Source organism: Phlebotomus papatasi, chromosome 2 (assembly GCF_024763615.1).
Source record: "Phlebotomus papatasi isolate M1 chromosome 2, Ppap_2.1, whole genome shotgun sequence".
In the NCBI taxonomy this organism is placed as follows: Eukaryota; Metazoa; Arthropoda; class Insecta; order Diptera; family Psychodidae; genus Phlebotomus; species Phlebotomus papatasi.
The window spans coordinates 28,944,365-29,169,033 of record NC_077223.1 but is presented as its reverse complement, the minus strand read 5'-3'; the positions used below and the strand labels follow the sequence as shown (position 1 = coordinate 29,169,033).

At 33.3% G+C, this 224,669-nt stretch overlaps 14 protein-coding genes across 16 annotated transcripts in view; 9 read left to right on the top strand and 5 right to left on the bottom strand.

Annotated features, from left to right (window-relative positions):
• Positions 1 to 2,186, top strand: part of LOC129800304 (uncharacterized) — a 2,720-nt gene extending 534 nt beyond the window's left edge. Inside the window, exon 2 of the mRNA XM_055844591.1 lies at positions 82 to 2,186. Within this exon, the coding sequence (XP_055700566.1) occupies positions 82 to 2,186 (2,105 nt within the window). The remainder of the gene's footprint in view (positions 1 to 81) is intronic.
• Positions 2,187 to 16,308: 14,122 nt separating this feature from the next.
• LOC129803383 (STING ER exit protein) lies at positions 16,309 to 21,255 on the top strand. The gene is made up of 3 exons (XM_055849871.1): positions 16,309 to 16,515; positions 20,580 to 20,983; positions 21,049 to 21,255. Exons 1-3 carry the CDS (start codon positions 16,395 to 16,397, stop codon positions 21,202 to 21,204), a joined length of 681 nt encoding a protein of 226 aa, XP_055705846.1. The 5' UTR covers positions 16,309 to 16,394; the 3' UTR covers positions 21,205 to 21,255.
• On the bottom strand, positions 21,228 to 26,438 carry LOC129803382 (iodotyrosine deiodinase). The gene is made up of 3 exons (XM_055849869.1): positions 26,209 to 26,438; positions 25,955 to 26,140; positions 21,228 to 21,817 (listed from the first exon to the last, which is right to left on the bottom strand). The coding sequence occupies exons 1-3, from the start codon at positions 26,408 to 26,410 to the stop codon at positions 21,318 to 21,320; spliced, it is 888 nt and encodes a 295-aa protein (XP_055705844.1). The 5' UTR covers positions 26,411 to 26,438; the 3' UTR covers positions 21,228 to 21,317.
• Positions 26,439 to 26,551: 113 nt separating this feature from the next.
• LOC129803381 (lipid scramblase CLPTM1L) lies at positions 26,552 to 33,103 on the top strand. The gene is made up of 2 exons (XM_055849868.1): positions 26,552 to 26,955; positions 31,635 to 33,103. The coding sequence occupies exons 1-2, from the start codon at positions 26,696 to 26,698 to the stop codon at positions 32,992 to 32,994; spliced, it is 1,620 nt and encodes a 539-aa protein (XP_055705843.1). The 5' UTR covers positions 26,552 to 26,695; the 3' UTR covers positions 32,995 to 33,103.
• A 28,686-nt stretch (positions 33,104 to 61,789) lies between these two features.
• LOC129803378 (homeobox protein unc-4-like) lies at positions 61,790 to 118,305 on the top strand. The gene is made up of 5 exons (XM_055849865.1): positions 61,790 to 62,335; positions 78,135 to 78,698; positions 111,155 to 111,333; positions 117,181 to 117,320; positions 117,377 to 118,305. The coding sequence occupies exons 2-5, from the start codon at positions 78,317 to 78,319 to the stop codon at positions 117,729 to 117,731; spliced, it is 1,056 nt and encodes a 351-aa protein (XP_055705840.1). The 5' UTR covers positions 61,790 to 62,335; positions 78,135 to 78,316; the 3' UTR covers positions 117,732 to 118,305.
• LOC129803379 (protein ABHD11-like) lies at positions 90,024 to 170,585 on the bottom strand. 2 transcript variants are annotated; one of them, XM_055849866.1, is made up of 4 exons: positions 169,658 to 170,134; positions 169,362 to 169,600; positions 90,753 to 90,958; positions 90,024 to 90,625 (listed from the first exon to the last, which is right to left on the bottom strand). In XM_055849866.1, exons 1-4 carry the CDS (start codon positions 170,060 to 170,062, stop codon positions 90,447 to 90,449), a joined length of 1,029 nt encoding a protein of 342 aa, XP_055705841.1. In that variant the 5' UTR covers positions 170,063 to 170,134; the 3' UTR covers positions 90,024 to 90,446. The 2 variants fall into 2 exon arrangements, with proteins under 2 accessions (XP_055705841.1, XP_055705842.1); XM_055849867.1 differs by lacking the exons at positions 90,024 to 90,625; positions 90,753 to 90,958 and adding an exon at positions 165,420 to 165,786 and having other exon boundaries at positions 169,658 to 170,585.
• A 182-nt stretch (positions 170,586 to 170,767) lies between these two features.
• LOC129803377 (G-protein coupled receptor moody) lies at positions 170,768 to 178,074 on the top strand. The gene is made up of 5 exons (XM_055849864.1): positions 170,768 to 171,131; positions 171,259 to 171,416; positions 171,589 to 171,776; positions 171,872 to 172,014; positions 176,851 to 178,074. The coding sequence occupies exons 3-5, from the start codon at positions 171,698 to 171,700 to the stop codon at positions 177,958 to 177,960; spliced, it is 1,332 nt and encodes a 443-aa protein (XP_055705839.1). The 5' UTR covers positions 170,768 to 171,131; positions 171,259 to 171,416; positions 171,589 to 171,697; the 3' UTR covers positions 177,961 to 178,074.
• Positions 178,075 to 181,949: 3,875 nt separating this feature from the next.
• On the bottom strand, positions 181,950 to 187,887 carry LOC129803375 (activator of 90 kDa heat shock protein ATPase homolog 1). Its single transcript, XM_055849861.1, has 2 exons — positions 187,001 to 187,887; positions 181,950 to 182,670 (listed from the first exon to the last, which is right to left on the bottom strand). The coding sequence occupies exons 1-2, from the start codon at positions 187,765 to 187,767 to the stop codon at positions 182,400 to 182,402; spliced, it is 1,038 nt and encodes a 345-aa protein (XP_055705836.1). The 5' UTR covers positions 187,768 to 187,887; the 3' UTR covers positions 181,950 to 182,399.
• Positions 187,888 to 187,912: 25 nt separating this feature from the next.
• Positions 187,913 to 191,936, top strand: LOC129803376 (uncharacterized). Of its 2 annotated transcripts, none has more exons than XM_055849863.1 (7): positions 187,913 to 188,264; positions 190,697 to 190,807; positions 190,889 to 190,942; positions 191,006 to 191,047; positions 191,136 to 191,287; positions 191,359 to 191,506; positions 191,586 to 191,936. In XM_055849863.1, exons 2-7 carry the CDS (start codon positions 190,738 to 190,740, stop codon positions 191,885 to 191,887), a joined length of 768 nt encoding a protein of 255 aa, XP_055705838.1. In that variant the 5' UTR covers positions 187,913 to 188,264; positions 190,697 to 190,737; the 3' UTR covers positions 191,888 to 191,936. The 2 variants fall into 2 exon arrangements, with proteins under 2 accessions (XP_055705838.1, XP_055705837.1); XM_055849862.1 differs by having other exon boundaries at positions 188,139 to 188,264; positions 191,109 to 191,287.
• A 2,776-nt stretch (positions 191,937 to 194,712) lies between these two features.
• LOC129803374 (60S ribosomal protein L18a) lies at positions 194,713 to 195,831 on the top strand. Its single transcript, XM_055849860.1, has 3 exons — positions 194,713 to 194,856; positions 195,193 to 195,549; positions 195,614 to 195,831. The coding sequence occupies exons 1-3, from the start codon at positions 194,839 to 194,841 to the stop codon at positions 195,770 to 195,772; spliced, it is 534 nt and encodes a 177-aa protein (XP_055705835.1). The 5' UTR covers positions 194,713 to 194,838; the 3' UTR covers positions 195,773 to 195,831.
• A 3,013-nt stretch (positions 195,832 to 198,844) lies between these two features.
• LOC129803372 (putative lipoyltransferase 2, mitochondrial) lies at positions 198,845 to 199,749 on the top strand. Its single transcript, XM_055849857.1, has one exon. It carries the CDS (start codon positions 198,945 to 198,947, stop codon positions 199,689 to 199,691), a length of 747 nt encoding a protein of 248 aa, XP_055705832.1. The 5' UTR covers positions 198,845 to 198,944; the 3' UTR covers positions 199,692 to 199,749.
• LOC129803373 (uncharacterized) lies at positions 199,699 to 221,580 on the bottom strand. Its single transcript, XM_055849859.1, has 6 exons — positions 221,279 to 221,580; positions 220,943 to 221,211; positions 217,814 to 217,872; positions 215,669 to 215,905; positions 211,307 to 212,728; positions 199,699 to 200,293 (listed from the first exon to the last, which is right to left on the bottom strand). Exons 1-6 carry the CDS (start codon positions 221,497 to 221,499, stop codon positions 199,724 to 199,726), a joined length of 2,778 nt encoding a protein of 925 aa, XP_055705834.1. The 5' UTR covers positions 221,500 to 221,580; the 3' UTR covers positions 199,699 to 199,723.
• Positions 203,489 to 204,778, bottom strand: LOC129803370 (trypsin alpha-3-like). The gene is made up of 2 exons (XM_055849855.1): positions 204,389 to 204,778; positions 203,489 to 204,329 (listed from the first exon to the last, which is right to left on the bottom strand). The coding sequence occupies exons 1-2, from the start codon at positions 204,483 to 204,485 to the stop codon at positions 203,578 to 203,580; spliced, it is 849 nt and encodes a 282-aa protein (XP_055705830.1). The 5' UTR covers positions 204,486 to 204,778; the 3' UTR covers positions 203,489 to 203,577.
• LOC129803371 (trypsin alpha-3-like) lies at positions 207,774 to 208,797 on the top strand. Its single transcript, XM_055849856.1, has 2 exons — positions 207,774 to 207,900; positions 207,960 to 208,797. The coding sequence occupies exons 1-2, from the start codon at positions 207,804 to 207,806 to the stop codon at positions 208,709 to 208,711; spliced, it is 849 nt and encodes a 282-aa protein (XP_055705831.1). The 5' UTR covers positions 207,774 to 207,803; the 3' UTR covers positions 208,712 to 208,797.
• Positions 221,581 to 224,669: the final 3,089 nt, after the last annotated feature.

Below are 224,669 nucleotides of genomic sequence, written 5' to 3'. Positions count from 1 at the left end.
GATGGAAGGACTTTGTTCTTCGTCTCCAAACTATCAAAGATGTCAGCATTCCGCGCTGGATTTCTTGCTTCCAATCTCCAGATCGTGTTGAGCTTCACACTTTCTGCGATGCCAGTACACGGGTCTATGGAGTTGCAGTGTACATTGTGACTGGCTCCGGAGATGAATCCTGTGCGAGATTGTTGCTTGCCAAGTCCCGAGTAGCTCCATTGAGCCAACTCACTATACCGAAGTTAGAGTTGTGTGGTGCTACCTTAGCAGCTGAAACCATTGCCAAGTTCACTGATGCTGTTGGACCAGATGCAATCCATTTCTGGACTGACTCCACGATTGTCCTGCACTGGATCCACAGCCCTCCACAATCCTACAAGGTATTTGTAGCCCATCGTGTTCAGCGTATCCGGAAACATTCTTCACCTGATCAGTGGCGCCACGTAGTGTCTGAAGAAAATCCTGCAGACATAATTTCTCGTGGTGTCTCTCCTTCACAGCTCATGGACAATAGTTTATGGTTTGAGGGTCCTGAATGGATTAGATGTCCAGAGAGATCATGGCCACCACCCTTCAATCCCACTGCCTGTCCTGAGGCCAATTGTTTTCTGATCAAGGCGAAGGAGTTTGTCTTTGGAGATCTACTTCGAATGTTCTCATCTATTCTCAAAGTCCAACGGATCGTTGCATACTGCCTGAGATTTACCTATAAAGGTCCTCGTCCGCTTCCCAAGACCAATTTAGCCATTACAGCTGACGAGATGGAGAGAGCACTCCTTTTCCTCATTAAGATGGACCAACAAAGCTCTCTTCCGGAGGTTTGTGCTCAGCTGGAAAGGAGTGAGGCGCTCTCACGTGAGTGGAAGTCGCTTCAGAGTCTTGCTCTATTCTTGGATAGAGATGGCATTATCAGAGTTGGTGGAAGACTCAAGAATGCGGATGAGCCCTTCTCGACCAGACACCCAGTATTGCTCCCAAGATCCCTACTCACTTATAGAATCGTGCGTCATGAGCATTCCAAACAGTTGCACGCTCCTCCTACACTCTTATTGGCTTCCGTTCGCCAGAAGTTCTGGCCAATAGCTGGTCGAAATCTTGCCAAGAGAGTTGTGCACGATTGCCTGAAGTGCTACCTGAAGAAGCCCAAACCTTTGGACCAATTAATGGGTGATCTACCCGACCATAGGGTAAATTTGTATCGGCCCTTCCAAGCAACTGGTGTAGACTTCGCCGGCCCGCTCAACATGATCTCTTCCGCGACCCGGGGAGCACGGTCCCGGAAATCTGGAACCCAGAAAGTCTACATTGCCATCTTCGTTTGCATGGCAACGAAGGCAGCACACCTCGAGTTAGTGTCTTCGCTTTCAACGGAAGCATTTCTAGCCGCCTTCAGACGGTTCGCAGCCAGAAGAAGTACTCCTCGACATATCTATTCTGACTGCGGGAAAAATTTCGAGGGTGCTGCAAACGAGCTTATCCGACTCTTCAATCAGGAAGCGGCACAACAGGAGATTGTGAACCGCACTCAGGATGATGGTATCACGTGGCATTTCAATCCTCCTGCCTCTCCCCACCATGGAGGTTTGTGGGAGGCCTGCGTGAAGAGCACCAAGTACCACTTGGTTCGTGCCACGACATCTTCTGCTCTCTCCTATGAAGAGTTCCACACTATTCTATGTCAAATAGAATCCGTCCTAAACAGCCGACCTCTGTGTCTGCTGTCCGATGATCCCAACGAGAGGGACTATCTCACACCTGGCCATTTCTTGGTGGGAGCCCCTGGAAACGCTCCACCGGACCCGGACCTGTCACACATTCCAGAAAATCGTCTCTCATACTGGCAACATTGTCAAAGACGGGTGCAGGAGTTTGGGAGAAAATGGAGACTTCACTACCTCAACACCCTCCAACAAAGACCGCGATGGAAGATCGCTCGAGAGAATTTAAAGGTAGATGAAGTGATCTTACTCCTGGATGAGACGAGAGAGGGTTCGAAGTGGGTGCTCGGACAAGTGAAAACCATCCATCCTGGCACTGACGGCAGGGTGAGAGTGGTCTCAGTGAGGACTTCAAGAGGAGTGTACAAACGTCCAATAACGAAAATCGCCAGACTTCCCCAATCTACAGAAGACTCTTCTGGACTGCACCAGGAGGCGCACGTCCAGACCGGGGAGGATGTTGGGGTTTTAGTGTAAAATAAGAAGAAGTGACCGTTAATAAGAGAAGCAGATTCAAAATATCGATCAAAAGAGAGATGGAGGATGATATCGATATTAGTGGGATTTTCTCCTTCTATCATCTCTTCACTCTTGGACTTTCTCCCATGTTACTGTTAGTTCTTTCTTCATGTTCTCTGTGCAAATTTGGTGATTGGTGTGAAAAATTAAAATTTGAGGAAAAATTTATAATTAATTAAGTGGAAATAAAATTTGTAAATTGTTAAAAAGTTGTTTTGTGGAGTGGAAACATCAGCTGATCGGGGGACAGTGAAAATCCAGGAGGAAAAGCTTGAGTTTCGAGTGATTTCGAGAAAAAGGGGCCAAGATCCACCACGAGGTGACCCACCACAAAGGGAAGAGATTGCTTCTTGGCGGAAAAAGGAAAATTTTTTAATCCTTCTCGCCAAATACATTCCTTAACCAATCTCTCTTCCCTCCTAAAGGTATTGTACGCCTTCCCGGCCCTATAGATAGTGAGAATCTCTGTGCTAATGCTCTGCCACTGTTTTATTTGAAGGTAACTGCACCAGGGAAATATATTCTTATTGGGAGTTTGCTGATTCTAATAGAGCTTTCACATATTTTTCCCAAAGGTTTGCAACATTGTGCAGTGAAATCATGTTCACAAGGGAAACAAAGATCCTTAAGTATCCGGAGAAATAGTTGCAACAGCAGTTAGCAGCTGATAAGGAGAAAATCTCCTGGAAAAGGCTGCAAGGATTTCCAGATTCCGAAGACCACTTTTTCTGACAGAATGTATAGTAAATATCGCAAAAACTCCTGGAGAAAGACAAATAGGAGCCTCTACAGAACTCCCAAAGCAAGTGGAAAAGGACTTGGGCGGATGGGAAATTGAAATGTGCTAAAAATTGCATCCGCTTTAAAGTTATAACTGCTGGACAGCGCGAGGCGTCTGTGAAATTTACAGAACCTCTTTTTGGTTGGACGTCCGGGTAGTTCTTGGTAATTAGCGTTCCTCAACTGTTACCCGGACATAAAGGAGGGATTAGCATAACCATCAAATGTGCAAGTATACAGAGAAAACCCTCAAGATTTGATTATCTACATATTTTGTATGATATTTTGTCATTAATATCACTATGTCCAACTTTCCAAAAGTTTTTGTCCAACTTTCCAAAATTTTGTCCATCTTTTCAAAATGTGTTATTTTTTAATTTTCGTGAATTTTCCGATTATTCGGTTGCAATATTTAATAACAACTGTTAAGATTCTGTTAAAATATTTGTCAAAGAATCCCATGATACAAAAAAATGGTAAAAAATAATTATTTATTCAGTCTAAAAATGGATTTGAAATTGGATTTTTTCTTAAGTGTCTCGCTTTCCACGATTTACCCTATATATTTACACCTAAAACGTGTTAATGAGGAAAAAAAGTTCATCGCATCACCTCCCTGAAGCTGGCCGAAGGCCAGCCGAATGCGGGTTTGTGACTTGGCTAAGAAAAACCGTTGCAAATTCAAATATTTTTTTGTGTCTTGACTAAAAAACACTGAGAAAAATTAAAATAAATGCAGGAAAATGAAATGAAAATTCAGGAAAAACTTCATTTAAATGAAAATTAAGGTGCGTGTCTTGGCTAAAATAAAATATTTTCTCTCATATTTTCCAATATTTTCTTTCAAAACATAATTCATAAAGATACAAATTTCAAACAAAATATCCTGATCCACTTAATTGATACCACTAGGTAGGAGTTGAAAAAACTCAGTAATAATCACATTTACATGTATTTTCCTAAATCCAATGAAGAAAATTAGCAAACATATCAAAGAATCAATTTTCTCCTACGGGGTTGCTGCAGATGTGACATCCCAAAATAAGTAGCCCACTTCATCCTGAACATGATCTACCATGCGTCATATGCGAAGGAATTCTGACTTCCGGTTTATAAGCCCATGACTCTGACCCATGTAAGAAAAACTCAATGAGAATCCATTTCTACTAAATAGTTAATTCTTCCAATTTTCTCCTACGGGGTTGATGCAGATGTGACATCCCAAAATAAATAGCCCACTTCATCCTGAACATGATCTACAATGCGTCATGTGCGAAGGAATTCTGACTTCCGGTTTATAAGCCCATGACTCTGACCCATGTAAGAAAAACTCAATGAGAATCCATTTCTACTAAATAGTTAATTCTTCCAATTTTCTCCTACGGGGTTGCTGCAGATGTGACATCCCAAAATAAGTAGCCCACTTCATCCTGAACATGATCTACCATGCGTCATATGCGAAGGAATTCTGACTTCCGGTTTATAAGCCCATGACTCTGACCCATGTAAGAAAAACTCAATGAGAATCCATTTCTACTAAATAGTTAATTCTTCCAATTTTCTCCTACGGGGTTGCTGCAGATGTGACATCCTAAAATAAATAGCCCACTTCATCCTGAACATGATCTACCATGCGTCATATGCGAAGGAATTCTGACTTCCGGTTTATAAGCCCATGACTCTGACCCATGTAAGAAAAACTCAATGAGAATCCATTTCTACTAAATAGTTAATTCTTCCAATTTTCTCCTACGGGGTTGATGCAGATGTGACATCCCAAAATAAATAGCCCACTTCATCCTGAACATGATCTACCATGCGTCATATGCGAAGGAATTCTGACTTCCGGTTTATAAGCCCATGACTCTGACCCATGTAAGAAAAACTCAATGAGAATCCATTTCTACTAAATAGTTAATTCTTCCAATTTTCTCCTACGGGGTTGATGCAGATGTGACATCCTAAAATAAATAGCCCACTTCATCCTGAACATGATCTACCATGCGTCATATGCGAAGGAATTCTGACTTCCGGTTTATAAGCCCATGACTCTGACCCATGTAAGAAAAACTCAATGAGAATCCATTTCTACTAAATAGTTAATTCTTCCAATTTTCTCCTACGGGGTTGCTGCAGATGTGACATCCTAAAATAAATAGCCCACTTCATCCTGAACATGATCTACCATGCGTCATGTGCGAAGGAATTCTGACTTCCGGTTTATAAGCCCATGACTCTGACCCATGTAAGAAAAACTCAATGAGAATCCATTTCTACTAAATAGTTAATTCTTCCAATTTTCTCCTACGGGGTTGATGCAGATGTGACATCCTAAAATAAATAGCCCACTTCATCCTGAACATGATCTACCATGCGTCATATGCGAAGGAATTCTGACTTCCGGTTTATAAGCCCATGACTCTGACCCATGTAAGAAAAACTCAATGTGAATCCATTTCTACTAAATAGTTAATTCTTCCAATTTTCTCCTACGGGGTTGCTGCAGATGTGACATCCTAAAATAAATAGCCCACTTCATCCTGAACATGATCTACCATGCGTCATATGCGAAGGAATTCTGACTTCCGGTTTATAAGCCCATGACTCTGACCCATGTAAGAAAAACTCAATGAGAATCCATTTCTACTAAATAGTTAATTCTTCCAATTTTCTCCTACGGGGTTGATGCAGATGTGACATCCTAAAATAAATAGCCCACTTCATCCTGAACATGATCTACCATGCGTCATATGCGAAGGAATTCTGACTTCCGGTTTATAAGCCCATGACTCTGACCCATGTAAGAAAAACTCAATGAGAATCCATTTCTACTAAATAGTTAATTCTTCCAATTTTCTCCTACGGGGTTGCTGCAGATGTGACATCCTAAAATAAATAGCCCACTTCATCCTGAACATGATCTACCATGCGTCATGTGCGAAGGAATTCTGACTTCCGGTTTATAAGCCCATGACTCTGACCCATGTAAGAAAAACTCAATGAGAATCCATTTCTACTAAATAGTTAATTCTTCCAATTTTCTCCTACGGGGTTGATGCAGATGTGACATCCCAAAATAAATAGCCCACTTCATCCTGAACATGATCTACCATGCGTCATATGCGAAGGAATTCTGACTTCCGGTTTATAAGCCCATGACTCTGACCCATGTAAGAAAAACTCAATGAGAATCCATTTCTACTAAATAGTTAATTCTTCCAATTTTCTCCTACGGGGTTGATGCAGATGTGACATCCTAAAATAAATAGCCCACTTCATCCTGAACATGATCTACCATGCGTCATATGCGAAGGAATTCTGACTTCCGGTTTATAAGCCCATGACTCTGACCCATGTAAGAAAAACTCAATGAGAATCCATTTCTACTAAATAGTTAATTCTTCCAATTTTCTCCTACGGGGTTGCTGCAGATGTGACATCCTAAAATAAATAGCCCACTTCATCCTGAACATGATCTACCATGCGTCATGTGCGAAGGAATTCTGACTTCCGGTTTATAAGCCCATGACTCTGACCCATGTAAGAAAAACTCAATGAGAATCCATTTCTACTAAATAGTTAATTCTTCCAATTTTCTCCTACGGGGTTGATGCAGATGTGACATCCTAAAATAAATAGCCCACTTCATCCTGAACATGATCTACCATGCGTCATATGCGAAGGAATTCTGACTTCCGGTTTATAAGCCCATGACTCTGACCCATGTAAGAAAAACTCAATGTGAATCCATTTCTACTAAATAGTTAATTCTTCCAATTTTCTCCTACGGGGTTGCTGCAGATGTGACATCCTAAAATAAATAGCCCACTTCATCCTGAACATGATCTACCATGCGTCATATGCGAAGGAATTCTGACTTCCGGTTTATAAGCCCATGACTCTGACCCATGTAAGAAAAACTCAATGAGAATCCATTTCTACTAAATAGTTAATTCTTCCAATTTTCTCCTACGGGGTTGATGCAGATGTGACATCCTAAAATAAATAGCCCACTTCATCCTGAACATGATCTACCATGCGTCATATGCGAAGGAATTCTGACTTCCGGTTTATAAGCCCATGACTCTGACCCATGTAAGAAAAACTCAATGAGAATCCATTTCTACTAAATAGTTAATTCTTCCAATTTTCTCCTACGGGGTTGATGCAGATGTGACATCCTAAAATAAATAGCCCACTTCATCCTGAACATGATCTACCATGCGTCATATGCGAAGGAATTCTGACTTCCGGTTTATAAGCCCATGACTCTGACCCATGTAAGAAAAACTCAATGAGAATCCATTTCTACTAAATAGTTAATTCTTCCAATTTTCTCCTACGGGGTTGCTGCAGATGTGACATCCCAAAATAAGTAGCCCACTTCATCCTGAACATGATCTACCATGCGTCATGTGCGAAGGAATTCTTACTTCCGGTTTATGAGCCCATGAGTCATATGAGAGATCGACGCCGAGAAATTTTCGGCGGCTGCGGCTAAAATTTTAAAAATGTCTACGGCTCGCTGCGCGCCGGCGCGCCAGCCGAGGATATCGGCTGCGGCTCAACCAGGCGCGCCGGATTTTTTTCATATTTTTCGATTACAATCACTATTATACACCGATTGTCCTCAAAATTAGAATATTTTTTGCTAGAATTACAAAATTATAAATAGAAAACGTTTAGTAGCAATCAAAGCTTTTAAAGGAAAACCTATCAATTTTAGAATTGAGCATGACATTTGCCTATTACTAACGCACAATAAAGTAAAAGGTGAATTTCATTGGCATGTGATAAGGAAAATAATTTTATCTGAATGGCAAAATGTCCGAAAATTTCCCAAAATGGGGCAAATTGAAACAAAACTGAAATTATTTCAGAAGAGAACAAAAAATGCATTTTTACTTACTCCAAAATATTTGTAATCAGGAAACATTGGACAAAACTTATCAAAACTGACATTTAACTTTTTAGATGAGCTCTTCGAAAACATGAGATATATTCACTTAGCATAGAAAATTTACTACTTTACAACTTCCGAAAATATGATTTTCGAATCATTTTATATCGATTCTCAAATGTACTGCGGAAAATATTGTTGTGATGTGTAACTTATTACATTTTTCTCTTGACAAAATGTTCAATTGATATAATTTTACAAAAAATATATATTCTACAATTTCGAGATGTTCTTCTACTTTACACTTCTACTTTAGAATTTTAATGCGATTCACATTGATGATCGCTAATAAACATACTAAGGGGTAATTTGCAAATTTGAATCACTAAATATTTAGGATTTGATCTACCCAAAATCTTTTCTAAATAGGATTGAATTAATTTCAATAGAATATGGTGGTAGATTTATTGAAAATCTGAAGAAAGAAATTCTTAGTGATTTTTAGTAATTAATTTTTGATTTTATCTCCTCATAATGTAAATTATTTATTAGAGCAGTAGCATTAATATTTTATATATATAGGACTTACTTCAGAACTTTTGTAAGATAAATACTAGAAACCATCTGAGTTGATTGTAGAAGCACTTCACCTAATTTTGGAAATTCCATGATTGATTTTAAAGGTTCTCTTAAGTCAATTAGAAAACACTGGAATATGACCACTCATCACAAATACACTTGATTTTAGAAGTTTTCAGTTTAATTTTTATAAGTTTCTCAGAGTCAATCCAAAAACAAGTTTATTTATTTATTTATTAGTTTTGAGCATGAGCTCTGAGGATGTTTTTACAACATCATACTACCTTGAGCTGTGCGACTTTTTTAAACATATTATTGACCCTATTATAGTGAAGCTGTGGCTCTTTTGTGCAAAATCTTAACCTTTTAATATTTAAGAAATGTGGGCTTATTAATTTGACAACCAAAAAGTGACATTTAAAATTCCCGTAATGCATGGTTTTTACGACATGTTATTTGCCAATACTTTTTTTTGTAAAATTATTCCACTATTCTTTTACTAAATTTAATCCTTTTTAGTATAGATTTAAGGTTTTAGAATTAGAAATTTCTTAGATGAGTAAAAACAGATAAATTGGCTCATCCGCAAAAGGATTGCTTTTAAAAATCCTTTTTTGAATTAAAGTTTCTCTTTATGTAGTAGGGTAAAATAACGTAATTTGGAACATGATCCAAATGGAAATTCTTCACAACTGCATATAAAAATATAGAATTTTTCATTAATAAACACAGTACTAAATTTCCATTTACAATAATTTCTCTGTTGCAATCTTATTATCGGATTCTTCGTGTTCCAGATAAATCTAAATTCCATTCACATTAATAAGTTTTAGTTCAGGGGCATCTCGACATTAATTTTTCCATACGTTTTTGTATAAAGGCACTGTAACCTAAAGGTAAGTTTTTTCTTACGGAGAATTGACTTATCACTTTGATATATTTTGAAATTGTGCGTTTAAAGCTATATAAATATACATATTTCATAATATTCGCCGAAAATACAAGAATTACGAGCAAATTTGTTTAAGATGCGATGCAATATATGTGCAAAATTTTTACAAAGAAAAGTGAAAAATAGTTTTACTAAATATTAGGTTTGATGGTCCGCTGTTCTAATTAAAAATGTTCCTATTTTTGGGTCAGGCTCTGAATTGATTTATTTTACCCTGTCATGATTCTTTTGCTTAATAAGTTTGCTTTTACTATTAAAATCGGATATTCCGACCAACTGTTTCTACAAAAAAAATATCAACAAATTATGAGGTGTTTTAAAAATAAATAAACTTGTTTTTAGATTGACTCTGGGAAACTTATAAAAATCAAACTGAAAACTTCTAAAATCAAGTGTATTTGTGATGAGTGGTCATATTCCAGTGTTTTCTAATTGACTTAAGAGAACCTTTAAAATCAATCATGGAATTTCCAAAATTAGGTGAAGTGCTTCTACAATCAACTCAGATGGTTTCTAGTATTTATCTTACAAAAGTTCTGAAGTAAGTCCTAAATATATAAAATATTAAGGCTACTGCTCTAATAAATAATTTACATTATGAGGAGATAAAATCAAATATTAATTACAAAAAATCACTAAGAATTTCTATCTTCAGATTTTCAATAAATCTACCACCATATTCTATTGAAATTAATTCAATCCTATTTAGAAAAGATTTTGGGTTGATCAAATCCTAAATATTTAGTGATTCAAATTTGCAAATTACCCCTTAGTATGTTTATTAGCGATCATCAATGTGAATCGCATTAAAATTCTAAAGTAGAAGTGTAAAGTAGAAGAACATCTCGAAATTGTAGAATATATATTTTTTGTAAAATTATATCAATTGAACATTTTGTCAAGAGAAAAATGTAATAAGTTACACATCACAACAATATTTTCCGCAGTACATTTGAGAATCGATATAAAATGACTCGAAAATCATATTTTCGGAAGTTGTAAAGCAGTAAATTTTCTATGCTAAGTGAATATATCTCATGTTTTCGAAGAGCTCATCTAAAAAGTTAAATGTCAGTTTTGATAAGTTTTGTCCAATGTTTCCTGATTACAAATATTTTGGAGTAAGTAAAAATGCATTTTTTGTTCTCTTCTGAAATAATTTCAGTTTTGTTTCAATTTGCCCCATTTTGGGAAATTTTCGGACATTTTGCCATTCAGATAAAATTATTTTCCTTATCACATGCCAATGAAATTCACCTTTTACTTTATTGTGCGTTAGTAATAGGCAAATGTCATGCTCAATTCTAAAATTGATAGGTTTTCCTTTAAAAGCTTTGATTGCTACTAAACGTTTTCTATTTATAATTTTGTAATTCTAGCAAAAAATATTCTAATTTTGAGGACAATCGGTGTATAATAGTGATTGTAATCGAAAAATATGAAAAAAATCCGGCGCGCCTGGTTGAGCCGCAGCCGATATCCTCGGCTGGCGCGCCGGCGCGCAGCGAGCCGTAGACATTTTTAAAATTTTAGCCGCAGCCGCCGAAAATTTCTCGGCGTCGATCTCTCATATGACTCATGGGCTCATAAACCGGAAGTAAGAATTCCTTCGCACATGACGCATGGTAGATCATGTTCAGGATGAAGTGGGCTACTTATTTTGGGATGTCACATCTGCAGCAACCCCGTAGGAGAAAATTGGAAGAATTAACTATTTAGTAGAAATGGATTCTCATTGAGTTTTTCTTACATGGGTCAGAGTCATGGGCTCATAAACCGGAAGTAAGAATTCCTTCGCACATGACGCATGGTAGATCATGTTCAGGATGAAGTGGGCTATTTATTTTGGGATGTCACATCTGCATCAACCCCGTAGGAGAAAATTGGAAGAATTAACTATTTAGTAGAAATGGATTCTCATTGAGTTTTTCTTACATGGGTCAGAGTCATGGGCTTATAAACCGGAAGTCAGAATTCCTTCGCACATGACGCATGGTAGATCATGTTCAGGATGAAGTGGGCTATTTATTTTGGGATGTCACATCTGCATCAACCCCGTAGGAGAAAATTGGAAGAATTAACTATTTAGTAGAAATGGATTCTCATTGAGTTTTTCTTACATGGGTCAGAGTCATGGGCTTATAAACCGGAAGTCAGAATTCCTTCGCACATGACGCATGGTAGATCATGTTCAGGATGAAGTGGGCTATTTATTTTAGGATGTCACATCTGCAGCAACCCCGTAGGAGAAAATTGGAAGAATTAACTATTTAGTAGAAATGGATTCTCATTGAGTTTTTCTTACATGGGTCAGAGTCATGGGCTTATAAACCGGAAGTCAGAATTCCTTCGCACATGACGCATGGTAGATCATGTTCAGGATGAAGTGGGCTATTTATTTTAGGATGTCACATCTGCAGCAACCCCGTAGGAGAAAATTGGAAGAATTAACTATTTAGTAGAAATGGATTCTCATTGAGTTTTTCTTACATGGGTCAGAGTCATGGGCTTATAAACCGGAAGTCAGAATTCCTTCGCACATGACGCATGGTAGATCATGTTCAGGATGAAGTGGGCTATTTATTTTGGGATGTCACATCTGCATCAACCCCGTAGGAGAAAATTGGAAGAATTAACTATTTAGTAGAAATGGATTCTCATTGAGTTTTTCTTACATGGGTCAGAGTCATGGGCTTATAAACCGGAAGTCAGAATTCCTTCGCACATGACGCATGGTAGATCATGTTCAGGATGAAGTGGGCTATTTATTTTAGGATGTCACATCTGCAGCAACCCCGTAGGAGAAAATTGGAAGAATTAACTATTTAGTAGAAATGGATTCTCATTGAGTTTTTCTTACATGGGTCAGAGTCATGGGCTTATAAACCGGAAGTCAGAATTCCTTCGCACATGACGCATGGTAGATCATGTTCAGGATGAAGTGGGCTATTTATTTTAGGATGTCACATCTGCAGCAACCCCGTAGGAGAAAATTGGAAGAATTAACTATTTAGTAGAAATGGATTCTCATTGAGTTTTTCTTACATGGGTCAGAGTCATGGGCTTATAAACCGGAAGTCAGAATTCCTTCGCACATGACGCATGGTAGATCATGTTCAGGATGAAGTGGGCTATTTATTTTAGGATGTCACATCTGCAGCAACCCCGTAGGAGAAAATTGGAAGAATTAACTATTTAGTAGAAATGGATTCTCATTGAGTTTTTCTTACATGGGTCAGAGTCATGGGCTTATAAACCGGAAGTCAGAATTCCTTCGCACATGACGCATGGTAGATCATGTTCAGGATGAAGTGGGCTATTTATTTTGGGATGTCACATCTGCATCAACCCCGTAGGAGAAAATTGGAAGAATTAACTATTTAGTAGAAATGGATTCTCATTGAGTTTTTCTTACATGGGTCAGAGTCATGGGCTTATAAACCGGAAGTCAGAATTCCTTCGCACATGACGCATGGTAGATCATGTTCAGGATGAAGTGGGCTATTTATTTTAGGATGTCACATCTGCAGCAACCCCGTAGGAGAAAATTGGAAGAATTAACTATTTAGTAGAAATGGATTCTCATTGAGTTTTTCTTACATGGGTCAGAGTCATGGGCTTATAAACCGGAAGTCAGAATTCCTTCGCACATGACGCATGGTAGATCATGTTCAGGATGAAGTGGGCTATTTATTTTAGGATGTCACATCTGCAGCAACCCCGTAGGAGAAAATTGGAAGAATTAACTATTTAGTAGAAATGGATTCTCATTGAGTTTTTCTTACATGGGTCAGAGTCATGGGCTTATAAACCGGAAGTCAGAATTCCTTCGCACATGACGCATAGTAGATCATGTTCAGGATGAAGTGGGCTATTTATTTTAGGATGTCACATCTGCATCAACCCCGTAGGAGAAAATTGGAAGAATTAACTATTTAGTAGAAATGGATTCTCATTGAGTTTTTCTTACATGGGTCAGAGTCATGGGCTCATAAACCGGAAGTAAGAATTCCTTCGCACATGACGCATGGTAGATCATGTTCAGGATGAAGTGGGCTATTTATTTTAGGATGTCACATCTGCAGCAACCCCGTAGGAGAAAATTGGAAGAATTAACTATTTAGTAGAAATGGATTCTCATTGAGTTTTTCTTACATGGGTCAGAGTCATGGGCTTATAAACCGGAAGTCAGAATTCCTTCGCACATGACGCATGGTAGATCATGTTCAGGATGAAGTGGGCTATTTATTTTAGGATGTCACATCTGCATCAACCCCGTAGGAGAAAATTGGAAGAATTAACTATTTAGTAGAAATGGATTCTCATTGAGTTTTTCTTACATGGGTCAGAGTCATGGGCTTATAAACCGGAAGTCAGAATTCCTTCGCACATGACGCATGGTAGATCATGTTCAGGATGAAGTGGGCTATTTATTTTAGGATGTCACATCTGCATCAACCCCGTAGGAGAAAATTGGAAGAATTAACTATTTAGTAGAAATGGATTCTCATTGAGTTTTTCTTACATGGGTCAGAGTCATGGGCTTATAAACCGGAAGTCAGAATTCCTTCGCACATGACGCATGGTAGATCATGTTCAGGATGAAGTGGGCTATTTATTTTAGGATGTCACATCTGCATCAACCCCGTAGGAGAAAATTGGAAGAATTAACTATTTAGTAGAAATGGATTCTCATTGAGTTTTTCTTACATGGGTCAGAGTCATGGGCTTATAAACCGGAAGTCAGAATTCCTTCGCACATGACGCATGGTAGATCATGTTCAGGATGAAGTGGGCTATTTATTTTAGGATGTCACATCTGCAGCAACCCCGTAGGAGAAAATTGGAAGAATTAACTATTTAGTAGAAATGGATTCTCATTGAGTTTTTCTTACATGGGTCAGAGTCATGGGCTTATAAACCGGAAGTCAGAATTCCTTCGCACATGACGCATGGTAGATCATGTTCAGGATGAAGTGGGCTATTTATTTTAGGATGTCACATCTGCAGCAACCCCGTAGGAGAAAATTGGAAGAATTAACTATTTAGTAGAAATGGATTCTCATTGAGTTTTTCTTACATGGGTCAGAGTCATGGGCTTATAAACCGGAAGTCAGAATTCCTTCGCACATGACGCATGGTAGATCATGTTCAGGATGAAGTGGGCTATTTATTTTAGGATGTCACATCTGCAGCAACCCCGTAGGAGAAAATTGGAAGAATTAACTATTTAGTAGAAATGGATTCTCATTGAGTTTTTCTTACATGGGTCAGAGTCATGGGCTTATAAACCGGAAGTCAGAATTCCTTCGCACATGACGCATGGTAGATCATGTTCAGGATGAAGTGGGCTATTTATTTTAGGATGTCACATCTGCATCAACCCCGTAGGAGAAAATTGGAAGAATTAACTATTTAGTAGAAATGGATTCTCATTGAGTTTTTCTTACATGGGTCAGAGTCATGGGCTTATAAACCGGAAGTCAGAATTCCTTCGCACATGACGCATGGTAGATCATGTTCAGGATGAAGTGGGCTATTTATTTTAGGATGTCACATCTGCATCAACCCCGTAGGAGAAAATTGGAAGAATTAACTATTTAGTAGAAATGGATTCTCATTGAGTTTTTCTTACATGGGTCAGAGTCATGGGCTCATAAACCGGAAGTAAGAATTCCTTCGCACATGACGCATGGTAGATCATGTTCAGGATGAAGTGGGCTATTTATTTTAGGATGTCACATCTGCAGCAACCCCGTAGGAGAAAATTGGAAGAATTAACTATTTAGTAGAAATGGATTCTCATTGAGTTTTTCTTACATGGGTCAGAGTCATGGGCTTATAAACCGGAAGTCAGAATTCCTTCGCACATGACGCATGGTAGATCATGTTCAGGATGAAGTGGGCTATTTATTTTAGGATGTCACATCTGCATCAACCCCGTAGGAGAAAATTGGAAGAATTAACTATTTAGTAGAAATGGATTCTCATTGAGTTTTTCTTACATGGGTCAGAGTCATGGGCTTATAAACCGGAAGTCAGAATTCCTTCGCACATGACGCATGGTAGATCATGTTCAGGATGAAGTGGGCTATTTATTTTAGGATGTCACATCTGCATCAACCCCGTAGGAGAAAATTGGAAGAATTAACTATTTAGTAGAAATGGATTCTCATTGAGTTTTTCTTACATGGGTCAGAGTCATGGGCTTATAAACCGGAAGTCAGAATTCCTTCGCATATGACGCATGGTAGATCATGTTCAGGATGAAGTGGGCTACTTATTTTGGGATGTCACATCTGCAGCAACCCCGTAGGAGAAAATTGAGGAAATTGATTCTTTGATATGTTTGCTAATTTTCTTCATTGGATTTAGGAAAATACATGTAAATGTGATTATTACTGAGTTTTTTCAACTCCTACCTAGTGGTATCAATTAAGTGGATCAGGATATTTTGTTTGAAATTTGTATCTTTATGAATTATGTTTTGAAAGAAAATATTGGAAAATATGAGAGAAAATATTTTATTTTAGCCAAGACACGCACCTTAATTTTCATTTAAATGAAGTTTTTCCTGAATTTTCATTTCATTTTCCTGCATTTATTTTAATTTTTCTCAGTGTTTTTTAGTCAAGACACAAAAAAATATTTGAATTTGCAACGGTTTTTCTTAGCCAAGTCACAAACCCGCATTCGGCTGGCCTTCGGCCAGCTTCAGGGAGGTCATCGCATCCCCTTTTTTTCAGTGCATGATCGTTGCGGGAATTTAAATCGAATTTTTCGATGTTCTTCCGGTTATTCCAATCCCCAATGGATTTTTTTACAGTGTATATTCCGAACATTCCAATCTTCCAATCGGTTTTCCATCTGTCAAACAAACGTAAACAAAACATTCAAGTAATCGCGATTTTTGTGGATTTAATTTGTGAGAATTAGTGAATTATTTAATTAGAAGATGCCAAAAGTAGTCTCAAGGAGTATTGTTTGCTCTGACTCCAAGGATCAAGAAGAATACAATGAGACAAAGCCACTGAATATCTACTATTGCTTGTGTGGAATGATGTCCTTGATTTTAGGTTTGTTCATTTTCAAAACATCAATTGATAAAAGATAGTTTTCTCATTGCATTCATGAATATAATTTTACCTTAGAGTACAATATTCAGTTAAAGATATCAGATTACATTAAAAGTTAACATAAAAGTCTCAACATTTAATAAGGACACTTACTATTTTATATTATGATCACTCTGTGCAATGGCTGTTAAAATCACCTGTATATATACAGGGATGTGGAAATCTTGGAATGGGTGGCGAGGGCCAACTCTCATTTGGAGGTTTATAAACATTCACAACATTGACACCGGATACATTCAGAACAATTATTTCAATATTGTTAGAAGTTGTAGCGAGAAGAACTTTAATATCGTTGAGATCATTTTGTGCATAGGTGGCTACACCATGTATACTACTATTTACCGCCGCTACTAATTTGTATCCGGGGATTTGTCCTCTCCTATTAAGATCATCATTATCCTTGGTGTGTGTTTCTTGAAGGGCTATGATATTGATGTCTTTGCATTGCAGAATCCTGGAAAGGTACTCGCATTTTGATTGCGATATGCCCTCAATGTTCAAATGGCATACTTTTAGTGTTCTTCCTAGGTTACGCGATGCAGTCTAACCATACGAATATATATATATTATGATCACTTGAACTAGACCTCTCGGCACTATCAAAGATAAGATGAAACCGAGGAAGTGAATAAAATATGCAAGGCCTTGTTTGATTTTCTGCGAAATTTAAAAATTATCCTTGAGCTCCTTGAGGCAATGGGGATCATACCGGAAGAAATATGAGACATTTTCTTTACAAGTAACATAAAATGGTATCAATCTGTAACGACCAGTAGGGGAATTCTGTAACAGTATAACAATGTCGTATGACTAATTTATTTTTTTTTATGTAGTTAATTCAGAAGACCTAATCAAAAATCCAATTCGTATCAGTTACAAAGAACTTGATAGAAGTCCTTACAATGGCCATTAAATGGTTCCAATTCCCAAAGTTTCTAATCCAAAAACTCCTTCGAACTTTAGGCCTGTTAGCCTTCTTCCTGTCCTCTCAAAAGCTTCTAAACTTATTCTACCTACATGAACAAGTCTCACAAACATCGAACCGCAAATTCACTCCTTTGTGACTCAGGGCTCCGTTCAGTAATAACCTTTCGAAGAGAGACACGTCAAACTTATTCGAAAATCTACCGGAAGCATAAAGTGCAAGTTTACGTACTCTTCGCTTTAGCGCTGATTGTTCTGCCATCTCGAATTTCGGTATTCGAGACACACTTCAATCGTCAATGTCAACAACAGTGTGGTTCAAGATGTTTTCATTCTCACTTCCCCTTCCTATAAGGTGAATCACTAAAACCAGCGACGTCACAGAGAAACTATCTACGTCACTATGGCTACTCGGGTTTGGCGGAATTCAAAACTTCGGATGGCGCCGAATAAAAATTAATAAAGACCGATTTTAGCTGAGATTCTTTACAATCTCAGCTTTTGTGGTCACAGGTAAAATCCGACCTTGTCAGATCAGGCCCAAATTTTGGATGTACACGTTTTGACACACATAGATCACGAAAATCATGTGCGCCAAAAAATCTATTTTCATGGACGTCCCGTCCCGTCCCGTCCTGTCGAAAATCGATTTTGGCGCACATGATTTTCGTGATCTATGAGTGTCAAAACGTGTACATCCAAAATTTGGGCCCGATCTGACGAGGTCGGATTTCACCTATGACCACAAAAGCTAAGATTGTAAAAATTCTCAGCTAAAATAATAATAAAAATATATTTTATTTTTTTCACGGACGCATGGAAATATTGAGAAATTCTCAATTTGCATATTCTTATCAAAAATATTTCCCTCATGAATTTTGTCAAAAATTATTTTTCTATATCTTGAGTGAAAATGTTTCTTTTTATGTTGGTAAATTTATTTTCCCAACAAAAAACGTTTTTTGATATTTTGAGTTGTTTTTTATGGGAGTCCTAATACTAAAAGAAATATTAAAAAGATTTTCCAGATTTTCATAATATCTTGAGGATTTTGCGTTAAATTTCCTCAAGAAAATGCCAATTTTTATAAAATTTTCTGTTTTCCACCACTTGAGCCAGGAGCCTAACGGCGTTATCACACTTGCATATTAAAATTTTAATGTGATTCACATTAATTGTTGCTTGTGAGCATCCAAATATGTTATTTGTGTCTTTGAGTCACTTAATATTTGGGGTTTTTCTATTTATTGATAAAGAAGTGGACTTGGCCTGCAAAAATAAGTTTAAATTTACCTAAAGCATAAATATTTTTCACATTAAAAAATTAAAGAGAAAATCGCATTAATTTTTCGCATTAATGCTATAAATCAATTTATATCAAATTTTGCGGGCCAAGTCTACCTTTTTTTTATCAACAAATAGATCAAATTTTGAATATAAAATGATTCAAACACACAAATTACACATTTAGACTATCACCAACGACAATTAATGTGAATCATATTAAAATTTTAATGCGCAAGTGTGATAATACAGTAATACTCATAACCAAAAACTTCATGAAAAAAATAACATTTTTATGCATAATTTCGATTTGTTTTGTAAAATATCTTGATAATGCTAATAGATTATACAATGCAGAACCATTTAAAACAATTTACAATCAAAATTTTCATTCGCTTAAATGTATTTTAAGTATACTTTTGAGGTAATTTATAAAGCCCTAAAACCTATACTTCAATGTCTCATAACGCGTGGCATTTTAAAATGTTAAAAATATTTTGGATTCAGCTAAAGACCCGCAAATATTCATCAAGAAAACTATTTGAAATGGGGTGTAAAACCCTATCACTTTCAGCATAAAATGGTTAAAATTTTGTACAAAACTCGCATAGCGTAAACAAAAAATCGTTAAATTTGTGAATAAAACTCAAATTACTTCAGCATAAGGCAGTAAAAATTTAGAGGAGAACCCGCTAAGGTCTAGTATAAAACGATTGGGATTGTGCATAGAAATCGCGCAATTGAAACATAAAATGGCAAAATTATGCTTAAAACCCTCATAGGGCCAGGATAAACCTCGGGCAAATTGGATACGAAAATTTATGTTCTGATAATTTTGCACAACCACAAAATATTTTTGGACCATCCGGGAAAGGCTTATCAGAGATGATCTTATTATACTCAGTGATTGAGTTTGACACACTGTCCAGGAAGTTGATGGAGAGATTTCTCATGGATTCGTTCTCGTGAGATTTAATTTCACAGAGTAGGAAATGGTCACATCGGTCACATATACGTGTGCTTCCTTCAGATCTTTTGCTCCTCTTTGACAAATTTAAAACACTACAAGACACCAGAAATCACCACGACTGATAAGATGAAAAATAATTCCTTAAATTTCTGGAGTCATTTGTTCAGTGACTGACTTGCAGCAAGTCTTTGAGTGTCAATTACTGTGTGAGAATGTAAAAGACAAAGTGAAAAGATCTGCGTAAGGCAGACATTATTATGTATAGATGATTTTTTTACTTGCATTTCTTCCGGAAGCTCCAGAGTTGTTTTTATACCGCAATTTTCTCATCCTCGCTCCAAATGAAAGTTGAGCTTCCGGGGCTTCCTCAATAGCCCAATTTCCATAAAAATATAATTAATGGGTTGACTATTTTAACTTAAAATTAATAAAATCACTTAAATAACTCCGATTCCAAAATCAAAACAAGCGAGAGTGAGGTTATGTTTCATTGTCCCAAAGTGTCACAATAACGAGCCGACAATGCGTGAAGAGCCGACACTCAATTCATCTCATCATTTGGATTTAACAATACTAGAGATTCGATAGTATCGAATCGATACTAGCGAGAGTCAAAGTTATCATTTCACCCCAGATTTTTGATCAGGAGACTCGACTCTACCAAACGTACCATGTGAGATCCGTGTGCCAAAAATCGTGTTGCACAGTGTAATTGAAATTTTTAACTGCTGGAACTTTACCGTGGAACCATTACACGTCTTATATGAATGCAATGAATACAATATAGTGAGAAATGTTCAATTTAATATTTGTTATTGATTTTTAGACTGCAATATCGAAAAGCTTCCCCTACGTCAGGAAGATGGGGCAAGAGTTATTGATGGAGCTCATCATGCCCATAAAATTACAAGTATCCCAGATGAAACAACTTATATTCGGAGGCCGAAGGGAATTGAACGGCAGTTCCGAATGAAATGCAAACGTTGCTCCCTGCCACTCTACTATCGTCACAGCACCAGCAGCAATGTGACATTCATTTTCCGGGGAGCTCTTGTGTCTTCTCGGGTAGCATCGGAAAATACAACAATTGGAAATTCCTTCGATGTTTACCAGCAAGTAGCTCAGACAGCTCCACGTAAAATCATGGTTACGAAACACACGAAGAACATGGGCAAGTTTAGCTCAGTAACAGTGTCGACAATTGATGAGGAAGAGGATGAAATTGAAGCAGTATGTTTTAAGTTAAAAATTTAGAAAAAAATTTTCAATTTTTAACTCAAATTTAACATTTTCAGCGTGAAATTGCCGACAGTTATGCGAATAATGCGAGAATAATTGAGAAGCAATTGCAGAGAAAATCTGGCAAAGGAGCAGAATGCCCGCAGAAAGTTGATAATGAAGCTGGGCCAAGTCAGAGCAAAAAACCCCGTGGAACTCTTATCGATAAATAAATTGTGACTAAATAAAGAAATTATTTAAACACCAAATCGAGATATTTTTTTATTTTAAAACATTTGCCTGACACATTTGCCTTGATCTCAAAATTAAGAAAATGATAGGTTTGTTAGTACTTCACGAGAATGTCTTCTACGGGTTTCCTGTGAATGTCTGGAATCTCACAGTCGTCAGCAGCATAGCCAACTGGCAGAAGTACAAGAAGTTTTTCTTGTGCAGGCCGTTGTAGAAGAGTCCTTAGAGCGGGACCACAATTGAGGGGAGTGGTCACCAGAGAATTAAGTCCAGCACTTTGAAAGGCACACAGAAGGATTCCTACCGAAATAGCCACGGAGATCTCATTGTAGTAGTGCTGTTTCTTCTTGCCATCAGCACGATAGCTGTAGGCTTGCTTGAAAACCAGGACGAGATATGGCGCATCCGTGAGATATTCCTTTACGTAATTTGTCTTCAGGGGCGTAAGATCCGTTGTCCATTGACGTGACATACGTTGAGCATAGTTTGTGTACTCTTCCTGCTCAATTATCTCACGGATTTGTTGCTTTATCTCACTGTCTGATATAATGCAGAATGTCCAGGGCTCTGTGTGAGCGCCACTTGGTCCAGTGCCTTATGAAAAAAAAATAAAGAAGTTGTAATCTCTCTGGGTCAAATGTTACAATGGTGTTGCTCTAACTGTAAAAAGAGAGCTATACTTATACAAAACTTTGATTGCTTATTACCCACGATACCCGAATATTCATTAGACATTAGAGGAAAAAAGGGAAACCTTTTCCCCCTCCTCTTCCCCTTCAAAAACATGTTTTTTGGAATTGTTCGAAAACGCGACATTCGAAAGTACCGTTGAATAATTTCTAACAACAATTTTTCGTGGTCAAAGGTTTAAAAGGCTCTAGAAGCGCAGTTTTTAAGCGAATGTGGTCGTATTTGAGCTCGTTAGAAAGGTCTTGGAATTTCTCACAAGACTGAACCGATTCCAAACTAAATTTAAAATCCAAAACCTAATTATATTACTTCTAAGGCCTTTTTATATGGAGCTATTTGAAACCAATTATTAAATTGATCTCGGACTCAGCTCACAGTGCTCCGAGGAAAAAAATATTTAAACAAAAATTTAGTATATTTATCCCTCCATGCGGAAAGGTATCTTATAATACGGAAAACTTCTCACATTTTAAATATTTAGCACATTTAGCATAACCGTACTGAGTGCAAAAAAATTCCCATATAAATTTAAATCGAAGTATGAGAAAGTGACTTCAAATTTCAGGCAAATTGCCAGGGGGTTCTAGATATTCTTACACCTTGATAATTCGCCAAAGTGGTTGAAGTACAGTAGAGTCTCTTAAATTCGAACGCTCGGGGGGTATTTTTGACATTTCTCACCTCCCAAATTCGAACGATTGTTTCAAAATTAACGAAATTTGTGTGAGATTAAATTGTACTTTGAATCAAATTCCCGTACTTTCTTCGTAACATACTTCCTTTTCATTTTACACGACCATAATGTATGTAAACATTCAGGAAGAAGCACATAAATATGATTTTCATTCATCAAGAATACGAACTTTCTAACATAACCTCACAATTGACATTTTGAATCCAAACGTCGTTCGAATTTGAGAGATTCAGATTTGAGAGACTCTACTGTACATCCTGTTCGAATTTCGAAATGTTCAAAGTGTCAAAATGTATTGGTCTTCACTTTGTTATGAGGAAAAATACAAAGCAACAATGTTTACTGCTTCTGTCCCATTACTTAATCACTCCATAATCACTGAGTAAGTATACTTTTGCGAGCTTTTTACTGTGATATTTTATAAATTTTCCATACCTTTATGAGAAAATTTCGTATGGAAATTCGAAATTGAATTCGAATTACTCAAACAGCAACGACATGTCGTACAAATAGAGTTCCATTTACCTTTTATCCAAGGTAGAGTAAATTTAAGCTAATTCAAAACCTCTTCCAAATGGAAATTTTTCGCTACTCCAAATGGAAACATAATTTTTTTCCATGATAAATACCTACAGTATTAAATTCTTATTTATATATTTTCTATACCTCAGGTTCATTATTACGTTCTACCATGTTTTCTAATGAAAAACACAATAGGGTGATTGTTTTTTATTCGTTTTACTTAACATTAATGTAACATTCTAGCAAAATTATGTGAAATTAAATATTAATCTTTATTGTTAATGATACCTGAAGTTTTCAAATGAAATAATTACCTATTTCGTGAACAAAAAGGGGTTTCTGAAGTGTCTGCAAATGCTTCAATAGGAAACACCGGAAATATAATTTTTTGGGAGAGATTTTATTATTGTTTTAGATGAGAAAGGAGAAAAGACCAGGAACAAGAACAAATCCTGCACTCAAGAGCAACTCAACTAAGTTTTGGAAGCTTTTCGTCGCGGTTTCACTTATATACTGTTTGTCTCCAATTAGAAACTTTCCCATGTCTCCATTTGCATTAATTTGTTTCCAATAGAAGCATATTACACTCGCGTATTTTTCTTGTATTTAAGAAGTTTTCAAATTATATCTAAAGAATTTTCACTAAAACAGTAACATGCTAGAAGAGTCAAGGAGCAAATTTATGTAATTCTCTTCAGAAAAAATATGAACTTAATGTGTTGAATATTCTGTCAAAGATTTTCTTATTGTCTCAGATAGGAAAGGAGAAAAGACCAAGAATAAGGGCAGAATCACATTGACAGTAAAATGCTCAACGTATTTCGTTAATTTACGCATTTTCATTGCAATTCTCACACAAATTCTCGATTACCGTATTACCTTATCGCATACTCGGTAGCACTAGGTTTAAATAATATAAGAAAATTGAAAAAAATAAAACGAAAATTCGATAAACGGTGAGCAAAAAAAAACTATGCTTAATTTCTCGTACAGTTGTTTTTGCTTACCGTTTATCGAATTTTCGTTTTATTTCTTCAATTTTCTGATACTGTTTTCACCTAGTGCCTCCGAGTATGAGATAAAGTAATACGGTAATGGAAAATTTACGTAAGAATTGCAATAAAAATGCGTAAATTAACGAAATACGATGAGGCTACGGCGAACATTTTATTGTCAATGTGATTCTGCCCTAAGAATAACTTCTACACTCAAGAGCAACTCAACAAGGTTTTGGAAGCCTTTATTTGTGATTTAATTTACACTGTTTGTTTCCAATTAGAAAATTTTCCTTGTCTCCATTTGGATTAATTTGTTACCAATTGCAGCATTTTACGCTCGCGTATTTTTCTCGTATTTAAAGAAGTTTTCAAATTATATCTAAAGAATTTTCACTAAACAGTAACATTCTAGAAGAGTCAAGGAGCAAATTTATGTAATTTACTTTAGAAAAAATGAACTTATGTGTTGAATCTTCTGTCAAAGTTAAAGCGTCTGGATCTGGAAATGGTTCTGAATTAGGATATTTACCCTACTAGTGGAAAGTGCCCATGCTTGATACCATTGTAAGCTCTGGAATGACTAAATTTTGTATGTTTCACAATAGAGGCGCTCAGAGCAAAAAAACTCTAAGTCGTATGCATGTCCCTATTAAAATAGCTTTTTTTTGCTCTGAGCTCCTCAATATATATGTGACTCATCGCAACCATATTTTAAATAATGGGAAAGTGGCCAGTTTTTAAAATATATTGCGGAGTCACACACATTTATTGAGAAACATAGGAAAAATTTAGTCATTACGAAGCTTCCAATGGTATCAAGCATGGGCACTTTCTAACGAATAACTCGCAGTAGGCAAATTTTACAGGAGAGCGATTTGAAGCTGAGATTTTACATTTAGAGTAATAGGATTTTTAAGATTTTTTAAAATCTATAATTTTGAAAATAATTATCTTTCAAGTATAATATTCTCAGGGAAGGTAGAGGGTATAAAACTATATTCTGAGTCGTCGATTTGTAAAAATAATTTCGTATAATTAAATTTGTTCTATTTAATGTTTAACTCTTTCGTCTCTTTTGGGATTCTGAGTACCCAAAGCAGCATATGAATATTCGGTGAAAAACAATGAATTTTAATTATTCAGAACTGATAAAAATCCTATTCTTGTAGATGATTACAAACTATAAGAATGTCCAAATGTAAGATATTTTTTGTAGGACCTCAATTAATTCCTGAGCTTAAATATTTTTGATTAAAAAATGGTGAAATTGGCTTGCAGCATATGCTGCGGTCCGGAAAGAGTTAAGCAGCTTTTTAGGTTTTGCACAAAACCTCACATTGCCGACGACGGACATAACATATGCAGCCAATTAAAAGGTTTAATTAGAAGTTCGAATACTCCGCGAAGTCTTTCCCACTTCTTTTAATCATGTCAATTATATAAATAATATAAAGTTATTCAACACTAATTCTACCAGCAGATTGATTATTTTTTTTGCTCATTTTTTGTTTGTTACATTTACAGAGCCACTTTATAATCGTCTCAGAATGGGTTTGGGTTGCACAGGGGTTAGCCCTCTAGTAAAGAGATAAAATTCTCCCGCGAGTTCTAGAAAACACGTTGGTAGCTCGGACACGATAAATCAATCATCTAGTTTAGATTAATTTTATGATTTTCATGTTGTACGAGATAATATTCTCAATGGTTAAATTTTTGCCTATTTGTAAAAGATCTTACGAAGGGAAATTTACCAAATTGAAGCAAAGTATGATTATTGGATTGGATTAGATTAGAACATCTTGGTAACAAAACTTTGATTGCACCAACCTGCTGCATGAATGCATTTTTCAATAGTTTTCCAATCAACAGGTCTTGTACTATACTTTCTCACACTCCTCCGATCATTGACCATCTCGTAGAACTTTTCAATGCCTCCAGGAAAAGTATTCTTAATACCTTCGTATGGTCGATGGAGAATTCCTTCAAGAGCCGGTGTTAGAGCATCAGAATCATCTGACAAAAGACGATTTTGTAACTTTTTCATACATCATTTCACATTCACTAGACAAAATAATAATTACAATCGAGATCTTCATCGGAAACCCTCGGTTGAGATTCCGTCTCGGATGGATCCAGATCCTTTTCCACACTCTTCTGAGGGGCCACGACTTTATTGGGTTTCCGGGAAAAATTCAAAAGCAAAATACTTAGCCCGAGAGTAAAAAGAGGCAATAGATATTGCCAGTACTCAATGATAAGATTTTTCTGCGAAAGCAGGTCCATTTTCACTTGTGTCCCATTCAAAACTGATGAATTCTCTTTTGCAGTTATGGCTCTTAAAATGTTCAATTTTTAGCGCCTTCCAGCCCGATTCCAATATAGATTTCCACATCCAAGATTCTAACCGCTTGGAAATTCCAGGGCGGAAACGTCAGCATTTGTTATCCGGCTGCCTTCCAGGCATCTGCAAGTGCTTTGGAATAAAACTCCACATCAAATCTGTTTTTTCCGTCCACAAAATGCGATGTAGTGTTTGAAAACAGTGTTTATCAAAGAACAAACATCAAAATGCCGAGATTACCATCATTAACAACAGTTTTAGGTGTAGCATTTATGTGCTACATTGCACATTCCATTTGGGTGTTAGCCCAAATATTCTCTGCGCCTGTTTGTACTCGAGAACCATGCTTCACATCCTTTCTGGCCAAGGAGAAGCTGCCCCGGCTACAGATGGCTCTTTTTACATCAACCACACAAAATCCCCTTGCAGCAGAGGCTACTGAAGTGGCTTCTGTAAAACCGTTCAACTTCAGGGAATCATACACCCGGTAAGTTCTCATGACTGTTCTGTGACAAAAATAACGAAGCACAGTTTTTCAATTGATTTTTTTTTTCTGATTTTTCATTTTATTCCTTTATTATAACTTAAAAATACTTTATTATAACTTTAAAAAAAATACCCAGAATATTTACCTAAATTATTAAAATAATGTTAAAGCACGGCAGAAACTAGGACAAATTTGGAACATAGGAGAGCAGCAATTCAAGGATAATTTCTGTAAAAGGAAGGAAATGTTTAACAGTTTGATAAGAAGCGCAATGTTCTACGGATGTGAAATTTGGGGTTACGAAAATTGCGGGGAGCTGGAAGTATAACTCAGAGAAAATACTTTATATGGGTACTAGGGCTTAAAGAGCGCACAAAAAGCGCAATTTTAGAGTCTGAAACTAAAATAGAAAGGATAGCAACAGTAGCAGCTAGAAGAGAAATCAAGTTCAAGAAAAATACTATAAAGAGTCCGAATAAGATCTCGAAAGAGTCTGTAAAAGAGATGAGAAGGCATGATCAACGGGAATCAACATGGAAGTAAAGTTGAAGAAAGTTCCTATTGGTTACATCGAAATGATAGTAAATACAAGATTAAAGAGTTACAAAAAAGAGATCGAGTGGCTCTGTCAAGGGCTCCGTTTAGTACCCAGGAACGAAAGTTCGCAGTTTGTACAATACACGCCATTCGCGAACCTGTTGGTGTATGCCTTATGGGAATTTTACATTGGGTGACCCTCAAAGCTCGCTAACTATGTTCGCGATTTGTAACGTTGGTGAATAATTTCAGGTGGTTAAATTGGGGTGGGGAATTATTCAACCGTCATGAATTTCAAATATTTTCAACGATTTTAATAGAAACTATTAAAATTGGTTAAATTTATATTTATTTGCAATTTTTACAAAATAATTACAATGTAATAGTATCTCACCAACTGGAGCACCACATAGGCTGTCTGCTAAGGCCTTCTCAGCTGCATTATTTCTATAAAACGATACAAAATAGAAATAAAACTTCTAATTCAAAGACAAATAATTTATAATTGTTTTTCAACTCAACATATACAGTGCCGGACAAAATTGTACCAATGTTTCAAAATTCTTATAAAGGATTTAATATCTCAAGATCTAATCTATATTTTAACTGAAACTTTTTTTTCTTAGAGAGCTTTATTATAAGGCTACAAATTGTGCCTTATTAGAATTTTTTAGGAGAAGGACTAATATTAGAATAATATTAGCAGCGAAATTACTTATAAAGCTTTTACGAACTGATGTAGTATCATAAAATTTAATACCAAAATCGGACGATAGGGCTGTAAGACCATGGAAATATTTAATATAGTGCAAAATACGTAAAATAACCACCTGAGATTGAAAAGATATTGAAAAATCTTAAGAAACGTCGGTTTAATTGACGAATTATAAAAGTAGTTGAAAACTGTTTTAGTTTCTTTTACATTTCGTTCTCTTTCTCTGCGTTACCGGTCATTCAGCCAAGTATTTTATGATTCAATTATCATGTTCTGAAGCTGATGTTGCTTAGGATATCGATTTTGATTAGTTTGAAAGGCTAGCCAACAGTTTAGACCTCGCGGAACGGATTTTTTTGCAAGCATACAGCAATAAATGGTAATAAACTGTGATTGGAGTCCGGATTTTATAGTCTTACCACTGGATCACGTCTGGATACGTAGTCTGATCTCTGTGATATGGCCTACATCATGTTTTGCAGCCATTTTGTTGGACAAAAATCCGTTATTGATACACTTTTTCATATAAGAGCGTATTTTACTCAAATCTACCATTACTTAGGTTGTAAGTGAAAAAATTCCGGAAGTGTTCATGCAAATTGCATTAATAACAGCCAGAAGTCATTATATTAAATTCATTTTTACGTAAATAGTTCATAAAATAAAATTTTAAAACAAAAAGTATCGTTTAGGTACAAGTGACAAAATTGTACCAATGCATTCTTTTTTTAAAAGGCTCTACAAAAATATTAGTCCTTCTCCTAAAAAATTCTAATAAGGCACAATTTGTAGCTTTATAATAAAGCTTTCCAAGAAAAAAAAGTTTCAGTTAAAATATAGATTAGATCTTGAGATATTAAATCCTTTATAGAGAATTTTGAAACATTGGTACAATTTTGTCCGGCACTGTTCTTGTATTATAATAGGGGACATTTATTTACCCCAAACTGTAGTCTGGGGCTCAAAAAAGACTCTTCCGGAAGTGGTACAATATTTGCAAACACTTTTTACCTCTCAATGTGATGAATTATAATATTTTTTACGCGAACTTCAATCATTACTTTAATTTGAAGCATCTCAAGATAATTCCGGACAGAAATACTTCTTGGGAGACCCAAAAACAGAGACGACGCCACCCCAGCGTCTGTTTTTTTTTTTGACAATTTTATTTCACTTTATTTCTTGAAAATACTTTGGAAAATATCAATTTTTCACTACTTTAATATATTATTTAGACTTTCCTTAATAAATTCCTTGTAAAATCTAACTAAACGTGCTAATAAAATCGCTGGAAAATCACTTTTCATGCGCACTACACTCGCGCGTCATAAAAAATCCGCCATAACTGCTCAACTATGTGACAAACCACGAACATAGTTAGCGAATTTTGAGGATCACCCAATGTAAAATTCCCATAAGGCATACACCAACAGATTCGCGAATGGCGTGTATTGTACAAACCGCGAACATTTGTGGTGGAGTTCAGTAGCGCCACAGCAATTTGGTGGCCACCGCTCAGAATTAAAAACAGTTTTCATGGTGACCACCAGGCTCTGAATAAATTGGGATGCCGCCACCGTCGCGGCTTTCCCCAAAATCTTTCGTTGCTGGGTAATAACTTGATTCCAAATAACCGGGTTTTTAGGATTGACGGTTAACCGGTTTTGGATGGCTCTGAAACCGGTTAACCGGTTTTATACCGGTTTTAAATTTAGGATTAGATTATAGAATTTTGAGAAATTTTTCAGAATTCTACTTTGATGTAATATTTAACACATAAATATATTCTTTTTCTCAATTAGTTTAGAACTTATTTATTTTTTTGCTTTATTTTGTATTTAAAATAATTCAGAAAATTTCAGACTGCAGAAAAATTACTGGGGGTTTTTCCAATAATATTGTACCGTAGAAAAATTAATGCAATGTAGATTTCCGTAAAAATAACTATCTTTTCACACAATTTATTTTTCTAAACTCTTTCCGGACCACAACATATCCAGCGAACGAATTTCAGTATAACTCACTTTATTGTAAGTCTTAGTGGTCAAATATGATACTTTTGTAGAGAAAGATTTTTTTCGCCTCTGGGAAATTGGAAAACTCATGGGTACTCTCGTCCCCAAAAGAACGAAAAGGAGACAAACTTCAATTTTCCAAGGGCCAATAATATCGATTTTGTGAATTATCAGTTATAACATATTGAAAAATTAGTATAAATATAGACATTGCTTTGTGTAATATTCCGGACACTTTGAGTGGAATTTCGGCCACCTTTTTTCTGACCACCTTTTGTGAAATAACGGATAGCACATTTTAAAAAGTTATACAGAACGAGTTTAATATTTAATTTAGTATATTTATATGACCCACAGAGAAAATGGGATAATTTAAATATATATATAGTTTTGCTACTTCTTCGATAGCTGTTTAGCTTTCAATTTTATTGGAGAATTCCATTAACATAAACGGAAACAATCTTTAATGAAGACTAATCAATTTTCATGAAAAACACAGAAGGATAACCTTGTGCACTTCACTACAAATTACAAGACTGCTAGAAACATAATCGATCTGTCACATTTTTTGTAAGACTGTTTCCACACTGAGTTTTTACAACGCAATTTTAATTCAAAGTATACCTAAAATTTAACAATATTTGTGTTAATACATCCTAAAATGAATAAATATTTAAAAGAAAAATGAATTCATTGACTATTCGAAGATTACATACATAATTTTACAAAAGAGTCTCTCAAATCTGAATCTCTCAAATTCGAACGACGTTTGGATTCAAAATGTCAATTGTGGGGTTATGTTGAAAAGTTCGTATTCTGGATGAATGAAAATGATATTTATGTGCTTCTTTCTGAATGTTTACATACATTATGATCGTATAAAATGAAAAGGAAGTATGTTATTACGAAAAATTTTCAGAAAGTACGGGAATTTGATTCAAAGTACAATTTAATCTCACATAAATTTCGTTAATTTTGAAAAAATCGTTCGAATTTGGGAGGTAAGAAATGTCAAAAATACCCCCCGAGCGTTCGAATTTAGAAGACTCTACTGTAATTAATTTATTTCCATGGCCGAAATTACACTCAAAGTAGCCGAAATTAGAAGCTGGCCGAAATTTGGCACACTTACCCTAACCTATAGTTCTTATTGATAGAGTAAGTAGATTTCGAAATATACCAAAAATTTAACGATTTTTATGTAAATATTTTAAAAAGAATAAATATTTAAAGAAAGGACAAAAATGACAAAAATCATTGTCTATTCAAAGATTTAAATTAAAACATAATTTAACTAATTTAGTTGTGTGGCCGAAGTTACACTCAAAGTGGCTGAAATTAAGCACAGTTCCATTTTGCCCTTTTTGCTGCCTGAAAATTGGACATTTTTTGCATTTTATTTTATTTTACAGGAATATAGACATTTCAATTCCGGCCAGGACAAGAAGAAATGGGACTCTCTACATGCACGTGGTGCTTGCAGTTGACGATGGTGAGCCAATTCTGTGGAATCGTCGACGGGATGACTTGGCTGTGATACACAGAATCCCACTGACTGAGCATGTCATACCCAGGCATACGACATTCAATCTTATCACGGATGATGGACAGGATGTTGGGCCAAAGCCCAAGCAACAGCATCGTCCTGTGAGTCATCTAAAGCAGAAGGTGCACTTTGGGATACTGGCAGACAATATCACACTGTCGCAGTATGATATTCCGGCTGAGATGTCGGGCCTGGTGCGTGTAACCAGGCACAATGAGTACTTGCCAGTATTCCAAAGTGACATTCTGCGGGATCGTTTTGAGGATTTGCTGGAAATTAAGCGTGGCATGGAGACATATTCGCTCGAGATCACGTACAGTCCATTGGGTATTGGGAAATTTCGTCTGATAGCTCATGTGAATCACGCAATGCGTTCCCTCGAGACACTTGGCTTCTCCAAGAAGGACATTGACGAAGTTAAGGGGATATTTTCCGATACGAATGTCTACATTTTATGTGGAACGGTCTTTGTGGGTAGTATTCATTTGCTATTTGATTTTCTTGCCTTCAAAAATGACGTGAATTTCTGGAGGAAGAAGCGCAATTATGCAGGATTGTCCGTGAGGACAGTTCTGTGGCGGGGTTTCAGTCAAGTGATAATCCTATTGCATCTTTTGGATGAGAAAACATCCATGATTGTACTGATTCCCGTGGCAGTTGGGACGCTAATTGAATTGTGGAAGTGCAAGAAAATCCTGAGGATTGACTTTAGTCTGAGGCATGGCTTCAAAATTCGCCAGCAGAATGAGATGAAGGTGGAAAAATTGACAAAAGACTTCGATAAGTTGGCCATGAAGTATTTAAGCTACCTGCTGTATCCACTTTGTGCAGCTGGTGCAGTGTATTCACTACTCTATCAATCGCACAAGAGTTGGTATTCTTGGGCGATAAACTCCATGGTGAATGGAGTTTATGCCTTTGGGTTCCTCTTCATGCTGCCACAACTCTTCATCAACTACAAGTTGAAATCCGTGGCGACGCTCCCATGGCGTTCATTCATGTACAAAGCCTTCAACACCTTTATCAACGATATCTTTGCCTTTATTATCACAATGCCAACAGCACATCGTCTAGCATGCTTCAGGGATGATGTCATCTTTGTAATCTACCTCTACCAGAGATGGCTGTATCCAGTAGACAAGAATAGAGTGGATACATCTGAGCACATGGATGAATATGAAGAAGTGCAGAAGGACGCTAAAGCAACTGATAAGAAGAATGACTAAAAGATTTCTAGTGAATTGAATTCATCGATTTGTTGGTCGGAAATTAAGTAATTTCCGGATTATTAGCTTCACTTTGAATAAATTATAACCAATATTGGCACATTCTCAATTCTATCATCATTTTATTCCTAATTTTTATTTATCTATTTCTCCCTTTTCGCTCACACACATACGCAATTTTTTTTTTGAAGGATAAAATTGATGATGACAAGACAAACTCTTATAATATGAGTGAATATAAAAAGGCCACTCCAGACAATGGAGAGAAACTAATCAATCAATCATTTTAATCGCTTTTTTTCTCGAGGGTGCTGAAAACTATTACATTTCCTAACACCATTTGACTTTGTAGCTTGTCGCCGAGGGCGGGGTGTTACGATGTGAGAAGGAGAAAAATCAAAATGTTCCAGAATTGATGAAATATTAATTCGAATTGGGACTTACCCTTCTACTTAATTATATCTTTTTCCTGAAAATCCAAGCACTATTTGCATAATTAAAAATAATTAGTTTGTTCTGCTCGTATTTCCAATCAATCTAACAAGGTACAGCACCTAAAATACCTACAATAGTCAATTACTGATGGCAAATATCAGAAAAACTTGTGGTAACTGAGATTCATTACAAATTAAAAAATTGTAGCCCAACGAAGCGAATGATGCGACTGGTTGTGCAAGACTAAATTTTTATTCAATTGTCAATATATTAATTAGCGAATGAGGGAAATTGGAGTAATGGCCTCTACACACTGCACTGGAGAAATTTTTATGTCCATATTGAAGAGTTTTCTCTACACAGGCGTATGGAATTAATATCTCCCCCTTGGATGGAATACAATACAAAAGTTGGTTAGTCTTACAAATTTTACAATACATTGGCTTTATAAATTGAAGTTAAATTTACCCAAATCGATATTAATAATTCCTGTTTATAGTAATTCATAATTAACCCTCATTTACCAAAAATTCAAAAATAATAATTGAATGTATTATAGATTCCTTTGACATTGTTCAGTGATATCTACTTATTATTTTATTTTAATTTAGTATTTTTTAAAATTTTTTTTTCTTAATACTTTTTCTTTCCCCTTTTTTGAACTAGATTATTCCATAACTTTTTTTTATTTTTATATATATTTTTTATTTATTTTTTTATTTTTACCCATAAAATGAATAAAAAACCTTTTTTTTAAATCATATAAAAATAATTAGTTTACCAAAAGTAACTTTTCTATGCAAATATGTAATTTTCTATAGTGTGAGATGGATCAACGACTACGTTAGATGAATCATTTACAGGTGTATCAGGTGGTTGCGAAATCGATATGGCTCAGTTATTATACTACACTTTGGTTCGGTAATAGCGCAATCTGTGGCGTTACTTGCACATAAGAAGACTGAAACTGTAATACCGTATTAGACTCGGTTTTCTGAACTGATTTTTTAAAAAATTTATATAAAAAATAAACAATTAAAATTATCACAAGTACAGATGGTACTGTGAGGGATGAAATTAATATGTGATTGTTATCTTCAAGCCCATCAAAATCCAAAAATGTTTCCTGAACTTCTTCAATTTTATTTTTAAATTCGTTAGTTCGTTTTATTAAAATTTGCAAGTGTTCCGAATTTGTATTCGAGGTTAAAATTAAAGGGTTTTATTCATAAAATATTCTTTAAAAGAAATTTGCCTAAATTTTAAATTTTTGTGAAAGACATATGGCTTTGAAGAAAGAGTACAATAGACTGTCACTCAATCGGCTCTTTTTCAATCGAGCGAAAAATTTTGTTGACAATTTTCACGTTTAATTATGAAACTAATTCGCTCAAATTCGCTGTAGTTCTTCCTATTTTATCGTGATTTTTTATAATTGAGTGCTTTTTGTGGAATTTACAAAGGCTTTGACGCCCAAATCTATCGATAAACCAGATGACATTTTGCCTCAAATGCCCAATTGAGAGAGAGTCTACTGTAATTTTCAGAGCTGCATGAAGCTCAATGCCTTTATCATTTAAATAACAGCCTGATCTTAGTTCAACTACACCTTTTCTCTCTATTGTACGATATACAGGAAAATAACTATCTTCGAAATGAAAATCTAATGCACTGGACACACTTACAACTTAAGCCGAAAGCCGGCTTAACGTAATTATAATCAAAATTCCATCAGTTTCTGGCTTAGACGCCTCTTGGCTTGAGCCAAGAAACGGATTAAATCACTTTTTTGATAGAATACTTACAGTAGTAGTAGTAGATCATCAGGTAAATTAAGGAGATGAACTCAAACTTGACATCAAATTAATCTTCAAGAAGGTTCAGTCGCGACGAATTCCCAAGTTTGTCTATGAATCTGCAATTGAAATAGTTCAAACAGACAAAATTAATTTCAGACCTTTCAGACAAATCACAAATTTGATCGTTGAGGAAGACGCTTTAACGTTGTGAAAGCTTTGGAACTTTTTAAATGGTCCTATACAGGTCCTACAGTAAATTGCAGGAATAATTGGTTTGTTGTACAGGGGTTCCCGGGATTATGCATATCGGAATTATGCACATGATGAGATTATGCAAATATACTTATACATCTTTGCCTACCATTAGGAGCTAATTTTGACAATTTCTATGACAATGAATTTTATTAAACAAATTAACCAAAACGGACTGTATTTGCATAATATTATTAAGTAAAGATATTTCTTTAGAGAATCAATTATCTGCAGTGCTGTAGGTAGAAACGTCAAAATTTTGTCAAAAATTTAATTTTTGACGAAAGTTGCTTTCAATGTGTAGAGGCCTTTAAATGCATCCGAACTCTTGTGATAATGAGAAAAAAGCTCGATTGGCATAGTCACAAATCGAACTCACGTGTAACATTACCACAAAAATTACAGAATTCCCCTACTGGACTGGTTATATATCACATATTCGAAAATGAATGAAATTGTGATGGTCAATTTTGATATAAACAAAAAAGTGTGATTTTGGAGGATCAACGAATACTAGAAGTTAATATTTTTACCGCTTAATCTCCAAAAAGGAGATTAGTTGAAAAAAGCTGATTGCATATCGACGGTTGCATTCTATACTACTCTAAGTCGACTTAGAATTAGAATTATATTACTCCGAGAAATATGTCGTTCCCGTGACCGAGATATACAACTGGTGAAAATTTAGTGACCATCCGATGTTCGGATAACGAGATATTCAACTTTTTCAAAAAAAAAAAAAAATTACTCGGGCAGCATAAGATGGCTCCCAAATGGCTCTCCTGAAAAGTTGTCATTCTGAAATAGAATAGTATGGACTGGACCAGTCTATATATTGCTCTATCTTTAAGTTCGAGTAGTAAAATTGGAAGAGCGTTTCAAAGGTTCGGCGCTTTCTTGCTTTCATCTCTGAAAATTCGAAAATATGTTTTGAATTAGCTTCTGAAATTTTCCTGATCTTAGAGGTATACTGAGGGCATAGGGCTCAATATTGAGTACTGAATCAATCTTGATTTTTTTGGTGACCTTAAAATATGCGTAATTTATGAGTGGAAGTCTAGGGCCGTTTCAATACCTTAAGATTCTTATATAAGTCACCGGTAACCCAAAAACAAAAACAATTTTTGTTATTTGAAAGTAATTTTCTCTTCTAAAGTCAGAAAAAAATGTTTCGGCTCATCGGTATCCCATTGATCTTTATTTGATTAAGGTCGTAAGATCAACGTGAAAAACGCTTCTGTAGCTTCTGTAGCATGCCACAAAATCATGGAAAAATGGAAAATGAATGAATAAAATTCGATATAAAATATTTAAAATGCTCAACATGTGTTAAAAGAATAGAAAATACACTTTTTTCATTAAACGGCTGAAATATTTCCCATGTCAACCAATAATTGCATATTGTGCATGTCCTGATGTCCCGATAGCGACTGCAATATTTCACGAGAAGTTATTGGTTTTTTTTGGTAAAAATAGGTATTTAATGTTCAATATAATTCAATAAATACTTCGTATTTCTTGTGGAAAATACAATGCCAGAGAGGAAATTCAAGAACTGCTCGAAAATTACGAGTTCGAGCGTTATGCGAATTTCCTTTATCCTAATTTTTTGGTTAACACCTAGCCTAGTTTCCAGGTATTCAAAAATAGTTCCAAAATTGGATAAATACACCACGATTAAAATCTTTGGAAAAAAACAATTACAGTGGGACCTCGATAGAGTCAACTAATTATTTCCAGGCCTGTTGACTCCATTGGATTCGGTGACTCTATTCCGAAAAAATCAATTAAAATGTGAAATTTTGATATAAAGGGGTATTATTTTATGTTTGTACAAGAAAATTGATAAATTTAACACGATAGTACAATATTTTATTTAATTAACCCATAAATTTTGCACCCTCTGATCCAAAAAAAAGTCGTATGTTTGGGCAAAAGTTGGAGATTAAGGAATGATTTAACAGAATGTTTTCATTATTAGTAAGAATCTGAAGTGAAAATTACTATCCATGTGATAATATTGAGGTCCAACCACGATGTTAAGATAAGGAAATGGTATCTTAAAGATTTCTTTTTTCCCTTTTTTTTTAGAAGAGCTCCGGTAGATATCTCATTGTTGAAAATTCTGATGCAATTAACGTTATTAATTAGAATTTTATTTTAAACTTTTATTCAATGAAAGAAGAGATTGATAGTTGTTCTTTTCGTTATGACATAACTATGGCTCTAAACTTCATAGAAAGAGCAATAAAACCAATTTTTCTCATTTTCTTCTTATTCTGAAAAATGGGCGCTAAATTGTTAGAGATATCTACTTGGAGTCTTCAGATGACCCCCTAATAAGTCAACCTGGGGATTATTATTATGACCCTCAGTTCCTCCCTACCCCCCCTTTAACCACCAAAATCGTTCTTTTTTGTGATTACAGGAAAACTCGACATATGGGATCATAGGGCTTAATAAAAAAATCTTAAGACAAGAGAGAAAGACCAGAGAACTTTCAATCGGTCAAAACGTTTAAAATCACGAAAAGAAAATTATTTTGTCGAAAATTGATTACACGGTTAACCCTTTAACAACAAGACACTTTTTGCGGTCTGAAAATCAACAATAAAAATTAAACTGGGAAACATAATCAATGATAAGTCTTACATCTAACCTTGGAAAGTCCAACAGAGTCTGATTCGGTGTATTTTGTGCTTCTATGAACGATAGGGACAAAAATAGCCCAAAAATTTAAGTAATTTTTCTGACAATACTAATGAATAATATTTTTCGCTTTAATGAAAAATATTACGTATGAGTATTGTAGTTTTTATTGCCAAAAGGGTTTTTCTTAAAAAAAATTGGAAGTATAAAAAATAAATAAAATCAATTTTGAATTTGAGCATTTAAAAATTCGCCATTTTTGAGCTTAAATATTTACTAGGGGAGACCGGGGAGGTTTGGGACACTTTTTCATGTTTTGACTTTGAGACACTATTCCAAAAAACCACGATAGAGTGTTACAATTTTATGCGGTCTATAGGATACTTATGGGTATTGACTTTATAAAAAGTACTCGATAGAACTTGGAAAACAACTGACTTTTCTTGGAGAAGATAAAACATTTTACTTGACGCTTTGTCCCAAACCTCCCCGATGTGGGGCAGTATGGGACGCAAAAGGTGATGTTTGGGACGCGTTTTTTCTCGCATAATTTGTATTACTGGAACACGTTAATTAATTTTAAATACCAGATTAAAAATTTTTCTGATAGAAATAAAAATGTTTCATCTTTTATTTACACTTAGAAATTAATATCAATTTTATTTGTACAGTAGAGTCATTTATTGTCAATCAATTATTTAAAGTATTTTCTTCTTGTTTTCCATCTACCTTTCTTTGCTTTTTTTATTCTAAATATTGCAATCATGATCATCAAATTCGTCAGGCGAGTAGATTATCTTAACACTTTTAGTTTTGAACTAATTGGCGGATTCCTGTTTGATTTTACGGCAATTGCATGGTACCTGTTTTTTCCTTATTTCTTTGAATTAGCTCGCGCCTTGCCTCTTCTGGAGGACTTGTTCGAGAAATTTTCGAAAGAAAAATAGTTTTTAACTAGATTGGGCAAAGATCGAATATCCTCTGAGAAGGAATTATTGATTCCCAAGACAATGATGGTTTAATTGTCCCTGTAGTTAGAAAAATCTGCTGCACTGATAAACTTTGCACAAAAGGGAGATTTCCAGTAGAAACTGGGCATTACTCTCTATTTTGACAATAAAAACTTTCACGTCATCTACAATCTTGTCGAAAATCAACGTCCCATTCATCCCCTTTCAGGTGTCCCAAACATCCCCACGTGTAGTTTTAGTATTTAAAATCTTTATGTAAAAAATAAGAGCGTATAATCTCTGAAACTTTTATAAAAATATGTTCCCAGATTACACTGCTACCTAATGAGATAAAAAAGTTTTGATTATATATCGCTGACATAAAATACAAAGAGGAAAACTGAGACGTCAAAATATACGATTTTTATCAATTTTTAAAAAAATGTTCATAGAATTAAAACAATAAAACTGAGGATATCCATTCTTTTAGTCAAGATACATCTTAATATTGCCTACGATACAGTAATGGTTAAATCCCATTTATTTCAAAAATTAATTGAAAAAATCGCCTTGTCCCACACTACCCCTGTCCCAAACCTCCCCGGTCTCCCCTACATAGCAAATAACTGGAGACTTGCAAAAAAATATTCTAGATTCCTTCAACCTTCTACTTTGCAATTGTGTACAGACATAAGGGAAAAATAACTTTAGGTAGTCAGGAAAAATTATTTTCTTTATGGGACACCGGTGTTCCAATCGTCCTTAAAGGGTTAATATACGAATTTTATTATAATATTGTTTTTCTTGTGTTAAAAACGATACATTGATACACCAAACAACTGATTTTAATTTCGAAAAAATCACACAGTATTATTAGTTCAATAATAATGGAAAAGTTGACTCTATCGAAGTCAATTTGGGCCAAGTTGACTCTATCGGAGTCTGTAGAGTAAAAAAGTATCTGTTGAGTCTATTGGAGATTGACTCTATCGAGGTCCTACTGTATAATAATTTTATGATAATAAATCGAAATTGGCGATTTATGTTTATCAGGTCTCTTACTAGGAAATCTAAATTGATAAATACAGTATTTGTTAAAGTTTTACCCCAAAAGTTTACCTTCGAAATACTGAAACACATTTTCTAAAGTTATGTGCTATTATAATATAATTTATTTTTCCACCCTTTGGAGGTAATATTCCAAGATTGACCTATTGAGGATATTAAAATAAGTTCTATTGCAACATTTTACGTCACATTTCAATCCTTCCTTTTGGAAGTAAAAGATAAAAGGGTTTGGGGATACGAGTCCTCTGGGAATCATGTGAACTTGGGGTAATTTCTCAGTTGAATGAAAAGGAGAAACGGAGGTTACATTTGGAGTGATAGGAAAGTATCAAAGATCAAAAAATATGCAATCAATTCCCACAGCTCGTACTTTCCCATCCATCAACCATATTCAGCATATAATTTTCTCGTATCCAAATCACGATTTTGAGGGGGTTAGAATATGAGATAAAAAATTTCAAGAATATGATATTTTAGCAAAAATTTTTGCTACGATACCAAAGAACAGATATTTATGGGTTTGGTTGGGAGAAAAATAAGCTATTTTGAGGGTTTGATTCCTTCCTAACATTGCACCATTGGGGAATACAATATAATTTCCAATTTATAGCAATTTGTTATTGTTATATTATTGCGCCGTAATCAATGGTACAGCCACCCCCCTAAACCCTGCCACAAACCTTATCTTTCTGGTGGACGTGTAGAATGTTGGTGTGTCTGCTCTTTTTCTCTTTTCTTTTTTTTTTTAAATGGGGTTTCTTTTCCAGCCACCCCACAAACACCCCCGCAACTCAGGGCAAATATATATGAAATAAATCTAATGGAAGCATCGTTCAACATTGAGGTACCCCCATACTGTTCATTGTCACCCCAAAATTGAATATTCTCCAATAAAATGCCTTATCTCTGGTGGTTGCCATGGCACCCTAAATGGTTCATACACACGCGCCCCTCGTCCAACATTCAAGTTAGATGGAGTTCTTTAGAGGCCCCGAATAGTGCCAAACGACCCAAATGACGGTGCAAGGGAGACGGTCAGCAAGAAGGTGGTAGGATAGAGGAAACAGATAGAATTTTATATTTTCCAAATCTTTCTCTGTCACTCTAAGTTGTTAGAGTGGTATCGGAATTTTAGGGGCACAAAAAATTCTGTAAGAATATCTGGAAGTTGGAACATTTATCTCTGTCACACTCTCTAAGGTCCCATGGCATTAAGGATCCCCGCCAAATAAACCACACAGAGTTGCACTCTTCCTTCACCAAAAGCACAATCTTCCTTATGAGTCTGGAGTATCGAGAGATACATAGCATCGTTCCTTTCCTCGTCATTCAATAATCCCCATAGCAGCATACACTGGGAGGAATGATCAGTGTTAGCAACAATACCAAATGAGTGTTATTATTACACTTTTGTGTTAATCCAAGTCTTATTAAGCATTGATGTGAGTACTTGGTGAACACTAACATCCTTCCAAGAAGCCATTCTTTCTTAATACAGTCTTGTAGAATTCCTTAAGTAAGGCACTATAGAACCAAAAATCTTTTCATTTACTTATAAGTTATAACGCTTTTGATTCCATCACTGGGATTACTATAAGTAAAGTGGCGCACTCTGAAGGATCTTAAGAGCTTCTATAGGAATTTCAACAGAAAATTCTCATTTTAAGTCTTTTAAAAGTGCATTAAAAGACTTGTTTAATACTTGGTTCAATAAGGCAGCTATTTTGCTCATTTTGCTTCTTGGGCTCCTTTCTATTTGATTTCGGTCTATTGGACTCTCATGCCGGAATATGAAATTTACCCTTTAGTCAGCACATCGACCAAGTCTAAAATCACAAGGATGATGAAGATAACGAGAAATAAGGACAAACTATGCTTTCGAGTCAAATTTGATATCTACAGTAGACTCTCTCTCAATCGGGCATTTGGGGCAAAATGTGATCCAAATTATCGAGAGATTTGGGCGTCAAAGCCTTTGTAAATTCCATAAAAAGCGCTCAATTATAAAGAATCACGATAAAATAAGGGAAACTAGGGTAACGTGTTGTATTTCGGGACACTTTTTGGCTAGTCTCCGGCGAGTGGCCTTCAAAGTTGAAGCCAATTTCTTACTTTCACATACAAATGCGTGTGGGAATTTTTCTGCATTCGTGATCGTTGTGCTAAATATTTAAAAAGTGAGAAGTTTTTCCGTATTATAAGATACCTTTCCGTATGGAGGGATAAATATACTAAATTTTTGTTTAAATAATTTTCTTCCTTGGAGCACTGTGAGCTGAGTCCGAGATCAATTTAGGAATTGGCTTCAAATAGCTCCATATAAAAAGACCAACTTGCAAAAATAGCACAAAATAGCAAAAAATGTAAAAAAAAAAGTAAGAGTACATTTCACTGAGCCTGATTATTTACCTTCGAGTAGAAGTTCTAAACTTAACTCTTTCATAAAAATTTTGTTTAAATTTCACTTTTAAAGTGACTTAAATCGAAAAAAAAACTAAGCACTGTTTGTGTTGACATCTGCAAAATTGACCACACTGAAGGTCTTGTAAAAAGTGAAATGTGACACTCACAATTCACGCGTATTTCACGCTTTAAATTAAATAAAATTTCAGAAGTTGTATGTTTATCTGACACGCAATGAGCTTAATATATCATATAGAACTTAAAAATAATTAGAAAACAAATATTTATAGGATTTTTGATGTGTCCCAAAATACCCATATTATGTTCCGAAAAGCACCTTGTCCAGAAATACCACACGTTACCCTACAGCGAATTTGAGTAAATTTGCATCAAAATCAAATGTGAAAATTGCCAACATTTTTCGCTCGATTGAAAAAGAGCCGATTGAGCGAGAGTCTACTGCATAAAAATGAAACGGGTAGCCTGGGACAAAATGTAACAAATCGAAATCGAAAATTCTAAAATTCAATATGATTCCAAAATAAAGTCTTCCAAAGCTGGAAACTTTTACTTGATCGCCATAACCGTCCTAAAGTTCGTTTTGCCACTTTCTTTCAATTTGTGGTTGATTTAGGTAACTTTTGAAGCTTGTGTTTTTTGGTAACTAACTGACTCTGCATTTTTGGAGCGGAGATCATGGGGTCACTATTAGAGATTCTTATAATGTGGTTATCATCCCTGACTGGTTTTTGACATAATATTCAAAAAAAAATCCCAGAAGATCTGGGATTTCCTAGAGGAAGCTCCAGGAAACCTCTGACCACCGAACGTATCTGACTAGTTTTTGACATAATATTCAAAAAAATCCCAGACGATCTGAGATTTCTTGGAGGAAGCTCCAGAAATCCTCTGACCACAGAATTGAAGTGCTTTGGCTATAATGAACAAGAAAATCCAAGAAGATCTGAAATTTCCTGGAGGAAGCTCCAGAAATCCTCTGACCACAGAATGTATCTGAAGTGTTTTTGACATAATATACAAGAAAATTCCAGAAGATCTGGGATTTCCTGGAAGAATCTCCAGGAATCCTCTGACCACCGAATGTATCTGACTGGTTTTTAACATAATATAGAAGAAAATCCCAGAAGATCTGGGATTTCCTGGAGAAAACTGGAGAAATCTTCTAACCAACATGAGTATTTTTCGGTGTTCTTGATAAAATACGGAAAAAAACCCATAAGATCTGTGAATCCCTGACTAGACTGGTGTTTTTAATATTGAAATTTTAATATTGAAGTCAATTTGTTCAGTGTGTAGGCAATTATTGAAATATTGGTTTCAACATTCGCTTCAATATTGAAGTTTCCTTTCAATGTCACTTTGAAATGCTATTATTTCAATAATTTGTCTAATGTGTAGAGAGCTTTAGTATTAAAATCTTCCAAATAGAACGAATATTTCATAATTTTAAGAAAATTCCATAATTTTAATCAATTTATTTTTAGTGTCCAATTTAACCCACAAAGTGTCCAAAATTAAGCACTGTCCCAAATTATGAACACTTTCCCTACAACTGCAAACTTTATAAATTTAGAGTAGAACCTATTATGTGGCTCTTACTTGGCATAAACCTCACAATGTTCCAATTAGATTAAGTTTCTTGTGTGCTTTTGATCATTTTGAATTATCTTTTGAAATGAGGTAACAAACTTTTGACGCATCAATTATCAACTTTTGGAAAACAATTATTTTTTATATAAAATAAAACGTTATATTTTGTGAAATACATAAATAAGATCAAGGAATTATAGATAATTAATTTGCAAAAAGAAAAATTTTAAAAAGTATTTTTTTTTCTATAGTTTTTACCACTTGGTTTCTCGAACACACATTAAGCAACAAACTTTTGACACCTACTATACAATTAGTACGACATTTCGGTCTCAAGTGCATAAACCAATGAGAGTCTACTAAAAAGAATTTGTTATACTAATAACCGCTTTTACTTGACGCTGATTAATTAAGATAATGTTTAAAAGACAGATCACATAAAATGCAACAAGTCTTTCAAATATTTGAAAATAGTTGTATTAACACTCATGTCAAAATTTTCACAATAAAAGTGGTGTATATCAAAATTCATAAAATTTTTCAAAATCGTCTAAATATTTGGTTAATGTATCTCTTCAACATTCACTAAAAATATGAATTTTTATAGCGTACTCATAAGCTTTGGCCCAAATCTAAACAAATAAAGTTGAGTGTTAAAACTAGACATTAGAGTGTAATATTAAGCCTGTTTCAGGAGTTGCTTATTACACATTTTATAACAATCTTTTCTGGGTGTTTTGGTGTAACATGAATGTGCATGTGAACCAAGTGGCAGTGTGTTATACTGACATTTTTAAACGAAAGAAAGAGTCAATGTAATTACGGGAGATGTTTGTGGGGATCCGCACTGATATTTAAGGAAGAGAGCACGAAGATAAATTGTTTTTTTCTTGGTATGAGATGCCAAGTAATAGAGAAGCCAAAAGGAGCGAAAGAGAGCTTTTGCTATATTTTGTATCTTACACCCACAAGTCTAAGCAAGATACATTGCTGACAGAATAGGGGAAGAAATTGCAGGATCTAGAAAGCGCAAAAGATGTGCTCAGGATGTTTCATTGATGGGGTGCTCCATCCCATTTTGGACAAAATAGGAATCACTATGTGGAAATTTTCATTATACCCGCAAACGAGAGGATTAGGGTTGCTAAACGAATTTTATATATACCTATACATTGTCTCTGGAGATAATTAAAAAAAAAATCTATATAACACTAATTGGCGTCAAATGTTTCAAAAGTTTTTCTTCTCAAATATCTTATATTTGTCTGATGCTGAATTCATGTGAAAATTTTAATTAGCATACGATGCTAGACTGTATCATATAAGAGAAACAATAAATAATTATGATGCATAAATTGCACATTATGCAAAATACCAAGAGGCTAGTGCATTATTACCCTATCCTATAGCATCTTGTTTCATGTCAAAAAAACATTCTTCTACGCTTACACCTCATTTTCATTTAACACATCATAAAATTCATGAAGACTTCTGCAACAAGCGATTAGTACCATACATTGCCCTATAATTTAATTTAACTGTCATATGAAAAAGAGTTGTTGATTAATTAAGAGCATTAAGGATAAAAACAAATTTTGCTATACGAAAAAAAAACACTTGAATGATTCTGTCTAGCCTGGTTCTGCCAATTACTGGTACATTACGATGTGAACAAATACAATAAATATCTGATACAAGAGTCCTAGCACAGTAAAAAATTATTGGCTATTTTACCATGATTTTCATTGTATATTTGATATAAATTTATAATAATTGCATTTTGTTATATATTTATTGTAATGTGTACATATTTTATCTAAAATTTGTGTAATTTTACACAAAATGTGCATAAATTGTGTAAATAATATACACAACCTACACAGCTGTAGTCGTAATAGTCGTATTGAAAAATGGAACTATATATTTTGTACTCTGGAGTCGTAAAAAATGCTTATAAAGATAGGATGATCAATTGTGGTCCCGACGATTTCTGAGGATTTATCGAGCTTCCGATGATTTTTCGAGTTCTCTGATATTTCCGATTGTTCTGGAAAGTGGCCCGGATTATAGAGATTCAAATTCTCGAAAGTTTCTGAAAATTTTCGAGAATTTCCAGGATTATCAAAGGTTACCGAAAATATTATCCGAAACTTTACCGAATTTTTGATGGCTCTTACAAATTTATCGATTTTAGGAGAATTTCCCGGGATCCTGAGAGTTTCCCAAATCAGTACGGAGACGTAATCCAATCTTCGCCGTGTACGCTTGCATTCCAAATTACACAGTTTAACCTTGCTTGGTTATCATACTTCCTAATAACATTTACGAACAATTTTACGAAATATTTTTACCTATGTAGTGTCACACTTTTGTATTGGGAGGTTTTATAAGTTATTCAGACAAAAGAAAAAACAAAAGAACGGTTTGAATTGAACTAATATAATAGGGTAAGTGTGCCTAATTCCGGCCATCTTTTTTTGTTCCTCGAATTTCCATCAACTTTTAGATTTTACGTACTCTAGAGATTATCCAATGCAAAAGAACAACAAAAAAATATAGCTTCGACAAACGAGATGACGTGAAAAAGAAATTGGAAGAATTCCCGAAGGGCAAGGAACCATGAGAATAAAGGTGGCCGAAATAGGGCACCAAAGCTATGTCTATATTTTTATTCATTTTAAAATGTATTAAGAATGATTTTAGAGGAAATAAAGACGGTAAACTCTTTACAAGGTTCCAAGCAACACTCTTTCAGAAGGAAGAATAAAAAAAATCAATTTGCATTTAAAATATTACATTTAAAACTTGAGACTTTGACGCTTGCATGCAACTATGCCGAAATCTTTCACACTTACCCTATAAAAGTTTATATTTGTATACCAAGATTTATCTGGGGATCTGGCCGACAAGAAATTGTTTGGAGATCTGGTCGACAAGAAATTGTTTGGAGATCTGGCCGACAAGAAATAGTTTGCAGATCTGACTGACAAAAAATGGTTTGGAGATCTGACCGACAAGAAATTGTTTTCAGATCTGGCCGACAAGAAATTGTTTGCAGATCTGGCCGACAACAAAATTGTTTGAAGATCTGACCGACAAGAAATTGTTTGGAGATCTGACCGACAAGAAATTGTTTGCAGATCTGACTGACAAAAAATAGTTTGGAGATCTGACCGACAAGAAATTGTTTGCAGATCTGACTGACAAAAAATAGTTTGAAGATCTGGCCGGCAAGAAATTGTTTTCAGATCTGGCCGACAAGAAATTGTTTGCAGATCTGGCCGACAACAAAATTGTTTGAAGATCTGGCCAACAAGAAATTGTTTGGAGATCTAGCCGACAAGAAATTGTTTGGAGATCTGGCCGACAAGAAATTGTTTGGAGATCTTGCTGACAAGAAATTGTTTGGAGATCTGTCCGACAAGAAATTGTTTGGAGATCTAGCCGACAAGAAATTGTTTGGAGATCTGACCGACAAAAAATGGTTTGGAGATCTGGCCGACAAGAAATTGTTTGTAGATCTGACCGACAAGAAATTGTTTGGAGATCTGGCCGACAAGAAAATGTTTGGAGACCTGACCGACAAAAAATGGTTTAGAGATCTGACCGACAAGAAATTGTTTGGAGATCTGGCCGACATGATTGGTGATCTGGCCAATAAGAAATTATTTGAAGATCTTGCCGACATAATTGTTGAGAGATTTGGCGGATAAAGCTCCTGCCCAAATGGATATTACCAACGACATTTATCAGTTGATGTGCCAAAATCACCTTCTGCTGCATACTCTGAGCAGACAGGTAGACAACAAAGATCATGTGCTGTTAACACTGTCAAATCAACGACAATCAGCTTCACTAAGCCACTATATCGACTATTCAGACATGTCATCCATTGAGAACGGTAAGAGATATCGGCTTCTGGTCTTCGGTGACCTCCCCCATAAGTCAAAATTGCCTAGAAGTATATTTCCTTTTCCTTTCATTCTCTTCTATCTCCTTAAAATAATGTTTTCTTCTTTATATTATTTCGAAAATGTTCCAACGATTTTTTTTATTTTTGGATATGATTTAAAGAGGCGAATAGGGAAGGAGTGGAAGAAGGAACTACATTGAGTTAAGGATGCATTAAAAACGTAAACTGTGGATCTCAATTAAATTATGGCTAGGTCCGACATCCTTTAGAAATATGCAAAAAAAAACATTTTTAAGATCCAGATCAATGTAGCCCCACCTTCCCTTATTATGTTAATATTATATCGATTTTTTTTAATTTTTAACATTTTATAGCTTAAAAATTTTTATTCATCCAATATGAATTTAAGTATCAATTTGAAAGATCAATGTATTCGAAAGTACCCATCTCTTAACTAGTTTTCGATTTCGAAATAGTTTTTCTGATAATTTATGAAAGTCTCAAAGCTTTATCGATTCTGTATACACTCAAAAACCATGTCAAAAATAATACACAAAAGAGTCTTATCTCGTTATTTTGAGCATTCTTCAAAGCTGTGACGATTTTCCATCTCATTTTTAATTCCCAAAGACTTTTTAGGGTAAATTTCATTATTTGGGAATTATCTATGAGCCATTTTTCGTAAATAGATCATGAAATAGCATATCGTAAGAATGTCCATAAAAAATTCTTGGTTTCTGACTTGCTTCCCTTCGAATTTTCCCAATTTATGTGGGTGCTTTGCCAACACACAAAATGACTCGCAGCACCCTCCTGAAGGGAAAATTAAAAGAGAATTGTGACTATGGCGGAGGGAGAGCCCTGTTAATAGCCAAACCATCCAAAAAAGCTATATTATATTATATATATACAATAGAGGTAGCTTTTCTGGGGCTGGAAATGGTTGAATACAATTTTTGGGTGATTTCTCTTAATACCTTTCTATTGTGGCTCATGGGCGCTTTTTCATGTCTATTGATTTTTGAAGATGATGGAAAAGTTCTTCAATTTGCGCAAAACACAGAGAGGAAAAATTTTAGCTCATATTTTTTCCATCTCACTCCAACATCGCCCCCATCATGAGACTGTTTCTCCCTCCTTTTTTCTCCCATTTTCATTTTTGTGCGGGATATATTCCCTTTTGTTTGAATGTGTAAGTGGAGAGAAAAGTGGAAAATCCCTCGCGCAAGTTTTATTGTGAGATACTTAAAGAAATATTTTGCTGAATCGTCTGTGACACCTCCCTCATGGAAAATGTTGTGGTATCAGCCCGGATGGAAAATACAGGGACAGTTCGTATCATGAATACAAATGAATTGTAAATGTATTTATTTATGGAAAGCCATGTAAGTGCGATTTGCAAGCTCAGCACAAAGTATTTCGCCCAGCATCAATGGTTTGAAGGAGGGAAACGAGGGCTCTCAATTGGGGTTTTGAAACAAGGATCATTTTTGATGTGGTGAAAAGTTAGCAATTACATGTGAGTGAAACTTCAAATCGGGACGTAAAAGAAATGGAAATCTTACTTAATATCCGACTCTATATAAGTTTCTCACGTACTTGGGAAAATTTACTATATATAGAGAGAGTGTATCTATATGGATGTACAAGTACACAGTGAAAATGCTATTTGAAAGTTTATTTGATAGGAAGTTCAGAATATTAAACTAAAGGGATTTTATGTTCTATCAACTCTGGTGTATACTGATTAAGGGGCACTGTTTATTACAAATGTTATAATTTTTGCTACATAGCTGAGCTATGTATCCAAAAAATATCAAAATCAAAAGATATTACAGAGCTGCACATGAAAGAGGAAATATTATTTTTAGTTGATCAAACTTTAAATATTTGCCGAACAAAAAATTATATTTTATTTTATCTCTTTCTTTTAAACCACCCCCCGTGCGGCCATCGCCGTCTTAGCGTCGAGTCGAGATAATCATATGCAATAACGTTCGAGAAAAAAGCATTAGATGTTACGATTTATTAAAATTTTCCTGATATAAAAGCTGTTGGGGGAAGTGGGGCAGCTTTGAATTGGGGTAACTTTAAAATAAAGCTTTTTACTCCTATTTTAAAATGGACCTAAGCCTTGTCGTGATGTAATTTAGCTTGATAAGTTGATTTGTAGAGCTAAATTGTATAACTATATTTTAAAAGTGTCCCAATTCAAATGTGCATGAAAACTAAACTAGAAACAATATCCTAATAATAATATTTTAATAACTTCCAGGTGGCCATTTTAAAACCCTTTTTTCTGAGTAGAGGTGTGTGATTTAATTTCGGGCATGAATTTAGAATGCAACTTTGAAACGGTTTTACAAAAAGACCATAGACTTAATACTCCCTCCGTTCCGAAATACAGTCGAGTTCCTCAAATTTGAACTCTTCAAATTTGAACGACAGTTGAGTTCAAAATGTAAAATTTGAGGTTATGTGAAGAAAGTTTTGCGTGGAGTGCCATTTTTCTCTGGTATATCCTCAATATTATCGTTTTATATTAACTTCCGCAACAAATTTAATTTATTTCACAATAAATTACATTGATATATTCTCTAAAGTTGTTTATCTTAATTGACGGAAAGTGCATTTCACATGAATTCCGTTACGTTTTTGAAAATATCGTTCAAATTTGAGGAATGAGAAATGTCATCTATATCCCCAAATTTTCAAATTTGAGGAACTCTACTGTAAGTCACGTTTGGGAAAAATTGGGAAGGGAAAGTTTGTTGGTAAGTGTTTTGTGTATCAACCATGGGCGTACCCAGCTAGGGGCAGGGGGGGGGCAGCTGCCCCCCCCTAGAAGCGTCAAAAAAATTCAAAAACAAATGAAAAGTAAAAAAATATATTTATACAGCAAAAAATTTTGTTTGACCAGTAAAAAATCCAAATCCTTCCAAAAATGGGCCTAATTTTTCAATTCATAAAGATCGAAACTTTCATGAAAATTCTATTGCTTTTAAAGTTGGTAATTTAGTTACTTCTCAAATTTGATGTTTTACTGCTCATTTGTAGAGGGTTAATACAAAAATGAGCTTATAAAAACTCAAAAACTATTAAAAGCCAAATTGGGGGTGGGGGGGGGAAGGACAAGGCTCTTATCCGTACTGTACTATACATTCAAGAATTAAAAAAAGTGTAAAAATAGGCAAATATTTCGTAACTATTTTTGCATTTTTTTCTAACGTAATTTCGGTAACAAATTTATTCAGTAAATATATTTTTCGAAAAGAAGGAAGTTGTCACGTAATCTTTTTCACATATTTAAAGGATATTTAAGAATTTATAACGAACGCCTAAAAATCCACAGAGAAAGTAAAAATATAGTGTTAGGTTAGAATATGTTTTAGAAAAGTCGTATATTTTGGCAGTAACGGTTCACCATATAAGAAGAAAGCAAGTTTCTTAAAATGATTCTAGGGTGGAATCACCAGTTCTCGCCAGTGCCCCACTTCTCGCCACTTACATTGAAATCGCTATTTTTCGCAATTTATGAAATAAATGAGTCGCAATTTCTTTGTATTGTTTCTGCTTCTACGCATAGAATCGAAAAATAATAATTATTCGTTTTGGATTCACGATTTTGATCACTTTTTAGAGCAATATTTTAAGCAAGTGCATCGAATCCAACATCTCTTACCAAATGTACTAAGTGTCGTCAAATTTTCATCAGGCCAAAAATACCTATTTGGGTAAATAATTTGTCTATTGAATATTTAATTGCACTTGTGGAATACATAAAATTTGTATTTAGTCAATTAATATTTCATTTTATATTATTTTTGTATAAAAATGAGGCATGGCGAGAAGTGGTAATATTCTGGAATTGATTTTACCACCTGTCGCCATATCTTTTCAATAGGCGACGCTAACTTCACTTCGTACATTCTCAGTTGTCAAATCTGCATTGTTTACTTTCTGCAAAAGCCCCATAATTTGATTTCTCAAATAAAAGTGAAGAAAAATCAATTAAAGAGAGTAATAATAAAGTGATCACAAGGAAAGAGAAATGGTGAATGTATTCTTTTCATAGCATTGCCTAAAATCACCGAGTGTGGTTCTTTTCAAGTGGGTGGCGAGAAGTGGTTACAAATTTTACAAAACTGGCGAAAAGTGGTAAAAAGTGGCGACGAAATGGTTATTTTTGCATTATTAATAAAAATCAGTTTTTGAAGTAGTCCAGCCTTATGTTCTAGGATTATTGTTTTCACGTATCTAGAGCCAATACATCTAAGTAACTTTGTGTCAAATTTGACTTATCTTGTAACAAGGATTCAAAAGTTATGATTAAATGAATTTAATTTTTTCCTAAACATGGCGATAGCCGGTTATTCCACCCTACCGATTATTTTTAATAATCTTCTTCTTAATGGCCTATACACATTGGGAACTGTTTTCGTTAAAATTGTATTTTTGACAGAATTTTGACGTTTCCACCTAGAGAAATGCAGAAAATTTCCTTCTAAAAAGCATTTGTTTTTTTTTTTGAAAATTACTCCCAATGTGTAGAGGCCTTAAGACATCTTAAAAACTCGAAGTGATGGACCTCTAATTTCCTCGGGGGATATGTTTAAAAAAATCACCAAGGACTCCGAAAGTTTATTTAAAGCCATAAAGGAGCAGTCGGACGTGAAATTTAAGAATATGTAATTAAAGCTGAGGTCGTATATTGACTTTGAACTTTGATCTGTTGAGGGTCTATATGCAGGTCAAAAAGACTGAAAATAGCATATTTTCTAACTTTTTTTCTCAACATAATAAAAAATTTATTTAATTCAAGCTCCTCTATAGGCGTATAAAATCATAACATGTAAACTATTTTTTTACAAAAAAAAATAAAAATAAAAATTCGACCGTTAGGATCTGATTGTCGGAAACGTTTATTGAAAAAACATACTTTTCGTTAGTAACGATTACATAGAGTAGAGTCATTTGACCTTAAAAACCATTTTTTTCCTGTTAGCAGATGAGTTAAACCCGTTCTTGAACTTGAGGACTTTTGAAAGAAAGATTAAATTGGGTTTTTGGGAAAATTTAATACATAAATATTATTTTCGGCGTATTTTTGTTTCGTCTTGCCAAATAAATTGTTATCAAAGCAACAAAAAATCCATGGTTCAAGTTAGTTTAACTCATAGTCTAATAAGAAATGTTTTTTTTTGACGTTAGATTAATCCACTCTGAGTTACCGTGACTTCCGAAAAGTTTTTCTCAAAAAGACGTTTCAAAAAATTAGGTTCCAAGTTCCAAGGAGAAAAGGTTAAATCGGTTAAATAAAAATTAAAAAAAAAAATGCAGTTCAATTGTTGTATTTATACATACTTAAGGGCTTTAATTAAAATACTTTTATTATACGTTGACAAAAATGAAAGAAAACATGCTGTTATTAGGCTGCATGATCCATGTAACCCATTAAGGGGTTACGTAGGTCAAACTGACTAAAAAAAGCATATTTTTCTCTAATATTTTTACAACATAATAGAAAGTTTATTTAATTCAAGCCCTTAGGCATATAAAACCACAACATTTAAAGTATATTTTCTGAAATTTTCCTTTAAAAATTCTGCTGTAGGGATCTGATTTTCGGAATTCGTAGACCATTTTGAAAAAAATTACTTTTCGATGGACAAGATTTCTTGAAATAAGTTCATCTGAAATCCAAAAACCAAATATTTGCTGTTAGCTAATGAGTCGTCGAGAAATGAATAAAGATAGGTGTAATAGTAAAAATGCACTGTGTTATACGGATCGGAAGGTGCTTTATCAGATGTTTCTCGGGTAGTTGAACTAATGGAATGCATCCTTGCTGTAGTTATTTGGTAAAAAGTTGCGAATTATTTCTAAAAATTAATTTTCTGTTTGGCCAATAACATGGGAGACAATGCACTAGTCCGAGGAACACTGATGATCGTTCCTTAACCAATACCTACAAATTGGGCATAGGCTAATCTCTCGTGAAAAGTAAAACCAGTTATATATATAGATACTTTTTATCTCATTTTATTTTTTATGTTTTTTTTTTTTCAAAATAAAAATTATGTACCCCCCCCCCCCCCCCCGCCAACAAAATTTGAGACTTAGCCCCCCCCTAACTGAAATCCTGGGTACGCCCTTGGTATCAACGATTATCTCTTGTAAAGAACTATTACTATTGTCCAGTACTAAAATTGGGGTCCAGTCTTGATGGCATGTTGAGGAACGAATGTCTTAAAAGTGTCTTATTTTATGCGTTTTATTTTCAATCTAAAATAAGTGCAGAATGGTGAGAGATACAGACTTGGGACCTTCGGGGAACCCCCCCATAAGTTGACCCTGGGACCATTAATATGTCCTTTATTTTGCTCCCACCCCTCCCCTTCCCCTCCAAAATCATGTTTTTTTTTGGGATTGCTCGAAAACACGTCGTGCGATTTCTTTTTTTCAATTCGGGATATGTTTTAGAGAAAGATATAAATGGTCCCACGGTCAACTTATGGGGGGTCCGCTGAAGGTCCCAAGTCCCTATCTTCAACCATTTAGCACCCAGATATTCGTACACATAAAAAATGATGTTCTTTTTATTGCTTATTCTTCAAAATTTGAGCAATAAAAAATGTCATATCGGTAATAACTGTTGAATTCTACTTGTGCATACTAAAAATTTAGAACAAATTCTAGCCTGTAATGTTAATCACAGTTGATCTTGTAGTAATTAACTATCTACCGGAGCTCTTTGAAAAAAAAAAAAACGCGAAAAATGGGCAAGTTCAACACATCGATTCCTCAACTTACCATCGTGTCAGGATCCTCATATTATCCCCGGACATGGAGGATAGTTCATACATAAGATATTTGCAATTAACAAAAACATTCTCTGAAACCATTCCTTAATCCCTAATTTTTCGCCAAACGTACGACTTATTTCGGAACGGAGGGAGTATATCATTATAGACTTACTTTGAGATTAGGTTTAATAAAACTACTATCGTTTGTCTTAATAAAAACATTTTAAGTTCTATAATTCCTAAAATACTGAAAAAATATTCATATTTACGGTTACGGGCTTAATCATTTTAAAATATTATCATTAGGGTATCGTGTGGTATTTTTCAAAGTTAAAGTGTCAAAGTTAAAGTGTCTGGAAATGGTTCTGACTTTGGTCATTTACCCTAAATGATCCGTTAAATTCTAAAAAAAAATCAATAAAATTCCTTGATATTTAATATTTTGAGAACTTCGGAAACTGGGCTAAACCTCTGGTTTGAAGATCGTTTTAACAAGAAGCCGTAATCTGCTCTCAGAAATAGCATGATTTGTTTCGATCGTATTTTTAACACCATTCTCGCAATATTTTACTTGCAAAAATGTTCTTTTAATTAAGGACTATAATACTCTATTGGCCAAATATTGAAAATAATTTACCTGTTCCATTTCTTCACATACTGTTGCTTAAACTTATCCCACACTGTTCTTTTTTTGGTCAATTATTTCACTTAATCCCACTCATTGTAATTCTTGATCTATAAAACCAAACACAAAATCGACATGAATCCCATTTTGATTGAGTTAATTCAAAAAGTTAATGATAATCTTCATAAATTTCTATTCTCCCCTTTCTGAATGTTATGTTATTTTTGTGCCTCTTGTATTTATCAATGCCGCAACCCTCTTAATATTAATAAATCTCCCGTCCAACAACACGCAATCTTCGCACCAAAATCAGCGAAACAAATTAGGGCAAAACACAATTGTCACGGCACATTGAGATTTAATAGAAAAATCTGTCACAATTTATACAATCTATTCACGGAGAGGCACAGCAATGAAATTTCAACCCCCTCGAAAATTATTCTCTGAGTCAAATATTCACAATCGTGATATCTGTAGATTCTAACTCATATGTCTATATTTGTGTGCTGAACTCATAAAGCAATATATTGAAGAGATTTATCTATTATTATTAATGGATTATCTGATTTTGAAGAAATTGGAATATGTTGCCAACACGAGGGTGTTTCAAATTTATGCTCCTACAGCCTTATCTTCATGTCAAAAGAGCAGCAAAATATTTCAATAGAAAATATGAAAAATTTAACGTTTGGAAGATTTGAATTTGCAACAAAAGGATTTCTTCAAGTTTCAGTGAAAAGAATATTACTACAGAGTCAATACAAGAGATAAAAATATGAACAGATTGCTGGAATTATCCTCATGGACCATTTTGGTGGTCATACATAATTGAGTTAACACCAAAGCTGCGGAAAAATTAGGGTGAAATTCTATACCGATTTGAGTGGTAAATTGAAAAATAACTGTAAATAATTTATTAGTTTCGCCGAAAATTTATGCAATATTGCATATTCTTTTATTATTATTACAAAAATCTGTTAGCTCACATAGTTTCATTGTATCGATTTGTACTCATAATTAGATGCGCAGAAATTGAAACAATATAATAAAATGTTAAAAGTGGTCATAACTATTTATTCAGAATTCCTACACAGAAAAAATATTTCGTAAAATTGTACTTAAATAAATGCCTGAATTTACGAAATTTACGAATTTACGAAATGATCGTAAATCGTATAACCCACAAAAAATGAATCATAAAATAGATGACAAATTACTTGAAAATTTTAGAAACAGTCTTATGAAAAAATATTATTAAAAAAATGTAATTTAAAAATTGTAATTGAAAACATTTGAAATTGAAATTTTGCAATTGAAACTTTGCAATTGCGATTTTTTTCTTCTATTTTTAAAAGGAACTAGACCGTATTATGATTTAATTTAGCTTCATAAACCTAAAGTGAGTTAAATTATAATACAATAATGTTAAGTTTCAAGAAAAAGCACTATTGAAAATTTTTGATTTTTTCTGAATAAATATTCTAAAGTTTAATTTTAAAATTACACAAAATATTTAATTTTTTTCTTATAACCAAGAAGGTTTGTGAATTCATATTAGAGACTTATGAAATGCTCGTAAATCGTATAACCCACGAACAAGTTTGTAAAAGTTCGTACTTTTTTCACAAACATTGTTCGTAAGATGATCATCTGACAAGCATTTTTTATACTTTTACAAATATTTGTTCGTATATTTTTGTTTGTCTGACAAACGTTTACGAACAAATGACAAAATTTTACAAACATTTCTTGTTTGTTCACGAACATCTACGAACTAATGTTCATGTAATGTGACAAAGTGATTATGTTACGAATAATGTTTGTGAAAAAAGTACGAACTTTTACAAACTTGTTCGTGGGTTATACGATTTACGAGCATTTCATAAGTCTCTAATATGAATTCACAAACCTTCTTGGTTATAAAAAAAAAATTAAATATTTTGTGTAATTTTAAAACTAAACTTAAGAATATTTATTCAAGAAAAAACCAAATATTTCAATAGTGCTTTTTCTTGGAACTTAACCTTGTTGTATTACATAATTTAACTCACTTTAAGTTTATGAAGCTAAATTAAATCATAATACGGTCTAGTTCCTTTTAAAAATAGAAGAAAAACTCGCAATTTCAAAGTTTCAATTCCAAATTTTTTCAATTACAATTTTAAAATAACAATTTTTTAATAATATTTTTTCATAAGACTGTTTCTAAAATTTTCAAGTAATTTGTCATTTATTTTAAGATTCATTGTGGATTTTTGTATTAATTTTGTAACTGATTAATTGATTAAAGAAAATAATTTAAAATGATTACAAATATAAAATATTACAACGTATAATTTTAGTTTAGGTTAAGTTTTGATTTATTTTTCATTACAAAAATCATATATTTTTTAATAAAACTTTAAAGTCAATAGAAGAGTTATAACAAGTGCAGAAATACTTATAGAAAATTAAATTTTCTTGCAGATTTGTTAGAGAAAATTATTCATCAAAAGTACTTTGAGAGCACGGTACAATATTTTAAAGTAGGGTAAAGTGATACAAGTTGGACATAGCGTTACAAATTGGACAATTCGCCGGTACAAGTTGCACGGCTTTTTTTTGATAAATACAGTACAAAATTTGTTTTTAAGCACAAGGAACTAAATTATAAAACTAAAGCATTAAAAATATACAAATAAAAATGAAGTATTAAATTTATCCACAAAAAAGCCCTGTCCAACTTGTACCATTGTTCAACTTGTACCACTTAACCCCAGTCAAAGATTTGTGGTTTACCGTTCACCGCTTTTTACATCTCCAAATAGATTCAAGTTGATTTTTAAGAATATTTAGCCTGAAAAATCTCATGATTAAATGGTCTTTGCATAAAGTTCCTTTACCTGACCTTTTGTCAATCATCCAGATTCATAGTTTCAAAAAATATTCAGGATCGGGGCTGTGACAGTGTTTCCCCGATTAATCAAACTTTCTAATTAAATTTATTTGGAGGATGTGGTTGGAGTTCCAAAATTGTTTTTTTTCTATTATACAACGTGTCATACTTTGACTGCAACAAAGATAAAGAGCCGTCAAATGAATCCGAAATTATTCAAACCGATTTTACAAGACGCTTCCTATAGAACTGATTAGCTTTTGAAAATGTAAAATATTACTAGTATAAAAGGAGCAACAATGCATCTGAAGCTTTGCTAAATGCTCGAACTTATGTTTTATGCTACATCTTAGAAGGGTTTTCGCATCATTTACCGTTTATCAGTTCACAACCGATTTGAACGGATTCATAAATTAGTCAAAAGATTCCGTAAAAAAGCTGAAAAGTAATAGAATTGATTTTTGCATAAGAATCGCTTATCAGTTCATAATCGGTTCATTACCCAAAAAAAAAAATTCCCCAGAAAATCTATGCAAGCCATTGTGAGAAGGCGTCGACCTCTAGGCAGACCTGACAAGGTGGCTGAATCAAATTCAGAATCTTGCCTTGGAACGCCTTGGGATCGAACCCGAACATCCCGAACATCTTCCTGAAGTGGCGGAGGGTCGACAAGCATTGGAATTTGGATGTCATGGGCCCGCGACCCCAATAGGGATGAGCGGTTGAAAATGAATGAATGAATGAATCGGTTCATTATCGATTCAGAGACAATTGGAACCAGTTCTGTCTTATCGGAAATTCCAAGACCTTTCCAACGACCTCAAACATGATTCAATTCGGTTGAGAAATATGTTCTATAGAGCATTTTTGAGCCTTGACCTTGAAGAAACCGTATTAGAAATGATTCGTTATTAGGAATGGATTTTTGTCGAATTTACAATAATTGTGATTGTTTATATTTAATATGAGTATTAAATTAAATTAAATTTATAATTAATTTAAATCAGTTTTCCTAATATTTTCCTTTTTTTATCTATGAATTCGTTTATTGTTCAAACTATCAGAATACCACTATTTTCAAATAATTTTTTTGTAAGAAGTTGTCTAAACTTCATTAAGGAACAATTGTCAAATAGTTTAGTTTTATGGCCATCAGGCCCACGTACAATAAAGAATTAATTAATTATTAATATTTAATATGGTGTCACATATAAGATTAATACTAAAAGTAAAAAAAGATGGAAAGAGAGGTGTATAGCATGCAATATTTCAAATGGAAAAATGCATGTGTTAGAAAGAGTGCACTCTAGTTAAGTAATATGATGAGTAAGATTTTACTGTTTGTATTAACCCATTCCTTACCATGGTATTATACATCATACGCAAATTGAGTGATTTTAGATGAATTATCCCAAGGCAATTTATATTCGAATTTCTGTCGGGAATGGATTTTTAGTTACTTTAGTCCTTCAATTACTTGGAAAAAATATCCCGACAGAGATGGGATAACATTTTGTTGTTCTTTTCTCGCTTCGCGTCAAGTCATGTAAAAATTTTGCTCAAAATGGCGGACGGAAAATTCGACATCCCGGCGAATTTGTTAAAATTGGCCTTCATTCTCTTTCCTAATTTGAATTCTAGTTGCCAATATGTTTTCTTGGATAGTTACTTATCTAAATCAATAGAGTTTGTAATGAATTAATGTACAGAATTTAAATTCAGTGACCGTTAAGACGCGTGTTTGAGGGCGGCTCCCCGCGCCCCAATATTGGATAAAAATATTTTCTTTAAAAAAAAATCATCTATTAATCTGTATGAAACTAATCCTAAAATACGAACATTCTATCTCAAGCATCTCAAGTATTTCTGGTACATTGACTGAATGGGTTAGTTGTTTTCCGAATGGGTTAGTTGTTTTCCATGCGTGCCAACTGTGATTCGGTCAATTTTCGAGCGATTGCATTGATGCCAACTTTGTACGCAGTGGGGAAATATGAGAAAAAGGTAAGATAAAACAATTGCTATCTTTTTTTGGCATTTTCGCAGGTCAGAAAATATTAATCTTAATATTAATCTTATATGTGACACCATGATCAAACTATTTCACGGAAATCTTCATAATTCGGTTGCTATTTCATTTTAAAATAACCAAATTTGAGAGAGTCTACTGTATCCCGAAAGCTACGGTTTTGTACAAAAATGAGACGGTTAAGGAAAAATTAGAGTCATGTTAATGATGTAAACAAAGATCAACTTATAGAGACTCCGAAAACCCCAATTCACTGTCTTTAACCGTTTGGCATGAAAGATGAACGAATAAAGTGAAAATTTCGAAAATCGAATGAATCGCAAAGAAGTTAGTGAAATTTGTGGAATAAATTGATACCTATCAAGCCTTCTTCTGTGAGCTTTTCTAAATATACCCAAGTAGCAACACAAGTATCATTAAGGCTTATATTTTATCTCATCTCTAAATTACTATTCCAAAAACACCGATCGCTTAAATTATGCACCACCTGTCCTAGCTCTACTTAGTTATTAATGCATCGTTATACTTTTTTTTGAAGCAATCAAAATGCTAAAATGGATTTAAATATTTATGGCCGTAAAAAATTTAACTAAATTCGAGATTGTCTATATTGATTCATATCAGCGAAGGGCTAAAAAAAATTAGGTGGATTAGAAAAGTGAAAAGAGGTTAAGAAGTGTCGGTATGCGGTGTAAAATTTAGCATCGTTAGTGAATTGAATTGGAAGTATATAAGTGGATAATTTCTATTCATCTGTTCCATCTCTTTTGTCTATTTCTTCCAATCTGAAATAAATCAATATAAAAGTCACAATATGAGAAGAAATTAATTCGAAATCATCATCAGAAATTGGATATAAATGTCGATTTCGATGGAATTGCTATACATCCGTAGTCAGTTATAATGCTGAAAGTCATTCCATGGGCTAGCGTGTTATCCTTATCACACCAATCCACAAACTGATGTAGCGTGAGTGAAAGAGAATGAGTGGAAAACGAACAACGCATTAGAGGTTTCTTCTTAACCATGTAATATTATAACTATTGCAAACAGCTTTAATTCAATCGCAGGTCTGGGGAGATTGATTTTTAATCAAATTTAATCAATGGTCGTGTTGCCGGCAAGTGAGAAACGAGTCACCACCAATAGCAACTCTTGAGAGGCGGCACCAGACCCAATCTGCGCCGATGCCGTACTAACACAACGCAGCCATTTCGTACTGGCGTTCAGTGGTTTTGGACTTTGCAGAGGGCACGCCTCTATTTTATTGATAATTGCACCCCGCACTATGCCCCAGCCCCCTTTTGCTATACCAAACGATTAACAGCCGGCAAGCGATATTTTCAGGCAGATTGAATATAACAGTTCGTTTCAGTTCTCTGTGAATATTCAATGTGATTCTCATAACCGTCGCCGCGATCTTTTCACCATCAAGCATATAGATATGGAAATATCTATATAGTCGCGCATATTTACGCTATTTGCAGTACATAACACACCGTAATTTCCCATAATGAGTTAAATCAATAATTAAAGTTTAGTGAAAATTATAATTAATTAACTCTAAAAAAAAAATCAATTGACACTCGACTAATCTTCACCTATCAAATGACTTTTTTGCCAATTGAACCAGTGTGTACTAATCCGCTCTAGAGTGTAGATTAACGTGATATTTTAATTTATTTTTTGCCAGAAAGCCCTCACTGTCATTTCAGCACTGCAATTAGTGAGGTTAATTTCAATTAGAGAAAGTTTCATGGTGAAATCCGAAATTTAACTTTTTTTGTTGTTGTCACTGTGTCAAAAGTGAAAAAGTAAGATCTCAACAATGGATACAAAATATCTGCAGAATTTCCTCTTGTTATTGTGTGAAAATCCCTGTGACTGAATGAGAGGATACAAGATAATTTAGATCAGAATAGAAATGTAAGTGGATGGCAAAGAAGTGCGTAAAAGGCTATTAATCATTTTCACAGAAAAATTATTAATTAATAAAATATGCCATTGTGAATTATAAATTTCTGGAGGATGTAGGAATACTAATGTGATGTGTATCAAAAAAGGGGCAAAGACCACTTTCCGCCGGCTCAGGGCATCAACCACCCACGGAAATGCTTTGGCTTCTAAAACTATAGTGAAATATGTGACCTGTTTGAATAATTCATTACAGGGGTTTTGGAATAAATTTCCTATCCAGAAATTTATTCCGTTAATCATTTAAATTGATTTCAATAAAATAATAGGTTTATAATTAATACGTTTCTTTTGAAAACGCGATTGATTCATGAGAAAAACTAATTTTTGGATATTATACATTTTGTATACATTAATACGATAATCAGTCACAGTTGTGACTTAAATGTGACCGTCTTACGACTTCGTATGCTACTTGGGTATTTTAACAATTTTGTTTTTGAATCCAGAAAAATCGTGTACATTGAAAATAAAAAAAATAGACTTATTTTTCATAATTAAATTTAAAAATTTATTTATTGCTCTTTGTCTTTTTCAATTTATATAATATTTAGCAGAATATTATTTCATGTGATTTTGTGCATTTTGATTTTTATAATAAAGATGTATGTATTTATTTCACCTTAATGTGCCTTAATGGCTTGGAAAATGCTCTTGCAGAGTAGACACATGGCTTATGGCCATATTTAGAACAAGTGATTTTTTAAAGTGGTTTAAAAAAGTGTCCTAAAATTTTCATACACTGAGAAAAACATACATAATTATATCAAGAATATCTAAATTGTATTAAAAAATTTAATTACATTAAAAAATGAATTAGGGAGAAGTGGGGCACCTTTGAAATTGGGATTTTTCACTTTTGTTTAAGTGGAACTGAGCCATATCATAATGCAATTTAGTTTCTCAATCTGTTTGTGCAGCTTAAATTATATCACGATAAAGCTCAATTTTATTTAAAAAAAAATAGGTGAAAAATTCCAATTTCAAAGGTGCCCCACTTCCTCCTATGGTTGTAAGACTTCTGAATTGTCAATTAAATTGTGTTGTGTGTAATACAATTTTTGACTGTATTATTTTGTGTTTGATTTGAAAAAATCTTTCTTGAATCTTACGAAAAATCTTACGACAGCACCTAGAATTATTTGCAGAATCTTTGTGTTGACGATTAAAAATTTTCCGATTGCGAGACGAATTCGTAAAATCGCACGCTTTTTATTGAAGTGTCGTATGTTAAATTGAAGCATTTTTCAGGAGAAGTTTCCAAAAATTAAATTTCGTTACATTTTTTTTTTTGGAAACGTCTGCGGAAAAATACTCCGGAAATAAAGGGAAAAATTATCCCTTTCACGTTTCTAAAAAATATTAAAGGAGTATAGCATGGCCTTAATCTATTTATTTCATCATACCAAGGATAATTCTCTTTACAAGTGAAATAAATTTCTGTCCGAAATTAGGGTAAATTAAAGAAAAATGGTAAAATTTATACACAGTTTGATGTAGAGAAGTTTTTTTCTTACATATTTCCCTTGTTGCCCTATTAGAAATTTGGTTAAGTTTAAAAGTACCCTTAATCACCAAAATAAGCTTGAAAAGCTGCACAAGGGATGATTTTTGACTAAGTGGCCATAAGTGACTTGACAAATGTTATTTTAGGGTGTACGCATAGCTTGCAACCATTTTAAGTATTATATGACATATGTACATAAATATATCACAAAACAAATATAATTATGTATCTCTTGCAATATACATGTCTAATTTTGATAATCTACATAGTAAAAAATAGAAAAGTCGCGTAATAGTACAAGTGTTATAGTTGTGAGATTTTTTTCTTTTTTTATTTTTTTATATATTTTTTTTATATATAAAACAATATATATATTTCTATATATTGCTTTTTTTATCTTCGAAAGATTATGATAAATACTAAATATTTCTTGTGAAATTTTAGGCAATGTGAGTTAATTTCTAAATTATTTTAATGTTTTTCAATAGTCGTTCTTGTAAGAAAAATATTTTATTAAAAAGCGTTAGGAAAAGGTAGGGATACATTGATGTAGGACTACATTGAAAACGCCATTTTTTGCATATTCCTAAAGAAAAGCTGGGTTTTAAAACAATGTAATTTAGATAGACAAAATAAGTGTGGATTCTAAATTAAATTATAGATAACTCCAGCTTCCTTTATAAATATGCGAAGAAATAGGGTTTTCTATGTAGCCTAACCTCCCCTATTTATTAAACAAGGTTTTAGATTTCATATAATGATTGGTACATAAAATATTCCTATTTTGTGATTTCACAGTGACATTTTTCGATATTTTTCGTGTCTAGTAAAATACTGGTCATAGTCACAGAATTGTGTTTAAAAATGTCAGAACCAATCTAAGTTGACTTTACTAAACTGAGAGAAATGTGAAGATGTTAATATAACAAAAAAAAAATCTTAGTTTTACTCTGACAGCAAAGATTTAAAATCGGTGTAAATATTAGTACTTATTTCGGTTTAAAAGGGGTTACATTTACGCTTGTAAAGAAATTATCCCTACACAATTGCAAAATTAACATAAAAAATATTGATATAGGGTGGAAGGAAGACCTATTGTCACTTTAAAAACTCGTGTCATGATCTATTGGCATTTTATTCTGAATCACTTGAGATAAGAATTTGAAGACCTATCCTTGCAGGAAAAGGTTTATGAAAAAAACGTCAAATTGCTTGCATTTTATTAGATACATTAAATAAATTTCAATATTTTTACGAAATTGCTAGCAAATGTTCCCAGCTGAACTAGTGTTCCTTCGACCCTACATTTTTACACCTAAAAAGTGTAACTGTTATAACGAAAAAAATTCCAACATTTTTCTCAGTGTAAAAGATTGCTTTAACCTCATTGAACTGTTAGAAAATCCTGAATTGTTGTTGCTTTCTTAATACAATTGGCCAGTGGAACCGATAGCAACCAAAATTCCAAGTTTTACGTTCACGTAAGCACTATATTGCGTCATGGATTATTGATTTTCGCAATTTGCTGTGGTCAGCTATGACTTTTACGATCATTTTTCATGCTTTCGTAGCCTCAAAAATCTAATAGAGCCTCTAATAAAAAAATTATCCATTTTCTCTAATTTTCCATAGTTTCCTTTATCCAAACTTGGAAAATTAATTGTCAAGATACTAAATAAATACTAACATTACACTAAAATTTTGTTATTATTGAAATATTTGAAATGAAATTTCAGTTTATGACTATAAATAAAAGTGATTCTATTTTTTTGTCCCAGCAGGACATTACTATTGACGCATTCAGAGTAAAACTACAGACCTTTTGCGGCCAGTACTGCACTTTTTCGACGTAAGGCAATTACGCTAACATTTCTAAATTAAAATTTTTTAAACATACTACACTGAGAAAAATCAGAAAAAGTTAAATAATATTCCGGAAATGTTAATTTTACCCTGCAGTATTGATCCGAAATCGGTGTAAATATTACCCTTTTTAGGTGTATTAGGGATAAAAGTTACCCTTTTTCATGTTAATTTTACCCTTAAAAAGGTGTAAAATTAACATTAAAAAATGTTGATATCTTTTTACACCTAAAAAATGTTAAAATTATGAGGAAAAAAAGTTAATCGCACCCCCACTTTTTTCTTAGTGTAGAAAAAACTTAACAAGAGTTAAAAAAAACTCAAGTTTTCAGGAGTGATTCTATTTTTATGGCCGCCACTGTATGTTTTGGTGTGATTCTTATGCCCTAGACACACTTACAAATTAAGCCGAGAGACAACATAGTGGAAAATGATGGAAATAAAGTCTAACCATTATTTCGAATATAATTACGCTAAACCGTCTCTCGAGTAATCGTCAGATCTGTCAAAACCCTAACATAATCATACCTCTTTTAAATTCATAAGAGTTGTTTCATTTTTCTGTTTTAATGATTTATTTAATTTTATATCACTAAATATTGTTGTAAGCGTTTATTATCATATAAATGGTTCTATCTCTTTACTTCATTATTTTATTGAACGTTCAAAAGTGTGACTTTATTTATCTACTTTCGTACGGACTTTATAATTTATTTTCACTTTATTCGCATATTAAAACTTTTTGAGGTTTCGAAGATTTTTCTAATAATTCAAGATTACTTTAATCGATAAAAACATAGACTTTTTAGAGCTGTTTAATTTTTGATATTGAAAAACTGTTAAGAGGAATGAATCGAGACTAGTATGGTCATTATAATTGACGAAAAGTCGATCTAAATTTTATCCAAAACATATTCTATAGATATAATTTAAGACTTAATAATTGCGAATTTATATATCACGATAAAATTGCGTAAATTAAAAAGAAAACGGGGAGAAGTTTTGTCGGTCAGTGTGATTCTGCCTTTATGCGAAAAAAGTTTAACGGAAAAACAAAATTATACTCAATGCGGACGCATTTTGAAAGTTTTTTTGCCCTATTGTACTTTATTATCGTTTTTATTCCGAAAAATTTTCTTTATTAGGTACTGGTTGAAGCAAAATATTTCTAAAATATCTAAAAGTTTAAGTGTATAAAAACATTTTATTTCTAATAACAAGAAAAAAGAAAAAAAAACATTTTAGCTGGTATAAATAGAAATTTATACTAACTACAAAATAAACGTAATTAGATTTAAATTAATTCACAAAATTTAATTACTAAAACAAATACGATCAAATGTGAAGTTATTGAAAATCCAGTTGATTATAAACAAGAGATGAATTAGTTAGATAACAAACTTAATTATTAATAAATATGCAAGCGGTTTTAATAAAAGGTACAACCTCATAGTTTGTGCTTTGAATAAATTAGAAAATTTATAACGAGATTGTTAAGAATCTCAGCTAAAAATCACAAATATGGCTTTATTATTTTAATATAAATTGATAAATTTTTATTTCATTTGATCAAATTACGATATGTCATGTGTATACGATGCTCATTAATGATTCTCATCTCAAACGTGCTTAATATTGGTAATTTTTGGTTTTGATATAAGAAAGTGCATTAAAAAAACAAATTGTCCCTTGTAGAGGAAATAACTCGAAACCAATAATTGGGAAAAAAAACTGAGATTCGTTTTGAAAACAGTAATTGGCAGTGATAAAATTATTTCCTTCTTTGGGAACCTTCAATTATCGATTTTATATGGTTCGTACATTAGTTCAGATTTCGATAGAACTCTCCCAACATCTTCCTCACTTTAGATGATGCCGAATGGTATAACTATCCCATTTGTAAAAAGTCAAACCAATTATTTTGAAATATAATATTATTTTTGCTTATTTGATGTGTTTTAGAAGACCGCTAAGACAAATTGGCAATACTTTAGAAGAGTAAGTTTTTTTTTTATTTCTATTATGTAAGAGGTTCTATTTGACTTCCATAGTTCCGCCCATAAATAATTGTCGATCACTCGTCATGAAATTTTAAAATTTTTAATATTAAAAATAAAATAAGTATTACAGATAATAAAAGACTGCACAAATTCCCCAGCAAACCCAACCCGTTCCGTTGTGTTCTGAATTGAAGTTAAATTTAAGTTCTGAATTGGACTTAAATACCTTCGACAACGAAAAATTGGTCACGCCCAATAAAACTTCTTATTTTTTCTTATTTTTTTCAACTAAAAAAACATTTTCATTTTGCGTAACTATTCTAACAATTATAAGGTAAAGTGATATAAGTTGGACATAGTGTTACAAGTTGGACAATTCGGCGGTACAAGTTGGACATGGGTTTTTTCTTGATAAATACAGTATAAAATTTGTTTTTAAGCACAAGGAACCAAATTATAAAACTAAAGCATTAGAAATATACAAATAAGAATGAAGTATACTAAATTTATCAAGAAAAAAAGCCTTGTCCAACTTGTACCACTTTGCTCTAATTGATCTCTTTTTGGATTATTTGCAATCAATAAGTATTTAGAGGGAGTGGCCTATTTTAGTTAACATGCTACCTTAACTCTTCCGAAAACAACAATTTATCTGGATTAATTGGTAGTTGATCTGAAAGTATTATAATACAATTTAGACCTATTAAAAATTCAAAATATTAAATTGTGTTTGGGGTATAGATTCTGAGGAGATCATGGTCAATTACAGGGGGCGGGGCTTATTTAAGAGGTTGAAAATTTCCTCCTTGAAAAGCAATAAAATAAATTATAACAAAGAAAAGGGGTATGAAAAAAACTGTTAGAACACATTGTTCTATAAAGGATCCTTTATAAAAAAAAATCCTTTTTATGATATTTTAGCAGGAAAATTACCTTAAAAAACTTATTTAATATCCTGCAAAGGTTTAGGAAATAAAAGAAAAATGATCAGCTTATTTTGTGTCAATTTTATGATTTAATAGTCTTATTTTTATGTGCATTTCACTAAATGCTGTATATGTCTTGTCCATTAGAGACACAAATATGACTTCTGACAAATCCAATCATAATTCAGGCGCTGAACAACAAGTTGTGTAAAAAATAACAAGCAATAAAATGTCTTGAAAGAGCAGAAGGAGCTTTACTTCTAACTACAAAATGCTATGTAAAAAAATAAATACAAAATAAATTACAATAAATTTATTAATACCTAAAAACAGTAAAATTATTATATACCCAACATTTTCTTTATTAATTGTATTTTTAATGTCTTTTGGTGTTGATATTATATAGGTTCTAAATTAGCAAATGAGGAGTGCTTTAACCTTACGCAATTTCACATATTCATGCTTGTACATTTATTACCCATAACCTGACATCGAAAACGAATGGCATTAAAAAACCAACAAATTTTTGTTTTAATTTAATTACGGCCTAAAACCGAAAGAAAATATACTTCATTAAATTCAGTCTAAATTAGTTAGTGAAAGACATTGCATGATGTTGCTTTTTCTAGTAATTAATTACCATGCAGAGACACTGAAACACTTTGCTTAAACCATTTTTAAAATTCAACTTTATATCTCGACATCTCTGCCTGTTTACTAAAACTACCAATATTTAAATTAATTACTAAAACGGAATATTAAATTAAATTTCATAAACATAATCACTCTTTTTGGTGCCCGATGATCCCATTTCTCGAATAAAAAATCATAAGCTATATACAGTGAGTGTCAATAGTTTGTTGCCTAATGGATGTTTGAGAAATCAAGTGAAAAAAATGATAGAAAAAAATACTTTTCCAAATTTTTCTTTTTGCAGATGAGTTCCTTGTAATCCGTAGATATTATTTATAGTTTTCAAAAAAAAAAATTAATTTTATTTCATATCAAAAATAATTGTTTTCCAAAAGTTGGTCATTTTTGAAAAATCAAAAGTTTGTTGCCTCATTAAAAAAACTAATTCAAAATGGTGAAAACGTGCAACCAACTTTATGTAAACCGGTTACATTTTGAGCTTATGTCATTTGATAGGCAAATGGTGCATTTGTACATTTTTAAGGCTGTCAATGTTAAATATATAGGTGTAAGAGTGATGATAAATAACAAGAAATAATCAGTTTTTTGATAATTCATAATTTAGATTATAATGGCAAATTACAAAAAGTTGAAAGGTGGGATATTGTCCAGAGATACTGCTGGAAGGAATCGGCGTCGCTTAATTGCCAAATTTTATGGAAATTCATGAAAAGTTATACATAAAATGGTCAAATATTATAGTTATGAGGCACGAGTACATCTGAAAAACGCTACTGGTAGACCCAGGGTTTCGACTCAGAAAGTCGATAACCGCATTCTAGGTATTTCTGATAGTAACCCCATGATGTTGGCTTCAAAAATTCAAAGTCGGCTGGTTACAGAAGGCATACAGGCTTTAAATGTTTCGAAAATCAAACTCAAAATGAAAGAAAATATAAGAATAGGTACTTGGCTCGCAAGATTCCATTGGTAAGCAAAACCAAACTGCGTAACAGGTTGTATTTTTACGTTTTTAGCATGCTCCAAGTGAATTTACAACCTTTTAACCAGATTGGTTTTGTTTACCAATGGAAACCTGCAAACCAAGTAATTATTCTTACCACTTTCATTAAATTGCGGTTGGTTTTGAAGCCTGGATGCCGTCTGTAACCAGCCGACTCTGAATTTTTGAAGCAAACATCATGGGGTTACTATCAGAGATACCTAGAATGCGGTTATCGACTTTCTGAGTCGAAACCCTGGGTCTACCAGTAGCGTTTTTCAGATGTACTCGTGCCTCATAACTATAATATTTGACCATTTTATGTATAACTTTTCATGAATTTCCATAAAATTTGGCAATTAAGCGACGCCGATTCCTTCCAGCAGTATCTCTGGACAATATCCCACCTTCCAACTTTTTGTAATTTGCCATTATAATCTAAATTATGAATTATCAAAAAACTGATTATTTCTTGTTATTTATCATCACTCTTACACCTATATATTTAACATTGACAGCCTTAAAAATGTACAAATGCACCATTTGCCTATCAAATGACATAAGCTCAAAATGTAACCGGTTTACATAAAGTTGGTTGCACGTTTTCACCATTTTGAATTAGTTTTTTTTAATGAGGCAACAAACTTTTGATTTTTCAAAAATGACCAACTTTTGGAAAACAATTATTTTTGATATGAAATAAAATTAATTATTTTTTTTGAAAACTATAAACAATATCTGCGGATTACAAGGAACTCATCTGCAAAAAGAAAAATTTGGAAAAGTATTTTTTTCTATCATTTTTTTCACTTGATTTCTCAAACATCCATTAGGCAACAAACTATTGACACTCACTGTATATCAAACATTTTCTCCGCCTATTTACTGCCTGTCTGTTTTTATAAGAGACAAATAATTTCCCAAGAATGATAAGGAATTGCCACAGAATATATTCCCTGGACAGAGATTACGCGCCACTTTTTGACCTAAAGCCTAGATTACACTGGCAGGATTATCGACTTTTGTCGACAGCAAAGAAAGACATTCAGTTTCATAAAATGTCTTATAAAAAAAACAGAAATATATATAGTCTAACATATATAAATGTTTATACGTGTTTTTATGTGTAGGGGCTACTCGCCAAAACAATTGCTGATAGTGCATTTCCGCTATTCTTTCTTACTGCATACGTTTAATGCAAGTCAACAGGAGTCACAAATATCCTATGATAATAAAGCAATAAATAGATATTCCGGGAAACAACAACGATTATCACATAAATAATTTTAGAATAATTAATAAAAAAAGCTAAAATATAGCTTTATTGACTTTGAAAACCGCAGAGGGTATTGTTTGAGAGCCTGAAGGGTCATCTACTGTAATTGCCCTATTTAGGGGAAGACTTTCAGGCTTCACATACATTATGGCTTCAGACACCTAATATTTTTCCTAGCTAATAAAAAAAATATTGTCATAGATAGGTCAAATTCATTAATGAAATATGGGAATAATATGTGCGAAGATAAAAGCCTTCCCCTACAAGTCGTGTATTTAATTTATAGGCTGTTAGAATCACATTCAAGTAAATGGTTCCTATTTGATAATTCTCATCTAGAGTAACTGTATTAATTTTCGGTTTAGTTGCACGTAAGCGCTAAAGCCTTAAGTTTAAAATGTAATATTTTTAATATAAATTTATCTTTTTGTTACTTCTTTTAAGGAGTGTTGTTTGGAACCTTGTAGATGGGTTATCGTCTTTATTCTCTCTAAAATCATTCTTAGGGGAAACTGGGGCACCACCAAACACGGGGTACCACCAAACACTAATTTTTATTTTTAAACTACTTGGACTATCTCGACCATTTATAATGCCTATAAATTTCTGTAAGTCTTGTCCTCTGAAGTCGAATATCTGATTAAAAAATCGCAGTGTTTGGTGGTACCCCGCGTTTGCCCCAGTTTCCCCTAATTACATTTTAAAATGAATAGCTTTGGATAATATTTCAACCAACTTGAATCTCATAGTTTCTTGTCCCTCCAGAATTCTTCTTGAGCGATTTTTTTTTTGTTATTTTTTTTTATTGTATAATCTCTAGCTAGAGTATGAGAAAAACAAAAATTTATGGACATTTCAAGAACAAAAGAAGTGGCCGAAATTTGCTATAGTTACCCTATAAAACACAATACTTTTATGGTATCACTTATACGGTTTTAAGATCTCTTTTCAGAGATTACTCATATAGATTTTCTAAATAAAATCAACAACCGATATCCTTTTCTTTTAACCGTTTTTAAGTTCAATTTAAAAAGCTCATGGAATGCGTGTTTTTATTTAGGTCGACTTTGAATTTACTTATAAGTTTTCTGAATTCTGAAGGTCTTAAAATGACTGACAGATATGAGCCAGTTTCAAACGATTACACTGTGCAACAATTTTGAACTTTTTTTTTGTCCCTGGGTTCTCATGCTATTTTTTCTATTGCTAGGGTCAAATGATTTACGAAAATACTTATCATTTTGATTTCATTTGGATTTTGCGCCTGGAATCTAGGCAAAACCGTTTTTGCCGTTTTTTGATACTTGGGGGCCTATATCTCCGATTCTGATGAACTGATTAATTTCTTACTTTGAAACAATTTGTTGTCCATTACATGCCCGATAAATCCTCTGAACAGATGAAGTTCGTACAACTGACACCAGGGGCGCTGTAGTCTCATAAATGTCAGAAAACATGGGAAAATCGAACTTTTTAGCAACTTTGATCAAAAATATCTCGAAAACTAGGACTGTCCCTAACAATCTGTTTTGTGGGTTTGATAGAGAATTTAATCAGCTACATTTTCGTCCATGTACAACTTTTCTCTCAGATTATTTTTTAACCTCGATATTGAGGTTCAAACGAAAAACGAGCACTCAGCCAGCTAAAGAAAAACTTAACTATTTCGCACATTTTGACTTTTTCTTTTCCAGTTTAGATAACCTAGAGTATTATTTTCACTTTTCTTACAATTGTAGGACTTTATTAATACTTATTGCATTATAAAATGTGTTTAGATATAATACAAGGTAATAACTCAAACAATATATCTTCAGTAAGATTTTAGTGTTATTTCAATCTCAAAAGACTATTACAAAAAAGACATATTAACCGCATATTGCAAAATTTTAAATATTTCAAAGAATATTTGTTGTTAAATTTACGTTTTAGAATCAATAAGTATCTATTTTACCTTTTACATACCAGTTACATATGTAAAACTTTGCAAAAAATCCTTTTTCTAAATTCATTTCTTTTTATTATTCTTTAAAAAATTTTCCTACATTTATCTACAATCCTACAATCTTAACCTCATAATTACGTGATTTTCGTCGAAATAAATCTAAAACTAGTTTTTGAACTTGTAATTGTTACTTTATGTATATCACATACGTTAAAGTTTTGTACAAGTTTCCAAGTAATAAAATAATATTTAAAAATTTAAAATGTCATATAAAAATCACCATAATATCGATATTTAAGTATTAAATAATATAATAAAAGCTTGTTACTGCCTAATTGCGAGGAAAAAAACAATAACACTCGAAATTGTTAAGGTTTTATTTAGTTGGCTGAATGCTCATTTTTCGTTTGAACCTCAATATCGAGGTTAAAAAATAATCTGAGAGAAAAGTTGTACATGGATGAAAATGTAGCTGATTAAATTCTCTATCAAACCCACAAAACAGATTGTTAGGGACAGTCCTAGTTTTCGAGATATTTTTGATCAAAGTTGCTAAAAAGTTCGATATTCCCATGTTTTCTGACATTTATGAGACTACAGCGCCCCTGGTGTCAGTTGTACGAACTTCATCTGTTCAGAGGATTTATCGGGCATGTAATGGACAACAAATTGTTTTAAATTAAGAAATTAATCAGTTCATCAGAATCGGAGATATAGGCCCCCAAGTATCAAAAAACGGCAAAAACGGTTTTGCCTAGATTCCAGGCGCAAAATCCAAATGAAATCAAAATGATAAGTATTTTCGTAAATCATTTGACCTTAGCAATAGAAAAAATAGCATGAGAACCCAGGGACAAAATCATCGTTGCACAGTGTTATGAACCGGTAATCGGTTTATCCTTCGAATAGTATCAATCGACTGTAGTCGATTTTGAATCGGTAAATAGTAAATAATGCAAAGGTACTTTTGTGGTATGGCATCTAAGTCAAAAGTTCGAACATTTCACTAAGCATGGGACGCTTTGGCACCTCTTATTAAAGAGTCTCCAAAAAAAACTTTTAAAAACATCGAGCGCAGAAATTGTAGTATTTTTTACGCCTAGGTGATAGGACCATTATTTCGGACAGCTTGCAATATCGGTCGATTTCGATCAATAAATTGAATTGAATTGATTTAACTAAAACTTCGAGCACTGTAACTAAATTGATTAAAAATGGAATTATCTTCGAATATTTAATTAATAGTGATTTTATTCAAAATATTTATTCTTTTTAGCATATATTAAAACTAAATCTGTTCAATTTTGATTATAAATTAATAAATTATATCAAAATCTTTTATTGAAACTTCACTGTGAAAAGGGTTTTACAAGAAATGTTACACAATAGTTCGTGTTAATTTCAATCTTGTTTGTCTGAAGTGATGCACAAAATAATTTTTCTACGATGTCTTTTTTCATAAAAGTGTTAAATGTTCATTAAAGATTGTTTTAATTTCTTTTAACAGCGATTAGTTGTTTAAATCGAAGTCTAGGTAGATTATGTTACTGCTCGAACTCAAAGAGAGAGCAGTTATATAATCGACTTTTGTTAACTTGTCACCGTCCTAGATCTTAAACCGTAAGAGGTGTCAACTTTCGATCTTCGGTGACCACCAATAAAAAAAACGATATCTCTAGACGTTTTTTTTATTTACCCCCCCCCCTATTCCCTCCAAACCATGTTTTTTTGGTTTTTCTAGAAAACGGCTCGCGTACGATTTCTTTTATTTTTGGATATGTTTTGGAGGTGGTCCAGGCGAACGTTTCGTCCAAACATACCTATGACCTAAACAAATCGCCATCTTGGATTCTGAAGGTCAAAGGTCAAACCACTTTGGAACAAATTTGGATTTTTTGGGAAGTTCTTGAAATTTCCAACCCGATTACATCTGTCGCAATCGGTAATCAATCGGTTAAGTACTCGTAAATGACCAATATTTTTTAAATATTGTTATTTCTGTCCGTAAAATTGTTACCTGGAGGCGAAACGGTAAGGAATACGAACTTCGGATCTTCGGAGGACCCCCCCCCCGCATAAGTCGACCCAAGGAACATTATTATGAGTTTTAGTATATGGTTTTAGCCCCATCCCCCTCTTAAAGTGTTGAATTAAGGATAGCAGAATTCAGCTGAAAATACATATATTTTCAACGGAAATGAAATCATTTAGCATTTGGTGCTCGTTGGCCAGTTAGTGTTTCTCAAATTTTAAAATTAGATACCGTTGAAAATCACCCATTATGCCCTAAAATCCATAGAATAAATTATTTGTTAACGGTGCTCGCAGTTCTTTTCAATTTAGTGAATTTCAATTTTAACTTATAGTGAAATTAGTTTGTCAGAAGATGACAAACGATATGTCAATTTCAATCGGGTATATTAGCCTTTAGAACAAGAATTTATAGAAAAAAATGCTTTTATCTTTGCTATTTTACAATTTCTAGATTTTTTTTTGTTTCTCGGCCGTAAAAGCGAGATTTACCGATTAAGGTTGTCATAGAATATCCCATGTTTTTTTAAATATATATCAGTGCTATTCGATCATGTTTTTCACAAATTATGGGCAAAGAAAATTTAATCTGTTGACTAATTCTGCCGCGGTCTCCCCTATTTGCAACTTGTCCAAAATATGGTACTACTTCCCTATAGAATGCTCTATGTTCATTGAGTTTAGCATTACCTGTTGAAACACATCAACATGTAATTTGTTTTGTTTAATATTAAAATTATTTGGTATTGCATTCTAGATGTATATGGAAGAATTACAGTAGGGGAGACCCGGGCAAAATTATACAGCATATGAAATTTTCCTTTCTGTAAAATTTATGAAAAAAAATTAAATAAGATTGATATATAATATTTCAATGAATAGGAAGAGAGGTATTAACTTTGAATAAATACCAATTTGCTCAATATTCTTTTAAGTACAAACTGTAACACTACACTGTCTAATTCCATTGCTGGTTAATTCTGTACTGGTTTCCCTATTCAGAACTACCCCTGTATGGGTAGATCTGGAAATCGACTAAATTATTTTTTTTTTAATTTTATTTACGTTTTGTAATTAATAACATATCGTCCAACCAATAATTTTGTTATCTTTATAATTTGATAAAATGTATTAAATAAAAAAAAGACGAGAAAATATGATACTGAAAAATGTTTTAAATCTGTTGAGTTCACCGAGAAAAATTTGGATGGTATTTTCTACAAATCGTGTCTTTAAATTCTACTATCTCAAAAGATAGTAGAAAATACCATCCTCCATAGAAACTTTCCTTTAGAATCTACCATCTTGACATTTTAAAATTTACTATCCTATAGATAGTAAATTCTAACAGCTGGATGGTAAAATTTACTATCCTCATTTAGATTTTACCTTGACCTCTCTTAGATTCTAATATCCGGGAAGTAAATTTTACTGGCCGCATATTTGATGTTAAAATTTAACTGGAAGACAGTAAATTTTAACGGAGGATAGTAATTTGGATTGAAATTACTATCCAATCCAGTAAAATTTGCCATCCTACTGTTAGAATATCATTTTGGAATATCGTGGGTGCCGATGCAACGGTTCCCGATATGCTTTGAATACATTATAGCAATTCGTGGCGCAGCTGGAAGATGCTGGACTGTCATCACAAAGGTCGCGTGTTCAAATCTCGGCTGAGTCGTCAATGTTGGAAAAAGATTTTCACGCATCAAAATGGCTTGAAATACAGAGAATGTCATCCAGGAAGGGCCCCAAGCCCTCAAACAATGGCCAAAAAGCAATGAAAATAAGGAAAAATAAATTTTTCCGACATTTTTCATTCTAATATCCGGCTAGTAAAATTTACTATCCTGCCAGTAAAATTTACCATCCGGCTAGTAAAATCTAACATCCGGGGATATTAGAATTTACCATCCGGCTATTAGAATTTACTATCCATGCAATAGATTCTACAATTTTTGACAGTCCAATTTAATATCGCGTTTGCTGGGTGACTTTTTTACTATCCGGCCATTAGAATTTTGTATGGAGGATGGTAAATTTTACCATCCACATTTTTCTCGGTGTTACTAAAAACTTCATTAGATTGAAGATAATTTTATAAATTTCGTGAGAAATTGCATATTATGCATTTTATCTAGAAAAATATATAATTAGTATTTCCTTTTGTATTGAAATTTCAATTTATGATAAAATTTAATTGAACTGAAAAAATCGACTACTGATAATTAATCAAAATACAATAAACATGAAAAATTTCATATGGCCCAATTCCAAAAAATTAAAAAAAAAAATAAAGTTCCGGAGAATTGTACTTTTTACACTTGAGATATTAAAGACACTAGTGAGTAGCCTCTATTTTGAAGTCCTTCGTATATCTCCCCCATTTTCTTTTAACCCAAGCTTTTACGCTTCTTTTATATTTTCGCATTAGGAGACAATTTGAAGGATTTACGTTCTAAAAAGGAAAAATTTTCGTGTTATTCGCCCTGAGAAAGTATACTTACATCTCTCCAGAATTATAATTCACATCTCTTTCTTAAAAAATAAATTAAATTCTTTAGTTTGGTGATAATTTTTAGAACGATGCCAGAAGAGTACAAGGAATAATGTGAAATTAAAAAATAGCCATCCCGGACTTTGATAGTCACAATTGAGGACAAATATTGGATGATTGTTTTTAATGAGCCATTGAATGCCTAACTGGACTGTGCCGGTGAAATTGAGGGTGTGAGACTCTCCTAAGATGGTGTTGGAGCATCAAAATTTGCTTCCGAGTTTGCAAGGTGGTGCAGGTGGTCTGCAACCGTCGGCACTGCAACTCTATGCGGCTGCTGCGGCTCAATTGGCACCGCGAGCGCGAGTCCCTCCATGGGCACCATTTCTGCAATTTGGTGTCCCGAGCATGTTTGGCGGGCCCTTCCTCAACCGACCACGGTTTGGGCCCGGGTCAGGCAATGGCGGAGGATCGGCAAGCGGAGGCCCATCGGCGGCGGGTTTGGCTGCCACTCTCAGCGGAAATGGTGGTAGCGGATTGCCTGGAATCAATGGAATCAACCATCCAGGTGGTTTGACGCTGACGAGAACAATGCCTGGACCGCCAAGTGAGGATTCCAATGAAGACAAAGGTCAGTACCAAAATTCAATTGGTCATACTTTTCCCTTGTTGCAAAATACACTCAAAACGTTTTTTTTTTCAAGACTGCTTTTTGATCTTTAGAATTTTGTTTATCAATTTAGACCAAATGGAGGGATGTTATGATTACAAGTAGTGTGCAGAAAGCTTTTCATAGAAATTATGGAAGTTCCAAGGAGATGTTTTATAAAAGTAGTGTTTAGTGTGTATATTTTTCTCACTCGTATTATCTCCCTTTTAATTAATTTTCTTAATACGAAAAAGTACTAAAGAGGGACTTGAATAATAAATACGAATGTAGACGTTACATCCTATTAACACTAAACCTACCGACCGTTTTTGGTCGTTTTTCGGTCAAATGACAAACCACGGTAGGGTAAGATACTTAACAAATTTGTCTTGGAAAAGAGCACAAAAATAAAATTTAAACACTGAAAAATATATTATACATGCATATTTTAAGAAATTCAGAAAGTTTGATAGTGACATTGTACCCTTTAAATTTGTGTTAATTTTAAACCGGTCAATTTGATCGAGCCTGGGTAGGTTTAGTGTTAAGGAACTAAGTTCCGGAACAGCTAGTAAATATTTTAAAGTTTGAAACTGTCTCAATTCATTATTTTTATCATCTCATCATCATCGTCGTCATCTTTTTTGCTCTCATAATTATTTTTAATACACACAACCTTGTCGATTTCGTAATCAATTCTTTCTATTTTACTGTTTGAACTCAAAGAGACAGCAGTTATATAATCGTGTTTTTTTTTCAACTTGTCACCGTCCTGAAACTTAAACGGTAAGAGATATCAAGTTGCGGTCTTCGGTGACCCAAAAAAAAAAATAACTACTTCTTTCCCTTTTTCCCCTATCCATCCCCTAAAAACCATGTTTTTTGTGTTTTCGCAAAACTGGCCCAAGCTTTTTTCAATGATTTGCGGATATGTTTTAGAGCTAGTCCTGGTGAACATTTCGCCCAACATATCTATGACCGAAAAATTCGCCATTTTAAATTATTGAAGGTCAAAGGTCAACCACTTTGGAAGGCTCATTTTTCAACCGATTTGGTTAAATTTGGATTTTTTGGACAGGTATTGAATATCTGAGCCCGGTTGCATCGGTCTTCATCGGTAATGAATCGGTTAAGTACCGATTCTTTTTCATTTTTAAATGCTTTTATGATTTACGAATCAATTTGATCTCTAATAGATCATAATACTAAAAGATCATGCGAAAAGCTCATTCACGGAGAGCTCTATCTTGTGAGTTCGAGCATTCTGCAAAGCTGGTACGCTTTACCATGTCTTTCGATCAACAATAAATCTTATCTTGTCAATAGTTGACTAAAACAAGTTTCAGATTAGAGGGTTATCCCAGTTCCCCGGGTTCCCTGAAAAAATATATGAGTTTCCCAGGTTCCCTGAAAAAGTGTATAGGTTCCCCGGTTCCCATAAAAAATGTATGGGTTCCCCGAGTTTCCCGAGTTCCGCTGGGTTCCTAGGGTTCCCAGTGTGTTCCCTGGTCAGATTGGCTCGAGTTCCCCGAAAATGAGTTACCCCTTGAATTCAGCCGTTAAGAACTGATTTTCGGAGACATATTTAAAAAAAAAAAATACTGTGCGGTAAGTCAGGATTACTGATGAATTAAACTCATACTTGAGGCTCCTTGTGGCTCTTTTGTTTCCCTGATTAAAACATTTTTTACATGACAAAAACGTGATGTAATATACGACAAAAATGGAATATTTTTGACTAAAATTCTCGCAAAAATACAAATTTCTTTTTTTTAAATCGTTCGTTTAAGTTTGAGTTTAAATTAGCTGCTATAAGAGGAAATATTTTGTTTTTGCCTCCGAATTATTGTCTTCTGTGTAATTGTATGACTACCTGACAAGTTTTTTTTAAGATCTCCGAACATCAGATTCTAACGGCTTATATTTTTTTTTAATCAAAATTATCAAAATTTCAGAAAATATAGATCAAATGTTATATGTGCCTAAGAGATTAATTTAATTTTTTTTTATTGTTTTGAAAAAAAAAATATAGAATAGGAAAAGGCTTTTAGGCTTCAGACATTAATCTTCTTTTAAGCACTGTATTTTTTCCAAGTGTATCTTAAGAATGACTATTATATTATAATGCCATAGATAGGCCAAATTCATTAATGGAATATGGAAATAACATGAAGTGTTCGAAGCCAAAGTACATGCGAAATCTGAAAGCCTTCCTTTATATGCTGATTCACGTAACCCTTAATGAACAACAAATTGACTTTAAAATCATAAAAGACAAATGAATACCTTTGGTCAGTAAATAACTATAAACACTTAAAAAATGTCAAACATTAAAAAGATTTAGCTTCGAACTGGCTCTACCCTTTGTTTTGGTGAGGTATCAGTTGCTGAAGAAGTAGATTTCCTGAAGATTTTTGTTTGTAATCCAGGCTAATTTAATGTAACTAAATGAGAGTGAGCTTAAAATTGAATCTCCTTTGCCAAAACTTGTATGATAATATCCCTATTTATCACTTTTAAATTTAGTAACGCTCCAATTTGATTCTTTATGGCTCCGGCACACCTTTTAGATCGGTCAAATTTCATGAAATCAAAATTCACTTCTCTTTCATTCTCAAAAGGCTTGCATAAGTCTATCCCACTCATTCGGTCTTAAAATTGGACTGAACCAAATTTAATTTGGTGTGATGTTTAAAGGAAGAAGAAGAGTGCGAAAGAGTAGAATAGACATATGCTAAACTTTTAAGAAAGAAAGGGATGTAAATTTTGATTTTATGAAATTTGACCAATATAAATGATGTGCCAGAGTCATTAATGACCAAATTCAATTTTTTACTGGTCATTTGTAATAGTGCCCTGAATAATTTGCTAAATCTAATTTTATTTAATTTTTTCTTGATATTTTAGGGATAATACCGAGAAATTTATTGTCCATTGGCTAGATCCTTGGCAAGAACCAAGACCTACCTTTTTCCACAATTCTAGTATTATTAATAAATTGTGTTAGACGAATTATACGGAAAATATGTTTAGTGAAAAAGATTCACTTTGTGGCAACATAAATGGACCATTCTCATTGGAGTTATCATGAAATTTCCCGGGGGGGAACCTAGTAGTTAGAACTTGTGGAAAAATTATTCCTTATGCTTTACCATAGTATCTGGGGCGGAAAATTGCTTAAGGTGGTGCTATGCAATACAAAAAAAAAAAGAAAGTGAGCAACGAAAAAAAAAATTGATTACTAGCTCTACCCCTCGGGATAGCCTCCCTCATCTGGTAGACTCAAGTCAATGAGGAGGGTATTGAACCTCATCATTTTCATTTTATTATACACATTATTATTTCATTTTAAATCAGATTTGTAACATTTGTGGTAAATAACTATGTTATACGGATTTTCCCCTCGTTTTATTTCATTCCTTTTGTTTCCTCACCAATGTTGAAAGATGTTAGGGGAATATATTCCTCAATGTTGCTGATTTTTTTCATCACCTCCCTGCTTAAGTGGTTTCTGGGTGTGACTCCGGATGAGGGATACTGGAGGGATTCACTCTTATTTGCCGTTCAAGGGACCGACAATGAATTGGGAAGTGATGGCATCTTCTTTGGCATTCCCGTGGGTGTAATAACTTTCGATGAGTGTATCTTTTAACAAAGTTTTGTGTTTACTTGGCACTTTGGGGCTGCCAAGACATGAATTCTTTATATAATTTTTTTTTTGTTCAGAATTCGTTGAATATATTAGCAATTTGGTCCTTTTTCTTTCGTTGCTTTTTTTGTGGGGGGAAATAAAAAAAGAGCAGAAATGAGAATTAAAGAAAGAAAAAAAACCACACAATGCACGCAGTTTGAAGTCCAAAAGGCGTCATTGTCGATTAGACTCCGAAAAAGAAAATAATTAAGCACCTCCCTGTTTTCATGTTGTGATCTAATTGTATTTAATAAAATGCCTGAGCTGACGACTCCAACACCTACAGGTAAATGATCTCCCGCTTCCCATTCTCCACCAAAACTGGCTGACTGACCCAGGCAAAGACTGGAAGAAATCTCTGTGTTGGTGGATGGAAAGGGAAAATCGCGTGATACCAATGCTCCGCCTCAGTGTAAATATGTTTAACTCCATTTCTTATAGCATTCAGCGGCCTTAGTTTGTTGCCTGATTGAAGAATAACGAGCCTCTTTTATTAGTCATTTTGGTACGAAAATCTACCATCGCTAACGCAACAATAGGCACAATTGATAATGGGAAGAGTTGGATCTCAAATCCATTTAGTCACATATTATAAAATTTTTGTATGGGAAAATTAGAAAATTATTATGAAACTTTTCAATTAGTTAATGTCATTCGCCTATTAAATTATATTAAAATATTCCTTGAGAAAATTTTGAAGAATTTTGAAATCACAATAGGTCAAATCAGTGCTCGTTAGCAAACTTATGCCATAGACAGACACGGTTTAAGTCGAGAGGCGGCTTAGTGGGAAATTTATAAGAATGTAGTCTAATCATTATTTTGACTATAATTACGTTTAGCCATCTCTCGGCTTAAGGCACAGGGAGAACTGACGCACCTTTGAATTGGGGCAGCTTTGAAATTGAGTTTTTCCTCCTATTTTTAAATGAAACTAGACCTTTTTGTAAAATAATTTAGCTCAACAAACCAATTGCTAAATTGTAATTGCTAAATTATATCGTGATAAGGCTCAATTGGTTTAAAAATAGGAGAAAAAGCTCAATTTCAAAGCTTCCCCAAACCAAAAGTGCCCCATTTCCCTCTAAAAGTGTGTCCACAACATTAGACTCTCTTTAGATTAGAGGAGGTTTAGATAGTTTAGGATAATAAGGTAAGTGAAGCATGTAGGAGTCATGAAGATTCGATCGTTGTCCTTCCAAAAAAAATTTTTTTTTGAAAATTATTTTTTACTTTTAACCTTTCTTTAAGGACGATTGGAACACGGGTGTCCCATAAAGAAAATAATTTTTCCTGACTACCTAAAGTTACCTTTTCCTTATGTGGGTTCGTAATTATATAGTAGAAGGTTGAAGGAATCTATAGGATATTTCTTGGAAGTCTCCAGCTATTTGCTGTATAGTAAATTTTTAAGCTAAAAAATTACGAATTTTCAAATTCTTATAATGAAAAATAATTTTAAATATTTTTTATACTTTCAATTTTTTTTAAGCAAAACCGTTTTGGGAAAATAAACTATAATACTCAAACATATTATTTTTCATTAGATTGAAAATTATCATTCATTAGTATTGTTAGAAAAATTACTTAAATTTTTAGGCTATTTTTGTCCCTATCGTTCATAGAGACAAAAAATAGACCCAATCAGACTCTGTGTTGGCTTTTCGAAAGCCAGATATAAGACTTTTTACTGATTTTGTTCATTGCTTTCATTTTTATTGCTGATTTTCGGTCTGCGAAAACTGTCTCGTCGTTAAAGGGTTAACTATAGTCAAGTGTGCTAATCCGGGCGCTTCGCTATCTGGATCGTTTATTAATAATCCACTTAAAATAATATTTTTATTTTTATTTCCGTGATATAGTCACTAGAGGAGACTGGGGCAAAAAGTCACAAAACGAATATTTTATTTTTTTACAAACTACTCGAACGCCCCAGAAATTTGTAATTAGTGCAGTTTTCTAGGAAATTTATCGGTCTACAACTTTGTGAAAGTAATTTTCCTCTATTTTGTAAGGAAATACGTTTATCGAGCCGTTTTCTAAAAGGTAATTTTATCACCATTCTCAAAAATGCTGGGGCAAATCAGGCATGAAATATTATCATATTTTGATTCGCTTTTTTACGCGATTCCGCAATTTCAGAAAAATACCTAGATAACATATTTTCATAGGGAATTTATTCCTCTACACCTTTGTAAAACACCATTTTTTCTAACAGAATGATAGAAACGCTTTTCAAGCTATTTTAGAAAAAAACACACACACAAAAGACTGTAAATCGTTTGACCAATGCAAACAACAAGCGGCGACACATGGACTTGACGTCTTTTTAAGACTTCATAAATTGTTTCGGTTTTTATTACTTTTTGCTCCATACCTCTTGTTACTTTTTACCCCAAGTGGTCGTTTTTAATAAAAAAAATTCTTGAGAGAAGAATCTTTGTAAAATTCTAAAATAGATAGCGGATTCGTATTCAAAAAATCCAAGTCATTTAGGAAATAATCATCAGTGCATAAAATTTGAATAATAAGTAGGTAATAATTGATATTTTCTTCAAGGAAAATATTTCAAAAATAGTGCTAAAAATTTTGATATTTTTTATTTTCTAAATTCCTTGTTCGAATTCGAAGAAACATACAAAATCGAAGAAGGTTTATGGAAGCTATCTGTGGTAAAAATTTTATCCGCTATCTTATTTATCTTGGAAGATATTGAATTTTGAAATTTTCGATTTGTGACTTATTGCCCCAGTCTCTCCTACAGTAATATAATATAACTATTCAAGATTGAGAAAAAGCAAAAATAATATTTTAATCCATTAAATAAGTGAGTGTAATCGATTCATTTAAATCTTGTGCCAGCTGGGTTCTTCACTTAAAATTTTCTAGCAGTGATATTTTCGATGATAGCTGGTTGATTGAAAACATTTATTGTTTTTTTTCCTTGTGAAAAAAGTATTTTAAATCCAAAGGTTTAATTAAAAGTGAATTAGTGAAAAGGTGACCCAGTTAGTACATTCTGACTTAATTCAGTATTATCATTATTTTATAAATTTTCTTTAATATTTTTGATAATTTTTTTTTATATTATATTTCTGAATGAAACAGTGAATATATGGATTTAGAAGAAGTAAAAAAGGATTTCATCAGTCCAAAAACAAGCGTTTAAGTAGCACACTTCGGAAAACGATCCAGTTACCCCACCTTACTATAATTGTTTTTTTTTGCAAAATGTTTTGCACTAATTACTAGGAACGCATGTCGCAAAAAATAATTCGGTAAAAGTGATGAACAATTTTTAAAAATCATTTTACTTTGGGGTGATAATCAAATATTCGAGACCGATGAAAGCTTCACTTTAATTGAATAATATCCAGAACTCTTGCTATATTTGTCATTTTTGTTATATTGTTTTCATTTTTACTAAAACAAGAAAGAAAACAAAAATAAAATGTTTTCTTTTGTCACTCAGCTGATACTCAGCTGCTAATAAAAATTTAAAAACTACTTTTATTATTAATTTGATAACCTGTAAAAAACAAAATTATGAAGTCCTCTCACTTTAAATTCATAATCATATGGTCAAGTGTCCTGAAAAAATATAGATCTGTAAGAAGGTGCCCTAGTATCACCTAAATAAATTCAGATTTTTTCAAAAGGACGGTTTTCATACAAATTTCTTACACTTTTTCACATGGATGGTGATATAATGAATACTTAATTAGGTATTCAAACAAATTTTCTCTTTAATATTAACTTGTTTTGTAAATTATAGAGAAAATTATGATAGTAATTTAATAATATAATATAATAAGGACTTTCCGATAATAGTAATTAATTTACCAAACCTGTTGAAAATTTTGATACCTTCAGGCACAATCACATTGACCGTCAAAGGCTTTCCTATGTTCTTAAATTACTGCATTTTATCGAAATTCTCAGACAAATTAGCAATTATTATGCTTGCTCATTATAATATTCATAGACGTTAGATGTAAAGAAATATATAAATAATAAAAGCGAAAACTGTCTCAAAATCATGCAGCTTAGTCGAATGTACTTTATTCATGATTCGTTATAATTTTGACTCATTACTTTTATTTGTATTATTTTTATGTAAAACCCAAGCATACTCATTAACCCTTTAAGGACAAGTGGGACACCGGTGTTTCAAAAACGAAAAAAAATTTACTATCAAAATCCAACTCACTATTAAATTTTCACGCATTTCGAGTCGCAAGCACCCCGAGTTGCACGCATTCCGAGGTCACATGTAAAGAATCTAAGCTAGTGGTTATTTTATAAATGATCCAGTCCAGATGAACATTTTCATCCAATTGATTTGGTTAAATTAGGTTTTTTTCGGAAAGAGATTAAAATCAGTTATGAATCGATAAAATATCTGTAATAATTCACAGAGAGCTCTATCCTGAGTTCGAGGATTCCGCAAAGATAGGAAACTTTCCCATCTGTTTTTTGTACTTAAAATTGAATTTAGTTTTACATTTTCTTTAAGTATCCATTCGTTTGCTTAATAATGAAACAAAATAATAGCTATAATATAAAAAAAAGATGACAAGGCGTCCCAGCTTTGCGAAATGCTAATGCTCGAACTCACGAGATATAGCTCTCTGTGAATTAGTGTTTCGCATGATCTTTTGGTACTTAATGGTCTACTACAGATCAAATTGATTCTTCATAAAGAACAAAAGTATTTCAAAATCAAAAATTGGTAAAGAAATTATCATTTTAGAATTTCCTGGCATGAGTTAAAAGCATACGACAAACAAAAAATGTAAACACGGAAGAGATAAGTCATTCTTGGATATTTAATCGATTTATTAAGGGAAACTGGGGCAAAAAGTCACAAATCGAAAATTTCGAAATTCAATATCTGCCAAGATAAATAAGATAGCTTAAATTTTTTTCCATAGAGAGCCTCCATAGGTCTTCTTCAATGTCGTAAGTTTCTTAGAATTCGAACAAGGAATTTAAAAAATAAAAAAAAAATATCGAAATTTTTAGCCCTATTTTTGATATATTTTCCGTGCAGGAGATATCAATTATTAGCTTCATATTTTAAATTTGATGCACAGATGAATATTTCCCAAGTTATCTGGATATACTTTAAATACGAATCCGCTATCTATTTTAGAATTTTACAAAGATTCTTTTCTCCAGAAATCCTTTTATTAAAAACGACCCCTTGGGGTAAAAAGTAACAAAAACCGAAACAATTTCTTATGTCCCACGGTGAAAAGAAACGTCAATGCTATGTGTCGTCGCTTGTTGATTGCATTGGTCAAACGATTTGCAGTCTTTTGTGTGTTTTTTGTAAAATAGCTTAAAATGCGCTTTTCTCGCTCAGATAGAGAAAACGATGTTTTACAAAGGTGTAGAATTTCCTATGAAAATATGTAATCTAGGTATTTTACTTAAATTTACGGAATCCTGTAATAAAGCGAAAGAAAATGGGATAGTATCTCATGCCTGATACTATTTGCCCCAGCATTTTTGAGAATGGTCACAAAATTACCTTCTTGAAAATAGCTCGATAAATATATTTCCTTACAAGATGAAAGAAAATTACTTTCACAGAGTTGTAGAGCGGTAAATTTCTTATAAAACTGTGCTAATTAGAAATTTCGGAGGTGCTCGGGTAGTTTGTAAAAAAATAAAATATCCGTTTGTGACTTTTTGCCCCAGTCTCCCCTACTGATTTCAAAACCAGTTAAACTTTGACTTTCCAAAAATTGAAGATGGCGATTGTTTTTAGGTTTAATAGGTATGTTTAAATGAAATGTTAGCCTGAACCTCCTCTAAAACATATCCAAAAATAAAACAAATCGTAGAAGGGGTTTTCGAAAAACGAAACCAAGAAAAAACTCGATTTTGGAAGAGTCGGACATTATGAGGGGAAATAAAAATCATAATAATGTTTTTTGGGTCGACTTATGGGGGTTCATCCGAAGATCGGAAGCTCGTATCTATTACCGTTTCGCCTCTAGGTGGAAACCAAGAGGTCCCTAGGTGAACCTCTAGGTTGTTTATGGACAGAAAAAGGAGCATTTTAAAAAGACTAGTCATTTACGGATACTTAACCGATTCATTACCGATTGCAACCGATGCAATTGAATTGGAAATTTCAATACCCTTTCCAAAAATTCTAAATTTTTCCAAAGTGATTGAAAAATAGACCGTCTAAAGTAGTAAAAACTTTTTCCTCCAAAAAATCAAGATGATGATGTTTTAGGTCATAGGTATGTTTGGACGAAATGTTCGCCTGGACGGACCACCTTCAATTCAAAACATATAAACCAAAAAACTTGATTTTGGATGGCATGGAAAGGGAATGGAGGGAAAAATTGAAAAAAAAACCTCTAAATATCGTTTTTTTATTCGGGGTCACCGGGTTGATATATCTTACCGTTTAAGCTCTAAGACGTTGACATGTTGACAAAAAAAGTCGATTACATTATTACATACCTTCTCTCTCTTTGAGTTCAAGCAGTAAAAACAAAACATTGGAACAGACCAGTATTTAGAACTTCTTCTAATTTTTAGTTATAGCTTTAAAGTGCTTATTAAGTACTTAATAAATCTGTATGGAAATGAGACAACTCTATAGTAACACCGTAACTTTTCTTCTGTTAATTGAGAAATATTACAATTGTGAATTTTTTAAGCTCCCAAAACTTAAAATTTTAAACAAAGAAAAATTCTAATTCCAAAATTTTGACAAAATAAAAAAAGAAACTAAAATTATAAGTACACAAAATTAATACGTGCAGACCGTGTAAATATATTTTATCTTGGGCAATAAAATGTTAAGAATAGACCTATAAAAAAATCTGAGAACTTGTCAGAATTGAATTATTCGTAATTAGGGAACTATTCTTCTGCTAAGTTAACCAGCCTCTATGAAATTAAAAACAAAAATAAAATTAATTAACAGATAATATTTGTTTTTCTTTCATTTGTTATAAATCAAAAAACAAATGTTATGAGAGCTGAGAATATTCTCTTTTCTTTATTATTATGCTAACGCAATTCAAAATAATATCTCCATTGCAGAAATTAATTTAGTTTTAAAGTACTTTAGGTATTTCATTATTTCTTGTATTTTTTTAATAGATTCATATATCAAATTGCTTTTATATTCCATAAAATATCTCTCTTTTTTTATTGCATAGGCGTTGAAAAAAAGAATAAATTTAATCACTCCAGTAATGCTTTCCAATTGGCTCGTAGAGGGGTACCAAAAACTTGTATACACTGACCCAATGTTCAACGAATAAAACGCCATGTATAAATTTTTTTAAAGAGAGCATATAGCATATATTGCTTTTTAGAATGCACGTCACTTATTTATATGAATTCCGTGGATGTATACCAAATAGAAGCTAGGTATATTAATAAAAAAGAAATAACACAATACTGGAAAAACGTTCAAAGAAAACTAATTGGGTTTTTTCATAGTGATTTTTTTTTCATTCTCCAGTAAGTTGAACATATTTTTTCGCAATAAATCAAAAAAATAACCACTGACTAATATTATAGTTGATCGAGTAGACAGAAACGTTGATTGATTCCGCTTGTAAAACATTTTCACTGGATTGGGTTCAATAAAAAAAAACATTTATTATTTATTCTTGATCTCTGGAGAAATCATCTGTCATTTATTTTTTTACTCTTATGCCTCTAATTAGCATAACAAATGATCTCAAGAGGCGGCTCCATGTCTCCAAGTGGATTTTCCTATTGTCGGCAATTATATTAAATGAAAATTTTATCTCATTAACAAATTAAATTAGCAATATTATAGCGTAACAAAATTGCTGTCAAGCTATAATAAAGAAAATGTGTAATCACGAATTATTTTAATTAACTCATTCTCTCTCATGTTCTTATTTCTGCTTTTTTCGGTTTAGCCTCATTTAAAACAATTTATTTTAATTCTAGACAAAATGATGGGACTTGCATTTGTTCCATTTTAAAATTAAATAATTGAAATTCTGCTATTTCCACATTTTACTTGTCTACAATAAATGACGATTGAATTGATAAGATAAGTTGTTCATAATGGCATTGCGCTGAAATTGCACCTCGGCACGGCAGAATCTACCTAAGAATGGCGGACACTGATAGTGTACGGTTTCCACCACATGAGTTCCACCGCTTTTGCTTGGCGTAAATAGAAAACTTCCCTCTGCCCTCACTACGATTTTATAATTGTTGGTGCGAGAGTCGGAGAGAAAGCACGAAAACGTCGTATACACAAATTAGATTAATAATTAATTGTTGCAACACATTCTACCTCTAAATTGACTTGTGATTTCACTTACGGCAGTAGAATCCGTAGAAGAAGCATGTTTTGTGGGTAGAATCCACCGATAGATTGCCACCATCAGCTGCTGACAACTTTCGAACACTTATTTCAGCCTCACCACGATTTAGCCAGTGTGGCCAGTAAGCCAATTTTTCCGTATAGCTCACTGAATACTTCCAGTGATCTGCATTTCCGGTGTCTGATGTGATATAAAAATCCAATCTGTAACATAATATGATAAATAGACACAGGCTGATCAACCAGCGTTAGGTGGGTCAATCATGAGTAGCTTCCAAATGAATCCTTTGGCATTGTGTAAAATTTCTAAATTTTTGTTTTATTTATCAAGAGAGCACGGATAAAATTAAATAGGGGAAGGTTTTGCACCTTCGTAATGTTGCAGTTTCGTAAAAGTTGATTTTCTTCCAAGTTACTAAATTAATTTCATCCATGGACATTGGACATATAATCTAAAAGCTAGTCCTACATCTCACATTTCCTGACAAACTTGGAATCCTAGGCCTTTTTTCCTGGGTCCAAAAGGCAAAAATTAAAAATGGGCCTAAAATCGTAATTCAGATGTGTAATATTTTATGTATTTTTGCACACTGCAAGTGTCTTTTCGAAAAAGCAACTATTCCAAGTTATAGAGGGTTTATTAGGGTTAATATTTACCGTGAAAATCTTTTGCTTGAAGGGGGTCGCTTTTGTGCGTGGAGGAAAATTCATAAAGTTTACCACCATTGCAGCTCAGGAAAATTGAATTTTGCAGTTTCGTAAGAACATCTGTCAAAATTACTGACCACCGAATTTGAGAATTCCTCACTATTTTGGGTCACACTGTGCACGCCGCTCGGGATATTTGATTCATCAGAGATTCCACTGAATAAATTCACAAGAAAATTGGGATATTAAACAATTTTCACTAAAATCTCGAAGGAAAACACGCACTTCCCCATCAAAATGAGACTTCATCAGATGTTTTTATTTCACTTCTGTCAAATTAAACATTAAGCCTGAATCTTCTTATGGTAAGTGTGATTCTTTAATTGCCCATGCGGTGCGTTTTGAGAATTTTTCATCCAATTTGCTTTGTTTTCAAACGGAATTTTTTTACATTTAACTTTAAATTAATCACTGGTAATTTTAAGAATCACTGATGTTCAAAAAATGTTCTGTAAGACAGATTCGAGGCATTAGAGAAAAAACAAGGATTACAGGTGTTATTACTACTTTATGATTTGTGCAGTGATGAAACTAGACTTCTCATGGTAGATGTGATTCTTTAATTGCCACTTCGATGTATTTTGAGTATTTCTCATTAAATTTTCCTTGTTTTAAAGTGGAACTTCTCACATTTCACTTTAAATTGGTGGCTGGTCATTTTTGAAATCAGTTACGTCTGACATATGTTGTGTAAGACCCATTGGAGGTGTTAGAGAAAATCTGAGGATTACATTAGGTGTGATTATGAGAGAATCATACCTAACCAAGCTCTCAATTGACTGTCAGAATGCAGGGAAAAAATGGTTTTCCGAGTGTCAAAAAATATGTGTTAAAGAAATAGCTTAAAATTGATTTTTAATGAATGATGCCTCCTAGAAATGGTGAAAACGAGTAGATGAAAGTTCCATCTAAGTAATGATGCCCAAATTTTTGTGTCCGGTGTACTGTTTCCGGGGAAAATGTGGCTTACAAAGGTGGGAAAGAGTGGTACGAAGCTGAGTTAACCAGGGCACCAGGGCACCAGGGCAAAACTGCTGCTACATTTTCATTTTCCTGTAGAGGAAAATCCAAGGACTTCCAGAAATTTTGTGAGGCAGAATTATGAACCCAATAAGTAAGAGATTATTTTGATATAGTGATATAATTGATTCGGTTTGTGTGGCATTCAGTAAAAAATCTTAAATCTTGGATTCCTTTTTTAATACGAACTTTCAAAACCTTCCCCTATAGCATTTTTTGAGATTATTCAACTTTTTATTTTTTAAGGATTTTTTCGAAAACTCTTCAAAATAAGGTTCAAGTTCAGATATTAGATCGTGCTTTTAGAAAAATTGCTACTCGGTTAGCCATTTCTTCTGTTAAAACTCCCTTGAGTCCTAGTCCTCCGAATATGGTGGCTGAAAGACCAGTTCAAACTCAGCGACAAATACGATTGCCATTACGATTCTTTATATCCAACATATTATGTAGTGTATGATTATGGCATATATGGATTATATATATAATCATATGGCATCCTTGTGATTTTAGCTACCTCCCTTAATTTCACATTGAGGGCACTCAAAACAATATCATTGATTATTCGACGTTTTCTAAAATATTGACTTGGGGCACTCAGATCTCTTTTAGTGCCATTTTTGCTTCCAGTGTGACAAAAACAAAGTCCGAACATCACATCTGATTATTCTAACTAACGGTGAAGAGTCCGGTTAATATCTATTTTCAGTAGAGTTCCTCAAATTTGAACATTTGGGGGGTATAGATGACATTTTACACTCCTCAAATTTGAACAATATTTTCAAAAACGTAACGAAATTGATTTGAAATGCACTTTCCCTAATTGAGAAAAATAACTTTAGAGAAAATATCAATGTAATTTATTGTGAAATAAATTGAATTTGATGCGGAAGTTAATATAATACGATAATATTGAGGAAGCAGCAGAGAAAAATTGTTCTAATTCAGACTTCACGCAGAACTTTCTTCACGTAACCTCAAATTTTACATTTTGAATTCAACCATCATTTAAATTTGAGGAACTCTACTATACTTTGCACTTGGTAGGGGAAAGTACTCTCCCTTCGAACGTCCATGCCTTCGAATAATGTGAATTTTCATTTGGTTTTCCTAAGAGACTTATACATAATTATCACATAATTATAATTAATTGATGATAAGCTAACTAATAATTAATAGAAATGTGTCAGTCTCTTAGGAAAAAATTAAAAAAAATAGGTGTGATTAGAAGGAATCACACCTAATTCATATTATTCGAAGGCATGAACGTTCGAAGGTAGTGTAATTTCCCCTATATGTTATCGTTTTCTTATGTAAATGATAGTTTTTAATTAAAACTCGAATTGCAGAATTTTTCATTTTGAAAAAAAAAAAACTTAGGTTATTTTTAACATGTGTAACATGAGAACTCCAATAAGAGTTCCTCACTTTAGAAATTATATTAATCCAATTTATTGTTAAATAAATGAGATTTGTTTAGCAAGTCAATTTAATACGATAATATTGAGGAAATAACAGATAAAAGTAGTTCTAAAACTTTCCTCACATAACATCAAATTTTACATTTTGAATTCAACCGTGCATCATTCACATTTGAGGAGATCATACTTGAGGAACTCGACTGTTTATAATCTAATTGCTGTCAAATTCTACCACATATCATTTGAAAGATGGTTAACGCAATACAATCGAGATTTTTTGATAGTGGCACGATCTATGTGTCATTATACGGATTTATTGAGTGATCTGTTAAAACAAAGAAAAAATTTCAGAATTAATTTCACAATTTTAAATGCACCTAACCATGTTAAGATGCATCTTAAAATTGTTGAAATTTATTTGAGTTAACTTTAATAAATGTTGTAAGTTCTTTCAGTAATTCATTAATTATCATTTAGATAGGGGAACTGAATTTTTCATAATAGGACATGTTCATTTGTTCTATCTTTTGCAAAAGATCAAATTTGGATCAATTTGGTCCTTTTATTTTTATTTGTGTTGTAATTTGGGACATGGCTCATATAAACACCAATGTTCTATGTTTGAAAAGTGCAGTGTTTCCAATGATTTTAGTATTATGTACAACGCACAAAAGCCTTTATTTTGTAAATATGTTTTTGGCATTTCACTGAGAGTGAGTGAGATCTAGATATAGTCATCTTGCTCACACTTATAGAAAAATTTGAAAACATGTTTACAAACAAAAGTTATTGTGCGCTGGGCATTATGTACAACGCACAATAACTTTTGTTTTGTAAACATGTTTTTGACATTTGAGTGAGAGTGAATGAAAGAGAGATCTAATCATCTCGCTTTCTCTCATATGAAATTTTGAAAACGTATTTACACACAAATTTTATCGTGCGTTGAGCGTTATGCCCAACGCACAATAACTTTTGTTTTGTAAACATATTTTTGACATTTCAGTGAGAGTGAATGAAATGAATTTAAAGCGTCTCACACTGTTTTTCGTTTCTGTTACAATTTTTCCCATTAATAACGAAAATATGTTACTTAAGAATTATTGAATGAAATTTGCATAATTAATGTATGAATATCGTTCGAGTTTGCAACAATCAAAATTCGCATTGAAGAATCGCATTTTTATGAGGTAGGTGACCTCATCACGAGATCTTTATTGTATGCCCCTAATCCTAATGTCTAATTTAATTTTTATTCTCAAGAATAACAGAATTACTCAAATATTCTGAGGAATTTAATTTAAAGCATATTTTTATTATGATATAAAAGTCTCATAGTATAAATTCAACACCTAGTCAGTGAATCAGAATATTCCTCTATAGCTTTTTAAACTACAAAGTAATATGACTCTGTTTTAATTAATAAAATCAATTATTATAGTTTTTTAACGTGTTATTTCAATGCCTCTATGAAATGTATTTGCAAACATTATAATTAGCATATGAATTGATTAAATACATAACTCACATCACCTTAAGCTGGAATGTATTATCGCATAATAAGTATGCAAATAAATGCTGAAGGCTAAAAATTAAAACTTTAATAAAAAAGAATGAAATGTAGGAATTAAATGATATTAAATGGTTTTCAATACGGATTTTGTAAAGGATTCGCAGCATAAGGATGTCCAAAAAGAACACCAAGAATCAATCTGGATACTTTGTTGCAAAAATTACTGTGCAAAGAATTCTTATTGGTAATCCATATTATTACACATCTAAAATACAACTAAAATTTGTTTTGCAAATTAGTTTGCTCAGAAGCAAAAGTTTTACAAAATAAATAATAATTCACAAATATTAGCAAAAGTTTTACAAGTTTAGTGTGCAAAACTTAATGAATACTTTCACTTTGAAGAGACGAGCTAAATTTAAAACAACTCAGAATTATCTTTAGAGAAGTCTTGACAAGTTTCTATATTTAAAAAAAATATATAAAAAAATTGTTTGGAATTAATTTTCAGTCTAATCCATACTCTAAGCGTCGTGAAGAATTAAAGAAAGAGAGATCAAGAAAGATCCATTTTCCTGTTCACTATCTGTTAAATAATAACTTCGCAAAAACAATCAAAATTAAAAAAAATAAAATTACTGCTTTCTTATACCTTTCGTAATAGGAAAGTTTAATACAATCAAAATTTCGCACCCAGATCTGAATTGATGATTACAAGAAGAAAAAAGAGTGCAATAGATTCGAGATATATACGTACAATATTTCTGAAAAATAAAGCGATAGAAATTTTTGATTTTATGAAACTTTCTTGACCTGGAAGGAACTTGGCAACATTTTTATTTTTAATATTTCCAAATGCATTAAAAATAAATAATAATATGGTTTCAAAGTATTTTAAAACCAAAGAAAAAGTTTTTAAAGTAATTTTATTGTATTTAAAGATTAAGAAGACTTTTAGCACTTCTAAAGTTCTTTTATATGTATTGAAATATTTAAATTAATATGATTACATTATAAGGAAATTTCATATAGAGATACAAAGTGTTCAAAACTGAATTTTCTAATAAAAGAAACATTCTGAATTTTACATTAAATTGTATCAGATTAGGGAACTGCCTCGAGAAGTTGAAATCGTTTTCTTTATCACAAGCTAGTGTTGAAGCACAGTTTGTTATTTGATTTTTGAACTTTGTGCTAATGTATTTCACAAAAAACATAAAGTTATGATTCAGTTTGTTTTTATGATATTAATTAAATCATTTGGAAAGTTTTATATTAAATTAATGCACGAAACTGCCCCATACTCTCTTTATTAACGGTCAAAACTTAAAATCAGTAATTCCAGAATAATACACGTTATAAATAGTTTTGCACATTCCAATTTAAAACGTCATTTACTTAATATGCTATTATACATTCGGGCATTAGAATGCCGGTCCGTAGTGATCTGTTCATACTTATACAGGGATCAAAATCACATTTCATGTGTATTAGTTGCTTTTGCTCTTCTTTCTCTATTCATGCATAAACAATTACACGGCTTTGCGCGTTCTATAAGCTATACATTTAATCATAGTTATTGGCCAGTTTCCTTTAGCATAAGATCACTTTATATTGTTTTAGATAATAATGTACGCCTAACCGCATAGTAATTGAAGAAAAGTTTCCGTTTTATTGGTTTTATTTGACGCTACTAAATGGGAACTAAAATTAAAGGAAAAATTATGAAATTAAATACTCACATTGTTGGATTAAGTAACTTCATTTTGCTGAAATCAGCCACAAATTCCCAAACTTTCTCAGGTTTTGCATTGACGATGGTAGTTTCAGTGCGATGTTTATTGTAGCCGGATGAAAAGATCGCATAAACTACAAGCAAAGCAATTCCGTAGACTATCAATTTACGTTTGGTATATCGTGTGAAGTGAATCATTCTGCACAGCTTTGGTTATGCACACCGTGGTAAAAGTCTCCTCCTGCAAATTGGATTTAATGTACTGTGTAGCAATTTGTGAATTGATAATTCAATTGGAAGTTATATGGTAATACAAAAAGAAAGATCAACACTTTTATTGAAGCTCTCGTGGCAAAATATACTCCCAACAAAAATCACAGACTTACAACTATATAACTCAAGTATTGCTGAATGAATTACCAGATTCAAACTGCTCGAGGAAGAGGAATCTGTTCTTTTCAGACGCTTTGATAAACATTTGCTTATCCATTTACAAAATAAGTCCCCAAGTATTGGTTAAAATTGAGGATGTATGTGTAATTTTCTTTAAGACTGTGGCTCATAAATGTGCCAAATGGTACATTTCAATAGTCTGCATGTTCATATCTTTCTTCCAATTCATGTGTAACTTGGAAATAAAATTACCATGTGTTAAAGACAACTTTTCACGGATGAAAAGAAACACAAAATACACTGAAAATCCCTCTGGTATTTGTAGTCTCTGGAGAGAATTTTGTGTAAACATATCTTACTTTTTTTATCTTGTGATACTTTTCCCCTTATGCTCCTTCATACAACTGACCAGAGTCATTCGGGAACATTCATTGACACTTCAAACATTTCAATTATATTCGTTATTACAAAAACTCACAGAAAAACTATGTAGCATAAGGGCTAACATAGCGTACTAACCTAGCGGAATGTTCGAACTCGTGACTTAGGTGGTGTAGCATTACTTGTCTATTTTCAGTGATTACCAATCCAATCCATGGGGAAAAGCATCATGATCACGAGTTTGAATATTTCGCAAAGTTTTTCCCACCGCACTCCTTCTTATATTGATACCCGATTCACGACCGGTCTGAACCGTTTTTAGTAATCTAAATATTTTTCGGACAAAAAAGTAATTATCGGTTATTCAAACCTACTCTAACCTGTTGAAAACGGGGGCAGCCAAAATCCCGAATGTTCAAAATCCTGAAAGGGATGAAATTATATAGTGGATAATGCGTGGAATAATTTTCCGAGACACAAAAAAATTCCTTTGCCTCCAGCGAGCGCGGGTGCAATCGTGGGAGAAGCTATGATATTTACGAATTCAGGATCTTGGCCCATTAGGGATTTTGGCTTTCGGGATTTTGACCGGGACCCGTTGAAAAATAGGCTTTCCAAAGTTATTTTACTTGGAGAAGGTCCTTCATGAAATGGATATTAAAACAGCTCAATAAGAAGTGAGAATTATTACTAATTTTTTGGTGTTTTCCGACGATTGAATTAAGTATTATCAATTCCGGTAAGCGTCAGGGAATGGGGTAGCTGAGAAAAAATTGATTTTTCCCAAATCTTTCGGCTCAGACTCCAAGCCTTCCTCAGTGGTCAAATCTGTTCTCTTCTTGTTTTGTCATAGGTCTCCTTAGTTCACAGGGCATAAGATCTGGGACACTACACTTGTCTCTTTCAGCTATTTTACAATTTTCTTATTGATATTTATTCTGTATGTCTTTCTTTGTAGTCTCACAAAAAAACCCCAAGAAAGACATACAGAACAAATATCAATAAGAAAATTGTGAAAATAGCTGAAAGAGACAAGTGCAGTGCCTCAGATCCTATGCCCTGTGAACTAAGAAGATCTATCACAAAACAAGAAGAGATCAGATTTGACCACTGAGGAAGGCTTGGAGTCTGAGCCGAAAGCTTTGGGAAAAATCATTTTTTTCTTAGCTGTCCCATCGCCCGATGCTTAACGGAATTGATAATACTTATTACTAAGCCCAAACCTTTATTTTGGGTTGAAACAAAACTCATTATTTTTAATGAGTGTTGTGACAAGTCTTAATAAGGCTGGATTGAAAGATTATCAGATAATGTGAGTTTATTGTCTCTACAAACTGGAGGAATTTGTACCCATATTGAAGCAAGTTTCATAATTCCACGATTGAAAGGGTTTTCGTGCCTACTGGTGAAAAACTTGACTAGCTCAATTTTACCGATCTCTTTTGGGGATAGTTTTGTACCTTCAAAAAAAATTTGGTAATTCTTGAAAACGTAATAATCACTTGATACAAGGTGTGGACTCTACGGCGGATTCGGTAGAATCTCCCGTCCAAGCTCTCGAAGCTTTTGATTTGTTATTAAAGAAGTGAATGGCTTGACATTGTCTTGATGGAACACAACACCCTTCCTATTGGCCAATTCTGGGCACTTCGTCCTTCGCTTTCTTTAATCTGGTGAGTTGTTGATAATAGATCTCGAAATTGAACGTTTGACCTTTGAGAAGCAGCTCATAGTGGATAATTCCCTTCCAATCCCACCAAAACATACAGAAAAACTTTTTTGGCCGTTAATCCGGACTTAACTAACGTTTGGGCTGGCTTTTCACACGTGGACCACGATTTTTTCTGACTGTTGTTCTCGTATGGAGTCCAATTTTCATTGCCAGTCTCCATCCGTTTCAAAAATGAGTAAATTTTGTTGCGTTTCAGTAAAGAATCGCTCACATCAATTCGGTCCAAAAGGTTTTTTTTTTGCGACAATTCGTATGTCACCCATAGACATACCTTCTTCCTGAATCTAGCCTTGTGCAAATAGTTCCAAACTATTTTCTGGCTAATCATCAATTCTTAGGCAGTAGTATCAGTGATCATGTGCTTCATGTGCTAGTACAACTCAATGACTTTAATTATTTTATCGACATTTTCGAAAATTGGCCTACCAGAGCATTTCGTATCTTTGTTATCTATTTTCCCAGAACGGAATCGTTTTGCTATTGCGTCAGATACTCTATTGAGTTTAAAAACATTACAAGAAAGGTCTTTTCACTTTTTCGTAATAATACTGAAGAACATATCGGATTTTCTCTTCATTTTGGAAATCTACAACTGGCTTTATCAAGCGCTAAACTGTCAAATAACTTTTTTTGAAGTTTGTTGTCACCTTGAAAACATCGAAAACACCGTTTAGATAACGGTGCCTATGTGATTTATATATCGTGAGACCTTTCTCACGATCGAAAGACATCTAGTGAAAAGCACTCAGGACTTTCTACTTCACCTAATATAAACCGGTAGTATATTCTATTCAATATCCGAAATTGAATTGCATTACCTCCCCCTTTATTTTGGAAAAGTTTTGATGTCATTATATGAATCGGTTCAAAATGGTTGTAAAGCGGTAAATACAAAAAGAATAATGACGCAGGGGAACAACAAACTTTGCAAAATTCTAGTATTACGTTATAATTATTGATCGCATAGTCATATTATATTTTAAATTTTGGATGAAATACTATAAATTTTAAATACAAAAGAACATTATTTTCCACATGTGTTTAATTTCATACAACTTTGCATAAATTTACTGACCACAAATCATATGACAGCAATGTGGAAAATTAAGGGCAGTGCGCCTCAAGCCAATTTTTTCATGCAATTGAATTTCCGAGCTGGGGATGGTAAAGAAAAGGGTTTGATTGGGGACAATACGGGTCAACTTGCAAATCATATGTTCAAGACATGCAATTTGGCCTTTCTTATAAGTGAAAAGCCTCTGGAGTATAGCCATATAGAAAAAAAAATCAATATCTTTCGCCTCATATACTTTAAAAGTTAATTTAGCTCACAATATCTTAATTGAGTTGTAGCACACAAAATACCTTATAGGAAAAAATGCTCATCTTCATTTCTTTTCACACCCATATCCCTGTTCAACGGACACAATTTTTCCGGATACCTAACTCGTAAATAGCTCCACTAACTACATCATTTTAATATTAGAATATGTGTTAAGGACTATCATGTTAGACATTTCGTACTTTGACATTGATAATGAAAAAAAAATCAGTGTTAACTTCACGATAAGTTAAAATACAAGATTACCAAAATCCATATTTCTAAACCGATTTGAAGAAATCGGTTGAAAGCATGTAAACGTAAATCGTCTGAAAAGACTACGAATTATTCATAGACTAATCATCAAAATTCAGATAATTGATTTGATCACACTAATACGGGAATCTCGTCGATCGGTCAGTAATAGTGTCCTATGATGAAGAAATATCTGATTCAATAAGTTGTGAAATCGAGACATCTGCGGTGCAATAAAAATCCGGGTGTCTGAATGGACAGAGATTTATATGTCATGAATAGTAATTAACAAATGCACTGTCGTTGTTCTTCAAACTAGTGAATGGAGAAAAGCCCTGAAAAGCTCTCATCACTGCCTACACTAATGCCATCATAACTATCCCTCTTCATCTCCTATTCCGGATTCCTGTCGGCAGGCTCTATTTCACAATCATCGAAATTTACTGCTCTGTTCAAGAAAGGTTGTTGATCACGCAATAAAAGTCGATTTTGTTAAATAAAACATTGAAATTGCTAATTTTGTTGAGTTAAACTTTTAAAGACAAGTGAGTTATCGTCGCCCATTCGTTCTTAAGTCTAGCCGCCAATTCGCAGATAGACTTAAATACTGTCACCGTCAAAGACCTTGTTGTATTTCTTAAATTTTCCAAAACATCTTTATAAAAACAAGTTTCCTTTTATTTATTTACAAAATCATTTACGTACTTGAGTTTTAAAAAAGCTTCACAGGATGCAAGGTCAAATATTTCATCCAATTTTGTTGATTTCGTTTTCAAAATCGAAACTAAAGAATTCTAGAGAGCGTATTTCTTGAAATGTATGAGACAAAGATCAAAGAGGGTCCAATGTACCATCCATTGGAGAAGACCCACAATAAGATGGCAAAGTCCATTAGGACTATGAAGTAGCGGTCCTCTAAATAGGATCATAAATGTATAAAAACCAAAGATTGAATAAATCATCAGTTCAGTTCACCCTCATCCAACCATCTATTTATTTCCACTCGGATGCCACATTTCTTAACGGGTTTACTTTTACTTAAAATTCGAATCTTAGGTGAGCTTTTTCGAAAATGCGATTCAGTTGCCGTGACATTGTCATTTCAGCTCACGTGGCATTGTCAGAAGTCACATATTTGAGATTTCTGGCAATTCAAATAACAATGAATTTTGTTAAATAAATCAACGAAGATGTACTGTATATTCATAAAATCATCAAGTAAAGGGATTTCATTAAAAATTCAATGAAGTGCTTTTTCGAACTCATATGATATGACAAAAAAAGCTCGAATGGCATTGTCAGATTTCGAACTCACGCGTGACAATGGCACGAAAATTACAGAATTCCCCTACAGGTCCCCCGCACTAAACACCTCCAATCCTGGTAACTATCCGTCAGCTCGCTCCAGGACCGTTCCAGTTGTTAGCTTCTCACCCAACCCTTTCTAGAAGAACAAGATCCCTTGTTCGTTAAATTCCGGTTCATTACTTCCCATTGAAGTTGGTTACCCAATCTTCCATCACTCACCTAAATGTACTGGGGCCTACCAGACATCTAGACCGCTAGGCCATCTAGACCGGAGGTGAACATAGGAAATGAGAGGAAGAGTCTATGTGTCGCATTACTCCCCTATTTAGACCACGGTTTAATCAAGATTAAATTTTATGAAAGGCTTTAATTTTTAATCTGACTTCTTATTAGTCCCAATTAGTAGTGATGACTTGATGAAATACCAATAATTTATGTTTCTCAACCTACACTGTTTTTTTTAATTATTTATATGTTTGTTTCTTACGCTCCTAGTGGCGAAATAGGAACACATACCGCCTTCCGGTCTTCAATGACTTCTCATAATTATTTAATTTAAATACAAGTTATTTTCCTTTAATGAAAAGGAACTGGAGTTCGTCGAAAAGTGGAGTCACTCCTAGAAAAACGGCAAATCTTCCCAAAGCTTTCGGCTCGGTCTCCAAGCCTTCATCAGTGGCTGGAGCATAAAGAGAGCCTTCTCTATTTCCTTTTTCAATTAACAAATTTTTTCTTTCATCAATTTTTTCTTTGTTATACAGAAGAAAGAAAAAAGTGTTAAATGAAAAAGGAAATAAAGAAGGCTCTCTTTATGCTCCAGCCACTGATAAAGGCTTGGAGACCGAGCCGAAAGCTTTCTAAGAGTGACTCCACTTTCCGACGAACTCCGGCTCCTTTCTACTAAATTTCCTTAACGTCGATTTTCTCACAATTATTTTCTTTTATTTGTCACTCTCTTATTCTCCTCCAAAATTATCTCTTATAAAGTGCTTAAACTTTTACTGCTCGAACTCAAAGAGAGAGAAGTTGTATAATCGTCTTTTTTTCAACTTTTCACTGTTCTGGAGCTTAAACGGTAAGAGATATCGACTTCCAGTCTTAGATGACCCACAATAAAAAAAATAATATCTCTTGACGTTTTTTTTCCTCCCCACGCTCCCCCCACTATCCCCGCCAAAACATGATTTTTCGGTTTTTCTCAAAATTGGCCCAAGCTTTTTCAATAATTTTCGGATATATTTTAGAGGTAGTCCAGGCGCATATATCGCCCAAATATACCTATGACCGGAAAATTCGCCATTTTGAATTATTGAAGGTCAAAAGTCAACCACTTTGGAAGGCTTATTTTTCAACCAATTTGGTTTACTTTAGATTTTTTGGAAAGGTATTGAAATTCCGAACCCGGCTGCATCGGTCTTTATCGATAATGAGTCGATTAAGTACCGATTTTTTTGATTTTCAAATGCTTTTGTGATTTATGAATCAATTTGATCTCTAGTAGATCAGTAATACCAAAAAATCATGCAAAAAAACTAATTCACGGTGAGCTCAATCTCGTGAATTCGAGCATTCCGCAAAGCTGGGACGATTTGCCATCTCTTTTTCTGATTTTCAGAAATATTAGGTGAAGTAAAAAGTTCTGAGTCCTTTTAAGGTTTATTTTGAAGATGAAAATAACATAGTTCGGAGTATCTGAATTAAATGATATATGAGTCATTTTATTCGGTAACTTTCGTTCACTTTGATAATAATTTCACACTTCTACGATTGAAGAAGTCATTGTCCCTGCTGATGAAAAACTTGACTAGCTCATTTTTACACTGGTGACACTTTTGTACCATCAAAACAATTTTCCAAATGAAAAAAATAATTTGAGAAGTCGTTAAGCTGTTTGAAACTTGAAAGTGCTACAAAAGTGTCCCGAAATACCACACGTTACCCTATGCAGATATTTTAGTGAAGGATATTATATCCGGCTTGAAGCACCCGGACGAATACCTTCTTTGATAATCTTTGGATACCTTCTTGCTTTCCAAAATTCTCTTATCAGTTTGAAATACCTTGTTTATTAGTGACTTATCTTTTCTAATTTTCCCTATACAGTAGACTCTCGCAAATTCGGCTCCTTTTAAGATCGGGCTACTTTTTAATTCGGGCAGCGGTTACATTTGAAAAAGGTTTGTTGTCATTTTTCAAGTATTGATTATATGATTATCAATTGAATCAAATATGCTCAAATTTGGCATGGTTTGTCTTAGTTTTGGTGTGATTTTACATTATTGAGGGATTTTCATGCAATTTACGTTATATCAGTGTGTAAACTCAATATCTATATGCACATGTATAAAAAATCGTTGCATTTCAAAAACTTTGTCGGCCGCATTTCTGTCTAATTCGGCTGACATTTCGGTCCCATATGCCCGAATTTGAGAGAGTCTACTGTATAGTATATTTCACAATAATTCTAATTGTCTTTATCCTATTGAAATCCGAAACATTTTTCTGAAATAAGTATAAAGCTTCAAAAATTGTGCTTCCCTTTTATTATAAGTTATGCCTTTTTCTTTGATTTATTAAAGATATTGACAAGTGTAATTCTATTATGTTGGCCAATTATGAAAAGACAATCACTTCAATCGCTAACAAGCCTGTCTTTCTGCGTGCACCAGGCTTCGGTGAACTACTAGAATTTTTCAAGTGTGAGGAGAGAATGATGAATCCTCCGTGAGCATTTCTATCACAAATAAACATATGGGTAGGCATAAATTCATATTGTGACAGAGTGGATGGCCATTTATTCGGGAGTCAGTTGAATGCAAGCGAATCAAACCCCAGTTTGCTTCTTTGTGGAGATTTATGGGTCCCTGGAGGACGAGAGAGTTGCCGCCGCCGTCGAGGATGACGGGAATTGGTGTTGTAACCAGTGTTTGGTACAAAACCACCACTAAACTCGAGTATATGGGGGAGGCATTTCAACTTTGATTTCCTACCCTATCGCTCAAGTATGTGGTATCTCCCTTGCGTAAACCCTCACACCATACTTTGTTTCAATAGAAAACAGAAGTTATAATCACATGTCACACAATGGTGTAAGGATCGCCCTGAATCTGCCTCTCTTTCTCTCTCTCTCTCTCTTGTATGCTAAAATTAATTATTCAAATTCGGGTAAATTAAGATTGTGCAGAGACACCCCAAAAAAGGGTGGACTATTTCCATCTCCCACGTGAATCGACAGACAACACACAATACATTTGCTCATATATATCACAATTAATTTACTTGATTTCATGGTCCATATTCCTTCATGTTGGAGCACAAAATCTCCCGAAAACGAGGCTTGTTAACATAGGAGAAAGTTTCCCAAAATTTACCATCCAAAATATTCCTTGTTTTGTGGCCCAGGGGCAAGTTAAAAATGAGATGGAAGAGTAATTCAGATATTAACAATAATATAATCAATTTTCATCTGTCATCCATTCACTCTTTTGCAAAAATATGCCAATGAGAAAGTGTAAAAGAGGAAAATGAACACTTAATTATTTGTGATTAGAATGAAGGAATTTCTTCTCACCCAGTGCAATTAACAACACTGCACACCTCATACTTTTTGCTCCTTCTCTTCGACTTTATTTAGTATTTAATGACTATTTAATTTCTTTATAGCGCGAAATTTACCAACACCTGCCTTATACCATTAATTTTTTTTTCATCATCATTTGCACACGTTTCCTTATGAAATGGATCTCCTGGTTCTTTTTGCGGGTGGATGAGACGAAATGCACAAAAAAAAATTAGTCTGTTTCTATCGCTTCAAGAAAAGACTAACAAAACACGTGAAGAAAGCATTAACAGCATATAATTTAAATGGGAATAATAATTCTTAAAGTGGCATTATCTGGTATACAATACACGAATTAGGAATTATTTTAAATACCTCCAACACCTAAAAGTTATTCTAAGTCAGGAGTACACCGACGGCTCCAGGCACAATTTTCATTATACATGATATTTGTACAAGAAACCATGAGACTTTCTTTTGCTTTAACACTATTTCCGGGAAGCGCGTTATAAAGTAGCACCAAAGGAGATAAATCTCTTGTTAATTTTCCTGAAAAAAAAACTAATTTTATAATTTAACCAATTAGCAAAGAACAACAGAGAAATTTAGAGAATTTTGCAAAGTAATTTCTTGTTAAATTAATGAAGTTAAATGTTTTTTTTAATTATTTTGAATTGGAAACTTTTATAAGGTTCATTATCTTGTTTAACTTTTTGCACTATAGAAACTGAATTGTTATTGATTAATAATTACATGTTTAGTACATCAGTGTCATACAAAATCTTTTTTAATGTAGGGGAAGTTGCAGGAGTATCACGAAGGGGCAGTTTCAATTTTCATGTTTTTCCTAACTCTCTTAAAGGTGCAAGCTTAAACCTTAATATTAGTAAAGCAGCAACTAAGCCCTATGTTTACGAAAATCTTTAACTACATACTCTGCATTTAAATTCTGAAAATGAATTTACAAATCCAAATTAATATTAAACTTCCCAGAATTTCTTATTATTCATTTCAGTGTTTGAACGGTCTGAACTATTGCACCTATCAGAGTAGTAGAATGATTTTCTAGTGCATTCATGTTAATAATTGGGTATCTAAACTCAAATTAGATTCTGACAAGTAATTGGCGCTTCTAATTCTCAAAGTTACGTAAAGGACAGTTTCAGGCATGATTAATTAATTTTAATACAAAATGTTTTATAATTTTCAGTCGAATTGCAAATGTAATAGCCGTGATAACATTTTAGCTCAAATTCTACACAATCTCAGATTTTTGTATCAAAAACCGATTTTGTCATTCCACTGTTTCTACATAGTACAGATCAGGGGGGTGACATTACCTCTCAAAAGTGCCACCAGTTTTAATGTAATTTTTTTCCTGTTTTCGTACACATTTCACGAGATATCTTCAAAACTACGTAGGTTGCCCATTTGGGGTTTTCGGTTGCCAATTCTATATTAAATTGGCTTTTATTTTGTATTTGTATTATTTGCTAATTCATTCTACAAGGACAGAAAACACCTAATAAACTCAAAAGTTTTTTCGGCACGCTAGAAACATATGGGAAACATAGGAAAAGTCATGCCTCTGGTACAGATAATGCTTCTGACGAGAAAACGGAAAAAGATATTGACAAGCGACTTCCAGCAAAGGTTATATCGGATGTACGACTAAGCTTTCTCTGTGAAAATTCGTCAAAAATATTTTAAACAGACTCTAATGAATTCTGCCTTGAAAATTGATGAAATTCCTTAAAAGATTTCCAAAATACATAGAGAAGAAGAGAAGAGCTTTAGAAAAATTTTTGCAAAAAAATTATAAAAAAACATTTATTTTAATAGAATTATCATGACTATGAGTTTATTTACAATGTTCTTAAAATTGATAAAACTCCTTTAAATGATTTTTAGATATCTTTAGAGAAAATAATTTCAAATTTGTAAAAAAAAAAAATTAAAACAATTTTGTAAAATTTTTAACACAAAAAACAATATTGAGCTGATTGTTCCGATTGTTCTAAGATATCAGGAATGATTCTTAGATAAAATTGTTTGAAAATCATTAAAATTTATGAGTAACCTGAAATTTTTTTGGAAGCCTTTCCTATTTTAATTATATAAAAACATGTTAAGAGTGATGTTGGCCATGAAGTGTTGGTAAAAATAATTTATAAGTTTTCAAAAATGACGAATTTTTTGTAAGAATTCTGAATGGAAATACATGTGTTTTATATTGCTAAACTCTAAATGCATTTTTTTTTCTCGAAAATACATTTTCAAACGGGGGTAGTAGCAGTAATCGAATACTTTATTATCCGATTGAGTTGAAATTTTTCAATGTTACTGCTTATATTTAGATATAATGGATTCTCCCAAGAATTATAAACAATTTCATTTGTTAGGTCAATTTTTAAGTCAAAAATTGTATTTTTTAAACTCCATGCTAAAATTGCAAAAATCTATATTTGTAAATAATCGTGCATAATTTATAGTGAATGCATCTCAGCAGGTAGCTTAATAATTTCAATTCAATCGAATAAAAATGACTCGAGTTCTACTGATATACGCAAAGCATCTCAAAAAATGAGTCCTCAGTCCGTAATATGGGCTTCAGACCTAAGGCTTAGCCATCTTCCTTAACTCCTCTAAGTCCTTATCAGGCATGATTTTTTAGAGATTTGTTGTTTAGGATCAAATATTAAGGGCAAAACATACATTAGATTTTGAAAAATCAATAAAATTGCTTGTTATTTAGATTTTTGAGACCTTCGAGAACTGGGCTAAACCTCCAGTCTGAAGCCGGCATAAACTACTGCTTCGCCATTTTGTACTCAAAATTTAAATTTAAAAAAAAAATTATATTCCTCCACAACATATGTCATATCATCTCGAAAAGTGCAAAAAAAACGTCGATTTTGGAAGTTCAGATAGATATAACCCCCTGAGCTCAAATAGGCTTATACGGGCTTCAGACCTAAGGCTTAGGTATATGGCTTAACTTCTCTAATTCCTTATCAGTCAAGATTTGTTGGGAAAATACGATTTAGGATTGAACTTTATGGGCAAATGATCCGGTTAATTCTGAAAAATCAGTAAAATCGGTTGCTATTTTGAAATTTGAGACTTTCGGGAACTGGGCTAAACCTGCCGCCGGGAGCCTGGGCTAAATCTGAAGCCGGCATTAGGCTGATATTCAAGAAAATTTAGCCTGTAAAATTTGGTAGTAAAAGATTTGTTCCAAATTGTCATACACTTAGGTCTTAGGATAATCGATTTAGAGGTCCTTTGCATAAATTTCTTTTATCTAATCCTTTAATGCCAAATTTAACTGGCTAAAAATTCTCAAGGATCAGCCTGAGTTTATTTAGGCTCTAAGATTTGATTCCGAAGAGAGCCCCACATGCATTTTTGCAAAAACTTATTTAATATTCAATAAATACATTGTTTTAATCATTTTAATAATTATGGTTTTAATGGAAAGCTTAGAAAGGTATATTCTGAAAGTCTTCTAAGACACTGAGATTTTTTTTAAATTAAGTAATTAAGAAAAGTTAGACCATAACGTTCTTACTTTTATAGCAGAATGCATTATTAATATGTATTGTACAAAAATATTAATAAATTCAATTCCAGGAATATTACATATCAATATGTCTACGTCTAATCGGAATCGATTTAAAAGAATAAATTTTTACGCATTGTAAATGACAAAGAGAATTTTCACACAACTACGAAGCACCGTATCTTCGGGATTATGCTAATTTTACACTAATTCCTCATCCACCCTAGTTTGTAGCATTGATGTGCTCAAGTGAAAGAACGAAGTTCCAAATGCAAACGTCACGCCTCTTTTTATCTGATTTTATTATCTGCAAATTAGACCTTTTTATTTTCCAGTTAATGCCAAACTAATCTCTGCTTCATTTTTCACATGTACTGAGCATTCGAGAGGGGTAGTGTGGGACCTCTTTCAGCCCAGTAAGTGGAAAAAAAAGGTGCAAGAAAGGAGGCAACAAAGTGATGTAGGGTGAAGATGCCACTTGCCAGTCACGTGACAATTGGGGTATTTACCAGTTCGATTAAAGACACGTGCCTAGTGTTTGGTTCTTAATACGATATTTGCGCATTTCTGGTGGATTAACTCACCACCGCGATGGATGGGTAAATTTAAGTTAGACAGACTGAGTGGGATTTAGTGTCACATTAAGGGCTGGCAAAACAATCTCTGAAAAAAGAGAGGAACCCACAGAGCATTTCTGATATGAGTGGTTCAAATATCGTTAAATAAGCAAATATTACAATTGAGATTACATGCCACTGAGAAGGGTAAATTTCTCCCCATCATCGTGAGCCTTTCAGTATAGAAAGGGCTCCAGGGCCAATTGCCCTTTTTGTGTATAAACAGCACTTGACATCCCGCAGAGTTATTTTCATACCCATAATCAGTGACAAACAAATTGGTAAAAATTGAAACATCGGGTTTTCCTAATGGACTCATAAATTAAATAACAGACACTCTTTGATATGGGAAACAAAAGTATTTCAACCGAGGACATAGGGCCTTTCCGGGTTTGAAGTATACAATAAATACAAAAAAAAGTCAAGAATATTTCATCCAATAATCGATTGGCACATTATCACAAATTGTCTACCCAATCAATTTTATCGTTAATTAACAGGAATTTATCAAATATTCATTGAAACGAGATGCTAGCATACATAATATACGCGTGCTTTTAAAACAATTTGTATGTAAGCAGATAATTGGTGAGTGCCTCAATAAACACCCAGTCACAAATCATTATTACATTATACATGGGTGTACTTTTATGTTTAAAAAAAAATACCAATGACAAAAAATATGGGGAAAATGTTATCACAAAACATTCACTACAATTATCTCTTTTATTTCCATATGCTTGGAGGATAGTTGATTAGTCTGACAGCACCCCATTAGTTTTACAATGGTCAAAAGAATTAATTAGATTATCTAAAAATCCCATCCACAGTAAATAAATTATAATCTATTTTGTCGTCTTTTCTTTTCACTTTTTCAGGGTCCGCCGTTGACGGTGATGACGAGAGTAGTGCTTCTAAAAGACGGAGATCGAGAACGAATTTCAATTCTTGGCAATTGGAAGAGTTAGAACGCGCCTTCTCTGCCAGCCACTATCCCGATGTCTTTATGCGCGAAGCACTAGCAATGAGATTGGACCTCAAAGAAAGTCGAGTAGCTGTGAGTATTTTATGCCATGCTAAATGTTAACTTCTCACTCTTACTAAATCAATCATTCACATTTATCATTTCTCACCTTCTCTCTTACCGTCAAAGTGCCCATGTTGAATTCTTTTGCCTCACAAATAACAATTTTTCATGTGACACTGCAGGCTATACCCGACAATAAATAACTTCTTTTATCGCCCCTTTATTGACCTCTGGCATGAATTAATTTGCGGAAGTCTATATTGTTAACAAGAGCAATAAACATAGACGAATGAATTTTTATAATTTATATATAGTTTCCCAATCATATCCCTTGCAATAAACTCCAAAACAAGTGATCAGAATAGCATAATACTCCCCCATATTCCGAAATAAATCTTTAAGCTTTAAAATTTTTAATTGAAAATACTGCAAGCATTTTTTTTATTATTTAGAGTCAAAATAAATTATGTAAAGGGCCAGGGGAATGACGTTCCCTATGTTTCCCGTATGTTTCTAGCGTGCCGAAAAAACTTTGGAGTTTATTCGGTGTTTTCTGTCATTGTGGAATGAATTAGCAAAAAATATAAATAAAAAATAACAGGCAATTTAATATGGAATGGGCATCCGAAAACCCCAAATTGGCAACCTACGTAGTTTCGGAGATATCTCGTGAAATGTGTACGAAAACAGGGAAAATTTTATACTAAAACTGGTCGCATTTTTCAGAGCTAATGTCACTCTTCTGTAAAGGACAATGGACAAAAGTGGTCTGTGGTGCGTCCACCAATGAGACCTATATCATTGGATACGCATTTGTAAAAGTAACAACTTTTGTTCCGGAGCAAAGTTCTAAACCAGACCTGTGCTCGTTAAAAGTCGTGTAATATCGGAAATTTTGTGTTGATAATTTTAATGGAAATTACAGATAGCCATACTGGTAACACTAATTCTGCTCATTCATGGTGCCATGACAAATATTTTTGCGCCAAAAAGGCATAACAGAAATAAAAACTCATATAGAAAGAAATTGTCTATAATAAAATACAAAGAAATTAAATGCAAATATCACTTTAAATGGAAAGTCCTTAAATCGCGCGCAATTCAACTGTGAGAGAGAAATAAAGACACAAATAACTCACTTGAAAAACGTCTGTAGGCGCTGCGGTTGCAAAAAATCTCTAAAATGCCACAAAATATTTTCTTCCCTATTTTATGCTTCTTAGCAGGTCGTGTCCCATCTTGTAATATGTACTTTTGCATTCCTTATTAACCAAAATAATGTTGTACCAAAGGATTTTTCTTAAACCTATCCTGAATTTTGAGACAGTTCAAAAGAATATGAGTCTTCCAGCTCAAAATTTCATCCCAATGTTTTTATTGTAATATCGACAATAATTTACAATTACCTCAATTAAGTGCATTCAACTAAATTATTAAAAGCATTTTCTTGTGAAAATTACTTAACTCTAAGGAATTAAACAATTTTCACATTAAAAAACCTTTCATTTTCGCTATGTGAATTTTCGCGACATTTCGAAGAATGCCAACAGGCACCACCAAATTCTCTTCGACTTTTCTTTTAGCTCAGGCCTGTCTAAACCATGGGGGAAAAGTTCTAGAGCATAAAAACTATTTTCGTAGAAGACAAACAATGTCTTAGGGTAAATAACCCAAGTGGCAAAAATATGTCAGTATGACGTTAAAGTTATCGTATGGTAATAGTAATTATTTGGTGCACCCGCACGTCATACTTTCGAAGTGGGGAATAACCTCCACGTTATAAAGAGGTAAGCGAAGCGACACAACTTACCATTTTGGTAAGTTCACTAACGATAGTGACACGTTAGTTGAACGTCGCTTCTTACCTCTTTTCTATTTGTCTCTTTCTACTCCGCATTCTTTTTCTTCGTTCTCTTTTTATTTCCATGACGCATAATTCTATCATGAAATCTCTCACTGAAAATATTTCAATAATCAGCGCGCAAATATCGCGGGATTTCATTGATTTTATTTATTATATTGAACATGCCGATGCCGTTTACCGATAGAGATATTATCAAGTATCGATTTAAAATATCTCCCGACCAGAAAAAACTGATATTTGACAATTTTTCAATGGAATAATTCCAAAAATTTTCTGAATTTTTTTTTAAACTATTCCCTATAATTTCTGACATATTGTTACAACTTCTTGGTCATAAAAATAAATTTCATAAGGAATTAGATTTCATGAAAAACGGAATTTAAAGTCAGTGTGAAAATTTTGAATTCGGGCGCAACAAAATCTTATGGCGCACTCATCCCAATAAAAGTGTGTCCGCGTCCGCGGATAGTCATACGACATCTATTGAATTCCAAAGATGGATTCTTTTAACGCTCATAGTATAATAAGATAGATTTTTATAAAATAATTTTAGACACTTGCAGATAACAATAATTTCTGGAAATTACGTTATGATTATAAAAATTTTTAATGAAAACGGGAAAATTTATATACATAAATTTATATTTTATTTTGAAGGGATTATCTTGAATCGGGTCCCGGTCAAAATCGTGAAAGCCAAAATCCCGAATTTTTAAAAGTGTCATGGCTACTCCCATTATTGCACTCGCGCATGGTGGAGACAAAGGAAAATTTTCTGTGTCTTGGGAAATTATTCTACACATTATCTTCCATATAATTCCATCCCATTTCAGGATTTTGGTGTTCGGGATTTTGATTTTCGGGATTTTGGCTTTCGATATTTTGGCTGCCTCCGCTTGAATCATGTGGCGTACATTTAGTCCTCAAATCCAACATAACAATCATAAATGTTTTCTTTCTAAATAAATTAAAATAAGAATAAAATTTCACAATTTTGTGTTAAATTATTAAAACCACTATACAAAATAAATATGATCGATTTTTTAAAATGTTAAAAATATTTTTTTTGTTGTATCAATTTAATTTTACTTGATTTTTAAGAAAACAATTGCTATCTTTTAAATTTATTTTAAATTTTTCTTCGTTAGTGAAAGGCTAAGAACACGCTTTCGTCCAGGAACGTAATGGAATGCCATTTCCGAAAACTAAAAAGCGTTGTTTTGAGAGCAATTTGTCCACAAACTCTAAAAATAAAACTTGCAAAAGAAACTACTTATATTTTTGTGAGAAAAAAATCTCTTAGTTTTCTACAAAAAATGTACTTTAAATTAAACTTCTGGAATATTTTGTAATATCTACAATGCTTGAATCGACTTTATGAGGGTCCTCCTAGAACCCCAGGTCACTATCTCTAACTTCTTAGGTTAAAACATACCGCTGGCCGAATAATCAACGTAGTGTCATTATTAAAAATTGTTAGATTATATTATACTTCGAATAATTATTTTATTACTGAATTTTAAAATCTCCTATTATTATGTTATGTTTAAGTAAAATCATCTATTTAAATTTAATTTAAATGCAAACAATAATTTTTAATAAAATTTTAATTTTTAATATGAAAGTAGAAATACTCTGAATAATTCGTTAGCAAATTATTTCCAAGAACGAAAAATTTTATCACACATTTATTAAATTCAAGACAATCAAATATTACATTTCATTTTTTTTAAGCTATTCCATAACCTAATATTTTTATATTGTCATTTCTAAACGTTTAAAAAGCTGCAGATATTCTATTTATAGGGCTGAGAGTATTGAAAGAGCAAGGTGACAAAATTACGTTATCTGTACGTAAATTTTCTTAAAAACAGTTACGTCATATTTTGAGAAAAAAACGACGAAAAAATTACGTTATTGTAACACAGCAAGTCTGACGTTAATATTTTAAGTAGCCAAAACGTTATATTTAGGTCATAAGGTTTCCTCGGCTCTTTGCAACTTGAAGTAACTTGAGTGACGTGCAACAAACGTTTCTTTTACCTCATTTTTGCACTATAGTAAATTTTTGCCACTTGGGAAAGCTAATTCAAAACCTGCTCTAAATGGAAATTTTTCGCTACTCCAAATGGAAACATCATTTTTTTCCATGATAACAGTACTAAATTATTATATTTTTATATTTTCTATACCTCAGTTTTATTATATAGCTAATTTTGCTCTAAATAAAGCGAAAATCCATTCATATTCACAAATTTTAATTTATAAATTGCTCAGAAAAATGAAAAGTGTACCTTTTCACTATCGATTTTTTTATCGATCAACCATATTTTCTAATGAAAAATACAATAGGGTGATTATTCTTTATCCGTTTTCCCTTTACATTTATGTAATATTTCTGGCAAAATTATGTGAAATTAAATGTTGATCTGTATTGTTAACAGTACGTGAAGTTTTCAAATGAAATAATTACCTATTTCGTGAACAAAAAGAGTTTTTCTGAAGTGTCTGCAAATGATTCAATTAGAAACACCGCAAATATGATTTTTTTTTTAATCAACGAATATCGTCCCCTGAGTCTAGGTAGTTTTTTATCCTTTATCATTACGTACAAAATAAGCCTGGTTCCATATGTGGACGCCACACAGATCAACATTTGCGTACATATATTTTTGCCCATTGTTCTTTATAGAATTTCAACCCTTGAGAAAAAAACTACGATTCATGTACAGGAGCAAAAAAATATTTACCTATTCCACTCGTTCTGTAATAACCTTCCCGATTTGAAAGCTCTCTCCGGTTAAGGTTTTTCCTTTACCGATTCGAAGGTATATCAGAGAGAACTTACCTAAAAAGCCATTGGAAGTTCGAACTTTTAAATTTAAACCGACGAGTTACACAAAAGTGAGCAAATTCATGAAAAGGACATTTATCTTAATAAAATTGCAATTCAAACATTCTGCCATCCTGAAATTCCACAAAACTACACAAAAATTCACTAATTGCAGCGAAAGTTTACACAATGTTGTTGACTTTGTTGATGATTGAAGTGTCAAGAATACAGAAATCCGAAATGGCGGAACAGTCAGCGCTAAAGCGACGAATACGTGAACTTGAACTTTATGCTTCCGATAGATGTCCAAATAGGTCTAGCGTGGCTTGGAGTGGATTTGTCTTTTTAAACGAAGCCGGAACAGTTGGGCTACATTTTTTGCCTCTAAAATTTTACGCACTTTATAAATCTCACCTAAAAAATCCTCTATTAGCAATTCCAAAAGAAGTCATTTTATCATTTCGCTAGCAGTTTAAAAAAGCTTTAGGTTATATTAAACCTACATTCTCAAAAATTCAATTTTATATAGAAGAGTGTTTTAATCTGTAATGTAGAGAAATTTTTGCTTAATAAATTTAGTCAAGACGTGAAAATAGTTTTAAAAGAGTCTTTATATTTTAAATGTTAAAATTTTGACCTCGAAAATATAAAGCATCCTAACCATTTGAAATATTTCTAGAGTGTTTGGTATAATCTTTAACCTTTAAATTCATTAATCGTCATACACTGAGAGAAATCCGAAAAAGTTAAAATAACATTCCGGAAATTTTTATTTTGCCCTGCAGTATTGATCCGAAATCGATGTTAATATTATTCTTTTTAGGTGTATTAGGGGTTAAAGTTACCCTTTTTCATGTTGATTTTACCCTTAAAAAGGTATAAAATTGACATTAAAAATGTTGATATATTTTTACACCTAAAGATTGTTAAAATTATCAGGAAAAAAAGTTAATCGTAAACCCTTTTTTTCTTAGTGTATAGATCAGATGCAAATTCATACTTCGCAAACATCTTGTTTTTTTTATTTGTTTAATTGCTTAAGGTTTTTGCAACAAAATTCTGCCAACTGGACATTATCCTTGTCGATAAAAAATCAAAATTTCATTCGGTTTTTCTAATTTCAAAGCCCTTTTTAAAAACTATAAATTTTAAAAAGTTATTTGTTTTTTTTCTTTTGTAGGTATGGTTCCAAAACAGACGAGCCAAATGGAGGAAAAAGGAACATACGAAGAAGGGCCCTGGACGACCTGCGCACAATGCCCACCCGCAATCCTGTTCCGGCGAACCTATCCCACCGAGTGAGCTGCGCGCCAAAGAGAAGTACGTATATTTGAAAATTTGTAGATGATGAATCTTCACCCCTTCCAACTGACCAGATCCCTCAAATCTGCCCCCGAAAATAGAGCGCGACGGAGAAAGAAGTTGGCCAAAGCGCTGGAGCGCCAGGCGCGCAAATTGCGCTCCAAAGGCATCACGGTGGACCTCGAGACCCTAAAGGCTGAGTATTTGTCGCAACATCGAGTAAACTCAGATTCTGAGATCGATGATGATGACGCACCAATTGACGTTGTTGGCGGCGGTGATTCCAGCGATGAACCTGAAGATTGTTCCATCACACGACGCCCAAGTGATGAGGAATGCCTTGGTGATGATGGTGACGAGTCCACGCCTAAGATGACCATCCGGCCCAATCCCTTTAGTATAGAGTCCCTACTATACAACAACACATGAGACCCGTAAGTCTGCTCTAACACACAACATTCCACCATAGTCGTTTTCCATTTATTATCTCTCCATCAATTGACTGCAAAAGTTCATATACCAAGAACTTCTTATTTTGTGTGCTAGTGAGGAACGTTTATTATATATTTTATAATTAATATATTACTATTATTATTGAATGATAATAAAATATAATAGTACAGAATATGATTGCCATGGACGATGGGAGGAAATCAAAATTGCATTACGACGTCTAATGATCGATGCTTAACTTGATAGGAGAGGCGATTAGTAGAATTCATATAGTTTTGTTTTTTTTTCGATTAGAAAACGCGCGAGAGAAGTAGGAGGCAGGTGAGATAATAGTGATCACGATTGAATCATAAGATTTGTGCAGAAACTGAATTTCAAGCAAAAATCACAAAAGTCCGACTGAAAAGAGACGTTAGAAAAGCCAAATAGCCATAGAGACCACTTAAAATTTTACTAAGAAAAAATGAATTACACACGACGAAAATTTAAAACATCTTTAGAGCAATAGGCTTAAATTGCTAAATTCAGAGGAATTCACAAAAAAAATTCCTTTTTTCAATTTTCTGAGATCTAACAGACTAGATTCAAAAACTGAAGCATCGTCATAAACTACGAAAAGCCTTAAGCGTTTTTTAAGTCTGATTTTGCATAGAGGCAATGTTGGATTTCCCGTACAAGCACCTCCCCAAAATAATTTTAGGTCATGCCCTCTCCTTTCAAGAATATGTTTAAATAATATTGACCTTCTTGAATTTTTAATATGTAACAAGGAGAAGGTCTTATGGGATACAATGAGTAAAGGCCTAAATAGACTCAGGCTGATCCTCGAGAATATTTAGCGTATAAAACTTTGTAGTAAAGGATTAGGTAAAGGAAGCAAAGGATCTCTAATCGATGATCGTAAGCCTTCAGTGTATGACAGTTTGGGATAAATCTTTACTACAAATTTTTACAAGCTAAATATTCTGGAGGATCAGCCTGAGTCTATTTGGGCCCTAACGCCTATAAAAAAAAGAAAGCACACCCCCCAGAAAAAAGCGCTAATTGAAATTTTAACCACAACTTTGTGATATTTTTTCGCCACATAACCAAAAAAACGACTTGTAACTTGTTTATAATTTTTAAAACTATTATATTGTGAAACTTTGTGTATTTCAACCAAAAGTTATTGAACTTTCAACAGAAATTGTTAAATTTTAAAAAGAAAATTATTTGTTTCATTCACAACTGAAGTTTAAAAAATTCGAAAATCAGTTTCGAAAATCAAAGAAAGATATTTTTACTTATCGTTTTGTCCACATGGTGGCAGAAGTACTTCCTGTTCGAATTTTGAAAAGTTTCAAGTATCAAAATACAGTGCCCGCTTCGTTATTCGGATAATTGGGAGACAATATGACAGATGTACGCTTCGTTATCCGGATGGATTTTTTGAATTTGTTCAACGTCTCGAAAATATAATACAAATTTTGTTTGTAGAATTAGAATAAAATTTTTAAAGAAGACATAATTACAGAATTCTATTCCATTATATACTTCATTTATTAAACAAAAACATCACAGGATAATTCATTTTCATTGCTGAACACATACACTGAGAGAAATACGAAAAACTTAAAATAACATTCCGCAAATGTTAATTTTACCCTGCATTACTGATTCGAAATCGGTGTAAATATTATGCTTTTTAGGTGTGTTATGTTTTAAAGTCACCCTTTTTCATGTTAGTTTTACACTTAAAAAGGTGTAAAATTAACATTAAAAAATGTTGATATATTTTTAGACGTAAAAAGTGTTAAAATTATCAGAAAAAAAGTTAATCGCACCCTCTTTTTTTCTCAGTGTATGCAATGCATATATAATCGCAAAATTATTTTAAATGTAACCGTCTCGTAGGGAAAATCCGAATTATCCCGATTTAGTGCCGCAATTTTTCACAAGGCAAGTTAATTTTTACAATTACCACCTTCACTTTAGCATTTTTTTTCACTAAATTAGAGAAACACGGGCAACAGAAAACATTAAATGCTCGAGAAGGGAATTCTCAACTAGAGACAACAATATCAAAGTTCTCAGACTCGCCGCTATTTTTTCGTCTTGTCTTAAAAAAACGTGAAGTCAGACAATCAATTAATTTTGTACGACATGGCAGAGGGATGGAAAAGGCAGACAGTAACGCTCATTTCATTTATAAATCCTCTAAAAAAAAACTGAAAAATTCTTTTAAGTGCTTCTAAGTTTGATATTTCATAAATTCTCCCACTTTGTGCGAACAATTATTTTGAAAATTCGAAATTCAGTTTGAATTCTTAAATCATCAACGACATTTTGTGCAAATCGAGTTTCATTTTACTTTTTTATCCAATACACTATTGGAGAATCAATCTTCAGCTGTGAGTTGGAAGATTGAATTTTCAACTAACATTGTTGAATTTTTAAACAAAAGTTGTGTAAAAAGCGTTAAATTTCCATTTAAGATGTATACTTCAGTCGAGATGCTTTTCATTGGGCAAAATTTATATGAAACATCAAAATTGAAGATAATTTTCAGTGAAGATTAATAAAATGGATGTAAATCGGTATGTAAATTGTCTTCGATAAGGGGAGGGGCATGTGTCTATAGCTACACCCTGGCCAACTGTTTTTTTTTTTTAATATGGAGCTGTTTGAAGTCAACTCAAAAATTGATCTCAAACTCAGCTTATTTCTCAGAGTGAGAAGGTATTTAGATAGAAATCTAGTATGTTTATCCCTCTTTAAGGAACAGAGTCCGGAATGTAAGAAAATGACTTCAATTTTGAAGGCCACTCACCGGGAACTAGGTCTCTGGTAAAGATAAAATTTTTCAGCACAAATGTCGCTGATGCTCGAAAAATTCAAATTCAGTTTCGAATATTTGTATTAAATTTTCGCACAAGGTATGGAAAATTTATGAAATAGCACACTACAAATCTGGCGAAAGCTGTACTCAGTGAAAATGGAGTGATTTAATAATTGAACCAGACAGTAGTAAACGTAAGTTACTTTGTGTTTTTCCTCATAACAAACTAAAGACCAACACATTTTGGCACTTACGCACTTCGAAGTGCGAACAAGATGTACTTCAGCCACCTTACGGGATTATCAAGAAGTAGGATTGTCTCTTATTTAACTTTTGAAATAGATCTTAGAATTTTTGAAATTCTACTCTGTGAATAGTAAGAATAGGCTCTATATGTTCTTAACCCTTTAAGGACGAGATTTTATAAATGAAACAGGATTATTATGAGCCACATTAATTGTCCTACAACGAAGTGAAAACTGACACCGTTTTGGGTACTCGAAAGACTTCGAAGTTCAAAAAAATTGCCACCACCACGCGGACAAAACGATAAGTAAAAATGTCTACGCTCGCTTTCGAAACCGATCTTCGAATGTCTTTTCTCTTTGAGAAATTCCTGTTGCAAGAAGTACGTAAGAAGTACGTCTTTCAAGAGTTTTCGAGGTCAAGAAAAAAACTTTGAAAACAAAATATGAGAAATTTACAAATATCTAAAGTTACACAACAAACAATAATTTCTGAATTAAATCAATATTCAACATATCAATATTACCCAAATAAAAAATTCAACAATTTTTGAGCTTACTCAAAAAACAAGAATTTCAAATTAAACATTTTAACACTATAATAATAGTGTGAAAGATTAGATATTTTAAAAGCATTAATTCATTTTTACTATGCAGAATTTCTGGAAATTTTGCATAATTAATTTTTCAATACAAGTCTTGCAAGGGGCGCGACTTGTTTATGAAGTTGAAAAACTCTTAAGGTTGTCTCCACTATTAAATAATGTGCATGAGTTGTTTATCCGTAGTGTCCTTATGTATTCTCTTTTTTTTTTTAAATCTGAATGTATTACCAGTTCAGTTGGTTAATAACTTCTGAAAAAAGCATTTCCTTAAATTGGCTTTGGGTGGAGCCAAATTACCTTTATGCAATACAGGATTTAAAAAACTAGCCAAGGCTTTCCGTAGGAGTTCCATAATATGCCTAAATGTCTCTATAAGGTTGCATTTTAGTTTCTTTTCGTCAATTTTGTGAAAAAGTAATATTTATTTAATTTTTAACTAAAAAATATAAGATATATTTTAAAACAAAAAAGTGACTCTCAGTTAAAGAATTCCGTGCCATAGAATATCCTTCAAAAAAATAAACTACTATGGTTTTAGAATAAACGTACAATTCTTGCCATCAGAAGGTGATCCCAAGAAGAAAACCACTGAACTGTTTGCTCAAATTACGGCAACACAATAAATAGTCAAATAGTACCATGAGAACTGAAGACAACGACTTCATTATTAAAAAAAAAAGAAAACTAATATACCGAACGAATGATTCTTCCAATCACATCAACGCTAAAATTGTATGTGTTATTAAATAATGCATCATAGACTATTTTAGTGAAATATCAGAATATCATTACCATGCAACGTGAATAATAAGAATCATAAATTAGTGAGATATAAAATGGAATATTCTTAGAGGGCTAATGTATAAAATTACTGTATAGCAATATAAGATTTTAGAAAGAAAAATTTGAATTTATTTTATTTGCAATATTTTATTAAAATGCATTGCATTTATTTTCAATTTTGTTCCGCCGGTAAATAAAATCTTCCATGAGAAAATATACTGACATGTAGACAACATAGAGAGATACCCATGACTTATTTTCAGTGTAAGCTGATCAATAATTTTGAAAGGAAATTTTTGAAGAAAAGGCGGAAATGTGCAATATATTGAAAAAGAACATATTTTGTGAAAACTGCATATTGCTAAATTTATTTATATTTTTGTTCTTTTTTTCTGACAAACAAAATTTGTTATTTTTAGTGCAAAACAGCCGATACTATTCAAAAGTGTGTATAAAAGGGTATAGTATAGTATCTATAGATGACAAAAAAAAGAAACACTTAGGTGTAAAAGTATTAAGAGAATATTGGCAAAGTAGATAATAATTTGAAAGAGACATGTGTAAATAATGAAAGGAAAAAGTATATCAAAGAATATAATGTAAATAGAATATTTTTTCCAAATTATCAAAAACGGCAGTTTGTATTCGGAATATAAAAAGCAACAGCACAAATGAATGATTACCATCTACTTCTGTAGCAAGAAAATACGCCAAGAGATATTTTTTGGGGTTAAAAGAAATATTTCATCCCATTCACTATGTGTATATTGGCGATAGATATGCAAATATCAGAATGCATGTGAAAATACTACACTGAGAAAAATTACATTGAAAAATTAGATATAATTATGATAAAATACATATGTACCACAATTTTACATGACTGTTCTTACCATGCGAACCTATGCAAAATATTCGTTGGAAAAAATTAAATAAAATTATCCCGAAAGAATTTAGCTCCTCATATTCCTATATTTTGGAACTATTTTAAATTTATTTTGGAGAAACATTTTAGATTTTGTAGTGACATTTTTGTAGAAAGACTATTTGCCTCAGGGGCCTCTCGACATTCCATTTTTCCACACGTTTCTGCATAAAGGCACTGAAGGCTAATGGCAAGTGTTGTCCTATTAGTCTGGACTTATCAGTCTGATATATTTCGAAATTGTGCATTAAAAACAATTTATAAATACATATTTCATAATGCTCGCCGAAATAATAAAAGAACTACGGGCAAATTTGTTTAAGTCGCGATGCAATATCTGACAAAATTTTTAACAAGAAAAAGTGAAAAATAGCTTCAGTTTTTATAAGGCTCGATAGGCCCCTGATTTGCCTGTAAGATAATTTGTAACAGGTAAACTTAATCCAGGAGTTCAGTTTACTAAATGAAATTGGATTGGATGCAATCTGTACCACTTGTTCCAAATTTTTTCAAAATGTGTGATAAGGAATTCAGAGTATAGGCTGTGTGAATGTTGACGGAACATCCGGCCTAAAAACTTAAAGCAAAAAGGAAGAAGAAGAATTTAAAGTAGTTTTTGAGATTAGTCTAAGCTCATTTTGCTTCTTTTATAAAAGCATGCATTCACTTTGTAGACTTTTCTTTATTTTTTCTGTGTTTTTCAAGTCAATGGCATATGAAATAAAAATAAAATAGATATTCTAAAATCCATCTCTTTTTCAAACCCTGTTGAAAAATAAATGCCTTTTAGATGATTCTAACAGATTACGCGGACTCCTAGCATTTTTCCGTAGTCTTGAGAACAATATCCATTGTGAATCAGATTTTATATCAAAGAAAATTTCAATTAAAATTTGTCAATAAAATTTATAATCTCACAACAACCATTCTGATTAACCTTTTAAGGCTCATTCACGTAATGAAAAGTGCATAAAAATTCGTAAATCGAAATAGAGCCCTTTGATTGGCTGAGGCTTCTGTATCTTTGCATAGAACTTTTTCATAAAGATGATTGTAGTTCCTAATTTAGTTCCCAACTGTTCTCAATTGCGTTTGAATAAAGTGCGCGTTATGGCCTCTACACATTGGGAGCAATTTTTGTCAAAAATTGCTTTTTTGAAGGAAATTCCCTGCAGCGTTGTAGGGGGAAACGTCAAATTTCTGTCAAAAACGCAATTTTTGACGAAAATTGTTCCCAATGTGTAGACACCTTTAGGGTGGTTCAAAAAAAATCTTTTTGGCCCGGTCGGAAAATTAATCTATATGATGAAACAATTAAATGCTTCTTAGACATGAAAAATATCGGACGTTGTTTAGAGGTGCTCCAAGGCCAGTTTATATAAAGTGAAAAATCTCGAAAATTCATAAATTCGCCCGGAATAAATTTCTCTACGAAAAACTACTGAGAATTTTATCTCAATATTTTAGTGGAATATTGCTAATTTAGTAGACAATGTTTTTGCAATATTTTATTGAGATCGGATAAGAAATAGATTTAAAAAAAAATAATTGGCAAGTTTAAAATGTTCAGAAACAAAAATGTGCCAACTCATTAATTCGCTAATAATTCATCTTTTAGTGATCAGAATTTAATTAATGAGAGCTCATTGGAAAGGTAATAAGTTATACTCCTAAGACCTATACTTGAAAAAAATTTTTTAGCCCCCAATAGACTTTCACGACGCTTTTTTCATTTACCCAAGTAACAAAATCTTTCTTTTTTATTTTTTTTTACCCTGTTTTTACATCGACCTAAAACACAAAATCCTTTCCTTCTTTCCTTGCAGAAGAAGAAAAAAATCGTTGCATTTCAAACAATTTTATGCCCGAATTTCTCTCTAATTCGGGTGACATTTCGGTCCCAAATGCCCGAATTTGAGAGAGTCTACTGTATAGGGGAAAGTGGTCTGCCTTTGAACGCGGCAGCCTTTGAATGCCTCCATTTTTCTCTTGTTTCCCAAAGCTAAAATTCCATTTTGTTAATCGAAATAATCAAAAATAGTTAATAGTATTAACTTTAATTCACAAAATAGAATTTTTGCTTTGATAAATAAGAGAAAAATTGAAAAATTCAAAGGCTGCCACATTCAAAGTCAGATCACTTTCCCTTATCAGGCAACTCTACCAATAATATATCCATTCTGACTAAAATTAAGATAAAGAAAAGTGAAAATTAAAAACAAAAAAAACCAAAAAAAAAACTATTTTCCTCTCAGATATTTTAAAATCTTGGCACATGTTTCATCATAATTATATCTAATCATTTTATGTAGTTTTTCTCAGTGTAGCAAAATTGGATTTTTTAACAAAAAAAGCTCTGTGCGTAATCTAAAAATAAAATTTCTCCCAAAATTTTCTTAAGCTCAAAAGGTTGAGTAATGTTTAATATTAAAATGTATTTCTGCCTGGATATTTGAATGAATTTGTAAAAGAAACTTATTAAGTTATTATCAACAATAATGTTTGGTTTTACAAGAATTCTGAAAAATAAATTTAAAGTCTTGATATCCTATTAATTTTAGAAAGAATAATAATTTCCGGGAAACTTTCAGAAGTTGTTTAAAATTGCCGCTTACAAAATGTGACTCTAATGGTGAAGAAAACCACCAATTGATTTCATTCTAATAAATTTAGAGCCTTGAATAAAATTTCTGACTTCATTAATGAATAATTTGCATTATTTAGTAATTTCAACAGCAACACAGAAAAAAAGACACTAAATAGAAAAGTGGATGGAGAAAAATGTGAAAAATGTCATATCATAAAGTCAATAAGATAATTTTCTGAAGAAGAACAGAGAAGAAGAAGCTAAAAGGAAGGCACCACAGAAGGTATAAGCAGATAAAGATGATGAAGATTGTGTTAAGAACATCATTTTGTGACACAATAAAAGAACACATATTCATATGTAAATTGCCAAAAAAAAGTTGATGAAGAAAAAAAAACTGAAAGAGAAGATGAATATTATAAATAATATACATATTTATTCAGAAATTAATTGCCACACTAAATTCGTTTTATTGAGTCAAAATTGTGGAATTCCACACGATTAAGGGAATCTTTATGGGGCTACTAACCCATGGACAGTCGTTGAGTCATTGATTTTGAAATTTTGGGCGGATGATGCTGAGAAATGATTGAGGAGGGTGTTTGGAAAATCAAATGAAAGAAAATTTTTATCTTATTCCTTCACAAAAAAAAAACATCTTGATTGAAGATGATCACCGGTGAGCCCCTGCTTGTGAGATAATAGAAAAATTTCTCTCCAGCAGTTTTTGGAAGAGGTGTTAAATTCTCATAAATGCCTCATCACCCTACTTATTGTGTCCTTTTTTTTCTCTTCTTCAACCACACTCTTTCACCATCACACCTCATTGATATATATTTTCTTCACACATTTTTCGATAGCACATTGAGAAGTCAAAGGAGATCAATTCAGAACACAAAAATACAGTGGTGATTGCCTACAAAAGACACCGCAGTGTTAAATGGTATAAGAAGGAGGCAAAAGAGCAGAAAAAAAAGTGCTGTAAGTTCAAGCAGAACTAAATCGCTGTGATTAATTCTAAACTGGTGCTGCACGCATAAATTGAAAATGTGCAGCAAACAACCACGCCACATATCGTTAATTCATGCTGTAAATTTATTAATACGAAATAATTGAAATCCACATTTTCTAAATTGAGTCCTCACTTTTCAATCTTGTTCTTTCACGCGCGCCTTTTTCCATCATCAAAAGCCCCCATGTTCTAATATACTTTTCTCCCTTACTCCACATCTATATATATGGAAGCCTACACGGTATTTTCGATTTTTCCTCCCTGCAGACACATTCAAATATAATTAACCATCGTACAGAAAGCGAAAGAGAGGCATAAAATATCCCATCCCAGGTAAGGAAGGTGCAAAAAAAAAAAGGTGAGATGGTATATGAGTTAAAAAATGGAAAATGTGTAAATGAAAGAAGCAGAGAAGCAAATAAATAAACGATGAATAATTAATTTCTACATAGTGTTAATTTCAATGCATAATCCAATTTAATATCCAATTTACTAACACCTTTTCAAACATCTCCCAGCCACTCAGTTGCACTCACTCTCTCACGCAAACATATCTCTGGGTGCTTTTATGTGAAAAATAAATTTATAATGTATAAACATCAGTAAGGGTGTGAGGAGAAAGAGATTGAATTCACAAATACCGCCAAATATAGGGTGATTCCGTGATTAATAATCTCCGGGCATTTTAACAAAATAATACTCTCATTTCCATTGTATATGGTTATATTTACGTCAATATGACCAATCGACAGATCCTTCATAAAAAGACAAGTTCGAATTAAATTTAATTTATTTCTATTTAATTTAATTTTGAATATAAACAACTTAATATTACTTGTATTGTTTGCAATTATGATTACGTCGTCATATCGTCAACATGACTTTCAGTAGCTAAATAAACTAATGCCGTAGACACACTTACAACTTAGGGGAAACTGGGGCACCACCAAACATTATTATTTTTTATTTCTAAACTACTTGGAATATCTCGACCATTTCTTCAGTTGACAAGCGTCCCTAGGGGAATGTAGGCATGGTTCGCACAGCGTGAACCTTCAAACGATGCGAACTTTCTCTTTGTTTGCAAAGTGCTGCTTTACTATTTGTCATCTCGTCTAATGGGGTTAATAAATTATCTATCTTATGGCTAAGAAATGACGAACTAACTCTTTGCAAACAAAGAGAAAATTTGCATTGTTTGAAGGTTCACTCTGTTCGAACCATGCCAACATTCCCCTATAGGGTACTTTGTCTAAAGCGAGACAGTTTGGAAAGTGGGACAAAACAGTGTGGAATGTGAGACACCTCCCTTAAAACTTGATAATAAATCAATTAAATATTTCGATTTTCGATAAAAAGATTATTAAGCCTAATATTGTGATTATTTGAGAAGCTAAAAATGCAAAAGTCGTTATTAAACACTGAAAGGGTGACTTGCAAGAAGAATTTAACCTTCTAACAGTGTTTTCCCTAATATGCAAAAAAAAAGTTAAATAATTTTGTCTAAGGTAATTAATGCTCCACTGAACTCAAAAAAAACATCCATTCTTCATTATCTCTTTCCGTTTGGACGCCAGGTTAGAAAAGATAAAGACCGCCTCCAGGCGGTCATATCGGTTTAAGGCATAAAAAGACTGAAATATTTTTATAGAAAGATAGTGAACAAATAGTAAAATAAATGAATTTTAAACATTTTTTATGGATGAATGTTGTATGATTATCTAAGAAATGATAATTTTTAGGAAAAACGTTTATAATTTTTATAATTAGACGTTGATGAAGCTGAAGGTGTTTCAATAAGACTGATTTTTACCGAATAGGTCACAGATCAGCTATGAAAACGTCATCTTCTTGTATAATTTGAAGGTCCTTTGAGATACATTGCTCATCTTCTGGTTTTATTTCACGATCTGGGGCATTAAAGGACGAATTAGGGAATTCATCATCACTGTTAAAGTCTGTTCGTTATCAATATTGCTTAATTCGCAGAAATTGACCATTTTACTCATTCTGGACAGTCTTCATGTAATATCAATTGTTTTCCATGATTAATATATTGCAAAATAATAATATAGGGTGGAGTAACCACTTTTCGCCACTTTTAGGAAAAACTTAAATTATTTTAATTATAATTTTTAAACCTTTATTATAAAGTAACTCAAATTTGACTCAAAGTTTCTTAGATATGTTGTCTATAGATATATCAGACTAATAGTCCCTCAATTTAACGGTGGATCACCTAAAATATATATTTTTATTAAAAATTCAAAAACAACCACTTCTCGCCACCTACTTGAAAAGGCCCAAACTCAATTATTTTGGACAATATTATTAAAAAATATATTCAGCGTTGCTCTTTCTTCCTTATATCCTTTTTATTACTCGTATTATATGATTTTTCTTCGATTTAACTATAGGTGGCGAGAAGTGGGTCACTGGCGAGAAGTGGTGACACCACCCTATTTTACCAGAGCAAGCAAAACAATTAAATAAAAAGTTCGGTAATTCTTGAAAATTTTACGTCTGAACCGATAACACCGCCCACAGGCGGTCGTCCTTTTTTTTTCTAAAACTCATACTTTTAGTTTTTTTCACACTTATCAATTGAAATATACAAACTAGAAGAACGTGTCTTTCAGGAAATAAGATTCCTACTACAGTTAGATTACTTTAAAACAATCTTTTTTGCACTTGAAAACGAAAAATGTCGCAAACGACATTTTGTTGTTTTTTCTCTGACCTGTCACACAAAACTGAAGATGGTAAGCAAACGAAAGGTCAAAATGAGTTCAGCTTCAGAAAATAAGTTAGTAAAACTATAACTGAGGACACTGTAGGTATTTTAACTTTGAATAAGTAATATTATCGCAGTAAATGTGTTTTATTGAATGACCGCCTTGAGGCAGTCTTACTTGTTAGAGGGTTAAAATTCATCTTTAGGAAAATTTAATGGTATTTTATTTCTCGAGGACTTACGTCCTCTTTTTAGAGGTCGCCCGTCAAATAATATCTGCAGATATCTTTAAGATTTCTGTAGAGAAAATCTACACCTCTACAGAATATCTGCAGATAAATTCTGTAGATATTCTTACGAATTTTATTTGGGCTTGGGACAAAATTCGTCAGAATATTTCGGCAGATTTTCTGACGAATCTCTAGACGAATTTCTGTAGATATTCTGTAGATTTTTTCTACATTCCAGACTTTCCAGACAAGATGTGTCAGAAGAGATGGAAAAATTTTTCACTGAAGTTTGCAAAATTCTATAGAGTTATTCTTAGTGATATCACGGTGTTTATATAAAATAAAGAATTCTGCGACGCCGTGTTACAAGTAGAGAAAAGTGAAGTGAAAACTTTAAACAGAGTGTCGACCAAAATTTCGTGTTTTTGTATCATTCGATTGGCGATTTTTAAGAAATTAGTATTTTTGCTCGCAGTTTTTTTACTTATCTAAAATGTGTACTCGGTAATGCTTGTTAAGCAGAGCATACAATTTTCTTTATAACTTCTACAGTTTCTTCATAAATCAACAATATTTTTGTGAAGTAATGGAGGTTATGCAGATTTTCTAGGGAGAAATTCTGCCGAGAATCTGCAGATTTTCTCTGAATGTACTAGAATATACCGTTAAAATTCAAAAAAACCTCCGAGTAAAATCGGCAGGTAGAGCAATGATTTGACGGGCGCTATAGCAGCCATTTTGGCTTCTTCTAAAAATAGCACTCTACCTTATGCCCTTGCATAAGTCTTTTACTGGACGGGCCACGCATGTAATGTAATGAAAAAAAATCGTTATAACGGCAAAAAACTATAGAGGAAAGCTTCCAGGCTTGACACACACTACGCAAGTTTGATGAAAAAATAAAGCCATTGAATCATTGAAGCATAATATAGCAACGTCGTTGACAATTTTTCTTTGTAAATTTAATGAATGAGTAGAAATAAGTATGACATTACATAATACTACAATGAATTTCAGTACAGTAGAAAAATTGTATATTATTATGATTTTTGATATTACGATGAATTGGCTAATTCTCCCATAAAAAATATCTTAACAAACGTACTTTTGATAGATTAGCCCTTTAAAGATGATTAAAAAATTATTAATGTTAAATTAAAAATCAAACTTTATCTTGTTATTGATATGTTATTTATTTTAGTTATTGAGATGTTATTTATTAACTTGTTTTTTCGCTTTTGAAAAACCAGGGAGCTGATTCTAAACTTTACTTGCTATCTAGCTAAACTAGATTGGTTTCGTTGATATGCCTTTGTATATAGGTATATGTGAACCTAATGATACAGAACGATTCCCATTTCCAAAAAGATTAACACTGTCGCACTTTAGAGTAGGAATAATGCTTTATTAAAATGTTTTTTTTCTATTTTTAAACAGAATAACAGGTTTCTCTTTTATTAAATTACTTAAGTCAGACTAGATTCATGTAGTCTCATTCGAAAGTATTAAGCCCAGAATTCATAGTATATATTCGCCAAAAATCCTGCATTACAAAACTTTAACTTTGGAATATTAAAATGTATAATTTATTTAGTGTATTTATTTGTACTGGATGAAAAGAGCTTTATATCCAAAATTTTCACAGAGACCTTTTGTACATCTTGGACATTCTTCTTTGATGCCCGTCCACGACAGATTATCAATAAAGTGTTCTTACACAGAAGGGAGATGATTATCCTGCTTTTTAATGACTCTCACAGAAATGGACATCAATTTTAATAAGCAGTTATCAAAGATAAAATGTGTTAGGTCATTGAGTGTAAGTGCTATATTTTACGTGTGTGCACAATAATATCCAAGTAATCAGCAGCATATACTTACACATTACATTAAATCTATTCTAAAAAAAATAAAAAATTATTTTATTTGAAATGTAGCTTCTGATTTTTTTACACGAACGTCCTTTCCAGAAGTTCTTTCAAGATTTTAATACAAAACCATTTTTTGACCGGAACACTTTCTTATTCAGATCTGAGTCAGATTTATAATAGTTTATTAGCATTTTTACGATCGTTATACTTTATATGACTATTTTAAGAAAAAACAAAAAAAAAGAACAGCTATAATTTTAAATTATTAATTGTTTTAGCTGAGATTTTATAAGGGAACCATCTGTAAGATGATTGCCGAATGGCATGAACTTTCTTTATTTACGAGGTTTAATATTCTGCAGTGTTTGAAATTTGTTCAAAAATATTTATGTCTTTCAAAAATTTTAACAATGCTTGTCTCTTCATATTTATGGTAGTTAAAAAGTAAATGAATCATTGTTTCAATTTTTCGATTGATTTCTCGTATTATTTTTATTTATTTCATAACATTTCATCTTTATAGCCTTCATAGACCTGAGGATATTGCATAGGTCGTATAATTATTATAGAAATTTATAAGAAGCTGTATGCTTGTTGTTAAGTGACTCTAAAATTTAGAGAATTGGTATTAACATCTAGTATGAAGACCGCTTTATGGATTATGGTTTAAGTTTGAATCTTAATTTATAAATCTGGAAAAGCTTTTGTATTGATACTTAATTTTATCTTAGATAAAACTTTGATAATAGTTTTAAATGAACATATGTAAGTAGAGTCCAAAGCTATAATTTCTAATATGGTCTCTAATTTAAAATTTATGACAAATGACTCAATTTTTAATGTAAAAATAGCCTCTAAATCATTAAAAAAAAAGTTGCTCAGAAAAAACCCAATAACTCTATGAAAGTTGGTATAATTTACATAATTAATATTTAAAATCATTGCAGGTGAAATAAAAAACTTCTTTATTTTCCTTTTATATGATCATTTTTCTACTTTAAATTCCTTTATTACAGCGTAATTTTAATGTTTTGCTCCTCATTTGTACAGTGCCAAGTTCTAGATTTATTTTAGATACTTTAGCTAACTCAGGGCCTCGACAGATTTGAGAATTAGCCGAGAGACGGCTTAGCGTAATTGTAATCGAAATAATGATTAAACTACATTTCCATAATTTTCCACTAAGTCGTCTCTTGGCTTAAGTCGTAAGTGTGTCTAGGGCATAATTCTTAGAATATCTTTAGTTACAATGAATTCTTTGTTTCAATTAATGTCAATAAATGAAATGTTTGAAGAGGTAACTTTAACGTTTGCAATCAAGGTTATTTTTTTTTAAATAAATTTTCAATTCAATTTATTAGACAATCTCTTGGAAAGTTAATTAATTAACTTGACTGAAAGTTCAAATTACTTCCAGAATTAAGTCCTACTTTTGAATCATCCTGTCGACAAATTTACTTCAATGTGAACGCGCCTCGAGTAAATTAAGTTGTTCAATTTCGTTCGATTTTCAAATGATTTATGACTTTATGTCCAACAAATTGTTTCGACATTCATTTATCTTGTGAAGATATGAAGTTGAGAATATAATCGTCTTCTTGTACATATATAACTTCTTTGTGGCTTTCGGGTCTCTTTCATCTCTCCACTCTATAAGAGAACAGTTAAGAGATTATTCTTTGCATCGAATAACACTTGGCTGCCATAATTTGGACTTTTGTGTGTACAAATATTCAGGCTGTTTGTTGATGCTTTTTTCAAATCTCTTCTCTATATCTTTCTCTTTTCATCCTCAACAATCCCAATGTTTATGTTCGTGACGCGAGAAAATAACAATAACGCACTATTATTGTTAAGTATCAATGATAGTGGTAATAATAAAAAGTAATATAGTCAAATACGAAATGTGTTGAGAAAATCACAAAATGTTTTCCACAAATATTATTATATTCACATTATTCTTCCAATCATGACTTTTTTTATTCTCTTCACACACGATCTTGATCCATCCTTTTCAATATTCATTTATTTTTCCTTTTTTTCAAACACATCACTACATTATGGTAACAATTATGGTGCTACATATCCAATCCATCCTACCCTATTGTCTTGTTCTTTCTCTCTTCTCGCTTCACATCAACAATCAATATGCACAATAATGAAACAGATTATTTTACACAAAAAAAAGAACTCCATTACTTAAATGAATAACATAATAATGAATAAGAGGAGATAATGAAAACAAGAATTTCATTATTCAATTTTTGCATTAACAACAATTACTGATGGGGTGAAGAAAACTAATTAAAGACGATTAGAATTGAAGATATGAGTGAGTGAGCATTTGCAGAAGGGAAGAGTGATGAAGTAATCTAAAATTGAAATTATACTCATATAGAATCAGAACCAATTTCCTGGTGACTTCTTGATCTCTGACCTGAGAAATTAATGATTTCACTGACAGTTATTCAGAAAAATGACTAATCTCTCTTATAACATTAAAAATAACAACACAATCTCTAAAAGTTTATTAAACTTCCATATTAACGAGAGAGTGAAAGATCTTTTGATGTTTCATTTTATGGCGTTAACTGACATTTAGAGAATTAAATTGAGTGAACTCGGTATCAATTTTCAATAGAGAAAATAAATCATTAGGATTTAATATCCTATCAGTTAGTGGTTATTTCTCATTTTATTTATTAATATTTTTTTACCTTCTTCTAAATGAACACCATTATTATTTTTTTAGCCACCACATATTTCATAATAAAAATCTGCGGTTTCTTTCACACCGAAGCTATTAGATCTTCCCGAAATTCCCATTACATGAAAATGACAGAGCTTTCGAATAGCCACAAAAGTGAATTATTTTTTATAAATTTCCAATGAAGAATTATTGAGATTTCAAAATCATACATGGACGTCATTATTAGTTACATATAAATTCCAAATGAACTGAACAGGACATTAAAACCTCGCTAAAAAGTAATAATTCTTTTAATAGGACTCGTAAAAAAACTAAAACTGCCCCGGATTCCCCTATACGAATTGTCCAATTATTTACAACTTTACAAAGCGTGTAATTCACGATAAATTTACATATATATTGTATTGTATTTATTTATCTTGATCGAGATAAATATCACTCTCATTGCGCCCACCGCCATCTTACTGTTGCTAACGAGCCTCCAGAGCGAAACGATGAAGAACTTCTACACAAGTCGTATATATAAACTATAGAAATAAACATTGTTCAGAGGTCTTAATAAACATATTTAGAACCTGCAAAGTTATGGGAACTGTACACTAAATGAAGAGACAAAGTCCAGGATGTGATAACCGTTTAGCATAAAGCGTAAAAAATATCCATAAGGAATTACTCTGTCAGCTAATCTTCAATAAATTAAAATTTAATTATTTTTTATTAAAGTAAACATTTTTAGTTTGTCTGAATCACCAGTCAAAATTTCGAAAACCAAAATCCCGAAAGCCAAACTCCCAAAAGCTATTATCCTGAAAGGGCTAAAATCCCGTAGGGTGGGGCAACCACTTATCGCCACTTTTAGAAAAAAATAACTTTCGACCCCTTATTATCAGATAACTCAAATTTGACAAAAAGTTACTTAGATGTATTGGCTCTAGATTCGTCAAAACAAAAGTCTTACAATTTAACGCGGGAGTACATAAAAAACTTATTTTTATTAACAATGTAAAAATAACCACTTCGTCGCCAGTTTTTACCATTTATCGCCAGTTCTGTAACCACTTCTCGCCACCCACTTGGAAAGGTTCTAACTCGATTATTTTGGGCATTATTATGCAAAGATACATTCAGCATTTATTTTTCCTCATATTCACATTATTATTATTCACATTAAATGATTTTTGAAAACTTTTATTTGAGAAATCAAATTATTAGACTATTGCAGAAAGTAAGAAAAGATTTGACAACTGAGAATCTATAAAGTGAAGTTAGCGTCGCCTATTGAAAAGCAATGGCGACAGGTGGAGAATCAAATTTAGAATATTACCACTTTCCGCCATGGCTCATTTTTTACATAAAAATAATATAAAATGAAACACTAAATAACTAAATACAAATTTTATGTATTAGCCCAATTTAATTAATTGTTCAATAGACAAATTATTTATTCAAAATCGAAAATTTTGTTCGATAAAAATTTCATGACACTTACTAAATTTTATATGAAATATTGGATTCGATGCACTTGCTTAAAATATTCCTTTAAAAAATGCTTAAACATTTAAATTCAAAACAAAAAAATAGTGTTTTTCGACTCTAAGTAACACCAGTAGAAATACAAATGATTTTATGGTCATTTTATTTCACAAATAATGGAAAAATTGCGAATTCAATATAAGTGGCGAAAAGTGGGGCACTTTCGAGAAGTGGTAATTCCACCCTAAATAAAAAAATCTCCACAGAAAAGAACTATTTCTTAAAATTGTTCGTAAATGTTTGTAAAATTCTACTGGAAACTTGAAAAACACTCATAAAAACATTAAAAAGTTCTTAAAAGTTTGTACTTTTCTACAAACATTGTTCGTAACATTCAGTTAACGAGTATATTTTGTTCTTTTAAAAACATTTGTCCGTACTTTTTTGTTTTTCTGGCAAAAAATTACGAACAAATTTTAAAAATTTGACGAAATGTATTTAGTAACATTTACGAATAAATGTTTTTTAAAAGAACAAAAAATGCTCGTTAAGCGATCATGTTACGCACAATGTTTGTGAAAAAGTAGAAACTTTTACAAGATTTTAAATGGGTTATACCGGTTATACGTTTCATGAACATTTCGTAAGTTTTTAGTAGGAATTCACAAATATTTACGAACATTTTTACGAAATATTTTTTCTGAGTATATACTTAAAATTGTCATAGTATTCCCACAATCGCACCCACGCATGTTAGAGGCGAAGGAAACTTTCTGTATTTAGGGAAATTATTCTACACATCATCCGTATTAATTTCAACTCTTTCAGGATTTTGACCATTCGGGATTTTGGCTGTCACACTGATATTAAATGACAATTTAGTCACTCTATCAGTATAATATTTAAAAATGATTAATAAAATTTTCCATCTCGCTCAAGTAACACTTTAAGGGGATTCCCCTAATTACAAGGACAAAACAGATCTATATTTTTATCACTTAAATAGATATATAGATAGATCGTAAAGGAAAGCGCGCTACTTTCGAACGATTTATGCTTCGCACAAATCATTTCTTTTTTCAATGTGTTATAAATGAATTTGGCCCATTATAATATTATATTTTAAAAGTTAGTCCAATGCCTCAAATTTTCAGAAAAGCGCAATGGGTGAAATCCATAAGGAACATAGAGAAAAAATTGAATTGTGCGAAGCTTGAGTCGTCCGAAGTTAGTGCGCTTTCCCCTAGTATTTTTAAGGATGCAGAACAGAAAGCAAAGGACCTCCGAGCAGAACATTCAAAAGTTTGAAATGTGTTACCTCCACTTTTTATTTTCCACAATTTCTTTGAATTGGCGGGAAGGATTAAGAAAAAACTCATTTACCGAATAAAGCGAATTAGGACTTATTTTCTTCAAAATTGAATTCCCTTCTATTTGAACCAAAAGAATTATTATAGGGGAGAACGGGGTACAATTAGCCAGGGGTAGAAGTAGACAGTAGATTTTTTTCGTTTCAAGAAATTTCAAGTACTTTAAATATGTATAAACCTGTGCGGAAATTTCATAATTTGGTCGTAAGTAATAATTTACCCGTAGCTGCCCCAAGAAGCAAAATAGCTGCCTTATAGAACCAAGTATTAAAAAAGTCTTTTAGTACACTTTTAAAAGACTTAAAATGCGAATTTTCTGTTGAAATTCCTCAAGAAGCTCTTAAGATCCTTAACTTTACTTATAGTAACCTCAGTGATGAATCAAGAGCGTTATCAGTAAATAAAAAGATTTTTTGTTCTATAGTGCCTTATTTAAGGAATTCTACAAGACTATATTAAGAAAAAATTGTTTCCGATGGTAGCGCGCATTTCCCTATTGGATTTTTACTAAACTTTTGAACCATTTCAATCTAAATTTGGAAGAAAATTTTCCCAATGTATACGCGCCTTTAAATTTCCCATTTGTTAGACGACGTGCTTTTGCTGGTAATGCTGCTATACTCATTCTGAGAAACTTTTGTCAAAATGAAGTATTTAGAAGCGGTCGAATAAACTTACTTCAAAATTATACCGTTTTGATGAAATTTTCTCACAATGTGTAATTGCCATAATATTACATTTCAAAATAAAATTATAACTCCGAAAGCATATGAACGGATACGTCTCCAACATTTTCCTTTTTAAAAGTAAAGATACATTTCCAAAAAAATGAGGAAGATCAATTATCATGTAATATAATATGCTTCAAAAATCACTTTTTTATCATCAACAAAGGCTCACTCGGCCCATAAACTTAATGCAAATAATAATTTTCATCTTCGTCCCTTGTTAAAACATAAACACTCAATTGTAACATGAAAAGACGGAGTAATTTAATGTTTAAAAAATATTCAACTGACGCTGTTTGCGCATAATTTGTAATGGGATTTTAAATGAATACTTGTAACAAGACTTGTAAAGTCTGTTACGCACGGAATCTTCAGTAAAATATATTTTGCCTCTGAAATAAAATAAAAAAAATGGACTTCTGTTTCACTCAAAATGCTTTAAATTATTTGGTTGTTGTTGCAAATATATTCCAAAAAGATGTTATGCAAACGAAATGTTGTAAAATTAATTCGATTACGAAACATGGAAATATTCCTGAAATATACTAACTTCGCTTCTATTCATTTAGCGGGAAAAAGTATCTGCGAGATAATTGAGTGTTCCACCTTTTTAAAAATTCGCCAAAAGAGATAAATTGTTTCGGCTAAAATTGATTTAGGTATCTGATTTTACGCCGAAAGGAATGGAGATTGAAAAAAACATGAGATTGAGATAAAAAAAATTAATAATCAAATTCGATGCGCTAGTTTAAACAGATACAAAAACTTTTCGTCTTTCATTTGTTCAATCCATCTTCTCATAATGTGTCTTCCGAAATCTATCTACCCAAATGTATTCACCTCCACCTCATTCGCTGACTATTGATTTCCGGCAGAGAAGATTGCTATAGTAGACTAAACTGAGAAGAATATACCCTACCCTTGTATGATTGAGGAATTTAATTTAGACATCAAACATCTAATTTGGTCTTTCGGGCTAATTTTGATGACTTTGTTCGCCGTTTGCATTGAATCCACCAGGTATAGTATGGTTCTAAATTTCTTGTTTCATTTTCAACATTTTTATTTTCATTCTTTCATCTTCCTAATTTTAGGTATATAATTGATAATAATAGCAGGTTGTTTTCCCTCACCCATCTCTTTTTTCATTCCTTCTTCCAACGTTGAACCATTCAAAAATCTCTAGCCATTTTTCAAGGCAATTTTTAATCTTCTCACTCATTTCTTTTTCACAAAACAGAAACCCCAAGTTCAAAAAAAAATTCAATTCTCCCCGCTCACCCAAAAATCATCATCATTTACTTCAACGCGGTACTTAAAACCATTTTTATTCACCCAAAATGATGTTGTGAAGGAAACGTGTGAGAGAAAAATCACCTGAATTTCTTCATCATTTATTGTTTCTACACTCTTCATCATTTTATTACTACCCATACAAGAGTGAAATCCTTCACGTATTTTTATGTAATATAAAGACTCTATAATGACTTAATTTTATGCACTTTTTGAGCCTTTTTGCCTTCCACTTTGACTTAAAACTTCTTCGGCATGTTTCACGTTTGCTAAAGTACCCTCCACCCAAGTATTGTAATTTAGGAATATAAAATGAGAAAACGATCTGCAAAGTGTGATGAATAAACATTTACCTGTCTCCCCCATCCTCCCCTATATATAAATACCATTTCGACAATTTGCCGAACTGATACACTCAATTAAATGAGAAAAGGAAAACCACATCATTGATTATAAATGATCGTGACGATATAGTAGAGGATTATTAAATAAAATGTAAAACAATTATGTGAAAATCAATTTCGATATTGATATTCTCATTCTTTAGTGGCAACTTATACCCCAGCAACATCTCTATGGATACACGAAAAAGCCTTTTAAACATGTTTTGCACGGCCAAAGCACGCGGAAAACGATGGCAAAAAGAAAAAGACCACGAGACTGAATTTGCTGCAGAGATTCATCATGCATTTTCTTCACCATGGATTGCAATTAACATCGTTTGGTGTGAAAATAATTGCTGCCAAAGGGTTTAAAGATCACACATGGACATTACCAACACGAAGTACGCATTTGTTCGCATATACAAAAAAATTGCCTTGAATAAAAATGCAACATTTTATTCTTCGAACTCGCTCCGGTGCCACGTGTGAAGGGCTGTATTGCAATTGTTTGGTATGCACTAAATTATATATAACTCCCTGACAATTGCGACAATTGAAATGAAGTTGTAATAAGAGCTGTTCATTAAATGTCATTGAAAATGATTAAATGGACAAGAATATTGATTTCTGAAATACCTAATTGGGAATGGTATTTAAGCAAATATGATTGATAGCTGTTAAGTATGTATTACATTTGCATTTTCATTTCAATCTTAGAATTTATCTAATAAAAACATTTATTATTTACTTAATGATCCGCCATTAGGCACCTATGAAACTTTGTTGGAATGAAAAATTTAAAAGTACTAGGGGAGACTGGGGCAAAACTTGTCAAAACTCACATTTAATTCTTTCACGAGCTCAGAGAAAACTTAAATGTTTTATTATATTGAAAACCGACGTTAGGGAAATTTATTAGAAGGGAACCGGAATTCGTCGGGGGAATGGAGTCACTCTTGAAAAACGACAATCCTTTCCAAAGCTTTCGGCTCGGTCTCCAAGCCTTCATCAGTTGCTGGAGCATAAAGAGAGCATAAAGAGAGGAAGTTACTAATTGATTCGAGTAAGTGTGATATTGTTGTACAAAAATTTATTGTAAAAAGAAAATAAAGAAGGCTCTCTTCATGCCCCAGCCACTGATGAAGGCTTGGAGACCGAGCCGAAAGCTTTGGAAAGGATTGTCGTTTTTCTAAGAGTGACTCCATTCCCCCAACGAATTCCGGTTCCCTTCTATTAAATGTTTTATAATGTGCATATTCTTATAGGAAATTTACTACTCTACAACTTTGTCGAAGATAATTTTTCTCTATCTTAACGAGAAATGTGCCTAAATTGAGCGAATTGAGCTAATCAGTATTGATATTTTCTGTAAGCCAAATATTCCAAAAATAGGCCTCAAAATTTCATTATTTTTTATTTTACATAATCCTTCCTCGAATCCCTTGAAACTTTGTAAGTTTAAGAAGGTTTATGAAGGCTAAGGGATGGTGGAGCAGTTTAACGACAGGGCAGTTTCAATTTTTGCATATTCTTCTTATCCCTTTGAAAGGAATGGGATAAAACCTTTATGTTATTGAAGAGATAACTGAGACCCATGTTCATAAAAATAATTAATTTCGTGACGCTTCTCATTTCAATTCTATAATTGATTTTATAAAACTGCATCAAAATGAAACTTTTTGTAATGTTTTATTTTCAACAATTTCTGAGCTATTGAACTTATCTATCGAAGTAGCATAATTGTATTAAATTACCAGTGGTTTTATGATTATTATAAGACATTTAGCGTTGAATGAATTCTAAGACGGTTCTGACAATTTTAATTTGAGCTCCGAAAGTGCGTGAGGGGCAGTTTCATACAAGCACACGGAGAAGTTTCCAGTGTCTAATAATTTACTTTTAATTTTAACTGTTTAATTAATTAATTTTTTACTGTTAATTTTGATTATTAACTTAAAATGATCATTGAAAACGTTTTGTAGCTGTTTTTGTCCATAAAGTTCGAAATTATGGGAAGTAGTATTTCCTAAAAGTTCATAAAAAATAATTTAAAAAAATAATATCTCAGTGTTTTTTAAGTGCTTAAAAATTAAGAATTTAATTGTTATAATACCTTTTTAGATTGTTTTCAGCAAGATTTTCTATTTTTTTTTTAGTATTATAAAAATTCAAGACTTTAAAATACTATTATAAAACTGTTATAATAAAAGGAACATGTTCTAAGGCGATATAATCATCCAATAATGTACAGAATTAGCTTAGCACTACAAAAGACATTTCTTTCGTATAAACATTTAAAGAAAATTGTTCAATTAATGAGAAATAGGCTTGCAATTCTTTGGCGATATTTTATTTTCTCTGTATGATTAATTACTGTAAAAATTCTGTTATAAAGTTATTGTTCGATTATATTTTTATGTTTTAGAGTCTTCGAAGACTTCAAACTAGTAATTTTAATCAATTCTGGTATCGCAAGTTTCCTATAAACATTCTACCTTTCAAGTGAAATGAATTTCTTCACAATAGATTAATGAGATTAAAGGATTATTGTTATTATTTTTATTAACCCTAAACCTAACTGTAATTCACAAAATATACAAAGTTTTACTTCTGTTTATCATCTTTTTACAAAATGGTCTCAAAATCCATTTTGCAATTTAAGGGTGAAACTGCCCCACCCTCCCCTATCTATAATAAGAATTTCAAGTGAAAAAACCGGTGAGCGTCGGAGATATAGGGCAGCTCAGAAAAACAACGATTCTTCCCAAAGCTTTCGGCTCAGTCTCCAAGCCTTCCTCAGTGGTCAAATCTAACAATTCCTTGCTTTGTCATATGGTCTAGGGATGCACAGGGCATGGGATTTTGAGGGAACTGTACTTTAATTTCTAATATTTTGCTAATTTTGTGGCAGTTTATAATATTTTAGCTTCACTCTTTTGGTTTTCTTTGTGAGAACTTTGTGGTTTTCTTCTTTCAGTTCTCACAAAGAAAACCAAAAGAGTGAAGCTAAAATATTATAAACTGCCACAAAATTAGCAAAATATTAGAAATTAAAGTACAGTTCCCTCAAAATCCCATGCCCTGTGCATCCCTAGACCATATGACAAAGCAAGGAATTGTTAGATTTGACCACTGAGGAAGGCTTGGAGACTGAGCCGAAAGCTTTGGGAAGAATCGTTGTTTTTCTGAGCTGCCCTATATCTCCGACGCTCACCGGTTTTTTCACAATACAAATATTCCGTCGGTAACCACATAAGTAAGAATTTCAAGCCTCAGTCTCTTTTATTTTAGAAAATAGTGAATATTGAAATTTTCGTTTTGACAAATTTTGCCCCAGTCTCCCCTACTTACGGTCATTTTTAAAATATATTTTTGGGTCCTTTTTTATTGCTCAAAATACAACGAAATTTAAAGAAAAAAAATTAACATAAAAAATTAAAAAAATATATTTTTGAAGCCTAGTACGGAAAATACTCAACACTTATTAAAAGAGTTTTAAAATTTTAGTGAGATTGTTCGTTTTAAAAAGTTATTGCTTCCATCATCTCGTATCGCAACTTCATTTCAGAGATTTTCTGAAAATGAATTCTTTTATCAAAAAAAATTTTTTTTTCAAAAACTCTTTAATTTTCAAAGTGAATTTAAAAAATAATACATTAAACATTTCATTTGATATGATTTGAAATAGAGAAGAGTTAGGTAGTTCACGTACTTATTCGTTTTAAAACTAGACATTTTTGGAAGAATAAATAATTATTTAGAAAGTGTTCTAACCCAAATTAGAAAGTTAAATTAATTCTAATTATTTAGAAACTGTAAAAACCCAATACCAAACAAAAATTAGCTGGATTTAGTTTGAACGGTTTGAACACATTTTTTATTTGTTTGGCAAATAAATCCTAAAAAGAGATTCAACTGCCTGAACTTTCCCACACTCCCCTAACCGTTAAACAATAAGCTACCTACAAAATCATATTGAGATTCGTTACATAAAAATGGCAATATTTTTTCAGATAAATAACATTATTTTAATTTTTTTCAAAAATATAGAGATTAGTGCAATATTTGGTTTTCAATCTTAAAAGAGGGGGGCAAAACTTCCCAGGATTTGCAAAGTACTCAAACTCGTGTCTTAAGTACATGCTAGGTTAAGAGCAGAATCACATTGACAGTTAAATGTTCACCGTATTTTGTTAATTTACGCATTTTCATTGCAATTCTAACGCAAATTCTCGATTACCGTATTACCTTATCTCATATTCGGTGGCACTTTGTGAAAATAATATAAGAAAATTGAAGAAATAAAACGAAAAAAATAAAAATAAAAATAAAAAAAGGTTGGTCACCAACGCTAAGACGGCGATGGCCACAGGGAAGATTGGAAATGTGACAATCAAGATGAAGAATAAATACAATACAATACAAATAAAATGCGATATACGGTGAGCAAAAACAATTGTACGATTAATTTCTCTTACAGTTTTTTGCTCATCGTTTATCGAATTTTCGTTTTATTTCTTGAATTCTCTTATATTATTTTCACCTAGTGCCACAGAGTATGAGATAAGATAAGGTAATACGGTAATGGAAAATTTGCATAAGAATTGCAATGAAAATGCGTAAATTAACAAAATACGGTAAGGCTACGACGAGCATTTTATTGTCAATGTGTTTCTGCCCTAAAAATACTTTTGCATCATTTACCGTTTACCGAGTTTCAACCGATTTATACTTATTCATAAATAAATCACTCAAAGCATTGCCCAAAATACCTTACTAATAATAATGCTAGCACAACATTCCATGAAGGAACAAGGCCTTCCCGCAGTGGGATTTCTAGACATGCATTATTATTTTTCTTATACGGGATGAGGTTGTCAGTCCCATGCCCATGGACTCAAGTGCAGTGAAGCTCACTGGATGCAATCTGAACACCTTTAACGCCAGAAAAATTCCTGGTAATCTAAAGGGGATTCGAACCCGGGACACTTACATCAGAGAGCGAGTGCTCTACCACTTGATTCATTGATTACCCTTAAGAAGTATACTCACACTTTAAAAATCTCATAAATATAATTATGAAAAACCATTAAAAAAAGTTAAGAATTACTTTCAAAATTGAAAAAACTGGATGCTCAAATCTACCTCATAAAGTGTGCGCATCTACCCTGGATATTTTGTGACAAAGTGGTTTTTCCAAAAATCTTGATTAATACCGATGTAGAAGAAAGTGCCCATGCTTGATACCATTGGAAGCTTCGTAATGACTAAATTGTTCCTATATAATAAATAATAATAATAATAATATTTCTCAAAAAACGTGACTCCGCAATATATTTTAAAATCTGGCCACTATCCCATAGTTTTTAAAATATGGTTGCTATGAGTCACATATATATTGTGAAACATAGAAAATTTAGTCATTACGAAGCTTCCAATGGTATCAAACATGGGCACTTTCCCCTACGCGGGATTCTCCCAAGGATAAAACATAAGCTATGAACAATATTCTCCAAAGAATTCATTGTATTTTTTTTGAAAATTAAGGCAAGTTCACACCTTAACTACTATACTCCTCGTTCTCCCAACATTTGATACTTTTTCAGTTATATACTCAATTTCATTTTATCAAATGTCTTAAAACTGAAGTAGAATTATCCTGAATTGAAAAAGGGTTTATTGCAGTCTTCCACAACAATTTGATTGAGAGTAACATCAATCAAATTTTTTATTGCCGTACGAAGATTGACTTAATTCAGCATTTCCAATAAATAAATTACCTTATTCGTAAATAGAATTAGTGACAAAATGCAATTGTGTAAAGTAATAAAGCAGGGCTAATTTACTTGAATGCATGATACAGAAGACAGACGCTGGCTATAATAATAATTTGAAAAAAAAAGAGGAAGTGTGTTTTTTATGGTCATCACCACAAGGAGATGTTCAAGTTCTTTTCTGCTAATTTTGCTTATTGGAGCTAATAAATACATATAATATATATAGCAAACCATCCAAACTCACCGTCTCTCTCAGGAATATGAAAATATTGGTGTAGTTTTTTAAATATCCACACGGCAAAATTAATTTTTCTTCACAACTTGATGTCTTAATAAGTTGAACTGACATCTAAATTATATTAAATTGCGCTTAACATCGAAATATGCCCACGGCAGAGAGTCGAGCAGGTTTTGTGAATTCATAAAAAATTACCTTTGCGTCTCCCGCTTGGTTCCTCTCTTTCTTCTTCCACGCCAATAAGCGGCTACATCTTTTAATATTTTTGCTGTTTAACATGATGTTTGCCTTCTGCTTTTCGGAACTACCAAAATATTAATTTCCAAGAGGCCTCACCTTCTAGCACATATGATTAATTTTAAATCATTTTAATTACATTTTCGATTTGGATATACTATACATGTAATTTTAATTGATATTTTAGATAATCAGCAGACAAACGATTTTACACATCGCCAAGAGTTGAGTTCATATTAAACTTGCACACATAGTAATAATATAATTCGAACTTAAAGACATATCTTCATTGGATCGTTAAGTAATAAATCAATTATAATACGACATTGTTGAGGATTGGGGATGAAAAATTTCGTCACATTAAAATGAACTACCGTAAAAAAAACCTTTATAATTCAATGGACAAACGACAAAAGCTAAAAAGATCATCCAATTCTCTACTTTATTTTCTTCTTTTACATATTAACAATGTTATTATGCATTTTCGAAACAGAAAGAGGAAAACAACCGTAAATAAATATAATGGTACCTTGTTTTGTAAATTTCACAAAAAAATATTATTTACTTTTTGGAAGAGAATTTAGTAACGTTTTTTTTTATTTGCTCAGTTCAGTAAAGTTAACATTATTTAACATTTTTTATGTTATAACGTAAGTGGCTTATAAGATTAGTGGTTCAGAAGTTTTCTACCGTTTTGGCTGATGGGCCTGATGAGATCGGTTGTGAAATCTGTTGGCAGTAGCACGCAATATTGAAGATAGAATAAAATAATTGATTTGAATTGAAAATTATGAAATTTCAGCTATTTAAGCCTTTTTCTTTTACCTAGAAATTAAAAAACCTGGCACTCTATCAGTTCTTACTGTGTATATGTTTCAAGAAAATACCTATAAATGTACTTAGAGAAATTGTGATTCATAATGAATAGGGGAAAGTACTCTCCCTTCGAACGTTCATGCCTTGAAATAATGTGAGTTTCTTTTACTTTTCCTAAGAGATTTACACAAAATTATCAAGTAATTATCAACAATTGATAATAAGCTACCTAATATTTAATAAAAATGGGTAAGTCGCTTAGGAAAAATAGAAGAAAATTCACATTATTCGAAGGCACGAATATTCGAAGGGAGAGTACTTTCCCCTATTAGGTAAAATTTGGAAAGGCAGACATTTAATGAGGGAGTGTCAAGGTCAAAAGTGGTCTCTATTTTTTTATTATTTAAATCGATAGACAAACTATCTAAGAATATTACATATATATTTGAGTAACTTATTAGATGTATTTTCGAAGATACAAAGTCGAAAGCAAATGAACGCCGAGCAGATTTGCATACGCTCAAGCCCATATCCAAAACTTTTGAGGCGTGTTTTCTCCACTTCTCATTTTCTAAATTTTGTCGAATTTGCGGGAAAGAGTAAAAAAAACTTATGAACCGAATGAAATGAATAAAGGCTTATTCTCTTCGCCACTAAATTCTCTTCTAGTTGAACTAAAGGAATTGTTGAAAACCTTATTTTCCATTTTTTGCAGCATGTTAAAGTCAAAATTTTGTCCGAAAAATGCATTTTTTTTGAAAACCTTGAAAAAAAGTTCCGATTTCACGATTTTCTTTGGATTTTCTAAGTTTAACTATGAATAAATAAACGCTTTAGGGGATGTTGTTATGTCATATATCAAGAATTGTTAACTATATATCCTATGAATGATTGATATATACAACCTATGAAGGAGTTTCCAACGGTTTTCACTCCGGAGGTTGGTCATCAACACTAAGACGGCGGTGACCGCATAAACGCAAAACATATAATTACTTGAAAAGGACTCGAGTGTAAGCACAATAAATAAATAAAATAAATAAATAAATAAACTCATGATAATTGATTTTTTTAGATACTTTTTTTTCAGACAAAAATCCCGAGCTGTAGATTTCCGGAAAATAAGGGAGTACTGCGACGAGGCGCTCCATTACACTACGCATTAGTCCGCCATTTTGTAATACTTTTTTCTCGAAAAAAATTATTTAAGTACTCTAAATATGTATAAACATATACCAAAAATTTCAATAATCTCGGTCGTTTGCCTTCCCTTCCTAAAAAAAAATCGCGAAAAACAGCTAAGTTTTGGTTTTCTAATTGACACTCCCCCTTAATAGTGTTTACTTAGATGCAACTTTCGTCAAAAATAGCCTTTTCTAAAAAAAAATCTGACGTTTTTGCCTACAAGGATAGGGGAAATTGTCTTTAAAAAGGTATTTTTTAAAGAAATTTCTCATAGTGTGTAGAGGCCATAAGAAACAACTGATCAGAAAACAGGAATTAGGGTAAATTAAGCTAAAAAAGAGATCTTCTTAGTGTTTTAGATAGGAAAGGAGAAAAGACCAGGAATAGGTACAAAGCCCTGCACTCAAGAGCAACTCAACAAGGTTTTGGAAGCCTTTCGTCGCGGTTTCACTTACACTGTTTGTCTCCAATTAGAAAATTTTTCTTGTCTCCATTTGGATTAATTTGTTTCCAATAGAAACATTTTGCAATTGTGTATTTTTCTTGTATTTAAGAAGTTAGCAAATTATATTTAAAGAATTTTCACTAAACAGTAACATTCTAGAAGAGTCAAGGAGAAAATTAATGTAATTCTCTTCAGAAAAAATATCAACTTAATGTGTTGAATCTTCTGTCAAATTTAAAGCGTTTGGAAATGGTTTTGAATTACGACATTTACCCTACCGTAACATATTGGCGAAGTAGTCATCATACAGAAAATTCTAAAATGGTTTACCGGAGAATATATTAGCATATTTGTCACAGAACGATTGAATGCGAATCCGGTTGGTTTTTGGTTACCCGAAGAATTTCAATTTACACTGAGTGAGTGAGAGACATGTACTCAGTACTCAGTCTACTACTTTGTCTCCAGTTGACTTCTTACTATACTTTTTGTAAATCAATGCAGAAGCTTTCCTTGCCCTAACCGAATAAACATTGCTCCGGAACATGTATGTGTTCCAAAATGACGCAACCCAGCAAGCACTAAATGCTAATTGATTTCATTTAAGCTGAAAACTTATGTGTCAGGTGAATTCTTCTAACTTTAAAACGACACTCGCGAGGCAATGCTGTTTCCATATATTTGCTTAGCAATTCTGTTCGAGAACTGCTGACCGGTCAGCATATTTTTGCTGATCGGTTCAGAAAAAATACGCAGAAAACACTGCTTTTTTCAATGATATTCACTTAACAAAAGTAATGAAAAAATGTTAAGTTTTATAAATCTTCTCAGCCTTGATGTGAAGTATCCACTGTAGCTTTCCTCTTTAAGATTATTTTTAATTATTTTCTTTGATAGTATAATATTTTATTGATTTTATCCTTTTATTCTTAAACTCTGAAAATCAATTTTACAGAGGTCAACTTCAACAGTACAACTTCATTGGTGTCTCAGATAAAAAGCAATGGTATGTTGTACAAAATATTTGGTCCATGGTGACATTTCTAGTTATAGCTATAGATAAATCGTCGTTTATATTGGCAATTGTTGTAACTTCTTCAACACATTATAACAGCAAGATGAATAAAAACAAATAACACATCTTGTTATAATAGTAATTTTTAGAACAATTTGGAAATATACAAACTGTACAAGAATTGTTGATTTAAGTGATGAATAAGTTACGACAATAGCTGATGCAAGCGACGAAGTGCTAAATGGAATAGCTGTAAGTAGTTTTGTTTATTTTTACTCGTGAATTCTGTCTTAGAAGTGCAATAGTCAGAAACATTTAAACGACTGCATGTAATTCCATGACGACTCGACTGTTAGATAATTCAATTAAGTTGAAGGAAAACCCATCAACAACATTCGCATATATTGTAATTGATCACAAATAACACCAATCTTGTCATTAAATTATATATTGCACATTTAACCTGCAAGTTAGCACATTTAATAACCGAAGATAGAGATATCAATTAAAATGAGAAAATGTTTTCAATAGTTTGTTTTACATGACTATACAGAAATTATGAAAGGACATTTTATTCCAATATATCATTTAGTGAGACAGACTATTATACTTCACCAAATTAAAGAATGAACAAATTGCGTGCGGTTGAGTAGGGAATATTGAAAAAGAAAATCATCGATAAATTACAGTGTGAAATCGCGTAATAAATAATTATCGAAAAGCAAGTCAATATTATTTAAATAATGCTGATATTTTTTTGGGGTGCTGATAATATTATATGGAAAAATTATCTCTTTTGCACCAGCGAACAAATTATGTTACAAAGAGGTAATGGGTTAAAAATGAACTTATGCATATGGTGAACAATATGTAGAAGAGGGTAGGAAAAAAAAACTTAAATTATAATCCACTTAAACGATGTGAATATAACAATTAGTAAGTGTTATGTTTAAAGTGAAAAAAACAGCAACAAACAGCAAAAACATGATAAAAGAATAAATAATTTGAGAATGTGCGATGAAGAAGAGATTAAACATGGAGGAAAAGAAAAGAATAAAAGTGTCTTGGAAATTATTAATAAATGCTGTAATCTCTTCTCACCGCACACTCCAAGAAATACCCATGAAATCCACAAATCCAGATGAAAAAGAAGGTGGAGGAAAAAGAACATCTACACTTACAGTCAATTTTACGTTAAAAAATAATACTATCTGATCACGAATGATTTATTACATTTAATAATAGAGCGCTAAACATAATTCTTACTGACCGTAATGGCCGAAATACAATAAGAAAATTAAATTAGTGTGGCGCGGTGAGGAATTGAGAGATTATAAAATTAACTCTTCTTAGTGTGAGAGGTGGGTATTTGTATTTTTTTTACAAGTGCATCCCTCTCTAACACTATTCTTCTCACATTTTATCTCCTCGTTTTATTTTCTCTACAGAATCATTCCTTCATCTCCTCGCTCTTGGACATATGTGTGCATCAGAGAGCTACTAAAGCTCCTTTTGCTAATGTGAATATACAGTGGCACCCTTATAAGTAGGAACAGTTGGTGAGTAGTCTCACGAAAGCTTTAGATAGGCGTAAAAGTAAGGACACATAATTCGAATCGGACACATCCGAACTTTTCCCAGGAGAAAATACATTCGAAGATTAATTTCGAAAGCCAAAAAAAGCATTTTTTCATCGAAGCAACATAATAAAGGAGCACTGTCCTATGTCCCTGCATATCCGTCAAATAATTTCGTCAGATATCTTTAAGTTTTCTGCAGAAAATATCTACGCCTCTGCCGAAAATCTGCCGACAAATCTGTAGATATTCCTACAAATTTTATTTGGGCTTGGGACAAAATTCGTCAGAAATTTTTCCAGATTTTCTAACGAATCCTGGTGCACAGTCTGACGAATTTCTGTAGATATTTTGCCGATTTTCTGTAGATTTTTCTCTACATTCAAGACTTTCCAGACAGCTGTGCCAGAAAAGATGGAATATTTTTCACTGAAGTTTGCAAAAATCAATGAAGTGATTCTTGATGATTTCACAGTGTTTATATAAAATACAGAACACTGCGACGTCGTGTTATAAGTAGAGAATAGTGAAGTGGTATCTTTAAACACAGTGTCGAACAAAATTTCGTGTTTTTTTGTATCATTCGATTGGCGATTTTTAAGAAATTTGTGTTTTTGCTCGCAACTTTTTAGTTATCTAAAATGTTTAATCGGTAATGCATGTTAAGTAGAGCATACAATTTTCTTTGAAACTTCTACAGTTTCTTGATAAATCAACAATATTTTTGTTGAGAAAATGGAGAGTATGCAGATTTTCTATGCGGAAATTCTGCCGAGTATCTGCAGATCTTCGGAAGAATTTCTGCCGAAAATCTACAGATTTTCAGGCAGAAATCCTGCAGAAAATCTACAGATTTCCTCTGAATGTACTAGAATATACCGTTACAATTCAAAAAACCTCAGAGTAAAATCGGCAGGTAGAGCAATGAGTTGACGGGTAATCACTGAGTATATAACATCTTTTCCAGTTTCTTATTTGTTTCAGAAAATTTCAAAACATTGCACGAATTTTTAGTATGAAAATTCGGAATACTGTTTGAATTTTTCGAACATCAACGGAATTTTGTCAAAATACAGAGCTATCTCGAAACAATTTTGAATGATCAACATTATTTTGTGGTGACGAAGAGCTAGACGTTATTGTAATTTGTAATCAGACAAAATGCCGTCTAAATAGATTCCTACATTTCAACTTCCTTTCGAGATGGAATCTCATTTCTTATCTTGTCATATTCAAATATTTTTAATCAAACCACATACCATTAGATCCCAAATAGATTCAGGTTAACCCACGAGAATATTTAGCCTGAAAAATTTGGCAATAAAGATTTATCTCGCAATCTTGGGATCATCAATTAGAGGCCGCTTGCATAAATTCCCTTTACCTAATCCTTTACTGCCAAATTATACAGACTAAATATTCTTGAAGATCAGCTTAAGTCTATTTGGGTCCTGAGTCAATTTCGGTTACTGCCAGTGAAAGTGTCATCCCAAAAAGAAAAAAACACTTAAGGTCTTACCCAGTGTTTTCGATCTTGATGTTTGCATTGAGACCGAAAGCTCTGGAAAAGACTGAAAAAGTGGTTTTCCTTTTAGGGTGACACCTTTTTACTGGCAACCACTGAAAAAGCCTTAGTAAAATAATTGCGCTAGTATCATCAACGAGAATATGTATTCGAAACTTTCGAAATAAAAATGTCTCAATAATGTAAAATTGAGCTCTGCTCAAATTTGCCTATCTTTCCCACTTTCATTTTCGGATCACCGATCGGTGACCCAATCACTGATCGTGATTGGGTCACCGATCGGTCGTGATTGGGTCATGAAAGATCATGAAATTTTATAGTGAAATTTATTAGTATCTACTTATGTCAATAACATTGAATTACTCAGAGATAGAAAATGCATATGTTACGATAAAAACAACTCATGATAAATTCTAAAATAATGACAATACAGTGCTGTCTCTATATGCACACTCTCTATATGCACAGCTTTTGTGTCGGTTGCATTCAAAATCAATTTGTTTACATTTTGACAAAGTAATAAAGAAAATTATTTTTATTGATAACTAATTTTTCTTGTTTTTAATTTTCTTAATATTATTTTTTCTGTCTCATATTATATTTAAAAATAACACGGGAAATTCTAGAACAATAAAAAATGATAATTTATTAAAAGAAAGAAAAAAACCGTTGAGAATTTCAAAAAAAGTTGTGCATATTCATAGAGAGAACTGTCAAAAAACTGTGCATATAGAGAGACAGCATTGTATTAGTAGAAAATCTGGAAGTTACACCAGATCACACCAGTTCATAGTAAAATGAAACGTATTTCGAAATACTCTCTTTTAAAAGATACTTTAACCCTTTAATGACAAATGAGACACCGGTGTCCTAAAAGCGACATTTGAGTATAGAAAGTTGTTTTGTTCTCTAAATAGTCCAAAAATTCGTTTTTTATTTTTTTTTTTTGATACACCGGTGTCCCATTCGTCCTTAAAGGGTTAAGAATAAGAGGGTCAAAAATTTTTGGGTTAGGAAAAATCACTTTTTCTGATTTCTACTTTTTTGGGACACCGGTGTCTATCGTCCTTAAAAACTTGACCCTCTAAAGTACAACTTTACAGGGATAATATTTTCTAAGCTAATTATGGTTCAATAAACTAAAAAATACCATCCGTTCTCCATTATCTCTTTCAGTTTAGGCGCCAAGTGAGAAAATATAAAACTTTTTTGAAACTCTTTTGGTTTCTAAAATTCACATTTTTATTTTTCTCAATTTGTTTAAATAAAATATACAGAATAGAATGACATACCTTTCAGTAAAAAATAAATTTATTTCAATCAGATTATTTCAAATTTGTATTTTTCTTGAATTTGGAAATGTGTTTTTCGCACAAAATATCTTTTTTCTATATTTTTTCTCTGACATCTCACACAAAAGTCGTGATATCAGTGAAACGGATAGTTAAAATGAGTTCAAACCTTCAGAAGAATGTCAGTAAGACTATAACAGTTTTACATTTTAAATAAATAAAACCTTTGTTGTCGCAGTAAATGCTATTTTAGAGATGCTTATTCTGGAGTGACTCTTGAACGTTAGAGGGTTAACATTTTAAGGACGATTGGAGCACCGGTGTCCCATAAAGAAAATAATTTTTCCTGACTACTTAAAGTTATTTTTTCTTATGTCTGTACATAATTGTAAAGTAGAAGGTCGGAGGAATGTAGAATATTTTTTGCAAGTCTCTAGCTATTTGCTATGTAGTAAATATTTAAGCTCAAAAATGACGAATTTTCAAATTCTCAAATTCATAAATGATTTTATTTATTTTTTATACTTCCAATTCTTTTTAAGCAATATTTTTCATTAAAGCAAAAAATATTATTCATTAGTATTGTCAGGAAAATTGATTAAATTTTTGGGCTATTTTTGTCCCTATCGTTCATAGAAGCACAAAATACACTCTGTTGAACTTTCCAAGGTTAGACGTAAGACTTATCATTGATTATGTTTCTCAGTTTAATTTTTATTGTTGATTTTCAGTCCGTAAAGTGCCTCATCGTTAAAGGGTTAAGAGTAGGGAAGCTCACTAGTTATGATCGTAAGATCTTGAAATCATGTAAAAACCAATAAATCCATTGTTAAACAACCTAATGTGATTGTTAGTAAGCAATAATGCGACATTGAAAAATGCAATGATGCTAGTTCAAAGACGAACTCCTTGGCATTTATGTTTACTACCCCTAATTGTTCCTATTTAGATGGTAGTCACTGTATGCATAGTGAGATTTAACTACTTTTCTTGCACAACAATCGTATGCTAACTCGCCCATATTCGCGCCACGTTTGCTTATTGGATTGGGGCGGGAGTCAACGAGACAGTATACCCAATGTTGTGTATAATGCGAAAATACGTATACATGCTAAGTGTGGAGCAATTTATGTACCTGGTGGGATTGGGATGAGGAGGAAATCACTCTTCTGAATGCGCAAATGTGTTATGTCCAACAGCATAATTGAATGACTAATATACACATATATGCACCACCAGGGTCGTTAAAGGAGATATTTAATTTATTTTTCCCATTATACCACAAATATTCCCCTAATTCATGATTAACTCACACGAATATACAACAATTAAATTACTCAAAATTAATTGGATAACCCCAAATAGTTATATTACATGCCGTACTATATATCCTATATATCTGATGCAACACTGCTAACTGGCAAAAAAGGGTAAAATGCGAAAAAGAACTCCGAACACAGATGAAGCCAAAGGAAGATGAAGAAGAAGCTTGTAACATTACTGGAAAAGGATCACTTTGCCTTGAGGCACAAAATCAATTAATAAAAGTGGAATATACCTGATGGTGTTAGACTTCTATACAGGTTCCATATACACAATAGGGCAGAACCAACTCAATATTAGCTGATGCCTCAGCATTGTAAATTTTCTTTTGCATTATCGCAACACATCTTATTAGTTATGCTCAAATTTTAAATGAAATACGTTAGGAACATATGAAGATTAGGCCAAAGGCTGACATGTAAATTTTCTCTATAAAGTTTATTTTTTGACGTACTTTGATAATCTTGGTTGTGTCCTATCGAATGTATGACCTAAAGGGGCACGTGTTCGAATAGTAATCAAATCTCTTGAACAGCAGACCTATTTTGGGATACTCTGTGAAAACGATTAAGTTATCGTTTAAAGTGGAAAAATATTGTTATGAAGATTAAGGAATGTTTGTGTCTCAGCATTTCTAAAAGTTCTCCATTTTGCTGTAAGGTAATTCTAAACTTCTTAACTAAGTTCTGCACAAAAAAATTAGTGAAAAGCTTTTCGGAAATAATTAGCAGATAAAGTTCAAATTTGAGAATTTTCAATATTTTATTATGTATACTACAAAAATGTGTGTAAGCTATATGTAACCTGCATAACCAGCAATTTTTCGGAACCCATCCACTTAAATAAAAATAGACCACGCCCCAAAGAAAGTTCCTATAGTAAAGGCCTAATGTTGCGACTTACTTAATAGTATATATTGATCAGTTCGGGCTTTTAGCTGCTAAATTCTGATTTAAAAACATTTTTTAGTGAATTCACAGTTTTAAAGATTTATCTAAAAGAAGACGATAATGGGTAGGGGGAGGTGGGGCTAGATTTAGTTAGGATTACATATTGAAAAAGCTACTTTTTACATACTTTTAAGGCATAATGCCCAACGCACAATAACTTTTGTTTTGTAAACATGTTTTTGACATTTTAATGAGAGTGAGTGAGATCTAGATCTAGTCATCTCGCTCTCTCTCATAGGAAATTTTGAAAACATGTTTAAAAACAAAAGTTATTGTGCGCTGGTCATAATGAAAAATATAACAATAAACCATTTTCATATTTTACTTACCAAAATGGATTTTTTACTTACCAAAATTGACTTTTTTTACTTAACGAACTTACTAAGAACCGTTTTTCCCTATTTCTCAAGAAAGCTACACTTAGTCATAATTTCATTTATATCCACAATTGTTTTATATATCTAAATACAGTACGATAAATCCCCGCCTCCTTTAGAAATATGCGAAGAAGTAACGTTTTCAATGTAGCCCCAGTTCGATGTAGCCTCACATCCCCCTACTGAGTATTATAAGTGGTAAGAAGTGAAAATTTTGCTGAGTGATTTCAAAATCCTTCACATCGCAGTTTATGATTTTGTGAAATTTATGGATAATTTATGATAGTGTGATTTTTTTATATTCATTCTGTCCACAAAAGTAACATAAAATGTAGGGTTGTATAATCAGTGCTTTTGTTGTCAATTCAATGTTTGATGTTCGATCTTTAAGGCTTTAAAAAAATCATTAAAGTTTTAAAAGTTTATTCATAATTTTTATCAAGATTGTTATGATTGATCTTTCTTACGTGACATACACAATAAAGCACAGAATAAAATTATTGAATACTTATATCGTAAAAAAAAGCTAGTGATAATTCTTAAGTAGCTAGGTGTAATTCTTAAGTACATTGCAAATTCGGTGTATGGACAAACTTCAAGGGTTTTTTTATTTGGAATTTATGCTAATTTGTTTCAATTTTTGTATAAAAGTGTCTGAAAAACTTTGAAGTCGATTATCTCGGAAACTATGAGAGGTAGAGGCCTCAAACTTTACATCCGTTTAAAAGGTTTAAAGCCTCCTTTAGACTTGAGATGTGCGAAATTTCCAAAATTTCACTTTAAAATGAAAAGATTAGATGAGAAATGCACAGAAAATGCAGTTCGCGAAAACCTGCGAAAAATTCCTTGGAAAATTCCACGGTTTGCAAAAATCCGCGAAAAATTCCACGGAACTCTAAAATTCGCGAAAATTGCCGCGGTTCACGGAAATCCATGAAATAATTGTACCGTAAATTCATCTACTTAAAAGAGATCTACAAATAAATATAAAAATTATCGAAAAAGCACAGTAAAATTTCAAGATGATCTAAAAAAAACCGCGCTTTTACACATACAGTGGCGGCCAAAATAATAGAATCACTTTGCAAAGCTTAAATTTTTTAACTTTTATATTTTTTCCCAATTTGTTGATACAATCCTGAAGTAGAAATCTTCAAATTATTAGAATCGTAGAATAAGGGGCGCTTTGGCCACTAGAGGTCTGTCTATTTTACGTATATAAATACGATAAGCTGTCTATTTTACACAGAATACGTCAATAGTGAAATTCAGTTCGGCCAAAAAAAAATGCAAAACTGTCATTTATGGTTTCTAAATATGGCTTTATTTAAACTTTTTCCATTTATAGACCACATTCTTTAATTTAAATGAAAGTGGTCCTATCGTGTTGTTCAAACCAAATTTCACAATTGATGTATTCTGTCAAAAATAGAGACCTCTAACGGCCAAAAAAAATATTTATTTGACGTAAGGTAACTATTAAACATTTCTATATCAAAATTATTTCAACGGATTGGAATAAACAAAAATACTAAAGGTAAAATAGTGGTCTTTGTAGAGCTGATTCTTTTATTTTGGCCGCCACTGTATATCCGTATATCTTGAAACGCGAAAATTTGCGAAACAAGCACCTCTCATTTTCGTCATCAGGGATGCTCCAAACATCTACCCCTTTCAGACTTATCAGAGTAAGTCGACAAAATTGCTGATTACAATAGGTGTGATAATGTAAGAATCCAGGGACCTATCAACATTTCATTTTTCCATACGTTTTTGCATAGAGGCACTGAAGACTGTTGGCAAGTTTTTTCCTAAAGAGAATTGACTTATCAGTCTGATATATTTCGAAAACGTGCATTAAAAGCTATCTAAAAATACATATTTCATAATGTTCGCCGAAATAATACAAGAACTACGAGCAAATTTGTTTAAGTCGCGGTGCAATATTTGCAAAATTTTTACAAGGAAATGTGAAAAATATCTTCATTTTTATTAGGCTTGATGGGCCCCTGTAAGAATCACACCTAATAGTTAGAGGGGTGATCTAAAAGTATTCCGAAAAGGCCAATAAGTGGATTTTTTTCCAAATACTTAGGGTGAAGTGGGCCATCTTTGAAATTGGGATTTTTCAGCTATTTTTAAATAAAACTGAGCCTTATCGTGATATAATTTAGCTGCACAAACAAGATTGAAAAGCTATTATATTATGGTATGGCTCAATTCCACTTAATTATAGGAGGAAAATAACAATTTCAAAGGTGCCCCACTTCCCCCTACATTTTTTTTTTAAAAGGTGAACGAAATTTTCTGAAAAAATAATACGATAATTTAATACTAAAATTTTAAGATACTCGAAATTATTTGTGAATATTAAGCTGAAAATAGTAGAAGATTTTGAGGAAGAAAATTAAATCGCTTGCAACAACGATCAATGAAGTATTTATATATTATTAAATTATAAGGAATATAATGATAATTTCTACAACATTTATATTTAATGTGTTTATAATTTTCTAGTTAAGCAAACGAGTGTTACATAAAAGACTATTTCTTCAAAGTATCAGGGAACACAGGGAACATTGTGTACTTACGGGTAAAGTGTAGTGGAAAATTCGCATAATGAGCTATTACAATAAACATTCAATTTCCTGCTGGTAAAGTATTGCTTACAGCTTACACTGTTGCTCTTAATAATATTGTATTTTCCAAAGGCCAATTTATGCCTTCACTCTTTCTCGACAGAAATGTTTTTTTGGAAAGAATGACCCCAATTAGAGGACGTGCTACTTTACCCATGGAATTTTGCGACGCCTCTTGTGAATACAAAAGGCGGAGTCCTCCGTGTGGTTTCAGACACAAAATATGGAGATTGAAATACAGGGTGAATCAATTATTAAAAAAAAGCAACAATATAAAAAGGTACGAAATAATAATCACTTTAAAATGTCAGAGGATGTATGAATACCTTGCATCATTTAAATATATGTATTAAACTTATGATATCTGCTCTTAAAATACACTTATGATGTGTATAAGGTGTTATTGTTACTTGGTCAGAATGACCAGACACCATACAATTATGTTTTCATATTTTAAAGATTTCCCTTTTTATCACAAAAAATATCAAGGCAAAAATCTTAAGAATATTTAATTATCTAACAACTTAATAAAACTTTACTATCAATTCATGTAAAATTATGAGAATTAGATTCAATTATTCTTAGTTCTATGCGTTATAGCTTACATCATATCATATGATTAATGACAACTCCTGAAGAAATAACTCTTATTAATAAGCAATTAGGTCCAGAAATCCTATGGTAATTACAAATGATTGCTCTCAATATTACTTGAAATTTTTACCTACACATTGTTTGGCTTCGGGATAATGATGTGCATCCATAAAGAGTAAATCGAGTGATATTAAAACTGAAATGTGTTTATAGTCTACATTCTAATGACTTCTCTTGGATGATGCGAGTGAAGATGTAAGCTATTTGTCATCAGTTCAAGTTTGTACATTTTTTGTTCTCAAGACTCTCTATAGAGAACTATTAGAACAAAAAATAAAGATCTGAAGCTTTATTAGAACTAATTCATATTGAACTTTAAAGATTTTTCGTATAACGTGAAGAAGTTTTCATAGATAAATTTCCAAACTAGAGCTTCATGTCAATATCCACATAATCTTGGTAAACTTCTATGCAACACAGAGCACTTCACAAAAAAAGTAATTTTCAAATATGATGTTTTACGTGTTTTCCACTATATAGGGGATAGTGCGACAGTTTACTAATTTTGGATAAGACTGTTTAACAGAAAGATCATAAAAAGAAACAAATATTAGTATACTTTGTGTTATAGAATTGATAAAAATTATTATTAATTCTTGTTTTTCTTAATTCTCTGATACAGTAGACTTTAACCTACACTGAAAAAAAATATTTTGTAAAATTGTTCGAAAATGCTTGTGAATTTCTACTGAATGCTTATGAAATTCTCGTAAATCGTAAAATCCACAAATAAGTTCGTAAAACTTTGTATTTTTTCACAAACATCATTCATAAAATCAGGGGCATGACGTTTCCTATGTTTCCCATATGTTTCTAGCGTGCCGAAAAAACTTTTGAGTTTATTAGCTATTTTCTGTCATTGTAGAATGAATTAGCAAATAAAACAAATACAAAATAAAAGCCAATTTAATATAGAATAGGCAACTGAAAACCCCAATTTGGCAACCTACGTAGTTTTGGAGATATCTCGTGAAATGTGCACGAAAACAGGAAAAAATTTGCACTACAACCGGTCGCTTTTTTTCAAAGCTAATGTCACCCCCCTGCATAAAATGATCATTTAACAAGCATTTTTTATTCTTTTACATCCAATTGTTTATAAATTTTTGTTTATCTGGCAAAAATTTACGAACAAATTACAAAATTTTGCAAACATTTTGTTTATGTGTTTACGAACATTTACGAACAAATTTTTGTAAAAGTAGAAAAATGGCTTGCCAAATCATCATTTTACCCAAAAATGTTTGTGAAAAAAGTACAAACATTTCGTAAGTCCCCAATAGAAATTTACAGCCATTTACGAAAAATTTTACGAAATATTTTTTTCTGTGTAGTGAAGAATTTGTGAAGTTCTTCCGAAATGAGGAGAAATTTCACGCAAGAATGAGGCATTTTCTAAAAATAAATAAAGCTTTTATTGGATACTTGGAATAGCAGAATAGAATTAAATTATAGAATTTAGACCAACTAAAGGTGTAATTATAAACACTTTATGTGCTGCAGTGTTATAAATAAGTGTGTAGTTATTGTATAATTACTAGTTTTATAATTACCACAGTAATTACTAATTTAAAAATCATTGTAAAGTCCTGCATTGACTCTGCAGGAATTTTCATGAATTTATTCTATGGAGTCATACAAAACTGAAAACACAAAAATGTAATTTGACAAGGATTTCATCATGTCAAATGTAATTTGACAAGGACATTGACAAGGATTCAGTCTAGCAGATGAGTTAAACTAGCTCTTGACCGAAGAATTTTTTAAGGCTGCAGCAAAATGGTGAGTATTTTGGTAAAATGGTAAGTAAAAAAATCAAAAATGGTAAGTAAAAAATGCATATTTGGTAAGTAAAAAATCAAAATTAGTAAGTAAAACATCAAAATTGGTAAGTAAAATTTCAAAATTGGTAAGTAAAAAATCAAAATTGGTAAGTAAAACATAAAAACTGGCAAGTAAAATAATTAAAAATGTTAAGTAAATAAAACAAATTTGTTAAGTGAAAAAATCGAAAATTGGTAAGAAAAAAATCAAAACTGGTAAGTAAAAACCAAAATGGTAAGTAAAAATATCTAAAATAATAAAAAAATCTAAAATGGAAAGTAAAAAAAGCAAAATTGGTAAGTAAAAAAATCAAAAATGTTAAAATGTTTCACTGTTAGGACAATGGAACATTTTCTGTTTAGGAATTTATCAGTAACGCCTGTTGGGGCAAAGGGAAATTTTCTGTGTTTTCGGAATTTATGAATTTCACTCTTTGGGCAAAAAAACATTTTCTATGTTTTGGGAAGTTATCGGTGTCGCTTGTTGAGGCAAAGGAAAATATTCCATGTTTTCGGAAATTATTCGGGAAATTTTCTGTGTTTTGAGAAATTATTAGTTTCATCCTGGGGCAAAAGCAAATTTCCTGGGCAAACGGAAATTTTTGGAAAGTTATAAAATATACTTGTACCATTTGTATCATTTTTGGTTTTCTTACTTACTATTTTTGATTGTTTTACTTACTATTTTTGATTTTTTTACTTGCCAATTTGATTTTTTACTTACTTATTTTGGTTTTTTACTTACTATTTTTGATTTTTTTACTTACCAAATTTTTTTTAATTACCAAAATTTTTGTTTACTTACTAATTTTGATATTTTACTTACCAAGTAAATTTTTCATTTACCGTTTTTACCAAAAATGTTTTAGCCGTTTTTTAACACTAAACTAACCGACCATTTTTAGTCGTTTTTCCTAGCGCGCTCGGTCAAATGAAAGACCGCGGTAGGGAAGAATACTCAACAAATCCTTCTTTAAAAAGAATAAAAGATTAAAATTTAAACACTGAAAAATATACATATTACATGCATATTTTGAGAAATTCATAACATTTGTTGACATTATAGTGTTTAATTATGTGTTAATTTTAAAAAGTTTTTAAACCGGTAAATTTAACCGGGTAGGTCAAATTTTAAATTAGACCGGGTAGGTTTAGTGTTAAAAAATGGAATTTGAATTATTGGGAAAATTTCATTAAAAAAAACATTTTCGACGTATTTCGCACAACCTTTCGTCTCGTAGAATAAGTTGTAAGCAAGAAAACATAAAATCCTTCATTCAAAAACTAGTTTAACTTATTAGCTAACAGGAAATACTTGCGATTTTGATTTCAGATGAACCTACTCTGAAAAATCTTGTCCACCGAAAAGTAAGTTTTCCGGAAAAAAAAACAAAAGAAATCTGGTCACAATGGATTAATTTTTAAAATTTGTAAGTGAAAATTTAAGAAAATATAGTTTAAATGTTGTACTTTAATATGCTCAAGAGCTTAAATTAGATTGTCTAAATATGCTGAAAAAATAGAGAAAATAATGTGTTTTTTTTTAGTCTTCTGGATCTACGTAATCCCCTAAGCGTTAGACATTCAAAACTAATAAAGACAAAGGACATATGATTATTTAGGTTTACGGAATCTTTGTTTTTTCCATTTTGTTTTTTACACTTTTGTTTTTCTCAATTTGTTTTTGGAATCTTTGTCTTCGGTAATCTTTGTTTTTTGGAAATCTTGTCTTTCATATATTTAAAAACAAGTATATTTTATTAAATAATGAAATTACAACAGTGTTTTGGGAAGTTTTTGGTTTCGTTCTTTGGGGCAAAGGGAAATTTTTGTGTTTTGAAAAGTTTTCAGGTTCATCCTTTGGGGCAAAAGAAAATTCTCTTTTAGGAAATTTTTAGTTTCGTCCTTTGGGGAAAAGGGAAATTTTCTGTGTTTTGGGAAGTTTTTAGGTTCATCCTTTGGGGCAAAAGGAAATTCTCTTTTGGGAAATTTTTAGTTACGTCCTTTGGGGCAAAGAGAAATTTTCTGTGTTTTGGGAAGATTTTGTTTTCATCCTTTGGGGCAAAGGGAAATACCCTTTTGGGAAGTTTTTAGTTACGTCCTTTGGGGTAAAGAGAAATTCTCTTTTAGGAAGTTTTTAGTTACGTCCTTTGGGGCAAAGGGAAATTTTCTGTGCTTTGGGAAGGTTTTGTTTTCGTCCTTTGGGGTAAAGGGAAATTTTCTGTGTTTTGGGAAGTTTTTGTTTTCGTTCTTTGGGGCAAAAGGAAATTTTCTGTGTTTTGGGAAGTTTTTGTTTTCGTCCTTTGGGGCAAAGGGAAATTTTCTGTGTTTTGGGAAGTTTTTAGGTTCATCCTTTGGGGCAAAAGGAAATTCTCTTTTGGGAAGTTTTTAGTTACGTCATTTGGCGCAAAGAGAAATTTTCTGTGTTTTAGGAAGTTTTTAGTTACGTCCTTTGGGGCAAAGGAAAATTTTCTGTATGACAGACAAAATTTCCAATAGTTCTTACAAAATGTATGAAAGACAAGATTTCCAAAGACAAAGTTTCCAAAAAACAAAAATTTCTGAAGACAAAGATTCCAAAGACAAACTGGGAAAAACAAAAGTGTAAAAAACAAAATGGAAAAAATAAAGATTTCCGATCCCGATTATTTAATATGATGAATTTGAAACTTTAAGCCTCTGTTTCTAAATAATTACCTAATCTAGACCAGACATAGTTTATGTTCTGAAAAGGTCTTGACATCAGCTACAACATACTAAAATTTCAACCCAATCGTCAAGTCAAAATGGCGAGTTGATAAGGTGAATAATGGATATTTGTGCGTAACTATACCAAAATGTCTTTCTATGGTTTGTCAATTGAATGAAAAATGAAACGTTCAATCGATCTTAAAGTTTATGAATAATAGATCTATTTGTTTAATTCCAAAAAGTCATAACAAGATTATATCGCAAAAGACGTATACAAAATCTATTGATTACAGTATTGCTTTTCCGCTTGGAAAGAGCAATAAAAGTGATTCTCTGAGCATTTTGCAGGGTTTCATGGAACTTCTTATCCAAGATTTTTGATAGATTTCTATGATACATATAATATTAACTCTGGGTGAACGTGTTTCAGTAACAAATTACCCAAGCCCTTTGCTATTATCCTCAATCAATGGATGACATGGTTATTACAAAGGAACTTGATTGCGTCCTCATGTTTTGCAAATGAAGATTCACCGAGGAATGTTTCGGGGTGAAGGAAACTCTCTTCCTAACCATATCGAAAAGAGTCCCAAGGGATGCGATGGGTGAGAAAAAGGCAAACGAGGAGAAATAATGCAGAATTGAATTCTTGCGTTCTCCATTTATCCTCTGGACATTCTGGAAGAGGTGCAAAAGAGGATATTATAAGAACAACCGGAGAGAGAGGAAGAGAGAAAGATAGAGAGTGAATGGTGTCGGTTGATAATCAAAGGTTATATTTTCGGGCTTATTAACTTCGGCGCAGCAGGGCTTCACACCTTCCATCTCCCGCTGGGCGTGGCGGCGCGTTTACCTGATTTGACATCATCATTGATCATTATTATTACTTTATTTATTTGACGTCCGAATCCACAATTTCCACACTATAGTCTTTCCCTCGCAAGTACTCCCCTCATCGCACGAATGCTTATATTCCTCTCAAAGCATAATTGTACACACTCTCTTGGAAAGATATTTACCATCTCCTTCACTCCCTCATCCCAAATCCAAATGCACATTGAATAACTGACAACGTGTTTCTCTATATGGGAATAATTTCACGTAAGTTATTCTCTGCGGGCAGCAGGTTTCTTTTTGTTGAATTAACTACACGGTATTCAACATTATTATTATACATATTTCATCGCTGAGAGACAATTTTATTGATTTTTTGTCCATTTCATTTCCCCTCCGTTCCGATATCTTTATTCAATTTGAAAAATCTCAATAAATTAAATTCTCTCTACACAAAACCCAATCACATTGGCATACCACACAATAAAAACCATCTTAATTCCCTCTCTGACTAACATAATATATTCTCCTTGTACAACTTTACACACTAATCCTCTGGACTGGACCAAGGGATGATGCCAATCTGCAAAATTTACCTGTTTAGGAAATTCACTACTAAATCCAGAAATTCCATGGGTTTTTGCACATGAACAAGATGTCCAGCATTTGCAACAAATTCCAGACGAGCTTGCGGGAAGCTTTCCTGAATTCTAGGCAGATCTTTTGGATTAATATACTGAGAATCGGCGCCACCGATAAAGAGAATTGGCTTGGAGTATTTTCTCTCAAGAATTTCTGCAGGAAATTTCGCTATGGACGTCTCAACGTTATCCAACAATCCCTGCACATTGAATCTCCACCGAAAGCTGTTAAGAGATTATCAGGAGTAAATATACCTATTGATTTTATATATTACTCTAAAGCCTATACCTCTATAATTATTTATTATTATTACTTAGTATGGAATTTACACGTATTACTTTACTTAGCCCTAAAATAGGCAGTTATTGAACGTATATGCATCGTAATTATCACTACAACATAATTTAACAGGTTAGAATTTGAATTTGCAAAGCAAATTTTCTCAATATAATACAAATGTATTGAGAAAGACCGATTTTGGCAAGGGACAAATTAAGTTCGATAAAGGATCGCAATAAATCTCCAAAGAAATAGGGTATCTGAGCCTTGTACAATGGTCAAAGGAGTAAAAAAGCGTTCCAGCTTTCTAAATTACTCGAATGTAAGATGCAGTTGCTATATACCTTGCAAGTATCTTCGTATCATTTACCTGAAAATAAAATTCGAAACCCAGTCTCTTAAGGCGTCTACACATTGGGAGCAATTTTCGTCAAAAATTGCGTTTTTGACAGAAATTTGACGTTTCCCCCTGCTGCAGGGAATTTCCTTCAAAAAAGCAATTTTTGACAAAAATTGCTCCCAATGTGTAGAGGCCATTAGGGAAAAGCTTAGTATGCATGAGTTCGAAGATTTCGCAAAGTAATTTGCATTTAAATTCGCCGGTTCTCATCCGATTTGACCAGATAAATCACCCAAAATGACTTATGGCCTCTACACATTGGGAGCAATTTTTGTCAAAAATTGCTGTTTTGAAAGAAAAACTCCCTGCAGCGTTGTAGGTGGAAACGTCAAATTTCTGTCAAAAACGCAATTTTTGACGAAAATTGCTCCCAATGTGTAGACGCCTTTAGGTGTAATAATGCTACTGAAATTCGGACAAAAATTACTTATCGATGCATAACCGCGTTATTACCTATTCATAATCAATTGAAAGATTTGAAAACCTTTCCAAAAAGTTCAATAACGACCCTATTCGCTTGAGAAACATGTGATTTAGAGCCTTTTTCACCTTTGACCTTAAAAAATCGTTATTACAAATGAATCGACGGAGTTTTCGTATATGGAAAAATCCACCGCCTGAGCAACCTCCAAAATATACGCAAAAATACAAAATATAAAAATCCTTTGAATAATATACAGATTTTACATTAAAAATTCATATTCTTGATTAAATTTAATACTTAAAAAACTTAACTAAACTTCACTTAAAAAAGATATAAAACATTTTCAATAACATTGAAAACTTAACCCTTTAAGAACGATTGGAACACCGGTGTCCCATAAAGAAAATAATTTTTCATGACTACCTAAACTAAAGTTATTTTTTTCTTATGTTTGTACGTAATTTCAAAGTAGAAGGTTCAAGGAATCTAGGATATTTTTTGCAAGCCTCTAGCTATTCGATACATCATAAATTTTGAAGTTCAAAAATGACGAATTTTTAAATTCTCATAATAAAAATTGATTTTAATTATTTTTTATACTTCCAATTTTCTTTAGCAAAGCCGTTTTAGAAAAAGAAACTACAATACTGAAACATAATATTTTTCATTAAAATGAAAATTTTATCATTCATTGGTATTATCAGGAAAATTAGTTAATTTTTTTTGCTATTTTTGTTCCTATCGCTCATAGAGGTAAAAAATACACCGAATCAGACTCCGTTGGATTTTCTAAGGTTAAATGTAAAACCTTTTACTGATTTTGTTAATAGGTTTCATTTTTATTGCTGATTTTCGGCCAGCAAAAACCGTCTCGTCGTTAAAGGGTTAATCAAAAAAACAACATTTTAAATTGTGATATCGTGAGTCTTATGCTCTAGACACACTTACGACTTAAGCCGAGAGACGACTTAGCTGAAAATGATGGAAATGTATTTTAACCTTTATTTCTAATATAATTACGCTAAGCCGTCTCTCAATTCAAGAAATCGTATCCCTAGTTCTATACGACCGATTTTGATGAGTGAGGGCTTAAACGAAAGATCTCACCAAATGCTACAACTTTATAGAACATCTGAACTTCGTGGGACCAACACCGGGGGCACCACAGTCGAAAAACCAATTTCAATATCACATAACATCAATTATCTCGACTGTCGCTGAACCAATTTTGATGATTACTTCGACATAATAGTAGAGGACATTTGTGTCTACATTTCGTCCATACATAATTTTCTGCTCAGACTACGCTATCTGTCCGATTTTGTCGTTTAAGTGTGAAAAAACTGATTTTTCCCATAATAACGCTTTGAAACCACTCATATGCCAATTTGACTGGTTCTACTCGACCAAGACACTTAAAATTGGGTTTTAAATGGAAAGTCTCACAAAATACAACAATTCTTTGATATAGTTGAAGTTCATCAAATGAACACTTGGGGCGCTCTGGTCGAAAAAACGAGTTCAGAATTCAGAAACAAACAACCTCGATTGTCTCGGCTTCTGATTAATCAATGAAATCGGGAAACCATCCAATGGATGACGTCCCGTCAATTTGTGAAATAAATAAATCAATGTAATCAAGTTCTATGGGAAAATTATAGAGAACATTCTGGTCTACATTTCACCCATATATCACTTTTCTGTCAGTTCATCCAAATCCTTGATATTTTGGTTTAAATACAAAATTTGTATAATTTCACGAATTTGATTCAAAATAACTGAATGGCGTTCCCCAACTTCAGCTCTAAATCGAATTTGCATACATTCCGAGTTAGCTTATGTTAAGAATCTCACCTACATAAGCCGGTTAGGATTATCTGTCCCTTTTCTTAATCCATTCGCATCTATCGCATATTGTTTATCACAAAGTAGGCGAAAGTACTCTCCCTTAGAATGTTCATGCCTTTGAATTGAATAATCTGAATATCTTTTATTTTTCCTAAGAGACTTTCACATGATTATCAAATAATTATTATCAATAATTGATAATTAGCTAACTAATATTTAATAGAAATGTGTAAGTCTCTTAGGAAAAATAAAAGAAAATTCACATTATTCGAAGGTAAGGACGTTCGAAGGGAGAGTGCTTTCCCCTATAGTTGATTTCTGCGCAATTAATATACGAATTGCTGCCAAGAAAAGATTGTCACTGTATTTAGTTTTTCAATGAAATGGGAAAAATAATCCGGCGGAAGGGGATTTCTCACTTTTCGGAGTCAGAAAATGGCGCACAACATGTTCAACATCGTGTCGGTTTTCATTATATTTTCCTTATTTCTCTTTCCTAATTTGAATTCTTATTGAAAAATTTTTTTCTTACATAATTACTCAATATAAATAAATGGAGTTTCTAATGTTTAATAAAAAAAAATCAGTTCTTTCTAAAATGCGTATTCAATAGCATTATCCGCGATTTCTCAATAATTTTTTTATTCGTAATAATCTATTTATTTCTTAATTATTAATATTATTATTCATATTTAATACCCGAAAATATTTTTAATCGAAGCAACAAAACCTTTCTATATTTAATAAAAAAAAAATTCTTGAGATTTTTTTCGACAAATCTGTGATTAGTAATGGCTACTACTGGCAAGACGGGTTGTGAGATTTTTTAAAAAATAACGAGAACTTACCCAGAATTTTCGTCCTTGTACAAATTTAGAAGGATAAAATCCCTTGTAGCCTTATCGGTCATGATTGAGCTAATCTCCTCATCCACCAGTTTGCGTGCTGCTGATGGTGAAAGGCTTGGATCAATGGTGATTCCCTGGAGAGTTCTCAGTAAATCCGACATTGCTTCCGTGCTGCCGGCAAAGTGGATATTGGAGAAGGGTGAGATGTCCACAATAACAGCAGATTCCACGAGCTCTGGCTGAAAATCAGATTGTTTCAGAGCCTACTGAGTTTCATAATTTATGCTAAAACTTACATATTCCAGAGCGAAGTACATCATGCAACGTCCTCCCATACTGTGACCAAGAACGACAACTTTCTCAGCACCAATATCACGGATCAGCTCCTTGACATCCTCAGCCATGTGTTGATACGTGTGCTCCGATGCATGAGGACTCAAACCGTGATTGCGGCCGTCAATTGAAAGGATCCTTCTGCTGGGATTCAAAACTTGGGTGAGTCTCTTTGAAATTCCTCGCCAGTTCTGTCGGGAGCCGAAAAGACCGTGCATTATCAAAAGCGGGGCTCCGGAGGCACTTTGGGGATCTTTGGGCAAGTACTCATCATAAGAGAGTTTCACTGGTTGTATATTGTGGGACAAATGTCTTGAATTAACCACGGAATTGGAGAATCCGGGAAGGAATCTCATCAACCGGGCCATGATTGAAAGAGGTTATGTTGACTAGTTGCAGGTTACCAAATACAGAGGCGCTGTAGCATGAAAATTCAAAAAATCTCGTCTAAATTTTAGACGATATTTTTGAATTCATATTTTTGAGCAATCGCGGGGCGATTCAACTGAACTCCGATTCCCGCCAATTTTTTATCTATGGCTTGAAGATGATTTCCTTCTTTGTTCAGTGGAAAAATTGTGATGATAATATTTCACGATACTAAGATAGGAAGAAATAGAATGAAACAAACTTTCAATTGTCCTTCCGCAGAGATCTTGTCTTTTTGTTCACATGATTTCCCGGCTAAAGCCAATCATCTCATGTGTCAGCACATCATGAGTTATCAGTAACGCGCTTTTTTTGGGATTTGAGGAGCAATCAGAAGCGATACTTGACTGAATGTTGAGGTCGGGGAGAAAACATGTGTTAAGGAGCAATATAGTGATAAATTTACATGACTTCATTCATTGATGCAGAAAGCACAATTGGTGGAAAGGGCATGAATTTATCCATAAAATGATGAGCCAGAGGAGTTAATGTCACTGAATCACTTTTGTGTACCATCGCAGAGTGGTTATTGTGTATATGTATCGTTATCAAATTCTGTTGAACGCCATGAAATTTATGACTCTGTTCGTTTGTTTATGATGGAAAAATCGAATCAATGCTCGCGATCGTGCTCCCGGCGTCGGCGGTCGCGTCTGGGAAATTTTCTGTGATTGAGGAGAGAATTCGTCTGGCCAGTTCTTCGAGAGACTTTCGCTAAGTGAGATGATTGTTTTTTTTACGCCAAAAAAAATCACAAGTGCTGCACTTTTAAATCAATTGGAATTCTATAATCAGCCTTGGGATTACGAAAGTGCGCATTTTTCTTTTTTGGATGAGTGAAGGCGGTGAAGGTGTTACACAAGTATTTCTTGAAAAATTCCCTTATCACAGATTGAACACTCTGCGATAAGATTATGAGGCACTGAATCGGATGTAATTTCTTGTACACAAATTTTAATTGTGCAATAGTGAGTGAAGCAATTTATAATTCACTTTTATTGGAGCAAAGTGAGTGCAAATGTTTGGATCCCTTTGAGGGTGTGTTAAGAGCTCAATTTCCCGTTGAGAAATTGTTTAAAATAATTTAGTGTAAATTTCCTGCTAATTTGAGGCATATTATTTCATAATTCTTCAGTCGAGATCGTGTTTTTCCAAACGGATCACTTAGAATCCGGAGGGGGTGGAGGATGTGAAGAAGTTCTTCTTCTGGCCCATCTCACAGATCAAATTAGAGACGTGGAAAAACTCTTCAACGGTCAACTAGTGTGAAAAGTGTATTGGAACACGTTTGATGTAAATATTTACATAAATATTGAGGATTGGATTCTATTTTCATCGTACTTCTCATTAGCTAGCATCTTTTATTCCTTTTTTTCTCATTTCTTAATTTCATCCACCATCCCTCTCCCACTCACCAATCGGCCTTCTTCTGTACATCTCGGGGGGGATACACGCATAATTAAAGGCCAGAGTGCGATTTAATTGCTCAATTTACGGACAATCACAATGACCAGACAAATCAGATGACTCCCCTTACCATGCCAGATTGAGATGTCTGTGTAATAGATGAAAGAATGGATTTACTACCAGATCCCATCACAAAATATCCCGACATCTTCATCCGTATTGCTCCTGCCACCGACAATGTTACGAGTGAGAAAAGTCTTTTGCATGAGCTTTTACACATTTTCGCGCTAATTTTATTTACACAAATATTAAATCCTCCTCCTACTCTTCTTTTTTTTCAGTCAATACCGACGATACCATCCCACTCTTTGCCAACTATTCAGATTCACTCCTGAAATTTGCCTCAATCATGTGCATAATATTCGCATTGGTTGGAATTCCTGGCAACCTCATAACCATCATTGCATTAGCACGATGCAAAAAGGTAATAAATTGATTGATACATTAATAAATTCTCCACTGAAATAAGAAAAAAAAATCCATCACATTGACTCTTCGGGCATTGTAGCAACTATTCTCAGCTCAAATATAAACAAGAAGTGAATGAGAATTAAACATACAGAGTATAAACATTATTATTGGTAATCCAAAATAAAATCTCCCAATGAGAACCTATTCCTGTACCCCTCTCCTTTCTTAATTATAGAGAGAGTATAGTCTGAAAGTGAAAACTCTATCCCCAGAGCGAGAAAATTTCTATTGTATCATGTTAAATCTTATGCATGGTAAAGTTCATTGAAAAGTAATTCACTCTTTGTGCCAAATCAATTAAATTTATGACTTTTTCCAAAAGCACCCAAGTTCAATTACATTGAAAAATGTATGAGATCATTAGATATTTCAAGACTCCGCGGCTATTGATATAAAACAGAATCTTAGGAATGTTATTAAAGTTATTATTGTAACATATTTTCTTAGAAAAAAATGTCGTCAAAATATCATATACACTTTTTTTCTAATTAAAGCCTAATTTTGTAAGTTTTCAGAATCATTCTGACTTCCTTCCATTTCGATCATTATGTAAATGAACAATTGTGGTTTATTTATGTAGATCTAGAGTTGGTTTAGTGATTGAGAACACATGGGTACACTTTCGCAGCAATTAAAATGACCACGCGACCATAATTTATGATTCTTCTCACATCTTTTTTAACCAAAGGTTTGCTTTGGGTTTTTTTTTAAATAAACCTAACGCTGCTATCACACTAAGATATTCACAATTTAAATTTAAATTCAATTGAGCCAATTGAGCATTATAAGATTTCTTGAATTTATTTGAAAATTCTCACTGCCAGGAGACATTTTGCAAGAAATTTGCTCAATTTTAAATATTGCCGCGAGATTTTTAATTGTGAATGACTCCGGAAAATGTGTGATAGTACTTAAAATAACTTATAAGTCATTTCCCAAGAAGCAATTTTTTCTTAAAATAGTCTTGTAGAATTCCCTAGGAAAGGCACTGTAGAACCAAAAATCTATTTATTTACTTATAACGCTCTTGTTTCCATAACTGAGATTACTATGAGTAAAGTGGTGCGCTGTTAAGGATCTTAAGAGCTGCTATGGGAATTTCAACAGAAAATTTTCACTTTAAGTCTTTTAAAAGTGCACTAAAAGACTTGTCTAATACTTGGTTCTATAAGGCAGCTATTTTGCTGCTTGGGTTATCTATTATTCAGAAGGATACCCAAAGCCAGAAGAAAGATTTGTAGGGAAAAATCCTGGAAGGGACTCTCATACATTTTGTTGAAAATCTTGAAAATCTCTGTGAAGTCATATAAACAGGAGATTTCTTGGCACAATAATGGCTTTGGAGGAACTTAGCAAATTACTCCCGATACTAATATTTCACTCGCGTACAAGTTTATCACTAAATTACTGTATTTATCTTATTTTTTGGCCACAAATAATAATTAATTACGAGTAAATAAATTTAATAAGAACAATTTGGTTCAAAAGGATACTTGTTTAATTGCAATAAAATTGAAATTAAAGACCAATTTAGCATTTTAATTTGCTGAATTCAAATTTAATTGAGCAACCACATTTATGCTATTTTAGCATGTTTAAAGATGTTTTGGTGGGCCAAGTATTGGTTTATATCAATAAATAAGCGAAAATCTATCAATTCAAATTGTTTATAATGCAAAATAACGCATAGGAACAATTCATCTGAAAATTAAATTGAATTTACAAATTAAAAAAATCTTAGTGTGATAGAACGGTAAGGGTAATATCACATTTTACAATAAAATTTTAGGATTATATTCACACTACACTTTAATCTTTCAAGTTTATTTTTTTACTTAATAAAATATTATTGTTATTTGTTGGATTTTGATTTACAGTGATAAGAAACAATACATGGTCCACAAAAATTAGTTAAGAAATATACTGGTAAAAATAAAAGGATCAAATTGATCCCTTTGCAAAGGATGGATCAAATTAACATGTTCTATTATGAAAAGTGTGCATTCAGAGTTTGAAATTTGACCCATCCTTTCCAAAAGGATCAAATTTTAATCAGTTTGATCCTTTTACTTTAACCAGTGTAAGCTTAGGGGGAAGTGGGGCACCTTTGAATGTAAGGCAGCTTTATAATTGGGATTTTTCATCTATTTTAAATTAAATTGAGCCTTATCATGATATAATTTAGCAGCACAAACAGATTGAAAAGCTAAATTACATTATGATATGGCTCAGTTCTATATACATAGGAGAAAATCCTAATTTCCTTAGAAAACCAAATGCTGGGCCAAAAACTGTAACATCAAAACTACAATTTGATATCCATTTTATAAAAATGCTTCTAAATTGTAGGATAGCAGGATCAGACTTACAAATATTTCTGGGAATATGGGGATGTGTTCCTGCTTTCATTAAAAAATACTTTGCTTAATGTACATTTTCAGGGAAACGAGAAAAATCTACTGTCACCCCTGGCTAATTGTACCCCTGGTCTCCCCTTTGGGATTGGGAACATGAGGACTAACGGCGTAATCACACTTGCACATTAAAATTTCAATGTGATTCACATTAATTGTAGCTTGTGAGAGTCCAAATATGTTATTTCTTAGTGTCTAATATGTTATTTCTTAGTGTCTTAAGTGTCACTTAATATTTGGGGTTTTTATATTTATTGATAAAGAAGTGGACTTGGCCTGCAAAAATAAGTTTAAATTTAACTAAAGCATAAATATTTTTCACATTAAAAAATTAAAGAGAAAATCGCATTAATTTTTCGCATTAATGCTATAAATCAATTTATATCAAATTTTGCGGGCCAAGTCTACCTTTTATCAACAAATAGATCAAATTTTGAATATAAAATGATTCAAACACACAAATTACACAATTGGACTCTCACCAGCGACAATTAATGTGAATCATATTAAAATTTTAATGTGCAAGTGTGATAACACAGTAACAGCATAAAAGAAAAATCTAGAATCGAACGTATGTAGCCCTCAACATTTGAATATTCACCTTAATTTTGAACATACCTCGTACTCTGGCTGGGCACGAAAGTATTGAAATCAATTCAACTCAATAGCACTTGGATATTTTAGCAGTCCGTTTGAGAAATTCGTAGAGTTTTACATAAAATTGATAGGAAATTTTGTGTACTTTTCTAATCCACTTTTACCAAATGCTTAAATGTACGATTGAATCTTTTAACGTACGGGGAGGCCTGTTCAAAATTTTCTTGAAAAATTTAGTAGAAGAAGCACATTTTTGTATAGTCTATAAACAATTCAAGTAGTTTAAATCTAATGATAAGCAATTTTTTTTTGTAAAAATTTGATTAAAAAAAAATCTTTAAATGGCCTACGAGATTTTTCCACCTTGTGAGGTCGTCGGTTGCATCGACCGTTGTCGTATCCACGTTAATTTAACATTAATTTCTTTTTAAAATAGGGAAAAGGTCAATTGTTTTAATGGTACCCCATTTTATCTGTGCCCCACTTCCCCTTATCACATCTAGACAGAAATTTACGGAAATCTTTACATTTAGAGCACTCTTCGTAACTTTAAGTATTTAGTTAGGAACTTGGCTGATATTCTGTATTAGGCGCCTAAAAGCCCTACTAGAAACATTTGGTTTTTGAACTAATTCGAACGGTATAAAACTTCTTGAAAAGTCGCATTGACTTTCTAAATATGGCTTCCTGGTTAGGGGATTGTTGAGATTGTGAAATTCAACCAGAATTTCTTTAAGAAGTGTATTAAGATTATAAAACACAATTCTTAAGAATTGCTGGTAAAGAATGTTTTCTTTTCTAGGAACTTTTACTTATTAAAAAAAAAAGATATATTACATAGAAATGATTATTATCTTATTAAAGCTTTGGAATTCGTTAACATCAGTTATTTCTTGCTTATTTGTTATTATTCTTAAGAGTACCTGAGTGGAATAAAATAATAATAATTGTTATTATTCGACATACAGAGGAAATTTTATTAAAAGCTTATTGAAAGCTAATTGAAAACACTATCGATATATACAACTGCTCGTATTATTATTTCAAAACAAGTTGATATGCGATATTGACACAATAATTTGAATACATTTATAAGAAAGATATTTTCATTAAACAGTAAAATTTATACACTATGGCAATTCTACGATGAAATTGAATTTATTATCGGGTTATTCCTAAAACTAATTTCTAAGTTACATTCATAAGTCTTCTATAAGGGATGGCGTAGTGGGGCAGTTTAGGAAGCTGAAGTATTTTCCACTAAACACTCATTTACAATGCATTTAAGAATTATATTCAACCTAACTTAAAGTTGTCGATTTTTATCCGATATTGGTAATAATTTGCAGATCTGTTTTTTTGGAAATTTACATTAGGGAACAATGGGATAGAATTAATCAGAAAATGACATTTGAGTTCCTACGAGCAAAAATATTCTTTAAATAATTTTTGAATTATAAATAATTATTACAAAATTATTAAAAAAAAAAAAATGTTTAAAGTGGTTTACTCAATATTTCTTTTACTGACTGTCTCGTTCTACTTCTGTCTAATTCTGCCCCAGTTTTCCTTTTAAGCTGCCCTAAAGTTATGCATATCAGATTTTCCTCATCTTCTTCCTTCTACATAAACTTCCTAGAAAACGTTAGAATAAGGATGCCTGAGATCTCAGAAAATTTTAATCTTGCAATTTATTAGTCGTTTACACATGAATCAAAAAGATAACATTATGATTAAAATTTGTCATTTCTCTTAACACAATTTGTAATTTATTGCAGGTTCGCAATGCAACAGCCGTATTTGTGATAAACCTGTCTTGTTCTGACCTCCTTTTCTGCTGTTTCAACCTTCCGCTGGCTGCTAGTACTTTCTGGAACAGAGCCTGGACACACGGAGATGTCCTCTGTGAGCTATTCCCATTAGTAAGATACGGTTTACTGGCAGTATCGCTCTTCACCATTCTGGCCATCACCATTAATCGCTACGTGATGATCGTCCATCCACGAATTTATCCGCGGATCTACCGACGAAAGTACCTTGCTTTAATGATTGCCGGCTCTTGGATGCTCTCTTTTGGTGCTCTCATTCCCACATGGAGTGGTGTTTGGGGTTACTTCGGACTGGATATCCCCATTGGGAGTTGTTCAATACTTAAGGACGCTAATGGCAACTCTCCGAAGGAGTTTCTCTTTATTGTAGCCTTTGCTTTACCGTGTATCTTTATTGTAATATGTTACGCCCGAATATTCTACATTGTCCGCAAGGCAGCTGTTCAATCGCACGGAGGAGTTGATGCCCGCAAAGATTCTGTAAGATCACGCAGGGGATCTCGCCGGAGGAACTCTCACAAGAGACCACCAAATATTGATCCTGGTCCACCGAATGGCGAAGAACCCCTAGTTAAATTTGATCATCCGGAGATCAGATTTATGGATAGCACGAGCATTGGGTCGGGTGGACAAGGTACTGAACCTGTGGAAAATGGACAAATGGTGCCAGAGACTGAGATCAATGGCAATGAAGAGCAAGACTCAGATACCTACAGTGTCCATGAGACCAGAGCTGAAAATTATGCTTCACAGAGCAATGTGAACAACAACACATCCAATGCATCAATGCTCTATCGCGGCAGGATGACTGTGAGGGACAAAAGACTTCTCAAGATGATCTTAGTGATATTCTCTGCCTTCCTTATCTGCTACCTTCCTATCACAATCACAAAGATCTTCAAGGAAGTCACAGAGATTCATGGATTCAACATAAGTGGCTACCTTCTCATCTACATGACCACTTGCATCAATCCCATCATCTACGCAGTGATGTCTTCGGAATACCGAAGAGCGTACTGGGGCCTGATCATGTGTCACAAACAGCAAAATTCTGCCTGAGATGGGAATGAATCAAAGATGCTCGGATGATTGCTTGAAATATTCATTGATCTTTCCACTAATTCCTAATTAAATGTATCATTTCTTATTAAAGGATCAGGCATAGCTGTTCAATCTCAACTGTTTTAAATATTTTTCAACAAAAAATCTTTTACTTAATAATTTTAAAACAAATGGTAAAGTTTTTTTTTAATATCGTATAAATTCCACAAACGACAGCATCTTACGAGTGGTAAGTTTATTAATATGCAGGAGTTTTGAGTTCGAGCCCATCGACAATTGACGTGAAAAATATTTATGCATTTGGGCTATCAAGTCTTCAAATATGATTTCCATTTTCTGGCATTCTTTTTACTTGAAAAATTTTTATTGTGGTAAGTTCACGGAAGACAATTAACTTATATGTAGCTCATCTCCTCAACCATCCGTATCATATTTTGCTAGAATTTGGGAATTCTTAGGTTTCGAAAAAGAAAAAAGGTTCCACTGTTGATTTTTCTCTTAGCAACTAAAGACCAAACGGTTAGAGATAGCACCTTCAGGGAGGTCTTCCTAAGTTTTTACTGATTTTTTTTTTCGGAATACAAAAATATACCTCTACGCAATTTTGGGTAAATTTTTGAATAATCTAATCTAAATCAGTATCATTAGTATTAATCAATTCCAATTCGGAAAACTCAAACGTAAGAACGATTATATTTTCCCATTGTCCTGCTGAGGAACTAGACGCTAGTCCATGATTGGCAAGACTTTTAGGAAAACTTTTGACTTTCGATTGAATATTAGAGGCCAATGAAATTTTGAAATAATCTAAAATTGCCCGGTATTTAGAATTCCAAAACCTGGAACTGGCCAAGATCGCCAATCTAAAACCCATATAAGCCGTATAATACGGGCTTCAGACCTAACGCTTAGCTATTTGGCTTAACTCCTCTAATTCCTCATCAAACATGATTTTTTAGGAAATTGTTGTTTAGGATTGAATATTAAGGGCAAATGATTTATCAGATTTTGAAAAATCAATAAAATTGCTTGTTATTAAGATTTTTGAGACCTTCGGGAACTGGGCTAAACCTCCAGTCTAAAGCCGGCATAAGGGCCCAAATAGACTCAGGCTGATCTTCAAGAATATTTAGCATTTAGCATACAAAATGTGCCTAATTAATAATCAATAAAGTCTGACAGTTTGTGATAGATCTTTACTGCTGAATTTTACAGGCTAAAGCAGAGGTATGCAAGAACCGTTTGAAACCGAACAAACGTCCAATAAAACTTGTACGTCAATGGTCAAAACGCTACGAGAACAAACTTATTTTGACGTTTATTCGGTTTCAAACGGATCTTGCACTCCCCTGGGCTAAATATTCTCGAGGATCAGCCTGAGTCTATTTAGGCCTTAAGGGTCATCTCCTTAATCACTTAGGGGGAAGTGGGACACTAACTCAAAATCGAGGGATTATATACTGCTCTCTCTGTGGAGTTCGAGAAGTAAAAACGTAATGAAAAGATAATACCGGCTTCAGACCTAAGACTTAACCATATGGCTTAATTTCTCTGATTTCTTGTCAGATAAGATTTTTTGGATAATTTTGACTTAGGATTGGATAATCAGAGTACATGATCCATTAGATTTTAATAAACCGATAAAATTGCTTGTTGCTTAGCATTTTGAGACCTTCGAAAACTGGGCTAAACCTCTAGTCTGAAGACCGCTTTAGGGAAAGAAGGGAAAAACAGAGCACATTAGGTAAACCCAGTCTTGAAATACAGTGCCCGCTCCGTAATCCGGATGATTGGGAGACAATATGACATATGTCCGCTTCGTAATCCGGATGAATTTTTTGAATTTGTTTAACGTCTCGAAAATATAATACAAGTTTTTTTCTAGAATAGGATAAAAGTTTTAAAGAAATTTAAAAAGACATAATTAGAGAATTCTATGCTATTATACTTCTTTTATTAAACAAAAACATCACAGGATAATTCATTTTCATTGCTGAATACTCGTGCATACATAACCTCAAAATTATTTTAAATGTAACCGTCGATAACTCGTCCGGATTACGCCGATCCGGATTACAGAGCGGGCACTGTAACTTTGAATAGTGCTCACAGAAACGCGAGAATCTCGAGAAAAAAATAAAATGGCTCTTGCACCGGCCTAGGGATAGGGACTTGATATACTCGAACCCGGACCGAACCACCTCGTTAAGAGGGAAGCCAGGTACGCTGGACACCCAGTCGATACAGAAAAAAAGGACACATACAGTAGCTGTCAATGGTTTGTTGCCTAATATATGTTTGAGAAACCAAGTGGAAAAAATGATAGAAAAAATTACTTTTCTAAATTTTTCTTTTTGAAAATGAGATCCTTGTAATCCGAAGATCTTATTTATATACTTAAAAAAAATTAATTTCATTTCATAGAAAAAATAAATTGTTTTCAAAAAGTTGATTTTTTTGATGCATCAAAAGTTTGTTGCCTCATTTGAAAAAGTAATTCAAAATGGTCCAAACATGCAACCAACTTAGCAAGGCTATACTTTGAGTTTATGTCATTTGAGAGGAAAATAGTGCGTTTGTACATTTCCAAAATTTTCAGTCGTCAATATATTCATATAAAAGTTATGATAAATTACATGAAATAATGTATTTTTTGTTAATTTAGAATTTAGAATTTTTATATGGAAAAACACCCTCTTGACAAACTTTTAACAAGATCCAGTTGGCTGCCAATTTGATAAAACTTTTTCATATTCTGTATAGAAGAACAATCTGTTTGCAAACTTGTTTTGTTAATTTGACAAAACATTTTTTTCAGAGTAGGCAAAAGGGTCAAAATTCACGAAATTCAAAAAAATCGTATCTCTAGTTCTATACGACCGATCTTGACGAGTGAGGGCTTAAACGAAAGATCTCACTAAACGCTATAACTTTCTAGAATATTTGAACTTCGTGGAACCAGCACCAGGGGCGCCACAGTCGAAAAACCAATTTCAATATCACATAACCTAAATTATCTCGACACGTGCTTAACCGATTTTGATGATTACTTCGACATAATTGTAGAGGATATTTGTGTCTATATTTTGTCCATATATCATTTTTCGATCAGATAATGCGATCTGTCCGATTTTGCCGTTTAAGTGTGAAAAAATTGATTTTTCCCATAATAAGGCTTTGAAATCACTTAGATGCCAATTTGACTGCTTCTACTCGACCAAGACACTTAAAATAGGGTTTTAAATAGAAATTCTCACAAAATACAACAATTCTTTGATATAGTTGAAGTTCTTCAAATGAATACTTGGGGCGCTCTGGTCGAAAAAACGAGTTCAGAAACAAAACAATCTCGATTATCTCGGCTTCTGATTAATCGATGAGATCATGTTCTACTGCAAAATTATAAAGAACATTCTGGTCTACATTTCACCCATATATCACTTTTCTGTCACTCCATTCAAATCCTTGATATTTTGATTTAAGTACAAAATTTATATAATTTCACGAATTTGATTTGAGATAACTGAATGGCGTCCCCCAACTTCAGCTCTAAATCGAATTTGCATGTATTCCGAGTTAGCTCACATTAAGAATCTCACCTACATAAGCCGGTTAGGATTATCTGTCTCTTTTAAATTAGTGGTCAGTAAAATCATAAAATATTCTTTAATTTTAAATTTTCGCGAAATTCTAATAGCATTTACCAAAGTAAACCCAAAAATGTGCTTTTTAAAACTTTTGGCGTTCATTCGAATGAATTTTCCATTTCTCAACTTACCTGTCATTAAAGTTGCTTATCAAACTTCAATGCTATTCTAAATCCTAATTGATGCAATCATCCTACGAGCTCCTTAGACCTTAGACCTTAGAGAACCACTGATCTTGGGCATCATCGTCAATGAAGTACAGCACCAACAAAGTGTACAATAAACTAAGAATAAAATAGTTTTTTTTTTCTTTAGATAATTCTATTTCTATTCTTATCATTTTCGTTCACTGTCGAAACATGAGACAAAGGTATCAATTGTTGATTGAAATATTCGCTAGACTAATTTTTAGCAACAGTTTTGGATGTTTCAAGTCGATAAGTCACCATTAAATTATTTTATGATAAAACCACAGCATTTTCATTTTATACAAATTGTCATAATCTTCCCAAAATTAAATCGCTCATTTTAATTGCAAAAATTAACTGAATTTAATTGAATTTACTAATTTGTGATTCAGCTTAAAATGAAAAACAGTAAATTTGATTTTAAAAAAATCATTACGAAGCGTTTCTGTTGGAATTGGTGTACAAAATTTCACTAATTGTTTTTTTTTTCCGGGAGAAACATATTTTTAAATAATCTTTTGCAAATCGACAATATTTATCCTATTTCTCTTTCCACATTTCATAATTTAAAGAAGGAGAAAAAACTTTAATTCAATACGATTTACCCTAAAAAGCTTCCGAATCCAAAAGTTTGTTTAATACTATCCCAATAGTAGCGTTTCCAATTGTTTCGTGTAGCTTCTTCTTCGGCAGCCGGAACACCCGTTTGTGTCAATGTAAGAACTGAATGATCTTCCTTCTCCTCAATTTCCATGAGAACCGTCGAAAAATGCCCCTCTGGCCACTGTTTGAGTCTCCAAGTTTGTTTTATACGTTTACTAGGGACCAATTCTTGGAATTTACCACTCACATTTCCACCAAAATAGGCGAAACTGTAAACAGAAAGAAATACCTGCTCAGTGATACTCCTAAAAATAATAGCTGAATATATTTTTTTACTGATTCTACGGACTCTTTAATGAGTTTTTAAATTAAGAGTCTAAGTAAGCAAAACACTTTTAACTCTTTCGTCTCTTTTGGGACTCTGAGTACCCAAAGCAGCATATGAATGTTCTGTGAAAAACAATGTTTTTTAATTATTCATAACTGAGAACAATTCAATTCTTTTGGATGATTACAAACTATAAGCATGTCCAAATGTAAGATATTTTTTGTAGGACCTCAATTAATTCCTGAGCTTAGATATTTTTGATTAAAAATTGTGAAATTGGCTTGCAGCATATGCTGCGGTCCGGAAAGAGTTAAATCACGTAAAGCATATGTTCATATGGATTATTTTTTAAATTCTTTCTAATTAAAAAAAAAACAAAAAATGCATTTTCAACACAATCAGATGAACTTTTAATATTTTGAAGGTTCCTACACGACTAAATCATTTTTTCATTTGACAAAAAAAACCTTTTTGTGAATGAAGGATTAAATTTATTGCATTTTTTGTTAATATACTAACAACATGTACTACTTTAGTATCATGAACCACGGGCCTCCCCTCTAAAATGAGTACGAAAAGATTACGAAAGCTGAAATTAACCCATTCTCTTCCCCTAAAAGTAAACGAAAGTCACGAAGTAGCCTTCTATTAAAAAAAAACTCAAGAAAATTTTTGCACAGCCTTAAGTCTCCCTATTACAAATCACTTTCAAGTTCGATTTAAAGAGTTAACTTGTAGGCGATAGGGGAAATCTTTTAGGCTTCGGACATACTCTGGCTTCAAACACTTCATTTCCCTCACTCTTTTAATGAATCTGACTTTTAGTTAGTGGCATTTAATAAGGCAGTATTAAGTCACACATTTTCAAAAAAAAAAAACAGTAATACAGTAGACTCTCGCTTATCCGTGGACTCTTTTTCCGGGTGACATAAAAAAATCCGTGAGACAGTTGAATTTTAAAAATTTTGTTGACATATTTTCCCCGTTTTGGGTTTTTTTGTTAAAGCAAATGTGCTCTATCTACTGTTAATTCTTTCTCATTGTAACTTTTTTGGACAATACGCATGTTTAGAGAGAATGTCGATTCAGTCAGATCAGAATTCACTCCATAAATTTGCAATGTAAACGAAAAAATCGTTAGATTTCAAACAATTTGAAATCCGTGTGACATTTCGGTCCCGCTCCACGGATAAGCGAGAGTCTACTGTAAGTCCAGATAAGCTTATGGTAGCTGAGATTCTTTACAGTCGACCTCGAAATGCGTGCAAATCGGAGTGCTTGCAACTTGGAATTCGTAGAAATTCGATTGTGAGCTGAATTTTGGGGGTAATGCCGCTGCCACACCTTTTAGATCGAGAGAATTTCATGTGATCGAAATTTCCATCCCTTTCATTCTGAGATGTATTATATATTTTTGTCCCACTTATTCGAACTAAGATCCAAGTTTAATTTGTTGTGAGAAATCAGGTTAATGAATTTCGGCTGTTCATTTTCACTAAAACCTGCAGATTCGCATATGGCACCACGAGCGCTGAATTGCTTTTGACACGTCTGACAATTCCGCGGATGTAAACAATGGTGTGTGAATATTTGTGGGTTACCGAAAGGCCAGATTTCTTCGGTATTTTAGTGCAAGAAAAGTAAGATATTTAGTGCAAAACCACCAAAAACTATTATCAAAAGGGCCAAAAGGATTTTACCGTAAAGCTGGGAGAAAAATAAGACAGGAGCTGCAAACTGCTAGTGCAAGTCTGATAGGCTTACGGGGCTTACGCATGAACTCGCAAACTCATTGCATTTTGTAAGTTATGGATCAGAAGAAGCAGAAAGTGAAGAAACACTATAGACATGGATATAAACTACACAGGGGAAGTGAAGGAAAATGTGTATTCAAGAGTGGAAATCCCCAATTTCTCCAAGAAGTAACACTTCTGCAAGAAAGGGCGCGCATATCCAACTTGGCACAATTGCAAATCACCGAATTTTGATCGTTCTAAATTCATCTAGTGAGAAACCGAAATTCACTCGATCTAAAAGGTGTGGCAGCGGCATAAAGAATCGCGTCGCGCAAACGGTTCTCGGATATCTAAATGGATTAAATTGGCTCGACGGGATTCTTTACCCCCAAAATTCAATTCACAATCGAGTTTCCACGAATTCCAAAAGCTCGAATGGCATTATCAGGTTTCGAACTCACGCGTGACAATGCCACGAAAATTACAGAATTCCCCTACAGGACGGAACATTCTCGTACATTTTCCATACAAAAATGTGGTATATTTCCCTAAGTGATTTTTTAGTTTCGGTATAAAACCAAATGCAATCATTTTAAAACTTTTATCAAATGAAAGAGTATCTAATGGTATGTTATTAGCACAAAATTTATAATGATTGCACGAGGATAATAGTTCCTAAAACCTTTATGAAAAAGACGTAAAATTCGCAATTTTTTGAATTTTTCTGAGAAATTTTCTATCTGTAACACCAGTAAAATTTTAAATTCAATAAAATATATTCTCTGTGTAGGGGAGACTGGGGCACATGTAAACATTTTCAATAGATGCGAATTTGAGGTGATTTTCCAAACACACAGTGATTTTTTGGAAAATCCTTCTTAGCTCATGTTTTACCCTTGGGTATAGGCAATACATCGAAGGTAATGCGGATGCAGGAAAACAATTGAGTTTTCCATAAAAATAAAATTTGTGTCACTGTGCATTTTTCTCTTTTCACAAAATACCTGGGGTAGAAATAAACACTTTCTGGGGAGGATGTATACACCCTTTTTCCACCCTTGAAATTAACTTTGTACCACTTTCAATTATTTTAATAATTTTAAGAGTATGTAGACTTTCAAAAAATCACTACACTTTTTACAAGGAATAATTAAAATAGCAAAAAAACTAAAAGCAGCAAATCAAAGGCATTTTTCAATGAATTTTCCCCATATTTTGACATCATGTGACTTCTTATTGAGCACAACGAAAAATTTCCCACCATGAGATGCAGCTGTCAAACGAATGAAATGAGAAGAAGACAAAATATTTTGCCATTCATTCTACACTCGCGACATCTACAATTACGGGGAAACTGCCTGTTTATATCTACCCCAAATGCTTTTTTCTGACTAATTAGTAATCCTTTTAAAGTAATGAGAATCTCAATTTCTCTAGTAAATGCATTAATACAGTAGACTCTCTCTCAAATGGTCATTTCGGGCGAAATGTCATCCGGTTTATCGACAGATTTGGGCATCAAAGCCTTTGTTAATTCCACAAAAAGCGCTCAATTATAAAGAATCACGATGAAATAGGAAGAACTACAGCGAATTTGAGCGAATTACCTTCATAATTAAACGTGAAAATTGTCAACAAAATTTTTCGCCCGATTAAAAAAGAGCCGATTGAGCGAGAGTCTACTGTATAATCCTAAAAGATGTAGGAAAGAACTGGTATTGCTACATTTCGATTATTTTACACAGTTTTTAATTTCCAGGTGTAAATCCAAATTATCAAAATAATCGAAATATCAACATTTTCGGGAAAAATTACTTTTATTTTTAAAGTATTAGGATTTTATTGACCAATTCATCTGTGGACATATATCCCCATGGTATCTATGAATGCTTATGGGTTTTATCCTCTGGAGTCTTAAAATTAATGAAAAAATCAGTGTTCACAACTACCCCTGTTTACTACTACCCCAGTTCCCCCTATGTGGCTACCATTTCGTGTTATATTTATTTTTGTTGGATCTAAGGCTTAAAAATTATTAAGAATTTCAGAAAAATATACCATTTGTGAATTAAAATGCTCCATCCGTTAGTTAATCATCCTAGGTCAACTCAGCCAACTTGTTGAAATATTTTACATGAAGCATATGCTTTATGAGTGAAACAAAAATTATTTTAAATAAATTCCAAAACAAAATCGCATTTTTCTTTTTTGCTAATGATTTCCAAGAACATCCAGATATAAAAAAAATATTCAAATTACATTATTTGCTTCATTATTTTTCAATATCCCTTTTTTGAATTTTCCAATTGAAAATTATGTTGAAAATACCCTCTCTTAAATTAAGAGACCTCACTGCAATATTGTATGTATATTGTTCTGCATAGATTCAGAAAATGTTTTCATTTAATTTTGTGTTGTAGAATTTTGATATTTTCCGAGATATTTTATATTGATCAAAAAATTTCCGAAGTGAATGAGGATAAGAGCACGTGACATCAGAAAATATGATAGTAAGTAGTGTAGCGGAATACTCACTCTCCTCCAGGTACCGGGTCCATTTTAACATGGGCCCTGGTGAAGGCCGTGACCATTTCAACTCGCGTGAGAGCATCATAGAGTGCATTCGCCTGGCACTGGAAATTCTCCGATGATGTTATGGTGACCACATTGATTTTGTGCCCAACAGAACCCTTGGACGCCTGAGTATTAACCACAGGTTCAATATTAATCTTCTTGTTGAAGCCACTCTTGATGTTAGACACAGCATCGACTTTTGGTGGGTTGCTACCGTCCTTCTTGGGCAGGATCATCCCTTTGGAAAATTCCTCTCTCAGTTCCCGGACATACACTCCCAGCAATTCCCGGATCTTCTCTCTGCCCACATTGTACATGAACTGCTTCAGTTGTTCCGATTGCGAATCATTCTCATCCACAGTCACAAGCACATCGATATCTTTGAGATCATTCTCCTCTGACAGATTAGGAATGGTGATCTTTCCGGTGACTGAAGACTCCTCACCCGGCAATTGCCCCTTCCACTTGGCCACGATGTTCCACTCGTAGAAAAAGATGAGCTTGCCTTTCCGATTATTGGCTGACGATTCACCCTCTAGCTTCTCAATTTCTGTGACTGTCACCTTAGCACTTCCCTCATCCACCACAAAATCCTGCAGAAGTGCCCGGAGTTTCTCCTTGGACCATGGAGTGGCATTTTTCTCCGTCCAATGCCAATTGTTCACATTCGTAGCATCGGGGCGCTCCTCTACTATCCACCGGGGATCACCTTCTCCCCATTTGGCCATTGTCTCTAATCTAGGTTATATTCTCAAGGTATTCACGTTTTTTATCAAGGAAAAATAGCACAAATCTGAAAACTCCTAGCAATAGACCGACTTAATCGAGTTTCTTGAAAGAACTTTTATGTATTTCTAGTAGTTATTTCACTCAAGAAGTTCTTTTTGAAATAATAAACGCGAAAACTGCACACAAATCGTGAGAAAACTATCTTGAACTGGCGAATAATCGAGAATGTTCCAGAGGGGATGGATATAAAAATCTTGTTAACTTTTTCGACTGTTGCATGGTTTCCCAGATTCCCGACTGAACATCCTTCTGCGAAGTAGTTCAACAAAATGACCACGAATAGCGCTGCAAGTATCTTTTCGCTGGTCTGCTGGGTTGTTTTACCTTCATTCTGTCAAGTTTGTTGTTGCGTTGCGGCGTGTTTTTAGTGGGATTTTCTAAAGTTTCGGGAAGATTTTCTTAAGGTTTATTGAGGAAGTTTAATAAGGATTTAAAGGTAATCCAAACAGATATATACAATAAGCTTAAAAGATAACATTTTCACCTTAAATTAACACTTCTTGTTATGGAAATTAGACACTGTTTCTAAAGCGTCTTTGGCCTTTTAGTCTCCTACCCTACCCTACACAGAATAAAAATTTTCTTATTTCTAATCTAAATTAATTGAGACGAGTAGACTTTCAGTGAAAAGATTAGTCAATCCAAAGGGATTGTCCAGAAACACCGATTTAGTTGTAACAATTAAGCTGTATAATACGTGTTTCTTAAAAATAGTTGAAACAGTTTTTTTTAAGAATAGGGGAAGTGTTATAACTTCGGACAGGGTGCTTATAAGCATCAATGTTCTAAGTTCAAAGTGCGAAATTTTTAATACAAATTGATATTTTTGTTACTCTCTTTTTATAAGGGTTGTTTAGAAACTTAGCAAGCTGTTTATCGTCTCTATTTTTTTTTCTAAAATTAGTCTTAACACGTTTAAAAATGAATTGATAAAATGAATTTGACTCAAAGTTTGGATACAGTAGAGTCTCGCTATAGGCCATCGCTCTATAGAGTCCACAATTTATCGACCGTTGATTTCAAAACACTGATTTTAAGTTAGGTTATGTTTTTTAGTATGCGACATGCATAATTATTTTAATATTTTTGGCAAACTTTATTAAGTAGTTGTGATAATTGTGATCCACAATGAAGAGAGCAAGGACAAGTACCACAATCGCAAAGAAAGTGGAAGCCGTCGAGCAATTTTCAATACTAAAAATCGTTGATAATTTTAAAAAATTATATGGACTATAGTGCGACCCAAGTGTCAAATTTGAAACCAAATATGGACTATAGCGAGACTCTACTGTACTATGTTCGTAATTAAGGACAGCCAATCCACCTCAACCGCATGTCCATTGTTCTTCATTTCAAGAACCAATCTTACCAAGTCCTCTTCCTATTTTTGTAATGGAACCGTAGAATGTCACAAAAAGCACGGAAATTTTCTACAGTAGACTCTCGCTCAATCGCTCTTTTTCAATCGGGCGACAAATTTCGTTGACAATTTTCACGTTTAATTATGAAGCTAATTCGCTCAAATTCGCTGTAGTTCTTCCTATTTTATCGTGATTCTTTATAATTGAGCGCTTTTTGTGGAATTTACAAAGGCTTTGACACCCAAATTTATCGATAAACCGAAATTTCAAGAAAAAAAAAACACATGTCCAAAATTAAAAGTATCACCTCACTGCTGAATGTCTGAGAAAATTGCCCATTTTTCACACGAAAAACGTAATTCACAAGGCAAATCTCACTTTTGATTTTTTCCTATGTTCTTATTGGTTTTGACCAATGTCTCTGTTCTGGAAATTTAAGACGTTGGACTAGCTATTAAAATATAATATTATAATGGGTGAAATTTATTAAAAACATTGACAAAAGTGAATTGTGCGAAGCTTAAAGCGTCCGAAGGTAGCGCGCTTTCCCTTACTTCACCACAGCCAAATAAGACTGAAGTAAACACGAAATTCTGTCATATTTCTTCTAAGCAATTGCTCATACTGAAGTTTCAACTAAGCAATTGTGACGCTCAGAGATGAAATGGTCTTCTTTTATATGCATTTCTATTAAAACAGTCCACTTCTGCTCTGGGCGTCTCAATTTTAATTCAAGTCATATTCAAAATTTAAGGAATTTAGTGTTAAAATCTTACAAAATGAACAAATATTTAGATAGGATTTATTATTCATCAAATGGAATAAAAATCCATAATTTTAATCAATTTATTTTTAGTGTCCAATTTTACCCTCAAAGTGTCCCAATTTAGAAACTGTCCAAAATTATGAGCTCTAATTATAATTTTGAAATAGAAATAATTTTCTTTTTCACGTTAAATAATAATTAAATTTTCGATATAGTGTAGTCGGCCTAAAGATTCAAGTTTAAAGCAGGGGTGTCTATAAACTTGGTAAAGAATTTTCCGCTATCCCGGCAAAAAAACTGCTCTTTTCACAACTATCATATTCAGTAAAATAAATTCGAATTAAATAAGAAATGTTATAAATTCGTTCTCCGAAAAAGAAACCCCTGTGAACATTTGTAAAATCTTGTTGCTTCACATAGAAAAATAATAAATTGTTTTGGCTAGCCCTGTCGCCGTATGAATTCTTGCAAAAACTTGTAAAAGTAATGTCTAAATCTTGTTTGCAATTGCCTAAAAATTTCGATTTTCCGTTCGGAAATGGTCTTTAACGTCCTAATTTATCATTCTGTTCTCTGCAGAACAGAAAGGATACCTGTGCATAATTCCTATATTTCAAAGCCTAAAAACCTTCCCTCTACTGTTCAAAATTCATTTTATTCAATTAATTTTATAATTACCTAATAAATCGCTTATGTATTTACTTCTAATAATATTCACCAAATCTTTGACAAATCTTTTAGCCTTAACCAGTCGTAGATTAACATTACAACAAAAGCACACAATGTTCTGTAACGAGCAAAAGGTATTACAATGTAAAATGGAAGAGATCGTAGAAGAGGAATCAATATATGGTAGGTTGTTATAAGTTTTTGTATCCAAGAAACTGATTAATTTTAAAAATCACATAAATTTAAATAAAATATATTTCACAGATATTCTTAGAAGACTAGAAAACAAAGTTGATGAATTAACAAGGGAGAATAAAGGTAAAATCATTGTGTTTTTCATATTTATTATTAAAAAAAAACTAACTAATGCACTTATTTCAGATCTCAAAACACAATGTGCTGCCATGAAAGACACGTTAGACGGTAAATATAAGAAAATTTACTTGTTTTTAAGGAATTAAATACATACTAATGTTATTACCAGAAATGATGGCTAATTCAATTATTTCAGAAATTAACAGTAATCAAGAAAAAGTCAATCTCCAGCTCAAAAAAATTAATAAGAATTTCCAGGGTGCTCAAAAAACATTTCCAATCCAAAATATCGTAAAGTTGATGGAACTAGAAGAAAATATGTCAAATCCCGGATTCAAAGCTGCAATTGTAAGTTTTTAAATTAATATTTTGAAACTCAAATTCATATTAAGCTATCAATATGATTTTTTTAATATTAGGAAACAGAACTCCGAAACATATTAAGGAAAGACGATAAGAATTTCCTCACAAAAATTGCTACACTGGATACATTAAAAAGTTTTAATGTTACTGGAAGGGGGAAAAGGAAGAGTATCTTGGACTATTATGTGTTCCAATATTGTTTAGGTAAGAAGTAGATTGAAACGTAAGAAAAAAAAAACGAATTCAATAATTCATTATCATTGTCACTAATAAATTCCAACAGAGATAATGGAGATGACACGAAGTGATCTTCGAAATCACTTGGAAAGATGGCAAGCAGTATATCGTACTCGAGAGTATAGAATGATAAAGAAATCCTCCGCCAAAAAACCTGAAATGGACAAGGATAAGAAGGTTATTGATTTGAAGGAACTAACGCCTATTCCCAAGTCTCAAGTTCCTAAGAGTATACTGAGTGCTGCTACTACTCTATGTGAAGATTTACCAAAACCCTTCTCATCTAAAGTCAATCAATCACCCGAGTCAAAAAAACTAATAATAATAGGAAAACAAAATAAGTCTTGAATTGTTATAATAAAAAAAAATGTGTGAATAAATTTGTATGAAAACTAAACATGGGCTAGTATCTTTGGTATCCTCTAGATTCACTGAGATGGTTTAAGACTTGCAATTTGTTAAACAGTGTTATTTCCGCAAAAAAAAACGGACAACTATTTATCTAATAAAATCAAGTATTTAAAATCAATTTTAAAATATGTGCTATGGGCACATCTTTCTAAAATGTGAATGACAAAGCTTTTTATTTCACATTATTAATTTCTCAATAAAAAATACTGAAGTACAGATGTACAATACCGAAAAATATTTCTATAATGACTTTGACACACCCGACACACCTTAAAAACCCGTAAAATTTCACTTTCCTGTATTTCGAAAGAAAATGTGCTTTTAGGGCCACTTTTTAAAAATTGATTTTACAAAGGATCTTAGAACTGCTTCCTGGGGTAAATTTTGTCAGATACGATAACTACCAAATTGCGGCGTAGTTGCATGTTGCATACAAGCGCCAAAATCTTAAGTTTGAAATGTAATATTTTTAATACAAATTCAATTTTTCGTTACTGACATTCAACGGTTTTGAAGAAATTCATCAACAAACAGTACTTTTTGGTCAGAGTTCTTCTATAAATTGTTAGAATATATAAAATTTTTACCTTAATAAAAGAAATAAAAGTTTCATTTTGAAAAATAAGCATAGTGTCTTCAAATTCCGTGTGTCACAAAACAGTATACATTCAGGATTATTTCAAAAATTATGTCATAAATTGACTCCCAAAAGTAGGCAAATTTGCATAATTGTATGTGCATAATCTCATCAGGTTAGGTTTTTTTTAAATTGCGTAATCTCTACTAGAGTGTGAGAATACTATTAAATTTTATTGAAATTTGAGGTATAAAATAAGTGGTCGAAATTACAATCCGGTCGAAATTTGGTACAGTTTCCCTAAACAAATACATACAATTACAGAAATATATATAAAATTTGATGTTATGTAAAGAAAGTTTTGCGTGACGTCTGAATTAGTACCATTTTTCACTTAAAATTCCATTTTTATAAATTAAAAATTACAAAATAAATAATAAATTCTATTTTTTTAATATATTAATTATCTAAAGTTATTTTTCATAATTAAGAATACGTAGACTCTCTCAAATTCGGGCATTTGGGATCAAACTTTAAAATGCAACGATTTTTTTTTATTCATCTGCATACACATATTGAGTTTACGTAGTCAAATATATTGTGAATATCATGAAAATACCTTAATAATGCAAAATCACATCAAAACTAAATCTAACCATGGCAAATTTGAGCATATTTACCTCATTTGATAATCATAATCAAACTTGAAAAATGTCAACAAACTTTTTTCAAATTCAATTGCTGCCCGAATTAAAAAGTAGCCCGATGAGCCCGATCTTAAAAGAGACGAATTAGCGAGAGTCTACTGTAATTGCATTTTACATGAATTCTTTTCGTTACGTTATTGAAATTGTTCACATTTGATGAGTATTCGAGGAACTTTCCAATTATTTTTCTTCTAATTAGGGCAAACTGGGGCAAAAAGTCACAAATCGAAAAATTCACTATCTTCCAAGGTAAAAAAGATGGCGACTCAATTTTTTTTTTTCTATAGATAGCCTCCATAAATCTTCTTCAATGTCGTAAGTTTCTTAAAATTCGGACAAGGAATTTAAAAAATAAAAAAATATCGAAATTTTTAGCCCTATTTTTGAAATATTTTCCTTGCAGAAGATAACAATTATTACCTACTTATTTTCCAAAATTGATGCACTAGTGAATATTTTCTAAATAATTTTGATTTTTTGAATACGAATCCGCTATCTATTTTAGAATTTCACAAAAGTTCTTTTCTCAAAAATCCTTTTATTAGAAATGGCCACTTGGGGTAAAAAGTAACAAAAGGTATAGAGCAAAAAGAAACAAAAAAGTGAAGCAATTTCTGATGTCTCACGGCGAAAAGAAACGTCATTATCATGTCTCGCCGCTTTTTGTTTGCATTGGTCAAACGATTTGCAGTCTTTTGTGTGTGTTTTTTTTTCTAAAATAGCTTGAAAAGCGCTTTTCTCGTTTTTTCGCGTTTCTCTCAGAGAAAACGGTGTTTTACAAAGGTGTAGATGAATAATTTTCTATGAAAATATGTCCTTTAGGTATTTTTTTCAAAATTACGGAAGCCCGTAATGAAGCGAATCAAAATATGATAATACCCAATGTCTGATACTATTTGCCCCAGCATTTTTGAGAATAGTCACAAAATTACCTTTTACAAATTAGCTCGATAAACGTATTTCCTTACAAAATAGAGGAAAATTACTTTCACAAAGTTGTAGAGCGGTAAATTTTCTATAAAACTGCGCTAATTAGAAATTTCTGAAGCGCTCGATTAGCTCGTAAAAAAATAAAATATCCGTTTTGTGACTTTGCCCCAGTTTCCCCTACTTATTGGAATAAAAGCAGTACAGTACTCTCACTCAATCGCCTCAATCGGCTCTTTTTCAATCGGGCGACAAATTTTGTTGACAATTTCCACGTTTAAATATAGAGCTAATTCGCTCAAATTCGCTGTAGTTCTTCCTATTTTATCGTTATTATTTATAATTGAGCACTTTTTGTGGAATTTACAAAGGCTTTGATGCTCAATTCTATCGCTAAACCGGATGACATTTTGCCCCATATTCCCGATTGAGAGAGAGTCTACTGTAATTCTTATAAAACCAAAAAAATTCGTGTGCCACTGTAATTCTGAAGGAACGATCAAAAAGTGCTATTTTTCTACATAACAGTATGACATATTTTTCTAGTTCACGTATAGCATATGGCGTATGAATGGGTATCAATTAGTAGTCCAGCCGGGTAAACAAAAGTCAAACTGACACTTCACCAGAGGGCATCTCTTTCTTTTTCCGCTTCCGCTTAGAAGAAAACAGCCACAATGAAGGCGAAAGGACAGGTATTGTTGATTTTTGCGCTAAAATACCTTTTAAAAACAGATAAAAAGTACTGAAACAGTGAAAGTAGAGCGTGAAGAATAAGAAAAGTACCAGAAGCCATAAATAGTGCTGGATAATTGATGGAAAAAAGCGTTGGCAAAATTGTGCTTGCAGCCAACATGGCTTAGAAGACTCCCAATTTTCCAAGATTTTGGGCATTTTTACTGCTTTCTGCAAGAGATTTTGATCCGTTTGGGATAAGGGAGTTGTGCTTCAGTGCTTAAAATTGTTTTCCTGATAAAAATGTTGATTTTGAGTTTGTCCGGCGTGATCTAACCTCACTTTTGTCTTTGCAGTTGAAGGAATATGAAATTATTGGGCGAAAACTGCCCTCGGAGCAGGAGCCCAACACTCCACTGTACAAGATGCGCATCTTTGCCCCGGATTACATCATGGCCAAGTCCCGTTTCTGGTATTTCTTGAGGCAACTGAAGAAATTCAAGAAGACAACTGGTGAGATTGTATCTCTCAAGGAAATCTCCGAGAAGACTCCCATGAAGATCAAGAACTTCGGAATTTGGCTGCGGTATGACTCTCGTTCAGGGACTCACAACATGTACCGTGAGTACCGTGATCTGTCCGTCGGTGGTGCCGTTACACAGTGCTACAGAGACATGGGGGCTCGTCATCGTGCCCGAGCTCACTCCATTCAGGTAAATTGACTGTGAATATTTTATTGGGAATGCACAGAAACTAAACAAATATTTAACATTGCAGATCATTAAAGTGGAATCTGTGAAGTCCGCCAATTGCAGAAGGTCGCACATCAAACAATTCCACGACTCCAAGATCAAGTTCCCACTGGTCAAGAGGGTTCACCACAAGAATTCCCGGCCACTGTTCTCCTACCGCAAGCCCAAGACGTATTTCATGTAAAGGAACTTGAGTTTTATGGTTGGAATAAAATTAACCGTATCCTCAGGTACGGAAATTCATTTGAGATTTTTGTTCAAGGGAAATGCGTAAAATTTTTTGTTTACATTTCTGATTTGGAAGTTTCCATCAGGTCTATTCTCTGTTGATCACTTCTTCAGTTTGTTTCAGGGGCCAGATGTCTGGTCTGGATCCTCGGCAGTAGGATCTTTCAATAAGAAAAATTCGCTAATTTAGTTTTATATTCAATAACTCCCACACTTATTGCAGATGGCGCTGATTAACGTCCAATTCAAGTGCAGGCCAAGGGGTCATTCATTTCATAGTACAGATACCCATGTTAATTACAATTACACAAAATATTTTAAAATTTAAATATATTTTTAATTTTTTTTTTCAATACAGGTTTTCACATTTCTAGTTTTTGCTTTATTTTTTTTTGTTTGTGAAAATTACATAAAATGCCCGGTATTTTTTTTTCAGCACAGAATGTATCAACAAAATGGAATTGCTTTGTTAGCTTAGCACCTTGAACCTTGGAAGAATAATACGGAAAGAGCATTCGAATAGAAAATATGTGTAGTTTTTCATCTTGGTGTAAGCAAAGTTACTTCGTCAGTTAAATCAGCATTTGTTGTAACTTCCTTTTGGCAACTTTTCAGGAGACGAAATTTTCAGTTCAGCATTATTTTTCTTAAAAATGAGCCCCGAATGCGATACTTTTGAGTCAAAATAATAAAAGTGGCACTTTATTAAAAAAAAACATTATATCAATAAAAAAATAATGTGTTTAAAAACACATTATATCAATTTTAATTACTCTAGTGATAATGAGTGCCCTTATGTCACTAAATTAGTCAATTAAACTGTGGTCCTTGTCACTAAAAGCTATTATTTCATAAATTTTATTTAATAAATTTTATGCGTCGCATCGCTTGTTTTGTTTTGAATTAATGACAGATGGGCAGGGACTTTTCCTCACTTTTTTCTCACAAATATCGAATTAAAATGATTTAATGTTGCATTATTCGCACTGTTTTTGGATATATGGAAGAGTTTGTGAATGTTTTAATGAGAAATATTAAAGTTTTGCTGCAAATTACAAGCCACGCAAGCGAGCTAAAAAAATTACGGCAAATGCTGATTAGAGCAAATTTTGTATGGAAATTTATCGTAACTTCCCCAAAAATGGAAGTTACGACAAATTCTGATAAATTTTTATTAATTAAGGGCACTTACGATAATTTTTGTTTAAAATAATTTTTAATGGGCCTATAAATGTTTCTTTTTCTCAAGTGAGTTTAATAAACAAAATTACGCCGCTTCTAAATATGTATATATCCCAAAATCGCAAAAATGAAGTTACGACAAATGCTGATTTAACTGACGACTTACTTACATAAATATATTTTACTAAAAACAGAATACTGTAGACCAGAGGTGTGCAAGAAACCGTTGAAACCGAATTAATGTCAAATGAAACATGTACGTCAATGGTCAAAACACTACTATAACAAACTTATTTTGACGTTAATTCGGTTTCAACGGTTTCTTGCACACCTCTGGTAGACTTTCGCTCAATCCGCTCCTTTCTATCGGGCGAAAAATTTTGTTGAGAATTTTCACGTTTCATTTTGAAGTAAATTTGCTCAAATTCGCTGTAGTTTTTATTTTATCGTGATTCTTTATAATTGAGCGCTTTTTTCTGGAATTTTCTATGACTTTGACGCCCAAATCTCGATAAATAGGATGACATTCTGTTCCAAATGCCCAATTGAGAGAGAGTCTACTGTACACTCGAGAGATTTGTGTTGATACTTTTAATGGAAATTGCAGATAGCTGTGCTCTAGTCCCCGAAGGGTGGCTTTCAAAGTTGAAGCCAATTTCTTACTTTCACATACAAATGCGTATGGAATTTTTTCTGCACTCGTGAGCGTTACACGATATATGCCAAAATTGAGGTGAGCTTTGTGTACAAGACTCTGAGCCTTGTAAAGAGGGAGAAATATACTATATATCAGTCTAAATGCGGTCTTGTCCTGAGAAGTTTAAGCTGAGTTTCTGATCAATTTATGAGTTGACTTCAAAGTTCAAACAGCTCAATATAAATAAAACACTTCGCTGGGGGCTAGGCTGTACTGGTAACACCGGTAACACTAATCGCGCTTATTTACGGTGCCATGATGAATATTTTTGCGCCAAAAAGACATAATAGGAAGTAAAACTTACATAAAAGGAAATTGTCTTTCTTGATATCTTTGTCAACAGCAGATAACACCAGTAATACAAATACAAAATTTGTTAGAAAAATTCAAAAGAAGGCGAATTTTACGTCTTTTTCATAAAGGTTTTAGGAACTATTATCCTCGTGCAATCATTATAAATTTTGTGCTAATAACATAACATTACGGCGTTATCACACTTGCACATTAAAATTTTAATGTGATTCACATTAATTGTCGCTTGTGAGCGTCCAAATATGTTATTTGTGTCTTTGAGTCACTTAATATTTGGGGTTTTTCTATTTATTGATAAGGAAGTGGACTTGGCCTGCAAAAGTAAGTTTAAATTTACCTAAAGCACAAATATTTTTCACATTAAAAAATTAAAGTGAAAATCGCATTAATTTTTCGCATTAATGCTATAAATCAATTTATATCAAATTTTGCGGGCCAAGTCTATCTTTTTATCAACAATTAGATCAAATTTTGAATATAAAATGATTCAAACACACAAATTACACATTTGGACTCTCACCAGCGACAATTAATGTGAATCATATTAAAATTTTCATTCACTCATTTCACTCTTTCATTTGGTAAAAGTTTTAAAATAATTGCATTTTAAATTTAGTAAAAATATATTCTCTTCTCTGTATATGTGGCTACCATTTCGTGTTTTATTTATCTTTGTGGGATCTAAAGCTTAAAAATTATAAAGAATTTCAGAAAAATATACCATTTATGAATTAAAATGCTCCATCCGTTAGTGAATCATCCTAGGAATTTTGAAAATATTTGAGAAGCTTTGCGAAACCCTTGTTACGAGAATCTTGGCAATAAATAATTGGAATGACTTACCCCTCCAGTCAAGGGAAAAGTCACATTCAGAGTGCCCGGTTTTCAGCGAAAGAACTGAGAAAAAGTTAATTTTGGTGTCCATCTCCTAGGATAAATGTCCCGTATTGTGCAGTATCTGGAGACAGGACGCCTGGACTACCTGAAGGCACTGCGCCTGCAGCAGTACTTTGCCAAGAAAGCCGTCACGGAAGACGCAACCAAAGATTTTCGCAATGTCTTGATCCTCACGGAGCACGAGCCCGTCTACACCGTGGGCATCCGATCAGCCGGATGTTCGCCGCAGGATGAGGTCAGACTACAGCAACTGGGAGCTGAATTCCACAGAACAAATCGCGGAGGACTGATTACATTTCACGGCCCTGGGCAACTCATAGCCTATCCCATACTCAATCTGCGCAACTTCCAGCCCAGTGTCCGGTGGTATGTCAGCAAAATCGAAGAGACCATCGTAGACTTGTGCAGAAAGTATAATATAAATGCCGGAAGGACGCGAGATATGGGCGTCTGGGTGAATGACAAGAAGATTTGTGCTCTGGGACTTCACATTACTCGCCTGATAACATCCCATGGGTTGGCTCTCAATTGCAATACAGACCTTTCCTGGTTCCAGCACATTGTCCCATGTGGCCTGGTGGGCAAGGGCGTGACGTCCATCAGTGAGCAAGTGGAGAAAAATGTGGAAATTGCTGATGTCATTCCGCACTTCCTGGATTCCTTCAAGGCAACCTTTGAGTGTGATTTGGAGAAGTTCCCGGACGCCGGACGTTTCGACCTCTTCAACTACATCAATGACGATGAATCTCAGCCGAATGATGTGGCCAAGATGAAGAGGAAGCAATAAAAAAAAATTGTAACCAAAGCACTTTTATTCGATCAATAAGAATGCGAGTAGTAGTAAATGGGATTGTATTTTATGTACTGCGTCATATGGGGAATTCTTAGTCCATTGGGCTCCTCCTCATAGTCACATCTCAGATAGTTCATGGTGGAATATCTCCTCTTTTCCATCTCCAATTGATTAACCGACACCGGGTACGTGTCCCGATTTATTAGGTGCCCTCGCATTGACTTCATAACCATCTGGGATCCATCATCTTCCGGCTTCAGCACCCGAGGCAGTCGCAAAGGATTCATCCTCTTCTCCTTGAGTGGCTTGTATAAACTTGGCTTTTTCCGCCGGATCTCTTGGGCTTCTCGCTGAATCCTCCGCAGTTTTATCAAGAAATTCGTGGTCTGATGCCACCAGGTGCGAGCCCTGAGTTGAGACTGAGATAAAAGTTGAGCGGATCCATCCAAAAGAAGACCCTCCTGATGATGAGTCAAGTGCCTCAGGCATCGACACCGGATCGGATCGTACATTAAAAATTTCTTCTCAGCTGAGGAGCATCTCTGGAGGTAGGAGTGATTGAGGAAGGACAATGTTGGCGTGGTCAAACGATTTATCTGCAAAATAAATTTGAAAATCTCTTTTGTGAATACTTCTTTAAGAATTTTATGATTGTATACGTTAAGACCTCAAAAAAAATATTACAGAACAGAACAAAATGACCAGAAGGGGAATTCTCTAACAAAATGACAATGTCATATGACAAATTTTTGTAGTTAAATTCGAGAATAGGAGAACATTAACCCTTTAAGGACGAGAAGCTTTCCGGTGAGCGAAATTCAATGAAATCAATTTTCCCTCGATATTTTAGCCCAAATAACAGATTTACGGTTAAAAAGAAATTTTCCCATCCCTAGGAGTCCTGGAAAACTATTGGTCATATATGACCCAATCGTCCTTAAAGGTAAAAAAGCAGAAAATTTTCCAGACGACTAGTTTACTCCTTTGCTCTGTTATTTTTGAAAGATAAATAACTTGAATATATTTGTAATAATAAAAAAATATTTAGAGTACGAGTAAAAATTAAAACGATCAAAAATTAAATTTAAAAAATCTCATCCAATTTTTGGTCTCAAAGACTCTTGAAGACTTGTACACACTAACAATAATTTTTATGAAAAGATGTATTATTTACTTCATTTTTAATTTTTGTGATATTCATCGAAACAATTGCGAGTACTTGTAACAGAGAGATAAATGTCGCATGCCTCACAAATACAATTGGTCTTATAATCCTTTTTTCTGATAGCACCATGTGCTGTGCACCTTAGTTTCCTTCGAAACATGTTTGATGGTAATGGGTAGGTGCAATGTTGTTTGTCTCTGGGAATTCAAGACGTACAGTTGCACATTGCTGGGAGTTCTTCCGGAGTTGATGCGTTTTCGATAAAGACTTCAAAGTCCACTTCTTCCACGTCTTGTTCCAAATATATTATGTCGCTTGCGTTCAGGACAAGAGTGTCGGCATCATCGCTATCTTCCGGGCATAATATGTGGATGATTTCGGGTTCATTGATCATAATTTTTTTTTTCATTTTTGAAGTCATGTACAAGAGTAAAAAGTTATGACGCAGAAGTATCTTATAAATTATCAAAATATTACCTTCTTCAGTCAGTATTGCACTGGGAAATATCAGCTAATTGATATATCACAATATTACACGAATAATTAACTATTTTGCGCACACATAAACAAAAACATGAAACAGTCTAACCTCAAATCCTCGAAAATCCACTAGAGACAAATTCGGTGTTTTTTTTACCTTTAAGGACAATTGGGTCATATACGACCCATGAAAATTATGAAGCTTTCCTGAAAATACCAATAAACTATAATTTTTACTTTGTTGAAAAATACTATGTATAGTTAGTATAGTTATTACAATTTCTAGTCCAAAGAGATTTTTGCTTAATAAAAATTAAAAATATTAAAATTCAAGCACCAAAGTGAAAATTTGAAAATTCGTTATTTTTGAGTTCAAATATTTTTTATATAGCAAGTAGCTGGAGATTTGCAAAAAATATCCTAGATTCCTACATCTTTCTACTTTGTGATTATGTACAAACATTAGAAAGAAATCACTTCAGGTAGTCAGGAAAAATTATTTTCTCTATGGGTTACGGGTGACCCAATCGTCCTTAAAAGGTTAAGGCTGAAGGACCATCGAATTGCCATTGCAAGGAGTTATATCAGGCTGTTTGTAACTGATATGGATTGGATTTTCGATAAATTCTTCTGAATTTACATTAAAAAAAAACCTAAATTTGTCATATGACATTGTCATAGTGTTACAGAATTCCCCTACAGGACTTTTAACTCTTTTTTACTCTGAATTTTAGATTTCATTTTATGCTAAATTGTAAGCCTCTAATTCTAGCTCAATTTTGAATTTTTTCGGAGGATTTCTAAATTTTTTTAATCACCATATAAGAGCAAAGAAATAATAAAAGATTTGAAAATTAAAAGGAAGAATAAAGCAGGCTAGATGTAAAGAATATGTTAATATCAGCGAATTTTTCTTTCTGATTGTTTAAAAATAGGGAAAGGGATTTTTTTTTCTTCTGTTCCTTCTTTTCCTCTTTAAATTTTACTGCTGCCGGATTTCTTTTTTTTCTGGTAAGATCCACATTGCATACTTTTTCGTCTTGTTGGATTAAAATTACAACACGGAGTAAGTTTTCTTTCTGGTTTAAAAATGCCTATCAAGAATTTGATTTAAAGGAATTAGAAAAAAAACATTTTTCCTCTTCCTGGTTTAGAAATACTAATTGGAGATTTTTTTGTGGATTACAATACCAATCATGAAAATTCCTGGAGGTATAATATCTTGTGATAAAATTTTATTGATATTCCTTCTTTAAAAAACTATAAGCTGTAAAAAGAATTTTAGCTACATAAACTGATCTGTAGTGGAATTTTGTAACAATATGACAATGTCATTATGAAAAATATTTTGTGGAAAATTTGGCAGCAGATAACATTAAAGTCCGGTAAGCATCGAATGGCCATTACAAAGATCTCTAGAAAGCTCTTAGTAGGGAAAATTACTCTCCCTTCGAACGTTCATACCTTCGAATAATGTGAATTTTCTTTTAGTTTTCCTAAGAGACTTACACATTTCTATTAAATATATTAGTTAGCTTATTACATTGTCTTTAGATGCAAAGACAATGGAGTTGCAGAGATTCAGAGCTTACCTGTAAAGAAACTCTGCTACTATAAGCTCATCTTGGCATATCACTGGTCGTTTCAAATTTTCATTTATACTTTATTTTTTTTAATTTTCAATTTCAAACAAATCTGTTGTGAATTATGCTGGCCACTGTGGCCACTACAAAACTGACAAAATTATTTTTTTAAGATCACATCACATCACATGTTTTGCATATAACTATTTCATTCTTTCGCATACCAAATTCTATTGAGCTAAATTGAATTTGGTGTGATATTTAAAAAAAGAAGAAGAGTGTGAGAGAATGAGGTAGACATATGCAAACCATGTCAGAAAGAAAGGGATTCGAATTTCGACTTCATGAAATTTTCCTGATCTAATAAGTATGCCGGAGCCATAATGGTTGATTTTTTTTTAAATCTTTAAATTGAATATGGAACATGAAATTCTGATTTGAAGGACAAAACTAAATTAAACTAGTAAACTGACAGGATTAGTGATATGCAATCCCAATGATTATTTCTACAATCACTTTCGCCTCTGAGGCTAATCTTTTGGAAATAAAACAATATTGAAATACTTTGTTTATATACATTGAGCAATGAATTTTATTTGGAATAATTACGGATCGAGTGGGAATTTTTTGGGTTTGAGACGAACAATGTCCTTTACATAACGGAGATGACCCAGTTTCTGTGGCTGGAGACACGATCGTAGACATCGGGGAAGCCACGAGCGCAAGCAATGACCCAGGATGGGATACCAACGACACTGCTTCCAACAACAAGTGGTCCACCAGAGTCTCCCATGCAGATGCCCTGTCCGCTGCGAGTGAAGGTGCACATCTTGTGGTCAAACACAAATTGAGCGTTGTTTGCGGTGTGGCGACTGCGGCAATCGGCGTTTGTGAGAGTAGTGAGGGCAGCCCACTGGAGTGCATTGGGAAGACTGCCGGGATGAGAAGTCTGTCCCCATCCGGACACAATGGCGGTAACTCCGCCACCAACATGAGCAGATCCCATAGCAATGGACTGAACGGTGTTGCTGCCTTGGAAGGCGGCACTTGTCTGAACAATGGACACATCAAAAGCAATGGTGTTGGCATTGTAATTGGGATGGTTGACGATCCTGTTGACAGCATGGGACCATCCACCGGAGAGACGAAGGTGGGTTCCAACGATCACGCGGGTGCCGCCAGTTGAACGACCAACAGTGCAGTGAGCAGCAGACAGGACAGTTCGGGCAGCAATGATAGTGGCTCCGCAGAAATGGGCATTAGCAGCTGTCCTCAAACTGGCCATATAAGGGAACTGAGCAGCAGAAGTGGCAGAAGTTCCACCAACAACACGGCCCTGGAATTCTGGATTGAAGTCATCGTCATCGAAGTAGACTCCCTCAGGTCTCTCTCCAATTGGCCTCTCTACAAAAGGATAATATTTTGGTCCTGTGAATCCCAAATCCTGAAATTGAAAAACTCACCATAGAGAGGTTCCGGTTCGCCATTTTGGAAAGATGGCAACTGGCCGAGGGCGACACCCACGAAAAGGAAAGCGAAAATTACACTGAGCTTGTTCATCTTCAAGGAACTTCAATTTTAAACTGAATAAACTTCTCATTCTAGGTTGTGCTTTTATACTCTCAGAAATCAAGATTCAGTATTTATATCTAATCTTGCATCCCACAAATTTCCAAAAAAGTCTGCTCCAGGTGTAAATAAAACAACAATCAATAATCTTTAGAATACGTTATCTCCTGAGAAGCGTTACTGGAAAATCTTCCAGTTGGAAACTTCTCGCTTCTCGGGACTTTTCTCAAATTCGCACGGCTCGCGTATTGCATATTGTTCTAAATGGGTGCAAAATTTAAAGTTATCTATAATAGTTTCTGACTGAGAGATAAATTGACTTATATTATTGATTTCGGGAGATTTTAGGTGTATTCTTACATAATCACATCAATTTGTAAGTTTAAATGCAATTTTGCATATTTTTTGCCTGTAAGGAGTACTAAAAGGGATGTAAAATTTGAAACCTTGATCTTTCATAGTTTCCGAGATAATGGGCTGTAAAGGCTGTAAAGCTTTCTGATATTTTTGGACTTTTTTCATAAAATTTTCCTTTTTGTTTTTGAAGTTAATTTCGCTCAGATCTTCCAAGGGGTAACATATTTCAGGAAAATCGAGCCAATCTGGCCAAAGTAACTCATGGAGAACCAGAGAAGCCCACGGGGAACCCGAGGAACCCATGGAAAACTCGAAGAACTCTAAGGAAACCCATGGGAAACCTACATTTGGATGACTTAAGATTCGGATAACTCAATTTTTTCTTTGTTCCTTAATGGATTTTACCTATATGGATCCATTCAGGAAATTTGAGGCACTGGACTAGGCTGTAAATTATAATAGTGGAGTCTGGGGCAAAAAGTCACAAAACGGATATTTTATTTTTTTACAAGTTACCCGAGCACCTTCAAAATTTCTAATTAGCTGAGTTTTATAGGAAATTTACCGCTCTACAACTCTGTGAAAGACATTTTCCTCTATTTTGTAAGGAAATATATTTATCGAAGCGTTTTCTAAAATGTGATTTTGTGATCGTTCTCAAAAATGCTGGGGCAAATAGTGTCAGGCTAGATTAGATTACATATTTTAATAGGAAATTTAGTCTTCTACACCTTTGTAAAACATCGTTTTCTCTATCTGAGCGAGAAAAGCGCATTTTAAGCTATTTTACAAAAAAACACACACACACAAAAGACTGCAAATCGTTTGACCAATGTAAACAATAAGCGGCGACACATAGCATTGACGTTTCTTTTCACAGTGGGACATCAGAAATTGTTTCGGTTTTTGGTTACTTTTGCTCCATAGCTTTTGTTACTTTTTACCCCAAGTGGTCGTTTTTTATAAAAAGATTTCTGGAGAAAAGAATCTTTGTAAAATTCTAAAATAGATAGCGGATTCGTATTCAAAGAATATCGAGATAATTTGGGAAATATTCACCAGTGCGTCAATTTAATATATGTAGCCAATAATTGATATCTTCTGTACGGAAAATATTTCAAAAATAGGGCTAAAAATTTCGATATTTTTTATTTTCTAAATTCCTTGTTCAAATTCTCACAAACTTACGACATTGAAGAAGACCGTTCAATTATTAGCTACTTATTTTAAATTTGATGCACTGGTGAATATTTCCCAAATAATTTTAAAATATTTAAAAAAAAATAGTTTTTAATAAACGTTTTAGTTCAACTAAAAGAGAATTTAATTCTGAAAAAATATACGCCTTTATTTGTTTCACTTGGTCCAATACGTCCAATAAGTTGTTTTTTTTATTTGAAGAATGTCAAATTTGAAGAAATTGTAAAATTGTGAAATAAAGAAAATTGCTGCTAAGTTTGCGATGTTCACGAGAGAGCTCACAAAGCAAATCTGCTCGGCGCTCCTTTGTTTTCGTTTCTTTATCTTTGACAATAACTTCGAATTGGCTTCTGAAATTTTTGTGATCTATTCTTAGATAGTTTATCAATTGATTTAAGCAATAAAAAAATCAATTTTTTGCCCCTGTATTTAGGAAACCCCCTTAACAGATAAATATTATAAACATAAACATACTTGTAAACAATATAACGTTGATAATCTCCTGAATTTCCAATTCCGTTATTGATTACCTTGTTAACGAATGATGGTGGTGCCACACTGGAATAATCCCACAATAAAAGTGCACTTGACAAAATGAAGAATGATAAGAGTATCATATGAGTATAACCAATGATAAGCCCTGATAATCTTACGGTAGCTGAGATTCTTTACAGGCAACGTTAGAATAAGTGAAAATTTGATTATTGTGAGTTTTGGGTTAAACAATCTCGTTGAATTAATATCATCTATTTCGCTCACCGTTATCAATTTTGTTTTAGTATATAACTTCAGGATCAGCGAGTTGTGAAGGTAGGCAAGATTAAAGAATCTCATTCAACATAATAACATTAAAGTATTTTAATACTTTATGTATTAAAAATAATAATAATACGCTGTTACGTTCACTGATTGGCAAATGATTGAAAGCATGTAAAGAATCTCAGCTACTACAAACTTATCTAGGCTTATCACTGATTTTTTATACTCTTATCATTTCTCATTTAGTCAAGTGAAATCTTATTGTGGATTATTCCAAATGTGGCGCCATTGGCGCTATCATCGTGCGTTAAAGCAATCAATAACGTTATGGGAAATTCAAGAGATTAACGTATTATTATGTATTATTTATAGCATTTATCAATTCAAATTAGTTACTCAGCTACTACTTTCCTGCTATTTTTAAACCAACGTACTTTAGATAATTCAGCAATCTTAAAAGAGTAATTAGATAAGAATACTACAGAAGCTGTTGAAATTTTCTACGATTTTTCGTAATATACTTTACGCATGCTTTACTTAGAAGAGCCTTACCTAATTAGGTTTAAAATGCTTGAAATTAAAAAATAAATAAATAAAATTTTATGAGAAATGCATAAAAGTATGTCGGTCGAAATGCACGATAGGCTCATTTTACTTTGAAAATTGCATATCTGGGGCACTTTTCACCTGATTTTCTAAAAAGCTAAAAGAGAGACAGGCCCTTTAGATCGCTTTACAGCATTCTATATACACAAAGTAAACTAAAATTCGCCCATTAAATAGTTTCCAACTGGAAGATGTTCCAGTAACGCTTCTCAAGCGTTTACGTATCCCAAAGATTATTGATTGGTTTTTTGTGCACCTGTAGCAGACTTTTTTGGAAATTTGCGAGACGCAAGATTAGATATAAATACTGAATCTTGATTTCTGGGAGTATAAAAGCACAACCTAGAATGAGAAGTTTATTCAGTTTGAAGTTGAAATTCCTTGAAGATGAACAAGCTCATTGTAATTTTCGCTTTCCTTTTCGTGGGTGTCGCCCTCGGCCAGTTGCCATCTTTCCAAAATGGCGAACCGGAACCTCTCTATGGTGAGTTTTTCAATTTCAGGATTTGGGATTCACAGGACCAAAATATTATCCTTTTGTAGAGAGGCCAATTGGAGAGAGACCTGAGGGAGTCTACTTCGATGACGATGACTTCAATCCAGAATTCCAAGGCCGTGTTGTTGGTGGAACTTCTGCCACTTCTGCTGCTCAGTTCCCTTACATGGCCAGTTTGAGGACAGCTGCTAATGCTCATTTCTGCGGAGCCACTATCATTGCTGCCCGAACTGTCCTGTCTGCTGCTCACTGCACTGTTGGTCGTTCAACTGGCGGCACTCGCGTGATCGTTGGAACCCACCTTCGTCTCTCCGGTGGATGGTCCCACGCTGTCAACAGGATCGTGAACCATCCCAATTACAATGCCAACACCATTGCTTTTGATGTGTCCATTGTTCAGACAAGTGCCGCCTTCCAAGGCAGCAACACCGTTCAGTCCATTGCTATGGGATCTGCTCATGTTGGTGGTGGAGTTACCGCCATTGTGTCCGGATGGGGACAGACTTCTCACCCTGGCAGTCTTCCCAATGCACTCCAGTGGGCTGCCCTCACTACTCTCACAAACGCCGATTGCCGCAGTCGCCACACCGCAAACAACGCTCAATTTGTGTTTGACCACAAGATGTGCACCTTTACTCGCAGCGGACAGGGCATCTGCATGGGAGACTCTGGTGGACCACTTGTTGTTGGAAGCAGTGTCGTTGGTATCCCATCCTGGGTCATTGCTTGCGCTCGTGGCTTCCCCGATGTCTACGATCGTGTCTCCAGCCACAGAAACTGGGTCATCTCCGTTATGTAAAGGACATTGTTCGTCTCCGGCCCGAAGAAATTCTTGTTACCCAACTCATAACAATTGTTACCAATAAAATGCATTTTTAAAAAGCATTTCAAGGATTTCAAGTATCTCTAAAACAGAGGCGTGCAAGAACCGTTGAAACCGAATAAACGTCAAATGAAACATGTACGTCAATGCATGGTCAAAGTCAAAACGCTACTCGTATTTTGACGTTAATTCGGTTTCAACGGTTTTTGCACACCTCTTCTCTAAAAGAACGTCCGATGAAGAACACCATACGCTTTGGCGGAAATCCTCCGAAGTAATTTCTTAGAACTATTTTTTTTTGAGTACTAAAAAGATTGTCAAGTTTGTCAAGTGAGTCATCATTCTTTTTTCTTTGTCAAGACCTCGTGCGAACATCATTTGAAGTTTAAAGTTAAAAAATCTATAATTATCTTTTGAATTTAGTTATCATTTGCTTTTAAAAGTTGTGTAAAAGAAAGATTAGTTAATTATCTCATGATTAAAGAAGTGATATCGAGGTGAAATGATAACTCTGTTTAATTGTCCCATCGCTACTGTCGAGTGTCGATTATGGACAATCGAGATGATAACTTGCATTTTTTGTCGCTAGTGTCGATAATTCTCGCCACTAATTTTATCGAACACCTCTGGAGCTGTCGATTTGTACTTTCGAAGTGAAATTTTTAGATTTTTTAGTACAGTAGACTCTCTCTCAATCGGGAATGGGGCAAAATGTCATCCGGTTTAGCGATAGAATTGAGCGTCAAAGCCTTTGTAAATTCCACAAAAAGCGCTCAATTATAAAGAATGACGATAAAATAGGAAGAACTACAGCGAATTTGAGCGAATTTAGCTTCATAATTAAACGTGAAAATTGTCAACAAAATTTGTTGCCCGATTGAAAAAGAGCCGATTGAGTGAGAGTCTACTGTAAGTAATTACCTTTTTTATTCCCTTAAATCCTCTTTATTAAATTTTTTTAGTAGTAAATAATAGTTCTTGTGAAATTTTATTCATTCTGGGCTCACCATGAAGTATGGAATTGTTTGAAATATTCTAGGCCAAATCAAATGCGGAAAGTTATATTATGTTGATAATATTCAATCCACCACAAAATTATCCTTGCACCGACCGGAAAAGGCTCATCAGAGGAAATTTACCATGCTCGGTGTCATGTTTGAGGCACTGCTGTCCAGGAAGTTATGGGAGAAATTTCTTATATATGGTAATTAAGTTGAATCTGTCCAGCAGGAATTCATGAGTTGTTGGACATGACCACAGATTCGTTAGTTTTCTTCGACAACTATAAAGCACCATAATCGAACAATAATTCGTGCACTGATTGAATAGAAAAAAATATCATTCCTGAGATTCTTAGAACCATTTCCTCAGTAACAGCAGTTCAGCAAATTTTCGAGGGTTAATTATTTTGTAAAAATCTGAAGCAAATAAAAAAGATATTTGTGATTAAATAGATTTTTATATCAGTGAAAATTTATTACTTACACATCTTTCGGAAGCTCCAAAGAGTAGTTTTGATTCCAAAATTTTTAATTGAAGTTCGTATTTTAATTGAAAATCAATTAAATCACTGAAAAATCAAAACAAGCGAAAGTGAGGTTATGTTGCACTGTCCCAAAGTGTCACAATAACGAGTCGGCAATGCGAGAAGAGCCGACACTCATTTCATCTCATCATGTAGATCTCACTATACTAGAGATTCGATAGTGTCGAATCGATACTAGCGAGAGCCAAAGCTATCATTTCACCCGAAAAACGGATCTTTTTTCGCCGGATATATTAATTCTGAGTCTTTACATTTAGGTATCTGGTTTGGATATTCTCTGGGAAGTATTAAAGGACGCTTTTTTAACACAGATTAATTCTAAACAGGTAGTTCCTAACCAATGAAGCCATTTACACCGTCGCATTGGATTGGGATTAAATTGTCCCAAAATGGAATTTTGGTATAATTCAGTCTGAATCTAATGCAACATTTTAAATGACCTCAATGAAACCGTTTAGATTGCGGCCTTAGATTGAGACTTAATGATAGGAAATCCTATTTTGGAACAGTTCAATCACAATCTAATGCAGCGAGCGGTGTAAATAGCCTCAATGGTTTTATAGGGGAATGGGACGGGTATCGGAAAAATAAAGGTTTTGTTAATTATCCCTGGGTCACTTTATGGGGAGTTTCTTGTAGGTCCGAGCCACTATGTCTAACCGTTTAATCTCTAAGTCTGATGGTATCTAAAGACAGGCAGACAAAGGGACAAACAGCGTGGCATTATTCCTCAGAAATTGTCTGAATCAGGGATATATATTGAGAAAAGTAGTCCCCAGGGGTTGGAAGATGGAGATTAGGGGGTCAATAATGAAAGGATTACAGTGGATTATATCACAATTGTTTTTCTTATATTTCTAATGGATTATCTTGCATTTACCTCACACAAAAACTTTCCCAATATCTTAACTATTTTGCCTATTCTTAAAGGATTTATGAATAAATATTTATAAATCGGTACACTACCAAAAATCAAAAATGAATTTAAAAAATTCATCTACGAAAAATATTTGACAGAAACTTACCAAAACGGAGAGATCACTCTTCTTTTTCTTCAATTTCTTCCCAGAGAGTTTCTCAAGAATTTCCACTTCTTTCTTCTCAATTTTCTTCTGAACTTTTGGTCGGGCTGTCTTGGGTTTAGAATCACCAAAGAGTCCTCTAGTCTCAGCCATTTTGATGAGATATTTTGAGTCAAATCTCGTGATTTCCTTCCTCTTAGCCAGAGCCAAGTAAGATCCGTGCTCTTCCAAGTTCAAACACTGATCCCTGTTCAAACAAATGTCCGGCAAATCGATAATTTCAAAGATATCAGTTGGTGGAATATCGAATGTACAGAGAAATTGTTCCTCAGATTCTGTACAAATGGACTTTTTGGAAGAAACCCGAGATTTGGCTGTTTCTCTGCCTTCTGTCTCCGAATCTGTGGAATCTTCGCTGTCTGAGGATTTAAGCTTAATCGGTGGAACTTCCACAGATGAGCGTCTGGCTTTTTTGCGAGCAGATGTTGGTGTCGATGGTGACATTGCATGACCCTCTTGAGCTGCCGAAAGAGCTTCCTGCCGTGCAATATCCCTCATGACTTGGTAATGTTTCTGCTGGGCAGCTCTATTGACATCCTCAACGGCACGCATTAGCATATCTTCATTTTCTGAACTCACAACAGAATGCGTTTCATAGAGGACAAATTGGATTTGGGGTCGAAACAGCGAGAGTCTCAGGGTCTCCTTCTGTTCAGTCAGAACTTCAGCAACACGCTTTTTTCCACTATCACTCACCTCGGATTCCGTAAGGACTTCCAGCATAGTCAAATCCCCACCTCGACTGCAGATCAAATCAATGGGATCCGTTACCCCGCTGTAGCTATTTGGTGGGGTAGCAAAGATCCCAACAGCCCGTTCAAACAACTGAGATTTCAGGGAAAGATTTGTAAAGTTTTCTGCATAAATCTTCACATTATTCACTCCCAGCGTTGCCATAAAATCCCGATATTCTTCAAGCCTCGGACCAGCTCCGAAAGCAAGGAAATTCCGGACACGCGCATTTGTTAGGAATAATGATGCCAAGTAGGCAGTAGATCTTGGGGAAGACACATGAGTCTGCACAACATCTCCATTTATCGTAAAATGATCCAATAAACGGGAAAAGTATGCTGGACCGATAGAAAAGGCGCGATCTTGCAAGACGAACATGAAATCCTTGATGAAGGGCGTTTGGGCCAAGAGACCACGATTCTCCGGCAAGCATTGCATGTAAAATGGACAAACACGGTCCCATTTGAATTGATTGAGTGCAAGAGGTTCGTACTTTCCATTAGGAATCGTTGAAGTCTCATTGAAACCCCTCTGACCCAAATATTCCACAGCATTGTCTTTCTTGGCAAATTTAAATGGATTGATCCATCCCGAAACGATGGGATTGGCAGCAGCAATTGCAACTTTTTCATCCTGCAATGAGGATTCACAATAAAAAAAAACTTTGGATGGACTCACAACATAGGTACAAATCTACTTTAATGGAGTTAAAATAACATTCCGGAAATGTAGTTGCACCTTTTCCGGTGTTCGCCAGAGAATTCGTTTCTTTTCAAAATGAAATATGAATAAATGTTTAAGTGGCAAAGTGTAATTGTTAGCAGACGAAAGACGAAATTTCAAATTGTAAAAAGACTTTAATTGAGTAAGCAGAAGAGTATAAAATTGTCCAAGTTAAAAGATTCTAAAATAAAACATTTTCTCAGCCCACTGAGAAAGACCCATACCAAGGGTCGAAAGCTTTGGTAAAAATTCGAAGTCTTTCATTTTGAAAAGAAACAAACGAATTCTCTGGCGAACACCGGAACAGCTGCAACTACGTAGAACTGGCCAGAAACATTGAATAGAATTCCGGAAATGTTTATTTTTGATGTTTATTTTACCCTTCAAAATCGGTGTAAATATTATGCTTTTTAGGTGTATTAGGGGTTAAAGTTACCCTTTTTCATGTTAATTTTACCCTTAAAAGGTGTGAAATTAACATTAAAAATGTTGATATATTTTTATATCTAAAAAGTGTTAAAGTGATGAGGAAAAAAGTTAATCGCACCACCGTTTTTTCTCAGTGTAGGGAAGGGTTAAATCGGTTAAGTTCTATCTCTACAATTAAACCACACCCATCATTCAAGTCTGAACGCGTCAAAAACAGGATATCTTCATACATAAGAATAAGCCACGATCATTGTGATACACGTACCTTTTGTAATAGAAATACCACATTTTGAAATCAAAATAACCGAGTACTTGGAATTTGGAATACGGACACAGTAGCACAACTGGTAGTGGTTGCCCGACAAGGTTACTCTTGTTAAGGGTTTATTGACGTATTCACAGATCAACTGACGATCTGTTGAAAGCGCACCATCGAAAGGTATGTTCATTAATAGGATTTCTTAAAGATGCATAACGCACATCCTTCACCTCCCACTCAGAGCGCTAACCCTATAAGGGGCAAGGGACATTGCGTACCCAATTAGTCTTTGAGGATTCATAATAACAGCACCACGGAACCGCGGAACCCATCAGTCTTACAACATGAAATTTTAAAAGTAGGATTGATACAGAATCCCGAACAAACCAAAAATAGTTCAACTCTCTGTCTTAAGAATAATGAAATCCCAAATTTTACCTTAGTATAGAACGTAGCCGTTTATAGGGAGCTAAGAGTTAAGGTACTGATTTTTCGTGTTGAGAAGTCTCAGTCTCTCAATCGTTTTTAATTGCTTTGAAATTCACCCCAAATATCTTCTTGAAGTTACGTAGGATCGACACACGTAGATTTCTAACTTGAGTGCCCTAAGATAGGGATAAGCGTTTGAAATTGCAGCTGATTGAATGAATATTGATGCAAAAGCATTGACACAGGTGGAGAAGTACAAGTATCTCGGGGTGTTATTCACGAGTGATGGTAGGTTTCACACCGAACTATCGTCGCGAATTGGTCAAGCTTCTGCAGGGAGCTTGGCGGAAGCGTGGTGAGGAAGGCCGAGCTCAGCCGTTCGGCTAAGTTATCGGTTTTCAAAGCTGTGTTTATTCCTATTCTCACCTATGGTCATGAGATTTGGGTAATGACCGAAAGGGTAAGATCGCGAGTACAAGCTGCCGAGATGAGGTACCTTCGAGCGGTTAAGGGAATCATTCGTCGAGATCGAGTGAGGAATGTGGCCGTTCGTGGGGAATTAAGAGTCGAGGAGCTGCATCTTCGGGTCAAGAGATCACAACTTCGATGGTATGGACATGTTCAACGCATGAATGAAGAAAGATTCCCCAGAAAAGCTATGCAAGCCATTGTGAGAAGGCGTAGACCTCAGGGCAGACCTAGGACAAGGTGGCTGAATCAAATTCAGGATCTTGCCTTGGAACGCCTCGGGATCGAACCCGAACACCTTCCTGAAGTGGCGGAGGATCGACAAGCGTGGGCTGCTAATTTGGATGTCATGGGCCCGCGAGCCCAATAGGGATAAGCGGTTGAAAATGAATGAATGAATTAATCCTAGTAGAAATAACTAATCACGAGAAAACTAGTGACTGACAGTAGTGTTCTACGAGTTCAAGGGATATCGCAGTGTTTTTCCCACTGAGTAATTTCTTCTTAAGTTTATCGGTTCACAAACGATCTCAACCGATTTATAAATCACTGAAAACATTACCTAAAAATAACGTAGAGGTAATATAATTGAATTTCGGATAAAAATTAGTTATTGGTTTAGTGGTTTATCAGAAATTCCAATACCTTTCTAACGAGCCGAAACATGATGCATTTCGGTTTATAAATACACTCTTCAGAGCCTTTTTATTCTTTGACCTTGAAAAACGTTGTTAGGAATGATTCAAATGTGTTTTCGCATATGAACGAAATGGATCCCGGTCAAAATCCCGAAAACCAAAATCCCGAAGGCCAAAATCCCGAACGCCAAAATCCTGAAAGCCAAAATCCCGAATTCTTAAAAGTGTCATAAGCTACTGCCACGATTGCACTCGCGCTAGCTGGAGCTGGAGGCAAAGGGAAATCTTCTGTGTCTTGGGAATTCTAAACATTTTCTTCCATATAATTTCATCCCTTTCAGGATTTTAAACATTCGGGATTTTGGCTTTCTGGATTTTGGCCTTTTCGGGATTTTGGCGTTCGGGATTTTGGCTGCCACCGGAACGAAATGTCCTCCTGGGTAATTTCTAAAACCTATCGAACCTATCCTAAAATGACAAAAATCGCACGACGTTCCTTAAGTTCTTAAGCATTCCTTTCCGGTTACACGGCCAGAGATGGTTTAAGTTCCCCACAATTATTTCTAGTTTGTTTATAAGTTCAGAACTATAAAAAGTTTATTCTAAAATAAAACTTAAAACATTCACCTGCAAATGAGGAGGAAGCAAATGGGAAAGCGTTAGAGCTCCATTCTCGATCCTCAGCCTTGAAAGAGCTGCTGCTAATTTTATTCGATGATCCCACAATTTATTGTCAATTTCCGTGAGATCAGACTCCTTAAACAAGATATTTTTCTTTTTGGTCTCTTCAGGATCTCGCATTAAAAAGTGCCTCATATGGAGATCAAATAGAATGAGCCACACACGATTAACATCCGGGTTTAACTACGAAAAGTCAAATTTCAAAGTTACCATTGTTATTACTAAAAGTAATCCCAAATGAAAATAACCGGCTTATGTAGGTGAGATTCTTAACGTGAGCTAACTCGGAGTGCATGCAAATTCGATTTGGAGCTGAAGTTGGGAGACGCCATTCAGTTATCTTGAATCAAATTCGTGAAATTATACAAATTTTGTATTTAAACCAAAATATCAAGGATTTGGATGAACTGACAGAAAAGTGTTATATGGGTGAAATGTAGACCAGAATGTTCTCTATAATTTTGCCGTAGAACTTGAACTCATCGATTACTCGGAAGCCAAGATAAGCGAGGTTTTTTGTTTCTTAACTCGTTTTTTCATCCAGAGTTCCCCAAGTAGTCATTTGTTGAACTTCAACTATATCAAAGAATTGTTGTATTTTGCGGGACTTTCCATTTAAACCCCTATTTTAAGTGTCTTGGTGGAGCAGAGGCAGTCAAATTGGCATCTGAGTGATTTCAAAGCGTTATTATTGGAAAAATCAATTTTTTCACACTTAAACGGCAAAATCGGAGTGATAGCGTAGTCTGAGTGGAAAATGATGTATGGACGAAATGTAGAGACAAATGTGCTCTACAATTATGTCGAAGTAATCATCAAAATCGGTTCAGCGACAGTCGAGATAATTGAGGTTATGTGATATTGAAATTGGTTTTTCGACTGTGGCGCCCCTGGTGTTGGTCCCACAAAGTTCAAATATTCTAGAAAGTTGTAGTATTTGGTGAGATCTTTCGTTTAAGCCCTCATTCATCAAAATCGGTCACATAGAACCGGAGATATGATTTTTTGAAATTCGTGAACTTTGACCCCTCATATCTCCGGTTCTATTGAAACCACAGCGCGCATACACACCATTTTGGAAACATCCTAGACTGGACTACAACATACTAAAATTTCATTAACTTGCACAATGCCGTTTTTGAGAAAAGTGACTTTGAATTTCGATGAATTTTGACGCTATCACAGCGCCACCTATGGTGACTTTTTGAACTTCCATCTGAAAGTGCTCATCGAGACGAAACCAAAAAGGTAAAATTTAAGTCAATATGTTAATTAGAACCGGAGATAGAGGCCGGTCAATGTTCGAACTTTGACCCCTTATAGCTCGGGTCAGGGGTTATGGATCGACTTAAGTTTTTTTTTGTTTGATAGGTATAATCAACGGCTACAACATACTAAATTTTCAGCCCGATGCACAATGGAATTTTTGAGTTATTTAACTTATAAGATTTAAAAATTTTCTTTTTAATAATAGCGCCCCTAGCGGTGGTTTTATGAACTTGCGATGTTAGAAGGGGAAGTGGCATTTCACGAGAGCTTTCCAAAAAGCCCTCACTTTTTAAATTCTGACAATTAGAACCGGAGTAATGGCCATTTTAAGAAATTTTTTTTGGACCCTTATAGCTCGGGTCAGGGGGGTCGGGGGACCTTAAGTTTGGTATTGATGGAAAGCTCTAAGGCCCAGCTATAACATACTAAAATTTGAGCCCGCTCGATGCCATAGGGGCGGAGCTATTGAGAAAACAAAAAAAGGGGGGTCTTCAAAATGGCGGAAGGAGGGGTGGGGGGTGGGGGGTCAATGCACCAAGTTGCAATTTTCACCCGATATATAACCTTTGCCGAAAACCGCAAGTCGATATCTTTTTAGTTTAGGAGCTATTAAGCTCCAAAGAGCGGCCGGCCGGCCGGCCGGCCGGCCAGCCGGCCGGCCGGCCGGGAACGTAAATTAGCCACATATATATTCGTGATCAGGAAGTGCTGAAACACGTTTTGGCCAAGTTTGAGCTCGATCGGACGACATGAAATTTTGTTAGGATTATAGTAGGTGAGATTGTTAAGAATCTCACCTAATAGGCAAAAAAAAGAACTCACGTGAGGATAAACTACGAAGAACTTTGCATTAATAAGTGCCTGATGGAGGACTGTCTTGTCTGGAAAAGGGCAAAAGTGAAATTTTGTTCAAATAACACGCCAAAACAGGTTAATCATTTTCCTCGTTGTAATTTGCAGAAAGGTAGGTGTGTAATTATTCAATTTTTCTTCCTAAAAACTTCAGCCTTCCTCAATAATGCTTTACATGTCGAGGTACATTCCTTCAGCTGTTGATTGCTTCACACACTTCCCTTGCGTGTTGAGTGCAATAAGAATTACGCGAAAGAGGGTTGAGAAATTTTCACACAAGTTCAATGAGCCTGGCTCGAAAGTCGAAAAGGCAACCACTTTTCCCTTTCTCTTGTATCAATATGCTATATTCACCAAGAAAGTGAGCAATACACCAAACTAGATAACTTTAGGGAGGTCTTTATGTATAAGCTTTCACTTTATGCTGCATATTATATATCAATTTTAATGACGCTATTGCATAGATTTAATTAGAAATTGAAAAAAAATGTTAAATATGGTATGTGATAAGAAACTAATAAAACTAGAAACCATTTAAATGAGTTAAACACTTAAAAATTTATTTCAGAATTTCATAGCTATATATTTAAAAGATAATGGTATAAGTTTAGTATAAGTTCAGAATTGGATTTTTAATTTCTTTTACAGAAATAAACTTTCTTCTACTAAACAGAAACTAAATGTCCATTAATGTCCTTAAGATTTTTTGATTAAACCCTATGATGCCGTATGACGTGTTTTCCTGTAATCACAAAAGAGAACGATTTTGGCGGTGAAGGGAAGGGGTAGGGAGGAAATGAGGGTCATAATAATAATCCCCAGGTTGACTTATCAGGGTGTCATTTGAAGACTCTAAGTAAGTAGATATCTCTAACCATAGTGCCCATTTTTCAGAACAAAAAGAAAATGAGAAAAAAATGGTTTTATTGCTCTTTTTGTGAAGTTTCGAGCCATAGTTATGTCATAACGAAAATAACAACTATCAATCTCTTCTTTCATACAATAAAATTTTAAAATAAATTCTAATTAATATCGTTAATTGTATCAGAATCTTCAGCAATTAAATATCTACCGGAGCTCTTCTAAAAAAAGTGAAAAAAGAAATCTTTAAGACACCATTTCCTTATCTTAATTATTTTATTAGATATTAGATAGTAATTTTCACTTAAGATACTTACAAATAATAAAAACATACTGTAAAATGATTCCTTATTCTCCAAATTATGCCCAAACATACGACTTTTTTAGACCAGAGGGTGTAAAATTTATGGGTTAATTAAACAAAATATTCTACTATCATGTTAAATTTATTAATTATCTAGTACAAACATAAAATAATACCTCTTTATATAAAAATTTCACATGTTAATTGATATTTTTCGGACTCCGATAGAGTCACCGAATCCAATGGAGTCAACAGATATTGAAATAATTAGTTGACTCTATCGAGGTCCCACTGTATATTTATTAAAAGAATTATAGCATTTTAAAGGACCTGTATGAAACTGCAGGATCTTCACATTCTCTTTTGAGCAACATTATTTATTAAAAAAATATTTAGCTATTTCTCTATTTCCTCGGTGATGTTAAATTTTCGGATTATATGAATGAAAATCATCATGTGGTTTCCTGACTAAAAAAAACTGCTCTCTCTTTGAGTTCGAGCAGTTAATATTTACAATACTGTTCACTACCGCTCAATTCTAAAGTAAATTGTTAAGCATTACATCTTCAAATCGGTCTTTAAGGGCCTATTTCTATTATAAAAATTTTAAAATTTTTAATGTGTCAAATTTCTTTAATTCTTTAAGCGGAAACATTAACGAACAACGAGGGTAAAATCGTCCATCCCTCCAATACTATGTTTTTTTGGTTTTTCTTCGACAATGGCTCCTATAATTTCTTTTATTTTTGGATGTTTTGGAGGTGATCCAGGTAAACATTTCGTCGAAATAACGTAAATATGACCTAAAAAATCGCCATTTTGAATTTTTGAAAGCCAAACTTTAACTTGTCTTGAAATCAGTAATTAATCGGTTAAATATCTGTAAATGACTTATCTTTCTCTTATTTACATTTTTTGTTTATTCGTATTCTTGTAACTCATGCCAGAACGTTCTAGATCTAGATTAGAATGATCATTTTTTTTTTTTACCAATTTGCGATTTTGAAATGCTTTTGTGATATATGAATCAATTTAACTTCTAGTAAACCAGTAAGCACCAAGAAACCATGTGAAAAACTAATTTGAAAAGAGCTCTACCTAGTGAGTTCGAGCATTCCGCAAAGCTGGGACGCTTTGATATCTCTTTTCTACAAGGAGATAACAATTTTTAAGCAAATGTAAAACATCCACATTTCCCTTATTTTTTAAAAAGCTCGTAAAAAAGAATAATGTTGCCTTCTTAAACAGTTGACACTGACTGGTGAAATACATAAATTATAAGATGGAAATATATCACGTGGTTTTATTTTTAAATCCCCCCCACCCAGTTGTTTACTTTTTTTTAAACATCTTTCGTGATCAATATTATAGTTCTAGTCTTGTGCCCCAAAAAAAATGTCGAAGGAAAGAAATTGTCCCTCTTCAGTATTTTGCAATGCCAATTTTGTTTTGTAGAACACACTCATGAATTGGATTTGAAAGATAATTTCCAATCGATTTCATGTCACGATACAAACCAATAAAATATTGTCCTGGATTCTACTGTCCTCGATGCATAGTGAAAGCATTTTTGTACTCCTCTTTGCCTTCATGATAAATTTCAATTTCGCGTTTTGCGATAGGGGAAAAATGGCAAAAAGGGAAGTAATCGATTTGGCTCACTTTTTTCTTGGCTCAATAGTGATTGATTTGGACTGCATACAAATTCAATTTTTTTTTCTTTAGAAAGTAAGTCCGTTTTGGTATCGACTAAGCGGGAGAATTATTCTTTTATTTTTGCATACAAAAGTACGTGAAAGAATTTCGTACATAAGTTATCATTTTATTCAAGCAATCTTCTGTGCTTTTTAAAGTTTGTACCTCGACATTGATTGACAATCTGTAACACGCACAACATTTAATTTATATATACAAAACTCTAAGTTTAAACTTACATCGAAAGACATCGTAGATTAATGAATAAACTCTCCTCATTTCGTGCTCATTGTGAAAAGTACACGGCAACGGAGGCTTTCTCAGTAGCATTCCAGCTTTTGAGATGTCCTCGAGTGACCAAATGCCCAATTCCGTATCTAAATATTTCATAGGATCATCAATGAAGCATTTTTTCTTAATTATAATCGATGGGGTCGCTATGAGTTCGTAATTGTGAAGTGGATCCCATAATTCAACAACTCTCAATGTATCCAATTTTTCAGGTGGTCTAAAAATTACAATATCGCATGAATATTGCAAATTTTCCAAATAAGAGATAAACTCAAAAATCTTACTTTCCCTGTTCTTCAGCCTCATTGAGTTTTCTCTGCTGATCAAGAAGCCTAAAGTACACTTTTAGCTTAAAATCATAATCACTAGGCAAACTGATATCCTTTGCAATACGTCCACTACACTTTTGGCGCTCAATTTCATCCTGAGCAATAAGTTCATTGAATATCTTTGGGTATATCGAAAAGATATCTGCACGACTTATAAGAAAGAGATTATCACCCATTTCCTTGCACTTCTTTTTTCAACTTTCCACTAAAAATGCCACGAATGTAGAGTGCAACACGGAACGAGGAAGTGCTCACAACTTACTGAAGTGAAATTCAACTTTATTATTTGATAGCGTGATGCAAGGGGTTGCTTCCCTTTTCAGGGGTTTACGGATTAACATAAACAACTTGTAACAAAATTACCCCTTTCTTGGTGTCTGTAACAAGACGTACAAAACTTGTTATAGGGTTTCTTAAGGTTCTTAAATCTGAGCTTCGTTCATTGAATTTAAAATTTCAAAAAGTGTCATTTAATAATCATCCTATATTAACGATATTGTACTTAACTCTTTAAGGACGATAAGGCTACCCTTCAAAGTAGACGGCTGTAGGAATTTAGGATGTTTTTTTTTGAAAATCTCCAACTAAATAAATAAATATTTAATAACAAGTACATATTTAAGCCCAACATTAAGGATAATACTCGCATTAATTAAATTTTAATATTTTTTTAATAGATATATTTATAATTTTTTTACGCAAAAATGTATAGGAACTATAGAAAATACAATAACATAATAATTAAAGAATGCAATTTTTAGGACGAAAAATACATTGCAGAACCGGAAGTAAGGCTTTTTCACATAACTAGTATATAATGTGACTCGAAATCATTGAGTTTATAAAGCATTTAACGCAAAAAAAAATGCCAAAATATAATTTATCGCAACACTGTTTTCGTGGCAAGTATAGAATATTCCGGATAACACGGCTAGTGATGTGTAAGGTCCTAATTCATATCTGTTATTTATTTATTTAATTACTTATTTTTACCAGTTGATATAGGAAAATTTTTTTTATTGATCGACGATTTGGTATTTTTGAATATAGTAAAGAGAGGTAATCCGGATACTTTTCATAGAGTGCGACTTTAATGCTTGTTTTTGGACTGATGAAATATTTTTTTCCCCATTCCAAATCAATAGAATTATTCTTTGTTTAATTTAGAATCATAATAGAAATAGAATTTTAGCAATAATATTGATGAAAATTAATAAAATTACGATAATATTAATATATGCGCAAGAATGTTACTGCGACGCTTTTATGTAACTCCGTTGAATTCGAGCAAACTCGGATGCTCATTTTAAGGAAAAGTTTAATGCATAAAAATGAGAAGATATTATTTCAAAAACATTTTTTTAGAGTTTTATTCCATCAATTCATTTCATTAATTTATTATTTAATTATATATATTTTTATTTATTTTAAGATTGCACTCAATTCTTTGATTTTTCTCGGTTTGCTTGGCTGACTTCCTTCCACGTTTTTTCTTTTCAGCTTCAATTGGCATTTGAGCCTTTTCCTTTACCATGTTTTTCTCCTTTAGTTTTATCTCCTTTTCTTCTGCCCTTATTTTTTTGTTCCTCTCTCTGGTCAACTTCCGTTCAGCAATTTCTTTCTTTTTTTGTAAATCCTGCCTCAATTTTTCCTCCTGTTCCGCGATAATTTCCTCGGAAGATACAATATACTGGTGTTTGACATTGCTGGCTTTGACCCTCTTCTTCTGACGACGTTTTGGAATTTCTCCTGGCCAGAAATAGCATTGTTTTAGTGTGTCGAAGATCGGTTGAGTCTCAGAAGTTGCAGAGAGTTGGTTTCCAGGGATGACTGGATCATTTGAAGGATTATTGTCGGTGGCCTGATCGTGCTGGTTATTGATAATGGACTCCTCTGAATGTTGGAAAATAATTTTCGGGAAATAAAGACCAGCATAGAAAAGTGGCCCATCCATCCAGCCACTCTGTGGTGACGTTCCCATTTTCCATCCTTCTGCGTTGTGAATGGCAATTTTTGGAGTAATGTCAGTTTTATGAACAGCCATTGGAGGAGCAAGTTCGCCAGTAGCTGACACCATGAAGAGTACTGTGATACATTGCTTCGGTCCTGAATTTTTAAGAGATGGAACTACACGTGAACCTCTCCTGGACAGGACATTTCCATCTTCCGGTGTCAAAAAGAAGGCACTTTCGTCGCAATTAAAAACACGGTCTGGTGAAATGCTCAGAAGGTTGTGTTCTGTGAAATATCCAAGACAATTCTGAAACCATTCCGTGAGGTCTTCAGCAGTAACAGTAGCTCTTTCCAATGAGAATGATTTTGGCTTGCGCATGCTGAGCTCTGGATGACGCTTAAGAAAATTCCTGAACCAAACGTCTCCGGGTCTTCCAGCTGTAAAATGGTTTGGAATTTTGTAGACCTCACAGATGAGTTTAACGCTGTCCAGAACTTGTTCCTTCCCGATGGGATGCCAGCCATCCGCACATCCCAGGATCCATTTGACAAGTTCTTTTTCCTGTTCTTTTGAAAGAATTGTTGGCCTGCCATTGGGGCACTCTTCCGGGTATCTGCCAGACAATTTATTGTGCAGTGTTGTTCTTGGGACATTGAATGTTTTGGATGCATATGCTATGGTAGAACCATCTCGTACACACTGCAAGGCATTCCTAATACCTTCCTTAGAGTCGGGCTTGTCCTTATATGTCTTTTCTTTTGTTCCCTTTGGCATCTGAAACAGAAAAAGAGTCCTGAACAATGCAAATTCTGAACCAAAACATTGACTTTCACCGCATCCGACATGCATCGAAATGTAAACATTCACAAAAATCACTTATTTCTGTATGAATTATTAATATATTATCAATAAACTCTTACTCACCTTGTTGATCAATAACTACACTAACTTTTATTAATAATTTTGATTGCAAATAATGTTTTATTATATAGAAAAAACACTAAACTTTTTCCAGCGACGAGCTGTCAACAGCAAAATTTTCTCAGAAATTAAATTTTTAGTACACAACCCAGCTGACCCGAGCTTAAAAAATATTTCTTTTACCCACTTATTAAACCGATAAAAATATAATTTTTGGTTTTTCTTAAAGTAGAATAGTTATATTATGATACTACAGTAATTAATTACAGATATAAAAATATAAATTATATTTTAAGTGGATGTATCGGAGTTAAATCGGTCGCGGCATCCGAGTTTTGCAATCGTCGGAGTTACATGGCCTTACTATACATGGATGAATGTATTTCGGTTCTCTGAACATTTGATTTTGGTCAAAATAGGCCTCAAGGCCTAAGACCTTGGTAAGGGTGGTAGGTAAGGGGAAAAAAAAAC

What these genes read in the sequence shown, in the direction of transcription:
- LOC129803382 (XM_055849869.1), bottom strand. Translation starts at nt 26,410, where the DNA reads ATGGACCTGCTTTCGCAGAAAAATCTTATCATTGAGTACTGGCAATAT. An exon ending in TTCCGATGAAGATCTCGATT is followed by an intron (nt 26,141 to 26,208) that starts GTAATTATTATT and finishes GTCTTTTGTCAG; the next exon opens with ATGATTCTGATGCTCTAACA. An exon ending in AAAATGCATTCATGCAGCAG is followed by an intron (nt 21,818 to 25,954) that starts GTTGGTGCAATC and finishes TTTTTTCATAAG; the next exon opens with GCACTGGACCAAGTGGCGCT.
- LOC129803379 (XM_055849866.1), bottom strand. Translation starts at nt 170,062, where the DNA reads ATGGCCCGGTTGATGAGATTCCTTCCCGGATTCTCCAATTCCGTGGTT. An exon ending in TGTACTTCGCTCTGGAATAT is followed by an intron (nt 169,601 to 169,657) that starts GTAAGTTTTAGC and finishes TCTGATTTTCAG; the next exon opens with CCAGAGCTCGTGGAATCTGC. An exon ending in CTTCTACGGATTCTACTGCC is followed by an intron (nt 90,626 to 90,752) that starts GTAAGTGAAATC and finishes ATAAAATCGTAG; the next exon opens with TGAGGGCAGAGGGAAGTTTT.
- LOC129803373 (XM_055849859.1), bottom strand. Translation starts at nt 221,499, where the DNA reads ATGGGTGATAATCTCTTTCTTATAAGTCGTGCAGATATCTTTTCGATA. An exon ending in AATCTACGATGTCTTTCGAT is followed by an intron (nt 217,873 to 220,942) that starts GTAAGTTTAAAC and finishes GCCCTTTTCCAG; the next exon opens with ACAAGACAGTCCTCCATCAG. An exon ending in AGAGTGATCTCTCCGTTTTG is followed by an intron (nt 200,294 to 211,306) that starts GTAAGTTTCTGT and finishes TTTATTTTGCAG; the next exon opens with ATAAATCGTTTGACCACGCC.
- LOC129803378 (XM_055849865.1), top strand. Translation starts at nt 78,317, where the DNA reads ATGGTGTTGGAGCATCAAAATTTGCTTCCGAGTTTGCAAGGTGGTGCA. An exon ending in GGATTCCAATGAAGACAAAG is followed by an intron (nt 78,699 to 111,154) that starts GTCAGTACCAAA and finishes TCACTTTTTCAG; the next exon opens with GGTCCGCCGTTGACGGTGAT. An exon ending in TCAAAGAAAGTCGAGTAGCT is followed by an intron (nt 111,334 to 117,180) that starts GTGAGTATTTTA and finishes TTTCTTTTGTAG; the next exon opens with GTATGGTTCCAAAACAGACG.
- LOC129803381 (XM_055849868.1), top strand. Translation starts at nt 26,696, where the DNA reads ATGCCGAGATTACCATCATTAACAACAGTTTTAGGTGTAGCATTTATG. An exon ending in TTCAGGGAATCATACACCCG is followed by an intron (nt 26,956 to 31,634) that starts GTAAGTTCTCAT and finishes TTTATTTTACAG; the next exon opens with GAATATAGACATTTCAATTC.
- LOC129803376 (XM_055849862.1), top strand. Translation starts at nt 190,738, where the DNA reads ATGTTCTGTAACGAGCAAAAGGTATTACAATGTAAAATGGAAGAGATC. An exon ending in AGAAGAGGAATCAATATATG is followed by an intron (nt 190,808 to 190,888) that starts GTAGGTTGTTAT and finishes TATATTTCACAG; the next exon opens with ATATTCTTAGAAGACTAGAA. An exon ending in CATGAAAGACACGTTAGACG is followed by an intron (nt 191,048 to 191,108) that starts GTAAATATAAGA and finishes TGTTATTACCAG; the next exon opens with AAATGATGGCTAATTCAATT.
- LOC129803371 (XM_055849856.1), top strand. Translation starts at nt 207,804, where the DNA reads ATGAACAAGCTCATTGTAATTTTCGCTTTCCTTTTCGTGGGTGTCGCC. An exon ending in CGAACCGGAACCTCTCTATG is followed by an intron (nt 207,901 to 207,959) that starts GTGAGTTTTTCA and finishes ATCCTTTTGTAG; the next exon opens with AGAGGCCAATTGGAGAGAGA.
- LOC129803374 (XM_055849860.1), top strand. An exon ending in CCCGAGCTCACTCCATTCAG is followed by an intron (nt 195,550 to 195,613) that starts GTAAATTGACTG and finishes TTAACATTGCAG; the next exon opens with ATCATTAAAGTGGAATCTGT.
- LOC129803377 (XM_055849864.1), top strand. Translation starts at nt 171,698, where the DNA reads ATGGATTTACTACCAGATCCCATCACAAAATATCCCGACATCTTCATC. An exon ending in TGCCACCGACAATGTTACGA is followed by an intron (nt 171,777 to 171,871) that starts GTGAGAAAAGTC and finishes CTTTTTTTTCAG; the next exon opens with TCAATACCGACGATACCATC. An exon ending in CATTAGCACGATGCAAAAAG is followed by an intron (nt 172,015 to 176,850) that starts GTAATAAATTGA and finishes AATTTATTGCAG; the next exon opens with GTTCGCAATGCAACAGCCGT.
- LOC129803383 (XM_055849871.1), top strand. Translation starts at nt 16,395, where the DNA reads ATGCCAAAAGTAGTCTCAAGGAGTATTGTTTGCTCTGACTCCAAGGAT. An exon ending in AATGATGTCCTTGATTTTAG is followed by an intron (nt 16,516 to 20,579) that starts GTTTGTTCATTT and finishes ATTGATTTTTAG; the next exon opens with ACTGCAATATCGAAAAGCTT. An exon ending in AAGAGGATGAAATTGAAGCA is followed by an intron (nt 20,984 to 21,048) that starts GTATGTTTTAAG and finishes TAACATTTTCAG; the next exon opens with CGTGAAATTGCCGACAGTTA.
- LOC129803372 (XM_055849857.1), top strand. Translation starts at nt 198,945, where the DNA reads ATGTCCCGTATTGTGCAGTATCTGGAGACAGGACGCCTGGACTACCTG.
- LOC129803375 (XM_055849861.1), bottom strand. Translation starts at nt 187,767, where the DNA reads ATGGCCAAATGGGGAGAAGGTGATCCCCGGTGGATAGTAGAGGAGCGC. An exon ending in GACCCGGTACCTGGAGGAGA is followed by an intron (nt 182,671 to 187,000) that starts GTGAGTATTCCG and finishes TTCTGTTTACAG; the next exon opens with TTTCGCCTATTTTGGTGGAA.
- LOC129803370 (XM_055849855.1), bottom strand. Translation starts at nt 204,485, where the DNA reads ATGAACAAGCTCAGTGTAATTTTCGCTTTCCTTTTCGTGGGTGTCGCC. An exon ending in CGAACCGGAACCTCTCTATG is followed by an intron (nt 204,330 to 204,388) that starts GTGAGTTTTTCA and finishes ATCCTTTTGTAG; the next exon opens with AGAGGCCAATTGGAGAGAGA.